General features: G+C 27.2%; 62 protein-coding genes and 1 non-coding gene across 64 annotated transcripts; 26 read left to right on the top strand and 37 right to left on the bottom strand.

Annotated features, from left to right (window-relative positions):
• Nucleotides 1-6,938: 6,938 nt before the first annotated feature.
• VNE69_08168 (uncharacterized protein) lies at nt 6,939-7,841 on the bottom strand (the record flags this gene model as incomplete). Its single annotated transcript, XM_065474486.1, has 1 exon — nt 6,939-7,841. One exon carries the CDS (start codon nt 7,839-7,841, stop codon nt 6,939-6,941), a length of 903 nt encoding a protein of 300 aa, XP_065330558.1.
• A 1,087-nt stretch (nt 7,842-8,928) lies between these two features.
• VNE69_08167 (uncharacterized protein) lies at nt 8,929-9,831 on the bottom strand (the record flags this gene model as incomplete). Its single annotated transcript, XM_065474485.1, has 1 exon — nt 8,929-9,831. One exon carries the CDS (start codon nt 9,829-9,831, stop codon nt 8,929-8,931), a length of 903 nt encoding a protein of 300 aa, XP_065330557.1.
• Nucleotides 9,832-14,428: 4,597 nt separating this feature from the next.
• VNE69_08166 (uncharacterized protein) lies at nt 14,429-15,304 on the bottom strand (the record flags this gene model as incomplete). The annotated part of the gene is made up of 1 exon (XM_065474484.1): nt 14,429-15,304. One exon carries the CDS (start codon nt 15,302-15,304, stop codon nt 14,429-14,431), a length of 876 nt encoding a protein of 291 aa, XP_065330556.1.
• Nucleotides 15,305-17,793: 2,489 nt separating this feature from the next.
• VNE69_08165 (ribosomal protein eS28) lies at nt 17,794-17,997 on the bottom strand (the record flags this gene model as incomplete). The annotated part of the gene is made up of 1 exon (XM_065474483.1): nt 17,794-17,997. The coding sequence occupies one exon, from the start codon at nt 17,995-17,997 to the stop codon at nt 17,794-17,796; it is 204 nt and encodes a 67-aa protein (XP_065330555.1).
• A 42-nt stretch (nt 17,998-18,039) lies between these two features.
• On the top strand, nt 18,040-18,876 carry VNE69_08164 (serine/threonine-protein kinase (RIOK2); the record flags this gene model as incomplete). Its single annotated transcript, XM_065474482.1, has 1 exon — nt 18,040-18,876. The coding sequence occupies one exon, from the start codon at nt 18,040-18,042 to the stop codon at nt 18,874-18,876; it is 837 nt and encodes a 278-aa protein (XP_065330554.1).
• Nucleotides 18,877-19,256: 380 nt separating this feature from the next.
• VNE69_08163 (serine/threonine-protein kinase/endoribonuclease IRE1 (ERN1)) lies at nt 19,257-21,080 on the top strand (the record flags this gene model as incomplete). The annotated part of the gene is made up of 1 exon (XM_065474481.1): nt 19,257-21,080. One exon carries the CDS (start codon nt 19,257-19,259, stop codon nt 21,078-21,080), a length of 1,824 nt encoding a protein of 607 aa, XP_065330553.1.
• A 160-nt stretch (nt 21,081-21,240) lies between these two features.
• On the bottom strand, nt 21,241-22,305 carry VNE69_08162 (uncharacterized protein; the record flags this gene model as incomplete). Its single annotated transcript, XM_065474480.1, has 1 exon — nt 21,241-22,305. One exon carries the CDS (start codon nt 22,303-22,305, stop codon nt 21,241-21,243), a length of 1,065 nt encoding a protein of 354 aa, XP_065330552.1.
• Nucleotides 22,306-22,380: 75 nt separating this feature from the next.
• Nucleotides 22,381-23,028, top strand: VNE69_08161 (ribosomal protein uS3; the record flags this gene model as incomplete). Its single annotated transcript, XM_065474479.1, has 1 exon — nt 22,381-23,028. The coding sequence occupies one exon, from the start codon at nt 22,381-22,383 to the stop codon at nt 23,026-23,028; it is 648 nt and encodes a 215-aa protein (XP_065330551.1).
• A 252-nt stretch (nt 23,029-23,280) lies between these two features.
• On the bottom strand, nt 23,281-24,393 carry VNE69_08160 (serpin-type proteinase inhibitor 24; the record flags this gene model as incomplete). Its single annotated transcript, XM_065474478.1, has 1 exon — nt 23,281-24,393. One exon carries the CDS (start codon nt 24,391-24,393, stop codon nt 23,281-23,283), a length of 1,113 nt encoding a protein of 370 aa, XP_065330550.1.
• Nucleotides 24,394-27,640: 3,247 nt separating this feature from the next.
• Nucleotides 27,641-29,017, top strand: VNE69_08159 (serpin-type proteinase inhibitor 23; the record flags this gene model as incomplete). Its single annotated transcript, XM_065474477.1, has 1 exon — nt 27,641-29,017. The coding sequence occupies one exon, from the start codon at nt 27,641-27,643 to the stop codon at nt 29,015-29,017; it is 1,377 nt and encodes a 458-aa protein (XP_065330549.1).
• A 593-nt stretch (nt 29,018-29,610) lies between these two features.
• On the top strand, nt 29,611-30,948 carry VNE69_08158 (serpin-type proteinase inhibitor 22; the record flags this gene model as incomplete). The annotated part of the gene is made up of 2 exons (XM_065474476.1): nt 29,611-30,048; nt 30,115-30,948. The coding sequence occupies 2 exons, from the start codon at nt 29,611-29,613 to the stop codon at nt 30,946-30,948; spliced, it is 1,272 nt and encodes a 423-aa protein (XP_065330548.1).
• A 3,495-nt stretch (nt 30,949-34,443) lies between these two features.
• Nucleotides 34,444-35,397, bottom strand: VNE69_08157 (uncharacterized protein; the record flags this gene model as incomplete). The annotated part of the gene is made up of 1 exon (XM_065474475.1): nt 34,444-35,397. One exon carries the CDS (start codon nt 35,395-35,397, stop codon nt 34,444-34,446), a length of 954 nt encoding a protein of 317 aa, XP_065330547.1.
• An 8,579-nt stretch (nt 35,398-43,976) lies between these two features.
• Nucleotides 43,977-44,921, bottom strand: VNE69_08156 (uncharacterized protein; the record flags this gene model as incomplete). Its single annotated transcript, XM_065474474.1, has 1 exon — nt 43,977-44,921. The coding sequence occupies one exon, from the start codon at nt 44,919-44,921 to the stop codon at nt 43,977-43,979; it is 945 nt and encodes a 314-aa protein (XP_065330546.1).
• Nucleotides 44,922-48,227: 3,306 nt separating this feature from the next.
• On the top strand, nt 48,228-49,565 carry VNE69_08155 (serpin-type proteinase inhibitor 21; the record flags this gene model as incomplete). Its single annotated transcript, XM_065474473.1, has 1 exon — nt 48,228-49,565. One exon carries the CDS (start codon nt 48,228-48,230, stop codon nt 49,563-49,565), a length of 1,338 nt encoding a protein of 445 aa, XP_065330545.1.
• Nucleotides 49,566-51,968: 2,403 nt separating this feature from the next.
• Nucleotides 51,969-53,288, top strand: VNE69_08154 (serpin-type proteinase inhibitor 20; the record flags this gene model as incomplete). The annotated part of the gene is made up of 1 exon (XM_065474472.1): nt 51,969-53,288. The coding sequence occupies one exon, from the start codon at nt 51,969-51,971 to the stop codon at nt 53,286-53,288; it is 1,320 nt and encodes a 439-aa protein (XP_065330544.1).
• A 1,121-nt stretch (nt 53,289-54,409) lies between these two features.
• VNE69_08153 (serpin-type proteinase inhibitor19) lies at nt 54,410-55,522 on the bottom strand (the record flags this gene model as incomplete). Its single annotated transcript, XM_065474471.1, has 1 exon — nt 54,410-55,522. The coding sequence occupies one exon, from the start codon at nt 55,520-55,522 to the stop codon at nt 54,410-54,412; it is 1,113 nt and encodes a 370-aa protein (XP_065330543.1).
• Nucleotides 55,523-57,940: 2,418 nt separating this feature from the next.
• On the bottom strand, nt 57,941-58,564 carry VNE69_08152 (RNA-binding protein; the record flags this gene model as incomplete). The annotated part of the gene is made up of 2 exons (XM_065474470.1): nt 57,941-58,394; nt 58,470-58,564. The coding sequence occupies 2 exons, from the start codon at nt 58,562-58,564 to the stop codon at nt 57,941-57,943; spliced, it is 549 nt and encodes a 182-aa protein (XP_065330542.1).
• A 62-nt stretch (nt 58,565-58,626) lies between these two features.
• Nucleotides 58,627-59,484, bottom strand: VNE69_08151 (putative cytosolic iron-sulfur assembly protein; the record flags this gene model as incomplete). The annotated part of the gene is made up of 1 exon (XM_065474469.1): nt 58,627-59,484. One exon carries the CDS (start codon nt 59,482-59,484, stop codon nt 58,627-58,629), a length of 858 nt encoding a protein of 285 aa, XP_065330541.1.
• Nucleotides 59,485-59,803: 319 nt separating this feature from the next.
• VNE69_08150 (serine/threonine-protein phosphatase 2A) lies at nt 59,804-61,204 on the top strand (the record flags this gene model as incomplete). The annotated part of the gene is made up of 1 exon (XM_065474468.1): nt 59,804-61,204. One exon carries the CDS (start codon nt 59,804-59,806, stop codon nt 61,202-61,204), a length of 1,401 nt encoding a protein of 466 aa, XP_065330540.1.
• Nucleotides 61,205-61,420: 216 nt separating this feature from the next.
• VNE69_08149 (RRP40) lies at nt 61,421-61,996 on the top strand (the record flags this gene model as incomplete). The annotated part of the gene is made up of 1 exon (XM_065474467.1): nt 61,421-61,996. The coding sequence occupies one exon, from the start codon at nt 61,421-61,423 to the stop codon at nt 61,994-61,996; it is 576 nt and encodes a 191-aa protein (XP_065330539.1).
• An 81-nt stretch (nt 61,997-62,077) lies between these two features.
• On the bottom strand, nt 62,078-62,539 carry VNE69_08148 (ricin B lectin (RBL3a); the record flags this gene model as incomplete). The annotated part of the gene is made up of 1 exon (XM_065474466.1): nt 62,078-62,539. One exon carries the CDS (start codon nt 62,537-62,539, stop codon nt 62,078-62,080), a length of 462 nt encoding a protein of 153 aa, XP_065330538.1.
• Nucleotides 62,540-62,776: 237 nt separating this feature from the next.
• Nucleotides 62,777-63,349, bottom strand: VNE69_08147 (Rab GTPase; the record flags this gene model as incomplete). Its single annotated transcript, XM_065474465.1, has 1 exon — nt 62,777-63,349. One exon carries the CDS (start codon nt 63,347-63,349, stop codon nt 62,777-62,779), a length of 573 nt encoding a protein of 190 aa, XP_065330537.1.
• A 199-nt stretch (nt 63,350-63,548) lies between these two features.
• On the bottom strand, nt 63,549-64,295 carry VNE69_08146 (WD40 repeat domain-containing protein; the record flags this gene model as incomplete). Its single annotated transcript, XM_065474464.1, has 1 exon — nt 63,549-64,295. The coding sequence occupies one exon, from the start codon at nt 64,293-64,295 to the stop codon at nt 63,549-63,551; it is 747 nt and encodes a 248-aa protein (XP_065330536.1).
• Nucleotides 64,296-64,473: 178 nt separating this feature from the next.
• Nucleotides 64,474-65,010, top strand: VNE69_08145 (uncharacterized protein; the record flags this gene model as incomplete). Its single annotated transcript, XM_065474463.1, has 1 exon — nt 64,474-65,010. One exon carries the CDS (start codon nt 64,474-64,476, stop codon nt 65,008-65,010), a length of 537 nt encoding a protein of 178 aa, XP_065330535.1.
• Nucleotides 65,011-65,574: 564 nt separating this feature from the next.
• On the top strand, nt 65,575-66,792 carry VNE69_08144 (uncharacterized protein; the record flags this gene model as incomplete). The annotated part of the gene is made up of 1 exon (XM_065474462.1): nt 65,575-66,792. One exon carries the CDS (start codon nt 65,575-65,577, stop codon nt 66,790-66,792), a length of 1,218 nt encoding a protein of 405 aa, XP_065330534.1.
• A 2,108-nt stretch (nt 66,793-68,900) lies between these two features.
• On the bottom strand, nt 68,901-70,124 carry VNE69_08143 (serpin-type proteinase inhibitor 18; the record flags this gene model as incomplete). Its single annotated transcript, XM_065474461.1, has 1 exon — nt 68,901-70,124. The coding sequence occupies one exon, from the start codon at nt 70,122-70,124 to the stop codon at nt 68,901-68,903; it is 1,224 nt and encodes a 407-aa protein (XP_065330533.1).
• Nucleotides 70,125-75,301: 5,177 nt separating this feature from the next.
• VNE69_08142 (uncharacterized protein) lies at nt 75,302-76,528 on the bottom strand (the record flags this gene model as incomplete). The annotated part of the gene is made up of 1 exon (XM_065474460.1): nt 75,302-76,528. One exon carries the CDS (start codon nt 76,526-76,528, stop codon nt 75,302-75,304), a length of 1,227 nt encoding a protein of 408 aa, XP_065330532.1.
• Nucleotides 76,529-81,032: 4,504 nt separating this feature from the next.
• On the bottom strand, nt 81,033-81,105 carry VNE69_08905. Its single transcript has one exon. It is a non-coding gene; the product is annotated as a tRNA-Val (tRNA).
• Nucleotides 81,106-81,180: 75 nt separating this feature from the next.
• Nucleotides 81,181-81,570, top strand: VNE69_08141 (uncharacterized protein; the record flags this gene model as incomplete). The annotated part of the gene is made up of 1 exon (XM_065474459.1): nt 81,181-81,570. The coding sequence occupies one exon, from the start codon at nt 81,181-81,183 to the stop codon at nt 81,568-81,570; it is 390 nt and encodes a 129-aa protein (XP_065330531.1).
• A 1,115-nt stretch (nt 81,571-82,685) lies between these two features.
• On the bottom strand, nt 82,686-85,345 carry VNE69_08140 (putative phospholipid-transporting ATPase; the record flags this gene model as incomplete). The annotated part of the gene is made up of 2 exons (XM_065474458.1): nt 82,686-85,235; nt 85,310-85,345. 2 exons carry the CDS (start codon nt 85,343-85,345, stop codon nt 82,686-82,688), a joined length of 2,586 nt encoding a protein of 861 aa, XP_065330530.1.
• A 23-nt stretch (nt 85,346-85,368) lies between these two features.
• On the top strand, nt 85,369-87,378 carry VNE69_08139 (uncharacterized protein; the record flags this gene model as incomplete). The annotated part of the gene is made up of 1 exon (XM_065474457.1): nt 85,369-87,378. The coding sequence occupies one exon, from the start codon at nt 85,369-85,371 to the stop codon at nt 87,376-87,378; it is 2,010 nt and encodes a 669-aa protein (XP_065330529.1).
• A 100-nt stretch (nt 87,379-87,478) lies between these two features.
• On the bottom strand, nt 87,479-88,390 carry VNE69_08138 (phospholipid-transporting ATPase domain-containing protein; the record flags this gene model as incomplete). The annotated part of the gene is made up of 1 exon (XM_065474456.1): nt 87,479-88,390. One exon carries the CDS (start codon nt 88,388-88,390, stop codon nt 87,479-87,481), a length of 912 nt encoding a protein of 303 aa, XP_065330528.1.
• A 451-nt stretch (nt 88,391-88,841) lies between these two features.
• VNE69_08137 (ATP-dependent RNA helicase eIF4A (TIF1)) lies at nt 88,842-90,056 on the bottom strand (the record flags this gene model as incomplete). Its single annotated transcript, XM_065474455.1, has 1 exon — nt 88,842-90,056. One exon carries the CDS (start codon nt 90,054-90,056, stop codon nt 88,842-88,844), a length of 1,215 nt encoding a protein of 404 aa, XP_065330527.1.
• Nucleotides 90,057-90,335: 279 nt separating this feature from the next.
• Nucleotides 90,336-91,622, bottom strand: VNE69_08136 (uncharacterized protein; the record flags this gene model as incomplete). Its single annotated transcript, XM_065474454.1, has 1 exon — nt 90,336-91,622. One exon carries the CDS (start codon nt 91,620-91,622, stop codon nt 90,336-90,338), a length of 1,287 nt encoding a protein of 428 aa, XP_065330526.1.
• A 630-nt stretch (nt 91,623-92,252) lies between these two features.
• On the top strand, nt 92,253-93,116 carry VNE69_08135 (Per1-like protein; the record flags this gene model as incomplete). The annotated part of the gene is made up of 1 exon (XM_065474453.1): nt 92,253-93,116. One exon carries the CDS (start codon nt 92,253-92,255, stop codon nt 93,114-93,116), a length of 864 nt encoding a protein of 287 aa, XP_065330525.1.
• A 722-nt stretch (nt 93,117-93,838) lies between these two features.
• Nucleotides 93,839-94,951, top strand: VNE69_08134 (putative SP-containing protein; the record flags this gene model as incomplete). The annotated part of the gene is made up of 1 exon (XM_065474452.1): nt 93,839-94,951. The coding sequence occupies one exon, from the start codon at nt 93,839-93,841 to the stop codon at nt 94,949-94,951; it is 1,113 nt and encodes a 370-aa protein (XP_065330524.1).
• A 6,250-nt stretch (nt 94,952-101,201) lies between these two features.
• On the bottom strand, nt 101,202-102,662 carry VNE69_08133 (uncharacterized protein; the record flags this gene model as incomplete). The annotated part of the gene is made up of 1 exon (XM_065474451.1): nt 101,202-102,662. The coding sequence occupies one exon, from the start codon at nt 102,660-102,662 to the stop codon at nt 101,202-101,204; it is 1,461 nt and encodes a 486-aa protein (XP_065330523.1).
• Nucleotides 102,663-105,823: 3,161 nt separating this feature from the next.
• On the bottom strand, nt 105,824-108,100 carry VNE69_08132 (uncharacterized protein; the record flags this gene model as incomplete). The annotated part of the gene is made up of 1 exon (XM_065474450.1): nt 105,824-108,100. The coding sequence occupies one exon, from the start codon at nt 108,098-108,100 to the stop codon at nt 105,824-105,826; it is 2,277 nt and encodes a 758-aa protein (XP_065330522.1).
• Nucleotides 108,101-109,394: 1,294 nt separating this feature from the next.
• Nucleotides 109,395-111,425, bottom strand: VNE69_08131 (uncharacterized protein; the record flags this gene model as incomplete). The annotated part of the gene is made up of 1 exon (XM_065474449.1): nt 109,395-111,425. One exon carries the CDS (start codon nt 111,423-111,425, stop codon nt 109,395-109,397), a length of 2,031 nt encoding a protein of 676 aa, XP_065330521.1.
• A 7,090-nt stretch (nt 111,426-118,515) lies between these two features.
• Nucleotides 118,516-119,622, top strand: VNE69_08130 (uncharacterized protein; the record flags this gene model as incomplete). The annotated part of the gene is made up of 1 exon (XM_065474448.1): nt 118,516-119,622. The coding sequence occupies one exon, from the start codon at nt 118,516-118,518 to the stop codon at nt 119,620-119,622; it is 1,107 nt and encodes a 368-aa protein (XP_065330520.1).
• Nucleotides 119,623-129,296: 9,674 nt separating this feature from the next.
• VNE69_08129 (putative SP-containing membrane protein) lies at nt 129,297-130,841 on the top strand (the record flags this gene model as incomplete). Its single annotated transcript, XM_065474447.1, has 1 exon — nt 129,297-130,841. One exon carries the CDS (start codon nt 129,297-129,299, stop codon nt 130,839-130,841), a length of 1,545 nt encoding a protein of 514 aa, XP_065330519.1.
• Nucleotides 130,842-136,365: 5,524 nt separating this feature from the next.
• Nucleotides 136,366-136,914, bottom strand: VNE69_08128 (uncharacterized protein; the record flags this gene model as incomplete). The annotated part of the gene is made up of 1 exon (XM_065474446.1): nt 136,366-136,914. The coding sequence occupies one exon, from the start codon at nt 136,912-136,914 to the stop codon at nt 136,366-136,368; it is 549 nt and encodes a 182-aa protein (XP_065330518.1).
• Nucleotides 136,915-139,859: 2,945 nt separating this feature from the next.
• On the bottom strand, nt 139,860-140,629 carry VNE69_08127 (uncharacterized protein; the record flags this gene model as incomplete). Its single annotated transcript, XM_065474445.1, has 3 exons — nt 139,860-140,061; nt 140,228-140,340; nt 140,621-140,629. 3 exons carry the CDS (start codon nt 140,627-140,629, stop codon nt 139,860-139,862), a joined length of 324 nt encoding a protein of 107 aa, XP_065330517.1.
• Nucleotides 140,630-143,429: 2,800 nt separating this feature from the next.
• On the top strand, nt 143,430-146,420 carry VNE69_08126 (uncharacterized protein; the record flags this gene model as incomplete). Its single annotated transcript, XM_065474444.1, has 1 exon — nt 143,430-146,420. The coding sequence occupies one exon, from the start codon at nt 143,430-143,432 to the stop codon at nt 146,418-146,420; it is 2,991 nt and encodes a 996-aa protein (XP_065330516.1).
• A 277-nt stretch (nt 146,421-146,697) lies between these two features.
• Nucleotides 146,698-147,864, bottom strand: VNE69_08125 (amino acid transporter; the record flags this gene model as incomplete). Its single annotated transcript, XM_065474443.1, has 1 exon — nt 146,698-147,864. The coding sequence occupies one exon, from the start codon at nt 147,862-147,864 to the stop codon at nt 146,698-146,700; it is 1,167 nt and encodes a 388-aa protein (XP_065330515.1).
• Nucleotides 147,865-148,211: 347 nt separating this feature from the next.
• On the bottom strand, nt 148,212-148,839 carry VNE69_08124 (mechanosensitive Ion Channel (MscS2); the record flags this gene model as incomplete). The annotated part of the gene is made up of 2 exons (XM_065474442.1): nt 148,212-148,547; nt 148,699-148,839. The coding sequence occupies 2 exons, from the start codon at nt 148,837-148,839 to the stop codon at nt 148,212-148,214; spliced, it is 477 nt and encodes a 158-aa protein (XP_065330514.1).
• A 350-nt stretch (nt 148,840-149,189) lies between these two features.
• Nucleotides 149,190-150,011, top strand: VNE69_08123 (endonuclease III; the record flags this gene model as incomplete). The annotated part of the gene is made up of 1 exon (XM_065474441.1): nt 149,190-150,011. One exon carries the CDS (start codon nt 149,190-149,192, stop codon nt 150,009-150,011), a length of 822 nt encoding a protein of 273 aa, XP_065330513.1.
• A 191-nt stretch (nt 150,012-150,202) lies between these two features.
• On the bottom strand, nt 150,203-150,817 carry VNE69_08122 (small glutamine-rich tetratricopeptide repeat-containing protein; the record flags this gene model as incomplete). Its single annotated transcript, XM_065474440.1, has 1 exon — nt 150,203-150,817. One exon carries the CDS (start codon nt 150,815-150,817, stop codon nt 150,203-150,205), a length of 615 nt encoding a protein of 204 aa, XP_065330512.1.
• A 235-nt stretch (nt 150,818-151,052) lies between these two features.
• VNE69_08121 (uncharacterized protein) lies at nt 151,053-152,033 on the top strand (the record flags this gene model as incomplete). The annotated part of the gene is made up of 1 exon (XM_065474439.1): nt 151,053-152,033. The coding sequence occupies one exon, from the start codon at nt 151,053-151,055 to the stop codon at nt 152,031-152,033; it is 981 nt and encodes a 326-aa protein (XP_065330511.1).
• A 3,156-nt stretch (nt 152,034-155,189) lies between these two features.
• VNE69_08120 (uncharacterized protein) lies at nt 155,190-156,155 on the top strand (the record flags this gene model as incomplete). The annotated part of the gene is made up of 2 exons (XM_065474438.1): nt 155,190-155,199; nt 155,272-156,155. The coding sequence occupies 2 exons, from the start codon at nt 155,190-155,192 to the stop codon at nt 156,153-156,155; spliced, it is 894 nt and encodes a 297-aa protein (XP_065330510.1).
• Nucleotides 156,156-156,834: 679 nt separating this feature from the next.
• Nucleotides 156,835-157,770, bottom strand: VNE69_08119 (putative SP-containing protein; the record flags this gene model as incomplete). Its single annotated transcript, XM_065474437.1, has 1 exon — nt 156,835-157,770. One exon carries the CDS (start codon nt 157,768-157,770, stop codon nt 156,835-156,837), a length of 936 nt encoding a protein of 311 aa, XP_065330509.1.
• Nucleotides 157,771-165,239: 7,469 nt separating this feature from the next.
• On the bottom strand, nt 165,240-166,204 carry VNE69_08118 (putative SP-containing protein; the record flags this gene model as incomplete). Its single annotated transcript, XM_065474436.1, has 2 exons — nt 165,240-166,002; nt 166,044-166,204. 2 exons carry the CDS (start codon nt 166,202-166,204, stop codon nt 165,240-165,242), a joined length of 924 nt encoding a protein of 307 aa, XP_065330508.1.
• Nucleotides 166,205-169,021: 2,817 nt separating this feature from the next.
• Nucleotides 169,022-169,837, top strand: VNE69_08117 (uncharacterized protein; the record flags this gene model as incomplete). Its single annotated transcript, XM_065474435.1, has 1 exon — nt 169,022-169,837. The coding sequence occupies one exon, from the start codon at nt 169,022-169,024 to the stop codon at nt 169,835-169,837; it is 816 nt and encodes a 271-aa protein (XP_065330507.1).
• A 1,540-nt stretch (nt 169,838-171,377) lies between these two features.
• On the bottom strand, nt 171,378-173,625 carry VNE69_08116 (uncharacterized protein; the record flags this gene model as incomplete). Of its 2 annotated transcripts, XM_065474434.1 has the most annotated exons (2): nt 171,378-173,029; nt 173,091-173,625. In XM_065474434.1, 2 exons carry the CDS (start codon nt 173,623-173,625, stop codon nt 171,378-171,380), a joined length of 2,187 nt encoding a protein of 728 aa, XP_065330505.1. The 2 variants fall into 2 exon arrangements, with proteins under 2 accessions (XP_065330505.1, XP_065330506.1); XM_065474433.1 differs by lacking the exon at nt 173,091-173,625 and having other exon boundaries at nt 171,378-172,892.
• A 3,678-nt stretch (nt 173,626-177,303) lies between these two features.
• Nucleotides 177,304-178,263, bottom strand: VNE69_08115 (uncharacterized protein; the record flags this gene model as incomplete). The annotated part of the gene is made up of 1 exon (XM_065474432.1): nt 177,304-178,263. The coding sequence occupies one exon, from the start codon at nt 178,261-178,263 to the stop codon at nt 177,304-177,306; it is 960 nt and encodes a 319-aa protein (XP_065330504.1).
• A 10,402-nt stretch (nt 178,264-188,665) lies between these two features.
• On the bottom strand, nt 188,666-189,577 carry VNE69_08114 (uncharacterized protein; the record flags this gene model as incomplete). The annotated part of the gene is made up of 1 exon (XM_065474431.1): nt 188,666-189,577. One exon carries the CDS (start codon nt 189,575-189,577, stop codon nt 188,666-188,668), a length of 912 nt encoding a protein of 303 aa, XP_065330503.1.
• A 2,581-nt stretch (nt 189,578-192,158) lies between these two features.
• Nucleotides 192,159-192,947, bottom strand: VNE69_08113 (putative SP-containing protein; the record flags this gene model as incomplete). The annotated part of the gene is made up of 1 exon (XM_065474430.1): nt 192,159-192,947. The coding sequence occupies one exon, from the start codon at nt 192,945-192,947 to the stop codon at nt 192,159-192,161; it is 789 nt and encodes a 262-aa protein (XP_065330502.1).
• Nucleotides 192,948-203,355: 10,408 nt separating this feature from the next.
• Nucleotides 203,356-204,114, bottom strand: VNE69_08112 (uncharacterized protein; the record flags this gene model as incomplete). The annotated part of the gene is made up of 1 exon (XM_065474429.1): nt 203,356-204,114. The coding sequence occupies one exon, from the start codon at nt 204,112-204,114 to the stop codon at nt 203,356-203,358; it is 759 nt and encodes a 252-aa protein (XP_065330501.1).
• A 2,324-nt stretch (nt 204,115-206,438) lies between these two features.
• On the top strand, nt 206,439-207,230 carry VNE69_08111 (uncharacterized protein; the record flags this gene model as incomplete). The annotated part of the gene is made up of 1 exon (XM_065474428.1): nt 206,439-207,230. One exon carries the CDS (start codon nt 206,439-206,441, stop codon nt 207,228-207,230), a length of 792 nt encoding a protein of 263 aa, XP_065330500.1.
• Nucleotides 207,231-210,104: 2,874 nt separating this feature from the next.
• VNE69_08110 (aminocarboxypropyltransferase TSR3-like) lies at nt 210,105-210,635 on the top strand (the record flags this gene model as incomplete). Its single annotated transcript, XM_065474427.1, has 1 exon — nt 210,105-210,635. The coding sequence occupies one exon, from the start codon at nt 210,105-210,107 to the stop codon at nt 210,633-210,635; it is 531 nt and encodes a 176-aa protein (XP_065330499.1).
• Nucleotides 210,636-216,816: 6,181 nt separating this feature from the next.
• Nucleotides 216,817-217,596, bottom strand: VNE69_08109 (putative SP-containing protein; the record flags this gene model as incomplete). Its single annotated transcript, XM_065474426.1, has 1 exon — nt 216,817-217,596. One exon carries the CDS (start codon nt 217,594-217,596, stop codon nt 216,817-216,819), a length of 780 nt encoding a protein of 259 aa, XP_065330498.1.
• A 2,968-nt stretch (nt 217,597-220,564) lies between these two features.
• On the top strand, nt 220,565-221,116 carry VNE69_08108 (putative SP-containing protein; the record flags this gene model as incomplete). The annotated part of the gene is made up of 1 exon (XM_065474425.1): nt 220,565-221,116. One exon carries the CDS (start codon nt 220,565-220,567, stop codon nt 221,114-221,116), a length of 552 nt encoding a protein of 183 aa, XP_065330497.1.
• Nucleotides 221,117-222,141: 1,025 nt separating this feature from the next.
• VNE69_08107 (putative SP-containing protein) lies at nt 222,142-223,109 on the top strand (the record flags this gene model as incomplete). The annotated part of the gene is made up of 2 exons (XM_065474424.1): nt 222,142-222,477; nt 222,540-223,109. The coding sequence occupies 2 exons, from the start codon at nt 222,142-222,144 to the stop codon at nt 223,107-223,109; spliced, it is 906 nt and encodes a 301-aa protein (XP_065330496.1).
• Between the last annotated feature and the right edge of the window lie 3,066 nt (nt 223,110-226,175).

Genomic DNA, 226,175 nt, shown 5'->3' with positions numbered 1-226,175 from the left:
AAAATGTGTGTAAAAAAAAGTTACATATAAAGGCGTTCTAAATGTCAAACTGCTCACTTGAACCGCGTAATGTCTAATTTTACTTGAAAGGTACAGGCGGGAGCAATTGATTATTATCCAATACTACTTACATCACCAAAAATCTATTTTTACACAACATTTCCTTTATGTTTAAATTTATTGTATAATTATTGAACATGTGTGACAAATTCAAACATTTTTTTGACAAGATACTTTTAAAAAATTTTAACATGTAATATAGTATGTAATTATAGATAATGCTTAGGGACAGATATTTAAAGATTTCAATGTGTTTTTAGATTTTAGCTTATTTTTTCAAAAATTTCTCATTATATTTATTTTTTTGCAATAGAAATATCATAGATATAGTTAATATAAAACAACAAAATAAGGGATCTAAGAAATTGAACAAACAATTTGTACTTTTGATGTACCCACGAATGATTGTGCAATAGTTTTGCAGAATCTATTAGTATATCGACGCTAAGAATTTATGAATGAATGTCATACAAACTTGATTTATGCTATAATTATAACCGTGAATATATAACAATTTAAGTCTTAGGTCTCTTACATCTTTAATTACTCTGTAAAATTACATATAATTAGTGCCTAAAAGCAGGTTAAAAGTTTATTTTTATATCTTACAAATTTTTTTCTCACTAAACAAAAAAATTGGTATTTACTTTTTGTCCTTATCTTGGTCCTTCTTTTCTAGGAGAAAAGTAAAAATTATTTATCTTAACTAACGCAGTTCAATTAAAGCAAAAAAATCAAATTCAAATTTTATTATTTTAATTGTAAATAATAGTATATATTTTATGCTTCAATATCTTGAAACAATAATAAAATTTTTTGTATCGTCGATAAAAAAACATGTTTTTTTTGAACACATTTGTCAAATTTATTGACATATTATACAATGTTTGGTTGATCATACAGATATTTGGATGAATTTAATGCCTTGCTCAATGATCAATTCAAATAAATTATTAATTTTTTACACAAATTAAAACAATCAAATAAATATGTAAACCTCTCTAATAATAACTCATAGATAAGTTTTAATAAATTGAAATGTAATTAATAATAAAATTTTCTGGATTTGAGTTCATTATAATAAGAAATCGTACAAGCTATCGTATCTATTTTTTCTATTATTTTACTTTTTGAAATTATTTGCATAGAAGAACTTTCTATTGCCCTTTTTTTTTGCAAAAACACATCGTTTATTTTTCTTAAATCATGATAAAACATATTAATTATTCTTAAATATGCTCTATATTTTACATAATTTTGTGTTGAAAATTTTTTTATTTTACTATCTGCCATCTCTTAATATTCGTTTTTCCATATTAAAAATAAATTATATCAAATTTTCCGTATTATAATTATATTCCGAAATATTCTGATGCATAATATAAGTGCTAGTATTTAGATATTTTGTCCTCATTAATGTGACAAAAATTGGTATATCATTTATAAAAGTAGGTCCCAGCCTGAGAATTAAAGGCTCACGTTTTACAGAATCCTCTCTTTGATAAAATAATGCTTGTTCGTTTATTTTCTATTGTATTCGCTGTATAAAATTGATTTAAATAAGAAGTGTTAATGTTATTATTATAATGGACCACTTGTTCGTAATATGGTATAGAATAATATTCTTGAATGTGTTTTGAGCTCAATATAAATAGCATATATTGAAACATTTATGGATTAAAAAAATCTTCATTTCATTAATAATTTTTTAAAAAAAGGTTAGAAATATTATATCTTTTGATGTTTTAGAAATAAAATCTTATTATCAAAATTGTATAAATTTATTAAAAAACAATTTTATTTAATTTTTGTTTAAAAAATAAAAAAAAAAATTAATAGAAATATTTTGTTGGTTTATAATTAATATGACATAAATATTAATTTTTAGTATAAAGATATTTTTTAATATTTCAGTTTCCCTATATGAACGAAACATTGACTGGTGGGGGTTCTGCCATATTTTTAAAGTGTCTTTCTGTTTATATTTTATTATATATTGAAAAAGCACGCATGAATACAGGATTTTGCATTATATATTTTCATAAAAATTTGAAATTTCAATATACAATAAAAAGTATATTAAATAAAGTCTAATATTGCTACTGCCTTTTCTAGCCAGCCTAACATGCTTATGTAAAACTCAGGACACTCACGGCTATAATCTATACTTAAAACATTCTCAATAATTGTTTTAATTGGAATTTCTAATGAATGAAAAGATGAAAATCTTATTTTAATCATCAAAAAATAATCTTCTATGGGATTTAGTGGTGTTGAATAAAGAGGCAGAAATTTATGATTAATGCCTAGATTATTTAGTTTTTGTAAAACTTCCCTCGAATGATGAAAACTAGCATTATTCATTATAATAACTTTGCCAGGGTTATTCCAAAAGAACATAGATAATTATTTCTCAACCATGTTTTAAAACTCTCGAATTTGTATGCTTTACGTTTATACTCAAATGCCAATAATCTATTTATTGTGATTACACACATGAGGCTTATATTTTGGCCACGATTCACAGGCACATTCTTATAGTCTTTAGTATTAGTTTTCTGAATATCCATAACTCGTAGTATGGGCATTGAACCCTGTTTCATCAAGATAAACTAGGTTTTCGGAAACGTACCTACTAATCTAGGAGGCATAGATACTTCTTTGATTTATTTTGTCCAGTGAATTACTTCATCAAGAATCAAAGAGAGCCGTTTTCTTGTTATGCCGAGTTTTTTGAGTTTTCTCGATATTGAAGATATGGACAAATTTACATTTGTTCGTAAATTTAACTTGTTAGAAATTTCCTGTAAAGTCATATCGTTTGCACAATCAAATATGTTTTTAATACCCCGGTCTGTAATCGAAAGCATTTCGGTTTGACTCAACCGCCGTATAGACCTTGTTGGTTGATTGTGTTAGTTTCGTAAAAATAGATGCAACGGTTTTACGATGTAAATAACCAAAGTCAAATTTCATTATGGATCGTTTTCATCTTTTGCCAGCTCTAAACGATATTTTTTAATTCTTTAGCTATTGTTTTTCTTTCTTTTCTTACCATTAAGGGAATAAAAAAATTCAAATTTTTATAGGAATATAGAAATGCAAACATGAGAAAAGAAATGGAAACATAAGAATATAGTAATGCAACCCCTTTAATACTAATTACAAAAATTAGAACTAAAATTCAGAAAGTACGTTATCTAAGCAAATGAATTGTATCGAATGTACAGATTCAAAGTTCAAATAAGTCCATAGGTCATAACATGGGAGGGAATCGTGGCCGATACCACAGCAATTATTTTAATGCCATCGGCCTATGGGCTAGTACCGACGCTTACATCCAAATGAGAATTATAAAGAAGGCCTGTTTTGCATCTCCTATGAACACCGGCAGAGGCTAGACGAAGAAGGATCTGGAACAAGAACATAGTAGAGGTAGCCAGAAGGTGGTGTGATCAGATAGAGTACGCGGCAGTGCGTGTACATTGAAAAAATTACTTTCAATAATAGCTTTAATAAATAAATTATATTTTTGTTAAAATGCACATTTTAGATAATTAATTTTTTTTTGCTTTTTTTAGGAAAAGGTTAAAAAATTTTAAAAGAATAAAAACTAATTTTGCAACCGAGTTTACAAGAATTAATCTATAAAATATACGTAAATATATAAAAACGGGCCTTCTTTTAGTTAATGCAAATTATGATCTAAGAACAATTAATCTTCTACCATGTTAGTCTGAGTCCACAATTATATTAGTTACGAATAAATTTTTAGTTTTTAAAATATCAAGATGAATCAATTTTAATATACAAGGCAATATCAAATGTCGCAGTTAGTAGAGGGAACCAGTTAGTAGAGAGAACCCTAAAAACGAGCTCTGTGGGATCGAACCCAGGACCTCTCGAAGAAGAACAAAATTTACTTAGAAAGGAAAAAAAATATTATTAAGAAATTACAGTAAAATTATCCTTCAATTTATAGTAAATAATTTTTTGTTTTGTGGGGTTTGAAAATAAAAATGAACAATGATAAAAGACAAGAAGTTTACAATTTTTTATTATATGGTCAGCTGCCACCAACGTTGTTGGACAAAGTTGATCGTAAAAATTTTAAAGGAAAAGCTGAACGTTTCATGTTGTTTGAAGAAAACAACAATGGAAATTTTGAACTAACTGTGAGGTTTAAAGTAGATCAATATAAATCATTGAGATTCTTTACAACCAATGAGCAGCGTTTCAAATCGGATTTCATCAAACTGATTTATGTTTCTAATGGACATCCTGGGCGTGACAGATTGTATCCATTGTTACAATCAAAAGTATACGACGTTACTCAAAACGAAGTACTGAGAGTTTTGAAAAGTTGTGATATTGTCAAGCAAGAAGAAATCTAATAACTAGACCAGTTATTAGACCAATCATTTCAAAATATTCTAGAGAAAGGTATATTGCTGATTTGATTAATCTTCGATTGTATCACGAACTCAATGATGGATATAAATGGTTACTTAACGTAGTGGATTCATTTACCAAGTTCTGTTGGACGGTTCCATTGCGTGACAAAACTGGCATTAGTGTGCGTGATGCCTTTGAAACACTATTCAATACGTTTGGATCTTGTTTTATACTTCATACCGACAACGGTAGAGAATTTGTTAATCAATATATCGTGAATTTATGTGTAAAGTATGAAATAAGACATGTAAGAGGAAGAGCTAGATGTTCTTGGATACAAGGACAGATAGAACGATGCAATCAAACAATAAAATGGATGATTGCATCTACTCTGAGGTCGAAGAATATCTTAGGGCAATGGTCCATAGTACGCCAAAAAGTTACTTGGGCATATAACAACTTAAGGCATTCAACAACTAAACAAACTCTATTCAGTTTAATGTTTGGTAAGCCCATTAAAGACATTATGCAAGAATCTAGAATCACTGATATAATAGATTCGGTTGCAAATAACAACGAAGTTAAAAATGAGGAAGAAGAACGAAAAGAAGAATTTGTTTTTGAAGAAAATAACGTCGTAAATTACGAAGAACTATATGCTTTAAACAATGAAAATCTTTTTTTAAATGAAATTTACCACGAATCTGCACGGTTTAATACTCAAAATGCTGCTAATAGAATGATTGAAAGAAGTATGTGGAGAAATGACTTCTATGAATATAAATTGGGAGATAGGGTTCTTATAAGACCATATTTAGACAATAACAAAAAACAAGAAGGCTTCCTCTATACGAATATTTAAATGTCGATGTATATATTGTAATAAATATACTTCAATTTAATAAAGTAAAATTATCTAAAGAGGCTGATCCATTGCTTATTATAGAATAAATTTACACTAGAGATCTAAGATTGCTTGATAACGAATAAATTTTTAAAAAAGTTGTTTATTTTATTTTTTTATTTCTTTTCCCTCCAAATTTATATAAAATTACTCGAAATATACCCCATAATATTATTAGGACAAATTTAGAACCGTCTCAAAAAAGTCGTTCATTGTGATTGTATTCCTTCGAGAAGTCCCAAGTTCGATTCCCACGGGGGGGGGGTCTTTTTTTTATAAATTTTTTTAGGGTTCCCTCTACTAACTGGTTCCACCAACTAACTGTGACATCAAATATTCAAAAGACTCTAGATTAAGCAGCTTTTAATGAAATCCAATATGTTCGTGTTTATTTGAAAAGACACTACGATATTAGATATATTTATTTCTTATTATGTATTAATATGGTTTAAATTAATCAGAATATACGTCAACGTCGGTACGTTATATGATAGAATCTACTAAGTTGAAATAAGAGTGGGATGAGAATGCTTACAAAGCATTAATCAAAAAATAAGACTACTATTTTATTTGACAAGAAAAAATGCGAAATATTATCAGAGAAATTGGTATAAAAATTAGGAATGATGCACATAAGAAAAGATGAAAATATCATGATTTGTATTCTTTCTAATAGTAACTAGACCTAACATAATTTTTGAAGGAAATTGCTTATGATATGATGGCATAGGACTGAGTGTGGAATAAGCATCACAAATAAAATAAATCAGAAAACTGATAATTGACTTTTCTTAGAAGCATGCATCGAGTTTAATGAGCAGGAGAGGAGTTTAGAGTCTAAATTTTAAGAACAAGATACAAGAGCAAGTTGATAAAGAAAATTATTATGAGGTGTAAGTGAACAGAGGAAAAATAATTATTGAAGGAATGGTTAATATTAGATAATGTCACTATAACGACAAAGTTTAAAGCAAAAATAATACTCAAAATTCAAAATTTTAATATAAATACATCAATATAAGCGACACCTTAGTATATAATCAATTCCAATATACCCATAGGATAATTTTGCAAGAAAAATTTTTATCTTAGCACATAGTATACGAAATCTTAAATTCGTAAAATAAAATGAAATTTCTTATTTAATTGAAAAATAAACTTATATAAGTATCTTAAACGATTTCGACTACAAGAAAAAACGAGGTTTAAAATTAAAAAAATTTTGTATGCTGATGACTAGCTAAAGCCTTTGCTTTAAAAATAAAATCAACATTTTTTCATAGTGTTATATAATTATAAAAAATATAAGAAGAACTATAACAATTATAGAAAAATATGATGCTAAAATTTAGTGGAGAGTTGATAATAAGACGATTAAGAAATTCTTATTATAAATCGATTTTTTACATACAAAATATAATTTACATCAAAAATTTGACTTATAAAAATAAGTTTAATTTTAATTTTTTAGAGAAGTAATCTATGACTTTTACTTACGAGAAAAAAGATCAATTTTAATGCAAAACAGACTACATATGTTATTTTAATTGTTAAATATGTAGAAACTATACTAAAATCCTTAATTTGAAGCTTCATGGTCTTGAAACAATAATAAAATTTCTTGCGTTGCCGTTAAAAAACAATGTCTTTTTTTAAAAACGTAATTCAAATGTTTTGACATTTCAAATAACGTTCGGTTCATTTTATATTGATGAGGAAGAACTATTATATATTGCTCAATGATTAGTTCATATAATTCGATAAATCTTTCGCACAAATTAAAATAATCAAATAGATAAGAAAATCTTTCTAAACATAACTTATGTTTTAGCTTTATTTGATTGCAATTATATTGATACCTCAGATATAGAGGTTTTAGTTTAGCAAAATAAGACATCACACGAGAAATATTATCAATCTTATCTATAATTGCCCTTTTAGATTCTGCTTGTATTGTAGAATTTTGAATCTCGATTTTAATTGTGGGTAAAAACCAATTATTAATTTTTTTAAAATTAGTACTATAGTTACTAATTATTATACCATTTCTTCTGTATTTTTTTTTATTTTGTTCTGAAAATTTTTCAATTTTTTTATCTGAAGTCTCGTGATATTCACTTTCCCACACGGTAAATAAATTATTGAATATTTCCGCCTTATCATATTTTTCTGCCACATTTTCATTTACGGTGAATGTATTATCATATAGGTATACTGTTCTCATGAGTTTAACAAAGTTTATGATATCATCTATATAAGTAGGCTCGGAATTTAGAACTTGAGGCCCCGATGAGTCAGAATACTCTCTTTGATTTGCGAATATATTTTCGTTTTCATTTTCCATTGCATTTGATGCATGACATAAATGTACATAACTAATGTTAACATTGGAACCATCTGGAAGAATATGTTCGTAAATTGTTGCTATACGTTTATTTTGGCCGAGTTCAGAACCGATTATTAAAAATATATAACGAAACATATATGGGATATAAAAATTCATTTTATACATAAAAAAAAAGTTAAAATAGTAAATGTAAAATGTAAGAAAGGCAATAATGGTTTTTTGTCAAAACTTTATAAAAGTTTTTTAAAAACAACCTTAAATTTAATTTAACGCAATAAATTTCTTCATAGAAAGTGTTTTTTTACTTACAAAATGTGTAAGATTTTATTTACGAAAACTGAATGTCTTTTTTGCATCAAAATTAATTGTATGTCTACAAAAAGGTCTCGTTGTTTTCCCTTGTCTCAATTCATACATTAACTATTATATAAAAAACATTTATCTGTTATTTTTTTCTGTGGTCATCTAAGAAACTTAAATATGTATATTATCACACAATCTGTCTATATTGAACAAAATTTCTTCATATGACGGCATTGTACATTTGATAAGTGGAAAATTTAGTTTTTTTTCGCAAATTGCGATTGGGAAGATTTACAAGTTTAAATTAATCTCTATTTAAGCACTGTCGATTGTATAGACGTACAAAAACGCTATAAATTTAAAGCTTTCTTTCTTATGCGCAATTTTAAGAGTTATAAGTACGTGTAATTCGTAATGTTCTAAGGTTTGGTTTACCTCTTTTCAAATCTTGAAAGAAAAAGTCAACATGTTTGTTTAAATTTCTTTTTTTCTCCATTTTTTTTTAGATTTAAACCGATTATGTTAGCTGCTTTTGATGCTATAAGAACTTGCACCATATAAAAAACTACCAATATACACGATTTATATGTAAAGTTTGTTTAACGTTAAGATTATTATAAATTTTACTTAAGTTCTATATCTTAATTATTATGTCTTGGATTATTTTATAATGATTGAAATAATTCAAATATTAAGGAAGATTTTAGTACCGCGCTTTTACAATTCAAAAATACACTATGTAATACCCATGTGTTTAGACATTTTTTCATGTCGGGTTTTTTTGTTGAGACTAACCAAATTAAATTTTTAACGTTTTATAACAACACTTTCGTTCTATTAATATCCAATAAAATTTATTTTGATGCAAAAAAAAATTAAATGCTATATAAAAAATAGAAAAAAAAAATCAATTCAAAATTTAATCTGCAATTTCGAGACTTTGAAACAATGTTAAGATATTTTGTGTAGCCTCTAAAAACACCTGTCGTTTTTCAAACACATATGTCAAATTTATTGACATATCGTATACTACCCGATTCATTATACATTGGTTATGAAAAACTAATATATGATGGTCAATAATCAATTCATATAAAACAATAAATTTCTCCACAAAATTAAAATAATCAAATAAATAGGGAAATCTTTTTAAAGATAACTTATATTTTAGATTCAATGAATCAAAGTTCAAATCATGTCGTAATTTTCCAGGCTTAAATTTTTCGAAATATGACATTGTACTCGATATCAGATCTATATTTTCTATTATTGCATTTTTGACCATTTCTGATATAGAAGAAGCTTCCACTATCTTTTTTATAATAAAAAGAAACACCCTGTTAATTTTTTTGAAATTATTACTATACATATTTATTATCTTACAATATTTTCTATATTTTTTTAAGTTTCGATCCGAAAATTTTTTCATTCTAATATTTGACACCTCATATTGTTCATTTTGCCATATTATAAATAAATTATCAAAAATTATTCTCTTATCAATATCTTCTGGGCTGATTTCAAGAATATTTAAGGTCTTGGTATTAAGATATTTTGTTCTCATAAGATCAACAAAATTAAGTATCTCGTTTATGTAGGCTGGTTCTGGACTTAAAACCAAAGGCTCTGGAGACTCAGATAACCTACTTTGATGAGGACCGGCTTGTGAATTTTTATTTATCACAGTATTCGAAGTGCCAGGTTGAATTAATAAACTTTCGTTTACGCTAATTTCTATTGCGTTCCTAAGCTTGTTACTCGAGACAGATTTTTTATCTTGACCAAGTTTTGAGCAAGCTATCAATACAACGTATTTAAACATATATGGGATAAAAATTTACACATATAAAATTTATTAATTTTGTGATCTTTTATATGTCCGGTATTAAACTAGAACTTGTTGTAAGACGATTGATGTCAAAAGTCAATACGTCCATTTTAAGGCCAACCTTAAAATTATATTTTAAACGGAAATAATATCAGTATGTTTTTCTAATAATTTTGCGATAGCTCACACGGGAAGATTATTAATATTATATTTATATTTGAAATGGTATAAATTTGAAATTTTAAGGTTATTGGATGAAAGAATTTTTTTTTATGTTTTTTTGCCTCATATAAATATAGAATTTTTTATTTTTACCCTAACTTTCGAAAGTGGAAGCAAAAATGTGGACGTGCAAATATCAAAAAAGTCTTTAAAATCGCGTAATTACAAAAACTTTGATTTTTGATTAATTTTAAACTTTTTAATTATCTATTTATATTTATAAACTCGAGACGTGTCTGTTCAATACATTTAATATACAGTAAAGATAATTATCGAATGAACTCTATATAATGAATATTTAAAAAAAAATTACAATTATATAATGACATAAGGAACAAATAACACTTCAAATATAGGTAATATAGTTTTAACTTATAAATATACTTTATTACGAAAATTGCATGTTATTTGACTTATTTTTTTTGGGCAACTATAAATGCATTTTTTACTGTGTTATTAAATTAAAAAAAAACAAGTTAATGTGTATCGTATTCACATAAAAATTAGTAGTTCTAGTTGCTATTTCAAACGGCATAAAGTGATTGTAATCGTGTCAAACGACGAAAATATTATATTAGGAAAATTAATAAAAAACAAAATAAATCTAACGTGTTTAGCCATTGTGGGGCTTTATTTCTACAAAATACGATTACTAATATATGTTTAACAGCTATGGTTTATTTTTATGATCAAAATAGAATCTTATATGACTTTTTTGTCACTGTGAAAAATTTTATTTCTTCTTGTCGTTCTTTTTGTAAACGTTTAGAAAACTATATAAACATAAGTTTTTTATTTTGTAAAGCATAGCTTAAAAAAAAGTTTTAATATACATTGTTAGATAGCGTACTTTATTTATTTGCTTTTTCTTTACAAAACAATTTTAGATTCGAATTTTCTTTTTATCTTGTAATTAAATCCTTTGGTTACCTCAAGTGTATTTAATTGAGTGTAATATACTAAAAAATCTTTTTTTTAAATAATTATTATACATTTAAAACATGTTCTTTGAATAAACTTGATAATTAGAACGAAATCGTTCCAAACTAAGTTACTTATTTCATATACGAAATATTTGGAAAATTAAATGTGGGTAGTATTTTTTCATACTACTTTTTTAAAAAAGTTTCCAGCGCTAAAATTCTAATTAAGTATATATATAGTATAATTATATAATCCCTTCAGAATCAAAATACCACCTTTTTCATTAACTTTTGTGTTATTTTAAATAGGAATTTTGTTTAAAGTCTAACATTTTCTTTCGAAAGGATTTTTTTGTACTTTATTTTTTTAAAAGTTTTTGTGGTTTGCAGTCTGAGGATTTAATCATTAATTCGTATTCCATTATAGCTTTCTGACTTTTGTAAAACACTTTGGTCTTTTAATTACTGATTTTTATTTCTAAATTTGGATGTACTCTACATAGGACTATTCTTCTGCAATTTGTACTCTTTTATATCTGTTGTTTTTAAAAAAATTTAGACATCTTTGCTGTTGATTTGAAAAATTTATGGTTTTATTTGTTATTTTTGATTCCAAAATTTTTTTCTATAAAATGATATAATGAGAATTTTTCATAAGTAGTCGTTTGATTTTTTAATCTCGTAGACAAAAATTATGTAATTTGTAGTTAAGTATAGTTATGAAATTTACCATTTGTATAGATAAACTTTACAAATTAATGAAATTTTTATTTTATATTTTAAGATTTAACAAGTATATTATTTACTTAATTGATTTTTTTTTTCATTCAAAGGCCAAATGGTATTGTACACCTTAATTTTATGTTATACATTTTATTAAATTCAAAGTTTCTTACAACTAAATCGCATTTTATTTTATTTTTTTTTGCTAATAAGCGTGGTATAACTTCATAATTTGTATTCTAGTGTATTACAATTCAAACATCAAGATAAACAAAAATCTAATTTATTTCTTGAGCGACCTGGTCCAGATCTCCATTGATGTATCTAATTATTATGAAATTGTTCTATTTAAACATGTAGATAAGTAAAAATTTTGCTTATTGTCAAAGTTGTTAAAATAACAAATAAGATTTGAAATAAAATATACGAATCTATATATAATTTATTTAATATTTCGCACAGACTAAATACTTGCAATATTTGATGATCGTTAAATTAATCTATTTTTTTTTACGATTATTTCCCGTATGTTACATTTTTTGAACATTTTTATGTTTGTTAACAGACATCTTAAAAATACTAACATAAATATTCGTTATAAAAAATATTTAAAATAAATTTTTGCAAAATAAATAATTATAAATACATCACAATCATATCCAAGATGATAGGTTTTAAATTTTATATTTTTAATTTAAGAAATGATTGTAAATGTACGATATTTTTTATTTTAAATAACATACAAGACCTTTTAAGTTCTATTAAGATCCCTAATTCAATTTAATTATAAATCGTGTTTTACAATTCAAACATTATTATCTCTTTTTTACGATTTTACTACTATGAAAGCTTTTTTTGTTTGTTTATAGGCGTCCAGAGCATATATGTTATAAATATCTCAGGCTTTAACATATGTATATGATATAGTTTAATAAATGACATAAAAATAATATTTATCGTTTTCAAGTAAGACGTATGAATTATGCCATGCTAAAAAATTTAGAAATCACTCAGTTTAGGAATGTATAGCTATTGAGTATGTTGAGATAAAAGTTGACACTAGGATACATTCAAGTTTCGAAATAAAGTATAACAAGCCTGATATACTAATTGTGGACAATTTTAGGATAGAAGTGATCGTTTTTAAATTAAAATCACAAGCACTAACAACATTCATGCATTAGATCCGGAAAAAAAACATAAATAAGACTTGCTTGAAATCATTGCCTTCTTTCTATAAATTTAGGCGAAATTTATTCTTTTTGTGATGACTTTAGATGGAATAGTAACTAATTTCCACCGCTCGCATATCAAAGAGCTCCGATTAGAACCCAAAATAAAAGTATATATGCAGACAAGAGTCCTTAAAATGACTTTAAAAGGCTTAACTATGCCATTTAGACATAGACTTGAAACTTAATATGAAGGGATATTTTGGACCCAATATGTGGATTTCAGGAGGAAATCCGGGAACTGTCAGAAGAAATTGTGAAAAGTAATTAGTAAGTAAGATATTATACCCAAATAAAGTATTTATAAGTTTCAATAATAAAATTAAGCATGAGGTATAATAAATTCTGCAATATATATAATATCATATAAATTTCTCTAAAAAACTAAAAACCTCTTATAAAATCTTAAAATTAAAGAACCCAATATAAACATAACTTTATTAAACTGTGTAAATATTGGACCAACAAGAAATCTTTTTTTAAACGTTACATTATATTTATATTAATTTTAAGAACAAAGCTAAATACATTGTAGATAAAACATTCTTTATATCCATTTTACCTTGATTATATTTATTAAAATTTTCTAGACATATTATTGAATAATAGAATCGAAGATTCTATGAAAAATACGGATACCTACTTATTTAATCTTATAAATTAAAAAACAAGCACGTTATGTAATAACATGAAATGAATGTCTTCTAAATGTGCTATCTATCTGATATTTAATCTAAATAGTTTTTTAAGTTATTTCAATACAGTACCCATAAAAATAGAAGTGGAACTAAAATTGTATAATAAGCGTAGTGCTGTATATATTCTGAACACAATATAGACAAAAAAATTTATGAATAAGCTTTTAAGTTTATTGTTTTTTTTTATGTTTTTGTACTACAAAACAATTTATCTCTTTATATTTATCCTCTTTGAGCATAATTTATTCTATTAACAAAAAAGCTTGTTTAAGTTTTTTTTTAATATACATTTTTTTATTAACAAACTATAAATAAATAGAATAAAAAATATTTCGTATTTAACAATTTGTAAGAACTATGAATTTATATATTTCAGCAGCTTATTTTACATTTTAAATTTTCCTAGTTTCAGTAAAAAATTTTAAGAATTTTTTATCTGAAAGCATTAATAAGATCAAGAAGCATTTACAAATAGTCTAGACAGATAAAGTCTAAAAAAGAAATGTCTCTAGTGTCGAAGGAGTGTGAAAACGCAAAAATTCTTAAGGGGTGGTGAGGTGTTATAATTAAATTGTTTTTAGTATTTATATGGGCAGAAGTTTTATACAAAATCAAGTTAAATATAAAAAATATGGACATTAAATTATAATGAGAATATAATTAAATTATAGAGGATATTGATTTGGGAGAAATAAGACGATTTAATCGATAGATCTAGTTCAAGTATAACCATACTATTATTTATATTACTTGCACGTAGAAAAAATAACAAAAATTTTAATATAAATTTTTTTTAATGATGCTGTTCAAGAGTTTCAATCAATGCCAAATTTGTTCTTATATCTATTAAAAAATTTTCTCTATTTTTCAATACATATATCAAATTCATCGACATTAGATACAATTCACATATCATTTTATAATGATCATCCACTTTTTTGATAAAGTTTTCAAAAATCAACTCATATAGTGTTATAAACCTCTCACATAAATTAAAATAATCAAATAAATAAGGAAACCTGCTAACCATCAGCCTATAATAAAGTTTCAATGTATTTGTATTATATTCGTAGCTTAAATTTTCTGGTTGAAGCCTTCTATAATAAGACATGACTTCATGCAAATATTTTATATTATTTGTTATTAATCTTTTCGATCCTTCTTCTATACTAGATTTTATTATTTCTTCGTTAATTTTTGGCAAATTAATATTTAGGACTTTATTAAAGTTATTAACCCATTTTTTATATTTACAATAACACATTTTCGTCTCAATTTGTTTTATAAATTCCTTGTTTTTTTCTGGAAATTTGTAAGTTCCAACATCCGCAGGACATAAAAATTTTTCCTTTTTCCAATTTTGAAATGCATCATGAAAAATTTTAGCCCGTTCCTCAAAATTAAAAATATTTTTTAGGGCAGTGTAAGATTCGGTGTTTAAGTAAATTTGTTTCATTAGATCAACGAATACTTCTATTTTTTCTAATAATTCCCTAGATACACACGCATTATACGAAAAAGACGATTTTTTTTGCACTGTAGCTTGTATCATTAATTCATCTTGATTAAGACCAAAGTTTCTTGATTGCATTTCCCAACCTCTCCAGAGAATATTGTTTGAATTATTTTCGAGAGTTCCACTTAAGACCAGTAAGACATATTGAAACATAAATGGGGCAAGAAAAAATTTTTAAATACTTGTAAATTAATTTATATAAACAAAATCTTATTTCAGCGTGATTTTCTTAAATTAGAAAATAAATACTTTATAGGTTTAGAGTCAATAAATTTTATTTTTATCGTTACACGTCAAAATGACCAGTAGAATGTCAAATAAACTTTAATTTCATAAAATCGGCAATTGATGTTATACATTGTTTACGATTAAGATGAGATGTTTTTTAAAAAAATTTACTATATTGATTCTAGGACGTATTTTTTTTCTATGAAAGCAAGAGTACAAAAAAAAAACATGACTAAAAATGTATTACAAAAATCACCTTCAAAAAATGAACTGAGACTTATTATAATGTTAAAACAGTTTAATAATTTGTAGAAAATGTAATAAATGTCAAATCCGGAGTGACCATTTTGAGACATTTGACATGAAAAAAACAAAAAAACTTTATGGTTATTAAAGAAAAGCCTCCCGACAAATAAAAACTTAAACAGCCTATAACATGTGTATACATTGGCTATCATAAAGGCCTTGCTTGTAGAAGAAAAATTATCCCTTATTAGAACCATAGACAGGTATGCCTGTGACCTGCGTTCAGCAGGATTCTATAGAGTAGCACGTCTGACTCACTCGTCAATTAAGAATCTAACTAGTTCGACGTATATGCTACGGCATCAGCAGCTGTCATACATCCCTAGGTAAAAAGGAGGACATTTGAGATGTAGAAATTTAAATATTTATGATAAATGGACCCATGTTTATATTCCAACAATATTAAAACGCATTTAATTTACAAATTTAAAGGTCCTGTTTTTCTTATACTAAATTTTTTAGGTACTTTTTTACGGAGCTCGGATTTAAAACCCCCTAGGAGGGCGTTCAAAAAATTTTCTAACCGCAAAAATGAAGCGCAAAAAGGGAGAAAATATACTTAGCACTTATAGTATCAAAAATACCAAATAAGCACATGTTTAATTACAAAATCCAGTTTTAAATAATTTTATACATATTGTTTTATTCAATAAGTTTTTTTTCATGCCCAAAATTTTTTAATTATTTGACATGTTTTTTATATTATAGAGGAGAATTTATTCATTGTCTTCTATGAAATACCAACCGCTAAAGAATACAGTAAGATATACACAATTAACACATATTCGTCATTATAAATATAACTAAGTTGATTTGTTTAGTATACTATTTATATTGAATTTGAATTTTTAAGATTAATTTTAGACGATAAATTTTGCACTTCATTTTTAGGATTCGAAATGATAACAATTTTCCCATTAAGAGGTATTTTATCCCTCGCCCTTGTTTTATTTATATATGATATCAATATATCTCCAATGCACTCTTGTGCAAGCATTACTTCTCTTCTTTCAATATTTTAAATATAGTTTGCCTTTTAAAATTCAATCTTATACATATTTTATAGTAATTTGATTTTCTATTATAAATCTTCCTCTACATAAGAACCTGTTCTAGTGTAGTAATCTAGTTTACTAGAAAGACAAGAGAATGTAAGATAGAAATCTGTAAAAAAGCAAGTAAGGTGTTTACTGAAGGGTCTAATTGAGAAGTCGATTTATTATAGCAATCAAGATGTTCTTTCCCAGCTAAAGTCAAATCTTATTACCAAAAATAAGCAACTGCGTCTACAATAATTTCAAAAAGAAGGAATTCCTTTACCAAGGCAATTTTCTCTTCGTTTACATTTGTGATCAAATTAAAAAAAGGAAGATTCTAAGTCTTAAGATTATGCTTATGTAGAAATTAAAGACACAAAATCCATGTCCAGTATTTTACGACAAATGTCCTGTCAACAATAAGTGTTTATTTCTTTATAAAGATAAAATAACCAGAGCATTATTTAGATCTTTTCTTTCGTGCTTTTATTTCCATTAATATAAGGAAGTTTGTGTTTTAATATTATGCTTTTCTTCTTTTTAAGTTAAATTAGATCTTCATGCCTTTTACTAATTTACTTGGTCTTTATTGTAATTGTCGACCTTATCTTTTATTTCTTAGTTTTGGGGCCAAAATATATTGCATAAATTATAATGACAGAATTAAGTAAAACATGGACATAAATCCGTTTTAGAATATTTCTATATGGGAAATTCTACCAATTAGCGCCTAAAAATGTAGGAAATATTGACTTTTACTTTAAGATTTGAATATTATTTTCGGTTAAATTGCTTGGACATTACTTTGTACTTGTTATTTATGCAATGAATTTTGAATTATTTTTTGACCCTTGCACTTTCAATAAAACAAACAAATTTGAAATGCTGTTACAAATAAAAAGCATTTGTGCATAAAAGTAAACTTTCTTGTAATATTATAAGACTGCTTATGTCATTATTAAATTATCCATATTTTTTTTACTGTATTCAAGTTTAAACTTGATTTTAAATATAACTGGTCTTTCTAAAGAAAAAATAAAAGAGTGTTTTTTATAAAGTATTATAATTTAATTATCTTGATCTACGGTGCTCTCTCTCACATTCCAATAAAGCTATAATATCTCCTTCTCTTACTGATCCTTTTATAAGTCTATTCATTTTCCTTCCATTATTTAATAGCTCAACTCTCACCAAAACTAAAGCACCAGCTGATCCTGCTCTGTCTGCTGTCTTTAAAACTTTACAATAAAATTGTTGCTGTAAATTGGCTTCCATTTTTGAGGGCAAAAAAAAAAAAAATTTTTATAACCCACTAATATGATTTTATCAACAGACGGCGTATTTACAATCTCAAAAAACCATTTAAAGATTCTACACATCGTAGAAGATTGTAATATCCACAATAAATTATCAGACATGGAAATATTAAAAAATAAATCAAAAGTACAAAATATTAATTGTTTTTTACAAGACTTGATTAAGTTGAAATTTCTTAAATATGAAAAACCAAATTACAAATTGACGATTAGTGGAATGGACACTGTAGCAATTAATGCTTTAAGAGATAACGGATTGACAAAATTGACATGTAGAATAGGAATAGGTAAAGAATCTGATATTTGGGGCGGAATATATAAAGGAGAAAATGTAGCACTAAAAATCCACAGATTAGGTAGAACAAGTTTCAAAAATGTAAAAAATAAGAGAGATTATCAAAAAGGGAAAATTGATTGGTATAAAATAAACAAATTGTCATGTCAGAGAGAAGTCGAATATTACGAAATATTTAAAGATCTGGATATACCAAGATTTATAGACTCTAATAGACACATAATCGTATTAGAATTATTGGACTATCAGCCTTTGTACATGATAAAGCCTAAAGAGCCGGAAATAATTTATAAAAAAATGATCGAATTTATTAAAGATTTGTGGGACTTGGGATTCGTCCACGGGGATTTTAATGAATTTAATGTCTTAGTAAAAGACGGCAAAATAAAAGTCATAGATTTTCCACAGTGTCTTGTGAAGACACACAAACAAGCTACAAAATATTTAAAAAGGGATATTGAATGTGTAGAAAGTTATTTCAATAAAAAGCATGGACTTGTTACAGTGTCAAATAATCTAAAAGAAATTTTAGAAATTGAATAAAAATATTAATTTAAAATTATAATTTGTAACCTACATAAGTATTATTTCAGCATATAAATTAGAAACTTAATTTTATTTGTAACTGACAAATAAACAAAAGTATAAATTTAATTTGTTTAACTGACAAACAAACATTTTTTTAAATAGAAAACATAAAGAATTAAAATGATACATATCTATAAATTTCATATTTTTTGTAACTGACAAATATTTTGGAAATTTGACATCTTAACTGACAATGAAATTTGAAATTTTAACTGAAACTGTTTTTAAAATTTGAAGTTTTTTTATAGGAGCAAATCTAAATTATTATTTGTAACTGACAAAAATCATAAAGGGGCTTTTTATCTTTTTTCATTTACTTACCCCTATTAGAGAAAATGTCTTCTTTATTTTATATTCTCCATTTGATATTTATTCAGTCTGTGTTTTCTTTAAACATAGTCCAAACTGACAATAATATTCTTCATTTTATAGAGGATGACTATATGGAAAAATTCGAAATCAATAAATTAAAATCTAAAACGCCTGCTTTACCTATCGCAGTAGGAGATAAAACCACAATACAAACAAGTTACAAAAGTATTATAGACAACATTATTATATCAAACGACGGACTTGTCACTTATGAAAATTTTTCATTTAATATTGACAGTCTCCAAGGAGAACCAAAAATCTGTAATTATATCATTTTCCAGACACAACGCAGATGTGAAACAATCTTAAAATTTAATACTATCATATTTATGGTTTTTATAGATCTGAAAATCATGGATAGTAGAACTTTATACACGAGAATAGAAACATTTTCATACATTTATTTTCCATTTAGTACTGCAAAAAACATAAATGTAAGCGAAAAGACTGTCTGGATACATCAAAAAGAATACACTTTTGATGAAAATATAGTGGCAGTTTACGACGTAGTAAAATATAAAGGCACGAATTATATGAATAGAATTTATTCAAATTCAGGAATACAACTTTATACACCAAAATATAATATAGAAAAGATTTCTTATTTGAAATATTGGGCTATATTGATTTTACCAATATTTTTAATCTATTGGTATAGACCAAAAAATATTAAACTTAGTACTTTAGATTACGAAACATCAAATTACAAAATTTATAAAGGCGTTTACAACTCAGAAAAAGCGATAATAAAGAAATTCAAAAGAAGAGACACTAGTTATTATAAAGAAATAAGCATTTTAAACAAAATAGATCATCCTAGTATAAAAAAGATTTTATATAGCGAAAACTCATATTTCAAACCGACAATGGTCTTTGAATATTCTGAAAGAGTTAGTTCTTTATCAAAAAATGATTTATACCAATTTGTACAAGTCATTTTATATTTAGTAGAACAAAAAATTTTTTATAAAAATTTTTCGCCTATAAATTTTAGACGGAAAAATGGTAGATTCATACTTTTTAATATTTATTCTGATGACGACACCTTAGGCTGGTACTTAGAAGATGACAAATATGCTTCAACTTTACAATCTGTAGGTATAATTTTACATTATTTTATGACTGGTTATCATCCATACGATATAGAAGAAGAAATATCAAAAAAACCAAAATTTTTTTATATTAAAAATCAAGAAGATATAAAATTCAATGAAATTTCTAATACTCTACAAATTAATGAAAATAATTTGAAAAAGTACGACAAGGCAGATTTAAAAGAAATAGAAAATAATATGAAAATAAGAAAATATAAATTACGAACAGTAATGTCTTTAGAGCATGATTTGATTTACCACACTATAAAAAATAGTACGACAATTATCAAATTATCAAAACATCCTTACTTTTGGTCTCATGAAAAAATTTTCAATTTTTTAGCAAACTATTCTGACATTGTAGAAGGCTCAAGTTCACAGACTAGAAAACTAGAACGAAATAAAAGTCGAATATTCGAAATGCCATGGAATAATTTCCTTGAAAATGTGCTACTTGAAGAATTAGAAATATTTAGGACATATAATTATAATAATGCTAAAGATCTTATTAGAGTAATAAGAAATAAAGGAAGACATTATAATCAAATTCCTGAAGCAGTAAAAGATTTTTATCAAAGTTTCCCTGTTGGCTTTGTGGATTATTGGACAGGGGTGTTTCCAAGATTATTGATAGTTTGTTATAATTGCGGGGAGTCATTAAAAGATAATGAATTAATTAAAGATTATTATTAAATAGTATCTTATCATAAATATTATCTTTTTAGTAATATTAAATAATATAAAGCTTTTTTTACTTACAAGATAAAAAAATTAATATTTAATCTAGAAATAAACAACTTTATTAGAAAGTATGATGTCGATAAAATATAAGTTTTTATTCTATGAATTTTTTTTATGAATTCAGACGTAAAAGATTTTCTATTTGCTTTTCTATTTTGTATTTCTGTGCGGGATTCTCAATATTTTCTACAATAAACATTTTAATATATCGAAAAAGTTTACAAGACCAACTTCCAAGTCTACTAAGAAGATATTCTCCTAAAATATAAAGATATGTTTCTAATACTACAAATTCGTGATTATCAACATTAAGAAAACCTGCCGCAAATGCCCATGCCTCGTCAATAAAATCACATTCTTTTAATATACCGAAAAAAACAGAATACATTCCTTTTAAACCATTTTCACTGCACTTTTTATTTAATAAATTAATTTTATAAAAAACAAACAAATCTTTAGTATACAAAATTTTAAAGAATAAACTGTATTGTTTATAAGATTCCTGATGTCTTGAAACTTGAACAGTAGATTGTTCTAGAATTTTGTGTGTAAAAGTTTCTATAAATACAACTGATTCTTTATATTCCATAAGGAATCTTGAGAGAGATAAAATCTTATTATAATCATTGTTAAGTTGATTAAGTCTTTTATTGACTTCCATTTTGATTTTTAATAATTCGGATCTTGGCATTTTGTCTTTTTCATTTTTTATTGATTTTTCGATTTCCAGATATTTGGAAAAATATGAAAAATTTTCTATGTAAAATTCTGACAAATTAATGTTGAAATCCCAATTGACACTCTTTGGGAATTTTATGTCATTTAAATTTTTATATTGTGTAGTTTCTTCTATTTGTTCGGGGGCACATAGAACATGACCTTTCGTAATATTGTTTTCCATATTACTTGTCGCCCCAAATGTGTGTTGATTGTTATTAGAACATTGATTTTCTAAATAACTTGACTTTTGCAAGTTATAAATATTATTCGTCATTGCAAAGTTTTGTACATTATTCGCCATTGTAAATCTTTGTACACTATTTTCCGCTAAATTGTTCCTCGTTACTTTATTTTCTTCTGTTTTTTTATTTATATTTTCTCTTTCTCTTTTTGATTTTTCTATTAAATAAAGCACTTTTTTCTTCCTTTCACGTTCAATTTCTTCAAATTCATCCATTGAATTTTAGGGCCTTTTGTTATTAAAAACGGTCAACTTTTTAGAATATTTCTTAAAATTTTTAACCCCCCTAAAATGGGCAACGATAATAAAATTCTCAAAAAATTCATAACTGATGGAATGATCTTTGCTGAACTCAAAGAACTCTTTGAAAAATGTCTCATCAATGAAGGATTCAGTTCTTTAGAATTGAGACTTGAAGAAAGTCCAGTTAAAGTAATCTTGAAAGTTGTTAAGCCTCATGACTTGATTGGAGACAAGAAGTGGAAAGTCAATCAAATTCAACATTTAGTAGCCAGTCGTCTTAGTCTTCCTGATTCTAATGTGGTGGTTATTATTGATAAAGTAGTAGAAAAAGGATTATGTCCTATTTATCAAGCTAATCTTATTAAAGAGAAGATGCTTGCTAATATTCCCCATAAGAGAGCAGCCAATCTTGTTTTGAAGAATACCAAGTTTGCTGGAGCCACCGGGTGTCTCGTGACTATTTCTGGTAAGTTAAAAGGATTAAGAGCTTGTACTAAGAAATTCTTAGAAGGTGTTGTCATTAAAAGCGGCCAGCCTTCTAGAGACTACGTTAAAAAACATATTACTACTGTCAATACTAAGCAGGGTGTTATTGGTATACAAGTGTCAATTATGTTGCCTCATGATCCCGAAGGTATAATTGGCCCTTCTACTCTTTTACCCGATAAGATCGTAGTATTAGACGCTAAAGAATAATAAAGAAATTTATTTAAATTTTATTGTTTTTGATTATAAATTATATTAAATTGCAATAAATTTTTTTTTTCTTTAAATTGAATTTTATTTTTTAATTTTATAAATTAAAAGACTATGTATAATTATTCTTAGAATGATCCGCAATTATATATATTCTTTAAGTATTTTAGATTTTATACATTTTAAACTTAATTTATAGAATCCGTTAAACGGTATATTAAAAAATAAATAAAATTAAAAGTTTAATTTTTCTCATCCAGAAAACCTACCCATTAGAACCGGAAAACAAGAAAGAGTCTCGTAATTTTCATCCGCCATTTCTACAAATCCACTTTTAACAATGAAATATAAAAAAGGCCTCGTAAATTTAATTTCATAATTAGTTGGAAAATATATATGTAATACACTCCCTCGGCCAGTTTCTTCTTTATTTGGCTTCATTCCTTCTTTTACACATTTATATGACGGGGAATGTATCAAATGATGGTCTTTTAATCCATTTAATATTTTGGAAAAATTAATATCTCGAAAAAAATCTTGAAACCTTGTCATTCCAAACAAATCCTTCATGTCAATTTCTTTATTCATTTGAAATGGAGGAATAGAAATTTCAATCTTAGTAGATGTCATTTGATGCACTAAATCAAGAATTCCTTTTTCATTAATTAATTTCAAAACAGTCTCTACGCTGACACCTTCTTCAGGAAGAACTCCTATAAAAGAATAAGCACTATCTGAATAAGGAATTTGCATTGCTTTAAATTCTTCAGCTTCATAATAATTCACATGGTTAGTTTGTGTCAACATATTAAATTGAATCTTTTTGTCCCCAACTATAAAATCTTCTTTTTCATCATTTAAGGAAAAAGCTTTTCTCCAACGTTCTTGCCAACACAAAGAACTTCTTATAAAATTTTTTACATTTTCTGGTAACTTGTCTTCAAAATAATGTTTAAATCTTGATAAATCTACAGAGTTTTTTACCATTTTTTTTTTAACAAGATCAATATCATACAACTCCGTCTCGAAAAGCTTGTCTTTGATTTTTGGATTCATTTTTATTTCTTTGTTGCAATAGATCTTATTATTTATACTAAAAGTTCTACTTTTAGTATCATTTTCTTTATAATTTTTTATTTCCTCGTTAATTCTGAAAAGACTTAAATTAAAATTATCAATATCATCAGATATTTGGAAAAGATTTCTTATTTCTCTTTTTGTCTCGTCTGTAGATTCATTTAACAAAATTCCTAGTAAATTAAAAATAGATATTGGTGAAACTACAAATGATGGATCGTAATGTTCTACAAGATAATTAAAAATCTTGTAAGATAAACTTTCTAGTTTACTAACCGACAAATACATGAGGTTAACAATGAAAATTTACTTATAAACGAAAAATAAATTAAAAATCAAGTTTAACAAAATTATTTTTAGCAAACTTCTTTCAGATGTAAAAACCGTTTTTAATTTATTATAGTTCTCTCATACATTTGATAAAGTCTGTTTTATTGACACATGACGTGTTCAAAAGGCCTTTTAAATTCTATTTTATCAAAAAAAAGAACAAAACATATAAGGCAGAATTTTTTAAATTTAATGCAATGAGAATATGATATAAAGATGTAGGCATATTTTTAAATGTTAAAGATTAGTATAATTGGAACTGGTTAAATTTATTTTGTGTAAAGTATTAATATATTTTCCATAATTAATATATAATTTATTTGGGTATAATATTCGGCTTAATAATATCTTTGTACAAGATACGCTTACAGTCTATCTGGCAGTTCCATGACTTCCTTCTGAGATTCACTCATTGGGCCCTCGAAACCCCCTTCCTGATCTGTATCAAGCCCATGTCTGGCTGACATAGTTAGGCTTTCTAAAGTCATTTTATGGACTCTTGACTGTATATATGCTTCCGTTCTGGGTTCTAATCTGAGCACTTTGATATGCGTACGGTGAAAATTATTTACTATTCCATCCCACTTCATCACATAAGGAATAATTTTCGGCTTGTATTTGTAGAGAGAAGCCACATGATTTGCGAGCAAGTCTTATTTATGTTTCTTTTCTGTTTCTACTGCATGGAGGTTGTTAAAACTTGTGATTTTAACTTCTACAACGATCACTTCTTTCCTCAACTTGTCTACAATTAGTATATCAGGCTTGTTATACTTTATTTTAATACTTGAATGTATCCTACTGTCGACTCGTATCTCAACATACTCATTAGCTACACATCCCTGGACTGAATGATTTCTAATTCTTCCATAATTAATATTTGAAATTATTAATAAATTTGAAAACGAATCGTTATATGTCATATAGTTTTTTATGCGTATTACTTTCCTCGCCAAAGGGCTTTTTCGGTCTCTAATATGGAATTACATTATTGTAAATTGTAATTTTAATCAATTTGACTAGATTTTTTTGTTAATTTTTAAAAATATTAAAAATCATTTCATAAATTTGATCAAATGTTTAAAAAATTGTATCTTGAATGATCAAATTAACAAGAATAACATGCGCCTAAATGATTTTTAGGTAAAAACTGTTAAATGAATTGTGAGAAAAATAAGAAATGCGCAGAAAGTATTATAATAAGATTCTATTTTCCAAGATGTTATTTATTGTTAATATTTGTTTGTTTTTTTACAGTAAAAAATTGATTTTGTATAGTGTAATTTTTGATATAATAATAGTTTAACGACAACGTTTATTTGAAACAATAATGTCACGCATTCGTCTTTAGGACAATTATAGCGTGTAGTATTCGCCAATAAAGAGTTTAATACAATAAAATCATCTATACACCGAATAAGCATTTAATTTTTTGTAAGATCTATCTATTTTGGCACAACTAAAAGTTATTGAAGTTCTAATGTAGTTATTCAATTTTTTTTTCATTTAAGAAAAAAATTTATTTCAATTCGATTCTTGTAGCTTAGTGTTCGAAAGTATTATGTTTGGTCATACTAACAGGTATTAATTTCTAATGATGACCAAAAGGGTTCTTTCATTAAAATGTGTTGACCATGTGGATAAAAAAGAGTCATCGGTAATCGTTATTTGAACCATAAATCTCGTGTATATTCCGCCAAAAGAGGATTATCTCTATTGAAAAACACATCTTGCTATTTGAAATAACATAAATTTAATGAAAATCCATTGTCTTTAAAGTACTATATATGGCGAACAAAGACCCCCTATAGTGCATTTATTATATTAGACACTTTTTGTAAAATCATAAAAATTTAAAATCAGAGCAAGGCTGTTCCGTGAACTTTTTCATAATTTATTGGTACCTTCTGATTAAAACTTTTATAGGATCAATGTTCGGCGCAGCTAAAAAATTAAAAATTGGTCTTGCGACATTGTAAATGAGCTTGTGCAAGATGCTTAAGATATTGGAGAGCTAATATGAGAGTACTATGATGTCGTTCTCTATAATTTAAACCGTTATGTGAATAAATTTTTTTTTAAATCCTCGATGCATATGGATATAGATTGCAAAACTATTTTATTAGCCAAAATTGATTGAATATTTCAAATATTGCTTCTCCGGCAAGGCTATAGTAAGTATCAATCTCACAATATTAGCCAATGAAAATATAATTGCGTATATTTTGATTAGTTTTAAAAGTTCATATTTTTTTACTTATATTAAAAATTCGGTTTTGATTGTGTAGAATGTAAAACGGAACCTGTTTAAAACTTATTATATTTTACGTAGTTGTATTCCAAAATAATATTAGAATGTTGTGTTATGGATATTTTAAAATGTACAAAATTACAAGAAAAAACGAATATATCCAAATATACATATAGTAGCTTGCATTTGACGTTATTCTGAGGAAATTATGATAAAATGTTTAATTTAGAATTATTTTGGGTAAAATATTATGTTTAAATAGGAAAAAATATATTATATATTTATAAATTACGAATAAAATGTAACTATTTTACTATTTTATGTTATATAAGTGCTTAAAAAACACTTGAACAGAAAATCAATTATACAATAAGGAAGCTTATATACATTTTAGGTTTTTATGATACAACAGGAATACATTAATGAAAAAGAAAAAATTAGAAATAATGGTGCATGGAATATATATTTTTCTGAAAACAAAACGCAAATCATATATTGAAAAATTAATTAGAAAAAAACAATGCAATTTATAGAATCTACTTTTGTACTTATAAATATTTACCAAAAATGTTAAACAAAAATCATTCAAAAATGTCAAAATCAAAAACCATAATAAACAAAATATATGCAAATTTTTTATATTTTTTTCATATTGTTTACTTTTATTGTAATTTGTATTAATTTATGAATCTAAATAAAAAATATAAACTTTTAAAAAATACTTGTAGGTTTAACATATTGTACAGTGTAACTAAGAATATATAATATTAAATAGTTTTTCTAATTACCGTTGCAAATTTAAAATGTCAAAATTTTGCTAAATTAAATAATTTAAACACTAATAAAATATAGTCTATTATTTTAACACATGGGCTGCAAAAACTTATATTCAAGTATTTACTTATAATATTTTGAAATTTTATTGAGTAGTAGTTAAATGAAATTAATAAAAAAATGACGTTTAATTTATTTTCATATAAATTTAACAACACATTTGATCCCATGAAAAGTTTGTATTGTACGAAAGTGATGGTACTGTGTGATTTCAGTATTTTATACTTTTATAACGAGATCAGAAATACAACCGGCTGTGTTGATATTATAAAAGCTCGCTCTGGCTATAAATTAGGTATAAGGGTCGAAATTTTTGAAAGAATGAAATGTAAAACATTAAATATGGATTATATGTTTGGATTTCGATTTATTGGCCCCTTTGACAATGCAATATTAAATTCAATCTTTTTAAATGCTGCTGATAGTTATAAAAGTGATATATTTTCGCCATACAGTTTTTGTGTCGTTTTTTGTGTTCTGTTACAAATTACAGAAGGTAATACCAAAAAATCTTTGTTGAAAATAATTGAATCAAGTGGACTTACTTTAGATGACTCATTCTATAAAGATATGTCAAAAAATTTTAAGTCACTGGTAAGTGAATGCACTCAAATTGGCATCAATAATTTCCTTTGTCATGACCAAAATGTAAAAATTGACGTTTTGCTAAAAAAAACCAATAAACAATTTAATGTTGAGGAAGTAATAATCGATTTCAAAGAAAACTATAATGCAATTGAAGTGGTCGGCGATGTTATTTCTGATAAAACTTGCAATTTATTTAGTAATTTTTTTAGCCCCAAAGTAGTAAAACCGTTATATTTAATTAATACGGTTTATTTCAAAGGTGCGTGGTTGAATCAATTTAACTCAAAAGATACAAGCTTCAAAAATTTTTATAACAATACCAATACATGTAAAGTACCAATGATGAAACAAAAGGGGGTATTTAAATATATTTACGCAGATGGACTTAATTTTTTACGAATTGATCTTAAGGGCTGTATTGATTCATTGTGTTTAATAATTGTTTTACCAGATACAGACATTTATATTTCCGAACTTCTTTATGTTATATATCAAAGTGAATTTAAAAGACTTATCACTGGAGAATGTTCATCCTACAATGTAGACTTAGAAATGCCCAAGTTTAAAATCGAAACTGAATGTAATCTCAATAATGTATTTAAAAAATTTTTAGAATCAGATCTCATGGATAAAGATTTGGATTTGGGCGTAGAATCAAAATCATTGGAAAGTACTAAGATTAATGTAAGGCAGGAGACGGTTATTGAGTTTACAGAATCTGGAATATGTACAAATGTAAAATATTCCAAGAACAAATCAACTATAATAGGTACGAAAAATATTTATTATCATTGTAATCGACCCTTTGTATTTTTTTTGTTTGATACAAGATATCCTCTTATTGAGGATTTCGAGGGTTTGTTGATTTCTGCTTTCCCCATATTGGTGGGAAGATATACAGGACAATAATAAAAATTTGCTCTTTAAGTACTTATAATAACAATAACGTATGTTAAAAATTTTCCCATCAGCATCTTAATGGTCCTTTATGCTCTTGATTTTGTTTTTTTATAACGTTTCCTATAGTAGCTTTAAAAAATGAAAAGACCATATTAGTAGCCGATTTTAATAAGTAGGTAAGCAAATTTTCTCATCCAATTTTGATTATGCATATGTTTATTTTAGATGGTCATTGTCAACTATCTGATACTTATGAGCTTTTTATATTAATTTCAAATTTTACTTTATATCTTTAAACAATGTCAAAAGTATTATTCAAAATTATTTTTTTGTGTTTAAACACATTAAATGATTTTTTTGAATTTAAATTTGGTTATATTGTATAAAATATGTTACTAGTTCTTAAAAAAGTTCAATCGAGCTTGATTAATTTTAGTAAAATGATAATTTAAACCATATTCTCACCATTATGTTTATCCTTTCTATACTATACAAACCTAATTTTTTTATGAGCTATTCTTTTGTAGCTTATAATTTTTTTTGTATTATATTGAAATTTGATTTTTATTAAATTATATAAAAATTTATTTTTGTTTAATCCTATGAACTATGTCTTCTACAATACATTTATGACACTTTGCGATTTAGGCATTTTACATATGTATAACGAAACGAGAAATACAACAGAAAAAACTGATTTAAAAGAAAGTAGATGCGGAATACGGCTAGGAAAACGGATTCGCGCACAAGAAAATTTTTTATTTGAAAATAAAAACTTATATTCTAAATTGGGTGCTGGGGAACTGGATCCAATTGAGAAGGTTGTTTATGACTCAATAGTTTCCGCTGCTGCTGACAATAAAAAGAGTGATGTCTTTTCACCATATGGCCTTTGTTGTATCTTCTATGTACTCTTGCAAATTACCGAAGGCACGACTAAACAGGCTTTATTAAATATTCTTGAAAATTATGAGTTGAAAATAGAGGATTCATTTTACGAAAATATTAAATCTCATATCATTTTCTTTTTCCATGAAGACGTTTAAAAAGGTTTAAAGAATATTTTGTGTTATGACAAAAGACTTAAAGACAATGATATACTCAAGAAATGTAAAACATTGTTCAATGTTATCGAGTTGATTATTGAATTTAAAGACACTGATAAGAGATCAGATACTTTTTATAGTACGATATATAAAAAGACATCTAAAATCTTCAGCAGTCTTTTTAGTCCTCAAATTGAAAGTCCGTTATTTTTAATGAACACAGTTTATATCACAAGTGAGTGGTTAAACAAATTCAACCCACGTGACACAAAAATGAAAAAGTTTTATAATAAGAAATGTTTTTATAAAATACCAATGATGAGACAAAAAGGTGTATTTAATTATTTATACGCAGATGGGCTTCGTTTTATTCGTATTGACCTCGAAAATTTTTCCGAATCATTATGTTTAGTGATAGTTCTACCTGATACCAATTTCTATATTCCGCCACAACTTCACATGGAGTTCAAAAATGAATTTAAAAGGCTGGCAACTAGAGATTGTCAATATTACACTGTAGACTTAGAAATACCAAAATTTAAGATCGAAACCGAGTGCAATCTTAATAAAGTTTTCAACGGACTACTTTCATCAGATATCATAAACAAGGATTTAGAACTTAATAAAGACTTTTCCCCTTATGACACTACAAAAATGAATATCAAGCATAAAACTATCATTGAGTTTAGTGAATCGGGTATATGTACAGGAGAGTCATATTCTCAAAATGTGTCAAATTTGGTAGCCAAGAATACTATAAGTTTTTTTTGCAATCGATCTTTCGTATTTTATTTATTGGATATCAGAAATTCGCAAGTTTTAAATAGCGAAGGATCATTTTCTTTTATCTTTCCTGTACTGGTTGGAAGATATACTGGACCAAAAAATAATTAAAAAAGTTCATTTGTAAGTTAAAACGTGTATACTAAATTTTACGTAAAGATTTATTACATGCTGTAACTAAACTTTCTTGAGATTTTTTTTAGTATTAGTAAAGTTTTTGTGAATTATAAAATTTTTAATTTTAAAAATTATTGATACAATATGATACATAGATACATCGCAAAACTTAAATAAGCCAAAAATTATTTTTAATTGTTTTTCGAACATTAACACAATCATAAAAATATTTCGATGGATTTAAATATTTATCAATTATTCAATACTCTTAGATCAATGTATGATGTACCGTTTGCTGTTTAAAAAAAAATAATAATGTGCTAAGTTTTATTACTATTCGCATAAATAAGTGTTTTATCAAAAAAGATATGTAAACAACAAAAAATCTTGGAAGTTATCTCATACTTAGGTAGATTTTTCATCGTAACAAAATCTAGATTTACATTTTAATTTCATTCACTAAAAGAGAAAACTTTCATTTGATAAATTTTATCAGTGACTAAATTGAATATAAGACTTATCCTAAAATAATGTAACTCTTAATTTAAATCGCATATTGTCTATGTATTTTAGCACAACGATTTATTTTTTAAGTATTATGTATGAGTAAATCTAAATAAGAGATAATTAAAATGGAACATCTAGAGTATATACTAAGGTCTTGACAATTTTTATTCTGTGATAACCTTGATTTAACATTATGCCCCTTCTGTACTTTTGCCGCTCTCAGCTTTTGGTAACATCGGCTTTAGACTTCTAAATTCAATTCACGTAATATAGATTTAATTTTTTGCTGATTATATATTAAATTTAGTTTGTTTTATGATGTCGATTACAACATTAAACGCATAAAATAATTAAAATGCTACAATAGGTACTTTTGTAAAAATAAACCCCATATTTTTGAAATTGAATTTTGACTACACATGTGTATGATTATTCAACAAAAAGTAAAATTTTTTACAGCCCTTGATCTATGCTCTAAAACAAAAAAAACAAACACACTTAATCCTTTAATATAAATTTTTAAAAAAATATTTAAGTAATAAATTATACGGAATTTACGTGTTATGTATAAATTTAATTACTCGAACGGTTTATTAAATATGAAAATTGATCTTTATAATTTCTCCAATCCATTTAGGTTTCTCTATCTCACACATCAAGAATCCATTCTGAATATCTATAAAATTGATGTACTATTTATAACTAATTGTGTCTAATTCTTTTTATACTCTTGTTTTATTTCAAAAGTGTTTAAATATTTTTTATTCAGTTAATCTTAAAAACAGTTGAGATGTCTTTTTTCTTTATAACCAATACGGCGAATCATGGGCTTGCATAATTTCTTTTTCTAAATATTTTTTAGTGTAATAAGGGCTTTAATGATTTTAGTCTTCCCATTTTAAGCATTTAGATATACTTTTATTGGTTGTAAAAATATTGTATTTGAGAGCAGGTTAATTCATTATCGAAAATTCAACTGATTTTTTATATTTCATTTTGTGGCATATTTCCAGCAGTTAATACTTTTGAATTTATAATGCGAATTTAGAAAACAATTTATGTAAATTCATGTTTCTCTTTTTTAATTTTTTTTAAAAATATTATTTTTTTATTGCTTAAAGTATTTTTGATATAGTTATGTATGTTTATTCCGCAAAAAATATGTTTTATTTATAAATCTTTATTTTTTGTAGTTTTCTTGCATATATTTACTATTTTTTAAGTATAAACTAGAAAAAAACATGCATTTTCATAAAAAATTTGCACTAAAGTCATGAGCTCCGATCAGATTTTTTGTAAAATTAGAGTCCTTATCTAGGGTTTATAGCGTTGGCCTGCAGAAATTTGTTGCTATAATTTCTAGATTTTTTATATAAACTAGATTTACTTGCATATTAAAAATAAAGCTCATTACTTTGAATAGTTTAAAAATCTGTAAAAAAATGGAAATAATATTTCGAATCCATAACATAGATACTCGAAATTTATTTACAAGTTGTACCATATTTATCTTAACATTTTAAATTTTTGTGACTAAAATATCATCTAAATATCTAAAATTTTTTTTTAAAAGATTGCAATTATATCTATGTATTCAATTTAAACAGAGACTAATTCGGAATACTAAATTTTGAGAAAGCATTTTCAGATTATTTATAACTGAATAAATGGTACTTCTTTGGTATGCGATTGAACACCAAGACCCCCCTTGTAAAGGAAAAAAATATGAAAAAAACGTTAAAAAATACTATAAATTTGATTTAATTGAGTAAATTATAAACAATCAAATAACAGTCGTAAAACTCGTCTAAATTGTCATCTCTACAAAAACTTTTTTGTAAATATAATTTCATTGAGACATGAATCAATTTCATTACGCTTAACTCCATGTTATTTGGCCATTTCAGATTTTAGCTGCGACCATACATTCTCAATGTTATTGGTATGAGTACCATCTGCAGATTTAACCCCGATAGAGTGGTTTACTACCTTATGTTCAAGACAAAGATTTCGTTTTACACTTGGATAACTCCGATGACCATCACTATGTAAAATCGAACCAACGCCTATTTTACCTTCTAGAGCAACTGTTTAACACTGAATTTCCTATTATCCACCACTGTAATGTAAAAGTTCGTAGGATTAGATGCTTCTACTATACCTATTATCCAAACAGTATCAGGGATTATATCATCACAACTTGTTATTTTCTTATTTTACCTCTTCTACGAATTACAGACTCATCAACTTGGACAATTTTTCCTGGTCCACCAATAATAAGCCACTTAGAAATTTTGTTTTTAAAAATTTCTCTAATTCTATTTTTTGCATCGGAAACTGTCGATGAAGAAACTCCTAGTTTTGCCTCTATAGTAAAATAACTACTCCTACACAAAATTAAAAATATTAATTCACAAAAATTATATAAAGGTAACTTGCTTCCTTTGTTAACTGATATTTTAGCACTGCTTTTATAATTAGAACACCTGTATACCACTCTTTTAACCTCTCTCTCTCCTTATATAATACAACATTTGAAATCTCATTGCATTTAAAGCACTTCTTTTGCACTTTCAAGACTTCTAACTCAAGTAATATGTTTAAACAGTCGCCAATACCATAGAAAAGCCTTTGTATTGCCTTTATTTTGATTTTCGTGCTTTTCTTTGATATGCGATCAGAAATTTTAAAGTCACTATTTTCCATTTTTAGGGGTCAGAATTTTTTTTTAAAAAAAAATTCTGATCGCATACACAATAAGCTCCGAATAAATTCATGTGTTAAACAATGTACTACTAATAATTTAGCTTATATTGATTCTTTGGCAAATAGAGAAAGAGCATTGTTTTAGGAAATGTTTATTTTAAATTGATTAAGTGTTTTTTTGCAATTTATAAAAATATGATATATATATGTACAAGATTAAAACATAAAAAAAGAAGTAAAAATTTTTTGATGCACCATGGGTTTTCAATTAAGTATTTAATTAGATAGTTGGGCCTTCTCAAGGATTACTATCATCTGATCAATATTATAAATAAACGTATTAAGATGTTTAGAATCACTAGAAATTTTTCGGCGTAAAGGTTCTATTAAAGTCAATATTTCAAGACAGATAGGATCTTGGACATTGTGGTAGCTTTTCAGAGTTTGACAAAAATCCAAAAACGCGTCCAGAAAATTGAAACTTCTATATAATATCGGAAGTCTGTAAACTAAACGGATATGATAAACAGATAATTCAATGCTTATAGGTTTGTAATTTTCTTTAAAAGGCAATAGTTTTTGGACGTAGAACATTGCTTCATAAATAAATTGAATCTGTCTGTATAACAAAATTTTTATATTCTGATCAGTTTTACTTTTCAAAATCAATTCCAAGATACGTATAAGATAATCATGGACAATTGAACCGTGGTTTTTTACCCATGGATATACTTTAGCTCTACTACTATAATATAGCCCTTGATCAGATCTATTGCCGAATTCTAATCTAGAAGATATATCTCTAAATTGCGAATCTTGATGTTCCCATGTCGATATAAGACTTTTCAATTGCTTAAGTAGATTGTTGTATTCTTCGACGCGCTTTTCAATTGTAAATTGACAATATTTTGCAATTGAATTAATATTTTCTGTTTTTGTCGATTTAAAAGATAAATCAAGAGGTTTAACAAGTGCACTAGAACCAGAACCCTCACCAAAAAAACCCTTTTCTCTTTTATAAGGATTGTATCTCGAATTTGAAGTGCTGATAGAATCAGGTGCATTGAATTGTTTATTATTTCTGATATTTTTTTCAATAAAAAGGTTTTGACACTTCGGAAATATTGGATTTTTAATTTTGTAATGATTATTCTCTTCTGTTCGGTCTAAAATTTCACTCTTAATATCTTTTATCTCTGAACATATAACTGATAAAATGTAAAAAAACATATAGAGGGTTGGAAAAAAAATTATTTATAAAGGGTTTAAAATAAAAACGATTCTAAATTTTTTAAATTAGATGAAAAGCCTTTTATTTTTTGAATTGATCTCTATACAATATAAATGTCAAAATTTATTATTTTATTTTTTGTTACCTTTCACATTTGACATGTTTTTTTTTTAAAAAATTACTTTTCAAAGCAAATATATTCATTATTGGTTTAAATAGATTCGATTTTTTATTTCTGTTTTTAAAAATGAGATTTTTGACGTGAATTTTAAAAAAAAATTTTGTTTGATAATTATGACAGTTATGACGTTTACAATACTAAAATGAAAATATTTTCTATACATATTGCTTTTGCATTTATTTTCCTGATTTTCATTTTAATTTGATATTAAAATAAAAAAAATGTATTTAATTAAAATACCACTTAGTATTCATATAAACCTAAATTTCTTTTTTTACACTGTATAAGATTAACAGAACATAAAAAAGTCAATTGCAATTTTGGTTATTTAATTAATTTTATGTTTCTAATACCCTTTTGAAATTTGTCATATTTTAATATTAAGAGCACTTTATTTATTGTTTTTTATTTGTTGATATGTATAGCTTTCAAGTATGTAGTTGACTTTTTTGTGGATAAATGAATACTTATGGTGTCAAACAACTTTTAATAAGGAAAAAAAAAAAACGTTAAAAACTTTAGCTAATTAAGAATGGTTTTGTTTATTATACTGTCTCTTATATTTGGGATTCTTATTTTAATACTCTTTTTCTAATCGTGTCGATCAAATTGCATCTCGGCTCTACATGTACTAACAGAGTATAATGCTTTGTGTTTTTAACGTCCAGTAAAAAAACTTTTAACAACAATTATTATTAATCAATGAACAAATTTTTAATTAGAGAAAATATTATACTCAAAGTTGATGATGGTCATTATACTACATTATTACTTACAAATTCTTTATCTTAAATCTGGACACGCTCGTTTCGAGATTTCTATTATTTTCGACCCGTCTGGTGTGTAGATGTTTGTTAAAACAAATGACATATTTTATAATGGTTTCTTAATTAAAAAAAATCAAACATTACATCATTAGTAGCTCAGAATAATTTGATTTATTAAGATTTATAGTACAATAGATAAACTTAATTATAATTTGGATGGAATCAACAATAAAAAATTATGATGGTATTTGATAACAATTTTTCATTTAAAACTGTAATTGCTTGTTAAAACATATGCAAAAGGTTTTCTGTAGAATTCCTATCACGCCTTTTCTTACAACTAAGATACTCATACTGAAAAAGGGTAATTTACCTTAGTTATAAAATTTTATCTATATGATTATAATGTACTATAATAATAACCGAATGCACTTTGCCTATGTATAATTGTAAAAACCAAAATATACTGCGTGATAAAATATCTTATATGATATGGTGGCAAAATATAAAAACTCTTCACACAAATATTTTTAATTTGTGTACAAATTGACAAAATTTAATCAAAACCTACAATATAGTTAATATTATAGGAACCTTCATTTGTAGAATTAATCGTAAAATTATCCATTTGCAATCAACTTATACATCAAATAATCAACAAAATAAATTTGAGTCCACAACCCACATCGTTCAGATCCTAGTATCGCCAATATATTTAAGCCTATTTATACTAATACAGCGGCGAGACTGATCCAAAGCATAGCAGATTATCGAAAAGGCGTCAAATATATTTTAAAAGCATATCGTACGTCTCGAAAGAATTTATCTATTGTATGTCGATCACACAGGCCATCTATATCGACAAATCGCCAATAATGCATTTTGTACAATGATTCATTAATCTTTCAAATAGTAGACTCTTATAGTACTTTCTGCAGCGATAGCGACTACTGCATTTCCAAGCTCTATTTCTTCTAGTAGGATAAGTTATCAGAGAATTTATTATGGCAACATTCGTATAAAAGTTCTTATAATCATAATATTAAATTACGCCATCAATTAGAAATTATGACTATGTTATTCTGGACGTAAAAGGCTAATAAATTTACTAAAAAATTTTATAATCTTGCAAGGCATAGTTTCTTAAATCGCCTATTTATAATGTAAATATATTTAATCATTTTATAAGATTAAACGAGTTTTTAATATAGATTATTAAGTTATATGTAAAATCAAGCCCCCATGGCTAAAGTTAGCTTTAGGACGCAAATTTCGATATAGGGTTTTTTTGTTTTTTTTTGCCCCTTTTTTTAAAAAATGGAAGAAAGAATAATGACAAGAGCAGAATTAGAAATAGTGTATAAAAATCTAATTAGTAAAAGACAAAATCAGATTTGCAGTGTGTGTATTAGAATGAGATTCACGAGAAAACAGAGTTGTTTTTAAATTTGTACCTGGAAAGATTGTAAGAAGCAAACATCGATATGGACGAATACTTTCTTTGAAAACTCCAAACATGATCATATCACAATTTTGCAGGTACTAAATTTGTGGATTCTTGGCTATTCTCGTAAATTTATTTGCCAAATTCTCAGTTGTTCAAAACCTTCGATATCTTTTTTACTTAAAAAATTAAAGAAATTAAATCTCTATGATAATTTTTTCCATCTTTAAACAAGATAGGAGGAGAAGATATCATTATTGAAATTGATAAAACTAAAATCGGAAAAAATAAATATAACAGAGGAAAATTAGTGAAGGGGGTTTGGTGTTTCGGCATGATAGAACGTACTATCGAACGTAAGATTGTGGTTCTATATATTAGGAAAAGAGATAAAAAACTCGTACAGATCTATTATTGAAATTCGTTGATACAAAAAGCACTATATATAGTGATATGTGGAGGGCTTATAATTCTTTGGGCACCTTATTTAAAAAACATTATATGATAAACCACTCATTAAACTTTCGAGATCCAAATATTGGCGTTCACTCAAAAATTCTATACCTAACAGAAATAGGTTCAAAACCAGCGCCAAACTTTATTTACTAAGGTATATGCTCCAGAGAAATTCCTCTAATTCTGTTTTCGATGCATTATTAAATTTATTGTTCTAATTTTAATTTTTGTTTCTTCCTCCACATTTTCTTTCTTCCATTTTTTAAAAAAAGGGGCAAAAAAAAACAAAAAAACCCTATATCGAAATTTGCGTCCTAAAGCTAACTTTAGCCCCCATTCTTTATGTATCAATATGAAACTATAATATTTCAATAAAAAAGTAATTACTTTTAAATAGCTTGATCATAAGAGACTCTTGAGAGCAATGCGAATTTAGAGGTTTAAGACATTATTGTAGGAGACCCTACATGAGGCTTTTATTAGATAAAAACAATTAGAAAGGTATAAATAGCCCTGCATTTGACAGTCATACATTTTATTTTTTTTTTCAAATTCAAAATTAAAAATGGAAGAAATAGAAAGGAACAACCCGCTTTCAACTTTAAGTGTTACAAATAATATATGAACACATATTTGTATGCACATTTAAATTTAGATTATGTTATACCACTAAACCACATATTAAGACCCCATTTGACCTAAATTAATACATTTTTTAGCAATAAATAAAAAATTTTAAGGACTGAAATTTATGATAAATTATCATAAAACTGTGATTCTATACTTTTTAATGCAATTATTTGTTTATAAGGTATTTTTATATAAATCTTTTACTGAATAAAACAAATAGGAAAGATTTAATCTTTATGAAAAAAATAATAAATAATAGTAATAAAGTATTGAAAAATACGTTTTTTAGGAAGTATAAAACATGTCAAATCCAACTGTGTCCATCTTGAGGCATTTGACATGAGTTCTTTGAATATTTTATAATAAAGAAACCCATGTTTTCACTCCAACAATTTGGCGACAAGGACAAGACTTTCTAATTTTCAGAAATGAAAAATTAGACGACACACAGCAATTCCCAGACGACTTTATATAGGCATTGGTATTTCAGGAGTACAGCGAGGTTAAACTTATACTTATTTTTAAAATGTTATTTAAAGAAGAGGCGAGGGACTGGATTTACTCCCAGACAGTGGGATAGGCTTGATAAATTGATCAAAGAATTAAAGGGAAGATTAAGTAATATACAACTAAAAATATCTATTGATAAATTTTCTTTGTTAAGATATCAGGAGGTTCCTTATTGAATTATCTGGATAAGATGGGGGATTGGCCCAAAAGAAATGTACCGGAGAGTGTATTGAAAGCCTTTGCATTGAAATTTCTACCTAATTACTTAGCAAATATTGTGTTAATAAGCAACAAGAATTCTCTAAAGTGGGAGTACATTTACAAAGCTTTGAGTAATGTGAAGCGTGAAAACTTCCAAGATATACAGAAGTAGCGCGAGGAGAGCCACTGTAGGTAGATGCGATTAGAGGAAAGGGATCCCAGAAAGAGAATTTGGAAATGGAGAAGAAAGAAAAAATTAGATGTGTCATTTGCGAAAAAAGGCCACATGTTTGCTTAAGGCAGATTTATTGGCCACCGAAAGAATGTGAGAGAAATAGAGAAATAAAAGAAAAAGAGTAAGAAGAAATAAAGAGTTCAATTAAATAAAATTAAACCATTCCCATCAAGATTTTATGACACTAGAGTAGAACTTAAGGTCATTTCATTAAATAATTCTGAAGCCAAATTTAAAGCCCTGATGACACAGGAGCAGATTTAAATCTGATTAGACCAGAATTGTTATCAAATAAAACTATTGTTAGTCTTTCAAAACAACAGCTTAGAGCAGCGAACGGGTCGAATATAAAAAATATTGGGGAAACTCATGCTATTATTAAAATAGAAAGGATGATTAAAAGATAAATCTATTATACAAGAGATATTATAATCTCATGTTTCAGGACATGCGTCAACGGATAAATACAAAATAAATTTAAGATTTGGACATAATAGAATGGAACTTGAATCTGGGTTAATTGTAAAAAGTAAATCCATAAGCTACAAGATCATCACAAAAGGTGACAAACCAATACTGACACAGTTATACAAGTTAGGTAGCGCAAAAGAGGACATAGCCTCTAAAATAGTAAAAGAATATCTAAACTTGGGAATCAAAAGCTTTAGTCAAAGTGCATGAAAAGTTTGATAATAATTGTTTTAAAAAGAATGGAGATCACAGGTTGTGTGTGAACTATAAAAGATTGAATGATTCGACGATTAAAGACGCATACCTAATTCCAAGAGTTTTGAATTTATGAATGCATTTGAAGGGCCTAGTTATTTTACAAAATTGGAAGCAGAATTAAGATATCATCAAATTGATTTGGCACCCTATGATATGGAAAAAATCTTTACCTATACGGAAAATAGCTTATACTCACGAAAATTCCATTTGGGCTTGTAAATGGACCAGATACCTTTCAACGTGTGATAAAGAATTTCTATTTAAAGTGATTGTAGTATATTTAGATGATATACTAATTAAAGTAAAACGGAAGAAGACCATAAGAGAGATGTTAAATTGGTACAGGGGTATAAGATCCACCCCCAAAGTCGAATTTTACGACTTTTTAAATGAGAATTTTTATACTAGTAAAAGAGATCTCCCCCATAGCTAAATGATAAAAAATTTAATATAAAGAGAAATAATTTGACATAATAATCCTTTAAATTTCCTAGTAATCTGCAACTCGAAGGCAGTCATGCTTATGTTGCCATTGTTTTCACGCAATTCTTGTAATCCTTCTGCTTTTTCTTTTAGTGTGTAAGAATTGTTTTCATGGGTGTAAAGTGTAAAAAATTTAGAAAGAAATTTTAAATATTTTATATCATTAGAAAAAATCTACTCATAGATAAGACCCATGGTCTTTTCTATGGAAGGATCTTATAACCCGGAAAACCTGTATTAGAAAAGCTCAAATCAATATGACTTAAACTTAATAAAGAGAAGTGTGAATTCTATAAGACTCCTTAAAAATTTTAGGTCATGTTATATCAAAGGAGGGAATAAGTCTCGATGGGGAAAGATTTAAAAGCATTTGAGTATTATTAGTTCCTAAGAGTAAGAAGAAATTACAATCTTAATTGGGGCTAAAAATTTTCGCTCCAAATTTATAAAAAACAGTCATAGAGTGGTTAGTCCACTATTCGATATTACAAGACCTAAGAACGAGGAAGCGGATAGCTTTGGGAAAATGCAGCAAATGATAAAGAATACTTCAAGGCAATAGAATAGTATAAACGGGTTATGAAGAGAACGCCTTATTGACGATACCAAATTTGAAGATAAATTTTTTTTGCCTACAGATGCATCGAAGGAGGGATGCGGGGCCACATTGGCACAAAAGTGTGACGAAAGAGAAGATTATATCTTATACAGTTTTTTACATTCAAAGACAGAAAAAAACTATTCCACTAGGAAGCAAGAATGCCTAGCAGTAATAAAATCGATTCAATACTTCAGAGAATATGAATTATTAGGAAATTTTGTACTAGAAACGACACATAGGGCCTCGAAAAAATAGTATAAGCCTAGGGATGTAAAGCTAGGACGGCTAGATGGTCTTTACTGTTACAAAAATACGATTTCTATATTGAATATATAACAGGAGCATCAAACTATACAGATCACCTAATCAAGAAATTTCAAAATCAGGAGGAGACTGTTTTAGAAAAAAATCAATACAAAGCTTAATAATTAAAAAAGAAAGGACATTAACGCTTTCAAAATTTTATCATGATTTATTAGGTCATGGATCAAAACAGAATATGAAATATAATATTGGTCGAAATTTATTGGAAGAATTAGCAGAGATATAGAAAAATACGTAGTTATTGTAAAATTTTTAAAAAGAAAAACATCAGAGGAAATTTGGTGACATTGTACCATTAAACAAAGACAATAACGAAATTTGGGAAGTAGACATAGTAGGGCCCTTAAGAGAAAAGCGAGCAAAGATATAAATTTTTACTACGAATGATTGACCACTTTTCGAAAATTGCAGGGGGGATGCCGATTTATACAAAAGATATGAATACGGCCATTTATTTGGTAGATAAACACATAGTCAGGAAGTATGGTATTCCAAAGGCCATTTTATCTGATAATGATAAGGAGTTCAAAAATAATATCTATGAGGAATATGCAAAGACCAAAAAATTCATCTGGAATTATGGCTCTTATCATAAACCTACAACCACGGGGTTTGTCGAGAGGTTTAACAGAAATATAGCCATAAAATTAAGGAAGGTTATAGAATTTGTTAAATTTGATAGGGCAAAATGTGAACCTAACGTAGTCAAAGCCTATATGCAATCATATCATAGGGCTACCAGGTGTGCACCGATGGAACTCTTAACAGGAATAGTTCAAAATAAGTTAGATATACAAGAAGAAATGCATTTAACAAAATATAAGAAAGAGTTTCAGCAAGCGATTAAGAACTTGGGAAATTACAGACGGTAATACAATACGAGTAATAGGAAAAAACGGAGAATAAGGATGCCATACAGGTGAAAGATAGAGTTTGGTAACATTTAATTCTACCGTTCTGAGGAAAACTTGAACCAAAATGGTAAGAAAAAGGAACAGTCGTAGAACTGCGATTCAATTCATTTATAATGCTACTAGATAATATAAAAACAGTTATGTCAAGTCAAATCACGTTAAGCTTTTAAAGGTAGGGTAGTGTAGGAAGTATGAAACATGCATAATCCAGCAGAGGCCATCTTGAGACATTTGACATGTCTGTCTTTAAATATTTTATAAAAATAAACCCGTGAAATCACTCCAACATGCGTATTATTTATATAGTATTAATTTTATTTTTATTTTGCGAAGTGACTAGTATTTGTTATCGCCTCCATGCTTCTTCATTTTGGCACTTTATTTGTGTGTTTCAAAAAAAAATTGCACACCCTTATACGCTTGGACTGATACTACTCTTTTGCTAATATAGTCAAACCATCACAAGAATTTGCTATACTAATCCAAAAAAATTTGTAAGATAATACCTAGTTATAATTAAATAAAATAAGAGTTTGGATGCTTGATACTTCATATACTTAATTAATAGTATGATATACCAAATATCATAAAATATATTTCTAAAATCATTCCCTCCGAATTCGTCCAGTTTCTCATCCAACATTTATTTAAGTATTTTACCCGGAGAGGGGACGGAGTGATGGAAAGAACAGATAAAATTAATAATAAAAATATTTTACATACTTTCTTTAGTGGTGATACCACAAATAGGCATTTAAATTTTTCTTTTACTCTTTAATACTTAAATATGTGGGCGATCTTTTAAATTATGTTTTTGTAAATTCAGAATTTTCAAGATAATCGTAGAGCTTAGATATAATATATATCAGTGGGATAAATGATGCGTAAAATATATTTAAGCTTAAAATTGACAAGAAGATTAACTCATACAAGCAGAGAACTAAAAAATAAAATGTTAGAAATAACACCAAATAAGTATGCCAAAAAGATTTTTTATTAAGAATTATTGAAGGTCCGATATAACACGGAATGCTTTTATTATTGATTTTCATATTGTATTTTTATGTGCATCGGTGAAGAAATAAAATGTCTCGTTGTTAAAGTTATATGATTATTTTTAATGAGTTTTCAAGTATTTTTGAAATACTATTGATTGTTTCAATAAAACTACCAAGGCCACTATAAGTAATATAAAGCCTTTGATCTAAAAATTTTACCAAATCTTCTATCTGCAAACAGGTAGGGTCTTCTACATCACAACATTCACGAAACATTTTTATAAAATCGAGAAAAACTTCTAATAAGTTCATTTTGTAAAATAAAATATGGAATCTCGGAGCCATGCGTTTATAAATGACAAGTAACCCAGAAGACAAGAGTTTACGGTTTTCTTTAAAGGGCAATAGTTTATAAACGTAGGTCATTGTCTCATAGCAAATTTCTAATTGAAAGAAGAAAGCAACTTTTCTCTTATCATCTATTTTAGATTTCAAAATTAACTGAGATAAATCCACTAGTAATTTGTTTATAATTGATGGGTTGTTTATCCACATGTATAATTTTCTTTTCAAGTTCATGTATAATTGGCTATTTTCTTTGTCTTTGAACTTAAGTTTATCAATTGGGCATACCAACTTTAAATCTTCTTTATCCCATTTGTTAATGACGCTTCTTAAATTATTGAGAAGAAAAATGCAGTTAGCTAATTTCTGGTCTTGAATGTATTGATCTCCGCATCTTAATATATTAATATTTGTTGTTTCTAAAGATTGAACAGAAGATACGTTTGGGTTTTCAATTTCACAATTAGAAGGAGATTTTTTCAACAAGTCTTTTTCATAAGGATGGAATCTTGAATCCGAAGAAATAGTTGAATATTCGCGGGTTTCGACCTTTTCATTAATCAGTAATTTATGACGTATTGACACGGGCCTGTTTATAATGCTACTATTCGCTTTTGCCTCTGTTTTTTCACGTGTAAAATCTAAAACTTCTTTCTTATCATTTTTGAACTCGGAACACGAAATTAGAATAAAATAAAACAACATGGATTGGGTAAAAAAGTGGTTTTTTATGTGTTGGGCATAATTAATAAATACTTTATTAGTTTTACATCGATCAATAATTATTCAATTAGATTTTCTTTATGAATATATTGCAACAAAAGTTCTAAATTGCATATTATTTTATTTTTTACGTCTGATTATTCCATTTAGCGTCAGACAAAATTATAAACATACATACAATAACATATAGAATTTTTTTTCATATTCTCTATAAGTATTGTAATTTTTTTATTCGAGCCAATTTTACAACTATATCAAAAGGCTAATATTTTGAGAAAAGCGGCCAATTAAAAAACATAAGTATGTAAGATGATGATATATGCAGTAAATTGAGTTTCTTTTAATGCGCAAGATCTCCGATAAATCAAAAACTCACGTTATTAATTTTAAATTAATTAAAAGAAATGAGGATTAGCTTCTAGACATTGCTACTAATTGATTACTTTCTAACATTTTCTGCGCCATTTATTAAACAAGATTTGTTTTAACAATAGAATAAAACGTAATTTATCATCCTGACGATTAAAAAAATAAATCTAGAAATTGAAGAAAAAAAGAGGAGCTACCACTTTTAATTTAAATAGTTCATTAAGTATTTTTTCCCCTTTAGTTTAGATATTTGTAGCTTAGGTTGTCCTTGTAAATCTCAAGAGATTCAGCTATTAAAAGACTAAAATTTCTGTGAATTAATTTCGTTTCTCAACTTGAAATTTTCGGCTTCATTCTCGTTAGTACCACCATTTCTTTAATAGTCGCAATATTAGTTAATGCCCTTACAGCTAAAGACACTTCTTGGTCTTCTGCATCCTCTTGATCGTATCCTCGTCGTCGTTCCAAGGAGATGTACCCTAGATTTTTTTTCGGAACAGTAGACTGCATGTACGCCTCAGGGTAGGGTTTAATTCTAGGCATCCTGATGTACTTTCCATGATATTTGGTCACCACTTCATCCCCTGTTATTACATAAGGAACTATTATGGTGCGGGATTGTTGTATTAGTCCCATTTAATTCGCAAAAAAGAATTTTTTAGTTTTTCATTCTACTATAGTAAGTCATTCAGGGCTGGTTATACCAAATCAAACATCAAAATATCTTTCTTCTTCTTGTCAAACATAAGAATATCATGATTATTATATGGTTATTTTATATTAGTGGATATCCTCATACCCACTCTTATTTCCACACGATCAATTTCGATGTTCTCTTTACAAGGGTCAACTACTTCCTTGCTATTCCTAAACCCATATTTAATACATAGTAAGAGATGGATGCATCTAACCAACTCATTGTGTCTTTCGTAAATCAACCCCAATTATCGATTACACTTGGATGCTAGATGGTCCACAATTAGGTCATTGTCCCTCTTGTACACTTAAAATATTTTTATCTTGTAGGAAGCAATAAATTGAACGGATCTAGCATAATTATCGCCTTTGACCAGTATAAAAGTCCTTAATTCTTACTTAAAAATTTATAATAGCTTCAAATAATTTTCATAAATTGTTCTTATGTAAATTTCGATTTATGGTTCGCCTTCTAGGATTCTATTAGCATCTTCTGAGTCATCTCTTTATGGCAATACCAAATCCTTAGATACTCTTTGATTGTAAACTAGTGAGATTCGCTCCATGCATCTACTTTATGTTTCGTTGCCCGCCTAAGTGAGCTTTTTCTAGCCCATATAATGTTTTATATATATTTAGGAGCATTTTTTCACTTTAATCTTCGATACTTATGAAACCTCTTCTAAGAGGAGCTTAGCAAAAAAACATATACATATGCATAAAAACTTAAAAATACAACTTTTTAAAATATTGTATTCAACTATTATATTTAATAAAGTAAAAAAAAACTTGCAAAATATATATAACAAACACAATCCTTTGACTTAAGACTCGGAAAGGTAAAGCCGAATGATAAAAAATAAAAATTTTACAATTAGGAGGTTTGCGGAATAAATTACATTAACTAAATAACACTTGTTTAAAACTTGTAACCTTTATAGCTATAAATTTCAGGTATCAATATCATTTATAATATATAGAACGTGTTGTATTTCAAAACAATGTAGTCCATATTTTTATTTTTTGGCCTCGTGCATTCTCTACTTTTGTACATTTTTATCAAAAAAACATTTGAAAATTTTGTTGTCTTTAATGTAAAAAGTACTTAATAATTGCTATCTGGTTCTGTCTCTCATTTTTTATTTTCCTTTTAAGACTATAATTTTTTCATTAGATGTATAAAGAGTGGACTATCATGGTTTTAGAATACTTTAAAATTATTCAAAGCTTCTGTATGTTACGTTGAGATTCATGACCCTTCCTATGGTATATATAATGATAATACAATACTAGGCACATAATTTTATTTTTGATGACTATATAGACAGTAAATAAATAATTTTTCATGAAGATTAAAGAGTTATATATATATAGGAAAGAACAAAATCATGATATCTTAGTATTTTTTTTAGGATGTTAGATTAAAATATTACTAACCCTCTATGCTATGATCAGAAGTCACAGTTATGAAAAATACTAGTAGAATATCATTAGTTATCGGCCTTGGGTTGTGATAAAATTATGAAACAATCTATATCAATGCAAACAATAGCAAAATTATATACTATATCTACAATTTCACTTTATATCAATTTAGTAAGATATATTAAAAGAAGATTTATAAATCTACATATAATAAAATATGATAGGAATCAAATATTCAAATCAAATGACTATACATTATTTAGAAATCTTTTTTAAGATTCTGTACATACTTTTTTGGGAATAAATTAAAAAACTACAAAAATAATAAATTGATTTAATCGTATGAGTAATTAATTTAAGATAAATATATACGTAAATTTAAAAATAATTTTGATTGAATCAATATCACATAATTTTTGTGTGTCAATTACACAAGTTTTTTTACTGTATTATCATGTAAAAAGAGGTTTTATTATTTAAAGGAGCATTTTTTGTATTACAAATGTGTTGTATCAGTTATATCATATTTAAAATTATTACGCATAGTATTTGCGCTTGCCTAATTGACATAGGTTTATTAAGATTAATATTTAATTATATCGTTTTTATTTGATCATTAAATTTTTAATAAATCTTTTAATTAACTTCAATATTATAAATCAAATATAAACTTAAATATGTCTTATTGTAACAACATTTGTAAAACTTAATTTTTATGTGATAAGCTAACTTTCTGATTGTTCAATTAACATAAAAGTTTAATTAATCTATATAAAAATCCAAAGTCCTCTTAACCATATGGCAAGGAATTTCTACCACAAGCTCATGGTCCTATGTGATTTAAGCATTTTACATATGTACAACGAAATCAGAAATACAACCGAATGTACTGACTTAGATAAATATAGAGGAGAATCTCGACTAGGAAAACGAACTCAAGCAGTGGAAGATAGGTTAAGTGCAAGGGAGCTCATAATTGATTCTATTTATAGTGACTTCAGACCAATTGAGAGGGTTGTATATAAGGCAATAATATCCGCCTCCGCTGATAATTTTAAAAGTGACATCATTTCTCCGTATGGTTTCTGCACCATATTTTGCGTTTTGTTACAAATCACTGATGGTAACACTAAAAAAAATTTATTAAAAATTATTGAAAACCATGGATATAACTTAGACGATTCATTTATCGAAGAAATGAATAAGAACTTCTCATCGCTAACCTGTAAATGTGACGAGGTAAGAATTAAAAATTTGTTGTGCCATGACAAAAATGAGAAAATTGAAAAATTACTTAAAAAATGTAAAAATGAATTTAATGTTGAAGAAGTAATACAATATTTTAAAGATGATGAGAACCAATTTGACGATGTAAGTCTAAATGTTTTCAATCAAATCTCTAAAACTTTTAATAATTTTATTAATCACCAAATAGAGAGGCCATTAATTGTGATTAACACGATTAATATTAAGGGTAAGTGGTGTAAACAATTTAATCCCAAGAACACTGCCTTAAAAAAATTTTATAATGGAAAGAAGTATTTCAAAGTGCCAATGATGAAACAACAAGGTGTATTTAAATATTTATATGAAGATGGATTACATTTTCTACAAATGGATCTTAAGGAAAAATCAGATTTGCTGTATTTAGTTATAATTTTACCTGATACAGATATTTACCTTCCTGAATATCTGCATTTTGAATTTAAAAATGAATTTAAGAAGCTGATTACAGGTGATTGTCAATCTTTCAACGTAGATTTAGAAATTCCGAAGTTTAAGATCGAAACAGAGTGTGATCTTAAAAAAGTATTTGGATCTTTTCTAGAATGCGATCTTATGGACGAACTTTTGGGTTATGTTAGCGAATCAAAATCTTCTGACAATAAAAAAATGAATATAAGACAGAAAGCTGCAATTGAATTCACAGAGTCTGGAGTATCCACACAAGAGTCAAATCCGTTATATGAATCAGAAATCATTGATGATCTTTTAATTAGTTACCACTGCAACCGATCTTTTGTATTTTATTTGTTTGATACCAGAAACATACAAGTTGGTAAAAATGAGGATTTAATGACCTCTATTTTTCCTTTGTTAGTAGGAAGATATACAGGTCCTAATTATGATCTCTGATTAATTCAAAAGTGTACATATAAATAATTAAATTTAATATTTATCTATGTAATTTAATTATTCTCTCAATGTTGCAATATTTTTGTCTGCATCATTATTTCAATTTTATTATTATCTTATTTATATATTGCCTTAAATCAGTTGTAAAATATAAAACGCAGCTCAGGTTTAATAATTTAGATTTTATTAAGATAAATATAAACGAATTAGTTACTTATTGAATTCACATCAATCGGCATATGTATCTACCAAATATTTCTGAGAAATACAAAATACTAAATATGATTATAATCAACATGGTGTTCATTTTCAATGGAAACTATTTCTACTACAATGGTTGATCAATAAAACCCAAAGTTTTTATACACTTTACCAAAAGGAGAGTTTAGTATTTTTAACTAGTAGAAAACTAACATGCAGAAAATTTTTTTCATGGAATTCTAATTGTAGACAAAATCTATAGTATTTAAAGAGTTTTTCTATTATCTTGTATTATATATCAAATTGATAAACATCCTGGCGCTACTTCATTTTCTTGCTTCGCCCAAAAAAACATTATAAAAAGATACAAAATCTTGTTATTTTTCAAATCTAAACATTTTTATTAATGAGGGGGGCAAGAAAATGAAGTTGAGGTATTTTTTGTCGATTTGAGAATTTTTTGGTTGAATCTTGAAAAAGCAATTCTGAAGATGAATATCTGTGAAGATATGTGCTTTAGAAACAATTAGAAGTATTTGAAGATTTTTCTTAGATGCAAAGTAAATAAGGCTCTATAATAATTACTGATGGTTTTATCTTAACCTTCAGCCTTAGAAATTTTGGAAGCAAGCTCTATATTGTGTAGCACACGCTTGGCTCTATAAACACTGATGGTGGCAACACAAAAATATAGAAAATTTTAATACTATTTGAAGAACGAATATAGATCGAGAAGTGGGTTATAAAGCTAGAATTAATTTATTTCTGAAAGCAATTTACATTCAAAAAAGAAAAAATAAAATGAAATTAATGATGATAAGGGCTTTTTTTTATGAAAATTAATAGAATTTTGTATGTTAGATTGCGTAAAAAAAATTTTTTTTAGAGGTGGGCAAGAAAATATTTAGCGCCCACATCCTTTACATGGTCGTACACGTAATTTCTATTCTGCATATAAACTCAATTTTTTTTGGATACGCTGTGAATGTGTATAATTCTTAGATAACTCTTGATGGTAAATTCTATAAATCTCAGTCGATGCAAAAAAAGAACAAAATAACATTACATGTAGATTTTATTAAATTAATTTTTTTGGAAATGGCATTTAAATCCAGTAATATAACCATCGCATATACCATCAAATTACTATACATTAGATGCTTATATAAAGTTTAGAAATTTATTTGAATTTTAGAGGCGAAGTATTTATGCAGAGTTCATTATAAATATTTTACCTATTTACTAAGCCTTTGGTCATCGATATTGCTAACCCTTCGCTCCCGCTATTTTCAACTGTAAGCGAGTTTAGTCCATTACAATTTACGTATGCTAATAAAACTTACTAGAGATTATGTAAAAATAGATCTTGTTTCATTTTGCATGACAATTCTACTTCTTGTATTTGTAATACTTTGGTATTCCCCCATTTTAAATATTTAATTAAGCCATTAGTCGATTTGAGCACGTGAATAAAGACATCTATTTTTGCATATGTATTTGCCGAAATTGCGTTTATTGAATAAATGTAATGTAATACTTCAAATGTTAACAGACTAAATGGATTTTACTACATTGGCATCCACACCAACTTTTGATATTCATTGTATTAAAACACTGATATTTAGATAAAAACTTATCACGTATATTTCGATTGTTTTTTTTCTAATTTATGCAAATCTTTATTCATAAACTCTTTTTCTTTTGTTCTTCGCGGTTATTGTTTCTTGGTTTATACTAAATTTGTTGTAAAAATCCAAAATTTTATCCAAATTCAATATATTATTTTTAAAATAAAACTTGAGATCCATTTAGTGCTATTAAGCATTTTGGAAATACGATAAATTTTCTTTTTTGTATAGTGTAACTTTTTTATCTGGATGGGAATAACCTTAAAATACATGTAAAGATTTTTTAAAAATTTAATTTCCTAAGTTTATATATTTTATATTCAATATTGTACTAAAATATTTCTTATTTATTTTACAAAAAATGTTTTATGCATAAATTTGCAGCATAATTAATCAATCAAAAATAGGCTGTTAAAAATTATCTTGATAGATATTAAAATATCATCTGCTGTAACTGACTTTGATTTTGTTTATTTTTGTTAATGGAACTTTCTTACATTTTTTATCTGTTTCTTTTTAATAAAATAATTATTAAACCTATATTTTAGTATAAATTTATCAGTTACTTGACCCCATGGATATTTTTTTTCAATATAAGTTAATGATTATATGTAATTTAAGTATTTTACACATGTATAACGAAATCAGAAATACATCTGAAGATATTTATTTTGATAAAAATAAGGAAGTTGCACGATTGGGGAAAAGAATGGAGGCCATGGAAAGAATGTTATGTGAAATAAAAAGATTGAGAACATTGTATAGTATTGGTAAGGGTACTTTGGTTGAAGGCGAAGTATACAATGCAGTACTAGCGGCCATCACTGATAGTTTTAAGAGTGATGTCTTCTCGCCGTATGGCTTTTGTTCTACACTTTGTATGCTTTTACAAATTACAGAAGGCGAGATAAAAGAATCATTTTTAAATATTCTTAAAACTTATGGGTTTAGGCTTGACGAGTCCTTTTACCACGATATGAAAAATCATATTAGTTCTTTGACAAATATAGATGTACAACCCGGGGTTAAAAATTTGTTATGTCATGATAAAAGACAAAAAATATACGATTATATAGAAAGATGTAAAAAAATATTTAGATTTAAATGTGAAAAAGATTCAAATTCTTCGGAAAATGTAAGTAATAAGTTTATGAGAATTATAAATGCGTTATTTAGAAACAAATCCTTATTTTCCCCAGAGAGACCGTTATTTTTAATTAATAGTGTGTACTTCAAAGGAGAGTGGTTAAATAAATTTAATCCCGAACATACATCAATGAAAAAATTTTATAATAAGGATAAAACTTCTAAGGTATCAATGATGAAGCAAAAGAATATATTTCATGTTTTGTATAAAAATAAGCTTCATTTTTTACGCATTGACCTAAAAGATTTTTTTGGTGTATTATGTTTAGTAATAGTTTTGCCTGATAAAAATTTCTACATTCCGGAGCAACTTCTTTTGGAATTCAAAATTGAATTTAGAAAACTGATTAGTGGAGATTGTACAATACAGAACGTTGACCTAGAACTGCCTAAGTTTGAGATCGAAACTGAATGCAATCTCAATAAAGTTTTAAATACGTTTTTTCACTCAGATCTCATGGATAAAGAGTTTAAACTAAATTCTAGCTTTTCTCCTTATGACATTATAAAAATGAATATAAAGCATAAAACTACTATTGAATTTAATGAATCAGGAATATGTACAGAAGAAACAAATCTTCAAAACGAATCATTTTTGAATGATAAACATAGTATTAATTATTTTTGTAACAGACCTTTTGTATTTTATTTGTTCGATATTAGGAAACTACAAGTGAAGAGCGATGAGAACTTAGAAACTCCTTTTTTTCCAGTAGTAGTTGGAAGATATACAGGACCAAATAATTAATAAACATGTATATTTGTCTTTTTTCAATTTATCTTTCGTATTTATGATATTTTTTAAAAATTATAATTCAGAATAAATATGTCAGTAAAATTTTTATGAATATATATTGATTACTATGTAAAATCACTAACTAGTAGGTTTATAAATTTCAAAAATAACAATTGTATGTTACTAAAATCTCAACCTTAAACAGTGCACAATTTTCTACCTCCGCCAAGCGTTAATTCTGTGTTGTCTTATGGATATTGCTGAACCAGTTTAAGGAAGATGCTTCTAAGCGTTTCCCAAAATATCGTTTGTGTGTCAGTCTCAGTCCTATTCCAGAGCTCATGTCATCATAAAATTTCTGTATACAATTTTTCATTATCATTTTTGTATGTATTCAACAATCGTTAGTTCCAGACTAGGCGAAAAGAATGTAACAAGTAATATAATTATCGAAATAATGCTAAAAAAGCAACTTTTGAACATTTGTAATGGCAAACAATGAAAACAAATTAATTTAGGAACTAAAGTTGATTGAAGATTTAAAGAAAAATTAATCTATGTATTTTATCAGTAAGAATTTATTATGAATTGTTATAGCATATGAGTATTCTAAAACTTTATCTGAGAAAGATTATAAACATATACGTAAAAAAAAATTTAAAAATTGTTCTACTAATTTTAGTAATAAAGTTAATCGGAAAAGAATTTGTAAAATATCTAAACACTACATTTAATGCGGCATATATAAAAACAAACATTATTATATATCACAACATTTAATGATCAAAAAATAACTGGGATATTCTAATACAGCACAGAATATTAGTTAATAAACTAGGATATCATTTAATTGATTAAAAAATGTTTTTTGCAAACAAACAGAAACTATTGCCTGTGATTCTATATAAGGTAAAAGATTTGCTTAATAACGGTCAATTTTTCTATGAATTTACACATTAAGATAAAATATCGGCGGTGGAAATAAAAGTGAGTCAAAATGACAATATGGAAAGGTCATTTAAAAATTGTAAATTTGCTCATGTTGTCATTTAATTATTTTCAAACAAAAAATTCAATATAAATTTTATGAATAATTAATAAATGACTTTAAAAAGTATATATTAAAAAAATTTTTATTTATTCATATCATGTCCTGTATATCTACCCATAATTATTGGCAATTGCTTGAAGTTATTATGGCTACTATTATTAGTTATGGTTTTAATAATATAAAACAAAAACGGGCTATTAAATTCAAATATTATTTCTTTTGGATGTAACAAACACGTAATAGCATATTCATAGGTTACAGTCGAAGCAGAAGTTCCTTTTTCGTCAATATCAATCACAGCTACATGTATTAACTCGGGGTTAGTAATTGCAGTGTCTTTGAATATATTTAAAAAGCTATGTCCGTCAAATATTCCCTGTAAATTCTCAAGTTTTAGTTTATCTTTAATATCAATCTCTGTTTCAATCGTAAATTTCGGCATACTGATAAATACATCATGAAGTTTTAGACTAGACAAAACATCAGAAATTCTAATATTCGAGAAGTTATTTGTTTTTGGCAATATTCCTAAAAATGAATATGTAGGATTTGCAAAAGGGATTTGTACTACTTTAAATTTTTCAGTATCAGCTGCCTTAAATTTTTTTCTTATTTTCATCATTGGTACTTTAAATTTTTTATCGCCATTAAAAAAATATTCATTTTCATGATCAACTGAAAATGGAAATCTCCATGATTCTTTAAAATATACAGTATTTAGTATTAAAACTTTTAGATCATCCGGTAGGTCATCTGATATTTTATCTAATAATCCGTTAGTGTCTGTATACACTGTTTTGTTTATTAGATTTTGAAAATCATCAAATAACGCCAGATAAACTGGTTTCAACTCTGATATCAGATATCTTGCCAACGTTTCTCTAAAATCTGGCAATACTTTCATCCGCATATCATGGAAAACATAGTTATTTAAATTTAATGTTGCAGAATTAAGATCTTCTAAAGAAATTTTCAGCTGGTTGTAGATTTTAGATATATCATTGTTAAAATCCACAGTATTGCCTAAAATTTTTTTCATTTTGTTTTTTAAAGTATCGTTAGATCCATTTAACAAAATACCTAGCATATTTATAATAGAAAAGGGGGAAACGACAAAAGTCCCTTTTTCTTGTTGTAAGAGACAATTAAATATTTCATACGATGTTTTTAATATTTGTTGGCCAAATTCACCCATATTAGGGCTATTGAATTTTTATATTAATTATTTATCAAATCTAAGCATACAATTTTTGAAGTTTATTAAATACATTTTACAATCTAAAAAGAGTTTTTTTGCATTAAATATGTAAATTCTATTAAATTATTATTATATATATATGTCACTTTGATGTAAAACCGCTATCTAACTATTGAACAAATAAGATAATTCACACGTAAACAAATATAAGATCAGTTGTAAACAAACACAACCCTTTGTAATTTTTAATAAGACATAAAAAGACAACAGAGCTAGGCATTTTGTACAAAAATAGTCTAATTTCTAAACATAAAAAAGTTCAATAAATATTAGTTATATGTTTTTTGAAATAAAAACACATCAATTGCGACATTGAAATTTAACGCGGCATTTATTTTCAAATTCATTAGATTATGTTTACTTGCAAATTTTTTGTTTTTCATATTAATATAATTATATCTTTAGTTTGAATGGTATTAAATATATAGGTTAAGTTATACTATGCAAAGTAATCTTTTTTAAGATAAAAAAATGTTTAATTAAGACTTCGTAAGCAACAATCTCATTTGTATGTTAAAACATACAATGATTTTATTAGATATCTCCAAGATGATATGAAATTAGAACAATCATCCTAAGCCTATTCTTCAGCAATCAATTCTTCACAGTTTAAAGCTATTATTGTTTAAGATGCTCGTAAGACTCATGATTTTATTTGGTCTTTTTACACGCACCTATTATATGTAGTTTGAATCTTCAAGTATTAGGCCATCATTGTTTATGGTATCTGTAAGCTTTATAATTCAAAAATCTATTTTTTTTTCAAACATTTTCTTTAAAGCGACAACTTTTTAGGTTAATCCATAACAGTTATAAAGATTTATTTTCTCCAGTATATTCCTAATCTATCCTCGTCTTAGAGCGTAAGATAGATTTCAAAGTCCTCTTATACACAATGTACAGTATATATTCGAGGACATTAAGTCGTCACATATGTCCTATTCCAGTCTTGGATTTAAGTATTAATTGCAAGAAACACGTTTTCTTTCTTTCCATTAATGATTATTACATGTTAATTGTGCCGACATTTAATGTATATTTCTTATATCAAATGCATGAATATCGGGCTTTTTATGTGTATTTTATATATTTGATGATATATTGATATAAAATAATATAGATTAATCAATATAAGTCATTGACCAGATAAGAATAAAATTAAAAATTGTAGATGTTGATCTAACATTATTTAGTTGTTTGTACATAATCAATATTGTCATTATTTGAGGTTGTGTAGATACAACACAACTAACAATATAGAAATATAAAACTTATGATCAATTTATAAAGTTCGTCAATGGAAATCTTTCCGCCTCTATGAAGTTATAAAGATGGAGCCTTAGCATCTTTCAGTATATAATAGAGTAATACTCACAAGCTCGAGGAATTTTAGTAGACATATAACCAGAATAAGCAAATTAGTTATTTGGTATACTCGATTTATAGACACATTATGATTGTCAATTCTTTAGTATTCCAACTCTTTTTTATTAAATTTTTAAATACTGTTTTATAGCGAGTTATTTGTCCATTTGTAAGAATATGATTGGTCAGTATTTGATCGTCTATATAACTATTTGTTCATGTTTTATCCAATGACTGTATTTTTATAATCTCTCTTGCTCTACGGCCATTTGATATTGTAGCATTAAAAATTTGGTTTTCTGCTACAAGAATAAGATCCAGAGAAATTTGTCGAATAAATCTTTCTAAAACATATATAAGAATTGTTTCTTTCTCTTACATCTTCTTCTGATGTATACAGGGCATTAAATTTGCATTGATCTCATAAAATATTGCCTTGTTAATTTTGTTGTACGGTATTATCTATACTTTCTTAGTCTATTAATATAATTTGCAGTTTTTTATGATAATTTTTCCATTTCCTGTTCTCAATTTCTTTTTCATAACTCTGCATTTTATTATTTATTTTACAATAGAGAGTTTACAACATTGTCTGCTTGTACTAATATTACTTCATAAGGTCATGTGCTTTATTATTCTTAAAGCCATGATGTCTTTAAACGAACCCACATTTCTTTTTCGGCCAGATAAATTTTTTTTTCAAATAAATCTTTCTAGAGATGATCCCTGTCAAAAATGTCGATCATAATTTGACATTGGCTCTCCAAATAATAAATAAACCCATGTTTCACTCATACACTTGAAAGCATATTTTTCGTACTTTATAGTATTATGCAGATTCAATTTTAAATTTCTAGTTTTTTCTTTTTTAATGATATTATGCAGAATAATTTTTTAAATAAAAAAGTCTAGTTTTTTTTACATTTAAATAAAATGCAGTCATGTTAAAAAAGATTTATTAAGTCTCATTTTTATATACTAAAATATAATTTATTGGTCTCCTCCCTTTTCTCTTCTGAATTTTCCTTTAGGTGGGAATACCTTCTCAAGGGCTTTCCTTGCCCTTACTTGTCTTCCTTTTATCTCCATATTCTCCAGTTTATCAAGTGCCGCCTGTTGTTCCCCACTACTCTCAAATTCCGCGAAGACTATGTGAGAGCCCTGGTTGGTAGTTGAGATTTTACATTTCCCTAGCATGTCGATGATCTCGCTCTCCTGTAAATCTTTAGGCAGTCCCTTAATGTACAGCTTCTTGTCACTGATGATGACTTTCTCTTTGCTACTTTGCCCCTTGGCAAAGTAGACAGGATATTCTTCATTATTAATTGAGATCTTCTCACTGGCGACTACCTCTTCAATAGACTCAGTGTCTTTAAACTCGACATTTCCTACAAGTTTCTTGCCTCCGTCTCTTCTGTAGACTTCCTTGATGTTTATTGATGTTCTGAGATTAGTATCTGCAATAATAATCATCATTAGTTCAGATTCACGAACCAAGGAATTGATTTTCTTCACTTACATTTTAAATTCGTATTTTGAGAAAGCGTCAGCGATCTGTTTGACAGATACTTTGTCGGTCAAATTACTTATTGCTAAGTTATTTGTCTTTCTCATTTTTGGGGTACCAAAAAAAAGAAAAATTTATAAAAAAAAATTGAAAATTTTAAAATTAATATTTATTCTTCTTCTTTGAGGATGTTGTAAGTTTGATCATCACTACATGTTCCTAAAATTTCATCTTTTTCTGAATAATAAACACAATTTATAAATCCCGTGTGTATTTTCTCCATCTCATGGACTATTTCCAAATTTAAATCTAAGAAAATCAAGTCTCCCAAATTTAAACCCGCCACAAGTCTGTTTTTATAAGCGCACAGTGCCAAAATGGGCAAATGACTAAACTTCTTCCTCTTTTTTAAAGTATATCCTTTATCTAATACATATAGAGAAATCTCACCACTGGCATTACAGGAATACATCCTGTCTTCTATAAAGACCACATTCCAGACTGTGTCTTCTTCTTCTATTTCTTGAACTAATTCCCATTCTTCATTATATTTGAAATATTGGTAGAGGTTTATAGTGTTGTCATAGCCGAAAGAGACGAAGAAATCGAGAAAGAAAAGGCAGCCTTTTACATCTTCAGTGTGGTCTTCTAAAATCTTATGGATTTCTATGTACTCATTTATACGGCAAATCCAGACGGATTTGCCCCTAGTGGCGAAAGCCAGCCAAGAATTTGAAGAATCAAAAGACACGCATTTTATTTCTGTGTCTGGTCCTTCAATGACATCTTCTAACTTATAGACAATGTTCTCGACCTTGAATATTGAGACTGTACAGTCGTAACTACTACAAGCCAGGAAAGGCCCACTACTTGTAATATGAGTAATAGACTTGTCATGTTTATACAAAATAACATTATTACTCACATCTTTGAGAAAAGTAGAAGTACCTCCTGTGTAAATATTTTTATTAATGTGAATCGAGAAAAGCTTCTCGTCAGTGCGAAAATTAGAAACAGAAAAATTCATGAAGGGGAAATGGAAAATAAAACTAGACGAATTTTACAAGTCCAGCATATTTAAATAATTTTTACAAATTTAACATATTTAGATTTTTACATGTCTAGCAAATTTAGATTTTTACATGTCTAGCAAATTTAGATTTTTACATTTTAAACATATTTAAATTTTACAAGTTTAACATGTCTAGCATATTTAGATTTTTACAAGTTTTACATGTCTAGCATATTTAGATTTTTACATGTCCAGCATATTTAAATTTTTACATGTCTAGATTTTCATAGACCAATAAATTTTGAAACTTCTTTTTTCTTAATTTTCCGCCCTTATGGAAAATGTTGATTTCTCAAATATCGATTTCTCAACTTTTCAAACTCCAGACCTTCTAAACCTTCAATCCCTCATAGGCAAGGAACTCGATCTCACAAAAAAACTTATTTCCTACCTAACTTCAAATTCAATAATTTCCCCCGAAATTCTGCCTCTTTGCTCCCTTTTACTAATAGAAAACAGAAACAGTGTTTGTTCTGTAATCCATCAAATTCTATTAAAAAATCCTTCTTTAACTCACGAATACATTACAAATTTACAAAAAAGTAAATTTTTTAATCAAAGATGCGCCGTCCCGCAAATTATAGTAAATCTTCCTGGTACTAAAAATTTTTTAAAAAAATCATTTTCTGATCCAATAGGACTTGTTGTAAAAGAAGCTGTCAAGTCAATAAATAAATACGACTCGCCTGTTTTTAATGATGACGAATTATTAAATATTGCTAATATGTTAAATAATAATCAATATGAATATATACAATGTCTAGTACCTGATATATTGATTTTTATAAAACAAAAAAATTTTTTAATAACACAAATTTCTTTATCAAAATCGTGGAGAAAAAGGTTATCTTTAGTTAAAAAAATAGGGTATTTTAGTGTTGATGATAAAATAAATTTGTATAATATTTTATCTAAAGATCCAGAAGAATGTATAAGACTTAAATTAGTGGAGAATATTAATGATAATAGAAGAAATTTCGAGGATCAAGAAAGTTCACCTCTGCCTTTTGAAATTAGTAAAAAATTTGCACAAATTTTTATAAATGACAAATCTGAAAATGTCAGAAAACTTGCAGTCCAAAAAATTTGTCATTTACACGACGATTTACTTGACGATGTTGTCAATGACGAGTCGTGGTTGGTAAGAAAAGAGCTTCTATGTATTCACAGAGAAGATATTTATGAAAAAATCAGTCTACCAATAATAAGAAGTTTACCAAAAAATAATATTTGGCGTATTAAAATAGAAATATTAGATACAATTTTACATATTGTAGATCATAATGATAAATTGGTACAGAGACATTTACAAGACACGCTTTTTCAATATTTGACTGATCCAGTCTACGAAGTAAGAAATAAAGCAGGACTTGTTTTGAAAGAATTAATAATTAAATCTGAGTGGAGTAAAGAATTAGAAGAGAAAATGGAAGATATGATGAATAATTCGTATTTGGTGAGGATTACTAGTAGTGAAGCGTATTATGCATTTGATAAGAAATATAAGACGAGATTTATAAAAAGGTTATTGAGAGATGAAGTAATAAATGTAAGGAGTAAAGTGATGAATATAATAAAAAAAGAAGATTTAGATGAAGAGATGATTGAGATAATCAAAGGGATGCATTGTGATGATACACAAATGAGACAAGATGTAGAAAGATTATTACAATAAACCAGGAATATATTTAAAAAAAAGAAATATTGCTTTATTTTATTCATATAAATTATTAAACACTGGTAATATTTTTTACAAAGGTGAAAATTTTTTCTTGACAATTTTTTTTTGCTTTAAAATCATGTCAAAAAAGATACCAAATTATTATTCATCAAAAAAAGCGTACTAATATTTTACATAGCCTCTTTCTAAATCCCTGCCCCTTTTTTTATAATGAGATTTACAAAATTACATGTTGTCTTCCCCGGGGACGAAATAACCCAAAAAGGCTCTTTTTCTCTGGGCCTTTATAAAAAAGACAATATCCTCAAATCTTATGTATTCGGCACTCTCTGTAAAATCCAAGACCATTTATTCGTCTTATCAAAAACCAATAGATATTTCCCATACATTGACGACATAGTCTTAGGTAGAGTCATCTACACATCTTCAGAATATTATAAAGTAGATTTAGACACATACTTGGGAATATTGCCAGTACTGAGTTTTACAAACGCGAGTAAGAGAAATAGACCAGATATAAAGAAAGATGACTGGGTACTCTGTAAAATTGTGGACACGGGGCTAGAGCCAATATTGTCATGTGTAGGAGAAAACTTCGGGAAAGTAGAAGGAAAAATATTCAAAATAACAGTGTGGAAAAGTCAAATGATTTATGTGGGGGACTTTTTACAGAAAATCGGGCAGAAATATAATTTTAAATGTAGCGTAGGAATAAATGGATTTATAAGTATTGAAGGAGATAGTAAAGTAATCAAAGAAGTGTACAACCAAATCAACAAAATGTAAAGAAATTTTAATTCTATTTAATAAATTTTTTTTTAAAAAAAAAAATTTATTACTAAAAATTAGAAAATTTACATAAAATTATCAGGGGGAAATCTGTAAATATGTCTCGTCTTCATTTTCATTCTCAGTATTTACTACATCATAAAACTCAAACCTCTGATTTACACCATCATTACACTTCTCTAATCTAACCAACTCGCCACCCAACACTTTATCTTTTCTATAAACACTAAGACACATTTTATCATCAGAAATCAAATTATAAAAATTCCTTTTTGGTAAAAAAGTAAACTTGATTTTTTTCCTATTAGTTTTACAAGGAAAAATTTCATCTTCATTTTTTTTACAGATAAAAAATCCTTTTTGGGAAATAAAGGTATCGTCATTGTCATCTACTCTAAATTCATCACTGTATTCTTTATACTTAGCAAAATTTCTGGTAATAAGGAAAGTATCCTGTAATTTAATGAGGTGTTTGTTGTGATTCCCGTATGGAGTAATGATTATTTGTTTGGAGTAAAACAGTAAAAAAAATAAAAACATGAAAAAAATGAAATCAAGAATTTAAAAAACAACTGACAAATCAAAAAAACGCGGAAAAAATAAATTGTGATAAAGAATTGGATATTTAAAAACAGAAGCAAATGTCAACCAATTAAATTGGAATTTACAGATCAAAAACATAAACCAATAAAATTGAAACGTAAAATCAAAAACTGAAACGAAAATCAAACCAATAAAATTTAAAAATTTGTATAAATATATTTATTATTGGTATTTTTAACAACATGTCCTTCTTTTACTCTTCTTATTTAATACAATCTTCTCATTTACTGTTTTTTTCTTTTTATTTTTTTTCAGTAAAATTTTTCCCATTTCTTCAAAAATTTTACTTACATTCAATCCATATTTAGCACTAGTACTAAAATACTTCATAGTACCAGGAAGTCTACTTTTTATGCTTTCATGTACACTGTCACTTATTAAATCCCTTTTATTTCCTATAAGAAATATTGGCACGTCTTCCGCATTTTCTATTGTTTTATACCACCTATCTACACTTTTTAAAGTGTTTTCTACCGACAAATCGAAGACTAAAAAAATGCCGTCTGCATTTCTATAGTAAGATTTTGTTATACTAAAAAATCTTTCTTGACCTGCAGTGTCCCAAATTTCTAATAAGATGGGTTTTTTATTAATAAATATTTTTTTTGTTATGGTGTCGATACCAATAGTAGACATTAGTGATTCTTGGAAGTCATCTGTTTTGTATTTTCTGAGTAGAGCAGTTTTGCCCACATTACTTTCGCCTAATAAAATAAATTTAAATTTGTGGTCTACAGCCTGGGACATTAAAGGGTAAGGAAATAAATTTATTATATTTATTTTGTATTTAAACTTTTAATTATTTTTAAAATGATATTTGCTATTATATACTGGGTGTCACAAATGCCCATTATTTCATATTTTGAATTTTTACTATAAAAACTAGTGTAAATCTTTTTTACTGCCATACTGCTCTCTTTTAAGTAGTATATTAATTTATTGTGTATTAAATGTAAACTTCTAATCCTTTTATGTTGTCTAATTTCACTCTGTCTACTACAACATCCTCCCAAATTAATAACAAGCCACTTTCATCCGCAGAATATAAAAATCTATCACACATGCTCATTTTTACAAACTTCACGCTTGTTTCATGATAGTCAAGTATTTTATTGGGAGTTCCGTCCATATTTATTTGGTAAATCTTCCCACTAGTAGACCCGCAAAATATTCTACTAAACAATATATCACATGTAATACACGTAATATCATCTTCTAAATAAATATCTAAGGCCGATCTAGTGATAATCTGTAGATGATTCTTATATCCAAGTAATAAGACACCGTCTACATAAAAAGACGAGGTACATTTGTACTCTTTGACTTTGTTTAGATCAAAATCGTATAAAACTAATTTATCTGCAAACTGGACTCCAACTTTATCTTCAACATTAGAAATGCCAAAAACACTTTCTTGTAATGAAATATTCTCTTTCATGTTTTTTATAAGTCGCCCTTCGCCCACATAAAAAATGTCGTTTTTAATTACCAAAATAAGATCAACCTTCAATTTAATTTCAATTTCTTCCACTAGAGAATATGGATTTAATCTGTAGATTCTTAACTTATCTGAGACTGTGTATATAAATCTATTATTAGTAGTGGACAGATCTTTAGTGCAGAGTATTTTTGATGTATTTAGAAGAGTAATGTCTTTATCCGAATCTGTCTGTAGTAAAATACTTGAGAACATTGGGGTAGTTAAAAAAATAACGTACATTTGATAAGTCGTCTTATTTATTAGTAGTTTATAAAATTAACTGTATTTTAAAATTAGATTTAATTAATACAATTAAAACAAACAATACTATTTATACATTTATATTGATATAGAAGTAAGAATTTTGATGAAAATTTCTACACCCTTTTAAATGTCAGAAGAAACCGTCAACTTGTCAGTTGTAAAACAAATAATTAAAAATTTAGATAAAATTACAGAAAAAACTCCATGGTCAAAATTCAGAAATTTATTAAAAACAAACAAGAAACTACCAGTTAAAGATTGGAAAGATTTACTAAAACTAGTAAAAACAAGAGATTTATATAAAATACTAGCTGAAGATCTATCAAGTAAAGAATGTCGTATTTTAGGAGCTGCACTGACACACTCAAAATTAAAACACGTGGACGATATCGTAGAACAAATTATAAAAAAAAATGATCAATGTACACCAGTACTCTTAAGATTTATATTAGCGAAAAAATACAGTTTAGATTTGATTTGTGTACAAAAATATTTGAAAAAAATGTTTAAACAGACTACGAAGTTATCACATTTGGAATTATTACAAACAGTAAGTCAAGTATATACAAAGTTGATAGACGAAGAAATATTAGAATTTTGTAGGAAAAATGGACATGAGATTTGTAAAGAAATATGCAGTAAAGTAGAGATGGAAATAATATAAAATAAAACATTTATATATAAAATCTGTTTATAAATAAACTTTTAATATAAAAAAAATATTTGCAACAGCTTATTAAAGATTTAAATGTTTAGACGCTATTTTTGTTAACTTTTTAAAATGCTACTTCCAAGATTTATATCATTATTTGGACTTTTATTTATTTGTTCTAAGAAAGACTTTATTTTCTGATGAGATAGCCTCTCAAATTTCGAATTCTCCCTTTTTATTTTCTAAATCTTTGATGAAACAGGACAGTTACAAAAATAAGATAAGATATTTGACAGTAAATTAAAAATTTATTTTCATAAACAAAACCTTTTTTAAGTAAATGCTAATCACAAAAAAAATCTATTTTACTCCTATAATTTTATAATTTGATTTAGCTAATTATTTGTAAATTTATGACAGCCAAATAATACTGATTTTATTTCGTGATACATGTCAAAAGCAGATAGATTTTGGTCTATTATTGTTTATTTTAATTATTTTGATAAATGTCGTTATTTTTTTAATTTAATTTAATCAAAAAAAAAAGTATTTAAATAAAATCCTCCCTAGGGGTCAATGAATCTGATCAATACGACTTTACTATTCTTAAATTCTATTTTAGCAACATCTAATTCAGAAAATCAAGATAAAAAGTTTATCGTGAAATCGACTACTCCATTATTTACAGCCGATATTATACTAAATAAAGCGAAAGAATATAATTGGCCAAGAGAAAGATTAATGACAATGCTTATATTGCAAAGGCTTTATAATGTCACGTATAACGAATCTTATGAATTTGCAGCGAATGCAGATATTGAAAAATTTAAAACTAAATTGGCCGAGACAAGTGAATTGTTTGCGAAATTCACTAAGCAAGCTATTGAAAATAATAACTGGAAAATTGACAATGATGCTGTGTCTTTGAAGATTCAAGATATTGAGAATCATATTCGTTTATATCTGGAAAATAATGAAATGTACGAACTGATCCATAACTTGCAACTCGGAACTGAAAGCGGTAATTCTGACGATCAAATACTAATTTCATTAAACAGACTTACTTTGGATGAATGGAAAAATCTTGAAATTGATTTGTTAACAAATAAAAGCGGTATCTTGCCTGATCTGATTTACAACAAATACGGAGTAAAAAAACATTACGATGAAATTGTCGTCCATAAAAGTCTTCTATTTGACAATTACAGCGAGTTACTTGAATTCTTGCCTGATTGCAATATGGTAAACATATTTTGTCATGATTGGTCAAAATATCTACTGGACCTATCAATAGGTTACACCTTTAAGTTTTTTATCGCCAATGATAAAACAAGTAAATTGGTCGAGTCTTGGAATAAACTGATAAAGAATGATATTAAAGATTTCTTTATCACATTATTCAATGTAGGTTGGAAAATCCACTTCAAGTCTGAAGATCATCATCCAGAATTTTACGCGAATCCCGATACTGAATATTACCTTGCCGGTGGAATATTAAGAGTAACATCTAAAAAGAATATGAATGCAAGCGGATTACAAGAATCTTTTATCGATATGTCTGCCAGAGAATTATTTGTCGCAATGAGTGAAAATCGTGCAAGTATAAAAAATGCTAATTATATTGTTTTTAAGACGTTTTATATTGATAGGTATAATAAAGAAGATGCGGAAAAGGTAATTAATTTAACATTGAAGATTATGAAAAAATATGGGGATGCTGATAAATATGAGGAAAAGAGAAAAGAATATCAAGAATATTTGGACGGCAGAGAAGAGCAAGCAATAAGAAAATAAATAAATAATTATTTATTAAAAACTTATATTTTTAATAATTTTTTACAATAAAAATTGGGCTTTACGACAACGAAACGATTTTTTTTTATTTGTAATTGCCTTATTCTTTGTTATGAATATTCAAAACATTATAGTGATTGTGCAACATTTATAAGCTTGTGTCTTGTAAAAGTATCATATAACTTTTTCACATCAGATATTAGCGAAAAAAACGTAATTTTGAAATCTAAATAAATAAAATAAGAGCATTTTATTACATGCAAAAAACTAAATGTTTTTTTTATTTGTGTTAAAAATATAACTTGTTTGATGAATTTTAAATACTAGTTTGCTAAATACGCTTTCATGTGTGTATTCTTCAACCCCCGTTTATCAACGGGAAAATTTTTATGTTGCTAGTTATCTATGCCTTTAATGGCTAGAATTAAGCTGCATTTAAGTTAACGGCAGATAATTTATTATTTTTTTTTTCTTTCCTATAACGTTGTAGCTAATATTTGTTATATTTTATCATCAAGAATAGTTTATTGGATTTAAAAAAATTCTATGATTTAATGGAAAAGTAACATTAGATCATTAAAATTTGAAATTAAAAAATAGTAATACAAGATCGCGTTAATTTATATAAAATTTCCAGAATTTTAAAAGTTTTCATTGACACTATAAGCAAAAGTATTCAAATATTTTCGTCATTTAACGGCTAGGATCTTGACAGAAAAAAAATATGGATAAAACTTAATAGTAATCGCTCAAATTAACAATAAAATCGCAATTTGAGTAAATAATCATTTCCTTTATACCTAATCTCATGCAACAAATTTACGTAGTTTTAATGTCTCTAGGGATTTATTGTGTATAGATATTTAAATGAAGTTTTCTTTAGTCTGTTTTTTTTCTTTAATATAAAAAAACCATATATGATATTTCTAGCATGTATCTAAGTTTATTTTGTTATTTGTACCGTTAATTCAGTAAGAACTAATTAAGTTTACTAGTACGTACCTGGATAGAACTAATATTACAGAAACTAAAAAAAAAAAATTTATTCTAAAATTAATGTTATTTTTATATGTACTTATTGATAATTAATCATAAAAATTATCGGGAATTGCTGGGTTTAAGTATTGAACTATAGTTTCACAACCATGTAACTCTAAATTGATTATTTTTGCTTGTTATTGCAACACCAATATAACCATTAATGTAAAATAACAACTTGAACATTATAGTATGTGTTATTTTGAGTTTAAATATATAAAAGAACAAAATTATTAGTATATTCAGGTATGTTTTTGCATTATGACCAAGGAGAAACTGAATTTTATTGTTAAATGCACATATAAGCAATCCATATCCATAAACAAGGTCATAAAATTTTTTTAGAAAAAATTATCGTCGATAAATTTATTTAATACATATTGATATTTCTCTTTGTGTAAAATATACTTTAACTTTTTTTTTGCAAGCTTATTTTTTGTTTATAATGTAACAAATTTAATAAATAGAAAGAACTAATTTGAAAAACCAATGCAAATTTTACAAATAAATAGAATTTTTATTATTATGCTATCTTCGTTGCATGCCTTTAGATAAGTGAAATAATTGTTATACTCATATAATATGTATGTTAAAACAAACATTTGGACATGTAACATCAGATTCCAATTAATATAATACTAGTATTATATTTGTATATTTTAGATTGTGATATTATGCCAAATTATTTAGTCTTAATACGTCTTGATAGATGCAACTCCAAATTTACTAAAACGTGATGTGATTTTATCAACAGTGACTAATTTTCTTAATGTTAAATAGGAATTAAAAATATCTATTCGCCTTAAGCCTTAATCGATCGATATTTTGTTTAGACCATATAACATTTTATATATTTCAAGAAAAAAAAATTTATGTATAATGAATCTTTTTAAGATAAAGGAATATGAGTTTTGCTTATACAATATATCTCAAGGAGAGAAGAATATGCATAAAATAAACATTTTAATGTGGCCTAAAATCAATTTTACAAATTAAATACGTCTATTTGTAATAAAGACATAATAGAAGCACTTTTTCAAAATAAATTTTAATAAAAAATATAAATTTTTTTAATCCGGATTGCCTTTGTATTTGCCGTATAAGATTGGAATTGTTTCGTCATCTTTAACGAACAAATAAAATACAAAAGGTCGGTTGCATTCAAAATCAATGGTTTTAAGATTTGTATGATGTTCTTTACATCTCATGGAATTGTCAACTTCGCCAGTGGAAAGCCCTGTTTCATTTACAGATATAAAGGCACTAGATCTACAATTAAAATCTGTACTATGCCATTTTATAAACATAGTATCAAGATTTAATTGTTTATCCATAAAATCGGATTTTACCATTTTGTTGATTATATAGTTTAAATTATGATTTTTTTGAATAGAAAATTTTGGTAGTTCTAAATTAACTCTATGATAGTTACAATAATTTGAAGTTACAAATTCACAGCCATCTTTTATGTCTTTATAACGATAATCTAATTTTTTTTTACTTTTTTTATTCAAAATTAGAACAAAGAAAAATTTTTTGCCCTCGTTTTGTACTTCCATATTTAAAAATCTGTGCTTTCTTGTTTCATAATATTTGAACAATCCTTTTTGTTTCATCATTGGTAACTTTTGAGTATGTTTATTTACAATAAATTCTTCTTTGGTTGTTAACTTGGCGTCAAAAGAATTAATCCAGCTACCTTTTACGGTTACAGTATGAACAAACATAAAACTTCTCTTTAAAGGCAATTTTGTAAAGCAATTCCAACCAAGGCTGCTTAATGGTTCAGATATATCATTATTTATCACGTGTATGAAATCGTCGTGATAATTTTTTATGCTTGTTTTGTATGGAAAATTAATCCACTTTCTTATTATTATAGGATCGAAGCGATGACCATGCAGATGATGAATATAATTATTTTGCAATAAAGCTTTATCATAGGTTTTAAAAAACCTAGCTAGTGACGTAATGCATTTTTCGTCGCGAGTATTCATAATCATTCGAAAATTGGTTTTTGTTTCTTCTTCTGCACCAAAAAACAGCATACCTACAACATTAAAAATTGATAATGGTGAAAATAATTCATTTTCAGTATAGACAAATTCTCTGTACGCGATACTATTAAGCCATGACTCAAGCTCTTCGTTATATTTACCATCGGTCGAGTCATTAGTTCGACAAGATTTTTCCTTAATTTTTTTATGTTTCTTTTTGTAGCTTTTTTCTCCAAACAGACATGAAATAGCTAAATTGGCCATTTTCAAATAATTTAAATAAAATTTACAGTCCATAGGGTATTTTTTCAATTATTAATAAATTAAAATTATTATTTTTAGTGAATAATATAAATTTTAATCAATAATCAGAAGTTATTTTCATTCGAAAAATTTATTCAAATGGGCCAAATTTATTAACAGTTAACATATAATTAAATCAACCTAAAAACAAAATACATATACATTTTTTAGTCAATTAGAAAATAATTTCGTAAGTATCATTTTATATATCGTAATCAAATTTAAATTGAAGTTTTAAATATTATTATGGACGGCATAATCTTAATTTATATGGAAATTGACTCCTGATATAAGTCAAATTTTTACTTTTGGATTATTTCTTTATTATATAAGCACAAAAAGCTCAAACGCATTTTATCTCTGAGATTAAGCATTTAAATGATACTGTAAATGTTTATAATGCGTCAGAGTTACTGTAGCGCATTACTAATATAATTGAAAAATCGAAATCGAACTAGGCTTAAATTGACCATTATCATTTATTTGCAGCACGCCTTTCTAGCTTCGACAAAACATTGCATTTGCATCTTTCTACACTGAAAATATGTTTCATTCAGGTTTCGGTTTTATTTTACAAAATGCCGTAAGAACTGTACAAAGGACTTATCAGCTCCATTGGTCTCAGTCAAAATATAACTCAGTTTATACCACCAAGAAGCGCCAATAATAGGTCTTTTGTTCGCCCTATAGTTATAAATTATTTTAATGATTTAGTGATGATGTTAATTTTGCCTTCGTGATCTAGCCAAATTTAAGTAAATTGCATTTTTGCCTTAAGTCAAATCAAGTATCATCAAATAACTTAGTATAACGTTAAAACAATTCATCATTATGACAACACAATAAACTCATGTATTAAAAACAAATAAGCTTTTTTTTAAACAACACATGTCCATGGGTCCTCAGTTCGTGTTATTTATATTTTAAAAGAAAAATAAAGCTTTAAATGATCTATAAAACTCTCATATTGATTTTTTATGATATATTTGCCATGTTTCGTGATTTTGTAATTTTAAGACTTTAAATCAAATATATAGCTTTTCTAAAAATTCAAAGATTTATTTCGTTGGCTCAAAAAATAACTTCGGTCTTTTGTGTATATTTTTTATTGCGAGAGAGAGAATAAGAATAACTTATATAATCATATCTTACTTTGGAATATGCCATAATTCGGGTTAGCCTCGCATACACCTTATATTTAAAACTTTTTAATGCGTAGCTTGTCTAACAAAGCTCCGATGTGTTTATTGGACCTTGGCTACAGTAGAATCACTTCCATCTTTATCGCTGAAAGAGAACCACAGCTAATATGCTTATGGACATGTTCAAATTTTACGAGACAGACATTTTTACTAACTCGATACGCATTTACTATTTTCTGGTTATCGCACACGCTTCTTTACACTGCAATATCGCCAACACGGCATTTCGTGGAAATGTAGATCACTTTTTCCTACACATTTTGTCTAAAGGTTTACAAAAGATTATGTATTTGTTTCAAAGACTTCTCTGCTTTGTTTCGCCTAGTCTTTTACATTTTTCAGAACATCTTACCGCAGAGTACAGAGCCATGGACTTTTTAGAATCTTGTAATACTTTACATAAGTCGAAGTAAAAGTCCACTAATATTATTTTCCAGCTCAAGGTGCGGTCAAACTAAACGTGAATATTTTTTGACAACCTGTACACGCGTCTAGTGAATAGATATTGATCTTCTAACAAATTTAGGCATTCGAAAAGATGTATTACATCTAAGTAAAATAAAATTAATACTTTCGAAAAACAGTCCTGCGCTTAATTATCAACCCAAAGTATTTGAACCGTTAGGCTACAACGAACTTGTATTGATATGTTAAAAACGTTAGTATTTGAGTATTCTTCAAAAAATGAGTTTTATAAAATGAACCCTCAAAAATATATATTTCTAATAACATATTGTTTGTTATATTATATGTTATATATCCTTATTATTTTTACCCCTCATTATGGAAAATAAACACATGGGGGCGATACCAGAAAATGGGTCTACAAAGGAGGACCGTGGCCAAGAGGCTAGAATATTATTAAAAGAGGTTAAAAGGATTGTTTATGAGTTGTTTTTAGAGAAAATTGATGAGTGTGGATTTAAATTAGAAATTTTTAGGAGAGGTTCTATTTTATTGAGAAATTTTATTGTTGAGAGGATCTCGCAAGAGGGTAGTTGGAAGGAAATTGAGGAAAAATTAGAGTTGCTAGCTATTCAGGAGGAAAAGGAACAAGTGAGAAAAAAAGAATTTGAAGAGTTGTCCCTAGCGTTATGGGCTAAATTTGAGGAGAAGAATAAGTTGTCTCGTGAGGAAAATAAAAAGAATATGCGTTGCTACAATTGTGGGAAGTTAGGCCATAGTGTTAGATTTTGTAGGGGAATGAGGCGAGATTCTGAAGACAGAAGAAATAAAAGTAGTTTTAATTATGTTGGTAAATGTAAAGTGCAATTAGACTTAGAGGGTAAATGTGATGACGATTCCAATTCGGACAAATGTGATTATTATAATGTTGATGGTGGGAAACGTAAGAAGAAAAATTTAGGGGATATACAAGATTATAGCAAAAGGGACAATAATAAGAGAGTTCTGTTGAGAAGGGATGTAAGAGGCATCGCGTATTTAGAGGAGATTATTTCACGGGTAGGAGGAAGAGAGGATGAAGATATTAGTTTTTGTAAGGTTGAAAAATGTATTATCAAGACTCAAGAAGGCAAGAAAGTTGTTAAAAAAGGGCAGGCTATAGCTCAGGCTTTGTTGAAGAAGACGGAAGATTATATTAATAATTTGGAAAGAAGAAAGATAATTAGAAGGTCGACATCTGACTGGAGAAATCCCATTAGAGCGATTGAGAAACCGAATGGTGATATAAGATTAGTAAGTAATTTAATTGCTCTTAATGACATTGTAGAGAAGGATCCTTATGAGTTAACTAGGATAAGAGATGTTATTAGAAGTACACAGGGATCTGAATTTTTTACCGTGATAGATCTAAAGGAGGGGTTTTATAGTATTGAGATTGAAGAGAAGGATAGGTTTAAGACGGCTTTTGAGTTTAATAAAAAGGTATACGAGTGGAATTCGATGGTCATGGGGTTTAAAAACTCACCGCAGATATTACAAAGAATAATGAATGGGATTTTTGAAAAATTTATTGGTAAGGGAATCGAAATTTATATGGACGATATTGTGATTCATAGTAAGACAAGAGAGGGTCACGACAAATTGTTGAAAGAGGCTGTGGATATATTAGAGGAGAATAGTATGAAAATTAATTTGGCTAAGGTTCAATTATGTAAACGAGAGGTGATGTTGTTAGGAGTAACAGTTAATGGCAAGGAGATACTGCCATCTGAAATAAAGCAAAATGAAGCGTTAGAATTTCCCAAACCGGAGTGTGTATCAGATGTTTGGAAGTTTCTTGGGCTGGCTGGATGGTTTAGAAATCATATTGATAATTATGCAAAACGTACATTGGCGTTGACGGATTCTCTTAAAGGACGAGGAAGTAATTGGAAATGGACAGAAGAAATGGAAAAAGAATATATTAGTTTAAGGGAAGTGATTAGGGATTTAAAAGGTTTAGCAATTGTTAATTATAATAAGGAATTTTTGTTACGCACGGATGCGAGTAATGTTGGAATGGGTGCTGTTTTAATGCAGGAAGATGATCAAGGTAATTGGGTACCAGTACAGTGGGCATCAAAAAAGTTTACGCCTACGGAAACGAGATATGGAATCAGTGAGAAGGAGATGTATGCAGTCTTTTGGGGAATTAAAAAGTTTGAATATGAACTACGCGGAAGAAGATTTAGGGTAGAAACTGATCATAAGGCATTGATCGAGATTAGAAATAAACCAGCATTTAACAATAATAGAATTAACAGGTGGATTGAAAAGATTCAAGAGTTCGACTTTAGCATTGAATATAGAGAGCCTAGTACCATGGTTGTAGCAGATGCACTGAGTAGGGTACATGAAAATGAGAAAACGCTAATGAATAAGGAGAGAAGTATTAAACAGGCACAGGGTAAATGGGACAAGCATGTTAAAGTTGTTGATGGGAAGGAAATTTGGGTATTTGACTCTGGTAGAGAAGCGGAGATTCCAAAGAAAGAATTGCGTGAAGGTTTAATTGTCAATGCTCATGAAAATTTGGGACATAGAAGTTTAGGATCAGTGTACTATGCAATGAAGTTTGAATTTTATTGGCCGGGTATGAAGAAGGATATCGAGGATGTTTTAAAGAAGTGTGAAGTTTGCCAAATATATAATAGGAAAAAGAGTGGTGGTTGTGATTTTGTTAGTTCAAGATTTTATTTGGAAAAGGTTGCTTTGGATTTGATTGAGTTTAGAGATTTAGGGAAATATGTGTTGGTCGTGATTGATTATTATACTAGGATCGTTTGGGGAAAAGTAATAGAGGACAAACGCGGAAGCTCGGTTGTAGGATTTTTAAAACAGTTGTGTGGATCAGGAATGAAACCGGTAGAAATAATTACTGACAACGGTAAAGAATTTAGTAATGAATATATGAGGAATTGGTGTTCAGGGGAAAATGTATTACATAGGAAAGTAAGCGTAGAAAGTCATAGAAGTAATGGAAGAGTGGAAAGGGTAATAGGAACCATAAGAGAAGGAATATTGAAAGATGATGCTGTGGATTTTGAAGCCAAGGTTAATAGATGTATATGGCGTTATAATAACAGCTATCATGAAGGGTTGAGATGTACACCGTTTGAGGCCTCAAGAGACGAAACGGGCCATGTTATGATCGAGAATGGACCTGAAGGATTTTATAGTAGGAGGTTTGTGGCTCGCAAAAGAGAGAAATTCTATAAAGGTCAGAGAGTTAGGGTAGCGAAGAAAGAGAACTTATCGGGTTGTAGTAAGTATGAGAAAGGAAGATTTTTAGGATATGGTGTTATCAAGGAAGTTTGCGGAGGTGACTCGTACTTAGTTAGTTTGGAAAATGGTAGGATCGTGAAAAAGCGGCATTATGATTTAAAAGGTCTGCTTGGGATTAATGAGTTCTAGTATGAGACTACCGTCTTGGAGGGGGGATGTTATATATCCTTATTATTTTTACCCCTCATTATGGAAAATAAACACATTATATAAAATTTTAACATTTTTAAAAAAGAAATTTTAATTTGGTGACATTGTTCTATATTTTCTTCCATCCATATATTTTTGATATTCTGCTCTCACTTTCTCGTATTCATCACCATTCCCATACTTCATTGTTAATTTTAATATCAAATTAATAATCTTTTCTGCATCTCCAACATTATACCGATCAAACAAAGATGGCTTAACATCAATATAACTTACTTTTTCTTTACCTGCACGATTTTCATTCATTAAATTAAATAATTGTCTTCCACACATATCAATAAAAGATTCTTGTAATGCTTTTTGATTCATGTTTTGCTTTGATGTTGGTCTTATGACATTAGCACAATCACGACATTCTTTAGCTCCAATGTCCATAAAATGTTCTGGATGATGATCTTCAGATTTAAAGTGTATTTTCCAACTTATATCAAATAATTTTTTGAAAAAATCATCAGTACCTCCGTTTTTTATCATTTTATTCCAAGATGTTGTGAGCCTACATTTCTCATTGTTTGTGTAAAAAAATAAAAAAGTGTAACCAATTGATACATCTAGCAGATATTTCGACCAATCGTGACAAATTATATCTACCATGTCGAGATCTTTTAAAAATTTAGATAACTCACTATAAATAACAAATAAAAGATTTTTATGAATCCATACTTCGTCATAATGTTTTCGGATTCCATATTTTTTGTTCATAAGATAAGTTAACTTATTGTTTTTATCTAATAACAAATCAATTTCAAGACTTCTCCATCCATTTAAAGTTAATTTATGCAACCAAGTTAAAACTTTATCGTCAATACTACCACTTTCAGCCCCAATATTTATGTTATGAAACAAACTAAACATCTCGTTATTTTTCAAATAAAAATGTATTTGATTTTCAATATCTTGTATTTTTCTTGATACACGATCGCTATTTATTTTCCACTTGTTTTTTTCAATAGCATTTTTTGAAAATTTCCTAAACTCTTTTATTCTTTTTGTAAATTTTTTTTTGAATTTTTTAATTTTAGAATTTTCAACAAAGCTATAAGATTTGTTGAATTCTATGTTATGAAGTTTTTGCAGTATTAAAAATGTTAACAATCTTTCTTTTGTCCATCTATAATCTTTCGATTTGTTTAATATAGTTTCAATTGTAAATAATGGAGGCGTTGGTACAACAATTGATATATTGGTGTAGTTATCTAAATTACGCGACGAAATAACAAAATATATGAATACTAATAGTTTAGTAAAAAGACTCATTTACCCTTTTGGATTTTTTTTATTTAAATACTTTTTTTGATCAAATAATTAAAAATGAAGTTTTGATTGTGGAAATTAGGAGAATAGAAAATAACTTGATAGAAAAGGATATTATAAAAAAGTCATACTTTTAATTAATTTGATTTATAGGATGACTAGAAAAAATTGTTTTATACATTCAAAACAAATCAAATATTGAGTATAGCACGAGATTTATACCTTTGGACAATGTTTTAAGCATCTATAAGAGATATAAATGATTATTACAATTTATAAAAGTAAATATTTTATCATGGATCTTTTTTAAAAATAAACATCAAAAAAGATGTATGGGGTTAATGACAATTTTAAGAAGTGCATGATCTAGACATAAAATCTATGATATTTTCAAGAATGCTCTTAATTTTTACTAATACTGAAGAAATGATAGATTTTTAATAAGAAACTTGCAGTAGATCATACACGTCATCGTTTTAAAAATCCGATGATCAAAAGATGCAATATGGAAATTGTTGTTTGCTTAGAGCCGTCAATTTCTCAAAGTTAAGCACTAAATAACCCGATAAAATCTTATTAAATTGACTGTTCGCTTTGTAAATGGTTTTATACTTTTAAATTAAATAAATTAACTTACTTTTTAAAATTACTTACAAATCTGGAAATATTTGCGGTTTTGACTATAATAATACATTTAAGTATAATGGAACGGCTGGCCCTAATACACTTACCTAACATTTGTTTGGGCCACAAATGGGCTTCAATTGTAATTTCTGATCATAATCATCAATTATAAGACCTCTTTATAAACATGTTTTTAGATAACTAATAATTTTATATCGGAAATTGTAGCTGTGTATTAATTAAAGATTTCATACCAATAATATGTAAAGAATGGGAGCAAAATTGCGTTTTTTACTTGACGATTGTTACATTGTTTCGTAGGATTGATTATGAATACTATACTACAAATAAGACATTCTATTTCATATAGACTATAGTATTAGCAATTTTTTTATTAAAAAGTTTTTCAAAAAATTTAAACAAAACAAATTGATCCAATGTAAAATTTATTATTATTTTTTTTACATTAATAACTATTTCATATTATCATTTTATACGTTTTTTAGTTCTTATTGATAAAAATTACACTATAAATATGATATTTAATTTTGTTTTAATACATCTTGATTTTTTTTATTTTATTCGAATTAAATATGAACTCAAATATTTATATAAATGACGAATGATAATAATTAATCTAGATTCTGTAGAAATTATGACTACCTGATTCTTCCCATAATACACTCACTTCCTCCGTGTTGGATTTCGAAGTTATTCTCTTGTTGATAATTGAAACTTATTATTTTACATTTCAAAACATGCCTGCTTTGGCTAGTTTGGTTAGCTAAAGTCATTTGAGGTGTCATATGGGCATATTCTCTTCATTTATCGTTCTAATCAAGCTCTTGAGCGCGTTGCACTCGAACGAATTACAATTCCGTTCAAATCATCTTCAAAAGTCATAATTTTTCTTTTTTTTGTAAATCATAGACACATAATTTCTAGCAAGTCGTTTTTTTCATTTTAATTCTAGAGTATGCTGTTTACTTAGGCATATTTTTTAGATTTGTAATAATAAAATATTTTTATTTTAACTACAATTAAATATCTGCAATAGTATATTGATTCTACTTGATTACATCCACAATCTACTCGTAACTCAACTTTTTTTTGCCGTAATTCCTGAAGAACTTTTTTCTTATGTTTTTAGTTTTGATAATATTTACGTCTTACACAACTGTAGCTAAATGCAACGGAGTGCCATCTCATGTGATCATATGCAACAATACCCTCCTGTTATTGGCTACAATATACTTTCCTTCAGTTTCATGACAGTGTAAGTTTTTTTCATAATTTATTTTGCCTTGTAGTGCATAAAGATAACCTTTCCTGTACTTACGTTTCGCTCGGCAACCATAAAGCATTTGTTTCACATCACAAGTATAAATTCTGCGCCGAGATCGCCTCATGAGGTATATTTTTATTTAATTATTAAAATCTTGATATATTGTCTCTCTATTTTTATACAAAGAGTAGGTTTAAGTCCAATTTTGAATTTTATTTTACTAAATATTATCATACATCCAATTTTACACATTATAAACATCTAAAATCCTAATTCGAATACTTTTTTATATTTCGGTTGGTATAAAAGTCCTCCAACTTTAATAGTAAATTGAGAAAAATAGCATCTAACAATGGATTTTGAGACGAACAAACAGGATCAAGAAGAAACACCATAAACTAAAAACCTTGATTTATATTAATATGATACTAAATAAATGTTACAGATACAATATAACAAATAAATCTCTACTTATATAATTTAATGACATTAAAGGACTGTATTAATTTTTTACTAAAACTTGAATTTTAAAATATGTAAAGGAACCATCTTCAAATTGAAATTGTAAAAAGATTCTAAGATCAGAAATAAAGACGTTTTAAAATGAAAGTATAAAAATTAAACAACGGGAAGCTATACAAAGGGTTAAACTACTTTAAACCCCCCGGGCTTTTTTAATAGAATGGCATCTTACTTTGATTATTACAATGAAAGTATAAGCGTTAATATAATATCAGATGAAATATTCATTTATCAAGAACATACTCAGGAAGAATTAAGTACTATTCTAAATACCATTTGCAAAAAAAGATATAGCTTACAAGCAGAAAATTTAAAATGAAATTATTTTTTAAACAACATCAATGCAAGATGATTCAGAAAGACAATTACTTCCAAGTATAAGTAACATAAAGAGAAGAATTAGAAATACATATGATTTAGTTCAAAATTTTAGCTATTCTAATAAGTACGACATTTCTAACGAGTTATTACTGACAAGATCAGGATTTGAAGTCTTGCACTATGATTATTTTTTTAGTGCGAAGAACTAATAATAGCATTCTGGTCTGAAAAATATAAACGACGTCTTAAATTAGAAATTCTTAGGAATCGATAGAAAACTTTACTCTTCTATTTAGTCCTTTATTAATTTTTATTGATGAATATACTTTTATTTATTTGCTTATTTTCTTCTTATCAAATCAAAAATATGAAACATACGAAAAGTTTTAACCGTATTCAATCTTACAAATATTAAATGCAAAATATGATGAGTTTGATATACATCAAGCATTACATAGTGTCTAATTAGAGCCCAAAATAAGATTTTATGTATTTAACAATTCCCAAGAGCTTTCAACAAACTAAAATATACAATCCTTTGCATCAAATTCTTACTTTATTTGTATATATTTGTAAAGTAAATAATTATTTAACTATTATAATGAGTTTTATGTCGTGATTATAGTATATCTACAATAAAGAACTTCTTATCTATTATATAACAAATTATTTCATAAAGGCCTTTCCGTTATGATCATATGAAAGAGAGAATATTACTTGACATACTTTTTACAACTATTTTTATTCTTCCTTAAACTGATAATTAAAATCAAACACTTAAGTTTATTTGAGCTATGATGTATAAAAAGAATAAAGCATTTTTATTAATAATATATACATTTATAAGACCAGAAGTCAAAACAAAGAAATATATACTTAAAACACAATAACTTAATATTATTTTTAATCATCCCTTTTTAATACTTTTTTTTTATTATTTTACAATAAATTTATTCATTTTGATTTCTCCTTTTAAGGGCTATTTTTTTTCAAATTTTCTTTTATACTTCGGCGGGCTTTTCTTAATGAACTAATTAAAATCCATCAAATTTTGCCTATACATCTAAAATTCAAATCTAAATACTTTTATAAATATTTTCAAACACGCTCTAGTGCTTTGAACACTGTGATGTTATTGACTTCATATTGGAGAGCAGTCAATTATCTCCTGCGCCTGTCAAAATGTGTCATACAAACAAACAAACAGAAGTTGCATGGTTGGTTTTACATTCGGAAATACACCAATGTTTGCATTTTGAAGTTTGAAACAAAATCTAAATTAAAAATAAAATATAAAAGAAATTTTTCGAGAGGGGGTTGTTACCCGCGTAACCAAACTACGACTACAAAACTAAAATACGATTACAAAACCAACTACGACTACAAAATCAAACTACGACTACAAAACTAAACTACGCTAAAGCTATTAAGAGGATTAATTTTGAAATAGCAAAATTTTACGAATAACGACAATCTCAGTCAAAAATAAAAACATTTTTGACTAAATATTATTTCTTATATAAGTTTTCTAATATTTTTTTTATAATTGTGCTCTTTTTAGACATCCCTAAGGAGAGACCATCTGGCAAGTGTTTAATTTTAATAAGAATGTATTTCATTATACTGTAACTTTAAGTAGTTCATAAATAAAGATCAATTAGGATAAAGAAAATAATAAATTTATTCCACTTTCTTAATTATAAGTACTAGTAGTACATTATATTCAAATTAGTTTATATTTTTTTTTCTAAAAAATGTGATCTCCCAGGCTCGAACTGGGGACCTTCTGCGTGTTAGACAAACGTGATAACCACTACACTAAGGTCACTTAGTATAAATGAATTTATTTCTAAATTAGACTTCAGATCATATTCTATAAAATACACCCCTAGAATTAGTTTTTATGAATAAAAAGAAGTCTGTAAAGAAAATGACTTTTGAGCCCAAAATCCCTACTCAGAAGATAGAAGAAGTCAAACACGAAGATATTCCTGTTCCTCAAGATACACAATTAGTCAAGGGCAAGTTTCCTCCCATTCAGTTACAGTCTCATGATTCAGTTTATAAATATAATCCTGGTGACAATATTATTTTGAATATTCCTTACGATGTAGAGAAGGCAGATTTCCTTGTCTTTGAGGATGACACAGTGGGTTTGAGAATAAATGGGGAAATTATCAGACTAGACGCAGTAGAAGTGGAAAATGATACAGTAGTGGAATTTGGAGATGGGGAGTGTAATAAAATATGTGAAGTGAAATATTATCTAGTACCCAAAGATGTGATAATATAAAAATTAAATAATTTATAATAATAATATTTATTTGATTGGCCGAAGATGCCCAAACACCCCCCCCCTCAGAGGGTGTTCACTTTATTTTTTCGAACCCCAAAATTGAAGTGCAAAATAAAGGAGGAGCAAAGAAGAGACAAAAATTACTAAGCACTTATTACATTAAAAACAAGAAATAAACATACGTTTATGTACAGAATTATATTTTAATTTAAGTTTGTATATTTATAACAATTGATAAGCAGTTTTTACCCTTCTGATTTATTGGAATTGGGGACCAAAATGCTCCTCTCTGGGGGTGTTCACTTTATTATTTTGAACCCCCAAAACGAAGTGTAAAATAAAGGAGGAGCAATCATTAGCACTCAAATTACTTGCATTTTATAACAGTAAAAATACCAAATAATTATATATTTGTATACGAAATTTAATTTAAAAAAAGAAGATAATCATAAAACTACATAATTCTAAATAACTTAGCATCTTTCAAATTAATTTTTTTGATTTAACAATCTGTATAGATCGTTGAACATTTATTTAAATTTTCTTATATAAAAAATATTTATAATTTTAATTACTGGTTTATTATAAAAGTAGATTTTCTTCAAAAATCTACTTTTATAATAAACCAATAATTAAAAAAAAATTTAGAAAAATAAGAAGGGCAAAAAAGATACAACACTTTAAATGATTATTAGAACTACATTTAAAATTAATTTTTGTATACAAGCATATATTTATTTGTTATTTTTAATGTCATAAGTGCTTAGTAATTTTTGTCTCTTTTTTGCTCCTCCTTTATTTTGCACCTCAATTTTGGGGTTCAAAAAAATAAAGTGAACACCCTCTGAGGGGGGGGTCTTTCGGATCCTTCCTCCATTTGATTTATTTTTATAATATTTCTTTCTTAGTTTGATTTGTTTTTTTTAGTTTGATTTTGTAGAATGCCTTTATCTACAGATCTCTATAAATCATCTTCATAAATCATAATAAAAACATGTCTCTATAAATCATAATAAAAACATGTATTTTGATTCAATATTGTTGACATTTTAAAATTTTTTAAACTAATATAAAAAAATGAAATTTAAAAATTTTTTTAATTTTTTAATTCGTCACACACGACTCTCTAATTTGCTACTACTACTCGGTTTCCAATACTTCACTCCCTTTGTCAATATCTTTGGCACTATCGCTATCAAATTGGCTATTAACACCTCTCTTATAAATTGAAAAAATCCCATATTTATATAAAACAAATCACGGAACAATACGAATGAAAGTAAATAAAAGAATAAAGACATGACACACGCCATAATAGTATGTTTACTAATCCTCGGAGTAGTAAGAAATACCATTAATATTTCATTGATTATTAGACTTGTAAAAGTCAAAGTACTTATAGAAAATAATTCTCTTTCAAATCTATAAATCATAAATAACATTATAATTGTACCTTGATAAAAAGACATGAAATTCCATAATAAGAATTCTCCTATAGTCAATAAAGGATTATCAACTAATTCTTTATACAATTCAGGGAACATGTCTGTAACTTCCCTTGACACATCAAGAGAAAAGACAGTACTGAAAATTGGGAAGAAAGTGTAACAAGAAATGAAAGCGACTAAAATATAACCATGATAAATATTAAAAGGTATAAAATTAATAAGAGCACAAAAGAGTCCTTGTAAAACTGACAAGATTGTTCCTCTATGAATAATTAGATAAGTAATTGAGACAGAATTAGAATAAGAATTCCTACCATGCCAGAAAAATAAGTCCATGACAAAGCAGAATTTCTCTATAGAGAAATCTGCGGCAAGAGAAGCCTGATTTCCTTCTTTCCCTACTATTCCCACACCAACATTCGCTTCTAAAATCATTGACACATCATTTCCCCCGTCGCCAATACAACAGACAATTTTCTTACTTTGGAGCCTTAAGGCTCTAGCCACTAAAGCCTTTTGAGTTGGACTAAATCTACAGCCTATGAGACTTTTTAAATCTAAACAAGCTTCTATAAATTTATTAAAACATTTCTCCATGACAATATTCAATGTATTCCCGTCTATAACTAAAGCGTCTAATCTTTTAAACACCCCTTTGTCTAATAAATCTAAATCATCTTCTGTTATAATTTTATATTCTGTAGTTTTATCAAATATTTTAGAAGAGGCGGCGATAGAAATCGCCGTCTCTATTTTGTCCCCTGTTAACATCCAGATTTTTATACCTGCATTCTTAAGATTTTCTAAAGATATTTTCACTTTATCTTGTAATTTGTCTTCTACGCCTGTAAGGCCCAAGACTGTCAAGTCTGTTTCTATAATTTCCATAGCTTTATTTATATTTTCATTTCTATTACTTATACTTGATTTGGCTTTTTCATATTCATTTTTAAAAAGAGAATATTGACTTTCAGTCAATATTCTCTTTCCTATAACAAGTGTCCTTAATCCTTCTCTAGCCATATTCTCTGTTTCTTCTTCTACCCAATCTGTATATTGAATTATTTTATTCATTACTACATCCGCACCTTTTAAAATAAAAAATATTTCTGATGACTCATAATTATTAAGTTTTTTTACTATAATTCCCATCCTTTTTGTTTCACTAGTAAATGGGAATATTTCTAATATTTCATAAACTAATTCATCATTTAATGAGTCTAATATCGTAATAGTCTCTTTATCTCTTCTAAATAATTTCATTCCTACACTTTCTGTCCATTTTACTATAGCCACTTCATCAGGAGATGAAGCTTGATAAGAAATCGTATTCTGATCAATTACAGGTGAAACATTATGACAAACACATAATCCTTCTACTAATTCATATAATCTATGATTTATATCTTTTTTATTTCTACTAAAAATATTTGATTTTTCATTTTTCTTACTTGAATATTTCGCCAATTTCTTGGAAATTTCTTCATTTAAATCTTGTGTAAAGGCAGAAGTGCCCAAATGGACTTTTTTCATTTCCATTTCATTTTTTGTTAAAGTGCCTGTTTTGTCAGTTAAAAAATAAGAAATTCTTCCTAATTCCTCAGGAATTGAAGAATTCCTTACTATAGTATTAGGAATCTTCGTATCATTTGAGATTGAGTAAGAGTAGACATATTTCGCCATGTCTATTGTTGTTTTTAAAGATATTGGAATTATAGAAGAAAATAAGACTAGAAATCTAACAAAGGCCACTGGACCATTAGAAGAGAAACCTTTCATATAAGCGAAGAAAGCAGCAATTATGATACTACTTGCTCCTAGGAACTTACTATAAGTATTTAGTTCATTGTCAAATGACCCTACTTTATTTCTTGGTTTTGAGGTGTTTAACATTGCCCTAGTGTCATTTCCAGTGTAAATTACGCAGCACAAAGCTGAGCAAGTTGCGACTACTGTGTTCATCCAAAGCATATTTTCAAGTGAGAGTCCTTCTTTATGATCATCTTTATAAATATTTTTATAATCTTTATAATTATCTTTAGTATTGTCTTCATTGACATTGACTAGCTTGTTCACCTCTTTGTAATCATCTTTGTTCACCTCTTTGTTCACCTCTTTGAAATCATTTTTACAATTATCTTTACAATTGTCTTTGAAATCATTTTTACAATTGTCTTTGTCAAGTGACAGATCTCCAGTGGTCCTAAGATTACCCTGGAGACTAGAGAATACTATTCTATAAGTATTCTCCTCCTTTACCAAACTATGTTTATGGGGGGAAAATGTACAATATTTTCCCGCCTATAAATATAAAAGAAAATCATACCCTTGGGGTATGAAGATGAAGATGAAGAATAATAAAAATATTAGTCTAAAACATTCTTCTCGGACTGATGGGAAACCATCAGTCCACAATGGTGGTAACGGTGACGAGGATTTGAACGATCACTTTAATAGTCTCATCACGCACATGGAAAAAATATGTCTGAGAAATAGGTGGACAGAATTTAACGGCGAAACTTTAAAACAAGCCGAAGATTTTTTAACTCAGTTCCGCGAAATTGAGGATGTGTATACGCAAGATAAAACGCTAGATATTGCCAAATCTAAACTTAAAGGCAAAGCGTTAACATGGTTCAAAGCGTTCGAGGGTGATGAAATTACAGACTATGATTCATTCAAAACCCAGTTTAAAAAAAAGTATTTAAAAGAGAAACTAACAGAAGATATAGCAGATAGGTTCATGCATTTATATGTGGAAGGTCCAAAGGAAAGCGACATTTTAAATTACGCTTATGACCTCAAAAGATATGCAAAAGGAAACCCTGAATATTTTGCCAGATCAAAGATTTCTATAGGAAGGAACTCCCCTGATAAGTTGAAGGAGCCTATTAAAGAAACGAAAGATTGGTTGGAATTGCTGGAATTAGTTGAGAACAAACAAACTCTTATAAATTATCATTTAAACAAAAAGAAAACATTTAGTAGAAAACCATCTTATGAAGCTATCATACGAGAAAAAAAAGATAATAAAATTTTTGAAGAAAAAGCAGAACAAGTAAATTCTGCCATGCTTTTAAGGATAGGAGAAATGAAATCGACTACTAAACTACAAGATATCCGCCCGAGGATAAATCTATATTCGGGAACGATAAAATTTTCCGCTCTTATTGATACCGGATCTCAAGTGAATCTCATTAGTAAAACAATGATTCAAAAACTAAAATTAAAGCCAACAAAAGAAACTCTTACGGTTGAAGGAATAGGGGGCCAGGTCAAATCAGGAGGAAAAATACAAGTCTTTATAAAGAGGCCCAAGATCAAGAAAAATGAAATGATCGAGGCTTACGTAATAGATAAATTACCGGAAGACTTTATAATTGGCATAGTAGATGCCAAGAAACTAAATCTACTTAAAAGGTTTGATAAAATAGATGGCGCTATAGCAACGAAATCTGTCTGCACAACGGGAAAAATATCCGAAACACATCTAACAGACATTGTAAAAGAAAATTACTTTCAAGAAGGAAAAGAAAAAAGTTATAAACTTGCCATAGTACATTCGAAGGCTTTCCATATTAAAGACCAAAACTTAAGCTTTAGTAGTAGCAATGTTATAGATGAGCTAAAGGATTGTCCGGAATCTAAGTGCATCCAACATAGGAGACCATTAGGTCAAAGGGAAGCGATAAGAGTCAAGCCCAAAGTGCTTTTGAGTAAAATTGGAAAGGAAGAAACTGTATCGACGTTTACTCTCCCGGTCGCTCCAATCAAAGCATCTTTCAGTGACATGGTAATTTGTAATGACAAGGGAAAACTTAACAGAAGTAAAAAAAAAGAGTTTTACCCACATCCTTTAATACAAAAATTACATGATCCACCCGTATTGACAAACTTTGAATTGAAGTTAAAATACCTACAGCTAAATACCTGGGGGAAAGGCAGAGAACATATACCTCACAAAAAAAGGAGGAAAAAAATTTATAGGGGCAGTATGCTGCCGGAGCTTATAAATAGACAATTTAGATCTATTAAAATGATAAATGGATGGCGGAAAGACTCCGACGAAAAAGAAATGCTTCGTTATACATCTATCGCTTACTCGCGGAAGAAACCAAGAAATGAAAAGGAAAAAGTTAAAGACAATGTGAAATTAAGTGTTCATAGAGTTCGGGACGTAGTACGAAAGCGAAAACCACCGATAAGCATTCAGAAGAAAGGAATTGACAAAATGAAAAAGTCATATACTATTCCTACGGTTGGAATAGAGGGAGTCTATAAAGTATATAGCCTAAATAATGACGCATTCGCTATTAACTGGAAGTACTTGAAGACGCGTCAACAAATGGTAACCTAGGAGCCTTTAAAGAAGGGGGGAGTGTCAAGTGACAGATCTCCAGTGGTCCTAAGATTACCCTGGAGACTAGAGAATACTATTCTATAAGTATTCTCCTCCTTTACCAAACTATGTTTATGGGGGGAAAATGTACAATATTTTCCCGCCTATAAATATAAAAGAAAATCATACCCTTGGGGTATGAAGATGAAGAACAATAAAAATTATAGTTTAAAACATTCTTCTCGGACTGATGGGAAACCATCAGTCCACAGTCTTTATTAATAATTCCTTCTGTCTTTATTTTTGTTATAAAACTGTACACTTCTTCATTTACTACTTCTCCTTCTTCCTCTTCTTGTTTTTTTATTAAATCAAAAAATCCTTTTTTTCTCGGTTCTTCTAAATTTATTCCTTTCAAATCTATTTCTTCTTTACTTATAACTCCATTAAACTTATAAATCTCTTTATTTGGTTCTTCCGCCAAAATTTTAACATCTTTAAAATTAATAATAAAAGTTTCTTTTTGTATCATTCGTACAGCTGTCCTCAATTTCCAATCTGTTTCTCCATCTAATTGATCAGTTCTCAAAAACAATTGTCCTGTTTGATCACTAGTCTTCAATAACAAGCAGTCTGCTGGTACACGTTGATTCTTTTCTAATATTATAAAATCTCCTACTTTTATATTCTTAGATCTTATATTTCTAAACTGTTTATTTCTATAAACAGTATACATTTGGTTATTTATATTATAATCTCTTTCGTTTCTTTTATAATCATCAAAAGATTCTTTAAGTAGATTAATGAAATAAACAAGGAGCCATGGGCCTAAAGAAGTAATAGGAGAATTTATAGCAAATTTTTCTATACATTGAGATATGGAAATTAAAAAGAAAAATGAGTTGTAAAAGAATTCAAATTGGTTTAGTAAAACAGAGAAGATTATTGAATACCATCTGTATTTCATGTTACAAATGACATTATCAGGGAAATTAGAAGTATTAGAATTTATAATTCTGAATTTTTTCATAATAAATAATAGGGGAGGAATATTTAAAGAAAACAAAAAGGAGATAACCAATAGAAATAATGTGTCAAAATATAATGAAATTATATAATGTGTCAAATGGTCTACCAATAGAAATGGATGTATAGAAAAAAAACAAAATTTAATTATTTGTTCTTTATGGTGTTTATGCGGAATATTTTTTTTCGAATTTGAAACAAACAAACTCATCACAAACTCATAACAAACTTAATATAACTTCAAAATAAAAACAAAATAAACTCAATATAACTTCAAAATTAACTTGAATAAAGTATTAATAACATTATATATAACAAACTCATAATAAAGCATTAATAATATCTATATAACAAACTCATAATAAAGTATTAATAGTATCATATAAAATAAACTCGAAATAAATTCAATATAACTTCAATATAAAGCATTATAATATCATACAATAAATTTAAAATTATTCTTTATTTAATTTAAATTGTTCTAAATGATAATGAGCAAGTTGCACTATTTTAGTATTATAAAACTTCTCAATCTTAGTCAAATTTAAAAATTCATGCTCATGTAAAATATTAATAGCAAATCCTTTCTTTCCATATCTCCCTGATCTTCCTATCCTGTGAATATAAGTACTCTTCTTATCTTCACTGGGGACATCAAGGCAGAAAACTACACTGAGATTCTGTATATCCACTCCTCTACTCAGTAGCCCACTAGAAATCAGGATCCTATTAGCCCCAGATCTAAATCTGTCTAAGACTTCGACCCTCTGAGATTGAGTCAAATCTGAGCTTATAAGTTCACAGGGGATTTCATGCTGCATTAAACCATTGTAGACAAAATTGGCCTTGATTTTAGAAGTCACGAAAATGACAGTCTGGCCGAAAGAATAATTCTTTAATAAATCCACTAGTGTAGAACACTTGACTGAGTAGTCATCTTTCCTTGGGGACTCGTCTTTTCCTAGATTTATATAGAATTGTTGTATACCCGCCAGTGTCTGGTTATCTTGTCTTAAGTCGATGACTACGGGGTCTTTTAAGACTTCTTCGCTTACTCTGAGTTCTTCTTCTTCGTAAGTCGCACTAAACATGGCAATTTGGACTGAATTCCTGTTTAGACTTTTAAATATTGATTTTACTTGTTCCTGGAATCCACTCTGTAACATTTCATCTGCTTCGTCTATTACGAATAATTTGATCTTATCAGTTTTCAGATGATTCTGTTGAATCATCTGGTCTACTCTTCCTGGTGTCCCTACCACTACATGGGGGTTAATATTAAGATTATTAATATCTTGAGAGACAGAAGATCCTCCACTTAGTAAGCAGACATTTATTCCCATGTACATTGAGATTTCTTTAAATCTACTCGCATTCTGGGCTGCTATTTCTCTAGTACTGACTATGACTAGTACTTGAGTACAGGGGAGATTTCTGTCTACACATTGTAAAGAGCCAATGGCGAATGCTCCTGTTTTCCCAGTACCACTTTGAGCTTGAGCTCTGATATCTTTACCATCTATGATTGGTTTAATGGCCACTTTCTGGATATGACTTGGTGTCTCGAAGCCCATATTATAAATTCCTCTGACTAGATCTTCATCCAGATTGTAGTCTTCCCAGTTGTGGTACATTTTTAATTGTTTTGATTCATTATTTTCACATGACATTTAAGGGGTATATTTTTAAGAAAAAATAAAACCAAAAAAAAAGACAAATGAACATAATATTAATATTATAGTATTAATTTACTATATTAAATATAAAACTGCATGAAAAGGGAACTAAATAGAATAAACAAAAGAGAGATGTCAAATTAGAGCAACAATGAAATTTAGCAAATAATTATACAATATGAAATATTATCTATGAATATTGCCATAAGATTCAATGTTCATATTAATATTGAATAATTAAATTGTTATAAGATATTTTCCAGTATACATTTGTCAGAGAATAAGTGCCTCGTCTGTGTATTCTGCTAGTATCTCATCTAGTAAATATATCTTCTCCCTCCATGCCCCACTACTCTTGGTCTTGTCTACTTCTTTCTTTATATATTCATTCATCTTCTTTACTATCTCCCCTACATTGATTATATCTTCTTCCTTGATAATTGTCTTTATGATCTTCTTTATATAATAGTCACTAGTGTAGTCTCCTTCTCTGTAGAACATATCAAAGAGATACATCACTTCTTCCTTGGTACTAGTATTTATAATCTTACTGTACTTGTCTATAAGTACAGTAATCTTCTCAGAATTATATCTCTTATTTACTAGTACTAATGTATTAATCAGATAAGGAGTAATCTCCCTGTGTCTGTATATCTCCCTTATTCTACTACACAGAATATTAATATTAGTAGTATCAGAAATATATCTGAGGAAAACAAGAGTATTAGTGACTAAGTCTACCTTAGTAAAGACTTCATCCTCTAAGATCATGAATGTATTGTCATCAGAGACAGGAGAAGAGACAGACTTCTCTAATAACTTGGAAGTAATACTCAATTCTCTACCAAAATAATCATTAATATAACTTATATTGGATATGACGTCATCAATATCTTCTATATTATATCTTGTAGAATTATCTAGTAAATATTTATCAAACTCGTCTATCTTCTTATAGACCTTGATAATCCTTAGGTACTCCTTATTCTCTATCTTATCCTTGTAAATATACTCCTGTACTTTACTATACACTCTAGTCATGACTCTATTTATCTCCTTAATGATCTCATTCCTCAATAAATCTATACCTTCTATACAATACAACTTATTCTCCTTAATAATCTCCTTGGCTCTAAATAAATTAGAACTAGAAGACTCTCCTGATTTATTATTAACTAACTCATTCAACTCTACTAAGGAATCCACTACATCACACTTATACTTCAGATACTTAGTATTATTATAAATAAAAACAACATCTTCAGTATTGAAAGAAGTAGAGTGGATTGTACTTAGAGAACTCAGTACATCAGAAAGAAGAAGAATATTCTTCTTATTAATATTGTATACTTCCATGTAAGACAAGACACTGTCACTGAATCCTTTATAAGTCAGATTTATAATATTCTCCATGACTTTCTCTACTCTATGGTAAGTATTTCTAAAGGACATAGTGGATTTCTTGTTCTCATACATTTGAATCAGAGGATTATAATTAGGAGAAAGAAGAGACTCATTGTCAATTCTCAATTCCTTGATGAGTAACTCAGCATCTTCCATGGGGATAAAAAACATGAAACATTATAACAATAAAGATATATATTGTGGTAATGTCTATTAGTATGATTGTGATGTACTATGATGATTTATGCAATTGATAATGTGGAAATTATTGTTTGTTTTTATCTAGAAATAAGTCTCAGTTTTGATTGACATACTCAATCAAAACTGAGACTTGTCTCTAGAGAGAAGATAGTATACATATTCAGAGGAATATGTGGATAAAATGTAATGTATGAGTAACTACTTTTCATTTATAGAAAATATTTGATACTTTTTTCTGTTCTGTAAAATTATGCGGAATTTTCTGAATTTATACTTTTTTTCTATAAAACAAACAAACTCATAAAAACAAACAAAGTGAGAAAAGAAAAAAATAAATCTTTTTAACTTTAAATCAATGTTAAAATAAATAGAGAGTGTAAGCTTCATTTAAAGTTTAAAATGTGAATATATTTTAACTAAGTTTATTTTATATAGGCATGTCTAATTTAATTAAGTTTATTAAATATGTAATTTTTAATTAAAGCATAAGTATAAAAAGTTATTGAAGACAGGTGTTTCAATATAAAAATAAACTCGCTTCTTAATTATAATTAGGTTGTTCTTTTGTTTAATACCCTCTTTTTTATGGTCTACTACAAATGTACAGAGAAATGCTCTTCAGATCTCAGTCAAATTGTCACTGTAAATTTACTGGACACAATTTTCAATAGATCCCTCTCAGAAAAAATAAACAACATGTGTCATTATTTCTGTCTCAAAGATCTAAACCTTAAAAACATAAAAAGAAATGGAAGATGGGGCTTCTGCCCCATCTTAGGCATGACTGAGTTTTTTTCTTCTTTATTTTCATTTACAAATTTCTTAATCAATATAATTTCTTATAACTCGTTTATAAAACCAAATCTGCGTCATTTAAAACTCAGATCAGTTTTCATTTTACAATATTTAATCACCAATATGGCTTTTCTCTCCAGTACCTTGTTTCATATACACGAGAATACATTGACAAGAAACATGGATTATTTCTTCGCGATTTTAGTGCTTTTATTCGGTCTTTATATGTCAATAATGAGACTAGCACTAGTTTATAATTTGGAATTAAGAACTAGAAAGATATTAAGAAGTATATTTATTTCTTATTATATTTTTCATGTTTCTAAAATGGCTCAAGATTTTGATTATGTTTTTAATAAGTTCTCTTGTTTAATAATAATAATCTTGACACTTAGTTTTAACTTTTTTATTTATAAAAATTATAAAAATTTTAAATACGCGAAAAATATTTTATTTTTTACGGGGTTGTTTTTTTTAGCGGGATATATTGAAATACAAGATTTGCCGCCTTATTCTTATTTAATAGATTCTCATGCTATGTGGCATTTATTTGGAAGTTTGTGTACGCCTTTTTATATGAAGTTTTGGGGAGATGATATAAAAAATAATAGATTGTTATACAACAACATAAGAATAAACAGAAAAATGAAATAAAACATTTTATAAATACAAATTATATTTGAATTTTATTTTAATTGAATCGTTAAGACATTATATTTAAATTGAATCATATTAGCATTATATTATAATGAATTATATACAAGAATTATATAGATGAATTTTTAAAAATATTTTCAATGTTTATTTATTCAATGTTGTAATGCTTTTTATAAAATTCCACTAACTTTTTACTGTTTTCATCTTTCATGGTTTTTAAATCTGAGAAAAAATAATTTGTCTCTTGGAAATTATCCATGGGGTAAAAAACAACGAACTTTCAAAATAAAGAGGATCAAATGTCAAGAGAGAGTCTTTGTAAATAAATACACTAAAATTATGCATAGAACAAAAGAGAAGCGAATTATATGATGGTATTGAGACTGCGTAATTCAGACTTGGATCCAATTAAATGAATTCAATTGGACAACATTCAAAATTCATTAGATGTGTAAAATGACGACTATAAGACAAATTTACTTAATGATCTTTAAAGTGTTGAGAATAGTAGACATAAGGGTATTTAATAATAATATTGCTATTTATAGTTATCCGACGAAAATAATATAGTACTAATTTATAAACCTTCTTGGTTTATAAAAATACGACAAATTTATTTTCAAGGCCAACGTATTGAATAAATCAAAATAATTTATATATTTCATTTTTGATTAAGGTTGGCCTTATTTAATTATAAATTTACTCCAAAAATCATGCCCATGATTTTGTTTACTTTACAATTTTGTTTGTTCCGAATATATTCCCTTTCGATAGTCGAAATTTCTCCCGAAATCCACTCTATAATAAAAATAGACTTAAATCTAATTCATTCTTATGATTTAAATTCCATCTTACCCTGTAACACTAATATTCCCGATAACTTCGCCATCTGTAAAGATATCCACTGCGGTAGTTTTCTTTACATTTTTCGGAAACAAGACAATCGCCTTATAGAAACAGCTCAGTTACTCGTGTCATTTAACCAGGCCACATACATAGACCCAGAAAACATCGTCAAACATATAAATAATGACCATATTTACATTAATAAACTTCCCGCATTCTTTATTAATATTCAAAATGAAGAAGGGTTTTTTGTAAATCTAAATGTTCAGTCAAATTATACAGACGACATATTTTACGATATAATTGATCAAATGAGAATACAAGACAACAGAATGGAATACATTCTGGCATCTAATAACTTCTTAACAAATTATAGATATTGTAGTCATCTACTAAAACATAAAATATTTAATGATATGTACACATTCATAATAATACAATTACATGATTCATTGTGGATAAGCTTCTTTACTACCTTGATAGTAATAATGAAGAATAATAAATCAGATATGATAAACAGAATAATAAAACTAATACAGAGAACTACAGAAACATTTATAAGAAAAAAAATACTAAATCATTATTTAAAATTTGATTCTGTAAACCAAGAAGATTTAAAAGAGAAAATTAGATTTTTTATATTACAAGATGTTTTTAATATTCTGAATTTGACTATAAGGCCAGGATGTCCTTTATATATTTATGGATTGTGTAGAGTGCCAAAAAAATTAGTAGGGGAAAGATGTGTAGTGCTCACATTTAATATAAAAGGAATAAAAAGAATCAAATCTAGCTATATTGAAGATATAAAAAGAAAACAAAAGATTGATTCTATGGTTAAGCAAAAAAATGAGACAGTAGAATTTTATATCTTACCAAGGGAATTAGTAGAGAAAAATATACGAGAAATAAGAATAATAATAATGACAGAAAATATAACATACCATACGAAAACAATAGAACTAAGTAAATATTATATAGGATGAAAAAAGATAAAAAATAAATAAATTTTTTAAAAAAACTACGACATTAATTATGTCTAATTTTTATTATTGTGATGCATCAATAATATTGTATTTGTTTTGAAATTCCTATTATTATTGTTAAAATGCTCGAAAGGCTTTTTTCATTGCGCACTTCTTATTTGAAATTTTTTTTATTTTTGTTTAAGAAGCTCGAAACCATAATGGTTCATTTTATCGCATAAAGAGATCTTTCTGGAAGTAGACTCATATTCAATGATTCGCTTTACACTCTAAAGTCTTTTTTGTGCAATAAATATATGCGGAAATAAACTATTTGATAACATCTCTTGTATAAAGTAATGCGAGATTTTGTCATCATGTATACAACTAATTTTGTTCTTGATTTTTGTAAGTAATGCATTTAGAACATAAGTATAATATTAGATATCGACCTTAATGATAGTCGTGCTTAATTACTCTAATTTCCACTATTAATATTTTTAATATAAATTGTATTTATTTATCATAATTGGGGATCAAAAATATAAGAATATATAACATCCCCCCTATAAGACGGTTAGTCTCCTACATCACCATTAACCCCAAGCAGATTTTTCAAGTCATAATGTCTCCTTTTAACATATCGCCCATTAGATAGCTTCACAACATACGAGTCCCCAGGGCATATCACCATTATAATACCTTCGTCTAAAAACCTTCCCTTTTCATATTTATTACATCCTTTGATGTTTTCTTTCTTAGCTATCCTTACTCGTTGTCCTTCAAAAAACCGCTCTCTATATCTTCTAACAAATCTTTTACTGTAGTCTCCTTCTGGTCCATTTAATAACATCACTTTTCCCGTATTGTCTTTTACCGCTTCATTGGGAGTACTTCTTATACCTTCATGGTAGCTATTATTATAAATTTTCAAGCTTTTCATCACTATGTCTTCAAAACTCGCCGTCTCTTTACTCATTTTCAATATTAGCTCTCTAAGCGTTCCTATAACTCTTTCAACTCTACCATTGCTTCTATGAGACTTGACACTCACCTTATTATGGGTAATATCCAATTTTCTACACAAATCCTTAAAGTCAACATTATCAAATTCCTTCCCATTATCCGTTATTATTTCCTTCGGCCTCCTGCCATTTCTACATAAGTTCTCAATAAACTGGGCCACAGAGGATCTCTTCTTATCGTATAATACACATCCCCACGCTATCCTTGTATGGTAATCTATCGCAACTAATACATATTTGCCCTTATCTCTAAAATCAATTAAATCTAACGCCACTTTTTCTAAATACCTGCTTGTAGCAACAAAATCACATCCTCCAGACTTTTTCCTATTGTAAATTTGACACTCCTCGCATCTTTTTATCATTTTCACTATATCTTCTATTATTCCTGGCCAATAACAATCAAACTTCATGGCATAATACATGCTTCCTAGTCCTCTGTGTCCATGCTCTTCATGATAACGTCTCATAAGCTCATCTCTTTCTTTTATTTTAGGAATCAATGCTTTCCTCCCCGAATCAAAATTCCAGTATTCTTTACCGTCTATAGTCTCGACGTGCTTCAACCATTTACCTTCAATTTGACGCTCACTTCTTTTTTTTATCATTTCTTTTCTTGGATCAACCTCCTCGTGTATCCTACTCAAAGCATCCGCCACGACCATATGTTCTGGTTTCCTGTAATCTATTTCAAAGTCAAATTCTTGGATCTTCTCAATCCATCGATTAATTCTATTATTATTAAAACACGGCTTTCTTCTTATTTCCGCCATTGCTTTGTGATCCGTTTCTACTTTAAATTTTCGTCCTCTTAACTCATACTCAAATTTCTTTATTCCCCAATATATGGCATACATTTCCTTTTCACTTATACCATATCTAGTTTCCGTCGGGGTGAATTTCTTCGATGCCCATTGTACTGGCACCCACTCTTCTTTATCATTCTTCTGCATGAGTACTGCGCCCATTCCTATATTGCTCGCGTCAGTTCTTAATAAAAATTCCTTGTCATAGTTTACAATATTCAACTTACTCATACTTCTTAACGTTTCCTTCATATTTTCGAATTCTTTATTTAAGTCATCAGTCCAATTCAATACTTTACTTTTACCTTTCAAACTTTCAGTCATATATAATGTCTTCTCCGCATAATTCTTAATAAATCCTCGAAACCATCCACTTAGTCCTAAAAATCTTCTTATGTCAGACACATTCTGCGGCGTTGGAAACTCTAGTGCTTCGTTTTTCTTGATTTCAGACGGCATCATATCATCTCCGTTTAATGTAACTCCCAATAACTTGACTTCCTTTTGGCAATACTGAATTTTCTTTGAATTTATCCGCATATTATTCCGTTCTAACAATTTCATCGCTTCTACAAATAATTTATCATGTTCTTTTCTAGTCTTTGCATGAATCACTATATCATCCATGTATACTTCTATTTTACCACCCAAATGTTTTTCAAAAATCTTATTCATAATTCTCTGCATGATCTGAGGCGAGTTTTTAAACCCCATGACCATACTATTCCATTCATATACTATCTTATCATACTCAAATGCAGTCTTATGCTTGTCTTGCTCTTCTATTTCGATTCCATAAAAAGCCTCTTTAAGGTCTATAACACTGAAAAACTTCGATCCTTGCGTGTTCCTTATGATATTTCTAATGTTCACTAATTCATAAGGGTCTTTCTCCACTAAATCATTTAATGCCATGAGATTGCTAACCAGTCTTATACTTCCATCTGGCTTAATTAAAGCTTTAATCGGATTTCTCCATTCCGACGTCGATCTTCTTATGACATTCCTTGTCTCTAACTTCTGAATATATTTTCTCAGCTCTTCTTTATGCGCTTGTGGCACCTGCTGACCTTTCCTTACAACTTTCTTACCTTCTTCAGTTCTGATTCTGCATTTTTTAATTTTACAATATCTTATTTTCTCTTCTTCGTTGTCTATAACGTTCCTAAACCTCTTTCTCATGTCTTCTAATGTTAGACCGTTTTTTTCTACCTCATCATAACATCTTTTATTTCTTGTCTTCCATTCTTGTTTCTTTTGTCTTTTAGCATCCCATGTGTTCCTATAAGTCCTTTCACCACAGCTACTGCTACCTTCTTCTTTAATACTCTCACATTCGTCTTTATTTTTAACATTTCTATATCTATAATAACACATCTGACTCCTATGTCCCATTCTTGAACAATTATAACATCTCATTGTTCTTCTCTTCTTAAATATTCTTTCCTCTCTACTAATATTTCTAATCTCCTCTGCCACCATCTTTGTGACCTCCTCAATCATCCGTAATCTCATATCCTTTTCCTCCTGTACTTTAACCAATTCCTCTAATTTGATTTCCATAACTTTCCAATGATCTCCAATCTTAATATTCTTAACCATAAATTCTTTCAACTCATCAGTTCCAAGATCAAAAATCTCCTTCTTTACATTTTTCTCAAAATCATAATCAGACAATACTAATCCATAAACAATCCTCTTAAACTCTTCTAATAACCTTCTGGCCTCTTGACTACAGCCAACACTTGTTAACTCACGATTCGGTATCGCCCCCATGTATTTATTTATCATAATTGGGGATCAAAAATATAAGAATATATAACATAAATTAATAATATCTTCATAATTGTATTCATTTAATTGCAAAAAAATTAATATAAACAAAAACGCAGACGCATGCCCGTTTGGAACCCGCATTATTAATATAAAATGAAACCATGTAAAAAAAAATATCAAGATTGGTAATAACAAAAAAAAAACTAAAAAACTTTTATTGTTATTAAAGAAAAGCCACCCAGCAAATAAAAACTTCAATAGCCAATAACTTGCGATTAAACCAGCATACTATAAAGGCCTTGCTCGAAGGAGAAAAAGTATCCCACTAGGATTAGAACCACAATCATTCCTGTCTGTGACCTACCTGCGTTCAGCAGGGTATTCAGAGAATAACACGTCTGACCCACTCGTCAGTTAAAAACCTAACTAGTTTAACGTAAATGCTACGGCACCAGCAGCTTGCCATACCTCCCCCAGGTAAGAGTGTGTTTTTTTTTCTTCTAGATTTCTCTAGATCTGTTCTGGCTTACAAGCCTTTCCTTTCTCGTATAACAATGTATCGTTGTACAACCATCTTGTCTATGAATTTAACTCTTACAAGTAGAGACTTCCTTTTATCAAAACAAGCTTTGATGCCATTGATGTTACTAATAATCATCTTAACTAGCTTCTCTTTTGTTTGAATTGAAGATCTCAACTCAGATATTTAATTCTCATATAGAGATCTTGTGTTAGAGAGCGTCGGACAGTCTAAAAGAAGTGTTCAAGGTCTTCTCGTTCTCCCTCACATAGGAAACAATGAGTTCTATAAAAAGGAGGGATTTTGTTGGCATTAGCCAAAGCAGAAGACCATCTGACTAAATTACACCGAAGCCTGGTGTAATTCCTGATCTGCCTGTTGTTTACTTTTGATTGTATGTGCTTAATCTGCGAGTCACAGATTCCATACTTATCTGCTACTAGAGCACCTAAGGTGGTGTTGTAGGAACCCCTTGCCTTAAGTACCTCTAAAATCTTGTTCTTGCCTATAATGTAGGCAATGCTTTCATAATCGTTCCCGATATATCTCTTACACCAACGTCTAGTCCTTAAACTCCACGTTGTTTTCTTTTCCCTCGAAGGTTAATTAATAAATTCCGAGATAATGGTTTTATTGTGTTTCCACTTCCTTAATGCCCTAAATCTACTTAGGGCCGCCTGTATGTGAACTCTATTCATACAGAGTTCGTCCATTATCCTATCTAATGGCACTATTTTTGTTCGAAATATCATTCGGATCGCTTTTATTAGGATTCTATTGATCCCACCAGACCTTATACTAGACATCCCCCATAATTCACTTCCGCACATTAGTGATGGAAATAGCACATTTTTTATTAATATACCTTTAAAAGCTATATTAATTATTTTATTTAGAAGCTTTGGTTTCAAGACTTATAAAGCTTTTTTGCCTCTGAAGGCTCCATCTCTTACTAAGTGTTCTTCTAAAGTAGATCTTTTTATAAGAACACCCAAATACCTGTATTCGGCGACTTCACCGATTTTTCCAAAGTCAGTCCTGATAGCGACATCTACAGACTCGGATATATTACTGGCATCCCATACTAAGATACCACTTTTGTCACAGTTGATCTTCATACGATTTTCAACTGCCCATCTACTGATTCGACACACTTTGTGTTACAGATCAGCAAGAGTATTGCCTAGAACTACGATGTCATCTGCAAACATCAGTCCAGGCAGGCTTATATTTAAGTGAGGAACGCTCACTCCTGTTATGCCGTCCAAAATATCATTTATGAATAGATTGAACAGCGTAGGAGAACAGGGGCACCCTTGTCTCACACCTTTTTTGTAGAGATATCCACTACTTGTGTCTCCGTTTATATGGATTCTCATCTTAGTATTTCCATAGATATCTTTCAAAGTGTTTATAAGATATCTTGGAATACTATACCTTTCTAGCTTATTAAATAGTAGATCATGGCTAACATTGTCGTAAGTTTTTTCAAAGTAAAAAAAACATAGAAATGTTTGTTGACTTCGAAATTCTCTTCTTTTAACCACCTCCAGCAAGGTTGCGATCTTATTCATACATTCTTCTCCTGCTCTAAATCCGGCTTGGAAAGATGAAAAAATGTTCTTTTCTTCAACAAACTGTGTAAGTCTGTCGTTTACTATTTTTAAGTAAATTTTGCTTATTGTGTTAATTAGCGCAATTCCTCTATAGTTGTTGAGATCTGACACATCCTCTTTTTTATGGAGGCAAATCATGTCAGCAGCACTCCAGCTAACAGGAGGGCGGTCTCCTGTTAGTATTCTGTTGAACTCGTTCACTAAGAACAGAGGTAGCTTTTTATCTACTAAACTAGGTTTAAGTAGTACCTTGTATAGCTCGGTGGAATCTCATCCGGAGAAAAAAAACTACAGAAGTTTAAAATATAAAAAAAAATAAATGAAAAAAATTTGTTTTTAACCCATGATAGTTATATTCTATATTGATTGTACTTGTAAAAACTAACTAAAATGATATTAAAAAACGTTTCCGGCATTTTCTCATAAAAAATCCACTGATTTATTTATGATATTTTTAACATATTTTAATTGGAAAAACAAAAAAATAATGTAATTTCTTGTATAAAATATGTCGATTAAAAATTTAATTTAATTAATTTCTTCCTTCTTGTTTTTTAAATATAAAAAAGCTTTAAAAATATCATTCCACGTGCTTTTAATAGCCTCACAAATTACGTCTTTTTTATTTAATAACTCTTCAAATAATAATACTATATCAACTTCATCTTTATTAGTACTTTCAAACAATTTCGAAATATTTTTTATTGTTTTAAATATTCTTAAATCAAGGTTCTTATTGTTGATATGTTTTTCAAATTCTATAATTAAACATATTTTTATCATGTAATTAATATTATTATCTTCATAAAGAATAAAATCTATAAAGTTATCTGCTATTTGATTTGATTTTGTATGTAATCCTGAAATGCACGAAGATGCTTTTTTTAAAATATCAATATTGTTTATGATATAGTTCAAATCAGTTCTACTTAATACTTTAGAAATGGTACGAATTTCTTCAAAAAATATATAAGTTGCAGTGTATTTGTTCGCATAGATACTTTCTATAAGAGATTTAAGTGGGTAATTCTTTGAAATATATCTTATCAATAGATTAATTTCGTTTTTGTTGCTTTGATTTTTTTGATAGAATTTTACTAATCTCAACAAATCTCCATATATTACTTCATCAATGACTATATTTTTTTTCGTATCGTCATAGATATTTAGAAATTCTTTATTATATGAAAATACTATTGTCTTTGTAGTATTTTTATATTTTATAATATTTTCACTAGGTAAAATTACGAAGTCATGATATTTAAGGTCTAAATCATTCAAGTCGCGCTTTTCATGTATACCAGTATTTTCATATTGTTTAAATCCATATACTTCATTGAGCTCAAAAAAATTAAAATTTTGAAGAGTAAGATTAAGAAATCTATCATTGTAGTTTTTATACGCAAATTGCTTTTCCAAATGCACATTAAAAATTTCTTCAATCCCGAGATCTTTTAAATTGATTCCTGTGAAATAGAAAATTGTGTCTAGCTTAAAGACAAAATTGTATAAAAATGGACGACTTAGTTTTGGGAATTTAACGTTTTCAGCAGTAATATTGTTATCAAAAATAAATTTATAAGTAGGACTATCCTTTTCAACAATAATATCATAAGAAAAAACATTTTCTTTGTTTTTAACTTTGTAATTATATTCTATTAATCCATCTATAATTTTATTGTAGTCATCGTTATCATGTTTTTCATAAATCAGAACATTATTTAGATCATCTATATTATCTTTGTCAAACAATTCTGATTTGATTTTTTCTATAGCTCTCATAATATTCTCATCTTTTGTTTTGTTTGTAGAAGATATGTAGGACATAACATCTTCATACATTAAAATATCATTGTAAATTCCTTTAGTGGTGTCGAAAGTATAGTATTGCTTTTTTTTAATCTGTTCGTTTAAGACAATGTTAAGTTTAACAAAGTATTTTGTAGATTGTACTAGATAAAAATAATAGAAAATTTTTAAAGCTATCATGGGTAATAAATTTTCAAAATTATATATAGGAGAAAAAAAAATTAATTTAGTATGTATGATAAATTTATAAACTCGAAACTCATTTATAACTTGCAAATCCAGCTTCAAATTAGATGTTATGCCTTTAAACTTGGCGGCGTCACTAATATCAAACGTCACTTATATGTATCCAAATGATGGGTTTGACATTAATTAAATTGAAAAAAAATTTTGTGTTGCACTCATTAATTTTGATATAGTTGCAATATATGTCATTTTTCTTATTTAGTATATTTTTTTAATTTATGTCAAAATATTTTATTGAAAATTTCATAACAATTTATCATTACAATTGATATCCATATTAAATGATTAAATTGATAAAACGTAAAATTTTTAATACGAATTGGAACTTATAAAATAACTTTTAGTGACTACTATTAAACAGGTATATAACATTCTAAAATAATTATCTTAAAAATGTCAATGTGTTATTTTTAGAAAATCTGTAAAAAAAATATATAGTAGAGCTTTTTAAAATATTTATTTTGGATATCATATTTTCTGCAATCAAATTAGTTTTTTGTTAGTACTATTTACTACATATAAGTCTTAATAAATCTTTTGTTCCTTAAGTTTCATTGTTTTTGTATTTACAAGAAGCAAAAAACTAAAATAACTTGTGAAGTTTTTTAACATCACTAATTTGAAGTAAAATTTTTAATATTATATATTTTGTGTATAGAAGTGTTCGATGTATATTTTAAAACTATAATATATGCAGCTGCAAATTAGATAAATTGTCTTTAGTGTGTGGTGAAGAAATTAGTATAACAGTTTCAGCAAAACAATAGACTGAATATTTAAGCATGAAGAACTCCCAAAATTATTTATTCTTGTAATTGTTAAGTCACATTATAATAACTAAAATAATAAATGTTAATAGTAATTATGTTAATGTGCATATGAAATATTTATCAAGTACCATAAAAAACATTACATTTATGATTTAAATGGATTAAAAATACAAAAAATGAATATTTGAAAAAGAATTAAAAAGTAACCTATAATAATAGAAATATACATTATGATTTTTGAACATAGAATATTGATATATAAATATAAATTTCTATAATAATAAGCAATCAATATCAGGCAATTTTTAATTTAATAATTTTCATTTTCAACCCGCATTAGAAAAATTTTATAGATATTGGAACGACTTTACACAATTATATTATCTTTATTTATATTTAATATTAAAACTATGTTTTTTTAATATGTCTATCTTTTTATTTTTACTATCACATATTCTCTCATAAACTTCACGAAATGAAAGAAATTGTAATTGTTGGCATTTGCATTTAAAAAAAATATGTGTAGTTTTCTATTTTAGAATTAACAGCCTTAAAATTTATTTTTTTACAAAGCTGTCAATATTAAAGCGTATAATTGACGCTACCAATAATTTACCATCTTTTTATAAAAATGTTTGATTTATTTTTTCAGTGCATTTAAAGTACATCATTTAAGTTTACACCTAAAACTTAATAAATATATGTGACTTTGCATCTTTATTATGCAATACAAGTTTATTAAATTTTCTTGAAAAAAATACAACATACATTCTTTAAATAGTGGTTTTTAATAAGTATCAAACACTTTTATTTATATATTAGGAAAAAATTTATAAATATGTAAGTTTTTGGTTTGTACATCATCTATAGTTTTGTTAATCAAAAAAGCATTACTTTTTTGGATATCTAGATTTTCTACTTTGATAGTTTTTTTTCCCAAAAATAAAAAAAAAATTAGTACTATGACAATGTAAGCAAAGGAGCCGTATCCCGCTCTTTTTGTAGTTTTTTTGCATTTCTCCATAAACACCAAATTATTTAAAGCATCAGCCTCACTATTCACATTATATAATTTTAAAATTCTTATATTCCAATGGTTTTAGCAATAAGCATTGATCCGGGAATTTTTTGACTTATTATTGTCTTATATATAAACTTAGTAGAAAAACAATCATTTATATTTAAAACCTGTTTTTTAGAGAGATAAAATTATAAATATATGATAAAATAAAATTTAAATCAAACATTTTCTCAACAAAAATTCCACCAATTAGTTATTCAATGATCTTTAAGTTTTTATATTTGCAGAAATGACCACATTTTTTATTGTATATTTAGTTATTTCAGTTTCCTAAAAATTTACATATTAGAATTTTATATTTAATAATGGTCATTAGATAGCGATAATATAATCTAGATAAAAAATTATCGTTCTATTACAAAATCTACATATAAAGTAAATTCATTATATTAGTTTGTACCATTTTTGTGTATTTTGTATGACATTCTGCAGTATAAAATGTTTTTGAGTTAAAAACAGGTATTCTTTAGCAAAAAAATTACGTTCTATACACCTGCATTTGTCATGTTATAAAATAAAAAAAACTGAAATAATATTAGTTAAAACAATATAAGGCTGCGGCAATGTGATTTTCTACAATATCATTTATTTGTGTTATTTTTATTAAAAACGATGTTTATATCTAGTTTTTACATTCATATAATCTATTTTATTGACTTAAAGATCCTTATAATTGCCTAAAATTTTTATGTATTCGTGTACATCATTCATAATTGTACCCCCGCAACTAATTTGCACCTTAATTCCCTTTTAAATTATATACATGTTCTGATAGATGTATTGGTCAAGCAATCATATAATTATAAAGGTATAACTGGAAAAAATCTAATACTTAATAAAAAATAATCTAATTTATTTATTGTAATATCTTATTTGCTAATTACTTATCACAAGATGCACTCACAATCTCTTCAGACAATTATGTGTTGCTTTAAAAATCACATATTGTGCTCTTTGTTACCCCTTCCTGATCAGTATCAAATCCATGCCTGATTGACATATTAGACTTTTAAAAATCATCTAAAAGAACTTTGTCGGTATATATGCTTCATTCTGGGTTCTAAGGTTTTTTTCGCGCAAGGTAAAAATTAGTGTATAAAAAATCCAGTTGTTAACATTAATTTATACGGAATGATTGTATGACTACAGCTTATCCATCATTGTTTATAAATATAAATATTTGATACGTTTGTTCGTTTGTTAAATGTTTAATTAAGATATGTCTCATAATATTATATTTATTCTTAAATTTTTTTTGTTTCCAATACTGCCAACAAATCTTTAAGCAATTTTTTACCTGATTCGTTGTATAAAAATAATATATCTTCTGAATTTAAAACTGATTGTATATAATCCAATTTTTTTGCACATTTGATTTTGAAATTTTTATCATTTGTAAAATTACTTTCAAAAACTTGTATTAAGGCCGCTGGAAAAATCGTTTTGCTATGTTTTCTTATGTTTTCATTAATATAAAATTTTAATTTTTGATTCAAATTTTTATCGATTTTAAAATTATTTATAAAATCTTTGTCAACAATCAGAATTAAATTTACTGTTTCTTTAATTATATCATCATATTCCATCATTCTCTCAATTATATTAAAAATTTCGTATTTAAAGTTAATGAAGAATTTGCTAGTTATTTCTATGTCAGTAAAATCTACAACTTCATTTAACTGTTTTTTAAATTTTGTTATTACATTTTTATATATAATCCTTTTAACTTTATTTTTATAATGTTGTATGTCTTCCTCTATAAAATTTTTATCAATTAATTGTGTTTTAAAACTTTTAATTGCGTTTAATTGATTTATTTTATCTTTTTCTTCATCTTTTCGATAATTTTCTTGCAATTTTTTTCTTATTGTGTCGTTATTACTTTGAATAATTTTTTTTTCCATATTAAAGGTTGTAGTAACTTCAGTACGAATATTAAAAATATAGTTTATATCATTTTCCGATATATTTTTCATCTTTCCAGTAAATAATGATGTCATATCAAAAACATATTCTCTGACAATGTTCTTGAAATTTTCAATGTCATCCAAATGATTAGAAACTGCATCTTGGTATATTTCTAACAAATCAATCTTTTCTTTGGCATCAGATGCATTTAATTCACTATCAGTTTGATTCTTATCTTTTAAACTTATAAGTTTTCCAATTTTTTTCAAAGTACCAAAGATTGATTCATTGTTAATATCATTTTCATTTATATATCGTTCAGCATCAAAAAACAAACATATTTTCATCAACATCGTACATGACAATACACTATGATTTGAAAAGGCTTCTAATATCGTTTTTTGAAGTTCAATTATCCTCAAATCATTTAATTTATCATCTAATATAATTTTATGTAACTCATTGTTATCAATTAATTCATTTGCTAATAAAAGGTGCGTAAATATTATATTTAAAATTGTACCTCGATTATTCAAAATTCTGTTCACAAAAAACAGTACTTTACCATAGCTTTCGATTAATCGGTAAAACATCTCTACTCCTATAGAGCATTCATCTTTTTCTATCACTATATAGAGTTTTCTAAAAAAATCTTGAAACTCTAAAAAGCATTTATCATCAATGTTAGATTTAATTCCATTATAGTTTGAATCATCTTTAAAAGAATAATTATATTTTGCACTTTTTTGTTTAATTTGTAAACTGTCATCATTAAGCTCTATTTCAAAATCTCTATAAATTAAAACTACTTTTTTACGATTATAGATCGTCATGCCCCTCGTATAAGAATTACATATCCTATAAATCTTGTCTTTTTTGTATAGTTCATGTATAATTTTGCTTATAATTTTGTCTGTTTCATTTGTATGAGACGTAATGATGTTAATATATGGGAAAAGTTTTTCAACATCAAGATCTTTAACGTCTATTTCAAAGAAAAAAACTAAATTTTCCAAATTAATATAAAAACATATAAAAAGATTATTGTTTTTTCTTATAAAATTGAGTGGAAAATCGATTTCGTGTTTATACTCGGATTCTAGATTATTGAATTTTATGATTTTAAAAACTATGTTCCATATAATATTATTTTCAATAATGCATGTGTAAAAAATTTCATGATTCAATTTTTTATCTTTTCTAATTATATTAGTTTTCTTTAAATGTATAACGACATTTCTGTAAATTGGAATACATTCATAAACCAATGGAAAATAATTTAAAATAATACAGCTTGCTGTAGTTTTCTTAATTTCATGTGATAACTTTTCTTCGAGTTCTTTGACAATAATTTCAATACATTTGTCAATACAATTAATTTCTATTAAAGATATTTTATCTATATTATCAAAAAAATCAATGTTTAAACTCGCGATAAGTGAGCTTGTATCTTTTTTCCACATTAAGTTTATTCTCAAGCAGTCTTTATTCAAATCAATCGTTACATAATCTCTATTCTCAATTTTTTTGTTAATTACATAGTTAAGTTTATTGTAGATATCCTGACAACCTTGTATAAATAAAATTAAAATAAAATTTACAAATATATTCATAAGGATAAAAAAACGAAAAATTTATTTTTTAATTAAAAAAAACAAGTTTATATTGATAAAGTTTAAACACGAGTACAAGTTCAAATATGTTGTAATTGTTTATTATATTCAAAATGTCAAATATATCCATAAAAAGCTTTACCTAAAATTTATTAAATTACTTTCTTCTTACTTATATTTTAGAGTATTACAATAGACAAACAGCAAAGATTATTTATACATTATATACTGTTATTTACTAAAATTTTAGGTTTTAAATATATTATCTAGAAAAAAAAAAAACTAGAAATGCATTTTGCTAAAAACTTTTATGACACATATTTGCAATAAAATCAATTAAAAAGCTTGCAACATAATAAGATTTCTATATTATAAAACTACAAAAATCGATCTGTCACTAACATGGCTTAATATTTAAAGAGTAAGTCTACAAAAAACATTCATAATTGTATATGTGTAAACAAACAACATTTAGTATCCAATTTTATTTCCTTGACATTTATTACAAATAAAATCCATTAGATATTATTTCGAATATGTATAAATGTGACAAAATTGATTAATGATATACCGTAATTTTAATACAATTAAGAGGACTTGTAAAAATATTATAAATATTTAACGAAAATCGGCATTTTATTTGTAGTATTTTTTCTTCTGCTTGTTATTTATATAACTGCGTACCTTTTTTTGTAAATTCTAATAGTTTGAGATCAATTTATTAAGAATTGCACCAAAACAATTCGTTTTTAATACATTCAAATAGTAATATTGTGTCAGTATAAGGCGAAACCAATGAATAGTGTTTTAGCTTATAGGCACAATTTCGAATAGTTAATTTTGTTGTAACTATTTATCAATTTATCTTTTTTTTTGTGCAGCTTTCATGTGCAAAAATCGTTAAATTAAAAATTACGCGTAAAGGCCAAAGAACAAATGGTTCATGACATAAATTTTTTTGAAAATACAATATTTTAATTAAATATTAAAGTATGAACAATGTTTAATCTTGATAAATAAAAATAAATAATATCCCTTAATAATTTTAAAAAAAATTAAAATTAAACAATTATAAACTTTACTTATTATATTTAAAATTGTAAAAATTTAAAAATGTATAGAAATATTACTTTAATTTTGGTCTTCTAAGATCTTTATCAGTTCATCATGTAAAACCATTCCTCTATCGTGCTTAAGGACATCTAGGAAACCATTATAATTTAATATTCTAAGAACATATTCAATGTTATTTTTACACATTGATCGTTGATTGGCAGCATAATCAAAATTTTTTTCAAATATTTTCGCTAAAAGTTGGGTTAAATTTTTTTTTACAGTTTCTTTTTATATTTTCTTTAATGTTAACCTTTAAATTCTCGTAAAAGATTTCTTTTTCTTCGATTTTATAATCATTTATTAATTTTTTTACACAAATGTTTTCATTTTTTGATAACTTTTTTAACGCATCATCAAGTAAAAATGTATTTTCTATTTCTCTGATTCCTCTTTCTTTCAATTCTGTTTCATATCTAACATATACTTCTTCATCAAATGGAATTAAAACTTTTAAATTTAAAGCTTCTGAGTTAATTTTATTTAATTTTGTAAATAATTTTGTTTTAATTTTTTTATATAGAATATCATATATATGATCTTTCTTTAAATTACTATTTAAATTTTCTGATAATTTTTTTTTTAACAGTTCATTCTTAATCTTTACTTCATTGTCATCAAATCCTAAAAAATGAACAACTTGTTCTTTTCTGATAAAAAATTCGTTCCAACCTATTTCGTAGCTGTTACTTTCCAATCCTGTACATAATGAAGCTATTTTAAAAAAATGATCCCAAATATTTAACATAAAAGCTCTGATATTTTCTAGATGACATGTTATTAGTTCCTGGTATATTTTTAATAAATCAATATTCTTATTTTTTGATGTTACACTAACACAAATTGTTTTTGTGTGTTCTTTTTTCAAGATAAGAATTCCTATTTTTTTTAAAGTACTAAAAATGTTATCTTCGATCACATCAACTTCATTAATGTATTTTTCTGCTTCTAAAAATAGACAAATTTTTATTAGAAAACTTCTCGACAAACTTCCATGAAATAAAAGCATATTTAATATTTTGTTTTTCAATTTTTGATCACAAATTCCTTCATTATCAATAAGTTTAATTCTTTCATCTTCATGTATTAATTTATGTTCTAATAAAAGATGTGTAAACATTATATTTAAAGCCGAACGAGGTGTACTTAAGATTCTATTCACTAAAAACTCCACCTTTCTATTATATTCTATTAATCTAAAAAATAACACGCAGCTCGCAATATGTTCTTCGTTTGATTTAATCACTGATATCTTCTTAAAAATTTCAAGAAATTCAAAAAGACATTTTACATCAATTATGTTTTCCTTTTTTGTTGAATAAATATAGTAGTTATAATTGTCTCTAAAATGTATTTCGTCATCAATAATTTCGATTGTAAACTTACTACACAGAAATGTAATCTTATTAATTGAACAACGACCGAAACATGAATAAGAATTTAACTTAAAGACATCAATATAAAGTGTCTTATATAATTCATTAAAATATTCACTTATCTGCATATCTGTCTCGTTTTTTTGCGCTATATCTACTATTGCCACTGGACTTAGATTTTCTATACCGATTTCCCTGATATCAATTTCAATAAAACATAAAACGTCCTCAACTTTAATACAAAAGCAAACTAAATGCTTATCGTTTCTTTTGATTAATTTTATTTTTGAATGCGGTGCAGTTAAATCATCATATAAATCCAAATTTTGATGCATGATTATTGGAAACATTATGCTCCACATAACATGTTCATCAATTATGTATTCATACCACAATTCAAGACTTAAATCTGTATTTTTTCTTTCGTCGTTAACCTTTTTGATATAATTGATTATTTTTTTATACGTGGGAATGGTCTCAAAACTTTTTGTATCATAGATTAATACAATAGAATCAGGTAGTTTTCTTTTATATTCGATCAATAATTCATCTTCACATTCTTGTACTATGTTTTCAATAGTTTGTTCGCAACATGAAATCTTAATTTTGCTGGATTCAACCAGAATTTCATAATCATAATTAAATGTCAAAATTTTTATAATAAATATATTTTTTTCATCTTCAAAGTCTAAGGATATTCTCATATATTTCTTATTGATATTTATTGTAACAAAATCTTCATTTTCTATTTTGTTATGTATTAATACATTAAATTTTTCATAAACATTTTGACTTGCTAGTAAAAAATCTATTAAAAAAATTATTCCAAGAAACATAAGGTATAAAAAAATTAGTTTAAAAGTCAAAATAAATGTCATCTTTTTATAAAATTTTTTTAAGAAAAAGAGTAATTTAATGTGATCAAAAAAAAGCTTATGAAATTCACATCACTTAATTATTTTATTTTTTTTATGATTTTAAGTTTCAAATCACTTCTCTTTTTGATTTTTCTTAACACATAAAAATTTTAATTATGATAAATTGAATTTAACTATATTATTAACATACGCTTCATACATAATTTCATTTTCAATGCTTTTTACCAACACGCATCAAAAACTAATAAAACTCAAATTAAGATTGTGCCTAATTTTTATATTTTATTTAATAATACCAATGTTTCTATTTTTCGACACAATACATTTATTTAATATTAAATACAATGTATTTTAAAGAGTTGAAGCAGTTTACATTAATTTTTATATATAAATTTATATTGAAGCACAATTTTGTTTTTGCATTTTTTATTTTACAAATATAAAAAAAAAGCCATGTGTAAGAATAATATAATAATAAATTTAGAAAGAATCATCCCAAGGCATGTTATAAAATTCTACTATGTAGGTTATCTAAATTTTTAATTTGAACCTTCTCGATAAAAAACCCTGTTACGGGGTTTTGCATTTCTATATTCCCCTGTTTGCATTTCTATATTCCCATAAAAATTTGAATTTTTTAATCCCCTTAATGGTAAGAAAAATAAGGAAAACAATAACTAACGAATTAAAGAATATCGTTTTCGAATTGGCAAAAGATGAAAAGCGATCCATAGCCGAAATATCGACTATGGTTGATTTACATCGTAAAACCGTTGCATCTATTATTCGAAACCAGCACAATAAACCTACAAGGTCTATTCGGCAGTTGAATCAAAATGAAATGCTTATGAATACAGACCGGGTTGTTAAAAACATAGTTGATTGTGCAAACGATATGACTTTACAGGAAATTTCTAATGAGTTAAATTTACGAACAAATGTAAATTTGTCAAAATCTTCAATATCAAGAAAACTCAAAAACTCGGTATAACAAGAAAAAGGCTCAGTTTGATTCCTGTTAAACGTAACTCGTTGAACAAAATAAACCAAAGAAGTATTTATGCCTTCGAAATTAGTAGTTACTCGGACGAAAACCTAGTTTTTCTCGATGAAACTGCGTTTAACGCTCATACTATGCAAAGTTACGGATATTCAGAAAAGAATACTACAGCTTATAAGAATTTGCCAGCAAATAGTGGCCAAAATATAAGCGGTATGTGTGTAATTACTATAAATGGATTATTGCAATTTGCATATAAACGCGGAGCATATAGTTCCGAGAGTTTTATAAACTTTGTTAATAATAAATTATCTATGTTCTTTAGGAATAATCCTGGTGAAGTTCTTATAATGTATAATGCTAGTTTTCATCATTCGCGGGAAGTTTTACAAAAATTAAATAATCTAGGCATTAGTCACAAATTTCTGCCTCCTTATTCACCACAACTAAATCCCATGGAAGAGTATTTTTCAATGATCAAGACAAGATTTGATCTTTTCATTCATCAGAAATTCCAATTGAAACAATTTTTTGAAATGTTTTGAGTTTGGATTATAACCGTGAGTGTCCTGCGTTTTACAGAAATATGATAGGCTGGATAGAAAAGGCAAGAGCAAGAGAAGATTTTATTTAATAAATATTTTTTATAATTATTGAAATTTCTTATTTTTATGGGAATATAGTAATGCAAACATGGGAATATAGATATGCAAACATGGGAATATAGATATGCAAACATGGGAATATAGAAATGCAAACGGGGGAATATAGAAACGCAAACAGGGGAATATATAAATGCAAACCCCTGTATTTACACATTAAAGAGTAAAAATGCAAATGTATGTTAGGTGTAATTTTAAATGCTAGAAAATTAAAAAGTATGATGTCCTCGAGAGCCACTGGGCCTAATATATGGTTTTAAAACAGAAATAATTCTCTACGTAATAACTTGGGACAGTATAGTGACTAAGTTGTACAAATCTTATACCACAAAACGTGAAATCCATAGGAAAGTAGAAGCGTACATCCAGATGATCACGCTAAAAAAGACGCTAAAAGCATTTCTCTGGACTACTGAATAAAAGGAGCGATGCCGATGTGGAAAGGACTATGGAGATGAGAAACCGCCTACAAGCAGGAGACGCTAACGCAACCTATCCTTGTTAAACTAAAAATATAAAATACAATAAGCATACCCTAATCAAATTCATTTATTTAAAAAATGTAATTGGCACAAACTTTGAAAGGTTGAGCGTCATGTTGTATGTCCTAGTAATGTTTAAGAACACGAGCTTAGAAACTTAAATTTACTCTAATTATTTAATTCAAAAAATTTTTAAATTAACAATTTACTAAATTATAAATATAAACATCTTAATCCAACCAATTTGTAAAATATTATTACCTTTTCTGCTATAATAAGATATTGGAAAGATAGATCAATTTGTAGGTTTTTTTTACAAATTATGATTAAACAGATATTTTATTATTTTTGGACTTTCGGGACAACTAAGTTTGCTAAGATTAAAATTATTTACTTTTAGTAGAAGAAATGGAGGAAATATAAGTAATCCAAGGCTATTGATACCTTAATACGCAATAATATAACCGTGATTTTTATTCTGCGTTTACTACAACTTGTCTCCCATGAGTATTGGCCGTGCGTGTTATAAAATCCTGTAGAATGGTATCGACTAAGCTATCTTTCTATTTCAACTAGTCTCTTGGTTAACTCTAGAATCCCACACCTAAGTGCACTAGAGATTATCTTTTACAAATCTTGTAGCACTTAACATACAGTAGGTTAAAATAAAACCTACAATATTTCTAACCACAAATTTTATTTATTACTAAATATAAATCAGTAAACTGGTGTACATAAATTTAATAAATCAACTTGAAAAATTTACGAGTTTATTCATCATATGAGAAAGTACAACATCTTAGTAAGTAAAACATTTTTGAGATTGTCGTAAATTAAACCCAGTCATTTGTTATTAACTAATATTTTCCATCACTATGTTAAGGAATACACGTTCAAATATTCTACAAATATGGTTTCGAAACTTTTCAATATAAGATATGCAATAACGGCGAATATGAAATATTTAAGCTTAAATACATATATTCCACACAATACCCCGTGACGTAGATATTTATTAAATATATTGAGAGGACCAAGGAATACTCACATTACTAACACTCAAAAGTAAAAAAACATCTATCTATTTGGTCTATTAACATTCCTTACGTAATGACTTGTGTGAAATAGAACTAATTTTTCGCGCGCAAATCGAAGAGCTCCAATTAAAACCAAAATGGAGGCATATACAAACAAGAGACGCCCTTAGCACAGTGGTAGAATGCAATGCTTCCATTGAGCAATGGCTGGGTTCGATTCCCAGGGGCACCAAAATTGATTCTTTTTGGAAGATGCAGTTGAAACAACTCAGATGATTAAAATGTCCACGATAATCATTAAGTTAATTTAATGAAACTTATGTATGTCAATCCACAAGGGGATTAGCGTATAATGTAGAAACGCACCTCAAAGCCAAAAAGTAGTACCACCCTTTTGTGACTTAATGTTACATAAAAGTATCTAACGGGTACGGCCTAGTTGCGACCCATGAATGATGCACTCTAGAGTGGGGTCCTAGAACTAACTTAGAGACTAGAAGAAGTAGGACAATAGAAGGTCTCGTGGAACCTATTCTACAAAATTCTGTAACACGGTGGCCGAAACTAATGGAAAACTGGTGGTCAACGCAGTCCAATAAAAATGGAGGGCTGGTGATGTGGTCGTGTAAGGAGCCATGTGTGCAATACAGATGATTGTAGGGACCTTTGAGTCACTACGATGATGTCTCTCACAGGGAGAGATATCTATGCCTGATATGTATATTTGCTGTGAGGTCACTCTGGACGCGATTTGAGGTATAAATGGAAAATGTTCTCCTGGAGCCAAAGTCCAATGGATACGGCGGAGCTTGCTGCACCGGCAAGTTGTATGGAGGGAGTTTTAGTGACTAAGAATCATACAGTACCAGTTGGATGAAGTTCATACCCAAATCTCTCTGATCCCTATGTAAGGTTTCTCCCTACCTCTTACTTCCAAGAAAAAAAAAGGCACTATGACTAAAAAAATCTGCTTAGGGTTGATGATGACGTAGGAGACTAACCGTCTTGGAGGGGGGATGTTATATATTCTTATATTTTTGAGCCCTATTATAGAAAATAAATACATTTGATTTGTTTTTAAACTTATTCTCAAGACATTTTTAGTCCGCGACGAAATTTATTGTTTAAGGAATTTAATTTATCAGAATACAATATAATAAATTTAGTGTAATTCGTTTATTCTTTTTTACTTAAGTTGTATCAATATTGATTCGTCTTGAAACTTGCCTGTCATCTAAAAAGCTTTTTATTTTGTTAAATGTAAATATTTATGGTCACACCTTTTATCATCGTGTATCATAACGGTTTACGCGGATGCAATCTTTTTAGCCCTTGGAATTTTTTTTTGTATCATATATATAGATGCGATTTTACTGTTTCAAACCATAATTATAATAGCGCTAACTGTCAAGTTTCCACCCGCGATTTATAAAGATTTTAATTTTTTTACTTTTATCTCTTTCGATTAACTTGCATGCCGTTCAGGATTTCAATGTGTTATTACAACAGAAACGGTTACTTTCTAGATATTAAGCACATATATACGATACAAATGAGTTATTTTATATTATTATTTCTATATTAAGAATGTTCCACAAAACTTTCTTGATAATTATAATCTAATCCTTTACGATTTGAAGTATTCATGCATTTCCCCTATCATCTATATTTATCATGTAAATGTTTTTGCAAATCAAAATCAATATTATCTTTAATTTCTTATCATTTTCCGTAATAAATGTATTGTTGAGACATTTAAAAACCTTCGTCTTTGTAATTAGATTTAAAGTATTGTGATCTTTTTGTATTCGGCGACACATAAAAACAATTAAATAGGCGCCTTTCTAAACAAATATGTGAATACAGAAAAGCAGCGTATTATTTTTTTTTAAATGTTTTTTGAATTTTTAGGTCAAATTCGACTTCTTTATTTACTAAAAAGTTGTTCATACCTATACAATATGCAAATATGTATTTTTCATCATAAAATTTTTAAAAATATTTTTTTGTTTAAAATTCTGCTTTTCGATGCTGAAATTTATATCGTTTATATTAGATATAACGCCAATATAGGTAGTTAGCTATTTCCATATAGAATAAAAGATTTTTTCGTTATTTATATTGGATTTAATGGTGTATTAGATACTTTTGAATCCAATTATTACACAGTGTTCATTTTCTCTACAGATAGTAAGGCATACAATGAACATAAACAATTATCATTTTATATAAAACGGATGATTTTACATATTGTACTATTGATTCAGAGCTGCTAACACATTAGAGAATGCGTTCTCAAGAGAAATCTCTAAAAAAATTACTTTTATATAATGTAAAACGTTTCTTAAAACTATAATTGAACGTAAAGAGCATAAAATTATGTTATAACTAATTTCCCTATGGTCAAAGAAAAAAGTATAAAGAAAATTTTGACCCCGATGTATTTTGGCTATATAATAATATTTATGTAGATCAAAAAAATTTAATGATTGACGATCATTGTAATAAACTAAAAAAATTATTTCAGAACATTAATTTGTTTCAATCGATATGTTAAAAGGTCATCAAGATGATGTTGAAAATGATACTACGAATAAATAAGATTATCAGAAGGTTTTATTTTTTATTTTTTATTTTTGTTCGAATAATAAAAAAGATCAGTTATCTCTTTCGTATCTAGTTTTCTCTTTAATACAACTTAAATAGTAACATTATAAATATATAAAATTTTAAAATCTATATTTCTTGAATATCTTTTTTTTCGTTCTTTCTCCGAAACACTCAAAATTTTATAGAGTGGTCTTGTATAAAACAGTTAATTTTTTTAAAATAAAATTTTAATCTTAACTAACAATATTAGTACATTAAGTATGTTCACTAATAAGATATACTCATAAGAAATTTATAATTAAAATGGAGCATAAGTAATATAAATAATAAATATTTAGTTAGTTGAAAATATCTCGAGCCGAATAATAACATTTGGTACTGTCTTTCGAAATGTAAAGGGGGGGGGTAAGTCGTACTAATCTCTAAGAATTATTGTTCTTGTTGTTAAAACACCATTGTCATAAAATTCGCCGATGCAGCCTCGTATTTTTGTTTTTTTGACTTTATAACGTTAGTTGTCTTAGGATTGCAAGATGTCATGGCAAATCTAGATCGATATAGCTGTAAAAGATTTTGCAGGAGTATTGGTGACTTTTGAGGGAACAAATTCTAACCTTTTTTTGAAGAATCACACATGTTTGAAGATTTTACATTTTCTTTTATGGACATCAGATACCACCATATAATTCAATCGTATCCCCAGTTGCAAGTATATCGAATCATAGTAGCTAAATTATATCAGAAAAGATCCTTGTTCTAAAAAATTCCTACAGAAATTAAACCTACATATATTTAACCAAGGATTACATATTTGCTAATTCTGATAATCATTTATAAAAAAATTAGACTATGGCCGTTTTTATGGTGTAATATTGGTTCCAAACTTATTGCTAGCTTAAATCAAGCTATAGAGATTTTAATGGTGTCTTTGAAATTAATCGTACACTGTAATATCATTAATTTCATCATTAAAATAGTGAATGAACAATTTTTGATACTTTATAATTTTTAACACTTTACTTATTAAGAAACAAACAATAAACAATTACTAATGTTTTTTTTCCTGCGTAATTGGCTATGTCTTGTATTTGTTTTTAATGTTCACACATAAATTAAAACAATATTTGAACATTGAGCAAATTCTTTTACTTGTAACTTTAATGTCAAATTTTCGAATGTATAAAATCATGATGTATATTAATGTCAAATATGACTTATATTGCTTTCTATATTTATATCGGAAATCTTTTTGAGCCCATGTTTTTGAATTTTCTGATGCGTTTCCACATAAGTTATTGCGAATTAATTTTATTTGTGAATTACGATGGCGATGATTTTTGTGATGGTTACATAGGTGTTTCGGCTGAGGCTGTCAAATTTAATAAGTTTGATTTTTTTCTATTTAGTGATGTATGCTCACCTTCCTCAAAAAATACTCCACTATCTGAAATTGAAAACATTTTTGAATCTACTTTTATTAAAGGTATTCATTTAGAAAGGACAGAGAAGAAAGAAAGCGTAGATATCAGGAAACTAGCCTTTGCTATTAAAGATAAAAGGTTACGTCATGATTTTATTAATTGTATAAAGTATTATAAATGCAGGTTTAATATAGCAGCAAACTGGAACTTTTTTTTTGAGATGGTTTGCTATAAAAAAGAGATACATATCCTTTCAATAGGATGTAGTGAATCATATTTGTTTGATAATGATTTAATTTGCGATAGGTTATCTTTTAAAGAGAAGGAATGTTTTAGTATGAATGAAAATGATTATAATATGACTATTAAAGGGTTAAACAGTATTTGTAATACAGAAAATATACAAACTGACCTCGGAGAATATAAAGAAGAAATATCTAATCAAATTATAGCAAATAATGGGAGTTTTGTGGATGATGTTATTATAAATAAAACTGAAAATACAAATACATCACTAGAAAATGATATCTTTGATATTATGGCAAAAGAACACGTTAACACTCGGCCAAAAAACAAGATGATAGACCAATGTTACGTAAAAGCTTGTGATAAATATAAAAAAGATTTTATAATTGACGACGAAGAAACAAAAATAAGTAAATTTACGAAAAGTGAAATCCTGAATACCCTCGAAAAAGGTTTAAAAAACACAGAAATAATAAATGAAGACGAAATAGAAGATCGCGCCCAAAAAAAAGATAATGAGATAAATGAAAACTCAGACAATAGCACATTTTTGAGTGAAAATGAATCTTCTTCAAATAGTGAATCCGAAAATAATATATGTAAGCAGAAAATGAATAATTATTTTTTCAATATTATGTATAATATCGCAATTTTAGGATTAGGGTGTGTTTTGGGATATTATTGGAATAATATTTAATAAATTTTTACAACATTACGACTTTTATTTTTATTGCGCTTTATCTAAGAGTATAAACGCTGCATATTATTCAATTTTTTAAGTTGTTAATATCAGTTTTCTTTTTTGCTAATTATCAAATACATTTACAACTAAAAGGAAGTTTTTATACTTACAACGGGGTATAAGTGCATCAAACAATTCTTACGTTAAAGTGTGTATTTAACAATTAAATTTCAATTAATATCAATAAAACAAACAAAATGATTTACACTATACTTAAGTTTTTTTAAACAAAAAAGAATTTACAAAAATACACACTCCAACAAAGATTATATGAATATTATTAAATTGATAAAAAATTGAATATTAATAATTTTGTAATTTTACTTTGCAAGACGACATCCCTGTACCTCTCACATTTAAACAGGACCGAATACCGAACGCTATATATCAATTACATCCAGGCTATGGACGTAAACAAATATGTCATCCTGAACAAATAAATGATGACAAATGAAATGTTTATTCAGGATATAATTAATAATATGAAAATCTGCATAAAAACAAACTTTCGCTCCAATAAATAGTAAGTTTGAACTTATAAAAATGTACATAAAGGGATGAATTGTCAGACTTAACGGAGGCATGAAAAAAAAAATTAAAAAAAAATTTAAAGATTAATATCTTTTTAACAAGTATAGCGGCCAGAAAGTAGCTCGCAATACATTATTGAGAGTCAAAAAACGTTTATATAACTCCAAAAAAAAACCTTGACTAATTTTTATTTTTCACTGATAGTTTTTATCAGTAAGTTAAAATGTTTACGGCTTAATTTTTATTATCCTTTATATTCTTCGGATATTTGTTTCTTTTATGTTTGTCGGAGGAAAAATATTATACATTTCCCTCCAAAAAGATTAAAAAAGAATGAGGAGCATAGTTGTGGAATAGTATTCTTTAATCTACAGGGCCATTTGAGCACTAAAAATCTGACCTTAGACAATGATGCTCACAAAACCAATAAGTATAGGTTTTATTTGATCATTTCAGATATTGTTTATGACTTATATATAATAATTTTAAAAATATTCTTGTACAGGACCGTCGTGATCCCGCTTAGGAAAATGAATCCGCTTTAAAAAAGGAAAAAATCTTAAAAAAAGAAAAATAACGATTTATTTTAAATAATGAAAGAATACGATTTATACGTCGATTTTTGAGGATTTGGAAAGCCCCGAGGTTCTTTAAAACGTACTCATAGTGTTCGTCCTGGTTTATTCCATGTCTAGATCGAATATATAATTTAATAATGAGCAAAATCCATTTAAATTATTTGGTATTGTGTCTCAGAATCGCCAGGGTATACAGCAATGATGGAGTGATTCACAGTCTTGTGCTTTATCTATTTGCATGTCTAATGTGACCTCATATGCTACCCATTATTAGTGATCATAGATACAGGTTATTCATTATCTTTTATTACCTAAGAAAAAAACAGTATTTTTACTAGTTTAGAAACGAGCAAGGCGCACGCCAACTCAGAATCAAATGTTTCAAATATTTACATTCGTTTTTTCAATGTTTAAATTCATTTAATCACTACAAAGCTCATCTGCCTCAACAAAATTTGCTTTTGCCAATTTTGAAAGGGGGTCTTTTAAATTTCCAAAGCGGGTTCCAAACGGTCATGTACTAATATTTTTGATTAAATTTACTCTTTTTACATCAGTAAGATTTTTTGCTTCATAAACACGGAAATTCACTAATGTTGAGTTGGAATCCCTCATGAATAAAAGACTAACATGGCGAACACAAGAGTAAATGGGGCAACAAGCGAGACCCGTGGTCAGAAGGCCATAAAGCTTTATAAAGAGACCAAAAGAATAGCTGCAATGATTAGAATGAATTAAGATTGCAGAAGTTTTTAAAACAGGCATTATGACAAACAAATGTCGAACTACAGGATCTGATCATTGAAGAAAATTCAGGAAATTTAAAAAAATTGGAATGAAATAAATTTTGAAAATGAAAAGTTAGTTAAAAATGACAAAGAGAAAAAAAAAATAAAGAAGAAAAAATTATAATAGTTAGCGTGTGTTCAAAAAAAACTTCAGAAATGAGATATAAGAGGAACTGATCAGAAGAGTGGCAATACAGAAAAACATTATCAATATCAAAGAAGAGAATTAAGTCTATGTTTCGTATGTAGAATAGTAGAAAATATAGCTAGTAGCTGTATGAATCGTTCATATTAGTAAGAAGGGGAAAATCAGAATAAAAATTTATTGTTTTAGTATTTGTAAAATAATGTGGTAAATAAGGTAATTTAGGATAATGAATGCCTATAAATTACGAATACCAAACTTGAATGGAAGATAAAATACAAGGAGATTGCTAGACATGAAGGATATGAGCAGCCATTATAATTGATAATAGTAACAAGAAGTTTAATTATGTAGTCAAGATAAATGAGTATGTGATTAAAAAGTGTAATGAGTTCTTACTTAATACTTAAAGAGATAATAGTTTTTACAATTAGAGAAAATTTTTAGTCTGCAGACGTTTAAAACAATCGGAGGGAAGATAACATTGGGACAAAGTTAAGATGTTTTATAAGGACACTTAATGGAGCAAAAGTATTGAGAAGAGGTTTAATATTTTTTAAAAGTGCAAAAGAAGAGCCGAGGAGATACTTATAAATTTAGAAAACAGAGTTGTGATAAGGAGATCTAATTTAGATCGGATAGATCCGATACGAACGATTGAGACGCCTGATTATGGTGGGATACGAATTAAAAGCAATCTTATGGGGTTGAATGATTTGGTTGAATTAGACCCTTATGAGTTACCTACTATAAGAGACATTTTTCAAGCGACTCAAGGATCATCGATATTTAGTGTGATTGATCTTAAAGAAGTTTTTTAATACATAGCTATTGAATAGAAACACAAATATAAAACATTTTTTTATTTGATGCGAATGTGTACGAGTGGATCAGCATGGTGATGGGATTTATGAACGCATCACAGGTAATGCAGAAAACAACGAATGGGATTTTAGAAGAATTTAGAGGAAAAGGTGTTGAAATATACCTAGACAATATAGTTATCCACGCTAAAGATGGTGAGCGATACGATGAGTTATTTTTGGGTGTAATAAAAAAGTTTCAAAAGCATGTCTAAAGGTAATCCTACAAAAAAATAACATAGCATAAGTTAAGTTTATTTATTGGTGTGTCAATAGTTGGTAGTATATAAAATTCTTCAGAGTTAACAAGAAATGAAGCGCTATATAGGCGGCCGTATGCATAAAAGAGTTGCAAGGATTTTTGGGATTAGCAGGCTGTATTAGAAAATTTATTAACAATTTTGATACGAGTACATTAAACTTATTTGAGGCACATAAAACGAGTAAAAAATAGAAGTTGTTAATCATAATGGAAGAAGAATTTAGTATAGTAAAATATAAGTTCAGCAATTTACAGACTCTTAAGATACCGATCTACCGTAAGGAATTTAGGTTACGTACGAATGCGTCGGATCTGGCCTGGAAGCAGTGCTTTTACAGAAGAATAAAAAAAGGAAAGTGGATGTTATACAATGGGCTCGAAAAAATTGACTCCAACAGATTGAAGATATGTTACACGGAAAACGAAATGTTAGCGGTTGTATGGGGCATAGAAAATTTTTCATACAAATTGAGAGAATGCAAATTCGAATTAATGACGAACCATTAAGCCTTAAAAGAAATCAGGAACAAACATTTTATTTAATAATAACAGAGTAAATCGACAATTAAAAGGATACAGGAGTATGACTTCACCGTACAATATGTAAAAGGTAAAATATGGCAGATGCGAATGCTTAAAGTAGACAATTTCAGGATGAGAAAGATAAAAATGAATAATAGATTAAAGAAAAAGTTACTGCAGAAATGAAAGAAAAAATTGAAAAACATACAGTGATCAAAGATAATAAAGAGTTTTGGGAATTTGATAAGGGATTACATATGGAAATCCCGAAATTAAAAGCGAGATCAAAAATAGTAAAGGACATACATGGTTAAACCACAGAGGGGGTAAAGAAACAGATTATGACCTCAAGAAACATTATTATTGGCCGGAAATGTGAGATTAGTAAATATAGGGAATGAGAGCCATATGATATGTCAGATAATAAATATAAAGAATAAGGATGGTGTTGAATTTGTTTTATCGAGTTTAAAGGCGAGAAAATTGTTATCCGATATCATGGAGATTGTTGAACCTAGAAAATCGGGGTTGATAATAATTGAATGTTTCCTCGATATTTGTATGCCAGTGTTGTAAAAGATAAAAGTACAAATATGATTATTAGTGCTTTTGAGACTTGGCTTAAGAAGGAGGTATCCCCGAAGTGATTGTAAGCGATAACGCCAAAGAGTTTTTAGGCGAAGACTTTAGGAAGTGGTGTTTTATAAACAAGATCAAGCATAAGCTTGTTAGCATAGAAGCAACGGCTGGGTCTAAGGGGCGATAAGAACTATACGGGAAGGCGTGTTTAAGCAGCGTACTAATTACGTTGAAGCTGCGGTGAATAAGACAACGGTGTTTTATAATAGTACGTATCATAGTCGACTTAAGTGTACTCCCTTAGAGGCTGTTGCGAAGGAAATATTGATGTAGAGGTAAAGTAGGAAAACTCTCGTGATTTTGCCAAGAAATTTATTAAAATGGCAAAAAAAAGTTTTTAGTAGGCTAGCTCTAAGGATTGCTAAGAGAGAAAATTTTGTAATTTTAGCAAACAGGATAGTGGTAGATTCGAAAGAAAAGGCGATATTGAAGAAATTTGTGGTTTGATTCCTACCTAGTATATACCGAGGATAAGAAAATTATTGAAAAGAGACATTATGATCTCAAAGCAATTGTAGGGAGTAAGACTAACCGTTCTGTGGAGGAGATGTTGGGCTAGTAACTCTCATGTAAAAAAAATAACACTATGATGTATAGAATTGTTTACAATAATATCAATAATTAGTTTTGTATAATTTCATTAATATAATATAAATTTCACATCATTATTTTTAAGTTTGCCAACAAGTCTGCTTAAAGATCAATATCCCACATCTTTTTCATATTAGGCTTTTATTTTTCATTTTCTGAATTATGATTAAATAAATTTAATTGGGCTTTTGTTATTGTAATTTATATTTTTTGTTTAACAAGGAAAAGTTCCGAGTTGGCGTCTTCTGCTTGTAGGTGGCCTCTCGTCTCCATAGTGTTTTCCACGTAGGCTTCGTCTCCTCTTTTTCGGTAGTCCAGAGAAATGCTCTCTAGCGTCTTCTTTAGCGTGATCATCTGGATGTACGCTTCTACCTTATATGGGATTTCAAGTCTTATGGTATAAGATTTGTGAAACTTAGTCACTATACCGTCCCAAAAGATTATGTGAGTAATTCTTCTGTTTAAAAACCATATATTTAAATTATGATATATATAAAATATAATTATTTATTTTTTGTGCCTATACATTTTGGAAATTATTTTTTTTTAACATATATTTTTTAATCATGATAAGTAATTTATATTCTATTAACTCTTTCTCATTCGGGCATTAATATAATATAAAATAAATACAACAAAGAATAATTTTTTTTTTGTTTTTTATGATTAAAAAAATTCATTATAATCCCACCTTAGCATTTTTTAAGTATTGTAAAATCATATATTTTTCATTTGTTAATCCTCAAAATAGTTTATTTATGTACATTATTATTATAAATGGCTATAATTAACTAGTATCTATAACTCACTGGATTGATATATTTCTTTAGAAATAATAAAATATATTAAAAAAGTATTCGAATTGAACCCCGATCGAAGATAGCCGCCATGAAATTTACCAGTGCATCTTCGTAAAAAATTAAGATTTATATAAAGACAATGATAAATTTATAACTTATTATGACCATGTAATCGGTGGTAACTAATATTAGAAATATAAGATATCTATAAATAGGCTTTAATCGAAGTGTACAGTCAGTTCATTGGGTATAATTTTTTTTGGTATTTACCAAGATACACAAAGGCACGGCGTCATGACTCAGTACCTCATTTTACAAGTTCTAAATCTTACTTAAGCTATTTAAAGAAATATTTTAAACGAAATTTTTGACTTTATGTCGAAATTTCAGTACTTTTCGTATTCCTCGCAGCAAATTATTTTTTTTCCCATCAAAAAAGTTTTTTTTGTCTTGGTCTATTAAAAAAAAAATTTCAAGCTAATGGTAATCTAAAACTCTCGATAATGTATCAAAATATATTAATATTACATAAAGCAACAAGTTATCTAGTAAAACAAGACAAATGTACAGATTATAGTGAAATAGTGCTTATACCGAGGACGTATATAGTTTGTTTTTGAAAAGTTAAAAGTGTATACTGAAGAAAAAATTTAATGATAACTTTAGTTATCTTGACTTCCTTTAAAACTTCCCATATAGCTGCAAATTATTTATCTATTTTTAATACTTTCATATAGACCGGTCTACGTACAACAATAAATTCTTATGTGCCAGTCCATAAAGTCTTAAGAGCAAAGATTCCTTACGAGCATTAAAAGGCAAATTTAAGATATATTAAACTTCACAAAACGTTTATTGTGTTGGTGTAGTTTAATAATACCCACCAAAAGTAATTGATAATATAAAATTGCTCTATTGTAGAACGTATAATTAATTTTAATAATATTTTTTATTAATTAAAAATAAATAATCGTATACTTTCATTTATGATGTTTTCAAGTAATAAATTAAAAATAAATCTTTTATACAAGTAATAAGAAAAGTTCTTATTTCGAAACAGTCGGAAGATTAATGCAAAATTGTTTTTAAGTTGTCAAGATGTAAAAATCCGAATCAGTTGAAACTCTAGGTTAATACAGGTGATAATTACTTCTTAAGTTATTATATTTGATAAAATGAATCAAAAATGCGGTGCTTCTACTGTTTTAAGAAAATTACTTATAGTATTTCTTATATCAAATTTATCAAAGAATAGTTCTTTCAACTTTTTTATTAATAAATATACCTAAAAAAGTTCTACCTTGAGACGATGCCTCGGAAAGTCTACTAGTAGAGTCATTTACATTCAGTCTAAAAAATCTGATAAACAATATCATTCATATAAATAAGTCTTGTCAAAACATCAAAGATTTATTGTCAATACCGGAAGCATGGTAAAAAATGATTCCATCTTGCCCAAATATTGGGATGCTAAATATATACCGAATCTATGAAGCTTTAATCCTACATTTATATTAATTTATTTTTTCAAAACTATCTGGACTAATATCTAATTTTATTCACTACCACAGACATTCAACCGTTGGTGAAATCAAAATACCCCATGAAGTGTTCAATTTATTTTTTATAGGTCCAAAATGAAGTTCAAGCCAAAGCTCTCAAATTACTGCTATCCTGTAGTATTTAAAATTCCAAAGCAAATAGATTTGTAAAAAATATTCAATTTTAAAGAATGTATTCTCTATAAAACTACTCATTTTGGCTGAAGTAAGCTTTAGCTACAAAAAATCGATATAGGGTTTTTTTGTTTTTTTTTGCCCCTTTTTTTTAAAAATGGAGGAAAGAAAATGATGAGGAAGGAACAAAAATAAAAACTAGAATAAATATTTTAATAAATCTTCAAACACTGAAGTTGTAGAGTTTCTTTGGATCATATATCTAAATAAATAAAGTTTAGCGCTATTTGATGATCTATTTCTATTTGGTATAGATTGTTTTAAAGATCTCCAATTACCTTCTATGGTATTGGTATGTACTCCTGTATTCGGATCTCTAAAATGTAATGTATGATTAACCATATGATGTTGGTTAAATATTGTATTTAAAGAATGATACGCTCTCCACATATCGCTATATATAATACTGCTTCTACTTACATATTTTAAAAGAAGTTCAGTAAGTGTCCTTTTGTTTCTTTTCTTAATATATACTACTATGATTCTACGTTGGATGGTACGTTCAACCATTCCAAAACACCAAAATCCTTTTACTAACTTCCCCCTATTGTATTTATTCTTCCCAATCTTAGTCTCATCAATTTCCACTATAGTATTATCGCCTCCAATAGTCCCTATACTAGATAAATACTTATCATAAAGACTCATGTGTTTTAACTTTTTTAGAATGGAAGATATAGAAGATTTAGTACAACCTAAAACTTGAGAAATGGACTTACGTGAATAACCTAAAATCCATAAATTTAGTATTTGTAATATTGTAATGTGATTTATCCTAGACTCCTGAAAGAAAGTCTCATTCCAAATTGAAATTGTGTTTTTACATGAACTCCATGGACACCTTATGAGACTCCTTTGCTCCCCTCTTTGCTTCATTTTTTGATTACAGACGCTACATTTTTTATTTTGTTTCTTTATTATTAGATCATTATACATGATCTCCAATTCTTCTCTTGTCCGAATTCTTTCCTCCATTTTTAAAAAAAAGGGGCAAAAAAAAACAAAAAAACCCTATATCGATTTTTTGTAGCTAATGCTTACTTTAGCCCTCATTTTTTATTAATGATTTATTTGTTGACAAACATTTTTAAATGAAAATTTAAACAATTTAGAAATACGTGTTTAATTGTTTTATGTATATCATTCATTCCTTTTAAGGTTAGTTTATTATAGAAAAAGATGTTTTTTATTTGTTTCCTTTTATAATAAACAACTTTTGCTAAAAATAATAAAAACTAACTGGGTAAAAAACGCATGCTGATAAAAAGTTATTCCAATAGTATAATTCAAATCAAAATTTGTATGAAATACATTTGTTTGTTATTTTTAATATCATAAGTGCTTAGTAATGTTTGTCTCTTCTTTGCTCCTCCTTATTGCACTTCATTTTTAGAAAACAAAAACAAAGGGATAACCTCTTAAGTGTTTGCTATATTTCCCATTTTTGTAACTTTTTTTTCTAATAAAACCAGGAAGAGGATTTGAGAACTTAAAAGATCTACGGTACTCAAAGCTGATCACGCCCATAAAAATATTTATAATTTCTGTTTAGTACAAAATTTCTAGAATGTAGATATACATCTGAAGTATCATGATACGTTTATCATTTATCATGATCTAAATGTATGATATCAGTATTCATTGTGTTTTTACTTGTACAAAATGAATTTATTGCGAAACATTATGCTTTAGTGTTTATTATATGTTTTTTATGTCCCAATGGTTGCGTTTTCGGTATCTTTTCTAGTAGCTTGTGTATCAGTTCATATCTGGGAATCCCATAAAATTGTTTAAAAGTCTAGTTGAGTTTTCAAGTAGCATTATTTTTATATATTAGAAAAAAAAGTACTAATGGATTCTCTCTTTAGATATAGAACTTTTGAACAAATTATGAACATTTTGCTGAATAAATGGTTTTTTATTATATGTAGACTATTTTTTATTGTTTTTAAAAGCAAAATTAATTATCTATTTACTCAAAAGGGATAATGTACTAAACAAAGTCCCGTGATTTTGATCATCCCAATTCAGATCTCTTTTGTGCTTTCTTTCTATTTACAATATTCTCATCTTGCATTTTTCGTGTCTTTTTTGTGGCTCAATGTTCTTAATTTATAATTTTAATATGATTTTTAGTAATTATCCCTTTATGAAATAAAATTATTTCTACCCTCATGAGTTTGCTACAAAATTTTTTTCTGATTACAATGAATTTTTTAAATGCTAGTGAGACCGATTTGAATCATCCATTTACATTATCACAGAACAATAAAATTAATACCGATGAATTTTCTGAAACAACAAATGGTAATGTAAGGGACACTGGGAATCTTATTTGGGAAATTATATTTGGTGACGAAACTATCCAAAAAAATGTTGATGGTTCTAAGTTAACATTTAATATGACCAAAATGAAGATTGAATATTTAAAAGTACTTAAGAAGAACTCTAGGAGATTGGATGACGATTTTTCCCTAGAGCTTCAAGAGTTTTCAACGGAAGAAAATATATTTATTAAGAACATCTTGGATGTTACGTACGCCATGTACCATATTCTTAGGCCTTGTTATGATGATAAACTTATTAGCACAACGTTTACTAATGAAGATTTTACGTTTGTTATTAAGCATGTCTTATGCATTGAATATCAAGGTGAAGACAGAGTTCCAAAAATATACATCGAATTATGTGAAGATTTTTTGCAAAAATGTGATGATCGTTTTGGCTCTAATTTTAAGCAAAATATATTAAAGAGGTTTGAAGATAATCAGAATCGATCTTTAAACTCAACGTGCAGGCATGTTAACCATAAATCTCAAGATATTAATCTTACTAATGTTGAAGATGCTACAGAACTAATTGAAAAGGAATATAAGACCGAATCTGGTACAATTGAAAGTACAACAGAATTATTTCAAAAGGAAAATAATATAGATAATGGTTTTTCTGAAATTACAGAAAAAATAGGAAAAGATGAAAATAATACGGAATATTTTCTACAAGTTAATACAACAGAATCTGGTTTAGTTGAGAATACAATGAACTTTCGTCAATTTGTCGATGCAAAAGAATCTGGTTCCGATACAATCGTGAATACTTCTTTACAAAATGAAAACAAGACAGATTATGAAGCGATTAAAAGTACATCAGAATCTTTTGAAGTTGAAAATGGAACTGATTTACTTGAAAATATATCGAATATATTTCAAAATAAAAATATAACAGATTATAAAATTAATGAACCTCCAAAGGATGGCGAAAAAATTGAAAATACATCAGAATCTTCTCAAGTTGGAAATAAATCTAAGCTAGTTAATCATTCAACAAGACCTAGACAACGTTCTCATAAGAAAAAATCTAAGAAGGTTGAAAATACATCAGATTTGTCTAATGTTAATGCGACAGGATCTCGTCATTTTCCAACGTTAATTGTTAATACATCAGAAATGCAGGGAAAAAATAATGCTACAGATATAAGACTACATGAACAATCAAAAGATTGTATTCCTTATGAGTATAGTAGAGAACAGGGTGCACAAGGCGTGTTTTTTGTATTTAATCTTACTTTTATTGCATCATTTGTTGTTGCCATGTTTTTCATTTTTTTGATTCTAGTGATACTGCACCTTATAAATAAAATGATCAATGCTAGGAAAGGCCATTACAGCCAAATTAGTACGGAGGATCCAGAAAAAAATGAGCCTGGCAATAAAATTTAGTCAATTTACTTATTTGATTGTGCAAAAAAAAACTTATGTATGTGATAAATTTCAAGGCTATTGTTTTTTAATTTATTAAATGAACACCTTTTAACAAAAAATTTGCTCAATGGGTTATGTATATTTTGTTAAAAACATTATAATGCATATTTATGATAATTTTTGAAAGCATCATACATGTTCGTTAATTTGACGGCCGTATTCTAATTTTTTAGTTTTTGGTTTAGTTTTTTATCCGCAGTTATTTAATATTTTATAAGCTAAAAATAAATAAAAGATTTTATCTAAAGAAACAGAGTTTGATGTTGCATTAAAAAAAATTTGAACTTTTTTTTCGATTTTATAGAATAGTAGCTATAATTAAAAAAAAATTTGAAATCACGAGTTCAATTTCTGACTATTCAGTTTTCCATATAGGATATACTGTGGTGTTGCCACCAGGGAGAGGCCTGTTTGTAAGTAGCATTTTAAATGCACCTCCCTGCAATATTAATTAATTATTTTTACTTAAATGTTGTTTATTAAAATTGCTCCATGGTCTAGTCTGGTTTCTCCTGTGAGGTAGTAAGGCATGAAAGGCCTTCCCGTTGTTCTTGTAGTCATTTTCAGTTCTTCTCATCTTTAAAAAATTGATGGACAAAATATTTTCTAAAAATCTATTCGGAGGGAAATAAATAATGTGGTAAATATCACCACATATACTATACTACTTTGCTTTTAAAAAATAAAACATTTCTTGGCTCATGACTGTTTGGAACTCACTTTAAAATTTCAAAAAGGAAAAGTTAAAAAAATTATAAAAAGAGACTTAACGATTTATTTTAAATAATGAAATAAGGGGTGAAAGATACCACAGTACCCCCCCCCCATTTGAGGGTGTTTACTTTATTTTTTCGAACCCCAAAAACGAAGTGCAAAATAAAGAAGGAGCAGGAAGGGGACAAAAATTACTAAGCACTTATGACATTAAAAATAACAAATAAATAAATGTTTATGTACAGAATTATATTTTAATACAAGTTTTAATAATCATTTTAAGTATTGTGTCTTTTTTTGTCCTTCTTATATTTTCAATTTTTTTTAGTTTTTGGTTTATTATAAAAGGAGATTTTCTTCAAAAATCTACTTTTATGATAAACCAAAAATTAAAATTATAATATTATTTATTTAAGAAAATTTAAATAAATGTTCAACGATCTATAAAGATTGTTAAATCAAAAAATTTAATTTAAAATTTGAGAAGTTTCTTAGAAAATATACTTTTATGATTATATTCTTTTTTTAAATTGAATTTCGTACACAAGAGTATATTTATTTGGTGTTTTTTATATTTAAAGATGCAAGTAATTTGAGTGCTAATGATTGCTTCTCCTTTATTTTGCACTTTGTTTTTGGGGTTCGAAAAAATAAAGTGAACACCCTTAGAGGGCGGCGTGTTGGTCCCCAATTCTAATAAATCAGAAGAGTAAAAAATGCTTGTTAATTTATATAAGTGTAAAAACTTGTATTAAAATATGATTCTGTACATAAATATATATTTGTTATTTTTAATGTCATAAGTGCTTAGTAATTTTTGTCCCCTTCCTGCTCCTTCTTTATTTTGCACTTCGTTTTGGGGGTTCGAAAAAATAAAGTAAACACCCTCAAATGGGGGTACTGTGGTACCTCACCTCCTGAAATAAGACAATTTATCCGGTGATTTTTCGTGATTTGGTGTGCCCAGAGAAACTGTAAAAGATACTTATAGTGTTCGTCCTGAATATTTCATGTCTAGATCGAATATCTCTTTTTGAATTAAGCCGAAACCAATCAAATTGTATGGAATTGTGTCTCAGAATCGCTAGAATTTACAGCATTGATGGAGTGATTCAGTCCCGTGCTTCATCCCTTTGCTTGTTTAATGTGGCATCATATGCTACCATTGATTAGTGATTATTTTAGAAACATGTTATACATTCTCTTGTATTACCTCATGAAATAGCAGTATTTCTACTAGTTACAAAAACGAGCAATGCGCACGCAGATTCAGCATAAAATGTTTCCAAAATCTAACCTCCTTTTATTTAATGTTAAAATACATTTATCACTAAAAAGCTCATCTGCCTCAACAAACATTGTTTTTTGCCAATTTTGTCATTTTTTAAAAGAGGCCTTCAAATTTTCAAAGCGACATAATTTTCCAAATGCGGGTTCCAAACGGTAATTACCTATTTCTCTCATAATATAAAATCATCTTTAAATACAATTTATAAATTATACTCTTTAATAAGATGCTTTCTTACGTCTTCTTTACAGGATATTCGAAAATATACATGAACAATGATGTAATTCGATCAATTACTAAAGCATTAACCTAACTTAGATCAATCGACTATGTGCATTATGATGGGAGAATGTGACTTAAATTTGATTTTTATGCTCTATAATTTTTGAACTAAGAAATAAAAAGACATGATCAAATATCGAAGGAAGATAAAATAAAAAATCTTATTATTGTAGAAATAAAAGCATAGAAAAGCAAACTATAATGATCGGTCGGCTTTAATATAAGGTTGATTTTCATCCCCATCACCAAGATATATTTTTGTTTTAAATACATTTATCGCTAGAAACTAGTTTGGGACGAAACAAAGTTAACAGCGTTAAAACATATGCCGTTAAGTGAATTTTTAGTCTTTAATCTCATAAAATGATGTTATAACATCAATGTTTCAACCCACCCAGCCACAAAAAGCCTTCGTCTTATTTTTTCAGTTTAACAATGTAATTTTTTTATTTTCATAAAGAAAACTAACTGTAAAATAGGTTATAATTTTAAGATCTACAATGTGTTGAGAATTTTCAATTGTTCTTTATACATGCGTAAGTAATCTTATATTATCATTGCATCGTGTACTATAATCTATAATATGAAGCTTCTTTACGATGAAAATTAAAAGAGTTATTCAAGATTATTGCAGATGTAGTTTGTACAAATATTTTTGTTCTTTTTTAAGCAAAAGCTTTCAGAGGGGTAGCTATTATTGCTAAATTATTATATAGTTAAGGTTTTTTAGTGGCTTTAATATTGAATACAACTCTAATCTAAGAAAAGTGGCCCGATAGTAAATTATATTTCCTGGCGCTCTGAACTCCTAGATTTTTTGATCATTTTCTTGTCTTCGACTTTTGTTATGAACTATAGATTATTTTCACTAAATATTGTATATAATGACTCAAGAGAATAATAAGATTAAAAATCTCTCGATCTCTTTGTTTGTATTTGATCACTTACATGTTTTACATAAGGAACAATTTTAATCTATGTTCATGATTATCACGAGTTGCTTTCAAAAGGATCAATGATCTATAGCGTTGATTTTTGATACTAGTATGTGAGCCATTATTGAAGTACATAATAATTTTTACAATAAATGTTTCGTTATATTAGCTGAAAGAACAAGGAATGTGCTTATTATGATTAATTGCACAATGTAGGCATTCTTTTTTTACTCAATTAATACAAATTCATTATTAATAATATCTTGTACCGAGTATCCATGAATTTATTTATATCTTAAGCCATAATTAATACCTATAAAAAGTAAAAAAAGCTGACTACTTCATTGTGTCTTTCATATTTAAAACCTTAATTCTGTGTAATTTTGATAACACAAGACGCTGTTTTTTTTGAGATCTAAAATTATAACTATGGTTCTCTTGTCCAAAGAATAGGTTATTATCGTAGAAATAAATTCTTTTTACGACTAAAGATTAATTATAACTATAAATTACAAAGTAATAGGGGCAACTGTTGCCTTATTTATATCTATCTAGGTTTTAAACAAGTTTACTTCGTTTATTCTGGTTTAATTATATGTAAAGCACTTTTTTTACAATTATATTAGCACATTTTGAATTGCATACTTTAAAATCCATAATACAAATCGAATTTTACATAAAAAATTTTAATAATTTTCTTCTTTGCATATTCATCGCAGTTTTGTATTATATTTTTTTTTTCATAAAAAATTTTGAGGTAATAAAGACACGCCAAAATATTGTAATGTATACTTTTTAGACCTCTTATCAATTCGGTCTAGATATTTAAAATTTCTTGTAGCATGGCCGTAAATGATTTTGATATTTAATGAGAACCTCTTAGTATAAAACAAAAACTTTAATTAACTATTAGGTATAATTGCAGCAATCTTCTTAGCTTGGATTTTTTCTATAGAAAATCTCTTCAAGGAAAAACGATAAAAAAATAATAAAAGCATTTTTATCAAGTAAACTTACAAATTTTAATATTTTATTTCTTATATTCAAATATTTTCATAGATTGCATATGTTCTTCGACATTTAAACCCTTCCAAAAAAATTTGGAATAGAACTTTCTTAAAATCATTTTTGGGTATAATAACACAATTTTTGTGAAAAGACACCTTCTATGAATTTTATGGTTTTTACTGCTTTGTTTTCCTAGCCTCGATATTCAATTACAGTAGATTCGCCGTTGATAGATTTGATTGCTTAAGTACAAAATTGATGCCCATTTGCTATATTATCCTTTCGTTTTTATATATATTTCTAAAAAATGGGTCAACATAAATATAGTCCGGCTTTGTAATATTTTTAATTCTCATTTCTGATGTTTGCACGTATTTTTGTTCAACCGAGTACAGTTTTTAGCTGTGTCATATCTTTCCGGAGGGAAAATTAAACTTCCTTTAAATTTCATCCATTCGTCTGTGTAACTTCTTCTAGCCATACCTTTTTTTTGATGTTTTCAATTTTTTTGCACAGTTCTTATAATTTTTTTTAAATTAAAACACTTGAAGCTGACAAACTGAAATGTTTATTTTGGTTTAAAAGACTAGAAACGATAAATGAACACATAATAAAAAAATTATGTTGAATATTTGGGAGAGCAGAAAACAAAAGTTTATTTAAATCTCGATTATTGTTCCAAATGCCGTCTTTAACCTACACTTATACCTAGGCAGTCAATGTACGAATTTCCGGGGGGGGGGGGGGGGAAGAACCATTATTCCACTACTATTAAAAACTCTGTGTTGACTCAAAAGAACTTCATCTACTTGCTAACATATTGCCTATGAAGATTTTGGAAATTTTTAGACTTACTTTCGATTGCCTCCAAATATAATATGAGGATAAATAGTTTTGTAAAAATATCTTAAAACTAAAAATTTTTTCACTTAGAAATGTTAACGTGAATGAAGTTTAAACAAATCTGTAAAATTATGACTTCTGGGTATATGAAATGTAAAAAACATTCCCACTTTACGGCCTGGCCAGGATTCAGTACATATAAAAATAGGAAAAGTCCATGCTCAGACCGTTGGCCCCTTGATACACAATATAATTATTATTTTTTCAAATTTTGCTTGTCATTTGATATGATTTTTATAAACAAACAACAAAGAGAGTATCTTAACCAATGTTGTGGGTTTTAATATTTACAATTGTATAATTATTGTATAGGTTATATCATATAAAACTACTTTTTTATTACATTATTCTTTTATTTTGTGCTATTCTTCTCTTTTATTATTTTCTTTATTAGTTTTTTACTTTCATTTATCAATACTTTTTTATCAATTTTTAAACATAAAAATTTTTCTTTTCCAATATTTTTTTGGTGTTTTTTTCCTAATACATGATATTTTAGCATTTTGTTTTTTACTTCTTTACTACACCCAACACAAAACACATTATCCACATTTTCAATATTGAATTTGCTGCTAAATTTTTTTTTATACTTTTTCTTACATAAAAATAATAATTTGTCAAATTTTATTAGATTTTTTATATCATTGAAATCACATTCTAAATCTTTAATATTTATAGAATAGTATATTGAGTTTGCTTTGTTTAAAAAATACTTTGTGTCTTTATTTTTATCATTCTTTTTGAGTTTCATTATCTTTTTATATTCTGTTTTTACTAGTTTCTTTAAAATGTTTCTTTTATATTTGTTAGTTTCTTCTACTTCATAGTACAAATTATAAAGGGTTTCTAATGATTTTAATAGTTTTATATAATTTTTTAAATCTTCCACAGTTCCTTCCATGGGTTAGAGAATATTAAATTTTATATTTTGAAGATTTTATAAATATTTTTTTATTTCCCGAAAACGCAAAAATTTGAATATTAAATAAATATTACACTTTTTTAGCCCGAAATTAGAATGTTGATTATTATACTTAATTTGCTTATAAAAGGGTTTTATTTTACAAACATAAATCAAATTTTAAGTTGTAATGTTTATATTTCTTAAAATTCAAAGAGAAAAAACGTTAGATGAAAAAATAATTAAAACTTGTAACCAAATAGGCCCATTTTAACCTCAATTTGACCCCATGATAAAATAAACAAAACGTGTAAGCTTTAATTTTCTTTATTCCTTCAGTTGTGCGCTTAACAGCATTATAATCTGAAAATATTGTGTTTTTAAAAAAATTTCTGATGATTAAAAGTATCTCTGCTTTGTTAAACATGTAGTTATACATTTTTTTTATGTTTTCTAAAGTTTTAAATTACTGAATCCCATTTGAATGATACATAGATGAATTTCCTCCATATAATTAATTTATCATTATAGATTAGAGAAATAAAAAAAAACTCATTGATTTTTTTTTAAAGATCTTTAAGTTACGTCTAACTATAATTTTTTTTTGCAAAATTCCATTGTATATTTACAAATAAATATTTCTTACTTAATTTCATTTGTAACTTCGTACTTTAGTTATTAATATTCTTTAGAGGAATCTTTACCTTCTCTATTGCATAATGAAATATTCAATATTGAGAAGTCGTACTTAAATAAAGCTAGAAGAATATATTTAAAGTTGAAAATAAATTTTATAATATACCATTGAAACAATTTGTATTGATTCAAGTATTAATATACCCGTATTTTGGTGCCTCCCGTGGGATTGTACTCTCTAGAGATTAGATAATGTAGTATTTTCAACTTATATAATCTATTAATTATATCAAGTCTGTTTAGACAGGCATTCTATGAACAGTTACCTTGCAAGCTAGCGCAATTTATGTTCTGCGATTTTTCCCTAGAATCTAACAAATTAAATCCTAGTCTACATTGATGAGACGAAGACTAAAATATCCTTTAACTCAATAGACTGAAAATTTGCTTATGAAAAGTTACTTCTAGATGCGTAAAGTTTTTGTGATATTAAATCGTCTCTCTGTTTCTTGTCCTGATTTATAAAACTAATGTTACATGACTTATACATATGATACAGATTGTTTAATCAGATACCAAATTTACTTAGATTTTAATTCTTAATAAAGTAAGTTAAAAATGAAGACAAGAATTTATGTGTTTTTGCATACTGTTATGTATCCTTTTTGTTTCTTTCCGCTCAACTTCAAAAAACAAATTTATTAAATAATTTATATTTTATTAAGCTTAAATAATTTTTTCTGTGGATGTATTTTATCTTATATTAATGGCATTCTAGGCTGTGTTATAAAAATTCATATCAAAAATTGCACGCCGTAATAAAAAAAGGCGTTTTTATACAATGATTTTTTTGACTAGCATTCTTAGTTGGACCAATAATGAGAAACAAATAGTTTTATTTACTATCTTTTCACATTGGTCGTTATTATACTTTTTCAATCGACGTGCTTTTTAAAAAAAATGAGATTTAAATAGAAAAAATGTCCTAAAAAAAATTATAAATTAATTATTTGTAAAGATTTACATTAAATAGATCTTAGTTTTGTTTTTCCACAGAAGTAAATTTTTTATATAGTTTCAAGACTAAGTTATAATACATATTTGAAAAAATTTTTATTCTATATAAAAAGCTTATTTTAAAGCCCAATCACAAGAAAAAAAGATATGGACATTAGAAAAGCTTATGTTGTTTATATTAGATCTATAAAACAATATTAACGAAGGGTAGATCGAAAGTAAATACTGATTATGTTATATAAGCTACCTTAAAGTAAAAAACAAGAAATTTTATATATCAACATTTTTTCGTAATTAAAGTGAAAAAAAATCTATACGAAATAAAATAAGACATAAAAACAAGTGTGTTCTTATAATAATGTACTTACAATAGATTATAAGCCCTGTTTCTACAGTTATTAAGAAAAAATTGAACTTTAAGCAAAAAGAAGTCATATGATGCCGATGGATGAGCACATAATAATTAACATGAAAAGTTTAAATGCCTTTTAACGTTTGTTACTTATAATAAATAATATAGAAAATTTAGTAGAAGCATATGAGTCTAAATCTAGCCCAACAAATAGTAGCAAATACATACGATGAGATCAATATTGGCATTCAAATGGTCCATGTGCCATAATAAACCTAAAAAGTATTTTGATATAGACCTAGAATTGCAAAATTCGTGATAGTAGATACATAAGTATTCGTTTTATACAATTAACGGGTATCTAAAAGACAATATAAAGCAACAAAAATTAATATGACTGATCTAAAAAACATAACAAACTCTCTAGTCAAACATACGATGTGCTTATGTTATAAATTATCACGCATAATATATTTCTATGCTAAATTGCCTGCAAATTGGAACTTATATAATCGAACTCAGTAAAAATTTTAAAGAAAAGTAGAATAACATACACATTTTTATAACAAAAATATACCATTAAACGGCATTTAAGCATTAGCTGTGTATATTATGATAGCTAAAAGTATTTTGTAAAAAATGTAAAAAAAAGTTTTACCTTATCAAAATTTTATTTATTGAAATACGCATAAGAACAAAGACCCAAAAGAAACCAGAGCATAAAAACAACACAGTAACCTTTGTATGAAAAAAGTAGCTTTATCGTTCTTATCGTTAGATCTATTTTTTAATTCAGGTATTTTTAAGGGTAATTTTCTAGTATTCTCTGTGTTTTCTGTTATATATTCTGTATATAAATTATCAATTTAATCAATTTTTCGTCATTATTTTTTTCTATTTACTAATTCAGTGTTATAGTAATTTTCTTATGAGTCTTAGGTTAATCTAATTCTGTATAGTATATTTCCTTCTTCTTCTTTTTCATTTCTAGAAATTTTTTCACCTTTTTTTTATTTGCAGCATTAAATATCTCTAGTTTCCTATTGATATTTACAACTTCCTTAGTAGCATCTATTGTACTATTATAATTATGAGATTTTAACAGATCTGTTACTTGATCTAAATTTTTTTCATTTATATAACTGCTTTTTTATTTTTAGTAATTCTATAATCTTAAAAAATTTAATGCCATTTTGACGAAAAAATTGTCTAGAAGTTCAAGTTAGCTCTTGAAGGTTTTTTTTCATATCAATCTACTAAAAAAAATAATCCACAGAATTTATAATATTTAAACTAACCTTATGCTACTTGTTAAATTTAACAAAATCACTGTAAATGTTATCATCAATGATAATAGAGGCTTGTTTTCTAATATTCTCGTAATTTTTTTCATCTATCTCTTCTAAAACATAAAATTCTTGCTTGTTGATTCAAATAGATCTTTAAAATCAATAATTTTGTAAGTTTTAATATTTTAAAGCCTATATTGTTACAATATTTTTTTTATAATGATTATGTTAGTAATCTACAGCTGGTATGCCAATAAAAGAAACATGAATATCTTTTTTAACATATTTAATGATAAAATCAAGTCACAATAACCTAAAACTCTAAACAATAATATATTCCCGCTCATATGGTCAATGAAAATAATTAATAAAATCACGGGGTTTTTGAATGATTGAAATAATGATTTTGCACCTTAATCATTTTAATACACATGAGTATTGAATTGCAAACAATCAAAGTTATTTTTAGGACTTAATTTTTTGTTTATAGTTTGATAAATATGAATTTGAAAAAGGATACATTCAAGTATCAAAAAAACGTATAACACTCCTGATATACTAATTGTGGACAAGTAGAGGAAAGAAATGATCGTTATTGGAGTTGAAATCACAAGCTTTAACAACCTTTATGCGATAGAAAGAGAAAAGCACATAAACACGACTTGCTTGCAAATCTTGTGGCTCCTCTCTTTATATATGCCGAAAATTATTTCTTAAGTGATGACAAAGGATGGAATAGTAACTAATTTCCACCACTCGCATATCAAAGAGCTCCGATTAGAACCCAGAACGGAAGCATGTATACAGACAAGAGTCCTTAAAATGACTTTAGAAAGCCTAACTATGTCAATTAGATATGGATTTGATACTGATCAGGAAGAGGTATTCGAGAACCCAATATGTGGATTTCTGGAGGAATCCAAAAACTGTCAGAAGAAATGTGAGTATAGCTTTTGAAAAGTAATAGTAAGCAAGATTTTTATTATACCCAAATAAATTATTTACTTGTCATTTGATAATTTGTGATATTATGAGTAATACCATAACATCATCTTTTATTTAAATATTGATTTTTGCATAGAAATGACATAATTATTGACAAATCGTATAATATTTTATAATTAATGTGTCACACAATTTTTACATTGAGTTAAAGTTTCGACAAAATGAAATAAAAAAAAACTTTTATATCTATTTTAGATCTGAGATAATGAATTTCATTTATCTTCTCCAAAAAACGAACTAATATATAACTGTCATAAAATTGCAAACCCATTTAATTATACAGTTGTTTTTTATGATCATTTTAATCAACTTATAGATATTTAGACGATATGCATTTGACAGTGTCGTTATAATTTTTTTATCTATGAAATTATTGCAAAATGGGAAAACTATAAAATACAATAATTACTACTTTATAATAAGTTGGATTTGACAAATATTACTATATTGTTAAAAAACAAAAAGCAATGTGCTCTACATCTTTTCATAAACGTATAGTATTATATTGACCTTTAAATATAAAATACACTTGTTAAGCATTAAATTCTATTATTATATAAAATAAAATTAGTTAAAAGTCTAAAAAAAGAATACCGTAAGATTATGGATTAATTGAATATTTTAAAAATCTAAAACTAATTATTCTACAAAAAAGACTACTCGATTGGTTCTTAAGAAAAAGTTAAGCAATAATCAAATAAATAAATTTAAAAAAAAATTATATTGATTTTTTTTTAATATCTAAGGTTATTCCATCTTTTTTTGAACTTATTTATAATAGTTGTAAGAAATCAAAAAGATGTCGAATAGAGGGTTTTTACATTTTTGCTTAATGCAGTAAAAAAAAACTATACAATTAACTTAAAGTCTGCAACAAATTGCCTACTTATAAAAACTCTTTAGAGTATGTAAAAAGACTTTAGGCGCGTTGTAAATTTTACGATCGATATTGTATCTTGAAAAAAACAATTTAAAATAGAAACATCGGCAACTTAAAATGTGTGCTCCGAGTATCTTAATAACACAAAAATGTTATGTTTTTAATATAATATGTTGAAGGTGTTAATAAGCATAAGGGGTTTACTTATTTATATATTATATAGACACCGATATAATATCAAATAATATGGCTCGATGAACTTGCTGATCGTTGTATGAAATATTTAAAGTTAATAGGGTCTGCATAGATATCCGAATTTTTAAGTTATATAGTCTTTGAATTATCAATTACACACACTTTTTGTGCGATATTTTGTATAATGAGTTTTAAATGTCGATTGGGTTTAAAATGGCATAACAACTTTATATTTGCACGGCAAATTGTCATAGATGCAGAAATGAATGTAGATCTTATTTGGGACATACCATTAAGAGTGACATCTTAAGAGCTAAAAGGAAAAAGTCGTAAGTTATTAGAGATCTAGAAATTTGCTTTCTAAATATAAGCCTGAATGCTGCTCTTTTCTAATACAGTCATTAATATCAGACTATTTTTAGCACAATAGCTTTATAATCCTCTATATTATGTAGAATGTCTTAATATTTGGTATAAGCCTACGAGTTTCCTTTATGGTCCTCTTTAAGGACACTCTCTTCTTATAGCCCTTCTTGTTCAGTATCCGCCCATGTGTATTTGCCGTAGTTATGTTTTCTCAAGTCATTTTATGTATTTTGTCATTATATATGCTTTCTTTTGTAGTTCTTTAATGTGGGCTGTCAAATTTTGTTACATTCCTGTACTATTTTTCAATAAGAATTAATTTCAAGCGTGTTTGTAAAACGACCCAAATGTTTGTCAGTAAGTTCAATTAACTAAACTTCTACGTCGTTTAAATAATATTGAGTGTATCTTTGCGCAATTAAATTATTTAACATTTGTTAATTAATGCCTTTATACATCAAAATTATCAGATGTTGATATTTTTATTATAATCTACAAATTCAAATTATAATGTAATGAATACGACAATAATAAGAAATTTACAAAACATAACATGTATCCCAAAGAAAATCTTGATTTTTAAATGTAGCTAATCTATAAAAATTACATTTCCTCAGTATTATTCATCCAATTTATATTTGTCAAATTTATACATATATTTATCATTTTGTTTGTTTTTACAAACAAATTCTAATTTTCACTAAATCTTTATATTTCCCTCATTGTTTACATTTTTAAGTAAACCTTAAATTATTGTATTTTTTTCCACCCTTAAATGAGGTTCTCATCAATTTTCATCTTCAGATTTTGTATTTGTTTGACGCCTGATGAAATTATTATGCATTTTCTAAATAATTATAAAAATATTTATACTTGCATAGACAGCATAAACATTTTCAAAGTGTCAGATTATGATTTCTTAATATACAATTTTAATGACAAGTTAGATCTTTTTAGTAGTAAATTGAATTCTAAAGTAAGGAAATTTTTCATATTTAAAGGACCAGTGAATACATGTAAAATATTTGTAGAGAATATTTTAGAACAACACAAAGATAAAGTAATAGATAATAATAAAGTAATATATTACAATAAAGTAATAGATGATCATAAAGTAAAATATGACAATAAAGCAAAATATGATAATAAAGTAATATATTACAATAAAGTAATAGATAATAAAGTAAAATATGATCATAAAGTAAAATATGACAATAAAGTAATAGATGACAATAAAATATTACCAGACAATATTTTATTACAATATCTTATTGATAAAATATTATCAAATTCGATTATTTATAAGAATATAGAAATGTATAATGAAGAATTAAAGGATTTTACTTATTATATGTTAATATCTGAGTATATAGCAATGAGGAAATATTTAGAGAAAGATGATGTGAGACTTAAAGAACATGTAAATATAATTGAGAATGAAAAGACATTATATGTATTAGATGGAATTTCAAGAGAAAAAACAAAAAAGAAAGCAGATAATGGAAATTTAGAAACGAGATATAAGAAATTTAAAGAATTATTGATGACTCCGGATGAGTCATCAATTAACAAACAAAATGACAAGAAACTCGAAAGCACTGAATGCGCCAGAATCCAATATCTAAAATATTACCAGTCACAATACACATTTCCAGAATATATGAATACTATTCATAAACATTGTAGGAATTGTAAATGTTCTCCACCTTTAAATACTAGAAGGATATATGGTAAGATAATTCATCTTAATATTTTCGACCAAGAGAAAGATGCGATACTAGAAAGATTAGAAGAATACAGACTTAAGAATAAGATAATTGAGAATAAATCAAGTACGAGAGACTTGAATATAGAAAATACTAGAAAGAGGGTTTCTGATGTAGTACCAGTGAGAAGCACCATATATGAGACATTAGAAGGGATGTTTAATAATAAGCCCGATGAAAAAGAAGTACTTTCAAGAAATAGTCGGTCTAGTGGATTTTATGGATCTGACGAAATTACCACACAGAATATTTCGAATATCATACATGAGAAAGACGAAAATAATAAGAAATCTAGGAAAGAAAACAAGCAATTAAGTGGATTTGAGGATCAACCTAAAGAAGAAGTACAAATTTCAGAAAAACAATCTCCTCTCATTTTAGAAACAGACTGTATTGTACCAAATAATAAATTTGAAGATGTACACATATTTGAAGATCCTCTCATTTTAGAAACAGACTCCATCGTGAAAATTAATAAATTTAAAGATGTACAAATCTTAGAAACAGACTGTTTAGTGCAAAGAGGCAAATTTGGAGATCCTCAAATTTTAGAAGCAGACTCCATCGTGAAAATTAATAAATTTGAAGATTTTGAAGACTCAGATGAACTTTATAACTCGCCTATACGGGGATTCAATAAAGAGATAGATTTTCTAAAGAAAGATTTTGATAATCTAGAGCCCAAAAATAAAAATCGAATATCAAAAGACAATAATCTACCAGAAGATACTAATTTGTTATTAAAAGACAATGATCTTTCAAATAGCGACAAAGACATAATATTTCTTAAAGAGACTCAAGATATTTTTGAAAAGGATTGTTTTTTAAAAAACACCTCTTTTTTACCATCTGAATTTTCTTCCACGCAGAAGATCCCAAAAATACCCACTAAAATTCCCAGTGACTCCGGCTACGATGGCAGTGAAATGACCAACTCTCTACCATCTGACAAATCTGACGCGACACATTTTTCCAAGTCCAGTACTTTGACCTCTGACATATCAAATGAGAATTTTGACAAATTAAATATTAAATTAGCAGACATAATGTCTGGTACTTCTAGTGGCAGTGTAGAGGCCACAAACTTGGAGACAAATAATTTACAAGATGATGAAAGATATGAATATAGTAAAATGGTACAAGAGAAGATAAATCCTCATCTTAGGACTGAGATATCACGACTTCTTAAGACATCCTCAGAAGAAGAAGAATTTAGTGAAGAAGAATTTAGTGAGGAAGAATTTAGTGAGGAATCAAGCGAGAGTAAAGAAAAATATAGTCAGGAATCAAGCGAGGGTGAAGAAGAATCAAGCGAAAATATTGAAGAATTTAGTGAGGAATCAAGCGAAAATATAGAAGAATTTAGTGAAGAAGAATCAAGCGAGAGTAAAGAAAAATATAGTCAGGAATCAAGCGAGAGTAAAGAAGAATCAAGCTCATATATGACAGAAGATAATTCAAGTAATAATACTGCGGAAGTTATATCTCCTGGTACTATAATTAAAAATAAAGAAATAGACATAGAAGAAGATATAAGAAAAAACGAGAAACCTATAAAAATAGAACCAGATGAAATAATAGACAGTGAAATGACAAAGTCAAATGAGGACATATTACTTTATGAAAATATTTTAATAAACAAGAACGAAGATAAAAATAAAGATATCATAGATAAAAATTTAGATATATTAGATAAAAATAAAGATATTATAGATAAAAATGCAGATATATTAGATAAAAATAAAGATATATTAGATAAAAATAAAGATATCATAGATAAAAATAAGAACGAGGATCTTGTATCTTCAAGTAAGAATTCTGCACCTGACATGACAAATATGAAAAAAAGAAAGGAAGTTTACAACAGCACAGAAAATGTAATTAGTAAGTCAAATAAGGGATATGTATTTGGAGAACGAATAAACGCCTTATCAAAACCCAAGGATCATAATAATATAAAGAAAAAAGTACTAGAAAAAATGAAACGAGAAAAAAAATAAAAAAAACTTGTAATATAAAAATTTTTATATAAATTTTATTGTAGTTTTTTTAGTTTCATAGAAACTGTCTTTCCGCAGTCTCTTTAAATATGTTTGGCATGCTCTTTTTTTGCTTTTGGTGCACAATGAAGTCATTTTCTACTTATTTTGAAAATTTTATAGAAGTGATTTCCAATCTATTTTAAAAAATTTTTAAGAAGTCATTTCCTACCTATTTAAAAAAATTTAAAAATTTTTAGAAGTCATTTCCAACCCATTTAAAAAAAATTATAAATTTTTATTTATTTTTAAAATACACTACACTGTAAATAGTAGTAGAAAACACAAACACACCAAACAAAAATGATAAGTATCCCAACACATCTACAACTACACTCCTCTCTATATCCATATTAAAATAAAACAAAGCCGGAAATATAAGACACATAAATGTAGAAGCTGTAGCTCCTATTATAGAATACACTATCCCTAAATTCATCCCACTAATAGCCAATAAATATGTTAATAATATCACCAAACTTGTTACAAACACTATTATTAAATCTTCACTATCTTTTTTAAAATCTAAATTTAGCATCTTAATTAAATAAATCCGACAAGGTGTCACTTGTAAAGGATAAGATACACCCATTACTATAACATACAAACTTCTTACTATAGTGGCTAATATGTCATTAGGGAAATTCATAATAATATTATCTTTAACAAATTGACCATATAATAAATAATTATAATAACCAAAAGAAAGATATAAAGATAAAGCAGTCAGAGATACAGCGAATATTAATTTCTTCATGTTATTGAAAGAATTATTAGATATTTCTGAATGAATAGAGAAAATATTCTGATGACATGTAAATGAAAAGACAAATTTCCCGAATCCACCAAGATAGGTACGAGAAAAAGGTGTAGAATAATAAATCTTAATATTATCTGGTACTATAGTATGTTTATATCTGTAAAATGTACCCAATAAGACGAATAATATACAAATTACTCCACATAAAGATGTATATTTCAATTTATCAATTTTTTTATAATAACAAAATGGTCCTACTAATACTAAAAAGATAATTAATACTACACTGGGATTTATATTATACTGGAAAAGTGTATTAATAATAGGAGGAATAAGTTGTTTAGAAATTATTAAATATGATAATGAGACACCAAAACATTTTAAAAAGACAGAGAAATCTACTAATATTCTAGTGTAAGGCATAGATACCTGGGCTAATTCTGATAGAGTGGCGTCTCTACCTATTTCTTTGGCGCATTTTACGTAGAGAATTAGGCCTACTACGGCGAAGCCGCCTGAGATTATGGTGAGGAAAAAAGTGGATATAATACCGTAGGTGGAAAATAAATAAGGGAAGGATAAGGCGCCACTTCCTATAGATGTCTTGAGGAGTGTTATGTAACATGATTTGAATGTAGATCCCATAATTTGTTTGTTTACTCAAACAATTTGTTTGCCTTATGAAACAAAATACACTTTTAAGATCACCAATAATCAATGTCCTATGTAATAAATTGTATTCTATTATAAGATGATATTATATATGTAAAATTGTATCATAAGTTTGTATATATGTAATATTGTACTATAAGATTCTATTATAATTGTACTATAAGATTGTAATATAAAATTGTATTCTATTATAATTGTATTATAAGATTGTATTCTATTATAATTGTACTATAAGATTGTAATTTATTTTATAAATCTAAATTATAAATATATATTATTTTTTTTTATATTAGAAATAAGGTCAATCTTATTTTTTTTTATTAATTAAATATTTCTATACTCATTTCATACACTTTATAAGTCGGTATATAAATCACAGAGTTTTTCTTTACAAGTGTCAGATACCAGAAATTATAGTCTCTCAATATTCCTTCATATTTGTCTAGACACATTTTTTTATTTTTTTCTAAAGGAGACGTAGACAGGACGATGGCACTTTTGCAGATATTTTCTAAGAGACTTTTGTTCAGTACTGAGTTTTTATAGAGCGTAGTGAGTAGCAGGGCATTGGGGATGAGTTTCTTTAGAGAGAAAGACTGTTTTATTGGTAGACCAAAAAGGGATTCACCAAAAAGAGATAGAGATTCAGTAAACATCTTAAGAAATTAGGGCTTAAAATATATAAAGAATAATAAGCTTACAGAATAATAAGATTTACAGAATAATAAGATTTACAGAATATTACTGACTATTTATTACACTACTTTTTATTTTCGTTTATATTTTTTGCTTCCATATTTTGTACACATTTGTCATTCTTATAAATTCTTTATTAAATTTCACTGTCTCTTCTATTTTCTCATTTATATTCTCCAATATATTCACAGTATTCTTCAGTGTCTTGTTTAGCCTTGTCAAGATCTTCTTTTTTCTTTCTTCTAAGATCATTTTGATGGTATAAAAAAAAATAAAAATTTTTACCCCATTTTGTATTGTCAAGAATCTTTTTTATAAAAGTAGTTCTGTTACATACAAAAGACAAGTAAAATAGTTTAAAGAGAAAAGTGGTACAGTTTTGGACTACTTTTAGTTATTAAACTGACATTTTCAAGTAATCTTTTATAAACATCATATTAATACTATAATAAATATTGTTTATATATTATTATTATTATTATAATATTAGTATTATTATACATTATTAATATGTATTATTATACATTATTAATACGTACTATTGCACAATATTAGTATAATTATAGTATACAATATTAATATGATCATGTTTTTTTTCCCATATGGAAATATACCACATTATAAAAAGAATAAGACAAGATCTCATTGCGCCAGTAGACGTCATTGGATGCTACAGTGTCCCGAAACAAGTAGAAGATAAAAAGCTCTACACACTGATTTCTCTGATAATCTCAGCGCAGACTAAAGATGAAATAAATTATCAAACAATGATAAACATTTGTACCAAACTTGAGAGTGAAGACACAGTAAATAATAAATATAAAATAGATAATAATAAATATAATAAAAAAGATCATACTAAATATAAAATAAATATAATAGATAATGTTTTATTTCTAAAAATAAATGAGGAATCTTACAAATACACTAAAAGAAATGGTCAAATATTCGGCCCAGACATAAATTTGACCACAAACAGACTCACCTTAAGAAATCTCCAGACAGAGACAAACTTGAAATCTTTATTAATCCCAGTAGGCTTCTATAATAAGAAATATGACACTATAAAGAACTTAGTAAACCACATCTCCCTTAAAGGATTCCCTTCTTCCCTGGCCGAGTGTCTGGGAATAAAAGGCTTAGGCAGGAAAATGAGCATTTTATATTTAAATAAATATTATAAAATAGTAGGAATAAGTGTAGACACACATGTACACAGACTGAGTAATCTGTACAAGATAGTCGAGACAAGAACCCCAGAAGAGACGAGGAAGAAATTAGAAGAGATTGTAGATAAAAAAGAGTGGGAGATGTTTAATAATGTACTAGTGGGGTATGGACAAGTAATGTGTAAGAAAAGGAAGCCGAGATGTGAAGAATGTGAAATTTATAAGAAGAACTCAATGGATTGTTTTAAATTTTGAAAATATTTAGTGTGGTCTAATTCATTATATAAAAGTTAAATAAAGAGGAAGTCCTTAGGATTAACTAATTGGATGAACTAATTTCATATTGGATGAACTAATACGGCCACATTATTTTAGAACATAAAAAACACAGTAGAATAAAATATCAATACAATAGTAAAAAGAAAAAATTATAAAATAGAATAATTTTATTTAGATTGTATTTGTTGTTGAATTTGTCTCAATATTTTATTGTCTGGTTCTAAATCCAGTCCTTTTTTAATCCACTCTTCTCCTTCTGCCGTGCACAAGGCAAGGCGCCCATAAAACTTAACAAAAAATTCATCAAAAACAAGGCCCTTTTTACAATCTTCTTCACATTCCTTAAACATATTCAATTTAAAATAACAGGCTGATCTATTATTATAAATCACTGTATTGGGATTCCCTTGTATATATTTAGTGTATAAAACTAGGGCTTTATTGTAATTTCCCTTTCTGTATTCTAAATCTCCTTCTTCTTTGAGCTTCTTGTATTCACATTCTTCAGTGTACTTGATCTTAGTAAGGATATTTAGAAGAGTATTGTATTCTGAGTCGGAGATGTATTTGGACTTGGAGTGGAAATATTTAATAATGTCATTAGTAGATATAATGTCTTTAGTAGAATTTATATCTTTAGTAGAATTTATATCTTTAGTAGAATTTATATCTTTAGTATTTTGATTAAGTGAGTTTGTTTGTTTAATTTCTGAGTTTGTTTGTTTAATTTCTGAGTTTGTTTGTTCTTGTGTATTTATTTCTGACAAATTTAAATTTTGCATGAACAAGTAAGGGTGACAAAAAAAAACAAAAAAAAAAATGCGAGATAGACACAAGAAGGTAATGCCTTACATATACTAAATATATATTAGTATTAATTATATTACAATAATTAATTAAATATGTACAAATGTTTTATATGTAATATTAGTGCTTAACATAATTGGGGTTTAATATTATTACTGAATATAACATATAATATTAAATTTATGTTTTTTTTTATACCCTAAATAACCAATGAATAAATTGACAGAAATATTGGAAAAATGTAGAGATAAAAATTATTTAAATCAGAATAAGACATTTATTAGAGAATATCTAAAACAAAGAAAAAGTTTAGAAAATTTAAAATATGAATTAAATGGTAAAAAGAATTATTTAGTTCTAAATATTTTAGAGAAAATTGATTTTGATTTTCATCTTGTTATTCCTTCATTTGAAAAAAAATACATTACTCAATACATGTATTCTTCAATATTCTGGATGTATAAAAAAGCTTACATAGATAAAAAACAATTAGAAAAAATTCAAGAAAATTTTAAAATAATGAAAAATTATACTAAAATGTTCGAAGATACAGAAAATCATTTTCTATTATTTAGAATAGAAAATGATAGAAAATTACAAAAAATTATAAAAGAAGATTATAATATTAAAAATATAACAAATATAAAAATAAATCCTAATTTTACAGGAGATTATCTTTTTATATTAAATGTTGACTCATTATTTGATTTGAGTAAATATAATGATTATGAAATAGAAGATTCTAAAGAATTAATTAGTAGAATAAAACATGAATTTAATAAATTCTCATTACAAGAAGAAGGAGAATTATATAATTTAAATAGAATTAAAGGGAAATTTCATTATTCTACTTTATTATTTAATAAAGTAGATAGATTATTAAATAATAAGTTTAGTAAAGTGTATAGTAATATTTTACAAGTAAAAAGAAAAGGAATAGAAGTTAAATTGGCTAGTGAATGTAGTCTGAGTCAAATGTTAGCAGAAATAACATTTTTTAAATATGAGAATATATTAAATGAAGATTTAATAACAATAAAAGATAAGACAGAAGCTTATAGAAGAATATTTAAGGAGAATGAAGGGAAGAGGATAGTGGTATTTGGGGAGAATGAGGAGATTGAGTATGAGAAGAAAGTGTGGTACATAGATATGAAATATTTAAATATTTTTAATAAACAAACACTATAAAATATAATATAGATCTAAAATATAATATAGAGTAAATATATATTAGATCTAAAATATAATATAAATTAATATAGATCTAAAATATAATATAAATTAATATAGATTTAAATATAATATAAATTAATATAGATCTAAAATATAATATAAATATAGAGTAAATAATATATTAGAGTAAATAATAATATATTAGAGTAAATAATAATATATTAGAGTAAATATATATATTAGAAATAAAACATATTAAATTTATTTAAATTTGGAAATGTGACCTATTTCTTAGATGTATAAGATATATCGCGAAGTTTAACATATTTGTACCTCTGGTAAAATGATAAACTTCGGAGAGTCAGATGGACATTAGAAAAAATGCAAGTATGCTCATATAAGAACATAGAGAAATCTTGATTCTGACATGATATGGTAAATGAGAAAAATATTACAAATCTAAGTAGACTTTTTATTTGCTGCATGGCGATTTATTGGGCATACTTATTTGGTAAAAGACAGATAATATCTCATACATGGTGAAATATGTAAAAAACTCCTATAAATACTAAAGAACTGAGATTAATACTAGGCAAATTTCATCTTTATAAGTAAGATATAGACGCACATTATATGGGCCAATATAAATGAATTAACAAGGGCCTAAAGTGAAACTTACAAATCTAGTAAAAAAAATAAATTTATTTTTTTTTTTAATTTAAATAATTAAGCTTCTACGAATTGTTCTTTTAGATATTAAATTTTTGTCATAAATTATTTAGTAAAAAAATTTTAAAAACTAATATTTTTTACAATATTTCATGATGAAATGTTTTTAGACGATCTTTGCCTGTAAATTGTATGCTGATACTACAAATTGTTTTTTAGTCTCAGAAAAAATTTACATACTTTATTAAGTCATTTTAATAAAATGAGATAAAATTTTCTAAAAAAAAAAAACATGAATTAATTATAAAAATTTTCTAACTAGAAATTCAGAGTTTTTAAAAAACAATTAATTAACATCTTGTAATATAATAAGGAGCCCTTAGCCTAGTGAAAAGGCAATGCTTCCATTAAGCAATGGCTGGGTTCGATTCCCAAGGCTCCCTAATTGTTTCTACTTTCTATGATGCAGTTGGAACACCTCAGATGATGAAAATGTCCACGATAATTATTAAGTTGAATCAATAAAACTTGTGTGAGTCCAGCCACGAGGGGATTAGCATCTAGTGTAGAAACGCACCTCAAAGCCAAAAAAAAATAGTATCGCCCTTTGGTGGCTTAATGATACATAAAAGTATCTAATGGGTACGGCCTAGTTGGAGCCCATGGCTGATGCACTCTAGAGTGGGGTCCTAGAGCCAACTTAGAGACTAGAAGAAGTAGGACAATAGAAGGTCTCGTTGAACCTATTCTACAAAATTCTGTAACACGGTGGTCAAAACTAATGGAAAACTGGTGGTCAACGCAGTCCAATGAAAATGGAGTGCTGGTGATGTGGTCGTGTAAAGAGCCGTGTGTGCAATACGGGTGATTGTAGGGACCATTAAATTAGTACGAATTGTCTCTCACATGGAGAGATATCTATGCCTGATATGTGTATTTGCTGAGAGATTATCATACGCAAATTATGTTATAAATGAAAATTATTCTTTGGACTGTTGTCCAAAGGATACGGCGGAGTTTGCTGCACCGGCAAGTTGTATGGAGGTAGTTTTAGTGAGTAAGAATCTCACAGTACCAGTTGGATGAGGATCACACCCAAATCCCCTTGGTCCTATGTAAGGTTTCTCCCTACCTCTTACTTGCAAGAAAAAAAAACTTGTAATATAGTAAGGCACAATAACGAGTCATCTAAAAAATATATGACACAAATTGAAAAAAATATCAAGTGTAAGTTAAATCGGAAGATAAATATTTACAAGTATTTATATAGACTCAAGAAATACACCAAACCAGAATAAAAAACGCGAGTTTTTTTATCTGCATGAGATGAAATAAAAATAAAATGAAAAGAACACAGAAGAAAGTTCTTATTGATTAGTCTAATATTATATCGAATAGACTTATGAAAATTTATAAATATCAAATTGTGTTACTGTCAAAAAAATAATGAAAGAAAACTGCGAAGAAATAATGAATTTAAGAGATGCGATACTAATTAAATAAACTGAACAAAATTACTTATTTAATACATAAGACACAATAAAGCTGCTATAACTCCATTCGTTTAACATTAAATTCCTAAGTTATCTTTTTGATGCCATTTAATTTATATTTTTATATTTTTTAATTGATATCTATTATTGTAATATAATTAAAGTTATTTAAATGAAAAAAACTAATATATTAAAGAAAATAATACTGTATTATTATAAGGGAAAATAAAAAAGCATTTTGTGTATATCAAGTATCTTAATACTATAGTAAAAAATATAAAAAATCAAAATACTGGACTTTAGAACTTTTTTGTTGATCAAATGCGATATAATATTATCAATTGACAAAAACACAAAAATAATAGCACAATGAAGCAGATTTGTGATATTAAAAGATTAACAGCAATGCTTTTTAAGTTTAATTTATAAAATTCAGGTACAATTAATTATTGATTTTTGATTCATTTTTTTCTTAATTAAAATTTACATTAATTTGAATCATGACATTATCAGGAAGATAAACCTGAAAGTTGTATTTTATAAACAACTTAGAAGTTAAATTTTTCTAAGCGGTATGAAAAAAAATGTAAGATTTTCATACAAGCAGTTAATATTGTCTCACGCCTACAAAACATTGTATTTGGATTATAAATAGGCTGTAAGAATTCTTTTTGACCATCTATAAAATTATACTACTTTTTTTTAATAACGAAAAAAGACTTTTAGAAAATCAAAAATCAATAAAAAAATGATATATTACAAGATCGAATTTTAGGTAAATTACAATATTATCATAACTAGATGGTTAATGTCGTATATACTATAAAAAACTAAGTACTAAAATAAAATTATAAAAATTCTTTCAGTCCAAAATAGTTGTAAAAATCTTTCTAGTGCATTTTAAAGTTCAAAATAGTAATTTATCTTTTTTAATTTTACTTCTAAAGATCCCGCCTTTTATTTCATAAATTAATTAATTTCTATAAAAATAAAATTATTAAGTACCCCCATGGTATTATGTGCATTGAATTTTCTATTAATAGTTTGTTCAGATACCATATTCATTGAATCGAGAGATGATATCAATGTAGATATCTACATAGGTTTAGCAGAAGCGCAACCGATTTCAAGTTACATAATAACAGAATTGGTTAAGAAAGATTTAATTAATGGTGTAATAAACACTTACAATAAAAGAAGTAATTCAGGGAAAGAATGTAAGCCATACTATTTCCAACCAGTGACATCAGCATCAAACCCGAATTTAATGAATCTGATAAGGTCTTATGATACTAATTCCAATGAAGAAAAAAAACTTATGGATTGTTTTTCGAAAAGTGTAATCGTATTAATGGCGACTTTGCCACTAAATAAAGATAAAACTTATTACATTGATGTAATGAAAACTTATGATGGATTAGTTGTAGACACATATTCTACAAGTGAGAAATTAATGTTTGATGTGTCTACTAAATTTTATAACTTAAGATGGTTAAATGTATATAATCCCAGTACAATCCATGGACCTGAAACAATACAAAAATTTTATGGGGTTGATTTGTCAAAGCCCGAAAAATTTAATGTAGAAAACGAAGATCATGATTTAGAAGTGAAAACTATTAGACGTGGTTTACAGGGCATGTGCAAAAAAGCTGTTTGTAAAGTATTAAAACAGGTGGGAGGTATATCGCTTACAAGAAAAATTTTAAACAATACTGAAATTTCTGTTAATTTTGATTTTAATCCAAAAGATGATAAAAAGATAAATCATTCGTTTTCTTTAGATAAAAATAAAACGACTGAGTCAACAACTAAAGTCCCGGAATCTTCTTGTACTTCTAAAGATATTGGGTGGAATAAAAAATTGATGAAGAGTGTATTGGGTAATGGAGAATATCAGAATTTTGACGAAGGATATAACCCAGATATGTATCCGCAACCTAAAAATTCTACAAACAATCAAGTTAGGAAGTAAGAGTGGAATTTTTAAAAAATAAAATTATTAGTTCGATATTGAAAATTTACAATTTATGTAACTATAAATATTTTATGTTTATAACTATTAATATAAATATTATTCATTATAGATTTAAACTTCTTGGTACAACATCACTGATGTAATAATTAGACATTATTAATATTTTTAGGTTTTTTTTCGGTTTTTGTTAATTAGTTTATGAAGCTATTTTAATTTATTTCATTTATGTCTTTTTTTATATTTTATACAAAGCATATTTGACATTGTCATTTTCTTAAAAATTGGTACTATGTTTTAATATTAAAACTTGATACTGAGTATTTTAAGCTTGATTTTATGCATTGTTTTTTAACATACTTTGTTATAACTAAGTAATCAATGACTTTAGAATGCTTGATCTATCGTAGTTTGTAGATTTTCATATATATATGTGGAAATTAAATTGCAAATTTTCAAGAAAAAAAAAAACAAATTAAATTAGCTATTATTTATTAAATCTTTTTCATTATAAGAACGATAATTGGTGGAGCATTCTAAAATCATAATTGATGAATTTCCTTTTTATGTTATTTAAATTGGAAAAATAAAGTATTTAGTAATTATGATTTTTTGTTCTATTAACATTTACTTCGTTTTATAATGTTTAAATAGTAAATAAAAGCTCTTTCGGTCGTTATCAATCAAAAAGATTACCAAAATTATAGACTGAAATATAGGATCTATTCTTTTCGAAAACTTTGCAATCAAGATAAATATCATTTTTTTCTTTTTCTTGCGTTAACAAATAGATTTTTTTCGAACTTTCCTGTGTATTTAGATCTTCAAAAATTTCTTCGTTAGTTTCCTGTATAGTATTTTCATCAGATTTTTCATTTTCTAAATTATTTAGAACTGGTTTACCTGTAAAATCATTCCTAATCTCTAGTACTTCTCGCTTATTAATTATTTTATCTTCTGATTCATCATTTGCCTGTTTATTAAAAACTTCATTTTCGCTTTCAAATTTTTCATTTATTTCCAAATTATTTTGATTTATGTTTATAGTCCGTTGATTTAATGAAAAAAGCAAGGCGTTTTGGTACAACGAGGGAATTAATTGTAATGGTCGATACTTGCTGCAATTATATGGTCTGCAAAATTCTAGTAGATAGAAATTTGGAAATTCATTGAAGAAAAGTTTTTTACTTGTCGAATAAGTGTCAGCAAGACAAAAATCTTTTGGTTTCATCAAATCTATTATATATTTTTTATTTTTATAGTTTGGAATTTTCGCAACTGCCACTAAATAACTGTTTAAAAAGGATTCAGTCTTTTTTTTATTTTTCGAGATACCGTATTTGAAGCTATTAAAAATACTTTTCAAGCCTATTCTGTCTTTTACTGTAATTTTTTCGAAAGGATATTGCCCAATACTTTCTAGTTTTGATCTCTGTTTATAAGTTTTTATAGATTCTTTGATAAAATTTTCATTAACCAATTCAGTGATTATATAACTTGCAGGCAAATCTTCTTCATTTAAAGCTATGTAAACACTTGCATTTTCACCATCTGGAATTACAAATACGCTGTCAGTACAACTTATTGCAATAATTTGGAAAATTAAATGTATCATGGGGCTATTAAATTTTTTTATATATATACAAAAATGAAATTTTTTTTTTGCATATATATCTTTATATTTCATTTTTGATGTTTAATTTTAACCAATGTAATATTTATAATTATTACAAAACAATATAAGTGATTTATTTGTAATCATGATTATATGTAATATTGCACTTAACATTGAGTAAATTAATGTGTGCAAATGTAAAATGTATTCAAAATTACAAAATACAAAGTTAAATGATCATAATTACATTGTAAAAAAAAACATACAAGAAAATATGCTTATAATAAATATTATGTAAAAAGTTTACTTAAATAATTTTTATATCTTGATGACTAAGTTCTTGCTTTGAGATTTTTTACATGAGCAAACAAATTAAAATATTTGACAGGTTTATTTTTAAATTCAAAAAAAAACTTCCATATAAAATAATTTTTTAAATATCTTATTAATATAAATTGTGCTAATACCATATGATATAAAGATTATAACCACAACATATATCGAATTTTTATGAAGATTTATATTTTTGAGATTATATATCCATGTAATTACAAAATTTTTCGATCTACGAGTAAAAAACATATAAAATAATCGCAGAACTGAATTCGAACAATTTAGAGAATTCATGTCGGCAATGAGGGTATTTGCTATGAAAAGTAGAAGCAATATTTCCATAGCATTGATTGGCAAGACTAATATTAACAAAACAACCGAGAAGCTTTTGCATTCATAACCAAGTATAAAAAGCCATAAGATATCATACCTTAATATAATTGTTATTTATTTGAAAAACTCATCAATTTGTATATTACAAAGAGATATAATAAAATTTTGGTCAAATCCTTCAAGTTATTATAACAAACCAAAGTTTTAGTGATTTCTTATGTAAAAATATGTTATCATACTGCTATTTATGAAATGCATTATCAAATAAAAATATAATCTTCGTCTTGGCTATAACACATTCATTTTTTTAGTCTATTAAGTTAATATTACTAGAAAAATCATGAGAAATAGTACAACTATTTTTTTCTCTTCGACCAATACAACTTAGTAGTACTTCGTATAAATAATGAGATAGATGCAAATATTCCCTTCAAAAAATTCAAGATTTATCGTTATATTCTATAAAATAATGATATATTGAAAAAAAAATTCAGTAGTTAAACATATCACAAAAATTTAAGACCACGACCAAGACTTTAGTGTATAAACAACAAACAGATTTTACTTTTATTAATTAATATAATTTATTTGGGTATAATATTCGGCTTATTAATTACTTTTCACAAGATACGCTTACAGTCTCATCTGGCAGTTCCAGGACTTCCTTCTGAGATTCACTTATTGGGCTCTCGAAGACCCCTTCCTGATCTGTATCAAGCCCATGTCTGGCTGACATAGTTATTACTTATATTAACATACTCTGTGGACTGATGGTTTCCCATCAGTCCGAGAAGAATGTTTTAGACTAATATTTTTATTATTCTTCATACCCTTCTGGGCATGATTTTCTTTTATAATTTTAGGCGGGAAAATATCACCAATTTCCCTCCAAAAATTATACATGTAAAGAGGGAGAATACTTACAGCATGGTATTCTCAGATCTCCAGGGTAATCTTAGTATCACCGGAGATCTGTCCCCTGACACTCCCCCTTTCTTTATCGGCTCCCAGGTTTCTAGTTCAAAGTCCATCTTCTTTAGGTCTTTCCAATTCACCGAGAACACTTCATTATTAGGGCTTATTATTTCATATGCCCCTTTCTTACCCACCTTAGTTATCGTGTATGGGCCCTCGAACTTACTATCCAATTTATTTTTAATCTTGATGAGTGGTTTTCTTCTTAGCACCACGTCTCCTATCTGAAGTGTCTGTTCTTTAACATCCTTTATTTCACCTTCTCTGGCCTCTCTCTCGGCTTGTAACATAATATCCCGAGTATGCTTTAATCTTTCAAATATTAAAAAATTATCTTCCAAATCTAAGGTTTCTTCTTCGGGATGTTCCCATGTCATAGGTTTTCGTCCATATAATAGCTCAAAGGGAGAGAGTCCTGTTATTTTTCTGGGAGAAATTCTGTACGCGTATAGAGCCAGTTCGACGTATTCGTCCCAGTCTTTCCACCTTCCATTTATGATCTTTGCCAATTTGGCCACTAGTGATTGATTGGTTCTTTCTACCGTGCCATTACATTGTGGGTGGTAGGCTGATGTAAAAGATTTTCTTATTTTAAATATTCTACATAGTTCTTTGACCGTACTGTTTAAAAATTCAAGTCCCCTATCTGAAAGAATTTCATTGGGTGGGCCATGTCTACATATAATCTCCTCGAATATAAATTTAGCCACTGTTTTAGAAGTCTTATTTCTTACGGCTTTCGCTTCGCACCATCTTGTCAAGTAATCTGTGGCGACTATTAGATATATTTTACCATTCTCGGACTTAGGTAGAGGTCCTACCATATCAATTCCTACCAGTGAGAATGGATCTTTTAGGCGAATCCTGTGGTGTTCTCTTGTTATTCTTTTTGAATTGAATTTTAAACATACCTGACACTTTCCAATCACTTGTTTTATTTCCTCATACATGCCTTTCCATTTGGCTTGGTCAAGAGTTAGAGTGTATGTTGGGAGAGTGCTTCCATGTCCACATTCTTCGTGGCATTTCAGTATAAGTTCTTTACGACTCTCGGGCGATAGTTCTCGTTCATTTTTATATTTTACTGTGTGAACAAATCTTGTCAATCCGTCAGCTACAACGTTATCTTTTCCTTTTATGTATTCGATGTCATAGGAGTAATTTTCCAATGTGAGAATCCATCTCATTAGTCTTCCTGTACTTTCTTTATAACTTAGCAGCCATTTGAGTGCTTGATGATCAGTTTTAATGGTAAAAGTATTTGTAAGATAAATACGGAATTGAGATATGCTCCATATTATCGCCAGGCATTCTTTTTCGGTTACTGTGTAATTGATTTCAGCTGGATTTAGTTTTCTTGAAATGAAATATACAGGCATTTCTGTCTCATCGTATACTTGCATTAGCGTTGCTCCTATATAAAGGTTTGATGCATCAGTGTACAAGATAAATTTCTTAGTGAAGTCTGGAAGCTTTAAGACGGGAGAACTCGTAATAATCTCTTTTATTTTCTTAACACTTTGTATGGCTTCTTCCGAGAATTCAAATTTTCCTTTCTTAAGGCAATCGTAAATAGGAGCCATTATATCTGTGTAGCTCCTTATAAATTTTCTAAAGTAATTTATAAATCCAATAAAGGCTCTGGTTTCTTTAAGTGTTGTGGGAATTCTCAAATTTAGACATTTAGTCTGTTGTTCTAACGGTATACTAATACCAGTTTTATTTATCGTGTATCCCAAGAACTTCACTGTATTCTTTCCGATCTTACATTTTCCGCAGTTGACCCTCAGTTTCAGTTTGTTTAGTATTTTAAAAACCGCTTCTACGTGTATTAGGTGCTCTTCAATTGACTTCGAATATATCATTATATCGTCCAGGTAAACTTGTACAAATCTATGTAAGTAAGGAGACAATATCGAGTTCATTATTTTCTGGAATGTAAAAGGTGCATTTACCAGCCCAAATGGCATTCTAACCCATTGGAAAGTTCCTGATCTACTTCTGAAAGCTGTTAGATGCCTATCTTTTTTTCGAATTCGTATTTGATGGTATCCTGATTCCAAGTCCAAAACTGTAAATATGGACGCTCCTTGAAGTTCTTCTATGGTTTCTTCTACGAGTGGAATTGGGTAAATCATCTTCTTTGTAATTTTATTGAGTCTCCTATAGTCTATACAAAATCGTGTATCTCCATTCGGTTTTTTTACAAGCACTACCGGAGAAGTATAGTCTGACTCACTACCCTCAATGAATCCTTTACTTAGGAATTCTTTTACTTTATTTTCGATTATTTCATTTTGTTCCGGCGATCTTCTAAATTGAATATTCTTTACCTCTGAAAAGTCATTAGTTATTTCAATCGCATGCTCAATGTCTAAGCACGATTGTTGATTATTATCAGAAAATACATCGGGATATTTTGAAATAACTTTAATGAATTTTCCCTTTTCATTCTCTGTCATATCTTCTTCTCCAACATCTGCTATTTGAATTTCGGATGCTTTCGCCGTTGTAGTGCAGATAGACTTAGTTATTTGGGTACTCTTAATTTTATCCAGTATTTTATGTAAGTTTAAGTTCAAGATATCTACTAGGCCAATTATTAGGTCTTCTGGTAGATTATTGACTACGTGTGCCTTCAAGACTTTTGTTTTTTTGGTCTTAGGATTTTTTACTAGAAATTCTACTATCCCTTCTGACTTCACTTTACCTCCTATTCCTGCTATGGTCATCGCCTCTTTTTTTGGTTTTAACCCTAATGCTTGGGCTTTATTCCTATTTATGCAGTTAATCTCGGCTCCGGTGTCAATTAGCGCAGCAATTTTTTCTTTATCTGAAAAAAGATTTATCCTGGCTCGGATATCTGTTGAATTTTTTTTTGTTTCCACTTTACCTATTTTCAGGAGTAATGATGAATTCGAATTTATCTGAACTGATTTCTTGTTTATAGTTCTATATTCTTTTTTTTCCTGTAAAGGTGTTTCCTGTTGTGGCTTCCTAAATAAGTTTTTTCTTTTCTTTATGTAATTATTTATAAAAGTTTCTTTTTCTTCTAGTAGTTCTAATAACTCTATCCAGTCTTGAGTATCGTTGACTGGCTCCTTTAAAGCATCCGGAGAGTTTCTTAGTATGGCAATCTTTGATCTTTCAAAGTACTCTGTGTTTCTCTTAGCATACCTCTTTAGGTCATAAGCGTAACTTATAATATCGCTTTCTTTTGGACCTTGAACATATAGGTGCATAAACATATCAGTGTTGTCCTCCACTAGTTTCTCCTTTATATATTTTTTTTGGAATTGGGATTTGAACGTCTCGAAGTCTGTTATCTCTTCACCCTCGAAAGCCTTATACCATCTCAACGCTTTGCCCTTCAGTTTGGTTTTGGCAATATCTAGCGTCTTGGCTTGTGAATAAACGTCTTCAATTTCTCTGAACTGAGATAGAAAGTCTTCGGCTTTACTTAGATCTTCGCCGGTAAATTCTGTCCATCTGTTTTGGAGACATAGTTTTTTCATGTAAGAGCAGATGTCCTCGATCTCATTCATCTTATCCTCTTCACCGTTACCACCAATGTGGACTGATGGTTTCCCATCAGTCCGAGAAGAATGTTTTAGACTAATATTTTTATTATTCTTCATACCCTTCTGGGCATGATTTTCTTTTATAATTTTAGGCGGGAAAATATCACCAATTTCCCTCCAAAAATTATACATGTAAAGAGGGAGAATACTTACAGCATGGTATTCTCAGATCTCCAGGGTAATCTTAGTATCACCGGAGATCTGTCCCCTGACATACTCTATTTGTCATTAACCTGTTGTATATAAAAGTCCTTTCTTTGTGCAACGAACCAAAAATTATATTCGCTTTTTTCGCCTGCTGGTTTGGTTCCTTGTTAAACTATTTTTGAACCAATGAATTGAATTTTAAATTTATTTTTGAAAAAATTATTATAAGACATTAAGTTTTTTGATTGACAGTTTTAATTTGTCTTTAAGCCAATAACACTATTAAAACTATGGATTATAAACATTAATTAACCATAAAACATAGAAGAACCAAAAAGTTCAATATAATATTTGACAATTTTAAAATGTGTCCTTCTACTTTGACATTTAAAAGTTGATTAATTAAATCTTCACGTTACAATAAAATATGAAATATGTTAATATAAGTCAGTCGTGGGCGGTTGGTAAAAATCGAATAGAAATTATATGATCAATTAACCTCATTTGCTGTAAACATAAAGCTTCATTATATATTTTATTTTTTTTATGATAACGATGCAGCGTTCTGTAATTACTTCCCAATAATACACCAAGAATCGTCGCCCGCTCATAACTGAGGCTTGCCAAAAACAATTATCATATAAAGAGTATAACTCTAAGACAAAAAAATCGCTTATAACAGCTATACATATATGAACACGATTTTTACGTTTATATTATATTATTTGCATAAGTCGTGTCTCGCAAGGTAAATTTGACTTGAAGACTAAACTAGTAGTAATTTTTCTTTGTAATTTGTCTATTATTAATGATTATTCAGTTATTGTAAGCATAATTCAGATTTTAGTGAATTATATTAAACTCATTCTATCTAATAATGCAGCTACTTAAAATTATGTAAATAAATCGAGTTTAGCTTTTTAATTTCAATTTTTGAGATTAAATCTAGATAAATTATTGCGTCATTGTTTTTTTTGTGTTTATTCAAAAAAACAATTTGAATGTGTGTTTGTGGTATCCCGGGGAAGCTCTCCCGGTGATAAAGTACCACTCTAAAATAGAATTAATATATTGGCCTTTATTTTTAAACGTCTCTTTGGACTCTCTCATAGCTGTCTTGTTACTATGTCTAAACACTCCTTGTGTTTGTCTCTCCATCTTCCTTCTGTACCCTTCCTTTCTAGAATTTTATCATATATATAAAAGAATTTTATTTCATTTTTTACCCCTCTTTTTTGTGGTTTTAAAAATTCTAAACTTCTTATTTCATACTTATTGTGTTATTGTAATATCAAATATAAACTCAATGAAGGATTCCGACTATTGTACATGTGTATATTATATATTAATACATTTTCATTTTAATTATCATTTTACTAAAACTTGGTTCCAAAATATCGTCAGAATCGATTTTTAGAATTTATTTGACCCCTCCACGGAAAATTTAAAAAACATTTAAGCTTCGAAAAACTACAAAATAAGTGTAAAAAAATGAAGCCCAAAGCACTTAACAATTATATCAATGAGTTCCGTGGAACATTTGGAATCAAATTTACTGTTCAACTTCCTCTCCCCATAAATATTTTGTTTTTAAAAATACCAATTTCCGATTTTCTTTATCCAATCAAAAATGACAAAACAGAATATAAATGGATTGGGAAACAAATAAATCCCGTTTTTAAAACGGGAAAGCATACGCTAGTTTATAGTAAATAAAATTCTAGAAAAGTCAATGATAGATTTGACAGGGAGTGAAATAATATAAATGTTGTAGAAATACAGTCTACAACAGTGTTCTAGAAATTAAACAGATGATAATCGATAAATAAAAAGGTTTAATATCAATTGAAGATAGAATATAATAATTTAAACATTTAACAAACATTTAAACTAGCTAATATTTTTTAATGCACACAACATAAATAAGCTTGGTATTATATAACTAAATTCTAGACGCAACAGAACCAATAGCATTCTCTATTTTCGATATTATCTTGATTAATTAATCAAATTAGTCTCAAAAATCATTTTAGAGTATAATCGTAATAAAGACAATTTACTTAATGTAAGTGTTAATTAGAAATGTTAAATGTTTCGATATTAGGAGTTGGAGCTTTCACTTATGCCTAGTTTATAAGGCTTTTTCTTGATCTCTTCGAGAACATCCTTCTGATTAATAGAAATTGTTTCTTTAGGAATATTGCGCATTGTGCAATATAATTTTTTCGGCAGTTCTGCAGTTTTAGTATCTATCATAGCATTTTCCTGGTTTTTTTGAAAATTGAAAGCTTCAGATTTTTGGTTTTCAGTTTTATTAAAAGATTTTTCGAATTCGTAATCATTTCTAAGATTAGCTATTTCGATTTCTATACTTATATAATCTTTTGATTTCATGTTTTCATGGCAATTGAAAGCTTTTTTTTCGACTATATTATTATCTTTTTTTATTTTAATCTGTTCGGTAGTTTCTGATTTGGTTCGATTTTTGTTGCCAGCTTTGAACGACGATCTAAACAATACATTTTTTAGGTATAACAAAGGAATTTCTGATGATGCGAGATCTCTTTTGCAATCATATAGATTATGACATTTTAGTGAATAGAATTCAAAAAAATCAGTAAAATTTAGTATTTTACTTGTCATAAAAGTGTCTACGGTCACTAAACTCTTTGATTTCATCACGTCTAAAAAATAATTTTTATTTACGTGAAGTTTAATTTTCGCAATTGCGACATAATCGCTGTTTAAAAACAATTTAACCTTGTCGGCATCTCTCCAATTTAAGAGTTTAGCACAACATAGGTATTGTTCTAAGTTTGCCTTTTCTTCTAAAGTTATTGGCTTGAAATAATATTGTTCAGTCCTACATTCTGATTTCGATCTTTGATTATAGTTTTTACATACTGTTCAAGACAATCTTTATCATTCAGTTCACTGATTATATAAGTCCCGGGCAAGTCCTCGTGATTTAATGATATGTAAACATTTGCATATCCGTGGTATGGAACTACAAATATATGATCGGTACAAGTTATTGCAACAAGATGGAAAATAAAAAATAACATGGGGTATAAAAGTTTTTTGTTTATATAGAAAAAAAAAAAGAAAAAATGTTGTTGCATATTAAACATTATATCTTAAAGTTTAAGTAATTATTCATTTGAACATTTTAATGTATGAGATGATATTGATTTAAACAAAAAGAAATACTTGTTTTATTAGTAGAGAAGAATTTGATGTTTTATAACTAAAACATAATGTATTTTTATAAAAATTTTATATATGAAAGAAAAAATTTGTTAAAATTACACACAAAATTGGATTTATAATTCTATAATTTATTCGTCAATATATTGGTAAAAAAATAGTCATATGCTTTAGGAAATAACATTGGAGAATGAACACTAGAAAATTCTAAAAATATTAATTAATTATATAAGAAATTGTAAAATAGATTAATTTTTGAAAGCAGAATTACTGATATTTTTGACGTGTGATGTAATACGCAATAAAGAGTAATGCGTTAAAAAATATATTGTAGAAAATAAACTATATAACAAGTTCAAAAGTTAATTAGAAAATGTCAAAATCATAGATTTTAAACAAATTAAATTTGAAAAATCATCTCAAATTTATGATATAATATTAATATCTTGTCTTATAATTTGTAAAATAAATTTAAACATTATTATAATATTATTTTATAGAAATTATAAATTCATTTTAAAAAATACAAACAATTACCATTACGGTATATTTTTCACCTTAATAATTTAATTCTAACGTGATTTTATAAAATTAAAAGATGAAAAATTTTGCTTATCTATAAAAAATAACTATTCAATACGATTAATAGAATATTTCATTTAAATATATTTGATTGAATATGGCTATGGCTCATATTTTAGATACTAAAAAAAATTATACACATTAAATATTACGATTATTACTAATATTATATCTCATAATGTTGCCGTTAAATGAAATTGTGTATATATTTGTTTAGTAATATTATTTATTTGCTTATTGAACATATAACAAAATTGCCATATTCATTGGACTTTAATTGTCTTTTGTTGATTACTAAAATATTTTTTTTTTCTTAATGTTTTTCTGTTGTTTAAAAATTTGTATGTCTTACGATTTTCTTTAGCTCATTTTTATGTAAAGATACCTTAGAATACTATGCAATGTCGATCCAATAGACATTCCATATTACATCATTATATCGCAACTAAACCTTAGTAATATCAGATTTTATTTTAATTGTAAATTTTATGATTAGATTGGGGCATGGACTTATTTTTAAGATAGATTTTCTATATTACTAAAAAAAAATTTACTTTTGCTGCCTTTAAGCAATCTTAGACTAGCAGCTTATATAATTTAACAAAACATAAATAAGGTAATTAATGTTTTTATAAATCCGTTAACGACAATTAATAAACGATATCTATGATTCCTTATAACTCATGGGATAATGGATAATCGCAAGTTAAAAGCTTATTGACATACGATTAATAAATTACATTTTCTTTATTTATTTAAAAATATTATAATGATGTGATCATGAAAGTATAATATAATTTTATGAGTTTATACTCTTATAAGACGAAATTTTGCACTTCACGAAGCTCAAAAGTTCCATTAAAGCTTCATAAATAAATTCTTAAAAACACTTATAATTCATTGTCTTTTTGTGGTATGTTTTAAAGTCTTATTTTGGATCTAGTATTGCGTGTACATACTCTTTAAATCTTCATTTAGTTTCTCTTCTAATTTTTTGATAATTTGTTATTGATGGATTGGAACGTAATAAGATAAAAAATATAAGAAAAAACAGTTCGACTGCTATCCTAAAATACATACGCGACATTTAGACATAAAATTTATTATTTAAGCTAATTTTTTCCCTATTGTGCAGTTTGTGTTAATGTGAACAATACAATATTATAAGTTTTTTGTTTATAATTTATATTAACTCTTATTTGGTATAAACGATGTGTTTTATTTACAAGACTAAGTAGCTTATTCGTAAATTCATTATATTTCTAATGACACTAATAGAATTCCGATATCAAAATACAGCTGAGATGATGATACAAACTAAAAAGAATGACAGCGTTTTACGTTGCTTTTGAATATAAAATACTTTCTAAGTAAGAAATTATTTAGATTAGTTATTATATATTTACTATGGCGTATACATAGTATTCAACCATATTGAGATTTTATTCTATTTATGCAAAATTTTACTTTTTGAGCCATCATCATAAGTTTTTCAGGGTCTAAAAAGGTCAAATATATTTTTACATAATTCGAAATATTTTTTTCTGTATATTGCCAGAAATATCTCTTTTAAACTTATTGGGCGCATTTTTGCTTATTTATTTACTAAAGACGATTTTTTATTAAATAGTGAATGAAACAAATAAAAAATATCATTTTAGTTGAAATTTATATTTAATTTACCATTCTAGCAAAAATGTCAGGATTTACAACAAAGCCCACAATCTAAAACAGTTAAACTATTTTTTTTGCAGATTATGTAGTATGAAAATTTTTAATAAATAATACAAATTGATTGGAGTTTATGATCTCTGTTAAATTAATTTTTAAAGCAAATTAAAAACATACATTGTCATTATTGTATTCAGAATACTTTCGATTGTAGATCTGTTTATACTAATATAATTTTTTTTAATGTAATTTCTACTTATCATTAAACTATTTATAAATTAATTTTTTTTCAGATTTTTACTTTACGTTTTCTGTTGTAAAAACGAATAATTAAAAGATTAAAACCTGACATTCCGCCACCTAAATGTTTTTTTTATTAACTATTTGTTTAAAATAATAGAAAAACTGAGGTTTAACCCCTAATGATGATTATGTTTGCTACTTTTTATAATGTTATAAAAAATTCAATACAAAACTACCAATATAATGAATCTTATATTCATTTTCTTGACTTTAAAATAAATAGTTTATCAGAAATTGAAAATATACGTGAAGTCGAGGAAGAATATCGTCCTTCAAAGCAAGACTTATTTTGTGATGATAACACTGTGTCATATAACAAACAATATGCTATCAACAATCTATATCCGATAGAGAAAAAATTAATTAATTCAGCAGCTAAACTCATGTACAAAATTTTTCTAAATAACAAGAATATTTTTAAAATTTTACAATTTTTCGATGAGCATAGTCCATTAAAAATTGATTTCGAAAAACCAAAACACTATCTACATTATATAAATTCTTTTATCACAAAAAATAAAATAAGAAAACATAAGCTACCAATAAAAAGATTTATTATGTCATTGGCTTGGCACAGTTATAAACTTATTTATAATATCAGCTTGCTAAAATTTAGTGACGTGAATGATGCCAATAATATTTATATCTGGTCTTTAATATATAATGGTATTGATATGAAATTTAGAGAGAGATGTCCACAAGAGTTAAAAAATTTATTTGATCGAATAACATATGAAAATTGTATGAGTACGATTGATTCTGTTATAGAATACAAAAATGAACAAGCCTTAAGCTTAATGAATGTTAAAGACAAAAAAATTGTGAATCAAAATAGTACGCTTAATTTTATAGTGAAAAACAATATTATAAATTTGAGAAATGTGTCAAGTATTGAACAGTTGATTAACAGTTTTAATAATACAAAACTTGAATAATTATAAATTAAATTGTATATCAAAAAAAAGTCTGTAAATTGGTTTATTTACATTTCTTTTAATTAAAAACAATTAAAATTGTCTTTTTTTCTAGTTTTAGGTTTAAAGACGCATTTTTTTTGTGAAGTAAAAATTTTGTGTCATATTTTGTAAATTTATTGGCATAGCAAAAACACAAAGTCTTGGATCTAGAATTATCTACATACTACACGAAAATAGAATCTAGTAAAAAGAAATCAATAATGGCAAATATCTAAAATAAAAATTTTTTGTTTTTACGAATATATGATGAAATTTATGGTTTAATCTGAGTAAAGACATTTTAAAGTATAAATTTATGTAGAAATATAACAGAGAGACTGTTGATATGATATTCTCAAGGTGCACAATGAACCTTTAAATATAATGTTAAAAAGGTTACCTCTTGAAGAAAAATTAATGTAATTATATTTATGGGGTACATAATAAGACTATATATTGCTGTTTATGATATTGTATATAATTTAATGTTTTACAAAATATCTTAAAATTTTGAAATTTGTTGTAGTTTTCAATTATCGTTATGTTGTGTTAAAAGATCAAATTATATGCTTTCATTATATAATTTATTAAAAATGAAACCATTATGTCTTTAGCTCAATCGGAAAGATTGTTATTGTAATTAAACTAATCTTGTCTATTAAAAATATAGATTATAAAAACTTGAAAAACAAAAGAATCAATTATTTTTTGTCATTTATATGTAATTTGTTTCCGCATTTTAAATGTTAACCATAAATCTAACTATTTTTACGATGTTTTATAGGATCCAATGACTAAAGTTTTTATTATAAAATGCGTATCTTTTTGTTATACAAATTTTAAAACATTGATTTTAGACCGGTCAATTGTTAGATTATATTTCGTAAATACAAAAGATACACCCCAAATTTTATATAAAATAATATAAATTTGCACAAAATCCTCTTAATGAGAAATTAACAATAATTATTACAGTAATAATTTGTGTTAAAAAAATTATATCTTTTTTGTTAAAATATCCAGAAATTATAGACCTTTATTTAATTATATAATAAAAGTGTTAATCAATTTGATATTAACTTGATTATAAAATATATTTTGAGGAATATCACGTTTTAATAATGAAAGTTCTTTTATTTGTACAAACAGTGATATAATTATAAGATTTCGGGGAATTAGATTTATATTTCAGTTTATGTATATCCGAAAGACTCTTGATCATAATTAAAATTGTATGTCTAAACTGACTTATAAGCTTCGTTATATATACTTATATGAATTAATAGAATCAAAAGATTACATATTTCTTTCAATATATGTCGATAAGAATAAAATTTTTAAAAAAACAAATAAATGTTATTCTGTATATAAAAAAATGGGTTAGTCTCTTTATAAACAAACGTTTTACTTCATATATAAATATAATGAAAAATTATATAAATATATAAAATTCAAAACTTAATGTATCATAAACTCAAAATATCAATATTATAAAAATATAAGTCGACTTTAAAAAAATTTATTTGTTTTTTTTTTCGTTATTTTTGATGGCTCTAATAAAAATTTTATGTAAGTCTTCTCCGTATTGTACATTTATCAATTCCAAAATTTTTTTTTCATCTAGCACTAATAAATTATTTTTTAGTGTTTTTTCACTATTTATTTTCTCATCAATATCTTCTTGAAATTCACATTTAAACAAATCAATCAAATTATTGTGTATATAATCCGAGGCCTTTTTAGTTAGTCTATATTCTATATGTTGTCTTAATGTTTCTAAAAAAGCTTCTTCACATTCGTTTTTATAGTCATTTATAGTATCTTCTTGCAATTTTTCTTTTTTTAAGAGTGCTTTGATTGTATTTTCAATGACTATTTTACTCCTTTTAATTAGTTTATTTTCAAAATCTGTGCCAATTTCTTCGTCAAATATATTTCCAACATGACCAATTAAAGCAGTAAATAATATTTCATCTAATTTTTCAGCTAATGAAGACCTTTTCATTATTTCTTTTATTTTTTTTAATTCTTCTTCTTTTAATTTTCTTTTTCTCTCATATATTTTATCTTCTTCAGTTTTTTTTGATAAGTTTTTTTTTATAACTTTAGTCTTTTTTTCTATCTCATTTTCATTAAGTCTAAGATTTTTGATAATTTCTTCTCTCCTAAATGCCTCTTTGGTATTCTCGTATAGAAACCTAGAACTACTTAATCCTGTAAACAATGATACTATTTTGCAGACATTTTTTAAAATTTCTTTTTTATATCTAATTATATTAGAAATATGAAAATTTTCTACTTCTTTAATAACTTTCGCTATATTAAAGCATTCTGTTTTTTTAAAGAAAAACCAAATCTTTTCGTCATACTTGGATTCAATTAATGTCCAAACATCTTTCAAAGACTTAAAAACGTATTCATTGTTCACGTCATGTTCATTTATATATTTCTCTGCTTCCAAAATCAAACAAATTTTAATTAAATAAGTTTCTATCAAACTAACGTCTGATAACCTATAACTTAACATTGTGATAATCCTTGTTATAATGTTTTTTACAACGCTTAAAACACCTTCTTTTTCTCCTGTGATGCAATAAAATTCATTTTTTTCTATAATCCTCATAGATAAAAGAATATAACTAAATATATAATTCAATGCTGATCCTTGATTATATACTATTCTAACTATAAGAAAATCTACTTTATCGTAATTCGATAATAGATTATAAAAAAATTCAACACAATTATAGTCTCCAGTATTTTTTATCAAGTTGATTTTTTCTAATTTTTTCTTGAATTCTATAAAAAATGACTTTTCGATAAAATTTTTAGTTTCATGCCGATTTCTATAATCTTTTAAATGATATAAATATTGTCTAGAATTTACTATAAAGCTTATGGATTCCTTTAGTATTTCTATTTTAAAATTATCACCTCTTTTCTTTTCGATTTTGTTAGGTGTAATTTCTAGTCTGTCCTTCACGCTGTGTGTATTAAGATACGTAACATCGTTAAATTTATATAATTCATACAATTTTAAAAATATTTCTTCGTCATTGTCACATATATTTTTCATTTTTATCTCAACTAAAGTATTAAGATCATCGATATCTAAATCGTCAATATCAATTTCGAATAAATAACAAATATTATTTTTTTTCAATACAAACTCTAAAAGAATAAGTATTGCGTTCTTCGTTCCAAATGTAAGATATTGGTGATTCGGGTATACGCAGTTTATAAGTGTTCTTAGAATTAAATTCAGTTATTTCATTAAGCATAATATCCAATGGACAGTCTTCTTTGCAAATATTCTGATACAAAATGTCATTTACTTTTAATTTTAGTCTTCTTTCTTGATTTTTTTCATTAATACTTTTAACAATTTGTTTCATAATATGGCAGTTTTTCCGTTGGTATTTGCTGATGCACAATATAATAGATTTGATTTTTGAAGAAGCAAAGACTTTTATAAAATTTTCGATTTCCTCGATAATCTGATTAATCGATTTGTTTTTATAATCAATATTAATCTGTATACGACCAAGAGGATAATTTTGAACATACTCTAGATCTTTAATTGTGCAGCATATAGATTCATCATATCCATTGGTATTTATGATCACTCTAGTATATTCCGTAAATAAATCAAATACGGTATACTCTCTATTCTCTATTTTATTTAATAGAATATCATTAATTCTATTACAAATACTTACATTTGGTTTGACAAAACACATTTCTATAAAGAGCTTGAACATATTCATTGAGGATACAAAAAAATCAAAATTTAAATAGAATTAAATTAAAATTTTGGATTGAAATAATAATTCTTATGTGTACTTTATACTTTAATTTCGTAATAATTGTTGTAATGTAGAATGTACGTCAGATGTCAATGTATCCGTTGAGTTGAGACTTTTGACAGGGGTAAATATAAATAGATGTCTAAAATTAGGAACATACTATGAGAAAATGAATTGAGAAAAAACGAATATAAAATCATTTATACTTTATTATTATTTCTTGGATTTTGTCCTGTATAGACGGGACTTTGCTATATTTATAATAGCTTTCTAAATAATTTTTAATATTATATAATTTATTGATGGTTTCTCTATTTCTCTTATACTCCATATATACCATACCCTTCACAGACAGACTTTCTTTTATAGTTTATTTTTAATTTATTAATTGTTGTCAACGCTAAACACAAACATTGGCGTACTTACGAATGTAGTAACGACCATCCAACTTTCGTTTGTTTGTTTGTTTGTGTGACTCATCATTACATGCCGTTTAAGATGTTTGACAGCTGATCGTTTTGACAGTTGTCTATGTGATGTAGTCATGTACATCACAGATTTGGCAGATCAATCAATTTTATATCATAATCACGTCTTATGTTTTGCTAACATGGTTACCTTATTTTAAGATCATAATTAGATGTACATTTCAAATAAAACAATAAGATAATTACCGATATAGTTGTTGTAAATTTAAAACTATAGAGATTTTTTTTGAAGTTCTGAATATGGACTTGACTGCTAATAATACTAATTACTAGAAGTCGGCTGAAAATCACATTAATATTTTCATATTTTGACAAAAAACAAAAAAAACTTTTCTAACCTTTTTTAGTATTGAAAATAAATGTTGACTAAGATGTTTTTATAGAAAATTTAAGTAATGCAGGAATGGATTAAAGGCAAGTAAATTATTGTTATAAACGGAAGCTACTAAAGCCATTATGATTCTTTGCCATTTATTATTATCATTTACAGCTATAAACGCAAAAGAAAAGGAGCGATATATTCCCTCTGTGTTTATTTAAAACGATTAATTTATAAAATGCTATTTTTTTTATTTCTTAAATATAAAAATCAAGGTCGAGTATTAGATGTAATTATTTCAGTGATTTTAACATATGATAATTTTACTCTTTAAATTATAAACCAGACGATAAAATTGTCACAAAATACTGGCTAAGTCGAGAAAGAAAACTAAAATAGAATAAAAGCACTTCTGAATTATTATTTGTCACTCTTATCCTAATTTACTGAGTTAATTGGACTAAAATCATTTTTTAACATTGTATTGTTGTTAATTAAAGCAATTAACCAACCAATTAGAAATTTAGATAATCCGTAAATCAATCAAATTACAAAGAAATATAATATTTAACAATAAAATATACATAAATAATGATTTAAAATTAAGAAGAATTCCTTATGAGAAAAAATACGAGGGAAATGATAATGTAGATTAATAATTTTAAATTTTACATCATGGAAAATGTTAATTATACTACCAAAGAATTATTGCTTAAAAATAGAAAACGACTTGTTTTTTATATAACCAAAAATTACGACCTTACGTATTAATATAAATCTTTAGATCCAATAATGATTTGGGTATATTAGAAACCATAAATTCACTTTATACTAAATAGCATATTAGTTTAATTATAAAGCAGCATAAACATGGTAACATTATTGATTTCGGAATAATTATATTTAAGTGTAACTCGTTTTAGAAGATGATTCCGAGAATTTGGTCGTGTAAAGTCTAAATGAAAGCTTGCTGGAGAAAAAAATATCTACGGCAAAGATAAATGGATATATTAAGACTTATTTGTTTTATGGTGGTATTCGTTAATTAAGGCAAATTTATACAAATAAAAATTATTTAAATATATACACAAATAAATAGCTGTATAATCAAATTTAATATAATGTATAACCAAAATTTATTAATTAGATTTATAGTTATGATAAACTTAATTTATACTTTCGAAAATATATAGAAGATTTGGGAGTTAAACGTTAATGAATTTTTTAAGTGTTTAAGAAAAGCATTTCGTATTACTACAAAAAAATATAAAAAATATTTTCTACATAATTTGAATTGATTATAGCTTTTTTTTTATTGAAAATACAATAAAATGATAAGTTCTGAAAAATTCTAAAAAGCAAAAAATGCAGGTTTTTAGTTTCATTTATAAACTAATAACTATATAAGACTTAGGTGTGCTAAATATTACTTCAGTTCCAGCAACATTGAATTCTTTCTAACCTCTATAATCATTAAAATGTTTGAATACCAAAGATAAGATGAGCAAAAATAATTAGAAAATATCTATGTGTTAAAAGTTGAATAATAGAATTTCGTTTTTACGCTTTAAGAACAAAAACAAGTTACCTTTGAACGAAAAATATATATATTATACAAATTTTTGTCATAATTTGCAATGATATACTAAGTTAAGAAGCTAAAAATAATATAAATCATATATATATTGGAAGAAAACTAACATGTAACTGAACTAAAAAACGAAAATGGTATTTAAAACCCCTCATGAAAATAAATACTTTATCAGTCAATAACTTTTGATACTACCAGCACACTATAAAGGCCTTGCTTGTCAAAAAAAAACTTACCTTAAGATTAGAAACACATAAGGAACGTCTGTAACCAGCGTTCAGCAGGGTTGTAAGAAAATAAACATCTGACCCACTTTTATTAAGAACTTATCTAGTTCAACGTAAATGAACGACATCAGCAGAATGACAACCCCCCTTAAGGTAATAATGTGTTTTTATAATGAAACGGAAATTAATACATGCTTTTAGCAATTAGTTTTTTTAAAATATATTTCTTATATTTGATCCGCTTTTTTGCACAAAAATGTTAGCTTAATTGCTTTTAACTATAACTTTACATCAAAAATTCCTATGGCTTAAAAATTTTAAATATTATCTAGTTGATATGATTAAACATAGAAATATACAAAATTATTACAATTGACAACATGTCGATATATATTAAGACATATAAAATTTATACTTAAATCTTTCATATAATTATTTGTGGCATCCTGTCAAATAATTGGCACATTTCTCATAAGTTTTTATTTATTTAATTGTTAAAGATAATTGTAAGTTATGGGTTAAATTTATTAAATATATATTCTCAACATCAATATTTAGCAAATCTGAATTTTCTAGAAATTATATTTTTATAGATAAAAAATATTTATAAAAGGGTACGATGAAAGAGAAATTAAAATAAGAATCACATATCAATGTAAACAGCAAGGGAACCACAATGATGAATTCTAAAATCAATAACTCAATTTTTAAAACATTCATTTATTTGCTCCTTAAAGGTGCAATATTTTCGTTTTGGCTCTCTCACTAGAGGGTATCATTTTATTGTAAAATAAAAAAAAATATGCTAAATAATGTTACATCGAATCGTTAAAAATACTTTATTTTATTAATTGCGTACTAAATCAAAATAACCAAGATTGTATCACATTTAGTCTAGTATAATAGTAGCGTTTTTATTCTAAATATTGATTAAAATGCCGATTATAGAGCTCATTGAATTGATATATAATTATGAAATCTAAATATTCAACTAATAAATAAAGCCTTTTGTTATCACCGCCTAGAACTTTGGTTTAAATCGGAATTTGACAACCATCTTCTATTTCTTCTGCTGGCACCATTATGATTGCTAGAATCCTTTAATTTAAACAAATTTTGAACTGATGAAAATAAGCCATTCAATCTACTTCTGTTCATGGATGGTGTTTGTACTTTCTCATGGGTTTCCTGTGCATTAAAATCAGCTTCATTATCAATTTTATGGTATTGTTCGGGCGTTCGATATTCAAAACTATCGTCTACTTCTGATATTTTTGTATCAATCGTTGAATACTTAAGGAATTTAGCATTTGCTCTTGTATTTAGATATTCTTCGCTTCCTCCATTATCTCTTTTTTGCAATTTAAATATGAGATTTTTATTAATTTTTTCTCTCTCTTCATTTATAGTTTGATATTCAGAAAATTTTAACAATGCATTTTTGTTTAACGAAGGAATAAAATGAGACCTCTTATCCTCTTTGAAATCATAGGAAGTAAATAATTTTATAGAATAGAATCTAGGAAATTTGTCTAATGTAAACTTTTTACTATTTGAATATGTGTCGACAGTAACATAATTTTTTGATTTCATCACAAACATAAAATAATTTTTTTTTGTTGGAATTTTTGCTACTGCTAAGACAACCTCTTTCATAAAAAATTCAACGTTTTTTCTATCTTTAATGTTAATGATTTTATAACAGTCTAAAAAATGTTTTAAAAGGTTATATTCTTTTGGTGTTATTTGCTTGAAATAATGTAGTTTAGTTTTATCTTCTGATTTTATTGTTTGATTATTGGGGGTTATGAAATCCTTTACACAATTTTCACCCAATAGTTCGCGAATTATATAAGTCCCGGGCAAATCTTTCAGTTTTAAAGATATGTAAACATACGCATTATCATTATCCGGTACAACAAAAATTTTGTGCGTACAAAATATTGCAACAATAAGAAAAATAAAAAATAACATGGGGCTATTGTATAATTTTTTTAAATAGCTAAAAAATGCAAAACATTTTTTTATGATTGTTGTAATCTTTCATTTTAAAAAAACTATAAAAGAAAAATATTATGTTAATCATATTATAAATTCAATTTTGACATTTAATTTATTTCATCATTAATTAGATAGATACAATAAAAAATTATATTATTAAATAAATATACGAAAAAATAACTACTTTTTATATAAAAACAAATTTAAATACTACAAATTTTATATAAATCACAAAATATTCAACTTATATACAAATGTTTCTAAGAAAAAGAAAAAGCGTACGAAAAATTCCCATCATTACTCTCAAATGTATTAATCATAAAAACCATAAATGATTTATTTCTGACATAAAAGTCTTTAAGTGAAAGTTTTGACAGAAGCCAACTAATTAAAACGTTTGACACATAATGCAATGAAAAATCTCAAGATAAAAATATTTCTTTGGATAAGAAAGTGAAACATAATTTTATCAATATTTTTTAAAGTCAATTATTTTAAAAATGAGATATAATTTTCAGAATCTGTAGATTATATTTCAATACAAAAGAAAAGAATTTTAATTTAAATCTGAGAATTATAATATACATATAAAAAAACCGAATACTTCCTTAACAATTTATGTTTTAGGTAACTCTACGAAATAAAAAAACCTCAATATTTCTTTCAATATGAAATGCAAGATACAAAAACTAGCGATCGTTTATATACATTTAAAACTTTACGCTACTAAAACTACTTTGTCAATAAAAAGTAATAGATCAGTGTATATATTATTGATAATTGACGAGATAAATATACTTAATATTGCATTGGTGTTTTTATAGTAATAATATTCTGCAAGCAATATAACTTTAACTCTATAGATCATAGAATTGTCATGCTTTTAGTGATTATTGGAATTTTATGATAAGTGTTTTATAATACTTGTTAAAAAAATGGAAGTTAAGGGCAAAATTTATTAATAAATATTTCAACATCCCCGCGCTAAATTTAGTACTGGGTGATGTAATCATCTTTACTACTTCCTACGCCTACTACTTGACTCTCAAAATAAAAGAGCATTTCTATGTTAACTGGCCATGGGCTGCGCTTTACTCTACCGCGTCTTACTATCCCTTCTAGTACTGGTCTTTGCTGTACTTTCTTTCCAAGTTATAATACATAAAGTCAATGGGCATGGGATTTTTTTATACACATGTCTTCCCAACAATGAATTCGGATTTAACCATCTTACTCATTCTTCAACTACAACACAGTTTTTTTTTTATTTTCTTCTCTTTGTAATCTCACTGGATTTTTTACCACTTGTTGTTCGGTTATCTTGCCACGATGGCTTTAATGTGAATGGTGAGATTACCACTACACAAATCTGTGCATCTCTCATGCCAGATCTTAATCCAGTCAATACTGTTTCTCCATAGCCCTTCATAACTACTCTACGTCTTCACCTATCCGGGTCCCTCGACTGATGCAAGCCATCCCCTTTCTTCTGTTAGACAACCAATCAACACCATTCTAACCTAAACTGTATTTTTTTACGTCTCATGCGATGACGTAACTTACGACCTCTTCTTTTATTTTTTGTTTGGGTTCAATAATTTTATTCTCCACCATGTTAATGATAATTGTAAGTTAAGGGTTAAATTTATTAAATAGATATTCTCAACAATACTGTTGAATAGATGAGATTTTAAAAAAATAAGCAATTAACTTACATTCTATTTGTTAAAGACAATTGTAAGTTAAGGGTTAAATTTATTAAATCTATATTCTCAACATCCCCGCGCTAAATTCAGAATTGGGCGATGAAATTATCTTTAATACTTCCTACGCCTACTGGGCTCTCAAAATAAAAGTGCATTTTTATGTTAACTGACCATGGGCTGCGCTTACTCTACCGCGTCTTACAATCACCTCTAGTATTGGTCTTCGAGGAACTTTTTTCCCCTGTTTTAATACATGTAGTCTATGGGCATGTAATTATTCTTTACACATGTCTTCCCAACAATGAAATCGAATTTTTTCCGTCTATCTCATTCTTCGACTATAACACAGTTTCTTTTTGATTTTCTTCTCTTTTTAATCTCTCTGGATTTTTGAACACTATTGGTTCAACTATCTTACCACGATAGCTTTAATGTGAATAGTGGGATTACCCCTACACTCAATCTCGACAACTCTTATGCCAGATCTTATTACAGTCAATACTGTTTCTCCATAGCTCTTTATAGCTACTTTACGTCTTCACCTATCCGGGTCCCTCGACTGATGCAAGCCATCACCTTCTCTTCTGTACAACCAACCATCCCCTTTCTAACCTAGACTGCATTTTTTTACGTCTCATGCTTCGACGGTTCTTACGATCCCTTCTTTTGTTTTTGTTTGGGTTCAATAATTTTATTCTCCACCATGTTAAAAACAAATTGTAAGTTAAGGGTCAAATTTATTAAATCTATATTCTCAACAAATGCAAACAAACGGTGACCGAAAAAAAACAAAATACACAATAAAAAAAACTGAAACAATTTAATTGCGAGAGTATACGCCAAATTTATTTAAATTAAAAAATTTAAGAGTATTTTCTTTTATTAAAAGCCCATACGATAAGGTTTATGGGGAGTAAATAGTTGGTCAGATATAAGTGGAGGCTTGGGAGACAAAAGCAAAATCAGACTATTAAAACTTTGGTGCGTACGAATTTAGAAATTTCCATAGTAACTAACGACCGTAGAATGCTTAAATTAACTCATATGCATAGAAAATCTGAATCAACATATCTATAGAACAAAAAAAATCTCTTTAAATTCACCATATTTGAAAAAAAGGTTAAATTGCGATGTTACCCCCCCCCCACCCCTAAAAAAATAAAAAAAAAGGGGAAAAAATAAAAAAAAGGGAAAAAATAAAAAAAAGGGGAAAAATAAAAAAAGGGGGAAAAAATAAAAAAAAGAGGGAAAATAAAAAATTTTAGAAAATTAATATATAAAAAAGAGGAATTATTTTTATTTCTTCTTGAAAAAAATATATTAAAGGTGCCAATGTGCAATAAGTGCATGACACCCATGACCAAAATTAGAAATAATTATACAAATATCGTTGTTACTTACGACGAAATGGGAGAAAATGCTCAAACAAAGGTAACATCATATATATAAAAGAATTTTATTTAATTTTTTACCCCTAAAACTCAAAAAAAGAGAAAATTTAAAATGGTAAAATTTTTGTTTTAAAACAAAATTAAATGCTTTCACTGTATTTTATAGACAATTTTAGACCAGATACATTATTTATATTTTGTATATAAATCATTTTTGAAATTATTAGAAATATGATTTTCTCCTTTATAATTTCTTCCTTTTAGAAAAAGAAAACAAAAACAATATGAAACAAAATGTAGAAAAAATTTGTTACTAATGTGTGAAATTAACTCAATTGGATTAAAATTTGTTACTGAATTAACTTTACCACTGCTATGTTGATTCAATAATAATACTTAACTTCTAAAAATCACATTTGCTCCTTTTTAATTCTTCCTACCAGAAATGGAAATTCAAAAATCAAAACAAGAAACAAACATAATAAAGTTGATTTACAAACATTAGAAATTTATCAACTGAATAACAAACTCAATTAATTAATATTTAGACTAATATCAAAGCTATTTATAAAAAATCATTTTCTCATTTTTGTTTTCTTCTTTCCCAAAATGGAATTTTAATTTTAAAAACTATAAATACTTTTTTTTTTCTTTACCCCCATTATGTTTACGAAAAATCAAACAAATTGCGATTTTAGTGAACAACCAAAAGCAACTATCACTATCTCTCAGGAGATATGTAGTAATACTGAAAATGACAATGTTATTTTCTATGGGGCCAATGCCTCTGTACATAACACAAAAAATAAAAAAACAAATGTCAGAGAAACAAAAAAAAGGAATTTCATATTCAGTTTCTCTGGCGAAAACAAAACAATTCTTAATCCAACAAACAGCACAGAAAAAACAGCTAGATTAACAGATAACACAACAATGCAAACTTTGACAGAAAAACTAGATCTAGCTTGCAGAATTACTAGCAGAAACCACGCCGAACATTATTGTGGAGATCTGAAAGAAGAATGTGCCTTTTGTGGTGCATTACATTTTGCTGGAGAAGCAAGCAGTAATGGATTATACAAAAGCTGCTGTCATTTTGGGAAAGTCAAATTACAAAGAACTAGAAACTTCCCAAATGAGATTAAGAATTTATTCATTGGAAAAGATAAAGATGGAAAGAACTTCAAAGAAAATATTAGATCTTACAATGCTGCTCTTTCTTTTGCTTCTCTTGGTGCTCAAATAGAAACTGTGTCTAATGGTCCATATGTATTCAAAATACATGGACAAGTGTATCATAACACTTATAATGTAAATAATATGGAATCTAATACACCAAAGAAATATGCCCAATTATATGTAGTGGATAGTGATATGGCAAACTCACAAAGAATGACGAATCCATCTAATAGAAATTGTGATATATATATCATGAGCAAATTAGATGGATTTATAAGATCAGCCAATCCATATTCCAATGCGTATAAAAATATGTCTGAAATAATAAAGGAGCAAAAGGAAGTGGGGAAAGAAGTTAAAGACATTTCTATGGTCTTTAATAAGAATTTAGATAGAGATCAGAGAAGATATAATGCTCCCTCTACAAGTGAAATCGCAATGATTTTCACTGATCCAAATGGAGAACCCCCATTTGAGAGGGACATTAAAGTATATAGCAAGGGTTTTAATTCTGATAATTTACACTTGGATATTTTAAGTCCACATTTAGATCCAATGACATATACTTTGTTCTATCCACATGGCGAAGCTGGATGGAATGCAAATTTGAGGCTGGAGTCTTATCTAGGAGAGGCACAGAAGATATCTTTGTTACAATACAAAGTAGCACAGATATCCATAAGAAAAGATAGATTCAACCCTTTGCTTTATGGAGGAAAGTTGTTTCAACAATGGATTGTAGATTCATATCTACAAGTAGAAGCAAATAATTTAAACTTCATAAAATTAAATCAAAAGAAGTTGAGGGTAGATCTTTACAAAGGTTTGGTAGATTATGTAAATAATGGGTCAGAAAGTTCTGCCAAGCCCGTGATCTTACCATCAAGTTTTCAAGGATCTCCAAGAAATATGAGAGAGAGATACCATGATGCAATGTCAATTGTAAGAAATTTCGGCAAGCCCGATCTTTTTATAACTATGACTTGCAATCCCAAATGGAAGGAGATTAATGAGAATCTATTTGAGGGACAGACAGCAGTTGATAGACCAGATTTGGTAGCAAAGGTCTTTAACTTAAAGTTGAAAAGTATGATGGAAGAGATTTTGGCAGGAAGAGTGTTTGGGGAAGTCGTGGCTCATGTCTATTCTATTGAGTTTCAAAAACGTGGACTTCCTCATGCACATATATTGATAATGTTAAAGGACAAGATTCGGGATGAAAATATGATAGATAAGTTTGTAAGTGCAGAAATACCATCGCCCATGGAAAATGAAGTGTTACACACCTGTGTAACAAAACATATGATTCATGGACCATGTGGACTAAGTAACTTGACAAGTCCATGTATGGAAAATGGTCTCTGCACTAAGGAATATCCTAAGGAACATAATACTGAAACAAGGATCGATAAAGACGGATATCCTGAGTACAGACGATCTAGAGGGGCCGAGTACAATGTAAGGGGCAACATTGTTACTAATGCTAACGTGGTCCCTTATAATGCTTATCTACTTGAAAAATACAATTGTCATATCAATGTAGAAGTTTGTACTTCTATCAAGTCAGTAAAGTATATTTTTAAGTATATTTACAAGGGATTTGATTGTGCTGAAATGAGAATAACTGACAACAATGAAATTGATCATTTTGTGAATTCCAGATATGTCTCAGCACCAGAGGCTACCTGGAGATTAATGGAATACAAGATGCATGGAAGATCTCATAAGATCCATAGACTTCCTGTGCATCTTCCACAAGAACAATTGATCACTTTCGAAGAAGGCAGAGAAGAGGAAGCCGTTAGATTGTCCGATCTTAGACAGACTCCTCTTTTAGCCTACTTCAAATTGAATGAAGTTGATGAAGGAGCACATCGATTTTCGTATAGTGAGATACCCTATCACTATACATATAAAAGGGGAGAATGGATTAGGAGAAAGAATAAGTATAGTAAGATAATTACTAGACTTTATTCTGTATCTCCAATAGAGAAGGAAAGATTTAGCCTCAGAGTTCTATTGATCAATGTAAAGGGGGTTAAGTCATATGAGGATTTGAGAACTGTAAATGGTGTAGTTTACAGTTCTTTCGCAGAGGCGGTGGAAGAAAGAGGACTTCTTCAAGATGATAAAGAATGGGAAAGGGCTTTGGATGAGGCTGTATCAACCGAGTCCCCATCAATAATAAGAGCATTGTTTGGATATATTTGTGCTTTCAATAAGCCTAAAAATACCAAAGAACTCTTTGAGAAGTATCTTGGAGATATGTCTGAAGATCTAGATCAGAATAGTAGAGACGAAATATTAAGTAGATTAAAAGATATAGTTAATGCTCATGGATGGAGCTTAAATGCTCTGGGTTTAGATGAGCCGATTAACTATATCAAGAATGAAAGAGCCGTCTTTGATAATGAACAAGATCTAGATCAGATGATATCCTCTTTGAATGAAAACCAGAGAAATGCCTTTGATATAATTACAGATAATATAGATAAAAGAGGCAATTTATTCTTTTTAGATGGACCAGCTGGATCAGGAAAGACATATTTATATAATGTCCTGATCGAGTATCTAAGTAAGAGTAAAAAATCTTCAATACAGATGGCAACCACAGGTATTGCTGCAGATTTATTAAAGGATGGAAGAACAATGCATAGTTGTATGAAACTTCCTGTTCCTTTGACAGAGACCAGCGTATCTAGACTAAAGCAAAATACTCCAGAAGCAGAGAGAATAATAAAGGCCTCATTATTGCTGATAGATGAAGTTTCGATGATGTCAAAACATGCATTGGACGCAATAGATGAGGTGCTTAAAAGACTCTGTAATAATAATGATATCTTTGGAGGGAAGACCTTATTGTTGGGTGGTGACTTTAGACAGACATCAACCATTGTAATGAAGGGTACTCCAAATGATATCATCGAGAACTCATTAATTAGTTCAAGACTTTGGGTACATGTCTGTGTACTAAAGCTTGAAACGAACATGAGATCTTATAATCAATTGGAGTTTAATAAGTGGTTGTTAGATATAGGTGAGGGGCGTACTAGAGATAGTAAAGGATGTGTGGAGATACCCAAAGAATATCTTGAAGAAGGGGACATAGTCGATAGCATTTTTGGAACAATCAAAATTGAAGCAGGTGATGATTCTTTGTTTGATAAGATTATCTTAACGAGCAAAAATGAACATGCAAATGAATTGAATGCCAAAGTGTTAAACCTTCTCAAAGGACCTTCGAGGGTATATGTGAGTTCTGATGCTATAGAATCAGAGGATATCGAAGAACAACTGAGATTTCCTCTTGAGTTCTTGAACATGCAACAGCCATCAGGACTTCCTCCACATAAGTTAGTATTGAAGATAGGGGCAATAGTGATGTTGTTACGCAATATTGATCCTAAGAATGGATTATTAAATGGGACCAGATTGAAGATAAAAGGTCTTAAAGATAATTACATCTTAGGTGAAATAATAACAGGAAGGGGAAGGGGCACCCTTGCTGTTATACCAAAGATAGACATGATGCCAAGTGACACTCTTCTTCCGTTTGTACTTAAAAGAAGACAGTTTCCTGTGGTATTGTCATATGCGATGACAATACATAAAGCACAGGGACAGTCTTTTGACAAAGTGGGAGTGTATTTGCCTGAGGATGTATTTTCTCATGGTCAATTATACGTAGCTTTGTCAAGAGTGAAGAAGAGTGAAAACTTGAGAGTCAAGTTGGGGGGAAACAGGGGCAATGTCAAAAATGTAGTTCTACGTGAACTAATTGGCCCATAAGAGCCAAGAGATGAAGAAATGCGCCGTGAGCGTACAAGCACTATGCCATTTTTCTTCCAATAAGGATGAGATAAAAGATGATAAAATGCGCCGTGAGCGTACAAAAACTATGCCATTTTTTTAAAGAATAAATATAATGTGATAAAATTAAAACATGTACCCATGCAAACACAAACAACCCGTTCTCAGAACGGGTGTGCATACGCTAGTTTACAAAGAAAGCATTTTTAAAAGTTCTAGATTAGATATCGAAGATCTTTTAATTTTGCTGTGTGAATGGGTTAAAGGTGTAAGCAATGTTTCGGCTACTATCGAATTGGATATAGATAGTAGTACCGTATCTCGCTGGTTTACGCGTTTTAATAACGCTGTATTCTTATCCTATTTCAACTACCTTCAAAACAAAACCATAGGAGGTTTAAATTGCGTAGTTGAAATAGACGAGACATTGCTTGTTAAAAGTAAAAACCATAACGGTAGAATCCTTCGATCCCAAGTTTGGGCCGTTGGTGGAGTTGTACGAGGAGACAGCAATTCTTTTATTTTCGAAATTGTTGAAAATCGATCAAGAGCTACTCTTGTCGATTTAATAAAACGAAAAATCGCACCTGGGTCTACAATTATTACTGATTGTTGGCGGGGTTATGAAGGGTTTTCGGAACTATGTCCGAATTATAACTATTTACATTTAACTGTAAATCATAGCCAAAATTTTGTAAATCCAATAACAGGCGCCCACACCCAAACAATTGAGGGAATGTGGTCTGTAATTAAAAGGGAATTGCGCAAAGAAGGAACAAGCCATAATTCTTTACTAATCTCATTCGAAAACTTTATATAGCTCGTTTTAAGTTAATTTATAGAGAATCACTACTTGAAAGAATGTTATGCTTCTTTGAGATTGATAATATATTATTTTTAAATTATGATTTAGCGCCCGAATTTGATTTTGAATTACTTGAATAAAGTTTGTTTCCCCTTTTTTTTATTTTTTCCCCTTTTTTTATTTTTTCCCCTTTTTTTATTTTTTCCCCTTTTTTTATTTTTCCCCTTTTTTTTATTTTTTCCCCTTTTTTTTTTATTTTTTTAGGGGTGGGGGGGGGGGGTAACATCGCAATTTAACCGAAAAAAAATTTAAAAATGACTATATTGTAATAATTAAAAGTTGCTACAATATTTCAATTAGAAATAAATGTTTTTTCATTCTTACCGAAATATTTGTTGCGATTAGTAATATTTGATCTGATAGAATTTTCTTGAATTTCCAAAGAATATTTTATGTAATTCTGAGTTTCAAGCTTATTGCCATTTATTTGTTGATTTTTCTTCTATTGTAAATTCTTCGGATTTCTGACATCTTAACCTCTTGTTTTTTATATTTTGATAATAATAAAATCTTAGTAAAAAACTAAAAACTTTAATTGATATTAAAAAAACCTTTTACAGAAATAAAAACCCTAACAGCTAATAACTTGTGATAAACGCCAAAATATCATAAAGGCCTTGCTAAAAAAAACTAAAAAACTTTTATTGTTATTAAAAAAAAGCCACCAGCAATTAAAAACTCCAACAGCTAATAAATTTAGACCCCGTCAGAATACCATAAAGGCCTTGCTTGTAGGAGAAAAATATCTCTTAGGATTAGAACAACACACAGGAATGTTTGTAACCTACGTTCAGCAGGATTAAAAAAAATTAACACGTCTGATCCACTCGCCAGTTAAGAACTTAATTGGTTCAAAGTAAATGCTACGACATCAGCAGCTTGCGATATCTTCTTCAGATAACAGTGTGTTTTTATAAATGATACCAAAATTAATACATGCTTTTAACAATTTGTTTTTTTTTTTCAAAATGCTCATTTATGAATTTTAAATCCACTTTTTTTGCAACAAAATATTAACTTGTTTTCTTTTAATATAACTTTAAAAAAAAATATCTATAGCTTAAAACTTTTATTATTATTTAGTTGATATGGAAAACACAGGAATATACAAAATTATTACAAATGACAACATGTCGCTATATATTCAGAAATATAAAATTTATATGATAAATTGTTTAATGCTTTTGCAAAGACAAAAACATATGCCCTTTAATGCACTAAATTTGTTAAAAAATAGCTTTATTTAATAATTGCATACTAATTCGAAATAACCAAGGCTGTTTATATTAAGTCTACTTAAGTCAATTTTTCACTTTCAAATCTCGATTAAAATGCCGATTATAGAGACATTTACTTATTAATAATTTTTGTTTGATAATTATTTCAATATAAATATTCAATTTATAAATAAAGCTTTTTTGTTATCAGAACCTAGAACCACGATTTAAAGGTGAATTTAATGAATTTCTTCTATTTCTTCTGTTAGTATCATTTTGATTGCTAGAATTTCCTATATTTAAGAGATTTTGAACTGATGAAAATAAGCCATTCAATCTACTTCTGTTTATGGGTGCTGTTCTAACTTCCTCATGGGTTTCTCGTGTATTAGAATTAACTTCATGTCTATTTTTATGGTATTCCTCGGGCGTTTGATATTTAAAACTATTGTCTATTTCTGAAATTATTGTATCAATCGTTGTATTTTTTAAATTTTTAACATATGATCTTTCATTTAGATATTCTTCACTTCTTCCGTGAACCCTATTTTGCAATTCTGATTGTTGATTTTTTAACAGTGCATTTTTATAAAAACAAGGAATAAAATGTGCCATTTGATTTTCTTTGGAATCATAAGAAACATAAAATTCTAATGAGTAGATTTTAGGAAATTTGTCTAATTTAAATTTTTTACTGTTCAAATATTTGTCAACAGTAACAAAATTTTTTGATTTCATCACACCAATAGAATAATTTATATAAGTTTGAATTTTTGCTACCGCTAAGACATCTCCTTTTAGGAACATTTCAACTTTTTTTCTATCTTTAAAGTTTAGCGTTTTATAACAATTCAAAATATGTTCTAGGACTCTTCTTTCTTCTAATGTTATTGGATTGAAATAATGTAGTTTGGTTTTATCTTCTGTATTTAATCTTTGGTTATTGGTTTTTACGGATTCGTTTACACAATTTTCTTCATTTAGTTCGCGAATTATATAACTTCCAGGCAAATCTTTCTGTTTTAATGTTATATAAACATTAGCATTATCATTATCCGGTACTACAAATATATTGTGCGTGCTAAATATTTCAACAATAAGAAAATTGAAAAATAACATGGGGCTATTTAATTTTTTTTCTTTAAATAGCTAAAAAATTTAGATTTTTTCTTCTAAAACTAGTGTTATTTTTAACTTTAAAGAAACTATAAAAAAAATCTTATGTCATTTTATTAAATAAATTTAATTAAAACTTTTTAATATATTTGATCATCAATTAGATACAATAAAAAAAAATTATATGATTAAAGATTTAAACCAAAAATAATAACTTTCAAAATAAAAATTACAAATTTTATATATAATCACTAATCATAATAAATTCAACCCCATTACAAATAATTCTTACGAGATAAAAAAGTAACAAAATGTTTTTTATCATTAGTCTAAAATAGATTAGTCATGAAAATCAATAATGATTTATTGTGACATAAATTTCCTCGAAGTGAGAGTTTTGACATAAGTTAACAAATTAAAACGTTTGACACACAATGTAATGTAAAATCTAGGAGAAAATTCTTTATGAAAAGAAACAGACTAAAAAATATCATTATTTTTAATAGTCAATTATTTCAAAAATTAGATGTAATTTTAAGAATGTGTATTTTGATATATAACATTACAAAAAAAATTTACATAATATAAATTATAAAATTTAGTATGTTGAAAAAAGTCTATCATAATATATAAAACCGTCTTAAATAAGTAAACTAATAGGTAAGTCTACAAAATACTATTCTCTCATTATATTATAATTATATGAAATGCAAAAAGTTATAAACTAGCAATATTTATATACATTAAAGAAAGTCACGTATGAATACTAAAAATTTCATAATTTGAAAAGTAATAGTTTAAGTATGATACATCATTAATAATTGACGAGATAATTATATTCAATATTGCATTTGTGTTTTTTATAGTATAAATATTTAAAAATCAATATAACTTTAACTCTATAGATCATAAAATTTTCAATAATTTGATGATTATTTAAATTTTATTCTAAGAGGTTTATAATACTATAGAATAGATAAATTTTCTTAAAAATAAACACTTCAAATACATTCTACTCTCTACATATATAAATTTTTTATTTTAAACTTTGTTTCGTTAATCTCAATATTTGGCATTATCATCTACAGCCTAGTATGAAACCATTCTATGATTAAGAGCTTTGCAACATATTGATATTACAAAACAATTTATGTGTTAAACAACTAACAGTTTACTTTTAGACGGTTATAATAGCAACTTGCTAGGATGTGCGTTAACTTGCGATGTATTTGTTAAATATCTTGTTCTTAAGAGTTGCGAAACTTCAACTCTTCACATATTCTATTTAGATGGACGTATTTTGAAAATGATCCATAATTTACTCTATAATTATTTCGTGCTTTATAATTTATACACACAATTCTTAAATCCAAGTTAGAATTCAATAAAATTTAATACAGTTTCAACTTCAAACTTTTCGTGTATTTCTGTAACATTCGAAACCTTATGCTTCAGGAATATTCTAAACAAATTTAACATACATTTCATGGCATTACAAATATAAAAATATATTTTCCACCTCTTTTTTGAAGTTTTATTATATTTCAACATTAAAATTAAAAAGATTTAGAGAACGTAAAAAAAAATTTATTATTTATCTACTTGCATACATTAGATTACTATGATACACTAAATAATTTTACATACAATAGAAAATATTTTATTTAGTTTTTTCAGCTTGCATATTAAATCTAAAACTTGCGCACCTTTCTTTTTTTTAATCAGATAATCATTCCATATATATATATCAGAAAACTTTTTTTTTATTTCATTATTTATGATAAATTAGTTATATGGAAAAGGATAATATAAATACAGGTCTAAATGACAAATATTCTAATAATTTAATTTTCCAAATCTTAATCATTTGTTATTTAAAAGCTTATAGATTATAAAAATATAAAATAACTATTAAAGCGAGATATGTTATAGATGTGTGTAATTTTATATAATTAGATATATTTACTAATGGAACATTTATGATTTAATGTCTTAAAACTTATGCCTCTTCAATTAAGATCTAAATAAAAAACATTATTCCAAGAAAAACATCAATTTGGCAGTTGGGCACTATCAGATTGGACTTATTTAAGTCGAAAATGAAAAGCTAAAAGCTAATCTGTAGATTATGGCCTGAACCAAATACATAAATTATGTTCAAAAGTAGACATATGTATTTAAATGGGATGAAACGGAGACCAAATAGCAAAAAAGTACAACAAGAAACTGAAAACTAGAAATTGAGAAAGTATGCACCAAATCTATTTGAAAAAGACTGCAGAGTCTGTTTCAACTAATAAAGAAGATACGATCAGGGTGTTAATTAAGTAAATAGTTGGTCAGATATATGTAGAGACTTGGTAGACAAAAGCAAAAGTAGACCATTAAAACATTTGTACGTAAGAACATAAATATTTTCCATAGTAACGAACAACTGTAGAGAGCTAGCTCTAACGATTATGGATAGAAAATGTTGTTCAATCCATCATTGATACAAAAAAACTTTTATAATTTATCATCATTAAAAAAATAAATTTAATTAAAAACTTTATTGTAATAATTAAAGTTGCGATAATATTCTCAATTAGAAATTGAATGTTTTTTTTATTTTTTTCGAAAAATTCGTTGCGAATAGTAATGTTCGATCCGATATAATTCTTTTGCATTTTTGAATATTAGTTTCTGAAATTTCTTGACTTTTAAGGTAATTGTTATTGATCCGTTGATTTTCATGTATTGTGCATTCTCCGGATTTCTGATATCTTAACCTTTCATTGTTGTTTTTTAAATCATTGTTTATATTTGGGCAATTAGAAAATCTTAGTAATCCATTTTTATATAACGAAGGAATAGGTGAAGATACATTATCTGACATAAAATAATATCGAGCGGACAATTCTACGGTATAAAAATTACTTAATTCATTAAAGGTGAGTTTTTTACTTGTAGAGTAAATATCGACGGTTGATAGATTCTTTGATTTCATCACATCAATAAAATATATTTTATTTTTAAATAATGGAATTTTTGCTACTGCTACATAGTCACTTTTTAAGAACGATTCAACTTTCTCATTATCATTGGTGTTACAAATTTTATGACCATTTAAAAATTGTTCTAAACTATTTGTTTCTTCTGAAGTAATTGATTTGAAATAATGTGGTATAGTTTGCCCCACTGATTTCGATCTATGATTATAAGTTTTTACGCATCCACTAACAGTATCTTCATTTATTAACTCAGTAATGATATAAGTTCCTGGTAAATCACTATGTTTTAATGAAATGTAAACATTTGCATTATTATAGTTTGGAACTACAAATATATTGTCAGTACATAATTTAGCAACAACATGAAAAAAGACAATCCACATGGGGTTATTAAATTTTTTTCATTAAATAGAAAAAGATGAAAAACGTTTTTAATAAAGATCATGTTATTTTCCATTTTAAAATTATTCTATTAGAACTTTTGAAATTTTGTTGTGTATGAGATAAAATTAATATAAAAAAGATTATTTTTAATCTGCAAAATTTTAAAAAAAATTAAATTCTTTATAAAAAATATAATTAAAAGATGCTAGAAAGATTGTTGTCTTGAAAACGTATAATAAGAATGAAAATATCCATCCAAACGTAACTAATTGAGATCTTTGACGTTAATTAATGAACTGGGATTTTTGACAGGGGCGTGAATAAAACAAACATAAAGTTGTAGTGTACAATATCATATTTCAAAAATTTTAAATGGTCTAACTGTAACAAATTTACAATCATTTTTTCTTAAAATATAAAATCACGATTATTTTATAAATTTTATAAATACTTTAAAATTTTAATTTTTGATAATATGTTTCAGATGTAAATAAATGTATTATAAGATTTATAAAAGATAATATAAATAATTGATATAGATCTTTTTTTTGAAATTGCATTTTCATGATTCATATATCTAGTATACTTTTAAAAATAGTCCATTATAAAACGTTTTGATAGATAAATATAGTTAGCTAAAAATATAACCTGTTACCAGAAGGAGAGCTAATTATTGAATAAGGCCTTATATTAGAACTAGAACAATATTTATTTGGAATGTTTTCCCTATTTAAGATTTTTAAATAGTTTTAGTTTCGGGTCTGAAACCAGTTGGTTTCAGATCATTATCAACTGTTTCTTCTTTCAGTTTCAGTCTGATTTTTGGCGTGTGTAACACGGCCGGTAACACAACCATTTGTAGTAAATGCATATTTTTATCTGAGAAACAAATTACAAAATAATACAGACGTATAGAATTGAGATAAAAATGTTCAAACATAAATATTTCCTTCAATTTTGGTTTATTTATAATTGGTTTTTTGTTGTTGTTCTTAAGTTGGTAAATATTTGACATATTTTTTGGAAGTTGTTTATTTGTTATTTTCCTGATTATTTGTGTCGCGTTCTTCACAAAATTTTATCATAATGTTGCTGTAAACCAATAATAATTTGTTTTAATTTTCTGCCATTTAGTTTCGTGAATATTTTCATGTATTTAAAATGGTTGATGTTGACTTATTCACTTAGTTCTTTTTGAAACTTTTTTTGAACCATATTTTAATAACTTTTTATTTAAAGATTAGATGAGTCATAATCAATTTTGATAAACCATTTATATAAATATATATGAATATATTTTAAATAGTTAATCAAGATTGTACAAATAAAGCTTAAGCATTAAATTTGAACATATCTGAAATTTTTTTCAAAAAATTCAAACTAAATTTATACTTTAATGACTTTGAAATATATATATTTATATATATATATATATATATATAAAATTCAGTCGGAAAATAAGAAAAGAGAAAGGTTTGCTTTAAATACGTTTAGATTTCATTATTTATTATTGAAGATAATACAACGAATGCTTATTTTTATAGAGTATAAAATTTATAGAATTTATTTTTATTGTTTTACATTTTTTATGTTTATTAGTTTTAAAAATACATTTAAAGCGATACTAGTATCAATACAAATATTATTCAATGAAAATAATTTTATAAAAGAGTATTATCGACACTTTTATATGATTTTGTTTAGATACGAGCGCTAAAGATCAATCATAATTAAAACAAGCATTTATATATTGATATAAATATGTTATTTATAATTTATACAGTATTAAGATATAAATGATAGAGCATGTATTTAAACAACGAAAACATTTACATATGTAAATTAAGACACTTTGTACGATCAAAGGAACATGAATGTCGTTAATTGTCATTTATATATTATACGTCACCTTCACGAAAATAATAGAATATAGATACTTGAATATTATGGTTTCAATGATTATTTCCATTCCATTTATTTTAATCCTTGCAATGCTTAAGGAAATGAATAAAAAAATAATAAGATTTTATTCATTGACCATGCTGTTTCAATCTGATCTTATTTAATAGTTGAATTAAACGTTTCAACAAAAATATTTATCACAGAAAACATCAAACCACATTTAAACATCGGCTTGAAAATAACCTTTCGATTAAACTGATGTTTTTTATAACTAATATTTATACTGCATTATTTCTTACCAAATGACTTGCCGTATCCGTATAAATATTTTTATCATTGAAATTATTAGACTTATTGTTGCTCTGCATGGCTAAACAAGAAAGTAGCCCAAATACAAACAGCAAACATTAACACATGAGAATCAATGCTATACGATCGCTGATTGTTGCATCCATTGGTTATATGTCTACGACCGTTATAATAAAAATCGTCACTAACATGGTTTAACAAAACAGAACAGGACATTTCTACCATTATATATTAATGTGACTGTATATACTTCAATTAAAATGAGCTTTTGCGAATCATTTGTCGTATGCATTCGTTTAGAATAAATTAATAATTCTGAACATTGGGAAATATTCCTTTTGAACATATATATCAAATTTTTTTCCGTAGTAAAAAAAGATATTAGTAAAACATAATTTGTTGCCAAAGCACGTTTTTTACATTAATTAGAATATTGTTTTCTATTTATTCTTTTGTTTAATACACTATAATAATATTTTTTACCCATCTTTATTGTGTAAAAAGAATTTTTTTATATTAATAATCGTACGATTTTTTGGTCAATGTCAAGAAACCACTTTATATGAAAATAATTTTTCTAAGTGATACAAAAAAATCAAAGATTGATATTAAACATTTAACCCATTTATGGGAAATGTTTAATGTATTGGCGATTGGACATTAGTTCAATGATTTTTACTTATGATTTACCAAAATATTCCACGTATGCAATATAGACCCATGTATTTATGATCTATATAAAAAGATTAATAACTATTACTTCGAATCCAGATAATTTTGTATTATTTTAAATCTAGTGTGTACAATATATTAATCGATCCTTAAAATTTTAAATTACTAATAATTTTTAATTGCCACCAAACATGATTATGATGTACCTTAACGAATTCGTATAGGCAATTGCTTTTTAATTAATTAGTGAATTAATCTTTCCACTTTGTTCTTTTATTTTTTATACATACTCTTAATGACAAATCTCTTTAATATCACTGCATCCAAAGAACTACATTTTAACATTCATTCACTCAATATAAACACTTCACAGCATTTCGATAGTTTTATACATGCTAGATGATACGTTTATTTGTATGTAAAGACAATTAAATGCTATAATTACACACAGAACAAATATATAGTAACATTTTTGGGCTAAATTATTATAAACTATATTTATTGTTTAATTTATCTCGATTTATTGTTATTAAACCTAATAACCGCATCGCTTATGAAATTTTGCTTTTTACAAACATAAAAATTGTGTCATATTAATGCTTTCAGCTCTGGTTTTACTAAAATACATATCTAAATACCACTTTCTCTTTGAATTTAAATTTATGTTGTTCACATAAACTCTAGTTACATATTCTTTCATCCCTTTCCAATTTCATCGTATTGTATCCTTCAATAAATAGACTCTAAAGTCTTCTTCGACACAATAGATTAGATGTATGCTTAAAGAATTGATTGGATACCTTGTTCCTGGTATTTATACGTGTTATTAATGTCCATAACTCACATAGACAACTATTCTTGTTCGGATTTTTGTTTATGTTTAGTTAATAAAGAAATATCTGTTTGAGTCAATATCTATTCTCGTATACACTCCCCTATGTTATTATTAAATTTTATATATTGAGCTTTTAATTTTTTGAATAAGATTTAAAATTGATTCATAAAATAAAATTTTTTTATAGGGGACTTTATATAGCAGATTGAAAATAAAAGGTGATAGAAATTATTAGTTGTGCAAAATAAACTTTATAGCTAAATTCACTTGAACATAATAACGTTTAAATTGAAAAGATTATAACCACCGTAGCAATTATTGCCAATAAAATGTCACTGTTGTATGACTTAAAGTGTAATATTATTCCGTATGTATAAACATGGGACGGCGTGGTTACCAAATACCATGAAATGCACAGAAGAAGGTGTAATGTACCAACATTCGACGAGGCGTATATCCAATCTCATGTTCTAAAAAGGACTCTTGAAAGTATCTCTTCAAAATATAGAATATCAGAAGTTCTTGATAAATATGAAAAAAAAAACAAGAGACGGGGAGTTTAATCATCTCTACTTACAAGAGAAGCATATCAAGACTGAAATAGAGACATAAGAAAAGAAAAGATGTTTCATTAACTAAAAATTAGAGTCTAATTAACTATAGATTTTTTTGTTCATTAAAGTAGTCATTTAATTTGTGATCACAATTTAAGTTATTATTTTTTGAAATTTAGACTATCATAATAACTATTGCATATTTATTTTACTTTTTTCGGGATTTTTAACAAAAATACTAAACTTTGAATGATTTGATTTTAAAACCATATTCTTGGAATAGGCACGATTGTATTTCATTTCTCGGTAGTATTACAAGATCTTATAATTTTTTAATTTTTTTTTTCAAAAAGAAACAGTTTGTTGTATGATTTTTATCTCCACATGATTATGATGGATAAAATTTTCAAAACTTATTTTTAATATTATAACAGCGTTTATTTTTTTTAATTTTAGTACATTTTTCTCACATTATTCATATGCTCCGTGATTTTGAGTGTAGAGACAACACTATAAGGATACCTTCAAAACTAATGAAAAAAATGTATTTATTTCTCATTTACTACATTTGTTTTTAAATTTATTTTTGCCTTCATTTTTATAAAAAGGCATCATTCTCTTTTGGTGTCACATGTATGGTTAAAAATTACAAATAGAACTTCTCTTATTTGATTGATATAAAACACTAAGTTGAAAATTTTTATAATTTGATTCTGTTTTCTAAATAAATTCATAAAAATCATGATGACCCTTGTTCTAGTATTGTTTTTTTTTCTAATTAATTAGATATTGTCAGATTTTTGTAGTCCGAAGGCCGGGACTATTTTAATATTTTTTTAACCATTATATGATTTAAATAAGTCTTAATAGTAACTCTTTACTAGTTTCCGCCATCAAAGAAAGAAAACATTTCACATTATACCTAAAGTCGTGATAAATATTCTTCGGGATTTCCCTCTTGTATTTTTTCGTCTAAATACAATTTAAAAGAATAAAAGGCTCACATAAAACTATATACTGATTGTAAATTGCTAAAAATAAATTCTGTTTTTCAAACGGAATTTATAATGTATTTCGTTAATCCAATTGTGTGCACTTATTAAAAAAACAATGATTTCGATTTATAAATCATTCTAACTTGTTTAATAGAAAATCTAATATTTTTTATATTTCTTGTTTTAATTGTGAATTTCTGGGTCGATTTAGGCAATTTATTGCGAAATAAATTTTTTTAGAAAACACAATAAATTAATTTGGCGATAATTTGTTTGTTTAAACTGCTAGAAACATTATTAGAAGAAGAAATCATATTAAGGACTCCTTTCGCGTAATGATTCAAGATTTTCTCTGTTAATCTCCAAAGATCTAGCGTGGTGTAAATCGGCCATTCTTAGGAGTTGTTAATTGATAAGACAACTTTTTAAAAAAAACATTTCAGCCCTTTTCTGCATCTTGCGTGCTACGTAGAACGTGGCCATGAAAGCACTATGAAATTAAAATTTTTATCTTATTAAAATAACCCATTTTCACTAGCAAATAATTCGTATTTAGATAGTTTTGCTGATTGTATTTGAGAAAGGTTGTCAACCGACGTAATTCTATTTTATTCTTCTAAAACTTTCAATTTCGCTTAGCTTTGATACCTTCGTATTTTTTTTGATTCGTTTTACATCTGTCTTCATGTTCATGTCGACCCAATTATTACAATTTTTTGCAAATATTCATTGAACAGAATAGACACAGTATTTAACCAACTTTCAATCTTATTTTTTCATATTTATATTGGAGATCTATATAATATAATTTTGCGCCCAATGTATTCATTACTTAGCAGTATTTTGCATCTTTCACCATATACATATTTTTTTTGATTTCATTACGACTAGGACACATTTTTTCTTCAAAAAAGATCTTTTTACCTCGTAAAAACGAAAATTTGGTTTCTTGCTTTGACGAATTTTAGTTTATAACAAAATTTTTATTACTCCTGTAGATAATTCTGTATTCAAGACTTTAGATTCCATTGTAATATCAAAGCAATAATAAAAATTATTAACTTTAGAAAGATGATCACATTTAAACAAGTTGTGATCGTATGCTATCATTTTATTATAGTAGAAGACATAATGAAGCTGTTATATTCATCTCACTTTAGCTATTCTTGAAGTATGGACTAAGATCATATAAGACAATACGAAACCACAATGTGCAAGAAAATAGCTAATTATACGCAGAAATTCGGTCAGACACGATGATCAACACTGATATAAAGCTACAATTTAATAAGGCTGTAAATTAGTACTAGTCAAGAAAAATAAAAAATAACACTAATCGAAATAGGAATAATTACCCAGAATAACTTACTTAAAGTTTGATATCAAGCGAATGAATATGGCTTAATGTACAAAAACAAAGTTCAAATAATACTATACGTCATTACTTGGGGTTAATTGTGAAATCATACCACATCAATTATGTTAATGCCATCGGCCTATCAACTAGCACCGAAGTTTACATTATAATATGAATTATAAAAAATACTCTGAAGAGCATCTCCTTTTAACGCCGGGTGGGACTCGCCGAAGGAGGATCTGGATTCAAGAACATATTAGAGGTAGTTAGAAGGTGGTGGGACCAGATTGAGTGCACGGCAGTGGAGGTAAATTGAAGAAATTAAACCCAATAATAGCTTTTTTATACGAATTTTATTTGTTTTACACCTTATATTTATACGACATTTATACCATTAATATTTTTTTTTAATAGACTTTATTTTATGTGTTTATTTTCCATAATGAGGGGTAAAAATAATAAGGATATATAACATCCCCCCTCCAAGACGGTAGTCTCATACTAGAACTCATTAATCCCAAGCAGACCTTTTAAATCATAATGCCGATTTTTTACGATCCTACCATTTTCCAAACTAACTAAGTATGAGTCACCTCCGCAAACTTCCTTGATAACACCATATCCTAAAAACCTTCCTTTCTCATACTTACTACAACCCGATAAGTTCTCTTTCTTCGCTACCCTAACTCTCTGACCTTTATAGAATTTCTCTCTTTTGCGAGCCACAAACCTCCTACTATAAAATCCTTCAGGTCCATTCTCGATCATAACATGGCCCGTTTCGTCTCTTGAGGCCTCAAACGGTGTACATCTCAACCCTTCATGATAGCTGTTATTATAACGCCATATACATCTATTAACCTTGGCTTCAAAATCCACAGCATCATCTTTCAATATTCCTTCTCTTATGGTTCCTATTACCCTTTCCACTCTTCCATTACTTCTATGACTTTCTACGCTTACTTTCCTATGTAATACATTTCCCTCTGAACACCAATTCCTCATATATTCATTACTAAATTCTTTACCGTTGTCAGTAATTATTTCTACCGGTTTCATTCCTGATCCACACAACTGTTTTAAAAATCCTACAACCGAGCTTCCGCGTTTGTCCTCTATTACTTTTCCCCAAACGATCCTAGTATAATAATCAATCACGACCAACACATATTTCCCTAAATCTCTAAACTCAATCAAATCCAAAGCAACCTTTTCCAAATAAAATCTTGAACTAACAAAATCACAACCACCACTCTTTTTCCTATTATATATTTGGCAAACTTCACACTTCTTTAAAACATCCTCGATATCCTTCTTCATACCCGGCCAATAAAATTCAAACTTCATTGCATAGTACACTGATCCTAAACTTCTATGTCCCAAATTTTCATGAGCATTGACAATTAAACCTTCACGCAATTCTTTCTTTGGAATCTCCGCTTCTCTACCAGAGTCAAATACCCAAATTTCCTTCCCATCAACAACTTTAACATGCTTGTCCCATTTACCCTGTGCCTGTTTAATACTTCTCTCCTTATTCATTAGCGTTTTCTCATTTTCATGTACCCTACTCAGTGCATCTGCTACAACCATGGTACTAGGCTCTCTATATTCAATGCTAAAGTCGAACTCTTGAATCTTTTCAATCCACCTGTTAATTCTATTATTGTTAAATGCTGGTTTATTTCTAATCTCGATCAATGCCTTATGATCAGTTTCTACCCTAAATCTTCTTCCACGTAGTTCATATTCAAACTTTTTAATTCCCCAAAAGACTGCATACATCTCCTTCTCACTGATTCCATATCTCGTTTCCGTAGGCGTAAACTTTTTTGATGCCCACTGTACTGGTACCCAATTACCTTGATCATCTTCCTGCATTAAAACAGCACCCATTCCAACATTACTCGCATCCGTGCGTAACAAAAATTCCTTATTATAATTAACAATTGCTAAACCTTTTAAATCCCTAATCACTTCCCTTAAACTAATATATTCTTTTTCCATTTCTTCTGTCCATTTCCAATTACTTCCTCGTCCTTTAAGAGAATCCGTCAACGCCAATGTACGTTTTGCATAATTATCAATATGATTTCTAAACCATCCAGCCAGCCCAAGAAACTTCCTAACATCTGATACACACTCCGGTTTGGGAAATTCTAACGCTTCATTTTGCTTTATTTCAGATGGCAGTATCTCCTTGCCATTAACTGATACTCCTAACAACATCACCTCTCGTTTACATAATTGAACCTTAGCCAAATTAATTTTCATACTATTCTCCTCTAATATATCCACAGCCTCTTTCAACAATTTGTCGTGACCCTCTCTTGTCTTACTATGAATCACAATATCGTCCATATAAATTTCGATTCCCTTACCAATAAATTTTTCAAAAATCCCATTCATTATTCTTTGTAATATCTGCGGTGAGTTTTTAAACCCCATGACCATCGAATTCCACTCGTATACCTTTTTATTAAACTCAAAAGCCGTCTTAAACCTATCCTTCTCTTCAATCTCAATACTATAAAACCCCTCCTTTAGATCTATCACGGTAAAAAATTCAGATCCCTGTGTACTTCTAATAACATCTCTTATCCTAGTTAACTCATAAGGATCCTTCTCTACAATGTCATTAAGAGCAATTAAATTACTTACTAATCTTATATCACCATTCGGTTTCTCAATCGCTCTAATGGGATTTCTCCAATCAGATGTCGACCTTCTAATTATCTTTCTTCTTTCCAAACTATTAATATAATCTTCCGTCTTCTTCAACAAAGCCTGAGCTATAGCCTGCCCTTTTTTAACAACTTTCTTGCCTTCTTGAGTCTTGATAATACATTTTTCAACCTTACAAAAACTAATATCTTCATCCTCTCTTCCTCCTACCCGTGAAATAATCTCCTCTAAATACGCGATGCCTCTTACATCCCTTCTCAACAGAACTCTCTTATTATTGTCCCTTTTGCTATAATCTTGTATATCCCCTAAATTTTTCTTCTTACGTTTCCCACCATCAACATTATAATAATCACATTTGTCCGAATTGGAATCGTCATCACATTTACCCTCTAAGTCTAATTGCACTTTACATTTACCAACATAATTAAAACTACTTTTATTTCTTCTGTCTTCAGAATCTCGCCTCATTCCCCTACAAAATCTAACACTATGGCCTAACTTCCCACAATTGTAGCAACGCATATTCTTTTTATTTTCCTCACGAGACAACTTATTCTTCTCCTCAAATTTAGCCCATAACGCTAGGGACAACTCTTCAAATTCTTTTTTTCTCACTTGTTCCTTTTCCTCCTGAATAGCTAGCAACTCTAATTTTTCCTCAATTTCCTTCCAACTACTCTCTTGCGAGATCCTCTCAACAATAAAATTTCTCAATAAAATAGAACCTCTCCTAAAAATTTCTAATTTAAATCCACACTCATCAATTTTCTCTAAAAACAACTCATAAACAATCCTTTTAACCTCTTTTAATAATATTCTAGCCTCTTGGCCACGGTCCTCCTTTGTAGACCCATTTTCTGGTATCGCCCCCATGTGTTTATTTTCCATAATGAGGGGTAAAAATAATAAGGATATATAACATTTTATATAGAAAAAAATAATTCTGAGGCAGTTTACCTATCAGTCGTTTTGATTTTATATATATTGAACTAACATGACAAAAGAAAATTTTACAAACTTATGTGCAAATATACAAATATGTTAGAATAATACAAAAAACTTGATAATTTTCAGTTTTACTGAAAAGAATTTTAATTAAATTCTACCTACGAGCAAATGCAGGGGGTTAAATAGTAACGAAGGATTGAATAAAAAAGGACGGAGATTCATTCTCCTTTGCGGGATTTCATTTAAATCCGTTTGTGTTTTTTTTACTTTATCCTCTTCTATTCCGAAATTAGTAACATCACTTTTAAAGATATCTCCTATATTATTTAAGAGATTTTTATAATCTTCATTATCAAAAACTTGCTCGACCTTGTAACTTGGTCTATTTCTCATTTTTACCGTCATTAAAATATAGATCACTTCTTTAAGCTCAAAATAATTAATTTTTTTCACATTGAAATGACAACATAATATAAAATCATAAAGTTTAGAGGTTTTTTGGGCAAATGAACTCAATATTTCATAAATAATTTTTTCCTTACCATTATACAATAATGTAAACGAATTATTATTGAGATAATACCAATAGGAAGAGAACCTTAAATCTTTTTTTAATATTTTATATTCCGATCTTGTATCTTTCGTTGTATAATCGAGTTTAACATGTATTGGAAATTTTAATTTGTCTAAGAAAACTTCGTATATAATCTTCGCTATAGATTCTGCTTCATGTAAATTATAAGTTTCAAGTATCAACATTGGGTTTTCTTCGAAAAGTACTCGCTTACATTGTTTACGATCATCAAGATTTCTGTTGGTTGATATTTCTACGATAGAGACGTCATTTGCGGAGTTGGCAAATACATGTTGTATTTTGTTGAAAAATAATATGGATCTTAAAAACATAAGGATTAAAATAACATTATTTTTTAAGCAACGACACATAACTATAGCATATTATATTTAAGACGTTATTGATCGTATCATGCATTTTTTACAATAAATTCTTTATTATTATTTTTTAGACAAGTCAGAAGAAATTGTAGTGTAAAAAAATAATTAAAAAGGTGCTTATGTTAAATAAAGTATTAAAACACTCGAAATATATATACTTACTCATGTATTTATATGTAAAGCATATTACTAAAACTTAGATTCAATCTTCTTTCAATTTGCATGTATAATTTTTATTTTGTAGTATAATAGAAAATGTTAAATATATTAACATAATTTTAGAATATTTTGGATCTAAAATTTAATAAAAATATTTTATTGGGGTATAATATAATTTTTTTACTTACTAATTACTTTTCACAAGCTATACTCACAATTTCTTCTGAAAGTACCCGGAGTTCCTCCCGAAATCCACATATTGAGTTCTCAAATATCCCCTCCTGTACAGTATCAAGCCCATGTCTGATTGACATGTTTATATCTAAATCTAAAACATATAAATTTAAATAATATACACAAATTAAAACCACCCAACAAAATTTTTATTATATTTTCTTACTAATTTATAGTTTGCTTAATAACCTCTTTATATGCATAAAAACATGTCTTAAACAAGTTTCATTATTCTCTCTTGAAAGGTATTGTTGTTTATACACATAGAAACCCTTTAGCTTTAAATAATCGTTTATTTTATATAAAAAATCAACATATAATATAATTTAATTATTTATTGAAGTTAATTGTCTTGTATAAGATTAATAAAAATTTATTTTAATTTATACTATAAGCTTGTGTTTTTATATGAAAAATTGCGTTTGCAATGAAAATTATATTGGAAAACAAACGATTTCGATATAATTCTATGTGGGGTTTGCGCTTTCAGGTCTTAAATCTTACGTTTAATTTATTTGTGTGACTGTTAAGATGATATACAAAAATACTAACAAATATATATAATATTACTAAAAAGATAATTATAAATAAATTATAAGACAATATATATCAAAATTGAAAATATTAAAAACATTTCAAAGGGTTTTTTTTAGATAAATATAATTCAAATACAACTTTCGTGTGCATGTTGAAATTAGTTAAATCGTATTTACAAAAAAATAGTTACATTATTCGTATGCTTCAAATCATATTATTGTGTTTATTTTTTAGAAAAAAATAGTAAATATTTTTTAGCTGAAAAGGAAATTTATATCTTAATATATATCAAACAAAAAGACACTTCCTTGCTTTAATCACATATATTTATCTTTAAAACATGTTAACTAATGCATATAACCATTGTTTTTCTTGATTTCTACAAATATTTTATGCCAACCTGGACTTATTTTTTTCACATTAAGCAATCATGTATATATTTAAGCAAAAAAATCACAAAATATATTATACACAACATTAGCACATATAGATGATTTATGCGTAAGTAATTTGATGGTTGTTTTATAATTTTGTAATAAAACACTATAAAGTCTATAGTTTTAAACTGGTACGGACTGCTAGAATAGCAAGAGAAAACCAAAAGTGATAGATGTAATCCAAAAATGTTGTAACTTCAAGGATACATAAGAAGTAGAATAAAACATGAGTAAGACTGATCTATAAGTCATAATAAAAACAATATTTTTTTGTCAATCGATAAAACTCTTGTACGGTTCCACAGAACTATTTGATAAATACAATCACAATGTCATTTTGTTTTATAGTTTCTTTCTAGTTTGGGTTTTTTATTCAAACTTTTTAGTTTACATTTATAATTTATCTATGATCATTGTTTACTCCACGTTTGTACAGATCATAATTAAATTTGATATAAAATGTTTTTTACATAATAAATATTGATAAATATCTCAGGCTAATCACTTTTCCATTATTTTTTAATTTTAAAATGAATGTATTTACATAACAATTATTTTGAGTATATTATCAATAATAGAATATATATATTAATTCAATTTTAAATGGTACTCTTGGATCAATCTTTGAATATAAATTTATAAATTAAGAAATATAGATTAAAGAAGCATGTATTAATTTTTTTAATTTTATATTATACATAAAACTTTCTATTTTAGATTGATTTTTTAATCATTTAGTACATTACATGATGCATTATGAATTTATTAAACTAATGATATGACGAATTAAGTATAATTTTTAGTTAAAGCTCCTCATAATGAGAGGTTGCTCATAAAAATTATTGTTCTTGTTTCTTTTTATACTGCTTTTTTATTTCATATATATAAAACAAAATTTTTAAATCCCTCATGTTATTTGTATTATTTTTTATATCTTACGCTTTATCAGGAAGCCCAATGGAAGAAACGCAAAATAACAAGTCTATAAGTATCATTATTGAAAATAAGTTTAATGATCAGGTAAGAAAACAAAATACAATTAAAGCTAAAGAGGAACTAAATTTGATAGATCAACTTCTTATTTGTCGTGATAAGTATATATCTTACAATAAAAATGACGCCATTGAGCATATTAATTCTGAAAAAATGGAATCCATCGAGACAGTTTCAAAAAATTTGTATAAAATTTTTCTTACTAACAAAAAAATGAAAAAAATATTTGTCAGGTTTAATGAAATTGGTCCAACAATAGATTTTAGAAATGCTAAATATTTTATGCAATATATAAAAGCCTTTCTTACTAAAGATAAAATAAGAAAGCGAAAGTTGCCTATAAAGAGATTTATAATGTCTTTGGCTTGGAAAAGTTATATACTTGTTTATAAAATTAGTTTGTTGGATAGAAGTCAGTTAAGTATCGCTAATGATATTTATATCTGGACTCTAATTTCTAATGGTATAGATTTAAGATTTAAAAAAAGTTGCCCATATGAGATAAAACATCTTATGGTTAAATATAATTATGAAAACTGTATAAGCACTATTGAAAATCTTTTGAAATACAACTACAACTCATCAGAAAACTTATTTAATTTTACGAGTGTTAAAAATGATAGTCTTATTAACCCAATAAACTTATTTATAGAGAAGCATGTTATCAATTCCAAGAATTATACATTGCCTAGCCATTTCATTAATTAAACAATTTAGTATTAATTTTTATATATGAGGTAGATAATATTCAATGTTTATAACGTTTCTTCTTTTTGAATTCCATTATAACTAATTTTTGATTTTATATAAAAAATTTAGTGAATTTTTCGTTACTTCTTTTGTGTATTTTTGTCGTACCAACATCCTATACTAATTTTTATTTTTACAAGAAACGACTATCGATTAAAATATTTAATTTGTTAATATAAAACAATAAATTAAAAGATTTTAAAGATGAAATATGCTTTCAGGATGTATTTTTGAGACTTTTGTCGTCTGAGATTGTTATAAGCCGATCGGTGTCTGCCTTAATTCGAATATATAATAATGTATAAACGATAATTACTAATCAGTCTATCATAAACCTATTGGAATTTGTCAAAAGAATAATAAAGAAAAATTTAAAAATCTTCAGATCGTAAATTGTCATTTTATACTTTGAAATTATATAACTTTTTTTGATTTTTTTGTTTCATGTTCTTAACATTGTGAACAGGCTTGGATACTATATAATTTAAAAGTGAAAAAATACAAAAACTATTCATAATTCACTTATAATTTATATTAAAAAAGAATATTTAATTCTTCATATTTTCACTGTTTTACGTTTAAGATAATATACTTAGACAAAGGATAAAATAATATATAAGATCGTAATATAGTAAAGATAAATTAAATTTTAAAATTTCGATATTTATAACTAAATGTAAAAAATTAAAATTCATTTTGTTACCGGCTGTGTTGCACACGCCAATAATCAGACTAAAACTGAAAGATGAAACAAATCATATGATCTGAAACATGCTAGTTTCAGTTTCGAATAAATATCAAAAAAATCTTAAATAGAACAAACATGCCAAATAAATATAGTTCTTCTTCTAATAAAAAGCCTTCTTCAATAACCAGCTCTCCTTATGGTAACACATTTTATTGTTAAAACAACTTAAACAAAAATATTAAATACGTAAATATATGATATATATATATATATATATATGTATACACATAATAAACGTTCTATCACTGCCATGTACATTATAAGGTATCCAATCGAATCATTTTAAGGAAACTCTAGAGAGTTTTCTATGTAATCCAGAGTCTCTTAACATCAAATGTAATCGCATTGGAAAGAATGTCCAGAACAGAGGTTTCTCATGTTTAAATGCACATTCTATTTCAAAGTTACTTGTCATTTGATAAAAAATCATTTAAAAAAGTATGTGATTTTTAACTTTCTTAAAATTCACAAGAATTAAACATTGGAATTGATTTATTTAGAAAACTTTATGTATAATATCATCCGCGGATCGTAACCCCTTGCGTTCAAATATTAATTTTTGTATATATTCCAAACTAAATGATATACAATAAATATTAATTTTCACAATACAGTTAAATAAAGAGTTAAATACATATCTAAACATAATGTCGTTATTTCTAATAATTTAAACTTCAAAATTAATTAACCTCTCATCTTGGTTATTAATCTAATGAAAAATCATAATTGCAAAAATATAAGTCTGTATGAGATAACTATTATATTTACGAATGATATTTTCATTCATTCAAAAACACCAATAACTGTTTTTTACACTTTTTTTACAACTACAATATTTTTTACACACGTGAAATGTTTCTCGTATATAATCTTCAATATTAAAAGCAACAAAATATCTTGAAAACACCTAGAGCATTGTTATACACATAACATCATTTTCATATTCAAAAAATATCATTAATTTTAACCCCTATCTTCTCTTCAACTATAATATGCAATGTTAATTTTAACACAGCACTTTTTAAAATGATTTTGAGTTTAATTCTTCAGTAAGTCCATTAATTACTGACCAATATTATACATTTTTAAGATTTTCAAAACAATAATATTTTAATACTACATAAAATGATATTAAAAATAAGAAGTCGGAAATTATACTTATGAAATTTAATTTAAAGATCTATTAATTAAAAAGATGTCATATTGACTAATATACAATATTTTCTTGGTCGGCAAGGAACTGCATCATCATAATAAAAGAATAAAAAATTTTAAATTATATTTACACAGAATTGGCTAACATTTTATCAGTTGCCAAAGCTTGATGTCGTGGTTATTGGGAAATTCTTAAATTTTTACTTACGATGCTTCTCATCTTTATTTAATACTCTAATCGCCGAATTACAACAACTTATTAATTAGAGATAATGTATATAGATTTACCTTAGAACTTGGCATAATGATAATACGAATAAGAAGAAGTTTGACTGAATAATGTATATTATACGTTATAAAACTATTACTATAATAATACAGATCATAGTAGAACACGTTAAGAAATATATGCAATTTAAAAAATTCTGAAGAAATTTACTAAAAACTCATGAAAAATATGTGAAAATATGATTTGTTTATGCTTCTTTGTACCTAAGAATGAGGTCGGCTTAGGAGCTCCCTTACTTTACATCTAGGCTTAGACTTTGAAAATAAAGTTGCTTGTCTTGTATTTACTGTAAATGACTGTAATTTCGAAAAATGAATTTTGTAAATAATTCAATTTAAGAACAAGTTGCGCAATTTCACAAAAAAATCCATTATTTTTTACCCTTGATTTGTTGAAAGAAGAAAGACTTTTAAGAATTCTATGCTATTTTGAATTTTGTCAATAACATCAATGCAGAAATTATTAGATATAAAAGAATTCTTAAACATTGGACTTTAATTATTTGAAATATTATCTTTTCATTAGATTATGTTGTAACCGAAAATGATATTTTCTAAATTCAACTATAATACAAATTAAAAATGTTGCTTCAACAAGCTTTCTTTTATTCGGAACTGTGTGTTTTTACCCATAAATTCATATGACTGTTAACAAAATTATTTACGAATTTGATCAATGTGATCCAAAAAGATGTTCTGGCAGAAAATTAGTCAAAATGGGTAAAATAACAAGTTATCCTCATAAAAGATATTTTAATGGTATTATTTTAAGTCCAAATGCAGTCTCAGTCATTTCTCCAAGTGACAGACCATTACTTGAAAAATTTGGCCTTGGATTGATAGATTGTTCATGGGCCCAATTAGACAAAGTTGATTTTCGTAAACTTCCGAAAAGACACAACAGACTCTTACCATTTGTAGTTGCTAGTAATCCTGTAAATTATGGAAAGGCTTATAAACTTAATTGTGTTGAAGCAATTTGTTGCGGGTTGTATATTTGTGGATTTAAAGAAGAAGCTTATGAAATAATTAAAGATTTTAATTATGGCGATGAATTTTTCAAATTAAATGGCGAATTAATGGAAAGATACAGCAAATGTACTACTAGCGATGAAGTTCTTGAAACAGGCAAACAATGGATAGAAGAAAACACGAGAATTAAGGAAAATTAAATACTCATCTTTTTTTTATTTTTGATGGTTATATCATTTTATTGTATTACAATCTTTTACGTTACACAAATAAGATTCTTAATTATTATTTACCTATTAGCGTTTAACATTTTAACGTAAAAATAAATTTATTATCTTGATTTAAAGGCTAAAAATTTTGATTTATATTCTTTTCATTTTATTTTGCTTCCATATTTAGTTTTACAGCAATCGTCTTAATAATTTATGCGGGATTTGAGGTTTTATATACCATACAAAGTATTAGAATGTGTGAAAATCTTTTTTCTTTGTTTTGTGAAAAAATTTATTTTTATAAAGCAAAAGCAATGTATGTGATGTTAATGTTAGCATAACAACTATAAAGATAAAAAAAATGAAAAGCGTCTGATATCTAGCTCATGCATGTCAGATGTCCTTTCCTCGCATGTCGAATCTCAAAAAATAAACGAACAAAAGAATATTGTAGAAATTTGTTCCAAAGTGAAAAACATTAACATTTAGTTTTCTTGTTTGCATTAATGTTAAAATATTAATACAAATGTTTAAGGTGGAAGAGATGATGATAGAAGCAACATCATTGAAAGGCAGTATGGGGCCAACAATTAATAAAAAAATTAAATATTATATTAGGCCACAGGCCCACAATATGCGTTTTTTGGCTATAAATATTTTTTTAAAAAAACACCCTCTTTTTGTAAAGTCAAAACGAAAAAAAGGAAGACAAAAAAGAATATTAAATTTATTATAGATAAATCATCTATATGTTTATTTTAAACATAAATCATACAAATGGCGAGTAATTGAAGTTTCTATTTGGTCTATTACTGATTTCTTAATTTTTTACTTTACACTATATATATTTGTTAATGTTAGTGTCAGGGGACAGATCTCCGGTGATACTAAGATTACCCTGGAGATCTGAGAATACCATGCTGTAAGTATTCTCCCTCTTTACATGTATAATTTTTGGAGGGAAATTGGTGATATTTTCCCGCCTAAAATTATAAAAGAAAATCATGCCCAGAAGGGTATGAAGAATAATAAAAATATTAGTCTAAAACATTCTTCTCGGACTGATGGGAAACCATCAGTCCACATTGGTGGTAACGGTGAAGAGGATAAGATGAATGAGATCGAGGACATCTGCTCTTACATGAAAAAACTATGTCTCCAAAACAGATGGACAGAATTTACCGGCGAAGATCTAAGTAAAGCCGAAGACTTTCTATCTCAGTTCAGAGAAATTGAAGACGTTTATTCACAAGCCAAGACGCTAGATATTGCCAAAACCAAACTGAAGGGCAAAGCGTTGAGATGGTATAAGGCTTTCGAGGGCGAAGAGATAACAGACTTCGAGACGTTCAAATCCCAATTCCAAAAAAAATATATAAAGGAGAAACTAGTGGAGGACAACACTGATATGTTTATGCACCTATATGTTCAAGGTCCAAAAGAAAGCGATATTATAAGTTACGCTTATGACCTAAAGAGGTATGCTAAGAGAAACACAGAGTACTTTGAAAGATCAAAGATTGCCATACTAAGAAACTCTCCGGATGCTTTAAAGGAGCCAGTCAACGATACTCAAGACTGGATAGAGTTATTAGAACTACTAGAAGAAAAAGAAACTTTTATAAATAATTACATAAAGAAAAGAAAAAACTTATTTAGGAAGCCACAACAGGAAACACCTTTACAGGAAAAAAAAGAATATAGAACTATAAACAAGAAATCAGTTCAGATAAATTCGAATTCATCATTACTCCTGAAAATAGGTAAAGTGGAAACAAAAAAAAATTCAACAGATATCCGAGCCAGGATAAATCTTTTTTCAGATAAAGAAAAAATTGCTGCGCTAATTGACACCGGAGCCGAAATTAACTGCATAAATAGGAATAAAGCCCAAGCATTAGGGTTAAAACCAAAAAAAGAGGCGATGACCATAGCAGGAATAGGAGGTATAGTGAAGTCAGAAGGGATAGTAGAATTTCTAGTAAAAAATCCTAAGACCAAAAAAACAAAAGTCTTGAAGGCACACGTAGTCAATAATCTACCAGAAGACCTAATAATTGGCCTAGTAGATATCTTGAACTTAAACTTACATAAAATACTGGATAAAATTAAGAGTACCCAAATAACTAAGTCTATCTGCACTACAACGGCGAAAGCATCCGAAATTCAAATAGCAGATGTTGGAGAAGAAGATATGACAGAGAATGAAAAGGGAAAATTCATTAAAGTTATTTCAAAATATCCCGATGTATTTTCTGATAATAATCAACAATCGTGCTTAGACATTGAGCATGCGATTGAAATAACAAATGACTTTTCAGAGGTAAAGAATATTCAATTTAGAAGATCGCCGGAACAAAATGAAATAATCGAAAATAAAGTAAAAGAATTCCTAAGTAAAGGATTCATTGAGGGTAGTGAGTCAGACTATACTTCTCCGGTAGTGCTTGTAAAAAAACCGAATGGAGATACACGATTTTGTATAGACTATAGGAGACTCAATAAAATTACAAAGAAGATGATTTACCCAATCCCACTCGTAGAAGAAACCATAGAAGAACTTCAAGGAGCGTCCATATTTACAGTTTTGGACTTGGAATCGGGATACCATCAAATACGAATTCGAAAAAAAGATAGGCATCTAACAGCTTTCAGAAGTAGATCAGGAACTTTCCAATGGGTTAGAATGCCATTTGGGCTGGTAAATGCACCTTTTACATTCCAGAAAATAATGAACTCGATATTATCTCCTTACTTACATAGATTTGTACAAGTTTACCTGGACGATATAATGATATATTCGAAGTCAATTGAAGAGCACCTAATACACGTAGAAGCGGTTTTTAAAATACTAAACAAACTGAAACTGAGGGTCAACTGCGGAAAATGTAAAATCGGAAAGAATACAGTGAAGTTCTTGGGATACACGATAAATAAAACTGGTATTAGTATACCGTTAGAACAACAGACTAAATGTCTAAATTTGAGAATTCCCACAACACTTAAAGAAACCAGAGCCTTTATTGGATTTATAAATTACTTTAGAAAATTTATAAGGAGCTACACAGATATAATGGCTCCTATTTACGATTGCCTTAAGAAAGGAAAATTTGAATTCTCGGAAGAAGCCATACAAAGTGTTAAGAAAATAAAAGAGATCATTACGAGCTCTACCGTTTTAAAGCTACCCGACTTCACTAAGAAATTTATCTTGTACACTGATGCATCAAACCTTTATATAGGAGCAACGCTAATGCAAGTATACGATGAGACAGAAATGCCTGTATATTTCATTTCAAGAAAACTAAATCCAGCTGAAATCAATTACACAGTAACCGAAAAAGAATGCCTGGCGATAATATGGAGCATATCTCAATTCCGTATTTATCTTACAAATACTTTTACCATTAAAACTGATCATCAAGCACTCAAATGGCTGCTAAGTTATAAAGAAAGTACAGGAAGACTAATGAGATGGATTCTCACATTGGAAAATTACTCCTATGACATCGAATACATAAAAGGAAAAGATAACGTTGTAGCTGACGGATTGACAAGATTTGTTCACACAGTAAAATATAAAAATGAACGAGAACTATCGCCCGAGAGTCGTAAAGAACTTATACTGAAATGCCACGAAGAATGTGGACATGGAAGCACTCTCCCAACATACACTCTAACTCTTGACCAAGCCAAATGGAAAGGCATGTATGAGGAAATAAAACAAGTGATTGGAAAGTGTCAGGTATGTTTAAAATTCAATTCAAAAAGAATAACAAGAGAACACCACAGGATTCGCCTAAAAGATCCATTCTCACTGGTAGGAATTGATATGGTAGGACCTCTACCTAAGTCCGAGAATGGTAAAATATATCTAATAGTCGCCACAGATTACTTGACAAGATGGTGCGAAGCGAAAGCCGTAAGAAATAAGACTTCTAAAACAGTGGCTAAATTTATATTCGAGGAGATTATATGTAGACATGGCCCACCCAATGAAATTCTTTCAGATAGGGGACTTGAATTTTTAAACAGTACGGTCAAAGAACTATGTAGAATATTTAAAATAAGAAAATCTTTTACATCAGCCTACCACCCACAATGTAATGGCACGGTAGAAAGAACCAATCAATCACTAGTGGCCAAATTGGCAAAGATCATAAATGGAAGGTGGAAAGACTGGGACGAATACGTCGAACTGGCTCTATACGCGTACAGAATTTCTCCCAGAAAAATAACAGGACTCTCTCCCTTTGAGCTATTATATGGACGAAAACCTATGACATGGGAACATCCCGAAGAAGAAACCTTATATTTGGAAGATAATTTTTTAATATTTGAAAGATTAAAGCATACTCGGGATATTATGTTACAAGCCGAGAGAGAGGCCAGAGAAGGTGAAATAAAGGATGTTAAAGAACAGACACTTCAGATAGGAGACGTGGTGCTAAGAAGAAAACCACTCATCAAGATTAAAAATAAATTGGATAGTAAGTTCGAGGGCCCATACACGATAACTAAGGTGGGTAAGAAAGGGGCATATGAAATAATAAGCCCTAATAATGAAGTGTTCTCGGTGAATTGGAAAGACCTAAAGAAGATGGACTTTGAACTAGAAACCTGGGAGCCGATAAAGAAAGGGGGAGTGTCAGGGGACAGATCTCCGGTGATACTAAGATTACCCTGGAGATCTGAGAATACCATGCTGTAAGTATTCTCCCTCTTTACATGTATAATTTTTGGAGGGAAATTGGTGATATTTTCCCGCCTAAAATTATAAAAGAAAATCATGCCCAGAAGGGTATGAAGAATAATAAAAATATTAGTCTAAAACATTCTTCTCGGACTGATGGGAAACCATCAGTCCACAGTTAGTGTGTGAGTTTTTGAGTTTGTTTGCAAATTCTACTTAATGATTAGCAATTTTATACATAACAGAATAATCTTTTAATTTATGAGTAGTCCTGTAACATGTTTAAATAATTATTTATTATAATGAAACAGTATGTCTTTTAATGAAGAAATTTTAATAATACATGTTTTTCAAATATAAATAATACAAATTATTTTTATTTGTAAATCTACATTTAGAACGTCATTTTAGACACTTTACAGCCTTATTTTCAATTCCAGTTGTGAAAATGCCCATGAGCTCTTCCTTTCGACTTTTCATTTTTGGGGTAAAAAAATGACAAATTTGCTTAAATACCTTTTTTTGACCACAGTGGTCCAAAGCTCCATTATATTACATTTTTCGAAATTTAGAGTCCATCTTTCTAGAACGACGACGAGGATACGATCAGGAGGATGCAGAAGAGGAATATGTGACTAGAGCTGTAGGCGCACTAAAAATATGGCGACTGTAAAAGAGGTGATGTCGACAAAGGGGAATGAAACTGAAAATTTGGAGAAAAACATAAATAATCATACAAGAACCAAAGTCTATGAAGAGCCAAATTTCATGAGCGATCCCGCGGAAACCTGTGTTATAACTTTTTAAGACTAATGATAAAGTAACTTAATAAATCTTTTACAATATTGCATTTTTTTTGTTTAAAACTATTTTAAAATTGTAAAGTCCCGAATATACAGAACAGTATACATTGATTTTGAATATATAAGGACATTATCATAATGTATGTGTTGCCGAGTTGGTCTCGAGACAAGAAATAGTTGGCTTTTAGAAGATAAAGGTTTGTTTGATAATTGTTTAATACTATTGTGCCCTTATTGAAGCAATTAGCTTAAATACTTTTCGTGAACGCTTTTTCCAAAATATAGCATTTTGGGCAGGAAATAAAAGTAGAACAAAAGTTGTACGAATATGCGTAGAAACCATATTTGTAACATATCTATTTGAATTACTGAAAGTGTCAAATATCTCATTTGCACCAGACAAAAGCAGAATTCATTATGAGTGGATATTCTGATGGTCAGCGTAAGTTTACCGCATGACAGTATGTATATTTTATAAATAAAAATTTTTATTTTTTTAAATTTTAGAATATAATGGTATAAAAAAGATGCCAATCATTTAAATTGCGACTTATTGACAAGTTTATTTGAAAAGTGAGAATTCAATAGTGCATGACTTGTCCAGATTTTATATTCTATAATGCTCGTTTATATATTAATAATAAACTTTTGTCTTCGATTTTAAGAAAATTATTTAATTTCTATTAGAAGTAAATATACTTTTAAATATATTTTTTGATTTTGAATCTTTGGTCAATTTTGAAGATTGATTTCCGCAAAGATTTGACCTAGGCGATTGTTTGGTAATTTTTAAAAAAATACTTTTCGATTCATATTCATTCATTTGTCTGTTCTTTATAAAATTCTGGAAATGAATATATTTCCCCATTCTAAAAAAATTTTCTCTATATTGAGTTGGAATATAGTCTGCTCTAATATTAGAAGTATATCTGTGGTTGTCTAACCATACAATTTTATCATAAAAATTATGACCATACCATTGGAGCTTTGCACTTATAGAATAATACATTGAAGATTGATCTTGGAAGACGTGCAGTGCACCAATATATAAACTTGTTTTTTTTGTATTATTTTTTGGGAAGTACGCTTTCATGATAAGTTTATTATTATTGAAAATATTCATTAGATTTCTTGGTGCATTAACGTCGCTAGTTGCATGCTTCATATTTAAAAAATACTTATAATTTTCTACTTCCTCTTGAGTTAGTGCTTCAAAACAATACGCACAAGTATTATAGTTTGTTCCCAATCTTCCGTCAAAAATTTGAAAAAATTCATGATTACTATCCGTTTCCCTAAATTCTGTAAGTAAAAATATTTTTGAATAACTGCCAATACACGATATATCTGACAGAGCAATATAAATTGTATCTGTTTCTCTACCGTCTGTTCTGTAAATATCTAGAATATCCGAACAACCTACAATTAATAGGTAGAAAATCATAATAAACATAGGGATATGTAAATGATTGTTTTTATATATAATCAAAAAGATTCAATAAAATTCAATATGACTTAATTATGAAAGTAAACTAGAATTTTGTTGCTCAATAGAAGTTTATAATTGTATATTTTAATTTAAGTATATGTTTTATTGTAAAATTCCTAAAATGATTATAAACCTAAAATAATTTTTTGCCATCGACTATCAATCATTTTTTATCACTTATAATCTAAGAGGATGTTGAAATTATTTTTTGTAATATTTACTAAAAAATCACAAAATAACTGATTTATTTGATTAACTAATCTCATCATTAAATAACGTATCATAAATAAGTTGCATTTGAATGTTTGTTTATTTAAACATTATAACAAATAAAAAAATATAATATTTTCCTCTTTTAAATATATTTTAATTGAAATGAGATTTATTGATTTTATTAGATTTTATAACAAAGAAGAAATTATGTTTAGAACTACGTATTTTTAATCTATATGACACATTTTTACTTTGTTGTACATCGTTGTTAATATATTTCAGGTAAATAGGATCAAATAATTATCGAGTTATACTCAAAATAACAATTTTAAATCTAATGACCATACGTAGATAATTTAATGTGTATACAAAATCTACAAAAAATAAAATTAAAAAAATAGAAGTATGTGTTCGTATACAGAAGATAATTTTATAATTAATATTTTATATGCTGAAAATGTATAAAAAATAATACTCTTTGCTTAGCGTTAGATCGTCCCTTTTCCTCAGTATTATGATATATGTCATAAAAACGAAATTTAGATATACTTAGCTGTCTTTTGGTTAAGATCTTTGTGTGATGTATTACATTAAAAATTCTTAAAAATCTAACCAAAATTTTAGTTTACATATTACTTTAATATTGATTTAACCATAAGCTCATTAAGAAATTTTTGTTTTTTTTTGAACTCAAATTACGGCTTTTTTGATAAATGAAATAATTAGCCTTTTTGATATTCCATTTTAAAAACACATTGTCAACTGGGGCATTGTTTTGTGACGAAATGCTAAAATTTTCAGGCGTAATATATGATCTTAAAAATATATAAAAAGTAACATGATACTATTTTCTTCATTTTAATCACATTTGGCCAAATACACCATAAAATAAAATACTGAAGTTAACGTAGAAAAAAAAAATATGATTTCGTACTATTATTAGCAAATATATTAGAAAAAAAAATAATAAATCAAGTGTATTTATACAATCATTGTTGTTGTTTTGCAAAATTTATCAATTTAATTATACTAAGTATTTAAATTAAGGTTAAATTGTATTTACCTTTTGATACTGACGTTATTATATTACATTTTTTCAATGTGGCACATAGAACAAAATCTAATCAGACATAAAATCATCATTCATGCTTTTTATTTCTAGTTCGAAATTTCCGTATTATTCAGTATAAATTCTCTAAAAAATGCAGAATTTTTAGAATTTGTTTATTTAATACCTCTAAAAAATATTGTTTTACAGAAAACCCAAATTTCATTACATAAGATTGTTTTTTATCAAGTAATAGGTTGAGAAAAAAAAAAATCTACAGCTGAAATCGTAAAATTATTATCATAAATCTTGTTTTGTTCCTTCAATGCAGATATCTAATTGTAGGCATTGATAACTAAAACTAATCCGGTTGATAATAAGTCTAAAAAATTGTATCATTAGAGAAATTTTCTCGTGCAAAAAATAACAAAGAAGAATTTAATACACATTAAAATCTTAGGTTACTTTATTTCTTATCTCTTTTCCTTATTAATAAACCATCACATCAACAGCTTGCATTATGTAAATACTTACCACTTCCCCGAAAATATTTGGCAGCGTTACACAAAGCCTACAAGATATGTCTTAGAAAATTGTGATATATTTGTCTATATATCATCTTGGCTCAAATTTTTTCATCTGTGGTTTACAAGCAAGTCTATTACCGCACAAACCAGTCTTTTAAGTACATTGAAGAATCTTTGGTAGAATTTTTTTTTTTTGTTTTAAGATGGATTCTAAGCTAAACGTATGTTCACCTGTAACTCCTTATGTTTTTATCCTTTCAATTAAATATTATTGTAGCATTTACAAACATTTAAAATTTGTCAACACAAATAAAAAAAATTCCGAAATTGAACCCTGGTTATGTATTTGCAAAAGGCTTTCGTATTATGCTATAATAACTTGTTAAAAATACTTGTCTGCTTAAAACTTCTTCAAAATGCGTAGATGAATCAAGACTATTCACAAAATGAAATGTCTTTGTTGAAAATTTTTTTTAGCAATTGTCATTTTGTTAGGATTGATGCGTTTAATGCTTAAATCCTATTTTTAAATCCGGAAATAAACGGAAACTTATTAAAATTTGTTTCTAACTATTATTTCAAATACAAATAAAGTATAACCAAAAAACTTTTGTGGAGACAAAGATTGCTTAACGTGCAAGAGGCGACACGTTTTCAATATTTACCCATGTATGAACTTAATGCACTACGATTATATTTGAGTTAAATTACAATTGGTTTTGTCAATTATATATAAGTGTACCTAGTTTTACTAAAATCCAAGATATAAGGACCTTCGAATTATAAAGTGCTTAAATTAAAGGATAAGCATGGTTCTTTCTACAAATTTAAAAACATTACAATTGTTGTAATTGTTTTTGCAAAGCTAAGAGTTTCTTTAACCTTTTTTTGTGATTTGATTGTCAAAAGTCAATTAAAGATTATATAAATATTCGAATATTTAATATAGTTTTACTTGATATTTAGAATTATCATTCCAATTTATGTTAAAAAAGGAAATTAAATTTCTCTTGATCAAAAATTTAAATTTCAGTCTATTTCTTATATTTACTCTTCAAACATATATTTTTAAGCACAATTAAAATACCCAAAAAAATTAAAAATTTAATTTATATTTTTTTAAAAGCTGATATTTTTTACCCCCATGATATTCTATATTCTAAATTTGTGCTTTATTGAATGTTTCGACATTCTGTTCATAGCCAGAAAGAATGCAAATGAGTCGGAAATATACATAAGTATGTTTGATAATATTTACGACTGTAAATACTCTACGATTATAATTTCTGAAATGGAAGAAGATCATACTATAAATGGTATTATTAAAAAATACGATAACAAAACCGAACTTGAAATAGGCAATAATCCATATGTTTTTGAAGAATTGACGTTTGAAGATAAACAAAATTTTGAGAATAATTTAAAAAACTTTAGTAGTAATGATGTCGAAGTAATTTATCTGGCACACGTGCTAAATAAAAGTAAAACAACTCTAAGAACAACACTTCAAATTGATTTGAGAAAGAAATATCATGTTAGTTTAATTAAAATTTCAAAAAATTTAAATCTCGAATATTATAAAACGAGTGATAGACTGATATTTTCTCCGGAACGTATGATCTATAAGATAAATTTGAATGATACAGATATCTATCACTTTACTGATTTTGCTGAAAACATTCCCTCTGAATATTAAAATAAAATATTGAACTAGTGTTCAATAGACAACGAGCCTTCTTTGGATAATTTATGATATAAAAAAATGTCTAAATAAATATAATTAATTCAATTCTATGTAATAGCAACACTCAAAGGACCAAATATATTTATTAAAAAAAGAACATAATTTTACCTAATTTATCCAAAGATGAGAAAATACAAATTTACAATTTTTTTATCTAAGTGGTTAATTTTTCATTAAAACATAATAAAAAGTTATAGTAATTAGTAAGGTAAAACAGATCAATTATGTCGATTTAAAAAACATATTGTATTTCAATTTTGAATATTTTTGCAAACAAGTGTGTCAGACTGTGCACTGCGCAATAAAACATTGGAATACAATAATTTACAATTTATATATGTTCACAACGTAATTTTCATTTTATTCTGTTCAGGTTAGAAAAAAATAGCAAACTATTTTTTTATTTTATTGTAAATATATATGTTCTAAAAATTGTTCAAGTATGTAAAAAAATAAAAATTTTAATTTTAATGACCTTCGCGATAAAAATTTTTATTTTTAAGATCTTTATTCATAAAATAAAAAGGTAAATATATAAATTTTTAAATAATACAACAGTAATGAAATAAACTTTATTATCTGGTTATTAATGAGTCATTCTCTAGTTTGCTAAATTGACTGCTAGACGTTAATCTAAATGCTTTTGTAAAACTAAATTTATTAATTTTTCCAAGAGTTTCATTGTTTATTAACAAAAACTTCAGTCTGTTTATTTGAGTTTTTTTTGAATATTTTAAATTTATGATTTGTTTGGATCCCAAAAACATTGATAAGAATAATATAATGTTTGTTTGTAATCTTTTAATATTGTTGATTTCATGAAACAAATATTTCTAACACTTTATCTATAATTATATATGAATTGAAATTTCATACTTTTTCAACGATCTACTTAATTTATATTATTCGTAAAACACACAAAAAAATATTGATTAAACAAAATTAATTGTTTATTTATGAATAAATTTTATTGCCCCATGATGTTTTTTCTTTTTAGTAATATTTCAATGCTTTGTGTAACGTATTTGTTTGTAGTTCCAAATAGTGACAATGCGGATGTATTCATGACTTTAAAACATAATATTTTGCCCGGGACCTATCTAATCACAGAGTTAGTTGATATAGATTGTGATAAAGAATCTATAAAAACTTATAATCAGAGATCGGAACTAGGTAAAAATACTGCCCCATACTATTTCGAACCGATAACACCTGAAGAAAAAATTACCTTGGAACATCTTTTAAATTGTTATAAAATTTTGAATCCTAATGATAAAGATAAGATTAATAAATTTTTAAAGAGTGAATATGTAGTAGTCTCAAAAATTTTATATGGGAGAAAAAAAAAATTTTTATAGATCTAATGCTATCGAAGGATTTAACAACTGTCAACACATACGTGACAAGTGAACCGATTGTTTTTAATGATAGCATAAATTTATATAATCTAGAATTTCGAAATTCTTATAAATACTTTGGAGAGCAAACAAATCCATTTATTCCCGCATATTATCTAAACAATTTATTAAAATTTTCTGGGCCTAAAACTATAAAAAAATATTTAAATAGGTCAAACCATAATGAAAGTTTTGTATTGAAAAATGATATCAATACATTTGAAGCAGAAGATGTTTCACAAACAAAACATGAAAAAAAAATTGCAAATAATTATAATATTGATTCAAGAAAAATAGAGGTAAGTGATGAATTTGTATTTGAAAAATTTGATACAAACTTAGAATATCAAATAAGAGGCGAATTCCCAAGACGAAACAATTCTACAGAGCATTATAATAATTCTGTAAAAAATAAAATGTTAAAAAACAATTTTTTATCAAAAGAAAACATTTTTGAAAAAGCGAATTCTTCTAGCTGCAACGAAATTAAAAATGGAAATAAACAAAAATCATCAATATTCAAATGGAGAATTAGTTGGAGATTTTAATAATCCGTAAGAGTTTTTATTTATATAATTGTGCGCATGGAAAATAACTAATGATTGACATAGAAATAAATACGCACACAGATGATTTTATATCGTATTATAATACCTATTTAGAAGATAAATTCTTTCAACTTTTATCGTTAATTGTTATAACAATCTCAAGTCATTTTTAGAGAGTAACAATAAATATTAGCTGCATGTAAATATAATTTATTTAATAAGTTTATAAAACAATATTTTTTTGTCTAAATATATTCACTTTATATATTTAAACTATGTCGTAAAAGTGTTTTCTAATATATTTACTCTCCAAAATCAAAGTAGTATAAAAAAAATTTAATTTCATTATAATTATCGTTTATTTATTTATTTAAATCTACAAATAACAGAGTCGCTATATAAATAATTTAAAGAAAAAAAATTATATAAAGTTTTTTAAGTTATAATATCACCTCTATAAAGTAAAAAACATTTGCGTATATTATATGGGAGAATAATTAGTTTTATTGTAAATAACATTTAATGAAAAAAAACATAACTGAATGTAAAAAAAGATTTTAGGCAATATAGTTTCCCCCCTCCCCGATATTAAATTTTAAAATAACTGTTTTAGGTATTTGTGATAAATGAATTTGAGGAATTGAATATAAGACATATTTCTATAAAAACAGAACAAGAATTTGTTTAATAAAAAAAATGAATGTTCTACATTATAAATGACCATTTGATAATTTTTTTGTGTAACCCAAGATTTTTTCCAATATTTATAGTACCCTAGAAAATTTATAAAATATTATCATTTTGATTTGAGATTTAATCTTCTGCAAAAATCTTTTTGAAATATTACATCCGCCTACCTGTTCTTTGATGTGGAATTAAATTGTACTCGGAATTTTCCTCTACAATATTTACTTGTCTTCTATTATAATTTTTTACGACGCTATACAATAGGTGCGTATTTTTAAATGATTATTTTTTGTCGTTCTTTTTCTTTTTGCAAAAATAAGGTAAGAACCCCTTTACATATATTTTTATAGGATCTAGGGGTTAAACCCTATTTAACTGATACTATAAAAAGAGAACTCTTAAAACTTCATTAATTACGCTTTTGGATTAAAACCTCGTCATATGTTTGTCATTCTAATTCTGTTATGTAGACTATTATTTATCTCGATGCGTGTACAGACAGATTCACAATAGATATAATTGACGGGCAAGGGCTGGACCCCGATAGAGACATCAATATATTAATATTGAAGGAAACGCTTAAATAAACATTCGCACTCTCATTAGTCTTTGGCATAGCAACCTTGTTTTGTTGACTGCGGTGGCCACTTATCATCTAGAAGTTTCGGTCAATGTGTTATAGAATATTTTCATAAAGTATTTCCACCAAATTCGTTCAGTTCATTGTTTTTTTTTAATGATCTAAAAGAGTGCAATAACTGAAAAATTCAAAGCCAAATGATAATACTTTAAAAATGATGTATGATTGAACCTATATAGTTTTAGACCTTAGGGGACTTTAAAACTAGACATAATTTCGCTGTTTGGCTCATACAAGAACGTGAATAACTTATGGATTAAGAGAGAAGACACCCTAGAAGTGCAACAAGAGATCGTCTTTTGTGAAACGCTTGGGTTTAATTTTAGGATATCCGAAAAAAAAATGATGCAATTGAAAAAACTCGGACGAAAAATGATTCTGAACAAAATTAGATCGTTAAATATTTTTTTGTGTGAATCTGGTGATACGGGGGTTAAGCATCTAGTAAAATCTTGTATAATGATACAAAAAAATCATCTCTGGGGAGTTATCTGTACGTAAAGTATGAGCTGTATACGGGAGGTAAAATTTTTTGGTCGACGCACCTTTGAGAGCAGCCAACCAAATAATAACCTAAAAAGGAATTATAGAAAGAGTTTTTTTAAGCCGTATTTTAATAGAATCTGAATACGCGGTCGGTGATCGTGGGGTTACATATCAATTCTGTCGAATAAAGTGCTGGCTGCTAATATGGCGGTGTAGTAAACCTTGTGAAGATGAAGATTATTGTAGTTGCCTTTTATATAGTGCAATGATATTTTAGTACATGGCCGTTTGGAGCCTGTTTTGGAAAAATAAACTGCTTTGGGAGAATAAACTCGCATTGAAAATTTGAAAGGACTTCTATAAAAAAATGGCAAAATTGGTAAAAACAAAATTTGTTAAAAAGAGAGTGTTTTTAAATATGGACATAAATAAATTCATTTATAAAAAATTGTATGATACAGAACTAGCGTTTGCCTTACTTGTCCTGTGCCTAGTAAAAATGTGTCTATTCTACTTTTGGCGATACAATATGTATCACTAGTTCGATTGTGATCATTATCAATGGTAGCATATGATGCCGCATTAGACAAATCTTGGTATGGATCACAGGACTTTGAATTTGTCGTCAATTTGTAAATTTTATCGATCCCGAGACACAATACCATACAAATTAGAGATTTTGGGGGTTCCCAAGAAATATGCAGTCTAGACATGAAACAAATCAAGACATACACTATGAGTATCTTTTATTGTTCTCTGGTCTTATAAATATCGAAAAAACCGACCTATAAATCATCTTCTTATATAATCTAAAATAAATTGCTAAGTCTCTTTTTTTACAATTTTTTTTTATTTTTCCCTTTTTTAAATTTCAATGCGGATTCCAAACGGTCATGTACCGATGTTTTCCTCGTTGTATAAAAGTCTTAACCATTAAGTATATCCGATGTGAGGCCCTCTGTAAGCAATATAATTTTTAAATGGAATTGTATTCTTAAGAGCCGCAGACCAATTGATAAATCGAAAATTTTTGGTGGAAAAGCTATTTTAAGACTTTAGGTATGTGTAGATCTCATTGTATCAATTGGATAAAGATCACTCCCAATCCTAGTGGTCCTATGTGAGGGTTCTTTACTCTCACTGTCAAAGAAAAAAAAATCATTAGTGTGGTATTATAAATACCACAAATTATTTATTTCTATTTTATCAATTTTCCCTTTTTGGAAAATAGACCATTCGACCGGTCTATTCCA

This window comes from Vairimorpha necatrix, chromosome 8 (genome assembly GCF_036630325.1).
Source record: "Vairimorpha necatrix chromosome 8, complete sequence".
NCBI lineage: Eukaryota > Fungi > Microsporidia > Nosematidae > Vairimorpha > Vairimorpha necatrix.
The sequence above is the reverse complement of the archived record's forward strand: the minus strand, read 5'-3'. Positions and strand labels throughout refer to the sequence as shown.